The 288,358-nt window shown below is 38.7% G+C and overlaps 6 protein-coding genes and 2 long non-coding RNA genes across 18 annotated transcripts in view; 5 read left to right on the top strand and 3 right to left on the bottom strand.

Moving 5' to 3' along the window:
- LOC132148887 (ubiquitin carboxyl-terminal hydrolase 43-like) overlaps positions 1 to 93,719 on the bottom strand; it is a 95,358-nt gene extending 1,639 nt beyond the window's left edge. For both annotated transcript variants that reach the window (XR_009434976.1, XM_059557653.1), the window contains exons 1-15: positions 92,866 to 93,719; positions 88,519 to 88,671; positions 48,626 to 48,735; positions 33,513 to 33,605; positions 31,988 to 32,123; positions 31,412 to 31,556; positions 23,312 to 23,480; positions 17,736 to 17,847; positions 16,518 to 16,621; positions 14,794 to 14,871; positions 14,525 to 14,654; positions 12,198 to 12,543; positions 10,641 to 10,799; positions 2,128 to 2,286; positions 1 to 1,465 (exon numbers count right to left, since the gene is read on the bottom strand). The exon at positions 1 to 1,465 is cut by the window's left edge. Coding sequence is in view for 1 of the 2 variants with exons in the window: in XM_059557653.1 (XP_059413636.1) it covers positions 438 to 1,465; positions 2,128 to 2,286; positions 10,641 to 10,799; positions 12,198 to 12,543; positions 14,525 to 14,654; positions 14,794 to 14,871; positions 16,518 to 16,621; positions 17,736 to 17,847; positions 23,312 to 23,480; positions 31,412 to 31,556; positions 31,988 to 32,123; positions 33,513 to 33,605; positions 48,626 to 48,735; positions 88,519 to 88,671; positions 92,866 to 93,444 (3,501 nt within the window). In the remaining variant the exon portion in view is untranslated. The remainder of the gene's footprint in view (positions 1,466 to 2,127; positions 2,287 to 10,640; positions 10,800 to 12,197; positions 12,544 to 14,524; positions 14,655 to 14,793; positions 14,872 to 16,517; positions 16,622 to 17,735; positions 17,848 to 23,311; positions 23,481 to 31,411; positions 31,557 to 31,987; positions 32,124 to 33,512; positions 33,606 to 48,625; positions 48,736 to 88,518; positions 88,672 to 92,865) is intronic.
- Positions 93,720 to 124,881: 31,162 nt separating this feature from the next.
- On the bottom strand, positions 124,882 to 165,186 carry LOC132148528 (netrin-1-like). Of its 2 annotated transcripts, XM_059557216.1 has the most exons (7): positions 164,971 to 165,186; positions 163,766 to 164,815; positions 146,249 to 146,437; positions 140,305 to 140,454; positions 138,345 to 138,398; positions 133,598 to 133,672; positions 124,882 to 125,659 (listed from the first exon to the last, which is right to left on the bottom strand). In XM_059557216.1, exons 2-7 carry the CDS (start codon positions 164,778 to 164,780, stop codon positions 125,337 to 125,339), a joined length of 1,806 nt encoding a protein of 601 aa, XP_059413199.1. In that variant the 5' UTR covers positions 164,781 to 164,815; positions 164,971 to 165,186; the 3' UTR covers positions 124,882 to 125,336. The 2 variants fall into 2 exon arrangements, with proteins under 2 accessions (XP_059413199.1, XP_059413198.1); XM_059557215.1 differs by having other exon boundaries at positions 163,766 to 165,186.
- Positions 165,187 to 175,301: 10,115 nt separating this feature from the next.
- Positions 175,302 to 193,685, top strand: LOC132148885 (phosphoinositide 3-kinase regulatory subunit 6-like). Of its 3 annotated transcripts, none has more exons than XM_059557648.1 (21): positions 175,302 to 175,406; positions 176,828 to 176,977; positions 178,009 to 178,088; positions 178,932 to 179,036; positions 179,256 to 179,347; positions 179,461 to 179,529; positions 179,742 to 179,874; positions 180,092 to 180,161; positions 183,683 to 183,866; positions 184,526 to 184,667; positions 184,757 to 184,843; positions 186,440 to 186,827; positions 186,931 to 187,024; positions 187,110 to 187,223; positions 191,027 to 191,137; positions 191,297 to 191,411; positions 191,509 to 191,579; positions 192,514 to 192,604; positions 193,111 to 193,166; positions 193,278 to 193,381; positions 193,514 to 193,685. In XM_059557648.1, the coding sequence occupies exons 3-21, from the start codon at positions 178,076 to 178,078 to the stop codon at positions 193,665 to 193,667; spliced, it is 2,193 nt and encodes a 730-aa protein (XP_059413631.1). In that variant the 5' UTR covers positions 175,302 to 175,406; positions 176,828 to 176,977; positions 178,009 to 178,075; the 3' UTR covers positions 193,668 to 193,685. The 3 variants fall into 3 exon arrangements, with proteins under 3 accessions (XP_059413631.1, XP_059413634.1, XP_059413632.1); XM_059557649.1 differs by lacking the exon at positions 175,302 to 175,406 and adding an exon at positions 176,411 to 176,660; XM_059557651.1 differs by lacking the exon at positions 176,828 to 176,977 and having other exon boundaries at positions 175,361 to 175,406.
- Positions 193,686 to 193,695: 10 nt separating this feature from the next.
- On the top strand, positions 193,696 to 197,626 carry LOC132148886 (major facilitator superfamily domain-containing protein 6-like). Its single transcript, XM_059557652.1, has 2 exons — positions 193,696 to 194,891; positions 195,906 to 197,626. The coding sequence occupies exon 2, from the start codon at positions 195,929 to 195,931 to the stop codon at positions 197,558 to 197,560; it is 1,632 nt and encodes a 543-aa protein (XP_059413635.1). The 5' UTR covers positions 193,696 to 194,891; positions 195,906 to 195,928; the 3' UTR covers positions 197,561 to 197,626.
- Positions 197,627 to 202,168: 4,542 nt separating this feature from the next.
- On the top strand, positions 202,169 to 228,345 carry LOC132148527 (bMERB domain-containing protein 1-like). Its single transcript, XM_059557214.1, has 6 exons — positions 202,169 to 202,402; positions 217,148 to 217,271; positions 224,385 to 224,458; positions 225,587 to 225,701; positions 227,057 to 227,127; positions 227,970 to 228,345. Exons 1-6 carry the CDS (start codon positions 202,324 to 202,326, stop codon positions 228,086 to 228,088), a joined length of 582 nt encoding a protein of 193 aa, XP_059413197.1. The 5' UTR covers positions 202,169 to 202,323; the 3' UTR covers positions 228,089 to 228,345.
- A 19,538-nt stretch (positions 228,346 to 247,883) lies between these two features.
- LOC132148526 (uncharacterized) lies at positions 247,884 to 249,932 on the top strand. Of its 2 annotated transcripts, none has more exons than XR_009434930.1 (2): positions 247,884 to 248,428; positions 249,613 to 249,932. It is a non-coding gene; the product is annotated as an uncharacterized LOC132148526 (long non-coding RNA). The 2 variants fall into 2 exon arrangements; XR_009434929.1 differs by lacking the exon at positions 247,884 to 248,428 and adding an exon at positions 248,741 to 249,028.
- Positions 249,933 to 260,932: 11,000 nt separating this feature from the next.
- Positions 260,933 to 271,646, top strand: LOC132148883 (target of Myb1 membrane trafficking protein-like). 5 transcript variants are annotated; one of them, XR_009434975.1, is made up of 15 exons: positions 260,933 to 261,023; positions 262,159 to 262,243; positions 262,694 to 262,772; positions 262,848 to 262,997; positions 263,089 to 263,223; positions 263,432 to 263,536; positions 264,533 to 264,649; positions 264,754 to 264,887; positions 266,047 to 266,086; positions 266,167 to 266,275; positions 266,381 to 266,432; positions 267,349 to 267,415; positions 267,574 to 267,677; positions 268,060 to 268,119; positions 270,419 to 270,449. XR_009434975.1 is itself a non-coding variant. In XM_059557647.1 (15 exons), the coding sequence occupies exons 1-15, from the start codon at positions 260,969 to 260,971 to the stop codon at positions 271,205 to 271,207; spliced, it is 1,314 nt and encodes a 437-aa protein (XP_059413630.1). In that variant the 5' UTR covers positions 260,933 to 260,968; the 3' UTR covers positions 271,208 to 271,646. The 5 variants fall into 5 exon arrangements, 3 of the variants coding, with proteins under 3 accessions (XP_059413630.1, XP_059413629.1, XP_059413628.1); XR_009434974.1 differs by having other exon boundaries at positions 267,346 to 267,415; XM_059557647.1 differs by lacking the exon at positions 267,574 to 267,677 and adding an exon at positions 271,113 to 271,646 and having other exon boundaries at positions 264,757 to 264,887; positions 267,346 to 267,415.
- Positions 271,647 to 273,632: 1,986 nt separating this feature from the next.
- LOC132148525 (uncharacterized) lies at positions 273,633 to 287,117 on the bottom strand. 2 transcript variants are annotated; one of them, XR_009434928.1, is made up of 4 exons: positions 286,866 to 287,117; positions 278,324 to 278,401; positions 278,031 to 278,105; positions 273,633 to 274,251 (listed from the first exon to the last, which is right to left on the bottom strand). It is a non-coding gene; the product is annotated as an uncharacterized LOC132148525 (long non-coding RNA). The 2 variants fall into 2 exon arrangements; XR_009434927.1 differs by lacking the exon at positions 286,866 to 287,117 and adding an exon at positions 286,003 to 286,156.
- Between the last annotated feature and the right edge of the window lie 1,241 nt (positions 287,118 to 288,358).

Genomic DNA, 288,358 nt, shown 5'->3' with positions numbered 1-288,358 from the left:
TGTTAAAAACAGCTCTGTTCACAGCGAGCCGCTTCGGTGCATGTCTCTAAATGATAATGGGCTACAGCTCACCCCTTTCTTCCTTTTTATGTGTATTCAGTGGCACTATACCAAAAAAAAACAAAACTAATCCATTTGGTCCTCTGTGGTTTTTATGTGGGGAGAAAATGAAGACTCTTACGCCTGTTTTGGATTTGTTCACTGAATTTGTTCCAATGCATTATTGGACTGCAATCTCTTTAAAGTCTGCCTGCTGCCTTGAATACGTGGTGAAAACGTGGCATTTTAAGCCTTTTGACTAGGCTTTGGAAACGTGCATTAAATGCTTTTCAGTTCTCAATAAGTTTTGCAAAAGAGTAATAGTATGCAGTATTTAAATGCTGTCGTACATAAAACATATTTACAAACACTATTTCCCACAGTGAAGGTGAAACCCATCAGAAGCAGGACTCGGGCACAGGTCTTTGTCTGCCAAGTGAAGTGCTGCTGTATCTGATTCTCTGTAGTGTTGCATAGGAGGATTTATCTACAGCTGGTCCTTTATGGGGGGCCGGCACCAAGGGACCGTTTCTTTGGAGAGACAGTGTCCTTTTCAAAGTCATATCTAGCCTGCTCTGAATATTGGATGAGCTGTGGGCGCGTTTTATATCAGCTGTGCTCAGACAAATCTGGTTTTCTCTGCCATTAACCACTTTACTGGTGCACTTGTGAGCGGTGCCAGTCTTCCTCACCTCAGTACCCTTTCCATTTAGAGTCCCATTAGATAGAGACAGTTTGGCCAAGCTCTTGCTGGAAAGCGTTTTCCCATGACCCACCTCCTTATCCTGCAGTCTGGGGGTGCCATCTTTACTCCTGCTTTCCCCCGTGGCCATCTGAGTCTGACTGGGATGAGTCCTGCTTGTCGAAGCCACCTTGTTTCGTAGCTGTTTTAACGTGGAGTCTCTTGCATGAGATGCACTGTTGCTAGTTCCATTGGAAAGCACAGTAGGGGAACTTTGAAGCGACTTATTGGCCTGAGTTCTTTCATGCTCCTGTCTGCTTTTTGAACTGTTTTTGGCCATTGAGCCATTGGACGTGATGTCGTTAAGGTCCACTGCTGGTCTGCTCTGGCCTTCCGGCAGTCTGGGTAAATCCGGACCTTGATAACTACTTTGCTCCACACTGCTGCCACAGCTAGGGGAACTCAAAGAATCGTCCTTGCAAAGCTGGGCTTTGACCAGTGAAGGACTAGCCACGAAACTTACTATGGGCTCCTTGGTACATCGAGGCCGCCGGCCGGACTCAAGGTACTCCACCAGCTCATCATTTCCGATTTGTGGAGCGATGCTGGAGGGCTTTCTGCGGTCCTTAGAAGCAAATGACCAGCGCAGTGGAAGAACTTTGCCTGGGCCCGTCTTGGATTTGGAGTGGTAGCGCATACTCATACTGTGGATGCTTCGTACAAATGGTGTCAGCTCAACTACATCTAAAACCAGAAAACTGAGGACTAGTCATGCATATTTAATGCGTGCATCCCAAAATCCCAAAATAAACAGTTTGTAGAGAAATGTTTTACACGGTTATTTTTTATTAAATTAATTTAAATGTCTCAGCTTTCAGATTAATTTTATTCCAAATTTTATTTGCTACATTCAAACAATAAATGTTGTTTGTTTTAAACAATGTAAAATCGTAAATATATTATTAAATATATGTACTATATCATAAATGTGTAACGTTTTCTGTTAACACTTGTACAATAAGTTCCCATTAGTTAACTTTAATGCATTAACTAACATCAAATAATGAACAATACATTTGTTACAGTATTTCCTAATCTTTGTTAATGTAAGTTAATAAAAATAAAGTTTTCCATTAAATGCACAAAACCACTCAAGTCAAAATGATCTAAAATCATTCAAAACCCAGAAGACTAATTTGCTGCTGGTTCCCTCAAGATTTTTCTATAGGCTTTTTTATAGGGTTTTTCAGTTAATGAGTAAAGCAAGGTCTTTGGTTAATATAAATGAATGATACTTGGATGTTTTTCTTAAGGGAATCTTGAGGCAACCCATGACAAATTGGTCTTCTGGGTTTTGTCCTCAAAACTCTATAGAAGTAGTGGTTATACAGCAAGAATATACTGACCTCTATCTTTAGTTTGAGGCTCATGGATGATAGGAATGTGTGGTGTCTGGGGCTCAGGAGCTGAAGATGAGTTGGGCAGCTTGCTTCTTGAATTTGAAATTTGTTTGTCTGCGTTCAGTTGCATGAGCCAGTGGTCTGATGTAAAGGAGCTAGAGGAACCTGTGGGTAAAAAGTAGCTTACTTAGTCAACTTTGCTCCACTCATGCAAGTCAAAATGCTGCTGGATTTTTCTGATAACAGACCGAAATGCACATGTAGTTGAATGCCATTTGGAAATAAGTAAACATACTTATTTCATGCTTTATGGTGAAACATTTTGTGCTAAAGTGCATGAAAATACCAGGGACTGGTTCTCACTTTGCTCTAACCTTTGAATCTGGGAGGCTTTTCTTCATTTAAAACTCATGAAGATGAGATGGAATGGATCCAGCAAGTATAACCGTATGCATACAAATGATACACAAGATGCTGGCAGGCAGCTGGTGCAACAACCTCACAAAACAGACCTTGAGAAAATTGCAGCAAATGAAATAATGTCTCATACGGGTTGAAAGAAGAAGTGATGCACTGAGACATGACCTTTCAGAGTTGCATTTTTATCTAACCTTCATTATTAAAGGTGCAGTAAGCAATATTTGAAAATAACTCTTTGACCACAGTCCTTCTGTCTTCCTGTTTGTTGTTGGCTGCTGTACTGCGTTTGAGCTCCGTCACTATATTCTTTTCATTGACTATTTTTAACTCAAAAATCAATTTTATACATCATTGTTTCCGTTAATATAACGTGTGAATATATCCTCTATTGTATTCTACAACAAAAACAATCAGAACGCCTCGCTATCACTAGTTTTATTTTGATCTCCCGGGTCCGCTATTAGCTTTTAGCCCGTTAGCATTAGCGGCGTGGTTGCAGCTAACTGCGCTTACATTGCTAATACTCTATTCACACGCATTACCACTGCTGTACTCACTGTTACTTGCTTTAATGGCGGATGAATGTCTCCACTCTGTGCAGCTCGAGCTCGAGGCCGTGGGAAAGCAGATTCGCGACCTGGAGGTGAGGCAGGCCCAGCTGAGAGAGCGGAGAGCCGCGCTGGAATCATCCCGGGCTGACGCTCACAAGTCCGGGGTAAGTATACAGCGATCTGCTAACAGTCCCACCACGTCTACTCCGTGTGTTTCTCTGCACAGGCCCGGTGCACCCAGGACGCGATCTTCCCAGATGTCTTTCACTGCGACGCCGGGACACCACGGACCCTGGGTGCATCCACAGCGGAGGACGCGAGCCGGGTCCCGGGCGACGACTTCTCCCCCTCCTGCCTTCGACATCTCCATCCGGAACCGCTTCGCTCCCCTCCGCGAGACAGGAAGCGACGCTGTGATCATCGGAGACTCCATCATCCGACACGTAAGTGCTACGTTAGCCGAAGGTAAAGTGCACACTCATTGTTTGCCTGGTGCTTGTGTTCTCGATGTTTCTGCGCAGATACCCGCGATCCTGAAGGTCGACGAGAGCCCCAGAGCGGTCGTGCTTCACGCCGGGGTTAACGACACCACGCTGCGGCAGACGGAGACGCTGAAGAGGGACTTCAGCAGCCTGATCGAGACGATTCGCAGCACGACGCCCGCGGCGACGATCGTCGTGTCAGGACCACTGCCCACGTATCGACGAGGACACGAAAGGTTCAGTAGACTTTTTGCTTTAAATGAATGGTTGTTGTCATGGTGTAAAGAACAGAAACTGCTGTTTGTTAATAACTGGAATCTTTTCTGGGAGCGTCCTAGGCTGTTTCGCGCTGATGGATTACACCCCAGCAGAATCGGAGCGGAGCTGCTCTCTGACAACATCTCCAGGACACTTCGCTCCATGTGACTAGTAAGACAATTCTCTAATAACTATTATGATGAGTTTTGTTCCACCCGCTTAAATGATAAAAGTACTTGCGCTGTAAAAACTATAAAGACTGTGTCTGTTCCCCGAATAGTGAGGTCAAAATATAATGTAGGATCTAGAAAAAATCTTATCGTAATTAAACCAGAAAAATGTAAAGTAAACGAACAAAAACAATTTTTAAAGTTTGGGCTCATAAATATTAGATCACTCACACCCAAAGCAGTTATTGTAAATGAAATGATCACAGATAATAGTTTTAATGTACTCTGCTTGACTGAAACCTGGCTAAAACCAAATGATTATTTTGGTCTAAATGAGTCTACTCCACCAAACTACTGTTATAAGCATGAGCCCCGTCAGACTGGTCGTGGCGGAGGTGTTGCAACAATATATAGTGATATTCTCAATGTTACCCAGAAAACAGCATACAGGTTTAACTCTTTTGAAATACTTCTGCTAAATGTTACACTGTCAGACATGCAAAAGAAGTCTAATGTATCTCTTGCTCTGGCTACTGTGTATAGACCACCAGGGCCGTATACAGAATTCCTAAAAGAATTTGCAGATTTCCTCTCAGACCTTCTAGTTACAGTTGATAAGGCGCTAATCATGGGAGATTTTAATATTCACGTTGATAATGCAAATGATACATTAGGACTTGCGTTTACTGACCTAATAAACTCCTTTGGAGTCAAGCAAAATGTCACCGGGCCCACTCATCGTTTTAATCATACACTAGATCTAATTATATCGCATGGAATCGATCTTACTGCTATAGATATTGTACCCCAAAGTGATGATATTACAGACCATTTCCTTGTATCGTGCATGCTGCGTATAACTGATATTAACTATATGTCTCAGCGTTACCATCTGGGCAGAACTATTGTTCCAGCCACCAAAGACAGATTCACAAATAACCTGCCTGATCTATCTCAACTGCTATTTGTACCCAAAAATACACATGAATTAGACAAAATTACTGACAACATGGGCACTATTTTCTCTAATACATTAGAAGCTGTTGCCCCCATCAAATTGAAAAAGGTTAGAGAAAAACGTACTGTGCCATGGTATAACAGTAATACTCACTCTCTCAAGAAAGTAACTCGTAGTCTTGAACGCAAATGGAGAAAAACTTGGAAACTTGGAAGTTTTTAGAATTGCATGGAAAAACAGTATGTCCAGCTATAGACAGGCTCTAAAAACTGCTAGGGCAGAGCATATCCACAAACTCATTGAAAATAACCAAAACAATCCAAGGTTTTTATTTAGCACAGTGGCTAAATTAACAAATTACCAGACGCCACCTGATTCAAATATTCCACCAACGTTAAATAGTAATGACTTTATGAATTTCTTCACTGATAAAATAGATAACATTAGAAATACAATAGCGAATGTAGATTCTACAGCGTCTAACCCTTTAGTTTCATCCATCGCACCCATAGATAAACTGCAGTGCTTTACAAATATAGGACAGGAAGAGCTAAATAAACTTATCACTGTATCTAAACCAACAACATGTTTATTAGATCCTGTACCCACTAAATTACTAAAAGAGCTGTTACCTGTAGCCGAAGAACCGCTTCTCAATATCATTAACTCGTCGTTATCTTTAGGTCACATCCCAAAACCATTCAAGCTGGCGGTTATCAAGCCTCTTATTAAGAAACCAAAACTAGATCCTAGTGTACTGGCAAATTATAGGCCTATTTCAAATCTTCCATTTATGTCTAAAATTTTAGAAAAAGTTGTGTCTGCTCAATTGAGCACCTTCCTGCATAAAAAATGATCTGTATGAAGAATTTCAGTCAGGTTTTAGGCCCCACCATAGCACAGAAACTGCACTTGTTAAAATTACAAATGACCTGCTTCTTGCATCAGATCAAGGCTGCATCTCATTTCTAGTCTTACTTGATCTTAGTGCTGCGTTCGACACCATAGATCATGACATACTCATAGATCGATTACAAAACTATACAGGTATTCAAGGGCAGGCTCTAAGATGGTTTAGATCCTACCTGTCCGATCGCTACCATTTTGTTTACTTAAATGGGGTGTCATCTCATTTATCATCAGTAAAATATGGAGTGCCACAAGGATCCGTCCTAGGTCCCCTTCTATTTTCAATATACATGTTGCCCCTTGGTAATATTATTAGAAAATACGGAATTAGCTTCCACTGTTATGCTGATGATACTCAGCTATATATCTCAACGAGACCAGATGAAACTTCCCAATTATCTAAGCTAACAGAGTGTTAAAAATGTAAAAGATTGGATGACAAATAATTTTCTCCAATTAAATTCGGATAAGACAGAGATATTAATTATTGGACCAAAAAACATTACACAGAATCTTGTAGATTACAATCTGCAACTAGACGGATGTACTGTTACTTCCTCTACAGTCAGAAATCTGGGTGTTATATTGGACAGCAATTTGTCTTTTGAAAATCATATTTCCAATGTTACAAAAACTGCATTCTACCATCTTAGAAACATTGTCAAGCTACGAAACATGTTATCGGTTTCTGATGCAGAAAAGCTAGTTCATGCATTCATGACCTCTAGACTGGACTATTGTAATGCACTTCTAGGTGGTTGTCCTGCTTCGTCAATAAACAAGCTACAGGTAGTCCAAAATGCAGCAGCTAGAGTCCTTACCAGGTCAAGAAAATATGATCATATTACCCCAATTTTACAGTCTCTACACTGGCTACCTATTAAGTTCCGTATCAGTTACAAATTATCATTACTTACCTATAAGGCCCTAAATGGTTTAGCTCCTGCGTACCTAACTAGCCTTCTACCACGCTACGACCCATCACGCTCCCTAAGGTCAAAAAACGCTGGACTTTTGGTAGTTCCTAGGATAGCAAAGTCCACTAAAGGAGGTAGAGCTTTTTCACATTTGGCTCCCAAACTCTGGAATAGCCTTCCTGATAATGTTCGGGGTTCAGACACACTCTCTCTGTTTAAATCTAGATTAAAAACGCATCTCTTTCGCCAAGCATTCGAATAATGTATCTCTTAAATTGTGAGTGTAGTTGCATCTGCATTTTTATTCTTTAGCTTGGGTTAAACTAATTTTACTTTGTTGGATCAGCAGCTATGCTAATGATGTCTCTATTTTGTTTCTATGTTTTGCCATGGGATTTACATCCCGTGGTAACTGGGATTTACACAAGCTCCAGTCTGCATCCAGAACACCTGAGAAGAGATGATGCTGACCCTCAGAGGACCCCAGATGATCCTAACCTTGAATCAACAAACAGAACTAACAATTATTGCTACATGTGTGACTGCATCATATAATTACTATTAATTAATAATATTGATAGTTCATCATCTAGCTGACTACGTCTTGTATTATTATTATTATTTTTCTTTTTCTAAAATCCTGTCAAACGTGCACAAACTACTAGCTACTACTAAATATTGTAGAAACATAATTTTCTGTAAAGTTGCTTTGTAACGATTTGTATTGTAAAAAGCGCTATACAAATAAACTTGAATTGAAAAAAGTCAAAAACAAACTTGCAGCCAATCAGCAGTAAGGGGCGTGTCTATTAATGATAGGGAGAACGAGTGCTCAGTGAGTGCACAGGACAGATATTAGCAGATCGACTATAGATAGCGAGAGATAGCACATAAAAAAGAGGAAAAAACATTAAAAAGAAGAGTTACGATCAGGCAACAGGCAAGACCCGCGTAAATATTGGGACAGCTTTCCAGTGGTGGAGAAAGTGAAGGAGCATGTTTGTTTTGGTGATTTCAATTATTAACAGATTGGTAAAATTCACTTAGTGCACCTGTTGTTTTAAGACCACATGTTTTAAGATTTTTTTTTTTGTCTTTTAAGCTCACCAAGGTTGCACTTTTTAAATCACATATATAGTAAACCAGTAATATTTTGAAATATTACAATTTAAACTGTTTTCTAATATGAGAGCTGTTGTTTTTGTATGTCTGAGTCTGGCCCAGAGAACATGCTGTCCCCTTTTTTATTGCTGACTTTAGGGGGTTAGTTTGCCCAAGAAAATGAAAACTCTGTCATGTCATCTCAAAACGATATGACTTTCTGCAGGACACAAAACAAGATACATTGAAGAAGGCTGGGGTCTAAACATCACTGGACTCCGATGACTTTCTTTGTGTGGACTGAGACACTGAAACGTTTCAAAATATCTTCTTTTGTGTTCCACAGAAGAAAGTCATACAGGTTTGAATAAATGATGACAGAATTTTCCTTTTTTGGTTAGTTTTTACGCAAGGATGCATAAAATAGAGCAAAAGGGTAAAGACATTACACATATAAAAAGATTGCATTCAATTCATTTTAAGAATCCTGAATCTTGAAAAACTAGTGTGGTTAGTATGGTTTCTCCAAAGTATTTAGTAGAACAACATAGTTTTCAACATTGATAATAATAAGAAATGATTCTTGAACAGCAAATCAGATCATGAGACACTGAAGACTGGAGGAATGATGGAGCAAGTAAAAAAAAAACATTAACAAATGTGTGGGTAAATGCGTCAAAGCACAACTGCAAACTGACATATTTAAACGTTTTTGACTTCATGCATAAATACCCTGAGGTACATTATCTGGAGGTGAATTATGTGACTTTGCTCTAATCACAACAGCGAACACTGAAGCTAATGGTTTAACTCAACTCTCGGGTTCACGTTTGTGGAAACGGTTTTATCTTGATCTGTTGCTTGAAGCTGCTCACAACAGTTCAAAGAGTTTAACTCAGACTTCACAGAACTCGTTTCTATTGTGTGTCCGTGGGAGCTGCTGATAACAGATCCATTTAATTACTACCACACTGAGAAACCTAAGCACCTTAATTACAGCACCTTTGATAATATCAAAATGTATTATAACAAAAGATTCATATATCATATAGTCATATATCTTCAAAAAAAATGTTTACTGCATTTTAACAGTAAAATGCACATTCGAAACATTAAAAAAATCACCATGTCCAAAAATATAGCAAAATATGCAAATAATTTATTGCGCCTTGCTTCAATATTGAAAATATAAATATATTAAAAAACTATTTTACATTAAAGACATGACTAATGCTATAAAAATTTAGATTTCAAATAAATGCTATTCTTTTGAACTTTCTATTCAAAGAAACCTGAATAATTTATCACAGTTTCCACAAAAATATTAAGCAGCAAAAACTGTTTTCGACATAATATCAAATCATCATATCAGACTGATTTCTGAAGGATCATGAGACACTAAAGACTGGAGTCATGATGCTGAAAATTTAGCTTTATCATCACAGGAATAAATCACATTTTATATTAAAATATAAAACAGATATTTTAGATTGGTGAGCATAAGAGATTTCATTCGAAAAGATAAAAAATCTTACAAACCCCAAAGTTTGCATGTACAAAGCTGCTTTAAAAGTGGTCTAGAATTGTGCCAAACTTTTTAAACTCAAAGCTACAAAGAAAGTGTGCATAATGCATTGAAATCTGATTTAATCTAGCAAAATGACATTTAAGCACAGATTGGACCAGCACTACAGGCAGATTTTAAAGACCTCAGACAGACAGCACTGCATTCATCTCACATCTATTCACTGGCACACAGCGGTTTTACCTCTCATTTACATAAAGTAGAAAATTGCTCGACTTTTTGATGTGTGGACCTGCTGCTCACCTCACATAGAAAATGAATTGAAAACGCCAGCTCAGTTTGCTTCAGAGGACACATAAAGTCATCATAATAACTTCTTTAGACAATAAAACTCGAATCTTTTGACTTGTGATATGAGTGTGTAGATTTGATTCGTTGAAGTCTTATATAATGTAACTTCAGCGGAGAAGGAAAAGGAAGGCAGAGACACTGGAGCAGAGAAGCCATGCCTGTGCCTTGCCTTCCTGGAAATGTTTTGTTCTTGTCCCGGCACCAAGGTTATGTCGTGGCTACACAGTGACCAGGCAGACTTTGGACTAGTGCTGAATACATACAATTCCATTTCTGTCTTTATATTTCGATGTGGTTCTCTAAGAGAAGTTGTGGAAAAGCTCTTGGAGCCACCCAGAGGTTGGATGTGACTTTGCAAATTGAGAATGCTGCATATACACTAGCGATCAAAAGTTTGGGGTTGGTGATATTTTTTCAGTGTTTTTGATGTCTCTTATGCTCACCAATGCAACTTTCATTTGGTCAAATTTACAGTAAAACATTAATGCCCTATTGCCTACTTTGTTTGTGTAAAATACATAGCAAATAAAGTTACTCTACTTGCTATTTGCATGTTCTGAGGACTGTAATTTTAAAAATAAAATATAGTGAAGTAAAATGTAAATATAAAAGCAGTCAATATTGCATTTTGTTTGGTGAACATACTAACAAACCTAACAGCAGATTTTCAAAATTGAATCATACATTTCTTAGTACAAAGTTTATGAAAACCATAAAATGGCCACACACCTGACAGGCTGAAATGATCTACTAAACAAAACTACATGAGCAGATTCTTGTATTCTCTTGATAATGCAAACTTTAGTATGATTTCTGCTTGTTTGCCCTTAGCAGTGTGGGTATACATTAAGGCAGAGATGCAGAGATGAGCATTCACCTTGTAGAGAGCAGCTAGCTGACCAGGATGGGATGGCATCTCGTCTCTGATAGAAGAGGATATAAGCTCCACGTGTGCACACTTCCCCCTCAGGCACCGGCTCAACACTGCTGTCATCGTAGGCATACCACTGACCATCCACCGAGTTCCTGCAGTACGCTGCTCAAACAGACACTCATTATGTTCACAGTGCTCTATATTTCATGCTCAAGTATGTAGAAGTATAATTTCACTGGGTTCAAGGATGATAACACAACACTATAGTTTTCATGCACGCATACAAAAAGTATTTACACTGCAAATATATATAAAATGTAATTAAGAAACATTTTTGTCTTGCTTTCAATGAAAATATCTAAACAAGATAAATTTTACACAGAAAATTGTCATAAGATTAAATTGCATAAGCATTGCACAATCTGATGCAAGCTTCATGTTTGAAATAGCTGCTCAGGACTCTGACAGATATTTGGCTTCATTATTTCACTGAAATGTGAATCCACTCTGGATCTAGAAGGGATGATGTATTTCTGAAGGATTTCGAGTGTTCTTTCCTATTATAATCCCATAAATCTGGAGATCCCACCATGTGCAACACTGCAAAACATCCTTATCGCACAGGACGCATGTGATCAGTACAGGGGCTCAAAGGGATGTTTTTAAGGACGCATAATACTGTATATCAGTACCATTACAGATTTCATTGATTTTAGTGATATGAATTTATAAGTATCAGTTGAGATTGGATATTTATTGTACATGCTCAGTTTTACATTTAGATTAATTTTGCAACCTTCTAATGCTCATTTAAAGTTGAGTTTTAAAAACATTAATAATTTAAGAGCACTGTTAAACAAAATCTTTAGCTTTTTAACAAAAATTGCTTGAATTTTTTTCCAACTAAAATGAATTAATTAATTTTTAACATTTATTTTACATTTATGTAGACAATAGTATAGAATATGAAAATTATTATTGGATTTTTTTTATCAAGCAAAATGTAAATATCAGTGCATCCCTAATTTTTGTTGCTCAGATGTTTTTTTTTAGATTTAGTAAGAATTCTTATTTATCTTTTAGTTTAATATAATTGTTTCTAATCTGTTTCTCCTAAAAGGCACAAATTAAATCTTGTTAAAATATTTGCATTTACTTATATGCTTTTGGAAGAAGCTTTTATCAAAAATAACCTCTACTGCATTACAGATACAGGTAATAATGTTACAAATAATGTTCAGTTTCCTGTACAGGCCAATCATTTCCCTTCATAAGACCTCAGTGTGTCATCAGGAGTCATTGGGTATTAATTTCATCATGCCATATGCTTTTTTGACTCTCAAAGTGTAGGGAGCCATTGCTTTGCATCTTATGAATCACCAAGCACCACGGATTCAGCTAAAAATCTTCTTTACTATTCTACTGAAGGAAAAAGTCACCTACATCTTGGTTGTCCTGAGAGTGAGTAAATTAACAGCAAATAAATTTTTTTGGGTGAACTATCCCTTTAAGCTACAGGAAGGCTGAACATAATTTCTAATTTCTCCTTCGCTCACACACCTGTGTAATGTCCTCCATGCATGCCTCCATGATGGTTACACACAGCGTACAGGTCGTACAGGAAGTTCAGCGTCTGTCTGCTGGCTTCAGGCCGGTGACGGGCCTGTTGTTTCCAGCCGGGCGGTGGTCGGGCACAGTTGCTCCTCTTGACCATGTGGCGGCCCATATCGAGGCCAGTGAGGGGGAATTGTACCAGCGTGGAGAGCTTGTTTCGGTGCTCTCCCACCTGCCGGAAGCGTTTGAGGTGAAGAATGAGGATGTCTGGGAGGGTCCACAAGCTCATCTGCACCATGCCCTGCTGCAGCTGCTTACAGTGAGGACACTTCCATGCATCGTCAGGGGCCAGCTAAGTAAACATGGATGAAAAATTAGGATATACAACTCAAGGAAGCTTTATATGAGTGCTTTTTGGTCTAAATAAATGGTCCTTAAAGATTTGAATTGATCACATTGCATTCTTTTTGAACAGCTGGCATTAATTAAATGAAAGGAAATAAACAGAAAAGAGCTTCATGACTTTCAAAAAGAGAAAAAGTTGGAATGTTTTTTTTTTTTTTGGAATATAAAATATATAAATGATGACATAATCCAAATTGCCGTTTAAACTACAGTTCGAAAGTCTGATATATTATAATTTATCATAACTATATATATAGTATTTTAAAGTGTCATTTATTTTTGTGATGACATGATCCTTCAGAAATCATCCTAATATGCTTATATGGTGCTCAAGAAACATTATCTTATTATTATCATCACAAACAGTTGTGCTGCTTCATATTTTTGTGAAAAAAAATTCAAATTCAAAACTTTTTTCACAGTAGTGTACATATATTCAAACTTTCTATGTGAAGATGTGACAGGTGTGATGGCAATGGCTTGGCAAACAAATCAGAGCAAATAAAATCTGAAAGCATTATTTTCAGTGAATAATGACTTCATTTTTAGTCAGTTTTTCACACAAAGCTATTGTGTGTTTGTGTGCACAATTTTAATGTTTATATTTCAAAAAACGAATTGGAGTAGAAATATAATTATGTAATTTAAAGTCAAAGTTAGTATTATAACTTTAATATTACAAAAACTTAGAGTATATTTTAAGTGTTTGTATACAAATCAGCAAATTTCCACCTTTCTTTTCCTTGACAAAATTTGCAATGTCCCGTACCTGATATACATCCAAAATAATCAATACTGAACTGGAATCTAAACAAAATCGATTCTAAAGTTTCGAAGGATGATTGAGTCCGTCTGTGAAATTTGTCAAAACCCAGCCCAATTATATAGCAGTCGGCTCGACTCCTTTTGGCGGGTTGAAGCACCATTTACACAAACGTGAACAAATCAGGCTTCAGTGTCATAGTAAACAGGAGTGTACCCAATAAGGGTACAACGCAATCCTCATTCCCCTTATCTTAGGGAGTCGAGGTTACAAAAGTAACCAGAACGATTTGTCCTCTTTCAAATAGAAACGCCTGCTTCACTTGAGCGACTGTCACAGAATGAAAGGGGAACATCACAATCATCACAATATTGTATTTCAGAAAATTTCCAGGCCTCAGCTGTTACACATGTTTATCTGGAATAATGAAAATTCAATGAAAATCTTTACACACTTAATTTTATGAACAACAAGGAGGAGAAAAATTCTTGTTTTTCTTGATTTCCAAGAAATGTCACATAATTTTTGTAAAATGCAAAAGGAAAAGGTCATTAAGGCCAAAGCCAACTCTGAAGGAATAAGTAAAAAAACTAAAGCAAATTAATAAAATTTAGTTATATAAGCTACAAACATGCTAATAAAAAAGTTCCTAATTGCTAAATATTTTCATTAAATTCTATCATTTACTTGACTAAAAACTCTTAAAATTAAATTTAAAATGTAAAATTTAAATTATTATTAAAATAATTTATTATTAATTATTATAAAATGTATTATTATTATACAAATAAATGATTAAAACAATTCAAATTATAATATAATAATATCTTATAATTGACTATAATAAAAACCTTAACCTCAGTAATAAAGGTATCTTATAAATTAGGATACTATTAATATTGTTTAATTTATAATAATACATATCTTATAATTAATTAACAAACATTTCAAAATGTACAATTTACAGAATATAAAAAAGTAATTTTGATATTTCTTATAACTACACATTTTCACTTATAATGTTTTACTATCCATTGGTATTTTTTCATTGTATAACATTATATAAATGCAATATCGCCCTCGCACATAGTTTAAGCTGGGTTGTGATTTCCTATGGCATTCAGCTGCTAATATTCAGCACTAAATGTGATTTTGTGTGAGTTACTTGTTCTTCTTTAGTGTAGAGCTCAAAGCACTCATCCAGGGTGCAGCTGTGCTGTTGAACGTGGTGTTGTTGTTGAGCACGAACACTTTCCGAGTCCTTCACCACCTCCTCTTGGATGTTACCGAACAGGCTGCACACAGACACACAGTAACACCAGGTCATTGAACCATCGTGCTTGTATTGTTGTCTTGATGTGCTTTAAAATCAAGTGTGGATGGAATGTTCTGTATTTTCACACATACTCTAGAGGAAGTGAAAGATTGCATTACCAGTCTTTGATTCTGTGCTCCCACTCAACAATGATCTTCACATGCGGCGGCCCACCTGAGCCACACAGCTTTAGAGCTCTGAGGAGATAAAGACCAAGCCAAAGGGATTGTGTTAAAAGAGCTTCTCACACATACACAAATATACACGCAGACATGCACATTTAGAGGTGTATAAAAATCCTCAATACCCAATACATTCTCAGGAAAGTAAGAAAGCCACAGCATGACCTATGGCATATTTGAGAGTTCATAACTAACCAAGCGAACATAATAAAATAAATAAAAGTTGTAAATTTAACAAAGATTGTTTTATGCTGAAATGCCGTATAATACTATATACTTGCACATTACATTTGTTACCTGGTGTTTCTTTGTACCTGTTTTCTTTGCATTTGTGAAATTTATTAACAAATTTGGGGTTGTTTCAAAGTATATTATACATTTTTTTTTTTAGTGTAGCATCAGAAAATGATCATGTCGGCTTCACGTCGGGGTCCTTATCATCCTGTCAGGGTTTATTGTGTTACAACAACCGGCAGAGTGTATATTATCCACTTATTACATGGCTACTTGTATAACTATATAACTATATATATATAGTTTATTTAAATAGCTCTCTAAAAGCAAAGCTTCTGCAAACAAAAACAGTTCCTAGCAAATGGCTTTACATAAAGTACAGAGACGATGGACGTGTAAGGCATAATGTACAGGCGTATGACTAATTACACAGCTTTTAACCACAGAAATAATGATGAGGACATGAAATGTTATTTCAGAAGAAAGTTCTTTTACATCTACAGTTTTAGCTGTTTATTATCTTAGATCCATTACAGTGTTCTGACAACAAGAGTGTTAATACTACAGTCCCCCAGTCTCATTTCACAGTAAATACAGTCGATAATTGAGGCACAAAATGAGTTTGAATGGAAGCACCCGTCCTAAATACCTGGATAAAGGGTGTGTTAATGACAATGTTACTAATGCAACGGTTGTTATAAAAATACAAAAAAACATACAGAATCACGGAATGTTGATTCCAATCAGAACCGAGTATTCCAGAGTGTTGTGTTATTAAGAATATTTAAGAATAAGAATTATTAAGAACAAACCACAATTACTACAAAATGGTGAATTGAAATTTCAGATATGACATATTACAAAACTTAAGGATGATACTCTCCAACCCTGATCAACCTGTAACTGCAGCACATCTAGAATATGAACAAGAGAATCATGAAGCGAGTGTCAGCAGGAAGATGTGCAAGAAGACATTAAGATGATTATGAGATTAGTGTCATCATGCAGCTGACAACATTTAAAAGTTTCGAGGTTTGAGGACTTCATTTAACCCCTGTGTGATTTCAAAGGCTCCTCAAGGGCTGTAGAAATTGTATGAAGGTGATAAACTCAGAGGTTTATTCTGATGTTTAGAATAAAAAAAAATAAATATTCATAAAATCAGTAGCTGTGTCTACCTGTAAATACAGTATGAATTATTGATGGCTGCTAACTATGAATAATGAATAAAGTTATATTATATGTTTGTTTAATTTATAAAAAGTTTAATAAAAAATGGAACTGTTTATTTTAGAGCCTGTTTGGTTGGAAAACATCCTCTGAACTTGATTGCTGTTACTGGCTCCTTATCAAAGATTTATATATAAAACAAATACTCTGTTCTGATCCATATCTGTATAAACACACACACACACACACAATACTACCTGTCCACTGCAGGGTGATAAAGCGGCCGCCCGTCTTGGGGATTTAAGTAGCTATAAGCTGCAGATCCCCCAACAACACGAATCTTGAACAACACCCTGATATTCTGAAATGAAAAACAAAACATATGGAGATGTTAGTAGAAAAAAGCCAAAGAAGCATAAAACATTGAGCAGTTTAATTCCACTAATACTTCAATACTGGTAATGTGATGTTGTTAACTAGTTAGAAATATCAAGACAGAAAAGTCATATGAAATGATATGAGAGGGTGTTTCTTTCAATTATAATTAAAACTGACAGCACTAACCAACAATACAATTATAACAGTGATGCTTACATTAGCAAACATTTACATTTAGTCATTTAGTACATGCCTTTATCCAAAGCGACTTACAAATGAGGACAACAGAAGCAATCAAAACTAACAAAAGAGCAACAATATGTAAGTGCAAATGACAAGTCTGATATATATATATATATATAAACATACATACAATTTAAAACACTGTTTTCATATGTAATTTATTTCTATGATGCACAGCTGAATTCTCAGCAGCCATTGCTTACTCTTCACTATCACATGATCCTTCAGAAAAACATACTTTTGTGCCAAATACACTTTTCTTTTTATTATCAATGCTGAAAATAGCCGTGCCGTTATATTTATTTATGGAAACCATGAAACAGGATTCTTTGATGAATAGGAAGTTCAAAGGGTCTTTTTTTTCTCTTTTGTAACAATGTAAACATCGTTATACTGTCACTTTTAAGCAATTTAAGTCAACCTCGATGCATAGGAAAAATGATCTTTTAAACTCTTTGGTGTATATCTGGATATCTGTTCGCAGGCCCCCTGTAGTACCTTGATGGACCCACAGGGGTCCACAGACGCCTACTGAAAGGTCCTTTATGCAGACGGACACCGTTTTATTCTGGCTGTTGTGTCTAAAACACACAGCAGGGGGAACCAATCAACTGCTGAAAAGCAACAGGGATGACTACAAGAATGTAAGAGGAAGGAGGAAGATGTTTTAGAGGAAGTGATGGAATCTTGTGAGAGACTTTACTTTGAAACCTAAAGATCTTGAATTGTGATTGTTGGCAATTTTGTATTTCCTTGCATCCGTAGCTTGTGTTTACAGCTAAACTCTCCACTCTCCATCAGCTACATGAGCCATGGCTATTAAAACCTCAGTCAAGTATGGCAGTTGATCTTACATGTGCCTGTGATCCATTGATCATTAGATAGTAGAGTTTGCTGAGGATGCTCTGCTGTAGCTGGTCCCACGACACTGACCTGTCCTCTCTCATCAGAAATGGAGGACCGAACCTGCAGATAAATCAGATATCAGATTAGTGTGTGTTAATATGGATTTTTATGATTTGTATATTGTTTTATGCATTCTGTTTCACAGTTATAAAGGAGAGTTCCTTTTAAACGTTCTATATAAAACAAACTTTATTATTATTATTATTTAAATACATGTGATACGGGGCTAGTTGTCACAATTTTAACTTCAGTGAATCTTATGGGATAGGTTTATTTTTGACAGACAAGTTTCTATATAGACATATACCTTAACATTTTGATGACAAAAAGCTATTGAACATTTCCATTATTCCCTAAGAAAAAACTGTTCATTGAAGACATGTTAAGGAAAACATTTAATATAATTTAATATTATTTTAGTTTCACTGAGATTCTATAATAGTTTTAATAGTAGTAGTTTTTATTTTTATTTAATTTTCAATTAAATTTTTTTGCAAATATTTGCATTTTTTATAGTTTTTTTTATATATCTGTACAGACTTTTATTAATTTTAACTTAGGTTTTTAGTACATCAAGTTAAACTAAATACAAATGAGAAATTTTGCCTGAAATGAAGTGATTTTTACTTCTTTTTTATTATAGGTTATTAAGTTCCAGTTAACATTAATTTTTTAGTATTTCAGTTTTAGTTAACTACACTAACCTTGTACCAAGTAAACCTCAACCAACGTTAAAAATGCTACAGTTCAGCTAAATCTGACATGGTCCCTCCCACATTAAAACATCTAAAATACATAAAACAGCTTTGCAATATTAGCTTAAAAGTATTTAGATACATGTTATGGAACTCATCTTATTATCGACAAGGATTAAAAAACAACAATTCAGTTTTAAATAAGACGAAACAGGGGTCTTGCACAATATCTCATTCCACCATGTGGTTCTTGGCCTAAAAAGATTAAAGACACACCACTGCAAAGATCTTAGTCACTACCTGAAATCACATGAGATTCATATGTAAACATTAGGTCACATTTTGATAATTTACTGCCTGTTTCTGGACACTATGTTCCAGTGTCCTCAGCAGTGCCTTTGAAATCCTCCCCACCCTTTTCAGTTTTGTGTTTTTTTTTGTTTTTTTTGTGGCAGGAAACTAGTGATTAAGTTTCCAGATTTCTGCTACAGGACCTGTACAGCAATGATAAAGGAGACAAAACAAACAAAAGTGAGCTGAGGGAAAGCAAGCCTTTCAGAATGTGATAAACACATAATTGTGTTGGGGTTTTGCCTTAGCCAAAATCAACGGTGGAGATTTCTCTGACAGGACGCAGAGAGAGAACTGAGATCTGAACAAACATGCTTTGATCCTGCTAACGTCACAGCTCGCCCCAGGCAACAACACGGGGAGTTTTCACCAAATTATACAGCAATAAAGTGTCTGTCCGTCCATCTAACTATGCTTGACACCACAGTTTAAACTTATTCTGGACATATAAAAAAAATAGATAGAAATGGTCATAAAACAGCATTTGTAACTTTCACTTCAGGTCAAATTCACCTTTTACTGCATCTTATTGCAATAGTCTCAAATGAATAGTCCTTCTTCAAATCCACTGTTATTAAATGACTGCATTACATATAGGGAAGATTTGAATAGCACCAAACAATGACTTAATAGCTATTTTGCTCTTGGTGAACACTATTTAACCCCTTTTGACCTAAGTAAAGTCAGCTGGAAAGTAAAGTAGGATAGAAATCACTTATTGATTAAAGATTACAGAGACTATTTTTTTCCCAGATATTCTTTTGGAATAACATACAACAACAAAAAAATCATGCACAATAAGACCAAAAATGTGTTCAATCAATTTAATAGTGTAAATCTAGATTTTATGTTCACTTTAAAGATAGACATGCTGAAATTGCTACTTTAAGCCTACAACTAGCAACAAACAAAATCAATGTGGAAACAACTGAGAAACTGTTTGCTGACTTTTCCACTATGTTTGATGTAGCACACTCTAAACATCAAAAGAATGTTTTCCTGTAATATACTGTACCTGCTCCAGTGATGATCCTAAAATGACAGCGATTTCCTCTGGGATAGAAAACTCCACAGGGAACCTGATAGTCTTTCTATAACCCATTTTTTTAATGTGTGAACTCTGCAGTGCTTTCTGTGTACAAGTGCCCGACTGCTAAATGCATCAACTAGAAAATATAGAGTATCCATCTTAATGATAATACTACATAAAAAGTGTTATTTTAATATTATTTATATAGTATTATAGCATTAATATTTTTGAATTAGTTTTCATGTTTAGATTTTAATATTATTTATATACTATTATAGAATTTATTAATATTTTGAATTAGTTTTTAATTTTAACATTTTCGTTTTATTCATATACTATTATAGCATTTATTAATATTTTGAATTAGTTTATTTTTATATTTTCATTTTATTCATACACTATTATAGCATTTATTAATATTTTGAATTAGTTTATTTTTATATTTTCATTTTATTCATACACTATTATAGCATTTATTAATATTTTGAATTAGTTTTTAATTTTAATATTTTTCTTTTATTCATACACTATTATAGCATTTATTAATATTTTGAATTAGTTTCATTTTTATATTTTAATATGCTTTATATACTATTGTAGCAATTATTAATACTTTGAATTAGTTTCCATGTTTAAATTTAAATATTATTTATATACTATTATAGCATTTATTAATATTATATAAATACATTTAAATATTTATGTGTGTTGGTATACTAAACTGTCTGCTAAAAGTCTGCAAAACTGGACTAATTTTGTGCTTATGGACATTAATTGTGTGGAAGTAGTACAGAGGTCCAACTAAAGATATCCTGAAGTATATTTGATTTTGCTAAAGTGGAACTACTGCAAGTATACTTTAGGTTCACTTTAATTATCTTGCATATAAAGACTGATATTATACAGAAGATTATAGACTCCTTATTAATATAGTTATATTAAAGCACACAAGGCATAATATTAAGAAATGTGCATTGTGCAATAAAGAAATACTCCAAATGAAGTTTAATTATAATTTTGTTTAATGTTTAAGATATGGTTAGGGCCTTGTTATGACATCTGCCTAGTCTCATTGTAAGTTTCTATATTCAAACAGTTAATGAACTCATGGCTAGAGCTGTATGTCAGATCTAGTCTTTTCCACACTCTAACTTTGCAGTGATAGGAATATCACTTTTATCAGTATCTGGAGAAAATCAATCAAAATATCACTGCCTTCAAAATGACGTTCTCACGCTAGCTCATCTGTAAAAGACAAACGTATGTTTTGAGCCTTGCTCTCTCTCGTTCTCTCTTTGACATCCTTGAAAGTGAGGGAGAAAGTCACATTACAAAAAGCCATGGAATGAAATTAGATTTCTGGAGGCATTCACACCTAGAGAGTATTGATCTCTGAGTGTTTGTCACTGTCGCTGTGTGCCTGAAGGATCGATCTGATGTGACAAACCTCAAAGAATCTGTGAGAAGCTTTTAGAGCAAAAGTAAAAAGGTGAGGTAAAGTTGTCACGATTGATACTTTCCAGATTTAAGTGGGATAAAGAGGCATGTTTTTGTTCTCAGAAGCCCACTTATAATGCTAGTTCAGATTATTTTCACGCTCTGTGACCTTAGAAATTAAACCTTTGAAATTTTGAAAACTTTATTACGATTGGCTAATCTAGTCAGTATTTTTCCTGCTGTTTTTTAAAGGAAGGAACACTTTTGTTCAGCAAGGATGCATTACAATAATCAAAAGTGACAGTAGACATTGATAATGTTACAAAAATCAAAATATCCTGAAAAAAAATATCACAGTTTCCACAAAAATATTAAGCAGCAAAATATTTTTCAACATTCATTTTATTAAGAAATGTTTGTTGAGCAGTAAATCAGCATATCAGAATAATTTCTGAAGGATCATGTGACACTGAAGACTGGAGTAATGATGCTGAAAATTTAGTTCTGCATCACAGGAATTAATTACATTTTACAATATATTCAAACATTGATATTACAGTGTATTAATATTTCACAGTATTAATGTTTTTACTGTATTTTTGATCAAATAAATGCAGCCTTGGTGAGCATTAGACAACTTTTGAGTCAGAGTTAATAATGCCGGCAATAGAACTTGAACGCCAGTAAACTTAACTGTATACACACTATATAAATGTAATTTTACATCTTACATCTGCACAAAATGACAGAAAAGTTCAAGTGAATTTGAACTAAGTTATGCTTTAGTCATAATAAGTCATGAATACAGTCTTTCTGTAACAACTGAAACGTAACTAAATATTTCACAACACTGGATTGCAAGAGTTTCACTAAAATGTTATATCAGGAGTTTTCATTTATGAGCTTATGTTTTTAAATGAATAGATAAAAACTTCAAATGTATGGTTAATTTTGCAACTAAAATTAATTCTTGTCAATTAAAATGTTATTTCTTTTGACTAAAATTAGTTGCCATTTTAGTCTGAATAAAATTGCCAAATATGAATGAATATGACATGGCAAAACATTGAGACAGTTAAAACGATTTTTTCTAGGGCTGTCAAAATTAACGAGTTAATAACACATGAACGCAAATTCTTAATGCCACTTATTTTATTAAAGCACAATTAATGCAGCGCACATTATCAGTTTCTGGGTTCCTGCGGGTCCTTAAAAAGTCTTAAGAGGTCTTAAATTTAGTTTTTCAATTTATCATATTTAAAGCCATAAAAAGTCTTAAATGGTTCAAGAAAGTCTTAATAATGATTTCAAGAGGTCTTAAATTTGGGCAGGGAAAGACAAGAATTGAGATTCGGCTTTATGTGTTTAATAAACTTTAAAAGGCAATGATTTTATTGAATAAATATGAGCACTGCAGGTTTCAAAGTCCGCTGTTGTGCTGCTTTGTTTACAGTCAGAGAAACTGCTATATTTCTGCTGCTCCGTAAGCGCCATCTGCTGGCAGAGAATTAATTAGCATTTTCAATAAGTCTGTCTGCTGCTCTTGTCCAGACCAATGCGAACATCCATGTTTTAATGCCGCAAATGCGCATTTGTGAACTGGCAGATCGATAAGAAGATAATATTTAATACCATATTAATATAGTTATATGGTATTTAATTAATATAATAGTTGTTTAAATGAATGCAATATTTGATACTTTTGATTTAATTTCTTAAAAATTATTTTAAAAACTTTTTGTTTTTCTGAAAACCTGTATCTGAATTCTTTATGCTCTATGTTGAGTATGGTTTCACTAATAAGAAACATACATTTGAAAAGTATTAATTTAAGGTACATTTACAAGAGATAAAAATTTGATTAATTTGAGCTTAATCACGAGTTAACTTACGCCGATCATGCGATTAATCGCAATTAAATAGTTTAATCGATTGACAGCCCTAATTTTATTCACCAAAAAAACAACAACAAAAAACTGTCCAAAAAAAGGGCAGCATTTTTTTAGGGTACCTCACTGCCTGCTGTCCTGCTCCGGCTGCATTACACACCAACAGCAAGATCTTCACCATCCCATCGGCCTGGTTCAGGAACTCTGAGGACAGCGCTCCAGACGCTGCCAGTCTGTGACCCTCTGGCCCAAACGAGGTGTACGGAGAGGACGGAAGACTGTGATGGAACCCTGGGATGTGAGGGAGAGCCAAGAAGTGGTGAGGTTCCCCTCCTAAATTGCCTATTCTGTTGTCATATTTATTGTCTGTGGCTCCATATAGCAGAATAATGTAAAGAATAAAATTGTAGGACAAAACAAGGTGACATATGCATGGATAAAGAGAGGAAGAGAGTGACAGAGAGAGAGAGAGAGACAGATGGAGACATGCAAATAGAGTACAGCAGACTGAACAGAGTGGGTGTATGATCTGATGCAAGCCTTCACACACATACATACATGCTTAAGGGACGTCAAGCTTTCAGATGTTGTCTTCCAAATAAAGTTCGACTTGACAAGAAATTTCCTTGTAAAGCAATATTAAATATGTGTTCTGAGTTTGTCAAACCACTATAAAAAAAATGCAAATTAAATAAATAAATAAGCAAGTAAATAAAATAAGGTGTCAAAATAAAAAAAATAAGCAGTATTCTCTCCTCTCAAACACTGGGGGAGTGTCCGCTGTCTAGGCTAAAACCACATCCACTCGCGGGAAATCAGCTGTCTTTTTTCAACTGCCAAATACCGCTACATCCTGAATGGATGCTCCCTCTTGCAGATTAATTCAAATAAGGAGACCAAGCTTTTTTGTAAATTATCGCAACCAGGTAATATGCATTTATGTGATGAAGGCATTGCTAACTAGTAAACTGTAGGCTGTAGTAACCAACAGTGATGACAGGAACTTGCGATTGAGCAGTGAACCACTGATGCTAGTGAGCTCTAGTTATTAGGCGTGTTCATCTTGAAGCAGCGCTGCACAGACTGATCGGTGTATGACATCTGTGAGACCGATTCACAAGCGTAAGGAGCATCTGCTCTCTATAGCTCTTACTGTACTTTGATGTCACACAGCGATTGGTCTGCGCAGCGATGCTTCAAGTCAAACACAGCTCTTTATAGTGTTAGGAGAGAGGCCATGCTCAGTGGCTCTAGTGCATCACCAAGACATGATTTCAGGCCCAGCCAAAAAAATCCTAAACACCAAAATGGTGAAAAGCGATTTAACGGTGTAACTCCACAATTCAGTACTGCAAAGTTCACAGTCTTTGTAACGTGTTTCAGCAATACATTACTAACATTTCTAATGTGTTTAGAAACAATTCTCTGAATCGCCTTTACACAGACTTTAATTGTCCAGAACAAACTAACCAAAACAAGCCAAAGACTGGCATTTTATTTATTTTTCGAAAGTCACCAAGTTCAATTTATCAAGGACAAAAAAGTCTCATATCTTCAAGGTGACATCATTAAAAGCATAAGTGTGTTATGTCTGCACCTTGAACATCAACAAGCAGAACTGGAACTTTAAAAGAGTTTTAAAGATGCTCCCCACTCGACAAAAAAATTGTCCTGCCTCAGACTCATGCAATTGGTTAAAGGGTTAGTTCACCCAATAATAAAAATTATGTAATTAATAACTCACCCTCATGTCGTTCCAAACCAGTGAGACCTCCGTTTATCTTTGGAACACAGTTTAAGATATTTTATATTTAGTCCGAGAGCTTTCTGTCCCTCCATTGAAGCTGTGTGTACGGTATACTGTCCATGTCCAGAAAGGTAAGAAAAACATCATCAAAGTAGTCCATGTGACATCAGAGGGTCAGTTAGAATTTGTTGAAGCATCGAAAATACATTTTGTTCCAAAAATAGCAAAAACTACGACTTTATTCAGCATTGTCTTCTCTTCCATGTCTGTTGTGAGAGAGAGTTCAAAACACAGCAGTTTAGTGATATCCGGTTTGCGAACGAATCATTCGATTTAACTGGTTCTTCTTGAAAACCGATGCAACCGGTTCTTGACTTGAGAACGAGTCAATCTTTTGTTCATTATCTGGCTCGGCTCTGTGTTCATCTTCAGTTCTCTCTTCACATCAGTTCAGTCAGTGTACTGTTTGAGTAAATGAATTACTCCGGGATGTTGGTTTGTTTGAAAAAAGTTAACAGCTTAAGTCATTTGTGGATTAATGTGTATTGGAGACGTGAACCGTTTAAAACGATTCAGTTCGATTTGGTGAACTGGTTCAAGAAGATCCGGTTACATTGAATGATTCGTTCGCGAACCGGATATCATTGAACTGTTGTGTTTTAAACTTGCACACAACAGACACGGAAAAGAAGACAATGCTAAATAAAGTCGTAGTTTTTGCTATTTTTGTACCAAAATGATTTTCGATGTTTCAAAAAATTCTAACTGACCCTCTGATGTCACATGGACTACTTTGATGATGTTTTTCTTACCTTTCTGGACATGGACAGTAGACCGTACACACAGCTTCAATGGAGGGACTGAGAGCTCTCTGACTAAATCTAAAATATCTTAAACTGTGTTCCGAAGATAAACGGAGGACTTACGGGTTTGGAACGACATGAGGGTAAGTTATTAATGACATAATTTAAATATTTGGGTGAACTAACCCTTTAAGCCAATGTTGTTCGGTTGGGTCAGTCTGGATGTGCAAAAAGAAGCATAATGACTATACATTTCAGGTATAGTCTTAAGTTAACTAAATGTTTCCTTGGCAAATTAAATTGAGACTGTTTAAAAAAATTTAACTTCTTAAATTCAGCATTTTACAGTTTTAACCATTTAAATTTAAAGCACTACAAAACCAAAGCATCTACTTATAAAAAGTCCCCAAAACTACAATGTATTGGTGTACCACAATGTTGGATATGTACCATGTCTGTGTCATGACACACTATACACTGCTGTTCAAATGTCTGGGGTCATATTATTTTTCTATTTTTCTTTACTTTTTTTTTTTCTTTGAAGGAAATTGATTTAAAAAGTGTCAGTTTCTATAGCATTATTAGGCAGCACAACTGTTTTCAACACTGATAACGCTGTTTCTTGATATTATAATGATGGAGACTGGAGTAATGATGCTGAAAATTTAGTTCTGCATCACAGAAATGAATTAAATTTTTAAACATTTACTTTAAATTGAAATAATATTTCACAGTATTACTGTTTTTATATCAAATAATGCAGCCTTAGTGAGCACAAGAGACGTATAAAAAGTGACTTATCAAAAGCATAAAAAAATCTTACTGCAAATCAACTTCAGACTTTAAAAACACTATTGTTTATTTATAAATCAATGAATTGGAAGCATCAAATTGGCTGCAAAATAGCAAACAAATACATTATATCATACATCATGAAAGTGACCATTAAACCATTAAAATAAGCAATTCTCCTTGGATCTTAATGTCATAGTCTGTCTTGCTACTATCTGACAAAGCCCCTTTCAATCATTCACTCTCATTTGCATAAACACTGGCCTATGAATCTGCTTCACGATTTATGGCAAATCAACTTGACGATGACGATCAGCAAAACCGTTACACATTATGAACAAATTACAACAGGAAGGTCACATGTGCCATCAGGGACAGATGGAGAGCTGGCTGGCTTTTTAATCAAGAAGGGACATTTTTATGGCCGAACATCAGGACAGCTGTGTTTCCCAGCATTCCGTCTCAAGGTCTTTTCGTATCCGGTTTTCAAAATGAAGAATGGGAAGGTGTGACCTGTGCTGACTTTAAGTGGCTATGCTCATGCAATCTCTCTTCTTTCCTGTCACATGATAAACACCACTGAATAGGTTTGAGTTTATCACTCAACAGTAAAACTGTGAGATTGTTAATTAAACACCTCTCCTCTCCACAGATCTCCACTGCACAGAGAACCTCAGCAGAATACCTGGACCAAATAAAAGAATTAGCTAACCAAACTAAACACAACATGGTCTCACACATGCATTTGGTGCTGAAATTATTAGTCAAAATGATCAATAACAAATATTTTAGTTGTCAAATAGTCCTTTAATCTCATGTGACTTACTGTAAGGACCTGCAATAACAAGGTTTGCACTGTAGCACAAGATTGTTATTCAGCCGTCCTGCATGCAATCCAGAGTATGTATACAGAGTGGAGTGGGAGCGGAGCGGCATGATTTTGCCTGGAGCTATTAGCAGATTTTTTTTAACTCAGAGCATTAAGGTTTTCACTAGATCTGAGAACGCTCCACTACCGCTCCGTCACGAGCATAAAATGGCGATCGACAAGTGTGGGAGTTTAAAGCATGTTGCAAGTTGTACAGTTTGTTATTCTCCACTCAAAACTAATGTGCTGCTACATTGCTGCACACGGACAGAGCGCACAAGCTGTCACATAATGTACAGGTTGAGTGCATTCAGGAATAAAGAAAAAACGAAAAGTTACAGCATATTCTTTCTGTTTCTGAAATAACTACCCCCTCAGCTTCACCACAGTAGAAAGAGACGTTCCACAGACAAGAAAACTAAGTGAGTTAAGCAGTCATTTAAAGGGATACTCCACCCCAAAATGAAACTTTAGTCATTAATCACTTACCCCCATGTTGTTCCAAGCCCCTAAAAGCTTTGTTCGTCTTCGGAAAAACAATTAAAGATATTTTGGATGAAAACCAGGAGGCTTGAGACTGTACCATAGACTGCCAAGTAAGTTACGCTTTCATGGTCATGAAAAGTATGAAAAAGAGCGTAGGCAGTTTGAGTGATATGTAAATTGTGTTCTGAAGATGAACAAATCTTTTACAGGTTTGGAACAACATGGGGGGTAAGTGATTAATGACAAAATTTTCATTTTGGGGTGGAGTATCCCTTTAATATGGACTTGGGCTAATTGTAGTGTTCCAATAAACCTTGTTAAAACTATTTTTCTACTATTATGCATTTATTTTTTCGTTTAATACAGCAGTTCTCAATTCCAGTCTTCGTGCCCCCCAGCTCTGCATATTTTGCATGTCTCTCTTTGTTAACACACCTGATTCAGATAATCAGCTCATTAGAAGTGAGCTCCGTGCATGAACTGTGTTCCAATTGACATGGTCCCTACACAGTGTTCTCTGCTCTCTACTCCTTGAGCAGGGGAAATCGGTTGAAGTTTACCTCACTTCGGAACATTCATTCACATATTTGTGCTATGCAACGTCTTCACACATGTACAAGAAAAAAAGAGGCGTGATATACAACGGTTTATTGTTAGCAAACATTCCTACACTGCTGAGAGCTGTGATGCTACATTGTGCATCACAATGTGTAAATATATGCTGCACACTTTCCTCTCATAATAAAATAAACATACAACAAACATGACAGCAGTGTGAAAACAGCAATTAAGAAAGCATCAGATCACTGTGTGGTGGATATGTCTGCACAAGCTCTGCAATCGGCACTCCAGTAAGTCATGTCACGTTATAGCACCTTACGCAATAGACTTATTTATAGCACCTTACGCAATAGACTGCTTTAAAGCAAGCAGCTTTATAATATCAAACGTAAAAAAACTGTGTCAATGTCGGTTTCATTTAGAATTACACCTTGATTTTTTTTTATATAAAGCAGCTCTGTATGTACAGTTGTGGTAAAAATTTTACATACACTTTGCAGTATCTGCAAAATGTTAATTATTTTACCAAAATAAGAGAGATCATAAAAAATGCATGTTATTTTTTATTTAGTACTGACCTGAATAAGATATTTCACATAAAAGATATTTACACATAATCCACAAGAGAAAATATTTGAATTTATAAAACTTCAACCATTTAAAAGTTTATATTCTTGACTCTTAATATTGTGTTATTTGGATGATCCACAGCCGTTTTTTCCCCCATTATTTTTAATTTAGACCAAATTGTGTGGAGAAAATGTGTTGGCCATGTTATGATGCTACATAGTGAAATTAAAAGCTCTAATGTCTGTGTTGATTGGACTGAGTTAAGAAAAATTTATTTAATTATAGTGCTGTCAAAATTAGCGTTTTAATGCATCTGATTAATTAAAAATATACATATTTAACACAATTAACCCAGAGGTGGAGCTAGGGTTGCCCTTCCCACTCATCACTACAGCTTCCGTTTCTTTTAACCCTCTGGAGTCGATTAACGCGTATACGCGTTTTGAGTCATTTTCTCCTGATAACCCCGAAAAGAGCTTAAATTACACTTTCAGTTTTGATCGTACAGATAAGAGCAATACATCAATCAAATCTGTAAAGGGTCTACTTTTTTTGTATACAGACATAATAACAACAGAACTTTGTGCACTTATAAAATAAAGATAACAAACAAGGTGTGCTGTCTGCAGCCTTTGTCTGCGCTGATCTTCATTTACAAACACGTCATTAAAATGAACTGTAAGTCAGTGAATACTCAACGAAGAGACATGAGAGAGATATCTATAGAAAGCCTGACATGTCTACTTTTAAACTAAACAAGTGCTGCCGAAAACAGATATTCTGTGATAAAGTAATCCATATGAAACCAACGCGATGTCCGTTTTTCACGTCTCCCTTCATTATCTTCTAATGAGACCACACCCCCGTGCTGAACGCTCTATTTAGATTCTAATGTTTCAAACTGAAGCAAGCGGCTTGAATACGCCCATAACAGAAGACAACGCAGCCAGAATGTTCTTCAAATTCTTTTTATTTTACTGTTTATATATATATATATATATATATATATATATATATATATATATATATATATATAAGACCTCTAACACTAGCTTGCTCTATTCCTTTTCTATTCTATCGGTTTTCTTTTTATTTATTATATTATTTAAAACCCTTGCTACGTGTACTGTGTTAAGCTAACTGAGACTTGTTATAGCACTTGTATATTATTGCTCTTTTTGTTGCTTTTGATTGCTTCCACTGTCCTCATTTGTAAGTTGCTTTGGATAAAAGCATCTGCTAAATGACTAAATGTAATGAATAAATGTAAATATGGCTTCTACCACAAAAGACTACTTTGTAATTAATCTTCTTGACTTGTCTCAATTTCTCAGCCAAGTCCAATAGCTCAGAAAAACCTGATGTTGTATCAGAAACTATGGTCTCTCTCTTTTCTACCACTTAAGATTTGGTTGCTCCTTTGCGCTTAAAGAAGATTAAGGAAAACAGTACTCGAGCACACTCACGTCCTAAAGAGAACAGCATTGAAAATGGAGCACAGCTGGAAGACTAGAGGTGTTTCGTATTGTATGGAGGGAAAGTACTTCCACCTATAGAAAGGCCTTAAAAACTGCTAGATCTCTTTTATAAGAAAACAAACACAACCCCAGGTATTTATTCAGAACAGTGGCTAAATTAACAAACAATATAGCATCAAAAAGCGCTGACATTTTCCAACAGCACAGCAGTATTGACTTTATGAACTTTTAGACTATACTATTAGAAATAAAACTATAACCATGCAGCTACAGTATCACATCTGAGTGCACTATAGATACCCTGCCTCTGCAATAGAAGAAGAATTTGTTAAATCATCTAAACCAACAACAACCTATTTAATCTAAGCTACTAAAAGAAGTGCTTCCAGAAGTCATAGATCCTCTTCTGAATATCTTAGCACTGCATTCGACACTAGAGAATTATGTTGGCATTAGTGGAATTACATTGGCTTGGTTTAAATCATTCTTATCTGACTGTGATCAGATAATGTTAACGAATTGTTGACCAATTCATAGCAGTTCGGTATCAATGATCAGGTATCAAATTGATCACAAGTGCAGTATCCCACAAGACTCATTATCGACACACTACTTTCCTGTGTAATACTGTAGAGTTGCTTTGACACAATCTGTATTGTATAAAGTGCTATATAAATAAAGGAGACTTGACTTGACTTACATATTATGGCCTATGTTCAGGCTGACCATCAGGGCATACTGGACCAAAAACTAAATCACTGTGGAACTTATACTGTAATTTAATCCATCCTAAATCTATACTCCCAATTTCAGTCAGAAACACAACTGTTACATTTAGATGTCAGTGATAAAAAAAACATAACTTAAAAGGTGCCTATAATCCTCAAAAAACAGCCTCTACAGTTGGCTACTTTTACCTGAGATTCGTGCAGATCCACCCCTAATGTAAAGGGGTGGAGCTTGGAAGGCATAGATGATGTCACTCTCTGCAATGATGGTCAAATCATCTTCATCAAAGAACGAGCGCTGGAATCCTGTTGTGTAGATCTCTGTCAGTATTACCTAGAAGAACAGATAATTAAACATTTAAATTATTGCAATTATTGCAGTTATTATTATCATTAAAGATGAAGATAAAACTTAATACTTATATTTAAAATATATCTTACATTTGATGTATAAATCAATTTACAATTAATGATACCAATAATTTCTATTACATTTTAGATATTAAATAATAACTAACAATAAAATAATCTTCTGATAAAGCATATAATTGCATCTAAATTACAAACAAGTACCAAGGTATTAATCTGAGTACCATGCAAATACCATAGCACATCATCTTTCGGTATCATGGCATATATAATAGTCCGACAGTATTAATATTTGACACAATCACTGTAGCAATGCAGGAGGGAAGGTGGTTTGGTCAGGTGATATTTTTGTGCAGGCATGAGGTATGTCTGTGTGATGCTGTGTGCACCTGTCACCTGATCAGGAGAGATCTTGCCCTCATCTGCCACCATCCGGCGCAGACATGTCAAAGAGCCAAAGAGAGGCACAGCGAGCCCAACTCTCAGATACCGCTGTCCTTTACTGCTAAACACCAAAGTCACACACACTGGTCTGCAGAGAGAGAAGAAAATGCATACTTTATGATCTAGAAAGAACTTTTAAATTTAAAATATTACTGATAGAAATAAAGGGCATCTAGAAATCTCAAACAATTTCTGTAAAGGGCTACAAAAGCTAGTGGGTGGGTGTGGCTTCAGCAGGTTGGTGTGGCTAAAGAAGGAATCTGACTGGTCACTAAGTAACACATTTAATAACTGTTTGTATCCATTCAAAAGCAGCTTTGTATTTTGACCGTGCAATATACACTAACAATCGAAAGTTTGGGGTCTGTAAGATTTAATATGCTGATGTGCTGCTCAAAAAAACATTTTTTATTATTATGAATTTTCTAAACAATTTTCTTGACTCAAAAGAACAGCATTTATTTGAAATATAAATATTTTGTAAGAATATAAATGTCTTCCCTGTTACTTTTGATTAATTAAAGCCTTTTTGCTGAATAAAAGTACTAATTTCTTTAAAAAAACAAAAAACCAAATATATATATTACTGACCCCAAATGTTTGAACTCTATATAGCTCTTCCTAAAGTGATGTCATCTTCTCCGAAATGATCTACTACTGTACCATTATTTATACTGTCATCTAGTTTTCCTCCACTATTATAACCTTGGTGATATATGACCTAAAGCCTGAAAACGCCCTAAGACATAAACTACTGTGAATAAGGGTGGTGTTATGGTAAATACTAAAGGATTTGCCAGAAGAAATAAGGCAATCGGTCATGTGAAAAAAAGTGCCACACCTCAAATAGGTTACTTTAATTTTAACTGGTTGTATGTTCTGCCCTAAAGGAATAGTTCAACCAAAAAGGAAGACTGTATCATCATGAAACCTGTATGACTGCCTTTATTTCTTGGAACACAAAAAGATAAATATACAGTAGAATGTCCAAGCTGAAGCTAATTTTCAGTGTAGAAGCCTTTAGTTTTAGTCTGTTTCTCACACAAAGTTATTATATGGTTTTAGAAGACTTGGAATGTAGTGCATAAGTCTTGGTTAATTATTCAGATTTTGGGTAAATGTGTAAGTTTCAAACTTCCTTTAAGACCAATATAAAATTTCATACCGGTATCATCCCTCCTAAACAGCATATCCGGTATAACCATATATCATTGCAAAGCTGGTTCATATAAACATATTCATTCAGAAATATTTTATCTAATATTATAGCCTGTGGGACAATAGTTTCGCATTTGTGAACATGAGGGTGGTCCTTTCCTCCAAAAAAAGGATTGGAAATCCATCTGCTGTTGCTGGTTTGAATGCTTCATTGTTTTTGAGTACAGAGAGGCAAAACTGTTAGAATACAACCACAACAAGGAAAACAATAATGAATCAATGACTTCAAAATTCTTTCGTTTGGTACAACTGTACTCACTTCGTCTGTCTTAGAGGTATGGGGAGGGAAATGCACAGAAAAGGATCAAACGTGTTGCTCTGCTTAAGACAATGTGGGCATGTCAGAGATGACCTGAAAAAAAAAAGGACAAAAAAGATGGTTAAACAGCAACAATAGGAGACACATATATATTCATATATATCGGGGGCATTTCCTCTGAGTAGGCAAGGGAGGCAGTGTATCCTCAAAATTAAACAATGCCAATATTACAAAATATAACGTTAAAAAATGTATAAATCAATAATTTATCTAAAGAAACATTGTCCAACAGCAACACCAGCAGGCAAAGTTACAGCGGGAGTCCGCGTCTCTCTTGCCTCCCCTAAGCCCACTGAGTTGGCATTAATGGGAAAACTCATTTAAAAAAAGTAAACAACTCACACACTTAGATATATAATCACTTTGTTAAATCAAAACAAGACTTAAAATGGCCTGAAAACATGTTGTAACGATCGGGACACAGGAGACGAGAGATCCAAGAGCAGTGAGTGTTTATTGGGTAATCCAAAAATCAGAATCAAAACAAGCATGGGGTCATAACCAAAAATCAGTCCAGAAACAAACAAACAGGAAACAAGAAACTCGAAACTAGAGGGAACACGAGGAAACCAGGTAACGGAAAATAAGGACTCCATGACAAAGAGAGAAAAGACCACCACATCCGTGCGGTCGAGACAGTAGCCCACCAGGGCAGCGCAGAAGAAAACCACAGCCATGTGGTCGAGACTGAAGCCCACCAGGGCGGCGCAGAAGACCACCACAGCCGTGCGGTCGAGACCGAAGCCCACCAGGGCGGCACAGAAGACCACCACAGCCGTGCGGTCGAGACCGAAGCCCACCAGAGCGGCGCAGAAGACCATCACAGCCGTGCGGTCGAGACCGAAGCCCACCAGGGCGGCGCAGAAGACCACCACATCCGTGCGGTCGAGACAGAAGCCCACCAGGGCGGCGCAGAAGACCACCACATCCATGCGGTCGAAACAGAAGCCCACCAGGGCGGCGCAGAAGACCACCACAGCCATGCGGTCGAGACATAAGCCCACCAGGGCGGCGCAGAAGACCACCACAGCCGTGCGGTCGAGACAGAAGCCCACCAGGGCGGCGCAGAAGACCACCACAGCCATTCGGTCGAGACAGAAGCCCACCAGGGCGGCGCAGAAGACCACCACAGCCGTGCGGTCGGGACAGGAGCCCACCAGGGCGGCGCCGAAGACCACCACAGTGGGATCGATGACACAGGAGAGCAAGTCTGGTTAGGCTAGTCTGAAACAGAGAACATGAACAGGTTAAGGGTGGCCTCCGTGGCCACGACAGGATAAGTTGAGCGCTTAGAGGGTTCGGCTGAGACGTGACAAGGCTCTGGAAGTTCCGCAGAGACGAGGAGAGGCTCTGGTAGTTCAGCAGAGATGTGGAGAGGCTCTGGTAGTTCAGCAGAGATGTGGAGAAGCTCTGGTAGTTCAGCAGAGACGTGGAGATACTCTGGTAGTTCAGCAGAGACGTGGAGAGGCTCTGGTAGTTCAGCAGAGACGTGAAGAGGCTCTGGTAGTTCAGCAGAGACGTGGAGAGACTGGTAGTTCAGCAGAGATGTGGAGAGACTGGTAGTTCAGCAGCTACGTGGAGAGACACTGGTAGATCCGTGGTGTTTTAACTGGATTCAGGAAGATCAATGGTGACTTGACTCTGCTCATGAAGATCATTGGTGACTTGACCTTGCTCATGAAGATCATTGGTGACTTGACTTTGCTCATGAAGATCATTGGTGACTTGACCTTGCTCATGAAGATCATTGGTGACTTGACCTTGCTCATGAAGATCAATGGTAACTTGTATTTGCTCATGAAGATCAATGGTGACTTGCCTTTGCCCAAGAAGATAGTCGGTGACTTGACTTTGCCCATGAAGAACACTGGTGACTTGACTTTCCCAAGAAGAACACTGGTGACTTGACTTTGCCCATGAAGATCATTTGTGACTTGCATTTGCTCATGAAGATCAATGGTGACTTGCCTTTGCTCATGAAGATAGTCGGTGACTTGACTTTGCCCATGAAGAACACTGGTGACTCCTGAGGTCTAACTGTGGTAGTGCTTAACTCATGAGTGTTAATGGAGACTTGACCCGAGTCTGGAGTGTTAACGGTGACCTGACCCGACTCTGGAGGGTCAACTGGAACCTGACTCGACTCTGGAGGGTCAACGGGAACCTGACTCGACTCTGGAGGGTCAACGGGAACCTGACTCAACTCTGGAGGGTCACCTGTGGCTGTCATCTTGTGCAGTGGCGCTGGACCGGCGGGCATCTTGCGCAGTGGCGTTGGGCCGGCGACCATCTTGCGCAGAGGCGCTGGGCCGGCGGCCCTCTTGTGCAGTGGCTCTGGGCTGGCGGCCATCTTGAGAAGTGGCGCTGGGCTGGCGGCCATCGTGTCTGGAGAGAAGGGTGTGGTCTGTGTATCCCATTGACTACGATGTTGGAGGTAACTGGTGAACCCCCAAAAGTCCAGGATCTCCAGCCCCTTCATCTCCCACCCAGGCAAAGGGTCATCCAGGCAGTCGTTGAATAGGTCCTTCAGGGCCTCGTCATTATACCCCAATCCTACCGCCAAAGTCCAGAACTCTTGTGCCACACCAACCACCTCATTCCCCCTTTGACAGAGGGTGGTTATGCTGGCTGGGGAACGGAGACAAAATCCCACACCGCTGGATCTGATCGGATGGAGTCCTTCTGTAACGATCGGGACACAGGAGACGAGAGTTCCAAGAGCAGTGAGTGTTTATTGGGTAATCCAAAAATCAGAATCAAAACAAGCAGGGGGTCATAACCAAAAATCAGTCCAGAAACAAACAAACAGGAAACAAGAAACTCGAAACTAGAGGAAACCAGGTGACGGAAAATAAGGACTCCATGACACAGAGAGAAAACAGACAGGTTTAAATAGACAGGATAATGACGATGAAAGTGAAGGCAACTGAGTGCAATTAACAGGTGTGCAATTAGGGTGATGAAGGGACAAGGCTTTGTGGGAAATGAAGTGCCTGCAGTGAGGTGCCTATGGGGAAGTGAGACCACTAGTGGACACCCGGGGAAACACAGACCAGACACCGTGACACATGTTCTGTGGGAGTTTTTAGTGAGTAATCAGCTTGGTGAAATTTAAAGGGGTTATACGATACAATTTCAAGTTTTCCTTTCTCTTTGGAGTGTTACAAGCTTGTTCGTGAAAAGATAAGATACTTAAAATGTTCCAAAGACTAAAGTCTCAAACCCAAAGAGATATTCTTTATAAAAGTTAACTCGCCCACGCCCTCCTAAATTTATATTTATTTGACTCTCAAAGCCATGATTCCCATTCACTTCCATTATATGAGTGACAGCAATGATTTAAATTTAAAAATCTTTGTTTGTGTTCTACAGAAGAAACAAAGTCACTTACATCTTGGATGCCCTGGGGGTATGCAGATTAACATCAAAAATTTATTTTTGGGTGAACTATCCCTTTAACCAAGAACATCTGACTGGGACAGGAATTGTTTTATTATTTTTTATTTGTTTTGGAAAAGGACTTTGCCTCATTTCAGAAGACCATGTCACACCACTGATATATATGTAAATAAATAAATAAATAAATTATATATATATATATATATACACACACACACACATACACACACACGTTTGTTTTCGTGAAAAGTGGGGACAACCCATAGGCGTAATGGTTTTTATACTGTACAAACTATATATTCTATGGCCCTACACCAACCCTACCCCTAAACCTAACCTTCACAGGAAACTTTGTGAATTTTTATTTTCTCAAAAAAAAAAAAAACTCATTCTGTATGGTTTATAAGCATTTTGAAAAATGGGGACATGGGTTATGTCCTCATAAGTCACCCTATCCTTGTAATACCTGTGTCATACCCATGTCATTATACAGAGTTGTGTCCTGATATTTCACAAAAACAAAAGCGCACACACACACACACACACACACACACACAAACATTATATAATAAACACACACAAACAATTAAGCTATTAGCCATTCTATTGCTTGAATAAGCCTCAAGGGATGTTCAGAGGAAGTGATGTCATAGGGAAAAGGAAGCACACAATGTCTCTTGGGAAGAATTATTGTTGTAGATATGGAAAATGATCCTCACAAAATTACAATTGCAGTTTTTTGCATCATCATTGCCACTCATTTAAAGAATTATTTCAAACTCACTACATATACTTGTTCAGAACCTGTATGGCTTTGATGATGATATCATATAACTATCTCTGTCTGTCTATCTACACTATGTATCTGTCTTTTTAATTAAGGTAAATTTTGCTTTACAGTTTATCTACAGTTAAATCTATTCTTCTTAGAGTTCTCATAAATACTAATGCTTTTTTAATTTAAACAATTAATCTTCTCCAAGCTGGCACTTGCCAGGTCAGTGATACACAAAGAGAGCTGGCTCGAGATATTGTTTAGAGTGTTACAGAAAGCCCTTTTCATTTCCAGCAGCTGTCAGAGTCTTATGTGGAGACTTCAGCCTTTTAACTCTGAGCTCTTTGGGCTGCAGTTCACCCACATATGTCTTACTACTGAAGACAAACAATGCAGCAGCAGCGCTCCACTTACACAGAATAAGACAACCTAATCAAAGTCTGTGCGGATAGTAAAACTGCAGGTATTAGAATCCAAACGATCTGTCACAATAATTTCTTATTTTGTGTTGTTGCTGTCATCAAAAAAAAAAAACAATGCACTGAGACAGAAATTAGATGAGAATGTATCAGATGATACTGCATCTACAATATTATTCAATAAAAGGAAAAAAACTGCCCACATGGCTATTGCTCCTATAACAGCTAATTTTTATAAGTTTTTTTGTCTTTCTTTGGGTCGTTATATTTCTCACAGATTTCTGCTCATTGTAAATCCGACACAGATAAAGTAGCACAGTAAAGATTACATTCATATGAATGCATTAGTGAGAGCGATTGCGTGTGTGTGTGTGTTCTCTACTAGTAGTGAAGCTGTGGGATTTAGTTATTAAGAAATATATGCTTGAACTTTTCAGTTTCTAAGATATTTTATTGAGAAATCACAGGAGAAAATCGCAGAACAGTGTTCAACTTAAGACATATTTTTTGAAACTTGCATTTGCTTGTTGATTTTTTTTATTGTTTTTTATTGTACTGATTATATTGTGTTCAACACTTTGAGAAGCTGCCATTAAAGGCGCTTTATAAAATAAAAGTTTATTATTATTATATCATTAAGATGAGGTGGGAGAGGGACACTGGGAGGGAACACAGGAGGACTTGAGCTGAGTGGAACAAGCGGAGACGGAGGAGAACTGGGAATAACCTCCCCATACCAGTCTATTACGTCCATTTGAAAAATGCACCAGCTAGACGTAAAAAGCTCGGTGTAAGGGTGAAACTACGATCAGGCGCAACTACGTAGGAAAAACAAAAAAGAGAAAAACGCCATTACTCTTACTTTGTAAGTCTGCTATTCTGTCACAAGTTTGTGTGCAAAAGCAAAGTGCACGACAAATGTGTATAAACAAATAGTTACTTTAATCATCCTCAGGAGAGAATGGGCACAACCAAACACAAATCCAAACGGTAACAGACAAAGCACCACTGAAAAAACATAGAACTTAAGTACTAGAAACTTAATTGGGAGAACTGAAACAGGTGTGGAGCTAATTAAAAACCATGAAAACAAACTAGGCAGGAGAAAGGAAACACAGATAACTAAACTAAAACAGATCATACATGTGACAAATACTTGGTACAACTGACATGTATCTGACTTTATGTACAGTATGTGATATTTTTCAGACAAAGGATAAATTTGAATTGTATAATTGTACAGCAACTTTTTCTTTAGTTCTTTAATTTTTTAACCTTTATGTCAGTGAACCCAGTATCAAGACCAGGAAGAGAACCAATTACGGGTTTATACATCTTTTTATTTTTAATAAGTAAATAGTAGTATTGAGGAAATGATATAAGATTTGAAATATTCTTTTTTTAGACGTATTCCTTTAAACATTGTGATTTAGATAGCATTATGCAACTGCAAAGTTTGTCACATAACCTCATCACATTGCATGCTTAACTTAATAAATGCAGTTAATAAATGTGTATCATTATGGAAATATAAAGTGTTATATTTGGTATTTTTAGCTGAAATCTGTGTCAAAAATGTTAACTCTTGGCAGTCAAATAATGAGCCAGGAAAGAGATGTTTTAATTATTTATATTGTTTCCTGTTCACTGGTCACACTGTTTACTGAAAGGTCGGCTTGTGTCAACTGCATTGTGAGCTACTGTACAATACCCTGCGCAGTGTGCTCTGTTGTATACTGCTCATTGTGGCAAATTTTAGTGTAAGTAGTATCATACCATAATGTATATTTTATTTTTTGTATTGAAAATTAGCAGTTATAATTAGTGCACAGAAACAAGCAAATACAACCTTCTGAAATAATGTGTCTCCCTCATATAGTTCAATATTTGCTTGCAACTTGACAACAGAAGGAGTTAGCTAAATATTTGGAAGACGTTGCTGTGAATTACATTCGTGCCATGATCTGCATTAGTATGAAGGCCAATTGAGTCGGACTCATTTAAATTCCACACAGGTCCTGTTGCTGTATACAGCGCAATGAATCTGTGGCTTTTTTTAAACTTCACTCCTCCTATGCTGCAGATGAAGTACTTTCAGACATTTCTTCCACAAACTCTCAGAACCCAAAGGCGTACCTCTGGGCTTCGGGATAAAGGGACTATGGGATGATATGTATCACCTAACTAGCATCAGAGAGAGTCGGTTTTGGCCTGAACTTCCTTGTAATTAAATCTCTTGTACTGTGGATCACATTGTGCAGTAGTGTCCACACATTCAAGTAGCCTGTTTTTTTGTTTTTGTTTTTCTTAAATACATTTTCCCCATAGAAAATTTAAAAAGTCTGTTTAAGTGAGTTTGTTTAAAAGAGTTCATGGGAATGGGCGGGTGCTAAAATGTCCTTTTGCTGCAATTTACTTACACAATTATTGGTGTGAATTTATTTGCAGAATCATGGGCAATCTACTATAGTTCTTTCACCGTTAATAAGGCTGCTGAACATGTTTTAAAAAATAAAATGAAGACTTCAACAGAAGCATATACCATCGATTAACAACCTTATGGCGCACAGCAGAGTAAGTAAGCAGTAAGGTACGAGCAGTGGTGTAATGTAACGAAGTAAAGTAGTTTCTGGGCATATCAGTTTTTTTTATTTCAGACAACTTCAACTTTTACTCCACTACATTTCCTAATTAAAATGTATACTTTTACTCCGATACATTTCCCCTAAGTATATAAATTACTTACTACAAAATAATCAGAGGTCAGAAGAAATTCTAAATTCCAGGCATTCTAAATTATAGACGGCAAAATTCTCATGTCTCATTTATATTTATATCATTTAATATAGTTAACTTAATCTATATCACAAGAAGAGTACATTTTTGAAAGAACAGCAAAAACATGAGTTACTTCCTTTAGGAGCAGATGGCTAGTATGCTGTAATTTTCAAGACTACTGATTATAGTTCTCATGAATGAGAGGTTCAGTCTGCGTCACACATTTAATCAATGTTTCATGTCAATGTTGCGTGTTCAGACTTGCTGATGTCTGTACTGCAGACCAGGTGTTTGCACAGAACTTTTTTGTCAGCAGTTGGGTAATGATAAACTTTAATTTTCAACTGTTGTCAGTGATTCATCATAAAATGTATGTAAAATGAACAAATTATCCAGCTAGCAGCAGATGGAGGGTGGGAAAAACAGAGATGTGGATGCCAAAAAGGAAGGATAAAGTAATGCATTGATGTCTTAGAATGACAGTAAGATCACAGGTAACAGCTTATCGAGGCAGAATGAGTGACAAACTCTTCAGACGCATGTCAGTCAAGAACTGCAGTGAAAGCATGGAGCAAAACTGCATCTGCTGAAACTGCTTGAAAATGTTTTACTCACTGGATCGAGAAAGAATATGTAAAGTGAATATGCGTATGAGGATGAGGTAGTTGATCTGAACTGTCTAGGTTTTAGAATTTGATTCATACATTTACAATATAAAGGGTGTAAAAAAACGAATTTAATGGTGATGTGTTTGTATTTTTTAAATGTTAAAATACTTTCTCTTATCTCAGTTAAAAGGATAGTTCACCCAAAAATGTGAAGTCTGTTCTGCTGAACACAAAGGAAAATATTTTGAAGAAACAGTTGATGGTAACCAAACAGTTACAGTAAGGAAAAAAGTTTTTCATATCACCGTCAACTGTTTGGTTACCAACATTATTCAAAATATTTTTGTTCAACATAAGAAACACATTCAGGTTTGAAACAACTTTAGGGCAAGTAAATGATAACAATCTTCATTTATGAGTGAACTTTAATATGCGGAAATATATTAAATTGTACTGTTTCACTTCATCAAAAGTAACAATGTTTCAAGCAATGGTGTGGGTGGGACTACCTGTTTGGTCTACAATTTAAGACTAAAAGTCCATTTGGTGACACTAATGACACAGAAATTGTACGTGACCTTTTAATGTATGTGTAAAACCTTTCGAAACAAAAATACTATTGTCATAATATGCCTGCTGTATATGTAGTGTATAAAAATTCTGTCATACCAGTTACCAAATTTTTTTTTCAACATACTGTACATGTAAGGTTGGCCAACAAGTATAGGTTACAGTTAAATAACTCACAAATAGAGCTCAGTCAAGATAGGCGGTATCTTTTCAAATATACAAATTTATACAATTTTATGTTCTAATATATGGACTTAAGGTACTAACATACCTGTAAGGCTTTATATGCAACCTTTAGGGGTAAATAGGGTACAGAAGTGTAACTTTTGAAAAGGAATCGCCCCAGTGACTGTATTTGTACCTTTTTTTCTGAGAGTAAAACATAATAACATTACTTTGTGCATTTAAAAGTGAAATATGTTGTTTTCTCAATATATTGCATAGTACAACTTAGGGCTGGGTATCGATTCAGATGTTCCAGATCGATTCGATTTCGATTCACAAGCTCTCAAATCGATTCGATTTTCGATTCTCGATTCGATTTTCTATTAGAGCTGCAATCGGGCCTTAAAAGTTAAGCCCGACAGGACCCGAGCCCGACAAGTACATTTTGATTGACAGCTTTTTAAAAGCCCGAACCCATTTACAAGCCAACATTATTCAAATGTATGCACGAACAGCTCTTTGCCTTTTGTCAAGAATGAGTCATTTATACATGTTTTAACATAATTTATACATGGCTAAGGTAATAGGCCACTTGGAAGTTTAAACAAAAAAATAAAATAAGTCCTCTGTAACATCGTAATATCTCAGCACTCTATAAATAGCATAGGCTCATTTAACATATAAATAGGCCAACGCACCAATAAAAACAAGTCTTTCTTAAAAAATTGTAATCGTCAGAGGCAAGCCTCTGTTTCAACTACTCAGCGTACATTTTCGCATCTTTCTGGCGCTAATCGAAACACATTACATGACCGCTCATTTACCGCACAAGCCCGAGCCCGTGTAAAATTATATAAATGAAGCCCGAATCGAAATGAAGTCCGATCGGGTCCCGTCAGGTTCGGGCAAAGATCTTAAGATCTATTTTCTATACTCGATTCTAGATTCAAGTCAATGAATATAGATTTAACCCTTGTGGGTTGTTGGGGACGTTTTCGTCCACTAGGGGGTAAAGTTGAGTCTTATTTTGGCCACAACTTTCTCTGTGTTTGAGCTAATGGAATGATTTTTGGTGACAAATCTTATTTTGACCCATATTTTGGGAAAATGCTTTGAAATTTTTCAAAAACTCAACGGTACACTGTGGGCAAATTCACTACCCTTTCGGGATGTTCGTGGATGAAAACATCCACTAAATTAAACTGCTGTAAAAATGTATCAGATAAATATTTTTTTCTATTTTTTTTGCATAAATCTATTAATCAACCTCAGTCCTGATCAAAACTACCAAATTTTTAAAAAATTCCAAGATTTTAACTTTTTAATTACCAAGTTCATAAATGATGTCACTGATTTGGGAAAAAAACCACACAAAATTACATATTTTCAATATAAAAAGTGATTGTGGACTGGATTTTTTTTTACCTTTTATCACAGTCTTGGGCATGTCAAAGATTAGTAACAAGATTGGCTTTGATGCATTGTTAGTTTTTGTGCAGCATTAGATTAAATTTTTTTTCTCCCTAATTAGTTGTTGGTGGCTGTTTTTGCCCCATTGACTTCCATTATAACGACATTTTTTGATTGCAAAGCCATGACACCATATAATCATGCATTCTTGATTGTTTGTGGTTTTCACTTTTGGGAAGAGGTAAAAAAATGTATTTTTACAGTTGATCACTAGGTGGGACCATTAACCCTTTAAATAGGCCTGTGCAAAAAAAGGCTTGGTTTCTGGCTTGTATATGGAGTTATATGGAGTATAACAGCAAATTATAGTGTTTGTGTGTGTGAGATTCTTGATTGTTGGAGGTTTTTCCTGTTGGGAAGAGGTAACATTTGTTATTTTTTTTACAGTTGATCACTAGGTGGGACCATTAACCCTTTAGATAGGCCTGTGCAAAAAAAGGCATAGTTTCTGGCTTGTATGGAGTTATATCGAGTATAATAGCAAATTATAGTGTGTGTGTGTGTGTGTGTGATAGAGAGAGAGAGAGAGAAAGAGAGGGTGTGAGAGAGACCTTTGTGCACTTACCTTGATGTACAGTATAGAAAAAAATATGCACCTCATGCTCTCAGAACTACATGGAGTAAACAATAAAAAAAGAAGTATGTTTATGCACCTGCTTCCTTTTGATGGTGAAAAGTACAGATGGCCTATAAGTTAAATGCTCCTCTTTTCTTGATGGTAAAGGCAGTTTAAAACCTTAAAATCCTGTAAAAAAATCTACTTCGCATCAAATTTATGAACATAATGTATTTTGAACCAAAATGCAATACCAACTTCAAATAAGCTGCAGCTCGCTGGAGGGGTCACGCTACATAATCATTTCTAAAACTTTGGTACAAGTCAAGCCCTTTCTCATGTTGCTTGCTGCTCTTCTCCCCATTAAATATCCAGCACGATGGCATGCAAGTGTTTAAATCCACGTACTTTGCTTTTGTTTAGTCTATTCGCTTATTAAGTCTGACGTCACGTAGCAGCGCTTCCGTGTCCAAACGCTCTATCAGTTACCACGAGAAAACAACAAAAGGTGCTAATATAAACTCACAATGTGATAGAATACTAGCGAAAAAGTTATAATATTAACCTTTAACTCCATACCGAAGTACCAGATAGCCAGACAATGAAAATATAAATATAAAAAAATATCTAAAAATTGTTTGTGTTTGGGACGCTGTGAGCACGGAGACTGTAGTGTATATCGTAAGTTTGAAAGCATTTAACTTAAATTATCAATATGAATAAACAGTGCTCATACACGGCTGCTGAGGTCATATTCTCAAGTGAAGCGAGTTGAGGCCTGGACCCAGAAACAGCGCTTCTTACGTCATCACTTAACAACCGAATACTTTCACCCCCATTAAAAGGCAGCAGGTGCATAAATACACTTTTGTTTACTCCATGTAGTTCTAAGAGCTGAGGTGTACATTGTGATTTTCTGAAATATATTAAGGTAAGTGCGCAAAGATCTCTCTCACACACACTCTCTCTTTCTCACACACACACACATACACACTCAATATAATATGCTGTTATACTCCATATAGCTTCATATACAAGTCAGAAACTAAGCTTTTTTTGCACAGGCCTATCTAAATGGTTAATGGTCCCACCTAGTGATCAACTGTAAAAATAACAAATGTTACCTCTTCCCAACAGGGAAAACCACGCACAATCAAGAATCTCACACACACACAAACACTATAATTTGCTGTTATACTCCATATAACTCCATATACAAGCCAGAAACTAAGCCTTTTTTTGCACAGGCCTATCTAAAGGGTTAATGGTCCCACCTAGTGATCAACTGTAAAATTAACAAATTTTACCTCTTCCCAAAAGGGAAAACCACAAACAATCAAGAATGCATGATTACATGGTGTCATGGCTTTTCAATCAAAAAATGTCATTATAATGGAAGTCAATGGGGCAAAAACAGCCACCAACAACTAATTAGGGAGAAAAAAAATAAATCTAATGTTGCACAAAAACTAAAAATGCATCAAAGCCAATGTTGCTACTAAACTTTGACATGCCCAAGACTGTTATAAAAAGTAAAAAAAAAAAATCCAGCCAAATTATCTTTTATATTGAAAATAAGTCATTTTGTGTGTTTTTTCCCCCCAAATCAGTGACATCATTTATGAACTTGGCAATTAAAGAGTTAAAATCTTGGATTTTTTTTAAAAACATTTGGTAGTTTTGATCAGGACTGAGGTTGATTAAGAGATTTATGCAAAAAAAATTGAAAAAAAATATGAATCTGATACATTTTTACAGCAGTTTAATTGAGTGGATGTTTTCATCCCGAACAACTCGAAAGGGTAGTGAATTTGAACAATCCACAAGGGTTAATACAAATACTATAATGTATAAAAAAGAACAGTGAACAGTCCACAACACTATCGTCGTCGTCTTGCTTACGAAATCTAAAATGCTTCCATACCTCTGACTTTTTATCTGAAGGTGGCATCAACGTCGACAAAGCACCTGAAACCCTTTAAGCCAGTGGTTCTCAACCTTTTTTTCCACCGGGCCGCATTATGGTCCAAGTACAAGTCTCGCGGGCCGCACGCACATTACGTCACCAATACAAACCAACCTGATTTATAATATTATAGCCTAAATATTATCATATCTAATCGATTAGATTCATTGAAATAAATAAATAATTCTACTACACTTGACTCTGTCGGGAGCTGAACAATTTTGTGAAATTCGGCTCGATATAGTAACAGCACAATGAATTTGCGATTGTAAAGCCTGTGTTATACTTTCCGCATGAGCAATCGGGACGCAGACACGGTCAGCGCAGACGCAGACTTTTATACTTCCGAAAGTGCACGCTGATGGTCCGCTCTGCAACAAACATGTGAACAAATAATTGCCCAGAATCATTGCACATCGCTGTCTTTATATTCTTTATTGACGGATTGCACAGGTTCGATTGGCAATGAGCTTCTTCACACTGCCTGAACATGTGCAACTGTGCTTTTGAAGCCTACTGACCACGCGCACCTGTCCACGCGGTCGTCTGCTCAGAGCCTCGGCACACATTCTCCGATGGCGTAAGACGCGCACGGGAGCATGACTTGACGACATTGCAGAAAATGTGCGTTCACAAATGTAGCCTGTTGATCCAAATATGGAAAGCACTTTCGAATTTAATAATATGAGGTTCTCTCCAGAGATGTTTTGCCACATTTCGTCAATTAAGGATGATTGCTGCGTAGTATATAGTGTTTCTATTTGCTTGAACTTCAAGTGAATTGCAAAAGTTGTGTGTGTGTGTGTGTGTGTTCAGCATATGTTGGGCCGCATTTGAATTCGTGACGGGGTACAGGTTGAGAACCACTGCTTTAAGCACTGAATGAATGAATGACGGGTTCGTTGGTAACATCGCACAAGGCACATAAGAGGGTGACATCTAGTGGAGAAGATTTGTAATTAGATTAACGCCAATCTTACGTTCAATGTCTGCGGAAATAAATATGGAAAAAAATCGATTCATGGCCTTTGAGAATCGATTTTGAATCGACCACATTTTAAAAAACGATTAATCGAAAAATCGATTTTTTTTACCCAGCCCTAGTACAACTTCAATATATTGCATAGTACAAAATCCCAAAGTTCAACAGTAGAGCATGGAGCTAGCTAGACCAATGTAATGGGTTTGATGCCCAAAGAATGCATGAACTGTATACCTTGAATGCAATGTTAGTCAAATTGAATAAAAGCATCTGCCAAATGCATAACTGCCATTTGAGTGGCACTTGGCATTTTGTTTTTAAAGATTTAGAAATCAAATCTGTATTTATGTTTATTAACATGTTGGGTCAAATTCTGCTTCAATATATGATCCTACAGTACATGCTGTCCTATATAGGTTTGGATTTTAGATTAAGTACAGCCTGAGTTGTCTATACACTCAGTCTGAAGGTGAGGTTGGTTTTAGTAGAAATCAACTGAAGGTATTTGTCTTAGAACTTTAAATGGACCACTAAATCAAAGACTTTGCTTCTTTGATGGAGACTTCAAATGGAGATCCCTTGTGGACAACCAAACCATCTGGCCTGATTGGGGTTGCTTGATGGTGATGGTTTGCTTGGATCTTCTGAATGAGTAAAGCTTGCTGCAGTTGGACTTATGCTGCCTTCTAAGATCTGTTGGCTTTATCAATATTCGTTAACAACGATGATTAACTGGACTGGGTGGAAAAGAGGGGACCGTATCCCAGGAGTTAACATAGACTGATTCATCTCATGTCATAGCAAGTGGAGTGTCAGATTTGGAAAGTTGGTGCTGGGAAGAAGGTTTTTTTTTTTTTGCCCATGGTTAGTTGTGACTCATCATTCTCTCACCAGATTCACTACTGGTGCTAAAAAGACCAGCTTAGAATGATTTTCAGAGCTAGTCAAAGCTGGTTTAAGCTAATCTAGCTAATGGACCAACACTAATGTATATTTAACATTATACACTAACAAGTTTGAGGTTAGTAAGGTTTTCTCATTTTCTAAAGAATTAGAAAAAAAAATTTTAAATAAAAAAAAAAAATATTTTTTTTTTAAATTAGTTTTATTCAGCAGGGATGCAATAAATTGATAAAAAGTGACAGAAAATACATTAATAATGTGTTTGTGTGTGTGTGTGATATGCATAATTATTAATATATATATATATATATATATATATATATATATATTTCACAATATTACAGTTCTACTGTATTTTGATCAAATAAATGCAGTTGGCTAGCATAAAAGACTTCTTTCAAAAACATTTAAAGATCTTACAGTGCCCAAATTTTGCGTGTAGTGTGTTCAAAATCCACTTACTTATATTGTGCCTGGAAGTGCTCTTGTACAAAGCTGTGACGTACACCAGGCTGAGTCTGTGGTGGGGTCCGGGTATCAGAGACGAGCTTTCCATCACCTCCTTCTTGACCCTGCAACAAAAAGGTCATGTAGACATTTAGATAGATGGGAGAACACTTTAGAAGAAGTGTTAATGAGAATGACCTGATTTCTGTCTCACACAGCAGGCCAATATTACACTCTCATTCTTAGCGCTTGTTTGAAGTTTTATACTGGCAGTAGTGAACTTGACAACAGCTAACAGAAAGACACAAGGATAAAACCCACAGGGAGAGCTGATACACACTTCTCAAGGTCAAAAAACAAGAAAGATGATAGAGACCGTATGCCTACTACAGCTTAGGATTTAATGTCAGACAAAGAGAGGGAAAGAGGAAGGTGTATAAACTACTACTGATTGAAAAGTTTCAACCGGTTTCATCATGAGATGAAAGCAGAGTGATGGCCACCGAGACCTAAATGAATTAACAATGCTACACACCGTCTATCATCTGTTTTAGAGTATGATAATCTAATATAACCAAGATCTGATCTGTCAGTCAGACAACAACTTGGATGCGTTTTTGATACACCCTTTGCAATGCTTACACATCAAATGGATATTACAAAAAGTGGCTTTAGAGAGAATTTTTTTAATTTGATTTAGAATTGATTACTTTATTACTTATTCAAATATATTTACAGACCATTTATTGCAAGAGGTAGCATGAATGCATTTACACTGAAATTATAGTAGCATTATTATAATAACTATACTCTGTCTAAAATACAACACAATATTAAATTCTTATTTATAGTACTATTGCATAAAATCAATAACATTGCTTTTCAGGACAAAAACAGCACTCGTTGCTTCGGTCACATTGTTTATAGTATATCATATGCTATAAATATGAGACATAAAACTGAATTCTATTGCTACATCAAACAGTTGTTACCCTATCGTGTTCGTCAGCTGTGTGAAATGTAAGATGATCTACATAGATCTAATACTGTATGTTAGATTTCTTACATTTATATTTACATTCTGACTTATTCTACTTTGTTTTTATGGCCATGTAGGTTCAGCTTTTTAATGATTTAATATATAGAAGTAGGTCAAGGCTCTGTCAAACTTAAATCTGTAAATATTCCTTTAAAAGCAGCTTAAGCACAATACTTTGAAGCATATTGTCCTTATCAAAGCTTTGCAGTTCGATTCAGTCGATTAGCTCTTTTCAAAGGAGTCTGGCAAAGCAAAGTGCTTGAGAAAGACCCTCCCCATGATTTCTCGCTGTCAGCTGAATCACGTCTGCCCCCTCACTGACAATCTGAAAGCCAAGCAAATATATGGTTAGAAAGTGGTTTTACATGCAAGAAAGACACAGCAAAATACTGACTAGAAAGTAAATTTTTACTTTAGTGTATAATGGAAACTTTGAGAGAGTTTATTCACCTCCTTTCTTTGCCTCAAGAATGTGCTGTCTTTATCGTCTCCCTTTTCTACATTTCTTAAATAGCCACTCTTGTTTTTAATACCGCTGTTTTTCACTCTTTCACTGTTTTTTAAACGCTCTAGTCTACTTAATACTCCTTAACTAATAATTAGAGGCTTGAGGTTTTGTACAGAACGGTACTCCAGAGCACAAAGAGGAACAAATCCTCTTTTCTCTTTCTAGAGGCTTGAGATTCAGTGGTATCACTGGCGTAACTGCAGAACTTAAGAGTCTAGTGGTTTTTAAAAAAGTTTAAAAAAAGAGCAGTGTTGGGAAGTAACTAAGTTAAAAGTTCTGCTACACTCAAAAAAAAAAAAAAAAAGCACAAATATATTTTCTGTATTTAATCCCATTTTATTAACTTTGTTGCTGACCTTAGATGGTCAAATTCAACCATATCAATAGCAAGAATGACTTTAGATTAGGGCTGAAATGATTCCTCGAATAACTCGAGTAACTCGATTACAAAAAATGATCGAAGCCTCTTTTAATTTATTTTAAATCTCACGTCAGGTTCTTTCGCAATGATTTTTTTGTAATGTGACACAACGCGTTTACGTCACCCACAAAGCGGAAGGAGACACAAGCGCTGTGTCCGAAATCGCATACTGCAAGGAGTCAGCAGTGTTTTGATTTGAGGACGCGGGCAAACGTAAAGAGAACGTCGTGGCGTGTGTTTTTTTTTAAGGTTTAATCACACAACATTTCTTCCATGTTTTATTTTTAATAGTAAATCCCCTTTGTTTACCGAAAAGTTAAGTTTGCTTAATTTTCAAAAATTAAAAGATGAATTAAATTAATGTTTTATGTGTTTAATGATTAATGTGCATCTGAGAAAATGCTGAATGGCACTTAAATGCACTTAATTCATCTGTAAACTTTATTGTCATTGTTTACAGTACAAGTACAGACAGAGAAACAATAGCCTCTTTCACACAGTAATACCAGTAAATTGCCATAAAATTACCGGAACGACTTTACCGGTAAATTAAAAAATGCGCTGTTCACACAGTCAACAACATTCCATCTTTTTTCCGGAAAAGCACCATTCACACATCCATTACAAAATACCGGTAAATTCTGTGACGTCAATAACCTCTAAACAGCTGCGCTCGTATTTTTAAACATGGAGGGTAATACGTGTTCAGTATTTCTGTTGATGGTTTCATTTTTGTTTCAAACTTTAGTATTCATGCAACTGCTTTTGTTACAGAGACATCGTAATAGACGACTGGTTTAAATAATTATACTCACCATTAATAAAACACCTGATGCTGTCGGGAGCTGACCAATTTGTTGAAAATCGGCTTGAAAGGATTAATAGCACAATGAAGTTGCGATTGTAAATTGCAGTCTGTAAGACGCGCGACATTGCAGAAAAGGTGCGTTCACAAATGTAGACTATGCTGAAGCAAATTCATATCAAATAGTCAGTTCTGTGTTCAAATTGAGTTCAAAAGATGTCGCAAAGCACCGGAAAAAGTAATTACCATGAATGTGACAGAGGGAAATAGTAAAAAGATATTTGAATTATTTACTAATAAATTGTTTTCTGAGTCTGTGTCGCAAGGATGAAGTTGCCTGACTCGTCATCTCCTCATTAGACGCGCCTTCTATACGGATTATGATTGTATTGAGATTTTTTGTTGTTTGTTTTTATTATTTCGTTAAGTAGTAGCCTAATTTAAAGCTTTCTATAGATATATTTATCATGTCTGTGAGGCATGAATTCGCTGAGTTTCGGTTTATTTTTGTAAGCTCTCCTGATCAAGACGAGACGGCAGAAAGCATGTTTGTTTTCTTTATTTTTTCTTTCTTTATTTTATATTATGATCGTGCTGGCACCTATATGTCCCAAAAAAGCATGCTTTATCTTGCACTCTCCGCACAAAATATTCGATATAGCGCACATCTGGGTTTAACGTTAAAACATCGTTACATGCTTGAACTGTTTTATAGCTTTAGATTTTATTTGAGACAATTTGTGATGATTTGAGAAGGCTAAACTGATTAAACATAGGCTATGTAAACTCTCTCTCTGTGCTGGCCGCTTTAAAACAAAACTTATAGGCCTGTTTAACGATCAAAAACTGCTCCAACATACAAAACTGAACTATTTTAATAGCTGAAACAGTAGTATAAGCTGTTTTGGGAGAATTGGAAAAAAAGACGGGCTGAAGTAAGTTGTGGGGCAAACTGAAAAGTTGATGCCGAATGTCCAGCACTCTTCTCCACTGTTCCGACTTCTCGTTTGTACCCTATGTGTTTTTCCATATGTAAAAACTAAAATAAAAGTTATTATTATTTTTTTTTTATTGTGTTCGGCATGGTGGGCCGCATGTGATTTCATGACGTACCGCGGGTTGAGATCCACTGGTTTAGAGTTACAGGATTTATGGAGTAGCAGGATCCTCAAATAGATTGACAAAAGTCATAATAGGAACAAGAAATACTTCCACTACTACTTCGTTTGTGATGGTCGTTTATTTTTTAGATATTAAGACGCAATGTTTTCAGTTTATTGATGACCTGACTTTGTCCTGTGAATGCATTGCTCTCAGAGACAGTTAACAGTTATTTTATCATACGTTACTGCATCACTAACAGTTTCTCTCAGATGACGACATATTTCTTCATCCGCCCGGATAAGGAGGAGCGCTTTAATTTCACTGTCGCTTCAGTTGGATGACATTTATTTTATTTTATTAAACAGTGCGCTAATGCGTCACATTGTTATGATTGGCCCGGAGTAGACGTCTTACGTCACCGTGTTCTGAACTCTTACGTGCTCATACCGGTAATTTTCCTTCTGCGTTCACACACAGCATAATTCCGGCAATTTACTGGTAATGTTACAACTTCTCATAACAGTAAATTGCCGGAACGAATTTACCAATATTTTTGAAAAGATCCTGTTCACACATGATCTCTTTACGGCAATTTACCGATAATTTTCCGGAAAAGTCTGTATGTGTGAAAGGGCTTTATGGGTAATAATTAAATATTTTATTTTTGATGTATGCATTGCATTCTATCCATCTAAAAAAGGAAACTTAGTTGTTCATTTTAAAGGACCCAGGAGTCTTATTTTCTCTTGCATAATTAATATTGCACTTTAATCAAGCAAAAACACATTTTATTCGATTACTCGATTAATCGATGGAATTTTTAGAACACTCGATTACTAAAATATTCGATTGCTACAGCCCTACTTTAGATAAACGTTTTTATTTATTTATTTTTGCTTTGTTTACTGCTGAAGAATATTTAATTTTCTTCTCTTGCATGCTATTCTTCATGTAATCTAGAATGTCAGAACAGCTGAAATGTTTGTTTGAGCTGTGCCCTCTTCTCTACAGAAATGAATTTGCATTTCCTTCAGCTTGAGGCTCATTCATTTCACTTTAGGTGTGAAAGGGCTTTTACATTTGCCAAAAATACAAACAAGCATGCCAAGCCCATATGAGAAAAAGTACTGCAAAAGTAATATTCTGCATTACTTTTCTATAACTAACCAATTAGTTACTTAGTTTTTATTGTTTAAATTGGCTTCATTCTAGTAAATTATTTCATTGATTATTTGATTCACTATTTTATGATTCAACCTAGTGAAATGGCTCATCCTTAATGCATAATTTATTCATTTTAGTGATTCAGTTCATCCTAAATGATCGGATTCATTCTATTCTGATTAATTCTATTCTGATTAATTCTGGTGAATCATATCAGCCTAGATGATCTGATTAATTTTAGTCTCATTGATTCTAGTGAATCAGTTTGTCATATAATAAATGATTTGTCATTTATTCATATAATAGTTAATCCATTCAAAAACATCTATTTATTTATTTAGGATTCTAATTGAAGATTCGAATTGAATTCTGTATTTTATCTTGTGGTAGCTTTTTTGTTGTTAATATCTTGTATTGTAGTGAGATACTTTTTCAAACAAGTAGTTTGATTTTAGTTTAACTGCTTTGAAACTGTAGCTTGCCAAGCTACAAGCTACTCATAAATCATAAGTTAAATCATTATCATTTTACTGCAGGATGTACAGCAGAGGGTCTCTAATGGAATTTTAATTATCCTGATTTTGCAAATAATAAATTAGTAGTGCATTGGAAATTTTGCAGCATCAAATTTATGGCTGATGTCTAAGAAGAAGTTTTTTTTCCCCTAGTAGCCCTGTGATCTCCTCTGAGAGCCAAGTACTAAGTTAAGTCCCACAGGCAACACCGTGAAATGCAGTGCTGTACAGATACACATTCCATTGTTATCTGTGTAGGGAAAAAAGGAGGAAAATACTTCAGGCTATTATTCAACAAGTGGTCTTATCTCTTCACTAAATTCTTCTCCCTATCCCAGCCTGGCTAATGAGTGTGAAGGACTCAGAAGATAAATGCTCCCATACCCTTAGTAGGGAATGTGTCTAAGTAACTGAACTACCATACCATTCTGCTCCAAAGAGAGAACCTACAGTCCAAGGACGCATGTGTGAATTGATTTAACTGAACTACAACAATTACATGATTAAATTAATTACAAATGATCACAAAATATTACTGATCTTTTACAGATTATTAATGTTACACGACAGTGTTAAAGGAATAATAAAAACATCACAGTAATCCATAAATTATCCAATCCAGTCCATCAATTAAGGTGTTACAAAGTGAAAAGCTGTGTGTGTGTTTGTAAGAAATAAATCCTTCATTAAAGGGTTAGTTCACAGAAAAATGAAAATTATGTCATTAATAACTCACCCTCATGTTGTTCACGGTTCGCGTCTCCAACAAGCATTAATCCACAAATGACTTAAGCTGTTAACTTTTTTAATGTGGCTGACACTCCCTCTGAGTTAAAACAAACCAATATCCCGGAGTAATTCATTTACTCAAACAGTACACTTACTGAACTGCTGTGAAGAGAGAACTGAAGATGAACACAGAGCCGAGCCAGATAACGAACAAAAGACTGACTCGTTCTCTAGTCAAGAACCGTTTCTGTCGGATGCGTCCGATTCGAGCTGATGATACTGCACATGTGTGATTCAGCATGAAGCAGACCGACACACAGAGGTTACGTATGTAACCCTCGTTCCCTGAAGGAGGGAACGGAGACGTTACGAATGGGATCTCGCCCGAGAGCCCAATCACCTTCGAGTGTTACAAAACGAGCCAATGGTACACAAAGTACCTTGGTCTGCGGGATTTGCATCGCGAGCTCCGCCCCGCAGAGCGGGTATATAAGGAGCAACGCGAGCAACTCGCATTCAAGTCTTCGCTGAGGAGACGAGCCAGTGACCCGGCCGTTCAGCGGAACAGCAATGTGGCAAGGGGACGTAACGTCTCCGTTCCCTCCTTCAGGGAACGAGGGTTACATACGTAACCAAGACGTTCCCTTTCAGTCGGTCACGTTCGACATTACGAATGGGGTCCCTTACAAAACGCCACATGGCTGTCTTCCAGCGACCCGTGTGAGTGATAGCACCCTGTCGCGAGGCCAGCGCAAGTGAGGGCTCATAACTTAGAATACACTGGGTAGCACATTCCAGCTGGACGTATGCTAGCAGGCTGCCTGCCCGTGGGAGGACTTACAGAAGGCAGGTATCCACCCAGGTGGTGATACATAAGAACTCTGAGGTACCCAGCCCGCAGGGTGGAAGTTTCAATGACAGAGCTGGCAAGGGGCTTGCCAAGGGAAAGACACATGCTGCGGAGAGACTTACTGTGGACATACACACGTGGGATTGCCCAGAAAGGGGAATCACACCACATGGAGGCACCTAGTCCCACACAGGGCTGACCAAGGGGCATGTACACAAGTGTTGGACATTAACAGTGCTGGAGGAACCCAGGGTTCTGACTGAGGAACTCACCTGAGGGGGAATAGCGCACGCATCCAGTCTGCGGAGTGGAATGGCGCAGCAAGCGGATTGACACCGAGCAGGTCCTTACTGGCCTGAAGGGGCGAGTACCCGGGAGGACACGGGCTCTACACGGAGATTATAAAATCTCGCGAATGTGTTAGGTGTCGCCCAGCCCGCAGCTCTACAGATGTCTGTTAGCGAGGCGCCATGCGCCAGCGCCCAGGAGGAAGCTACACTCCTAGTTGAGTGAGCTCTCACCCCTAGGGGGCATGGCAGGTCTTGAGCCTGATAAGCCAGGACAATAGCATCCACTATCCAGTGGGATAACCTCTGCTTGGAGACAGCCCTTCTCTTCTGCTGACCTCCGTAACAGACACAGAGCTGGTCTGAGGTCCTAAGGCACTGAGTTCTGTCCACGTAGGTGCGGAGCGTACGTACTGAACAGAGCAGCGCCAGGGCTGGGTCTGCCTCCTCCAGGGGCAGCGCTTGCAAGTTCACCACCTGATCCCTAAAAGGAGTGGTGGGAACTTTGGGCACGTACCCAGGCCGGGGTCTCAAGATAAAGTGAGTTAGCCGGCCCGAATTCCAGGCACGCTTCGTCAACTGAAAATGCCTGCAGGTCCCCGACCCTCTTCACCGAAGCCAAAGCCGACAGGAGCACAGTTTTCAAAGATAAAAACTTTAGCTCAACTGAGAACTAGGGTTCGAAGGGACCTCGCAGTGGTTCTATGTGCCGATAGAACCACTGCGAGGTCCCAAGAGGGGACTTGCTCAGGGCGAGGCGGATTGAGCCTCCTTGCTCCTCTCAGGAACCTCAGATCGTGCCTCCCCAGAGACTTACCTTCAACAGGGTCATGGTGAGCCGAAATGGTGGTCACATAGACCTTGAGGGTGGAAGGAGACAGCCTTCGTTCCAACTCCTCCTGAAGAAAGGAAAGCACTGACCCAATCGGACATTTTCAGGGGTCCTCACGCCGTGAAGAACACCAAGTGATGAAGAGGTTCCACTTCAAAGCATAGGCGTGTCTGGTGGACATGGCTCTAGCTGAAGTGATGGTAGCTACCACCTGTGGTGGCAAGGTACCTAAACCTTCTGTGACCCGTCCAGGACCCACACATGTAGGTTCTACAGATCGGGACGTGGGTGCCAGAGGGTGCCCCGTCTCTGAGAAAGAACAAGTTCAGGGAACCAGGTCCGGCCGGGCCAAAAAGGCGCAACCATGAGGACCTGCTCCTTGTCCTCCCTGATCTTGCAAAACGTCTGTGCAAGAAGGCTTACTGGGGGAAAAAGGCATACTTGCGCAGGCCCAGCGGCCAGCTGTGTGCCAGGGCATCCGTGCCGAGAGTGCCCTCGGTCAGGGAGAAAAACAACTGGCAGTGGGAATTTTCTGGAGAGGCAAACAGGTCTACCTGAGCTGCTGCAGTGAGAGCTTGCCGGCTGCACGATTGAGCCTGCCCGGAAAGGGAATGGCACGAAGCGACCTCAGATGCTTGTGACTCCACAAGAGGAGATGGTGAGCGAGTTGCGACATGCGGCGGGAGCGTAGACCACCCTGACAGTTGATGTACGCTACGGTCGCAGTGTTGTCCGTAGGGACCAGAACATGCTTGTCCTTCAGCAGGGCCCTGAAGCGGTGCAGAGCAAGCAGAAACAGGTTCAGTGGAACCGCTCTCTTGCCCTTGAATTGTCTCAGGCAATTCAGCAGTGACTGCGCACGCTCGTTCGTAAGCCGCGCGAACATGGCGATCGAGTCTATTTCCATACAGAGAAAAGAGATCCTCTGCACAGGGGAGAGCTTGCTCTTTTCCCAGTTGACCTGTGCTCGCACAACCGCTCTCGAGAGTGAGCTAGGATTAGCCAGTCGTCGAGGCAGTTGAGGATACGGACACCTTGTTCCCTGAGAGGAGCCAGGGCTCCCTCCGCGACCTTTGTAAAGACGCGGGGAGACAGGGCCAACCCGAATGGGAGAACCTTGTACTGATATGCCTTCCCCTCGAAAGCAAACCGAAGAAGCGGTCTGTGTCGAGGAAGAATGGAGACATGAAAGTACGCGTCCTTCAGGTCGATCGCTGCAAACCAACCCATCGGACGAATGCATTCTGAGAGTCTGTTCAGAGCTCAGTTCAAGGCACACAAGTCCAGGATTGGCCATAACCCACCTGTCTTCTTGGGTACTATGAAGTAAGGTCTGTAAAAGCTGGACTTCATGTTGGCTGGAGGGATCGGCTCTATCGCGCCCTTTGCCAGCAGGGTCGTGACCTCTGCGCGCATGACAGGGGCATCTTTGCCCACCGTCGCATGGACAACCCGAAACCTGGAGGGACGCCGGGCGAATGGAATCGCGTAGCTGAGCCTGAGCGTCCCGATGACCCAGTGGGAAGGCCTGGGGAGTTCTAGACAGGCTCCCAGGAACCGAACCAGCGGGGTCAAGGGGACTACAGGTGTACCCACAGTGGGGCAGCGTGGTGGAGCAGACAGCCGGCATGGGAGGCATAGCATCCCTTAGCGGAGGCGGAGTGCGGGCACTCGTCTGACTCCTAGTAGCAAAGAGGGCATGAGAAGGCGAAGCGTTCTTGAGCCGGCTTTGCATGGAAACTGGCAAGGGGAGAGGAGAACGAGAGTGGCGAGGAAGCACGTCGCCAACTGTCGTTCGTGGCCTCTTGGGACCCGTAGGTAGAGGAAACAGCTCTTTTAGTGAAGGTTTGGGTACCACCGGCCGCAGGGCCAGTGGCGGAAAAAACAAGAAAACGAAACAAAAGGATTCTCCCCCGGCCTTCCTCCGGGGGAAGGAGTGGTCCTGCTACCATCTCCTGATGAGCTGACGTCTCCAACTCCAGGTCGCCCGTCTCAGGAACGCCGCTTGGCCTGGCGTTTGGCAGGCTTAGGGGCAGAGACGGGTTGCGTCGCCCTTCTGCGGCCATCTCCTCGCTGCGGCCGAGCGGGAGTGGAGGAGGCCGCAGGGGGGCACCCTCGGTGACGAGCAGGCTGAGGCGGCTGCGCCGGCGGTGGGATGGAGGCACCAGTGGGCCGCCGGGGCAGGATGTGTCTGATGGCCTCAGACTGCTTCTGGGTGGCAGAGAACTGCTGGGCAAAGCTCTCTACCGCGTCGCCGAAGAGTCCATCCTGGGAGACTGGGGAGTTGAGGAGCTGAGTCCGATCAGACTTCCTCGTGTCCGCCAGGTTCAGCCATAGGTGGTGCTCCTGGACCACCAAAGTGGACATCACCTGACCCAAGGAGCACGCAGTGACCTTCGTCGCCCAGAGAGCGAGGTCGGTAGCAGTGCACGCCTCTTGAAAAACCCCTGGGTCAGCACTGCCCTCATGCAGCTGCCGGAGCAGCTTGGCCTGATAGATTCGAAGTGAGGCCATGGCATGCAGGGCAGAAGCGGCCTGGCCCGCAGCTCTGTAAGCCTTGGCCACAAGAGTGGATGAGAACTTACAGGCCTTGGAGGGCAGCTTGGGACTGCCACGCCAAGCGGAGGCACTCTGTGGACACAGTTGCATCGCAACAGAACGCTCCACCTGGGGAATCCCAGCATACCCCTTGGCCGCCCCGCCATCGAGGGCAGTGAAGGCGGAGGAAGTACCAGAACGGTTTTGGGCAGTTAAAAGTGCCTTCCATGAACTGGTTACTTCCTGGTGCACTTCCGGGAAGAAAGGAACCAGCCCCCAGGAACCAATCATCCAGCCTCGAGCCTCAAAAATAGCCCAATCGCATTCAAAAAGGGGTTTCTCGAAAGAGTTCACATTCTAGGGGCTATGTATGACATTATTGGGGTCACCTCAAACCCCAGACCGGAATAGCAACCCGCAGCAAAAAAAAAAAAAAAACACCGGTCTTGGCAACGCCGGTGATTTCCGAGATGTCGCGTCAGTGCCGCTTAGGTCTCCACACCTGAAAGGATTTTGGTCTCAATCAACAAATATTTCATCCGTACGTACACGTGAACCTGCACGAATCAAGTCTCTCCGGAACAGCAGACAGGATCAAGGCTGCCGGTCTCTTTCGGCATCTCGCCTCCATTATTTCAATCTACAACATTATAAGTATCATTTTGTTCTATGCACTTGTGGCGTTTGGGCATTCACTTTATTCTCTGCAAGGCTTTATACTCACACGTTCAAGATAAAGCACTGGGCGTTTCGTGCTTGTTTATCTAGCAGACTTGCACTGCATAATTAAGATGTTGATTATAGTGCATGCAATGTTTTGAATAACTCCTTCGTAATGAGACATTTTAAGGCTTGTATAAAAGCTACAATCTTTTATACTGATAAGGATTGTTCACATTTCTGTAAAAAAATATGCTTCGTCTAGCACACTTAAGATTGTTGTTTTAATCCTATGCTATCTTTGTTTATTCAGTCATTGTTCATTTCATTGTTCATCGTCTATTCCTGGATGCTTCGTTCTGGAACAGGATTCTATGGCTGCAGATGTAGAGAACCGCTGCTCTCACCTCATCCTTTCACGGCTTCCTCTTGGACTAGCGCTATTATAAACACTGGATCTATCAAGCTGATGTGTATATGGACCCTTTCATTTGAGTCGTAGGTAAGCTTCGGCTCAATGCTCAGTAGGCATCTTAAGTCCATGTGACACGGAGTTGCTGCTGACTTTATTTCAGAGTCGTGACATATCTCCAGTTTAAACCGATTATTAATTAGCGGGCATGGTTTGTTTGCACTCCTGGTCTCCGTCTCACTCATAGCAAACTAACGGCTGGAGGGGTGCGTTTAGGAGGTTCTGCACATGCCGTCAACCTGAAGTCATCAGAAAAACTATGCATTACAGAGTGGAATGTTCAGATTTCGATAAAGATTACGAAGACAAACAATGATTAATCGTTACATCAAGATTAGCAATGTGTGCTAGTAAGTTTAAGTCAATTTCGTTTTTTTGCGGACTTTAAGCTGCAATCTAGGCTTGTTTATTCCGCGCATCTACTGGTGTTGGTTCATTCTGTCTCTCATACCATCGACTTCAGTCTTACTTGGCTGTTGCGGCCTTCACATTACACTTTCAGACTTTCAGACAGCTGTGCCCTCAGCCAACCCCGATCCTTCAATCTGCCCTCTGTTAGCAGACATAATACTAACTAAACGACCTGCTTGCGTCAGCTAAAAATCACATTTCTAAAGGCGTCGCTCAAAGCCTACACGTCTGCATGGTCCGCTTCCTAACGTTTTTTCCTTCCAAATTTCTGTTTACCTATCTAATTTTGACTGTTTGCTCCTTCTCGCTTTAATTTTAAAAATCGCAATCTTAAAATTTCTCTATTCACAGACTCCTTGCCGGCATCAATTCTACGCTATAATTTTATAATCCTAATTTTCAAAGCCTTTCTGAATATTCCATTCGATTACTACTTAAGGGGTTAGCTAAATCCCCCAACAAAATCAAAGACAAACGTCTGCCTATTACCATGCCCATATTGCAAAATTAATTACTTCCGTCCGCTATGGCCTTCTTTCTAAGTACCTCTATATTCTTCTCGAGGCAGTGTTTTATTAGCCTGGTTCTACCAGACTCTCGTACATTTCATTGGAGTACTGAAGGGAAATGAAATTGAGCGGAAGTACGTAGGAGGGCGGAGCCAGGCTAGTGTTTTATCTGCCTTCTACGGGTTTGTGTGTCCAGTGGAATTCACTTCAGAAACTAATTAATTTGATCCTGCTCGCGGCATTCCTTTTCAGATCTACGATTCGGACCTAAATTCTTCACACTCTTCCGTAAGCACTCCAAACCGATGCGCAAGGCTCTGGTGCTACCTTAACAATTTCAAATCAATAATTTCTGTCCCTTCTCAGCCATGGTGAAATTTCTTAAAATCCGGCCTAGAACTTCTAAAAACGCACCGCTCTTTATTTTACCTAACGGAGCACCCGTTTCCAAGGCCTGTTTTAGAACTCACTTAACCGCCGTTCTCAAGCTGCAGTCTATTCCCCTCTCTCTATACCAGCCATTATTCAGAATAAGGCCAGCTACTTCAGCAGCTGAACGAGGAATCTCTACGTCAGCTATTAAAATCATGGGCAGATGGTCTTCCTCGGTGTTCGAATCATACATAAGACCTGACCATTCCCGAAGCTCAGCAAGCTCTCCTGTTAGAAATCAGGTAAATTCATGCAATTACTGGTGGTGGTGTTACTAGCTGTATTAAAAAAACAAAACAAAAAAAAAAACACACTATCTGTATGGTCTATTGAGGCCTGTCTGCGTCTGGCCTATCATAGCTATTTTTCTGTACGGTCTATCGAGACCTGTCTGTGTCTGCCTATCGTGGCTGTCTGCGTCTGGGCCTACCGTGGCTATTTCTGTACGGTCTATCGAGCCCTGTCTGTGTCTGCCTATCGTGGCTGTCTGCGTCTGGCCTATCGTGGCTATTTCTGTACTGTCTATCGAGACCTGTCTGTGTCAGCCTATCGTGGCTGTCTGCGTCTGGCCTATTGTGGCTATTTCTGTATGGTCTATCGAGGCCCGTCTGTGTCTGGCTATCATGGCTATTTTTCTGTACGGTCTATCGAGACCTGTCTGTGTCTGCCTATCGTGGCTATTTCTGTATGGTCTATCGAGGCCTGTCCGTGTCTGGCTATCATGGCTATTTTGCTGTACGGTCTATCAAGGCCTGTCCGTGTCTGTCTATCGTGGCTATTTCTGTACGGTCTATCGAGACCCGTCTGTGTCTGCCTATCGTGGCTGTCTGCGTCCGGCCTATCGTGGCTATTTCTGTACGGTCTATCGAGACCCGTCTGTGTCTGCCTACCGTGGCTGTCTGCGTCTGGCCTATCGTGGCTATTTCTGTACGGTCTATTGAGACCCGTCTGTGTCTGCCTATCGTGGCTGTCTGCGTCTGGCCTATCGTGGCCATTTCTGTACGGTCTATCGAGACCTGTCTGTGTCTGTCTATCGTGGCTGTCTGCGTCTGGCCTATCGTGGCTATTTCTGTACGGTCTATCGAGACCTGTCTGTGTCTGCCTATCGTGGCTGTCTGCGTCTGGAGTATCGTGGCTATTTCTGTACTGTCTATCGAGACCTGTCTGTGTCAGCGTCTGGCCTATTGTGGCTATTTCTGTATGGTCATTCGAGGCCCGTCTGTGTCTGGCTATCATGGCTATTTTTCTGTACGGTCTATCGAGACCTGTCTGTGTCTGCCTATCGTGGCTATTTCTGTATGGTCTATCGAGGCCTGTCCGTGTCTGGCTATCATGGCTATTTTTCTGTACGGTCTATCAAGGCCTGTCCGTGTCTGCCTATCGTGGCTATTTCTGTACGGTCTATCGAGACCCGTCTGTGTCTGCCTATTGTGGCTGTCTGCGTCCGGCCTATCGTGGCTATTTCTGTACGGTCTATCGAGACCCGTCTGTGTCTGCCTATCGTGGCTGTCTGCGTCTGGCCTATCGTGGCTATTTCTGTACGGTCTATTGAGACCCGTCTGTGTCTGCCTATCGTGGCTGTCTGCGTCTGGCCTACCGTGGCTATTTCTGTACGGTCTATCGAGCCCTGTCTGTGTCTGCCTATCGTTGCTGTCTGCGTCTGGCCTATCGTGGCTATTTCTGTACTGTCTATCGAGACCTGTCTGTGTCAGCCTATCGTGGCTGTCTGCGTCTGGCCTATTGTGGCTATTTCTGTATGGTCTATCGAGGCCCGTCTGTGTCTGGCTATCATGGCTATTTTTCTGTACGGTCTATCGAGACCTGTCTGTGTCTGCCTATCGTGGCTATTTCTGTATGGTCTATCGAGGCCTGTCCGTGTCTGGCTATCATGGCTATTTTTCTGTACGGTCTATCAAGGCCTGTCCGTGTCTGTCTATCGTGGCTATTTCTGTACGGTCTATCGAGACCCGTCTGTGTCTGCCTATCGTGGCTGTCTGCGTCCGGCCTATCGTGGCTATTTCTGTACGGTCTATCGAGACCCGTCTGTGTCTGCCTACCGTGGCTGTCTGCGTCTGGCCTATCGTGGCTATTTCTGTACGGTCTATTGAGACCCGTCTGTGTCTGCCTATCGTGGCTGTCTGAGTCTGGCCTATCGTGGCCATTTCTGTACGGTCTATCGAGACCTGTCTGTGTCTGTCTATCGTGGCTGTCTGCGTCTGGCCTATCGTGGCTATTTCTGTACGGTCTATCGAGACCTGTCTGTGTCTGCCTATCGTGGCTGTCTGCGTCTGGAGTATCGTGGCTATTTCTGTACTGTCTATCGAGACCTGTCTGTGTCAGCCTATCGTGGCTGTCTGCGTCTGGCCTATTGTGGCTATTTCTGTATGGTCTATCGAGGCCCGTCTGTGTCTGGCTATCATGGCTATTTTTCTGTACGGTCTATCGAGACCTGTCTGTGTCTGCCTATCGTGGCTATTTCTGTATGGTCTATCGAGGCCTGTCCGTGTCTGGCTATCATGGCTATTTTTCTGTACGGTCTATCAAGGCCTGTCCGTGTCTGCCTATCGTGGCTATTTCTGTACGGTCTATCGAGACCCGTCTGTGTCTGCCTATCGTGGCTGTCTGCGTCCGGCCTATCGTGGCTATTTCTGTACGGTCTCTCGAGACCCGTCTGTGTCTGCCTATCGTGGCTGTCTGCGTCTGGCCTATCGTGGCTATTTCTGTACGGTCTATTGAGACCCGTCTGTGTCTGCCTATCGTGGCTGTCTGCGTCTGGCCTATCGTGGCCATTTCTGTACGGTCTATCGAGACCTGTCTGTGTCTGTCTATCGTGGCTGTCTGCGTCTGGCCTATCGTGGCTATTTCTGTACGGTCTATCGAGACCTGTCTGTGTCTGCCTATCGTGGCTGTCTGCGTCTGGCCTATCGTGGCTATTTCTGTACGGTCTATCGAGACCTGTCTGTGTCTGCCTATCGTGGCTGTCTGCGTCTGGCCTATCGTGGCTATTTCTGTACGGTCTATCGAGACCTGTGTGTGTCTGCCTATCGCGGCTGTCTGCGTCTGGCCTATCGTGGCTATTTCTGTACGGTCTATCGAGACCCGTCTGTGTCTGCCTATCGTGGCTGTCTGCGTCTGGCCTATCGTGGCTATTTCTGTATGGTCTATCGAGGCCTGTCCGTGTCTGGCTATCATGGCTATTTTTCTGTACGGTCTATCAAGGCCTGTACATGTCTGAAATTAAACTTATATATATATATATATTATAAAAAAAAGAAAAAAAAAGAGATTTTTCATTTTAAACATAGGCATATGAGGTTAATCTAATGTTATCATACTGATCACGCTAACTCTCTCTTTATATCTTCCAGGAACCTTAGGATTCACAACTGGTTTGTATACTTTCATCTATTTTGGGGGGAAGGCCGGCCCCGTCTGGTGGTTTCATAATCCACCTATTTTTGGGGGTCGGCTGCGCCCCTGCCTTCGTCTTCAGGCAGGAAATGCAGATTCGATACCCTCGGATTATGAACCATGGACGGGGCCTTCCGCCAAAGAAATTTATAATTATGCTTGCTGAGCTGTCAATGAATGTATGCTTCGTACGTTTTATCTCCCGAGTCTTTCTGGTAGAAATGAAAGCTTTAGCCTAAGTTCTGCCAGGAAGCCTCAATTACTTCGTCACTAATTACCTTCCTCATTATCCAATCATGTCTTTATACTTTGGTATAAAAGATCGTACTTACACATGTTTGAGTTCACAGATGCCAACGTGATAACAACCTCCACCCTCCCCACCACCACCAGGATGGTCCTGTCCTTACCTTCCAGGGGGGTTGGCTGCGCCCCTGCCTTCGTCTTCAGGCAGGAAATGCAGATTCGATACCCTCGGATTATGAACCATGGACGGGGCCTTCCGCCAAAGAAATTTATAATTATGCTTGCTGAGCTGTCAATAAATGTATGCTTCGTACGTTTTATCTCCCGAGTCTTTCTGGTAGAACTGTTTTGGACTATTTTGGATTTATAAACGGTGCTTGATCTGTGCATATTTCTCTCCTGATTCAGACAAGATTACTTTTTCATTGAAGAAAGCAAATGTTTGAAATTAAGGAGTCACATTTAAACCAGAAACACTGGTTTGAAGTTAAAAACTTCTTCGTGATGAATTTATTACAAACATGCAGCTGTTCACTTCACAAGAGTTGTGTGGATTAATGTGATGGTTTTTCCAGCTGTTTGGACTATTATTCTGACGGCCCCCATTCACTGCAGAGGATTCATTGGTGAGCAAGTGATGTAACGCTACATTTCTCCAAATCTGTTTTGATGAAGAAACCATCTTGGATAGCCTGAAGGTGATAACCTTTTTCAGCAAATCTGTTTGCATTTAACAAATTAAAAGTCTGCTACATGTTACATATAAATTTAACATCTTTAAAAAGTTTTTTTTTTCTTAACTTTTAAATTTATGGACTCTGACATAGTGTGTAAATCAGTGTGCATTTGAACAAACCTACCACTGAGGTTGCTCTGTGAGTTTATTAAACATACCTGAGAATAATCAGTGCAGACAAACACACTGTGATTAAATTAAAAGGACATTACCTATAAATTAAAAGCCTGGCTGATCTTAATCTTGTCAGTACTGTAGATATTGTTCATGCTTCAGGCAGAATGAGACAGACATCAAAGTGCTTGTTGACCCCACAATGTGATCCTTGTTTTAAATGGAGGTTGTTGTGGATGAATGAACTGGTCCAATCAAAGGAGGAGAACCCAAGCCACTTGAAACGTGGTCAAATGTACCCAGTGCCAAAGGTGTTGTTTGAAAATGGCTGTTTGGGCAACACTTTGATGTCCTGCATCTGGAGCCTTTAAGTGTGTGTGTTTACTGACAGCTTCATCTTTAACTGTGGCCTGAACAGGAAAGGGGTCACTTTAACACTAGATCCGAGAGGAGTCGTTGTATACCTAAAACCGCCAGCAGGTAAAACTTACCCATGCATGTGACTACTGTTTTGACATGGCTAAAGAACATATTATGTTACTGTATTATGCCACTGTATTCACAAAGCAATGTCTAGTCATGAAATTATTATTTTCAGACATCAACTATGTTTTCGTCCTGTTGTTGTTTTAGTCATATGCATGGGTAAATTTTACCCACTGGTGGTTTCAGGTATGCAATGACTCCTGGGAGTTAAAGTGTTTTAACAATGGGGGTTTGTTAATAACACAACTGTAGTAAACTGTAGTGAGAGACTTGGATATTTTATTTAAAATCAGTTTGAACATTTGAATTGAGCCAATAATAAGGCCCTATGAATTCTTTTTCTGGATTTCTGATTTAATACAAATGTATTATTAAAAACTGGTGTTAATCAAATAAAGCCATGAAAGATTAACAATTTAATTAATCGTTTAAACATTTATTTTATTTGTATATTATTTTTTAACTGTGATTCAGAGTTTTTTGTATTGCAAAAATCATAAAGCCCTACTACATTATTGACAGTAGCCAATAGCCTCTTTTTTGTTTACAAAGTTTCACAGCAAATTCTTCAGTTTTCATTTTAGTTTCTCTTCAGCAGAATTGGAATAAGTGATATGGAGTACATTCATGGTGCTGTTATGGTGTTTTTGGAGTTTGACAGTTCCCCATGAAAATTGGCATACATGTTAATTTTTGGTTGAACTTTTTCTTTAAAGTTGAGTTGCAAACTTAAGTAAGGCCAGTTCTGCAATCAATAGCATATACAGTACAGATCTCATTTTGATTAAAGCACTGCAACATTGAAAATTAATAGGAGAAATTATATTTTAAATGAGCAAATAGGTGAAGCGAACAGTTTTTAATCTGATCATTTGTTCTCACAGTTTGTACTTTCTATCCTCTGTCAGTGTAATTCTGGCTGAGCGTCCTACATCAGCCTGTGTGAGACATTTTCAGTGGTATTTATGTCCAGCCTTTCATCCTTCTGCCGTCTTAAGTGTCAGCAGGCATAACCGTCAAATATATGTAGAAGAAACTGCACTTTGCTGGGAATATATGTTTAAAAACGATCTGAAAAGTCTAGTCAGGCAATACATGCTGTCACAGCAATGGCATTACGATGAATAATACACTACCCTGATCAGACAGATGAATGCGTACCTTGTGAAGCGATAGTTTCAGTGCATCTGTTGTAGTGGCCGCAACACAGCATGGCCCAGATAAGCAAAAAGAGCCTTTTAAAACACTTAAACACTGAAACACGCACATGCTCGTATACCGGAAGCATTAATAAATAATGGAAATCCCAGTTCTTAGAGAAAGACTACCTACTGGGCTCTAAACTATAAATACCCCCCTTTTAAAAGACCTACAGGAGATCTCACTCACAGACTCTAAAGTCGCAATAGAAAGCTTGTAAAATAGTAGTCTAAGCAACTCTACAAGGAGTAACTAGTAAAATGGAGTAAATTACTGCAGTGTTGCCAAAAACTGCTTGGACAATGAAGATAGCACAAATACACATTACAAGCTAAGCATTTGACAGCTATAACTACAAAAAGTTAGGTTTGGTTTTTAAATTCTAAAAGGAACGTATTGGTTATACTGTTGCATGATAGCAAATGTAATATTAATTTTTAATTTAATATTGATACTGATTTTTAATAAAAAAAACAAAATAACAAATTAAAGATTTGAAAACATTTAGTTTTTTATTAAAGTTAAAGTGAAAACTTTAGCAAATCTTTAAATGAAATTTTTTTACATCATAATGACGTGATGCTTAAATTCACTTGTAGTCTTTTACATTTTTTAACAATTTATTAGATAAATTATAAAATTTTAATCTGCCATTTATTGGTTATTGGCCATAACTACAACAAATAAATAAAAACGAATTATTATTATTTTCTTGTTGCTACCAGCAGAACTGTGCAGATAAAAATTAATTTAGAAAATTGTTTTAAGTAATGCATGATAGCTTCTTTCTTTTTTTTTTGTGTAAAATACCATTATTGGTTAATATTAAATATTTAATTGTATATGCTCATTCCACCTATTGTAACTTTTGATAACATAATTTGTTTTTATGAAAGTTATCTATAAAAAAACACTGTGGAATGTAATATAATTTTTAAAAAAATCATTTTTCACACTTATGATGTGATGCACTTGTAATTCCACGAGGAAGTAGAATAACGAATGAGTTCATCTAGGTGCATAGTTCTGTTTGCATTCCCTCCTTTTTAGACAATTAAGCATTAACCATGAAAATATATTGTGGTAAAACAGGGCAGGCAATTAATTAGAAATAATTATGTCCAGTTAGTCTGTCAGAGACACTCATTAAATTGTGTATCTGCACTGTGAAACCGAACAGTGTAATTAATTAAATGAAATTAGTTAACTTTCAAATAATAATGAAAGTTCATTGGACTTAACTGAAATAAGTTCTGTAAACTCAAAATGATGTTGTAGTAAGGTATTAAGGTTTTTACACAAGATAGTACTTAAATATTGTGTTATGTTAGGATTAACATAGGTTTTTGTTATGTTGGTTTTGTAGCGTTACCGTTGTGGTGAAGAATAGAGCCTGTGGTTAGGTTGAGGATGGACAGCGAAACTTAAAGACTGTATATACTGCATGTTGTTTGACTATTTACATGCAAGTACTGTGAGTCTTTATGGTAACTATATTAGTACATGCCAGTGTGCTATTGCTAACTAGCACTTATCTATAAAGATCTGAATGAATGTGCTGTTAATGAAATCAAGTTGTATATAATTATCATTATGATGAGTGGGGTGGGGTCATTGAAGTGAGGCATAGCCTCTATTTTTAAGCTTTGGATATTTGCCTTGCTGTTAGCATTGCTCAGTCAGAATGTAAGCAAGAGAGCGATGGAAAGACTAGTGTTAGAGAAGATGTGCTGACTGAACAGAGTCAGTGTTTATACTAATTCAGCAGTGTTTTCATGTGCATCAGTCCAGTGTAATTACAAGATCTAAACACCATTTAAACCATAATCTTCTTGCTTGAAGCATTATGCAGTAGTGTTGTCACGATACCAAAATTATTGTTTCGATACCGATACCTAGTCAAGAATTGCGATTTCAATACTTTTTTCGATACTTTTCCTGAAAAGGGAAAATACACTCAAATATCATTGCTGTGCTTTATTTTAAAACCGGGACAACATTCTAATCATATAACACACTTATAAATGAACATATGAACAACAGATATATAAAACATTTGAACAAAATATGAAATATCAAAATATCAAAAATAAAATAGAGCAATGACATTCAAGATAAAGAAAGAATAAATTTAGCAGCATTATCTCAGTTATCATAAGAAACATAAGAGTAATAAATTTATCTTGATTCTGAACTTTGAATAAAAATATGAACAGCGATTATGTTAAACAATGTTACTGAAGTCAGAAGATTAAATGTCAAAAGATAAGTAATATCAATTTAAGCAATGGCATTCAAATAAAAAACAACAACAAAAAATTTTTTTGCAGGAATATCTCAGATATTGTAACTTATTCTGTCAGTTGTGCAACCTTTTCTTTCAGAAGAGAAAACTCAGCCAGTGAGCTTTAATGAGCGTAATTTTTTTCTACAGTCGTGGACCGGCGGCCACAGTATCACTTGTGCTCGCACATGCAGCCTAGTGATGCGCGGGTCGGGTTTTTTTTCCAACCCACGGGTCCCGCTTTAATGAAATTTTTTGGCCCGCCCCAGCCCGCAAATAAAGTAACATTTCTTTACCCACCCTGACCCGCGCATCGGGGACATCACGGAAGATACGTTGCTACTAGACTCATATTTCTTGTTCACTGAAGTTCCTCCCTCCACAGCAGCGCGCGAGCTCGGCGCTATTACCAGCGCATGCGCAGCTCGTGAACAGCTCTGTGAACTGTTTCATCCTGTCAAAGAGTTACTCAAGATGTTATGGAGCATGTGATTTGTTGAATGTAGTGAACTCATAAGCCCTTCACTGAACTAGATCGAGAGATCTTCTCATTCGAGAACGAGTCGAATGAACTGATACATCTCGTTCGTGAATGAAATGAATGAGTATACAGGGTCAGTGAGCCAAGCATGTAAATCTCGATCAGCAATCAGCAGATACAAAGCGCAGTTATAGGTGCTGTGCAGATACATCATATTTAGCATACAGAACATAACTCCACGTTTAATCCCCGATTAATGTGAATATTATATATGAACTGTCTGACCAAACAAATCGCTGTAGTGCTTTTTTGCTGCTTGCATGAGGAGAAAAAACACAGACGTCCATAGGGAGGCACTGGAAGCGTGCGTTGCACACACCAACATGAAATACGTCTCTTACAAATCTGGAACGCAGTCATTCTTTGAAGTATCGATACTAATAAATGTATGAATCGTGACGTTTTTAATTTCCGAGAATCGCGATAATTTTGAAGTATCGGTGCACCGTGCAACACTATTATACAGTATCACTCCACACAGTTCAAGACTTCAACGTTCAAAGAGAGAAAGGTCTTTATATTGACTATTGAAAGGTGTTTTGTATAATGTTGTGCACTCTTATGTACTGTATGTACAGTATGCTGGAATCGTCTTACAGCTACGTTTCAGGACAACGTAAGTCTTGGATATCTCATAGAATAGTTAATAAATATGTTTTTTGTTGATGTTGGTCAAATTTCATTACTAACAGACTACCGTATTCTGACTTGATTTTATTATTTCATTCAATTCACATCTGTGACATTTCTAATAAGGAAATTTATAAAATCGGCCTTACAAATGTAAAACAAAACAAACACACAAACAAAAAACATTAGAAAATCACTTCCAGCGGGCATATACTTCTGCTTAAAATAAAATGTAATTTCTGACCCTGGTTGACACCCGTAACTTTTATAACAAAATTGTAAGAAAAGAAAAACTGGCCTCTTGGTAATAGCCAGAATTTTAATAAATCCCAGTATTATTCTAAACTTATCTTGTGTAACCAGACTTTTGAATTCAAATTCTGTGTTTTTTTATAAAAAAAAAAAAAGCATATCTAATCAGTTAATCATAAGACTTTAGCAATTTCATTCATCTTTTCAATTCCTTTACAATATTGCACTAATTTGTTTGCTGTCAAAAATTCTGCACATAGTTGGTTTTTAATACATATACATAATTCAAGTAAAACCAAACTTTTATTTTGTTGATTTGTAGCAAAGATTTGTAACAATTTAATGAATCTTTCAATCAAATGTAAGATCATTTCAGTCAATTTCTGTTGAGAAATGAGCCCCATATCCTGGAGCGATCCTATGCCTGTACGTTTGTTTGGTTTGTGTTTAGATGAAATGTTTCAAATTAATATTTCATCTCATTAGTGTGACTGATCAATAACATTGTGCAAACAGACAATCACCCCATCTGTTTAGGAAGAGGAAGTGAAGCTCTGCTAAGCAATAGCTAAGAATAGAATCTTGCTCTATGTCTTTCTCTAGAGGTGGGCAACAATTCATCCAGCAATGCTGTGAGACTCTGGATTCCTACCTTGTGCTGGTTTCTATGGAGATGCCAATGGGCAAATACACAAAGAGATGGAGAGAGACGGAGATAAAGAGTGAAGAGGAAAGGAAATCTAGTCCTCCATGGAGAAGAGCTCTTGGCAAGCTTTCAGAACTGGATGCAGAGAAGCGTTTATTGCCTTTCAGACATCGACAGGGAGAACAGAGTATGCAAAAAGAATAATAATGAGGGGCACTTCATGAAGCGTATTTACCTCTGTGAGGCACCTGTGACAGAATGAAAGGGAAATGGGCTCTAATTAAAGGAAGGGCCTGATATCAATATATCACAATATATCAAAATTACTGGTCACAATTCTGTGACCAATTCATTTTTTTTTTGGTCATAGTGCACAACCAAAAAATAAAAAAATAAAAATAAAAACAACAATAAAAAAAGTCACTGCTATCTCATGGCCAATTCGTACTTATTCGTACATATTTTACGAGGTGGCTAATTCGTATGATTTCTGAAATGGTTACATTTATGGGCGGTATTAGGTGTGGTCCTTCGTACGAGTTCTTACGAATTTGCCACCTCGTGAAATACGTACCATTTTTGATGTGACGTAGTACGAATTAGCCACTTTGTCAAATATGTACGAATTGCCATGAGATCAGGTTCGCTGGGTTAATAAGTTCGGACCGCTCATTTGCACACTGACATGGCTGTTAATCACTGTTTTTGATTGACTAACTGTAATACTGTATAAGATTTGCATTTAAACTGAAAGCAGAACTCTATGTTCAATGTTCAATGTTCACTTTATTCATAAAGCACATTAATACAACAGATGTTGACCACAGTGTTCATAAGACATTTCAATAAAATAATATAATCACTTTCAAATTCTATATCACAACTAACAGAACACAAACATAAATAAAACCTTAGACTCATTGAGGCAATTGGTAAAAACTTGTTTCACCCCTAACACAGCACTCATGTATGCTGAAAAGCTACAGGAAAAATAGTACAGGTTTAAACTCTCGAAGTGTAGAGCACTGCTGGATATAATGAAGTAAACCATTCCAAAGCCTAGGATCATCCCGGTACATCCACAAAACCCGTTCTCTTTAATTTCTTCAACTGGATCAGATCAGCTATATATGATGTAGCTGTAAGGCTTTAAAAACAAATAATAATATTTGTAAATCAATCCTATAAGAAACCGGCAGCCAGTGTAGTTCTCTTAATACAGGAGTGATATGCTCAATTTTTCCGAGTGCCTATCAAGAGTCTTGCAGCTGCATGTTGGACCAGCAGTAGTCTGTCCAAACTTGTGTTGGATACCATAATACAGTGAGTTACAGTAGTCTAATCTTGAGAGAATAAAAGCATGGATAACCTTTTCCAGGTTCTTCTGAGATAAAAAATGGCTTAATTTTAGAAATTAGTCTCATTTGAAAAAAACTAATTCGGACCACTTCATTTATTTATTTATCAAATTACAGAGCACTGTCACAAACTATACTTAAGTTTTTTACTTGATGTGTCCGAAAAGGCTATGTGCTGCCAGTTACAGAGCAAACAAGCAAAACTGTGACATTTTATTCGCTGATGCTCTTCAAATATATTTTGAAGTGATTTACTATAGCGAGAACATGCTACGATAGGTCAGAGAAATGTAGCATACTTTCTGATTGGCTTGAGTAGACGGTGGGTGGAGTCCATGCATTTGTGAATTTGTCATTGTAATTTTTTAATCTAGATTAATCTCACTGTGATCTTGAAATTAATCTAGATTAATCTAGATTAAAATTAGGGGTGCACCAAAATTTCGGCCGCCGAAAATTTTCGGCCGAAATGGCATTATCGGTTTCGGGCCGAAATAAAAAAAACAGCCGAAAACGTAAACCGAAAATGAATGTTACCCGCCCCTCCCATCCGTGCGCAAGAGCTTAGGTTTCACTCACGGTCGAGCTGTTATCACGCGTCTGCCTATCAAAGATTAAGCATGTCAAAGGGCTGTCACAATCAAAAAAAGCTTGTCACAAAAGCTTGTCACACAATCGATCGGGCCAACCAACACAAGTTTCGAAAACGATAATAGGGAATCGATTTTAACGGCCTTCTCTCGGAGCGCGTCCAGCTCGCCACTATATGCTCGCAGCGAACGCGCGTCACACAGCAACTGCAGGTTCTGACACACACACACACACACACACACACAAACAGCCTATTAGTGCATAATATCAATGTAGCCTTCAGTAATGTTTTTCATTGATGTTATTGCAGTCCACATTGCTGACTTGTGCGCGTCTCAAGCGCCCTCTTTACGTTCGCCCTAATGCCTGTTTAGTTGTCGGTGGATTTGCCTATATTTGGCGTTGAAAAACGGATCAACGCCTAATATAGGCAATTTACTAACGATTCAATGAACACTTTGCCTATGTCTCAAAAATCGAACAGGATTTTTTTTCACAAAAGTGACAGCCCTATACGAGAGGACAACAAAGTTGCAATATGTAGCATTTGTTCTACAAAAATCTCCAAAATTGTGGATTTTTTTTTGCACAATTTTTAAAAAACTATTTTATTTGATGGAACATAAAACTTGAAGAATAATTATTATTTATATTTATTGTAAAAAATATTTTATGTTTTGTTATGTAACTGTTAATAAAAGTTTGATTATTATATTGTGATTTTTCAATTCAGATCCATTAAATCCAAGCAATATATATATATACGTTTTCAAAATAAGCCATTTTCGGCTTCAGTTTCGGTTTTCGGCCAAGTGCATCCTAAATTTTCGGTTTCGGTTTCGGTTTCGGCGCAGAATTTTCATTTCGGTGCATCACTAATTAAAATGGCTCATTCAAATTCTGTCGAAGGCGTTCAGAATATGTGTGTTACCCAAGTAAAATTTACAAATAGTAAGTCTTTGAGAAGGGGTTTATCAAGCTAGGTGGTGCATTAGAAAAGGGGCTCATCTCCTGTTTCCAAAATGCATCACAAATTGCTTGAAAAAGCTGTAAACTAATTCCACAAGGTGCAAACAACCTTACGCCTGTTTCACACATACTCCGTCTGCAGTGCGTATGCGTTGCATATTTTTTTTTACGCACCCATGTTAACGGATTCCAGTTGCGTTCCAGGAGCGTTGTGTCTGCAGCAGTGCAGCGATCGTTTACGTACCAAGTAGCGGACTGCATACGCACTGCAGAAGGAGTATGTGTGAAACAGGCGTGAGCAGGGCTGTAGCTGGGGTCAGTGGGGACCCGGTGAAGGTTGTACCAGTGGGCCCTGTTTAAAATTGTTTAATTTGTATGTTCGTTTATTTTTATTTATTTGTGCTATTTACACAATGTTTAAGTTTTTTTCAAGTTTGTAGCTGTCAAGGTACAGAAACCAAATAATTAAATGTAAAATAGCACTGGATATCTTCAATGTAAAAATCTGAATCTGAATTTTTGGTTTGACTGTTAAAACTACAAAGTAATTCAATCAAGAGCAGGATTTTTCTTTCATTTTCTTGGATTAACATTACAGCAGCTAGAAGCTAAATTAGGCGCGGTCACTTTAAGAGACGATGAACGCATCCAATATTTTACACTAATTTTTTTTCCTCAACTGTTTACTTTCACTTAAGAAATAACTGACAGTTTTTTCGAGCATAATTTCCAAGGTGGATATTTTGACATATTTTTTATGTATTTGTCGGCACAAGAGCAAATATAAGCAAATTTGATGTTCAAGTGTTTTGAGACGCCTTTCTCTGCGTGAGCCCTGAACACCAGAACACCGCGAGTATTGAATTGGGCTCTTTCACATCTTTTTGTTTGTTCAAACTGCGATTTGTATTTGTTCGTTCAGGTGCAGGGGGGACTTTGAGGAGAACTTCGCAGAAGAGAGCTCGGTTCAGTGTCGCTGTCCGTGATACGCGGCTCTCTCTCTCTCCGCACTGAACACAGCGCGCGAGTGACCAGCTACTCTGTTCAGCTTTTCCGCGTCTTGTGTTTGGATGCTTTAATGTTTAAATCGACAAGCGGTAAGGCTTAAAAACGCGTGAAAAAGATAAGCTTTCGTGACGATGCACAGCAGTGGCCCGTCAACTGTCCTGAGCATCTTTTTAGGCTGGCCTCAGCCAGTCGGTTATATAAAATATCAATGTGAAAGTCATCATAGCTCCCAACCCAACTTAAAAAGCGATATTTTTTTTATCGCCCGATAAGAGTCTCACGTTAACGCAGCACGTTAACGCCGATAACGGCCCACCACTACTATATATTTATATTTTAGTGAAATATTATCTACGTAATTTTACATATTTTATAATAAATCATATAATTAACAACAATATATAATTTTTTATATTCAAAGAATTTTATTTTATATATATATATATATATATATATATATATATATATATATATATATATATGTATGTGATCTGACATATACATTTATACATATACGTTATAAATAATATAATATTATTCTATATATATTCTGTGTGGGCTTAGTTATCGGATAATGCTAACATAATCTGGTGTTTCTCTCCAAACTGATGGAAAAACACTTGAGCCACTAGCAGAACATCTCTAGCAGTGTGCTGCCAAGTTTAAAGGCTCACCTCACACTCTTAAAAATAAAGAGTCCAAAACAAAGTTTGCTCAGCAACGTCATAGAAGAACCATTTTTGGTTCCCCAAAGATCCTTTCAGTAAACAGTTCTTTAAAGAAACTAACTAAAACTATTTTTGCAATCGGAAGATTCCAAGGATGTTAAAGGTTCTTCATGGAATCATCGATCCCAATAAAGAACCTTTATTTTAAAAAGTGCAGACAGTAGCGCTCGCTCTGCTGCTTCTCTGCTCAGGTAGGTTGGATTGCACTACTTCCATACTTTCACCGTGGGTAGTTTCAGAAATTCCCTGATATGCCGGACATCCAACACCAAGCCCTTTGTCTCACAGATGTACAGCAGCAGGTGGTTTTCACCACACCAGAAGTCCTCTAGCAGCTTCCTCTACTCTGACTCATCTCCATTACTGATGCGTATACTACAAATATGAGTTCACCTAAAACATCTACAGGTGGCACGAACTAGTGTTACATTGCAAGACTCTCAGTGTCATGGCCTCAAAAACTCCCGCAGAGACAATAATGGTCTCGCCTTCAAAATCTTGATTAGAAACAAACTTCTTCAGACATATACAAGTTTGTAGTTATGCAGGAGAACACAACTTTCGAATTCAATTATATGTTATATTATTTTATTTTACATTTTGTTTTGTTTTGTTAATCCCAAGACCCTACATAGGACAAGCTGTTTAGAAAGTGGATGGGTGTAATTATTTTATTTTAGAAAGGTGATGGATGTATTTATTTATTTATTTTTATTTTTTTTACAGCCATCGTTTATCGACGGATGGTACTATCACCTGAGTTAGTATGATAAACAGTCTTACAAGTTGAAAAGAATGTGTAATGCTGAAAGAATTTTGGACCCAATCATGATTACATCACTGTAAATTAACTATTGTGGGTTTTGCACCTCTCTATATCGCTGTCCTCCAGTCCATATGACCAGAACAAGCAGCTCTTTCATCGACTTGTTCACAAAAGCTTCCTTTCATTCTGTTGAGAGATGGCTTCACACCAGTTCTGTTTCCAGAGTGATACCCAGTAAACACAGTGAAGGGAATGCCAAAAATCAGTGGCTCAGAGGTCAATGAGTGTGTTTGAGAGAAATGGAAAGAGAGACAGTAAAATAGATACATGTAGATCTAACCTTTTATTTACAGACATGCTGACATAATGTATGTCTTTAAAAGTCAGTCTGAAAATGTCTGCTGGACTCTTGCTGTGTCTTCACACTCACTAGGGCTGTCAAAATGGCTGAAAAACTAAATTAAAATTTGCAATTAAATGAGATCAAAATTCGAATTATATTCAAATTTAAAATGTATAATTTCAGTTAGGATGAAGAAAAGCTTTTGGCTTCTCTTCTGAGGCTAGAAGAGGGTGCATTGTTTTATATTTGTTTCAATAATATGAACGAAACTTTTTAAAACTGAACGTAACTTTTTCAGAAACTATCAAAAATATGCCATTACAAAAGAAGAAAAACACAATGAAAAAAATGAACTCAGTCGCACAAATTTAACAGGCTCTTTAAATATGCTTCATTCTTTGTTAATGCTTTTCAAAGATTCGTTTTCGCTAATCGTGGATTCTAAATTCATTGCCACACATTTTGCTTACGTTTCGTTTAGTTTTTCGTTTGGTGTTTTGACACAAACCTCTCGTGGGGGCGGGGTTAACAGTGATCTACTCTGATTGGATAGTGAGCTTTTGATGGACAGGTGCTCTCTGACCGGGAAGTATAGACGCCACCCATGCGAATGTGGATTTTTATTTTAAATTCAACGAATAATCAAAATTAGATTATTTTTTTTGACAGCCCTAACACTCACTGGTATGGAGGAGTTTTTGGCTTGGTCAAGCTCATTCAATGATGTTTACAGACTCATAAATGAGACATTTTGAGGCACCCACCATCCCTGTGACCGAAGCCTGACACAGAATTCATTGAATCCAAGATGGAAACAGAGAACTGGCCAAAGTGGGTGATCAGATTAGACTGAAACATATCTGATTAGTTTTTCTTTACATCTCATTTTGGCATCTTGTCGGTGTATAAACTCAGCAAAAATAAAAATAAACTTTCCAGCAAATGTCTTAATATGTATGACAATATAAATATATGAATTTGTTATAATAATAAAATTAAATATGTTTTTTTTTTGTATATTTCACACACACACACACACACACCTCCTGGGGCTCCTCCTTATGTACTACTATCGGAGTACTTTGATGTCATACACCCATCGGTCTGCACAGCACCGCTTCAAGTAGAACACACCTAATATGTACACTTATTTGCATCTCTTTGCCAGTTCTCTGTTGATCCCACCTTCCAAAGCACCACAATTGGTCAGTTATGTACAATGCCTGTATGTTATTGGAGAAGCTACTTTTCAATCATTACCTTCAGCAAGTATGAAAAACAAAGGAAAATTAAGCCAAAGCCTGGATATTTTAGGCAACATAGAAATCCTGCCCAGGATGTCTGGAAAAAAGGGCATGTATGTTCACCCTAAGCTTGATACATGCGTGTATCAACACCGTGTAGAAAATGGTCCACTGAACAACAAGTTTAGGAACCCATGTGCGACATATTAGATCCAACGTGATCAAAAATCAAAACAAATTCAACTCAAACATGACCAGGCTTGGGCTGAACACTCACCAGCAGCAGGGTTACACACCACTAACAAACATGGCAAACAAGAGGGCTTAAATACTTAGACAACGGGAACACATGACTAAACCAACTAATGATAAGACAGAACCAATTAACAGGAACCAATAAACACACAGAACTGATAACCACATGACAACACAATGAACCAATGAATACATGACACATAAACTAAAGGAACACATGAGAGCAAGGAAGAAACTTGGCTACAGCAAATTACTTTCTGTTACTCACCTTGTAATGGGTTTTGAGACTTGTATAGCCACGTTCACATTAGGGGTGTGCACGGATAGTCGAACATTCGAATATTCGTTCTGCTCTAATTATTCGATAAATAAAAATGATATTCGAATTTCGCAAAAAAAAAAAAAAAAGTTCACAATAAAACCTAATTTGGTCACTTTCTGTGATTCTCCACGGCATATTTGAAGACGTATGCAAGCAAAAAATAATTAAGGAATGATTAAGGGGCCGTTCACATATCACGCCTAAAAACGCGTGGAAAACGAGTGGAAAATGCTGCGCGCGCCGCTTTCTCCTTCTCCAAAGCGCTCGGGCAGAAGCGCTCCTGAGGCGCTATGATCAGCTGTTCCTTCATCTTGGCTGAGCTTGCAATGTTGTTACGGGAAAGGATGAAGCTGAATGTTTAGTTCTTGTCACATGACCTGCGGTGCGCTTGCAGCATTATGAAAAGTTGATGCGGTGTGGACGCGCCTGGAAAAAATGAGCGTGTCGCACCGCGTGCACATCGCGACCGCGTCGCTTCCATTATGAGCGCGCATACCGCGCGCCTACATTGGAAATAACGAATTTGAGCGTGCAAAAGACGCGAAATGTGAACGCCCCCTAAGAACTGCGGTCTTTTACAGTACTTCAAATATGCCGTGGAGAATCACAGAAAGTGACCGAATTCAAGAACATTGTTGTGGCATCTCTCATGCAACGAATAAACACAGTGAAAACTCCTCTTCTCGCGTCTGCCCTAGACCCTCGGCACAAACATCTCAGGTTTCTCGATGAAAAATTACAGCAGTAAGAAAAAAACTATTTTTTGAACATTATCAGAACATTTTCCTTGATGCGAGTGGTGCGGATGCAGCCCCTGTCACCAACGATGAAGAGGATGCAATGCTCACTCGTCGGAAAAGGCTGAGTCAGTTCTTCAGCGATGATTACAGAGAGTCCAGCCGAGACGAGTGGGAACAGTTCTTGCTGGAGCCATGTATTCCACAAGATGAGGATCCCATTCAGTGGTGAAACGAAAACACGAAGCGGTTTACAAAACTTATTCGCTTAGCACACCGTTATTTGTGAGTCCAGATAACGTCTGTGCCGTCAGAGCTCGTTTTCTCCGCGGCCGGCCTTATTGTTAACAGGCTAAGGAGCCGACTTTCCCCCGATCATGTTTACATGCCCGTATTTCTTAACAAGAACATGTAAAACAATAGAAAAAAAAAGCAAAAAAGATTTGCGGACAGTTTAAAAGTTTAAAAGTTAAGTGTAGGCTACGTTCTACAATAGCCTAATTGCTGCAGGCTGCTTTACGTTTTTCTTTGTTCCCATTTCTCTTTTTCTTTGTACACTTTTTTTTTTTTGCTTTTAATCTGTACTTTTTTTGTTTGCACGCATTGTTAAAGGTTTTCAGCTACAAAACACGATGTGTAATGTTCAAGCTTATTATGTGTAAGCTTGTTCAAAATGACGGAAACAATAAATGTTGCTGAAAAATAACGTGTCTCATTAAACTTAATTTAAATAAACGAATATTCGAATATTCGTTTTTTGAGAGCTCAAATATTCGAATGTGATATTTGCGGAAAACGCCCATCCCTAGTTCACATAGCAGCAGAATTCAGTTTTCAGTCCTGTATTTGAGTCCTTAATACAGTTATTTACAACCAGTAAATACTCACACCCGTAAATTTTCAGGACTTAATCCTCGTTCACACCAAGAACGATAACTATAAAGATAACTATAAAGATAACGATATTAGCGTCCACACCAGCGAACGATATCGTCTGTTTATTCTGAGCGCACGTGCGTCTGCCGCTTTAAATCCTCGAGCTCGTTATAGCAGGATGGATTCTGATTGGATGTCTATATATCTTTGATACAATGTTTGTATCGTTCTGAAAATGATTCCAACGATACCGTTTCTCTATGCCTTTATCGTTATAGTTGTAGTGTGGACTCTGCTATTCTTTAATATTGAGAACGATTTTTAGAACTATATCTTAATCGTTATCTTTATAGTTAATGTGCTTGGTGTGAACGGGCCTTTACAACCGCATTCTCGGAAAAACCAGCGCTGTGTGAACTAGGTAATACATTTTCGATTATTCCAATTATCGATCGTCATTTAAATGAATGATCAATTAATCGTTTACCTTAATGCTGCAAATTACGTCTATTGCAAAGGCATAAAGTCATCGGCATGACGGGAAGTTCAAATGCTACTCAAAACGCAGCTTCCTCAGCTGAATTAAAGGGGTTTATAGTCTAAATAAAAGGCTGGAAGTAGGATTGTAAAGTGAATTTGATCAAATGAAGAGAGCGCACTGTAGTTACTTTTGGGATCCTTTTACTTTGTTAGCTGTTTCATATCCTGTCACGAAACCCTCTGACTGCACCTTTCTAATTGGTCTTCCTTCTTTCATGGTGCTCATTGTTGTATTTTATAACACAATCACAATGTTTGCAATTGACATTGTCACCATTTAAAATATAAATGATCCCAAATGTAACTACGGTGTGTTTAATATATAAATCTAAAAGTAAATGCAAAAGTAAAAATCACTGAATAATTGATAAAATATTGTAATACTGTACTGTGTAAAAAAAGAATCACAATGTTGAAAAAGTATTTTAAATAACAATGTTTAGATTTAAAATCAAAATAATGGATAAATGTTGTGTTTGTGGTAAACAGCCAAGGATCAGGAGCAGACTCCTGTGTGAAAGCTCAGTCAGTGCTGCTTCTGTACCACACATGGACTACATACAAACTGTAAACCGAGTATGTGTGTACCTCACATACAGCTCACAAAATCAGGCTTGCACTGTGTAAGCTGTTGTGCAACAATTACACACAAAAAAATAAAATAAAAATTTAGGTGAGATAAATATATATTTTTGAAAAAATGGCCCCCTCCACCCTTCAAATAAAATAAAAAAATGAAAATGAAATTCAGCCCCTGGTAAATGTCTTAAAATCTTGATTGTATTATCACTATAAATAATTCTACCTGATAAAAAAAAGGCTTTACAAAAGATCGGTATCAATGATCGGATTGGTAAATATTGCTTTATGTGATCGGCCTCAAAAATCCTGATCAAAGCACCCCTAACAAATGTAATATTTATTGTTTCTTTTCCCAAATCCTCACCTTCTCACCCTCTAATTACGTTTCTGAAGCTTGGTGCTGACACAACAGCCAAGTTAAATATATCATATATATATATATATATATATATATATATATATATATATATATATATATATATATATATGTATGTATGTGTATATATATGTATGTATGTGTATATATCATAAATATATCATATATTTTTAGTGCACATTTCCATTGCCAACACTTAGTGTCAGATACCTTAAAGGGATAGTTCACCCAAAAATTACAATTCTATCATCGTTTACTCACCTTCAAGTTGTTCCAAACCTGTATGAGTTTCTTTGTTCTGTTGAACACAAAGGAATATATTTGGAAGAATGACAGAATCAAACAGATCTCGGTCCCCATTGACTACCATAGTATATATTTTTTCCTACTATGGAAGTCAATGGGGACCGAGATCTGTTTGGTTACGAACATTCTTCCAAATATGTTCCTTTGTGTTCAGCAGAACAAAGAAACTCATACAGGTTTGGAACAACTTGAGGTGAGTAAACGATGATAGAATTTTCATTTTTGGGTGAACTATCCCTTTAAAGACATTGCTATTTCTATGCCATTGCTACACTTTCTATGCTATAACTGCTCCACAGACTTCTTGTTGCAAATTTTGCTCACACACACACACACAAACCTGGACCTGGAGATGGACACACACACACACACTCAAACTCACAAAATTACTGACACACTCAAACATTCAAAAAGACTCACACACACACTCACACACACACACACATACAGACTCAAACACACACAGGCTCACACACACACCAAACAGGACCTGGAGGTGGACACACACAGACTCTGACACACACACACACACAAACCTGGAGATTGAGGTGGACAAAAACCAACACACACCAACCTGAACCTGGAGATAATAATATAATGTCTAGTCTGGTGGCTGTGATATATTTAAACCTACCAACGTCCGTTGCCATGATTTTTGGAATGACTGATCGCGAGAGGAAAAAAATGACGTTTTGGTCGCATAACATCAGTTAATGGAAACGCTATTAAAAAAACACACAAGTTTTGCGCGAATCTGTAATGGAAACGCGACAGCGCTTAACATAGACTAACTTCTCAGAGTTATGTTGAGCAACAGTGTTCATTACTAACCATTCAACTCCGGATTGATTTTGGAATCTTCGCTGGGGGAATAAGCATTAAGCACCGGCAACAATCCGGCGTTCTCTAACTAACGCATGCTCATGTTTTGATTCAGATTGTGTTCGAAGAGGAGGGGCTAGTCGTGTGTGCCTGCGTTGTCAGTTTGTGAGAGGGAGGGAGCAAGCAGCACGCAGCTCTACAATAAAATACAATTGTACCCATAGTAAATAGTTAAAAAATCTGAATCAGTCCGTGGCGGTCAGCGTTGATATTGTGGCGGGCCGCCACAAATTAATGAATGTATGGGAAACCCTGCATGAATTAAAAATTTATTCCTACAATTTATTAATTTGTTCCCTCATTTTAGTTAAATCATGGGTCACATTAGGAAACAAATGAATGAAACATGGCCTGTGGCCTCAATCTCGTAAGTCGGAGAAATGACCATCGATAGTTTTAATCGATTACATTTCTTATCGACAATGAATTGATCATTGATTAATCATTGACATCCCTAGTGTGAATGGAACAGGACTGGACAACAGTGCAAGAAAGAGCCACTCTGCTGTACAAATGTGTGTCTGTTATGTGTTGCGTGTTGACTCCTGTTGCACGTTCACACAGACAGTATCAGAGACACTACTGTAAGTTGCTGTGTAAATGGGACATTTTAAGACTCAAACCCATAAGTAAATGCGGTTGTCGATCACAAAAACTGAGATTGTGAACATAGCCATTATCGCATGTTCTTACAGTATAATGCCACATGTGTGTGCCTGGAACATATCTTAAAAGAAAAAAGAACTGGCTATTAATAATGGATCAAGTTCAGTCACAAAGGGCACCAACAGAGAGTAGATGAAAGTACTGTTCAGAGATAATAAGCTGGGCTCTAGCCACAGGCGTAGCCAGAGGAGCTGAACCAGTTCATGGCACAAACACACACATACACAAAGATCATCTGTTAGAAACAGTACAGCACTGCGCTACCAGACTCAAACTCTCAAATGTTGGTTCATCACTAAGCAGAGGATTAAATTTGAGTCACTAAACAAATGATTAATTACTGAACAAAACCAACGACATCAAATCACTTCTGATAACTATTCAAGTGCAGTTGAGTTTAAAGTGCATCCATCCATCCATCCATCATAAAACTACTCTACACGGCTCCAGGGCATTAATAAAGGCCTTCTGATGTGAAATGATGCATTAGTGTAAGAAAAATATAGATTTTTAAAGTTAATGAAGTGTAATCTCCAGCTTCCAGTCGCTCAAGCAGGCGTGTTTACGACAAGGCATTCGAGCGTATGACGTAGTTGCAGCAGAAGGAGCAAAGTAAGCTCTGGGGAGAGAGTGACGAACTCGGAAGCACAGAGGAGAAAGCAAAAATGTCAGAGGATTTAGATATAAGGCAAGGGGAGAATGAGGATTTTTCCTAGTCATATTTATTTGAACCAGAGTACACCGACCAGGAACTCCGCGAGAAGGAGGAGGCTGCAGCAGCACAAACTACAGATGTAGTTAATGTTTCCCTGTGCTGTAAACAAAATTTGCTTCTCGCAAGACTACACTCTTCACCCCGGAGCTTATGTTGCACCTTCCGCTACGCCTATGTTATCATCGTTTTCCTACAGAAGGCCTTTATTAATACCCCAGAGCCGTGTGGACTTTTTTCGGCAGCAAAACAGGGGCACCATTCACTGCCATTATACAGTTTGGAAGAGCCAGAACAATTTTTTATATAACTCCGATTGGATTTGTCTGAAAGAGGAATGTCAGATAAGCCTAAAATGAGGCAGCATTAGAGGTTACAGAAATTGAATATGCCCAAACTGTGTAAGTGAGCAACACACAGTAGTGGTGTTTCAAATTGTTGTGAATTAGCACTCTTTAACACATCAGTTTAGAGAATGAGTGAGTGATTCACCCATAAAGAAGGTCATCTTGTTGGTTCCTGAATGTATCAGTGCTTTTGAATCAATCGTTTGAGTGAATGATTCAATGACTCACTCAAACTGAACAAATCTGTTGAGTGAATGATTTAAATGATTCACTCATAAATACAGTCACTTGTCACCACCTACTGGCTCTAAGATGCAATTTGCTTTGGATTTAAAGGGGTCATATGATGCTGCTAAAAAGAACAATATGTTGTGTATTTGGTGTAATGAAATGTGTTTCTGCAGTTTAAGGTTAAAAAAACACATTATTTTCCACATACTGTACATTATTGCCCCGCCTTCTGAAACGCATCGATTTTTACAAAGCTCATAGGTCTGAAAAGCAAGGTGTGCTCTGATTGGCCAGCTATCCAGTGCATTGTGATTGGCCAAATAACTGAAGTGTGTGACGGAAATGTTACGCCCCTTAGCATATTGTGATGCCCTGTCCGGCTGGAGCGATGAGACATAAACATAAAACCCATTATAAACATGATATAAACATGATTTCTAGTTGTGTCCACTTTTGGAAGGCCAAACAAAGTAGTTTCGCTTTCACAGTGAAACACAGTGTCTATACGACATTGCGGTGGCAGCAAAAAACAATACTACAACGAGAATAAAAGGTACACCTTCTTTCTTTGCGTGAACATTTGGGCAGCGTTATGGAAATCTTTCCACATTGTGACATAGAGATGTGGGGGCATGTTAGAATGAGCCGTTTTAGGAGGGTGTGGATGAGTCTTAACTTTGATAAAGAATATCTCTTTGGATTTGAGACTTTAGACTTTGCAACTTTACAGATCTTCTTTATGCACCAAGAGCTTGTAACACTCCAGAGAGAAAGGAAAAACTGAAATTGCATCATATGACCCCTTTAATTATATATAAATATTAATAAATAAATAATTAATTTATTTATTTATTTATTTATGACCCCTTTAATTATATATAAATATTAATAAATAAATAATTAATAAATTATTAATAAATAATTAATATCTAAATATTTTTAAAGCTTTTAAAATTATTAACATTGCATGTTTTCCTTTAGGCTCATGGTGCACCACATAAATTACAAACTACATAAATTCAAATAATTCACTTTTTTTGTTCTTTTGGCTATGTATTGTGATATTATGGTTTTTATTTATTTATTTATTTTTGTCCAAATGATTGTTTTTGTAGACAACAACTCTGTACTTTACAATGGTGATTAGCTTTTCTTTTTTTTTTATCTGTTTGAATAAATTTGTTGCCAAAAGATCTCATCTGACCTCAGAAGAAGCCATCACTAATCAAAGCTCCTGTAAAGTTAAGTGAATTTCAGCTGTTTACACTTGTGATTTTAAAAATAGCATAGGCTTCTTCAAACAAAAAGAGCTCTGATAGTTGACATGAAAGCAGATTTTTGGAAATGTTCAGCCTTCTATAGCTAGAACACTGCATGGTGAAAAATATACCTTTGTCCCCCAGTTGTTTGAAACTGCCTGACAAAAAGTTTCTAAATAAGGCAGTGGCTTTATTAAAGAAAACATTCTTCTTCATTATTGAGGCTCTGCTGTGTTTAATCTCTAGTGGAAATACGGTGCAGTAATAATGGCTAATATATGAAAACCTTCTTGCCCTTACTGCAGACGGTAAATAGTAGATGTTTTTCTTTTCATTTTGACATTACTAAATTAGATTTCTCTTTTGTATGCAGTGTAATGTTAATGTAATAAACAACAAGTGCATTTTTCTCCTTGAGTGGCAATAATTGCGGAGGATTCTGCAACATGCTGCCATAGTGATGTGGCTATATTTGAGGTCCAAAGTTAGTGGAAACCTTTGCACACATGTATACCTGCGAAACGCTATGGGTTTCAAATCAATTTCAGCCCCAATCCTCATGAATCTCGCTTTGTCAAGATCACAGCCACTGGGAAAAGCTATTCATCTTGGCAATTCCAAGGTTATGTACAAGAAGACCACTGTAGTTCAATGCATGCTATGGGGCTTGGCATACATCTCCATATTTCATAAACAGATGTGTTGTTTACAGGAGGCAGGGGTGTGTAGACAAAACTCACTGACCTTGCCAAGTTACTGTAATGGTGAAGGTGACAGCTGTGTGGCCATATCGGGGTTTAGAGGAGCTGTTGATAACTCATACTAGTCCTCATATTGCAACTATTTTAGGTGATGATTTGTGGTTTGGGGTATAATAATATATCATAACATGAGGAAAAAATCCAATTTTGAGCCAAATGCTGAGATTGAATATTTCATCATTTCTGTTTCAAGCCCCGGGTGGGTTCTGAGACATGCACGCTTTTACCTTGCCACTTGATTTGCTTCTGTTATTCCCACTGGGGAGGGCTGAAGATGAGTTGACGTCCTCATGGAGGCAGTCCAGAAGCCAGAGCAGGAATTCAAGAGCATCATGCTGGGAATTCCCCCGGAACTGTGCACCATATTTAGATACCATCATCTGGACAAGAAACCAGATAAAGGTCACACAAGTAGTAGTACTATCAGATTGTCTATAAATAAAGACAACACAAAAAGTTACTAAACATGATCCTGTTTATTCACTGCACATATGCGATCCTGAGTTATCTAATGAATCTCTAGAAAAACTAATCCTCAAGTGGTTAAATAATAGCCACAGTGGATCTGACTCAGAACAAACAGTTTGTTAGATACTGAGATGTGATGGAGAGCAGATGGAGGATGTAAATTGCATTCTGCTATCCAGTGAATGATGCTCCTCACTGCTGATCATGACAACTACTGTGTAAATGAATAAATGAAGGATCCTCTTCAGATCTGCGATCACAGAGTTCTTATTAATTGCATTGGCACCCCTCTCCCCCTTTTACAATATACAATAAAAAAAAGTCTATTTCAAATAAATGCTGTTATTTTGAACATATATTCTTATCAAGTAATCCTTAAAATATAACATGGCTTCCACAAAAATATTAAGCAGAACAACTGTTTTCAACTATGACAATAATAATAAATGTTTCTTGAACAGGAAATCAGCATATTAGAATGATTTCTGAAGAATCATGTGACACTGATTCTTCAGAATCAGTTTCATGTGATTCTTCAGATGCATGATTCTCACATGATTCTCACATGATTCTAATAGATGCTGAATATTCAGTTTGCGTCACAGGAATACATTTTACAATATATAAAGTAGAAATTTGTTATTTTGAATTGAAATAATATTTTACAATATTACTGTTGATTGTTGTATCTTGCTGACCAAAAGACTTATTTCAACATGACTTGAAGGTGACATAATTTAAAGTAGTCTTGAATATCAGGTGTATTTAAAATCATAACTTTAATGCTGAGTGACATAAAGATTAATTACAGAGGCATTAAACATAGGAACTCAATCTAGCAGCTGGGAGCAAATTGCAGATAATAATATGAAGCCGTAGGCGATAACTTAAGGATCTTAACATTAGTCATATAGTGAGAAAGTGGGTCATATGGTCACATAGTTTAAACCCATTCTCAAAAGAAAGCCTTCAAAGTTTTGGAATGGTATCCTCCACTAAATGCCTCGTCCTCAAAGGAGTTATTCAGAGGAACAACAATTTATTCAAAGCACCTTCTAATTAAAAGAATGTGACAGAGAAACTGCTATATACTCCTCAAAGAGGTCAAAAGGTCACAAGACACATGCTGTGAGAATGAAAGTGTAGCCCAATGTTTCATTTATAACATATAGTCAACAGTCACTGGAGAATATTTTAATTCTGGCCCTGTGAAATGTCTTTGGTGTGTGTGAAAGCTTTGAGAAATGTAGGCCTCCACTTCTCTGTGATGGTATTAAAGAGAAGATTCCTGTCCGTTTTATATGAAAAGAAATGCTTCCTTTTCATCAATGAATGCTCAGGCTGAAGAGTGGTTTTGTGTAGAAACGGATGAACTAGTATTAGTATGGAAGCAGGTCCTTTAAGGAGACTTATAAAAACAGTAAAAAATTACTGTTTTTAAGATGTTGTCATACTCTTTTGATTTCCCTCCAGCCACATTCTAACAAAAATGTTGTGTATTGCATATATAGAGAAATACCCCAGTGTTTGTACATATTTCAGGACAGAAAAAATAAAAGCACCCAGAACCATCATACATTAATTTAAAAAAAATTAATAGTATTAGAGAAATTAGACAGTTAAAATATCAAAGCTTTGAAATTATTTGGCAGTGCAATTTTCTTTCTATTTCATATTAAAACATGAATTTTCATGGAAGTTATTTGTGATGACTGGATTTTGAAGACACTGCATGCACAATCATTTCTAACTGATGAGCTTAATTTCACTATTTTATTTTATTATTTTATTCTATTTTTAAAATATTTCATGGTTTTCCATGACAACTTTCTGTGGCTACTTCTTTGTAGGTTGTACATACAATTTGGATGTTCTTATCTCAGACATCATTTTATTACAGATTTCTATATGCCCTTCCTTACAAGATGAGGCATCACTGTTTGGTTCCCTGAAAGAGAAAGAATGTATATTTTTAAACACATACAGTTTCATCAACTTTTAGGAGTACACTGTGATGTCAGAGCAACAAGACATGAACTAAAATGTTTATCTCTCGTTATTTTCATTTCCAATACTGACAGAGCAGACTTGACTTGATGTAGACTCAGATCAACCATTAACTCTGGTACATTCCCCTCTGAGTTGGATAAGATAGACATCAGTAAGGAACTATACACAACATGACCTTGTGATCTGTGAAATACCAGCCTGTCATCCATCACCCGCATACCATCTCTACCAGTAAACTCCTTTACCCTTTCACAACTCATTGGTTTGAGTTCCAGCTCACAAGTTACACAAGAAACCAGTCACTACTTGTAATGCTTTCACAGTGTGATTCAGGTCCTTTTAAGTCTAATTAGAAATAGATTGCGCTTTACTAAAGCCGATATTAAGCAAATTAAGTTAAGCACAGTGGGAGGCTTAAATGATAGGGTAGAGCTCTTGATTGTTTATAGATGGCTCCCCATATCTGCGGTTAGGCACTCATTAACTCTCGCAGACGTCTGAGAAGCAGAGAGAGTTTATTTATGTCATCTCTAGACAAGATACACTGGGCTCTGTCAACAGGAAAAAGCAAATCATGCCTCAGACAGCCTTGTGTAAATTTATAACACACAAGCCATGAGACTCAGAATCAGATGAGACTGTTAAAGTCATGTTGTGTTGTTTTTAAGACACCCACAATACAACACAAATGATCTCTCAATCAGATTCATCCATAAATGTGTTGTTTTTGAGTGGGCACAGGCACAGCCTTATATTTTGCCTTGAGTGATCTTGTAATTCTCTTATCGTCTATCGGCCCAAACTGGGGACCTTCAAGGCAATCATTTCAGACTTCTGATAGTAGGGTGTGAATAGAACTGGGCATCTGTTTCACATCAGAGGATCAGGTCTACCTTATGGCTACACCCCCACCTGCTAGTCTCTTTAGCTACTCCTTCCTCAAAGATAAATGGCTTAACCCTGTGTGCAGCTTGAAAAAGCGGATGATATCATAACAGATTGGTTTTTTTTTTCTTCTTAGTATAAAGATCATTTTAAGGATCTAAAGAACCTTTTTCCACTATAAAGAATCTTTTGGGGAATGTAAAGATTCCATGGTTGTTAAAGGTCCTTACTGGAACCATCCATGCCATTAAAAAAACTTTCTCTTTTAGGGGTGTTGCTGAATGAATTTGCTGGCATAATTGACTATATCTTTTATGTAAACAACAAAGGCTGGACTAATAATCTGTGGGCAATGTTACTGTCATGGTGAAACATTCATACTACCATAGTAAACCTTTAGCTTTTTGCCATCTGCCCCCTCTGTCTTAAAGATTGTAGTAGCAAGCTCTTTAGTCATCATTTCTCTAGTAAATGTATAACGCTAGTAGATTTCTGAGAAAGCAGAGTGTTACATAAGACCTGCGTTCCTGATCGTACTCGTCTTTGAGGTGCATCTTATGTGAGAGTGCACTAGTTTTTAAGTTTACTCTGGTGATAATGTTAGCTGTGGAAAGTTTCTCAACCTGATCTGTTTTTTATTTAATTTTATTTTTTGCTCAGAGGGGATCATCCTGTGGGAAAGCATTGTTGGTCAAAGCAAACTGCTCAGAGAAAGTGCCATGAGCTGATTTGAAGTTATTTGTAAAGCTGGCACCACTTGGGTATTTTTTTTTTGTCAACATCAAGATATGTGTATTTTAGGTGCTGTACAGTCACCATCTCCAAGTTTTTCACCATTTTAATCACACTTCATTTTAATAGTCTATCTGGCATGGCATTAGCTACTTTTTAAAAGTACATATTCTCAATAAATAGAGTACTTTTGTCATTACAAAAAATGCATGCATAATAATTTTGCATGCTCTGAAGACCTTAAGAAGTTATTCTAATGTATCAGGCTGTAAAGCCTTATGGAACCCACAAGATCCTGTTAGAACTTTATGGACTCCTCTCTCGACCCCATAATAAAGTTAAGAGCATTTCTTAAAAGTTCCTTAAAATGTTATATTTGAGGAACCTTTACGCCATGCCTAGATGATCGTGTACCTGCAATAAGTTGATAAAAGAGTCAGTGACGAAATAGTAAAAGTATAATTTACTTGAGTCTATACCTTAAACTCAGCCGAGAGTTGAGGAGTGTATTGAAAAGTCCAGAGCGCTCGGACCAAAGACGCGAGCCGTTCCGTGATCTCTCCTTTCTCCTTCGGATCGTTCTCGTTCTTTATGAATCCGTTCATTGCCCTGTGACACAGGTCCAGTTTATATCGCTCCAGACACAGGTATTCAGCGAGCAGGTCCGTGTTGCTCAAGCACTGCACGACGGCGTTCATGAAGCAGGTGTTCCCGTGGTTCTTCAGACCCAGCACGCCTGGCGTTTTATCCCCGTACAGCGAGAACAGTCGTTCTTTCGTGGAGGAACGGCAGGGAAGCGAGGAACTTTTCTTCACCTGGCTGCTGTCCTCTTGTTTCACATGTCCCGAGTTTCCAGCGCAAGGTGCGCTTTCTCCAAACCCACCGTCATCCTCCTCAGCGTCCGAGCGCTCGGTTGTTTCTCCGCCGCTAGCCAAGCTCCCGAAACTTTTCAAGATCTTCCTCACCAAACTTTCCACAGGTTTAAACGATTTCCTCCGGAACAGCTTCCCTGTGCGATTTGTTGAGTCCTTTTTCGCTTTCTTGTCGCGTTTATCCATACTTCTCGTTTGTTTACTAACCCGTTCAAGCACACAGAATGTTATTATCCTCCACTGACGCTGCGTCGGTGTCTAGCATCGCGGGCGGACAGTAACGGTTTCACACGCATCTTACGCTCGCCTTGAAGGAATGATTGACAGGTAGCGCGGATAGCACTCATCTGACGTCATAGCGGCAGGCGGTTAGGAACTAACGACAGAATGATTGACATTTAAACGACAGCACGAGCGCTCATGGAACTTCACATTGGCGGGAAGCTGCGAGCGATGGAATGATTGACAGGCAGAGCTGTCAGTACGGCAAGCCTATTGATCAGTGTAACAAATTATACAGTGACTTTCAGGGCCTCGACTATTTTAAAGGAATTTCAGCTTTTTAAAGTAGGGCCTAGATGTTTAAATAACTAGCTATCTAGCTATCTGTCTGTCTTTATCGAGAATACTGCAACAATGTGGAGCCCCCTGCTGTTTAAATGTCAGAGGTGTCAAGTAAGGCTATGTTGAATGCTCCTCATGGAGCTCCAGTGACCAGCCATTGACCTGATTTAATGCGTAGACCACAGACAAAAGTTTTAAAAATTTGAAGAAAAAAAATGAGAATGTTGTTATCACCTCTGATTATTAAATACCGCTCCATCACCTCCATGATGTTGGCACTGTGTCCCTTAGCCATATGTCTTTAGCTGGCCTTTGAGTAACCCCGCACCTTCACTGGTTTATCATCAACTCTTGTGGACAGAGAACAGACACTCAGTCAGAGCAGAAGTCACATCAGTGTGGTTTCCCGGTTATCTCTTCACTTCCACAGAGACAGATTTTTTTCACAAAACCAGACCTCCTATAGGTTTTCCAATTTCTCCAGCATTCAAACTGCCAAAGCACTGATGCGGTTTTAAACTCATTCTGTCCTGTTTACATCAGAGGAGATGAATGTCTAGGATAATGGCCAAAATTATCTTATTTTTAGATTTCCATTTCTTTGTGCTTTACTTAGATCGTATATGCGAAATGAGTTCAAAGTACTGAACATGCAGCGCTTAAAGAATTTTTGTGTGGATAAATGTCTATTGGTTGGCAGCAGTCTCTTTCAGTGTGCCATCCCTTTGCAAAAGAGCACATTCAAAGATATTATTATCTTCGGAGGTAGATTTACTGGCTCCCTTCCTTTCTTTTAGTTGCATCTATGTGATCAAAGACACAAAACAATGCAGAAAACCATGACATAACCACTAACTGGACTTTTTGCATGTGGACTGGAAAATGAGTAGAGAAGTTATAAGTCTGGTTTTAATTTACCAGAGTAATTCTGTCTAGTCTGGATTGCAGAGCAGTATCATGGTTCTCTACATTTTTTATTAAACATCTATCATTAACCTCAAGTGTTTTGAGAGGATCAGGAGAGACCTTGGGGATAAATAATCAACATAATGATGGGGTCTGCTGAATCCAAAAACAATCATTATCTCTAAACAGCCATGATAACATGCTGTTAACACAGCACTGCAAATACAACTCTAATAAAGAAGGAGCTTTACTTATACTGAAAGGAATAATCCCTTAAAAATACGCAAATTCTTTCTTTCTTTTATGAAAATTACTCATCACTCAGAGGGAAATTCAACGTGAATCCTACTTTGCAGAAACAACAAGAAAAAAATTAATCCATGCTATGAGTATCAGAGAAAAAAGTGATAAAATGTTAATTTAGAATACAATATTTCTAAAATATTATATTGAAAAAAAAATACAGAAAATAAATATCTGTGTTTCTACCAACATTTCCAATATGCATCTTTAAGATGTAAGGTACTGCCCCAGTGACAGCTTTTGCACCTTTTTTCTTGTGTGACAAGAAAATGTGTGTGTGTGTGTGTGTGTGTGTGTGTGTGTGTGTGTGTGTGTGTGTGTGTGTGTGTGTGTGTGTGTGTGTGTGTGTGTGTGTGTGTGTGTTAATAGTACTGTAGGTGCGTTTCTAACATTTCTGATTATATGGGCTCTGAGGCTTGATGTGAGTTGTTTGACTTGCACTTGGTGTTGCAGACTGAAGCTTTGGTCTCTGTTACGGTTATGCATTCATTGGTTCTGGAAGGAAAGTGCCTGTTGCCCAATAATGTGAATGTTTACCATCAGTATTTTTCAGTATATTTCACTGGTACAATATGCTAGACTGCAATCTAATCTTTTTTCCAGACTGAAAGATATAAACACTTCTAAAATCTCACCCCACAGATTTTTATGTCATGATACCATATCACTAATTTCAGATCCCGGATATCACAGTCATTGAACCTTTTGCCGATTATTAGATGATAATGGCTGTCTCTATGCTGCCAAATCCTTTATCAATGCAATCTGATCAGACTCTTAAGTCCAGGTAAACTCTGGGTCTACATGTTTGGCTGAACATTGGAAGACGGGGGAAGTGCTTCAGAAACCTGTTTGAATACAGTCATTATTTTTAAAGCTCGTTCACTTACAGAAGCTTTCATTTGATCAAACTAGAACTAAACGACGAGGACACGAAAGGTTCAGTAGACTTTTTGCTTTAAATGAATGGTTGTTGTCATGGTGTAAAGAACAGAAACTGCTGTTTGTTAATAACTGGAATCTTTTCTGGGAGCGTCCTAGGCTGTTTCGCGCTGATGGATTACACCCCAGCAGAATCGGAGCGGAGCTGCTCTCTGACAACATCTCCAGGACACTTCGCTCCATGTGACTAGTAAGACAATTCTCTAATAACTATTATGATGACTTTTGTTCCACCCGCTTAAATGATAAAAGTACTTGTGCTGTAAAAACTATTAAGACTGTGTCTGTTCCCCGAATAGTGAGGTCAAAATATAATGTAGGATCTAGAAAAAATCTTATCGTAATTAAACCAGAAAAATGTAAAGTAAATGAACAAAAACAATTTTTAAAGTTTGGGCTCATAAATATTAGACACCCAAAGCAGTTATTGTAAATGAAATGATCACAGATAATAGTTTTGATGTACTCTGCTTGACTGAAACCTGGCTAAAACCAAATGATTATTTTGGTCTAAATGAGTCTACTCCACCAAACTACTGTTATAAGCATGAGCCCCGTCAGACTGGTCGTGGAGGAGGTGTTGCAACAATATATAGTGATATTCTCAATGTTACTCAGAAAACAGGATACAGGTTTAACTCTTTTGAAATACTTCTGCTAAATGTTACACTGTCAGACATGCAAAAGAAATCTAATGTATCTCTTGTTCTGGCTACTGTGTATAGACCACCAGGGCCGTATACAGAATTCCTAAAAGAATTTGCAGATTTCCTCTCAGACCTTCTAGTTACAGTTGATAAGGCGCTAATCATGGGAGATTTTAATATTCACGTTGATAATGCAAATGATACATTAGGACTTGCGTTTACTGACCTAATAAACTCCTTTGGAGTCAAGCAAAATGTCACCGGGCCCACTCATCGTTTTAATCATACACTAGATCTAATTATATCGCATGGAATCGATCTTACTGCTATAGATATTGTACCCCAAAGTGATGATATTACAGACCATTTCCTTGTATCGTGCATGCTGCGTATAACTGATATTAACTATATGTCTCAGCGTTACCGTCTGGGCAGAACTATTGTTCCAGCCACCAAAAGATTCGCAAATAACCTGCCTGATCTATCTCAACTGCTATTTGTACCCAAAAATACACATGAATTAGACGAAATTACTGACAACATGGGCACTATTTTCTCTAATACATTAGAAGCTGTTGCCCCCATCAAATTGAAAAAGGTAAGAGAAAAACGTACTGTGCCATGGTATAACAGTAATACTCACTCTCTCAAGAAAGTAACTCGTAGTCTTGAACGCAAATGGAGAAAAACTAACTTGGAAGTTTTTAAAATTGCATGGAAAAACAGTATGTCCAGCTATAGACAGGCTCTAAAAACTGCTAGGGCAGAGCATATCCACAAACTCATTGAAAATAACCAAAACAATCCAAGGTTTTTATTTAGCACAGTGGCTAAATTAACAAATTACCAGACGCCACCTGATTCAAATATTCCACCAACGTTAAATAGTAATGACTTTATGAATTTCTTCACTGATAAAATAGATAACATTAGAAATACAATAGCGAATGTAGATTCTACAGCGTCTAACACTTCAGTTTCATCCATCGCACCCAAAGATAAACTGCAGTGCTTTACAAATATAGGACTGGAAGAGCTAAATAAACTTATCACTGTATCTAAACCAACAACATGTTTATTAGATCCTGTACCCACTAAATTACTAAAAGAGCTGTTACCTGTAGCCGAAGAACCGCTTCTCAATATCATTAACTCGTCGTTATCTTTAGGTCACGTCCCAAAACCATTCAAGCTGGCGGTTATCAAGCCTCTTATTAAGAAACCAAAACTAGATCCTAGTGTACTGGCAAATTATAGGCCTATTTCAAATCTTCCATTTATGTCTAAAATTTTAGAAAAAGTTGTGTCTGCTCAATTGAGCACCTTCCTGCATAAAAAATGATCTGTATGAAGAATTTCAGTCAGGTTTTAGGCCCCACCATAGCACAGAAACTGCACTTGTTAAAATTACAATTGACCTGCTTCTTGCGTCAGATCAAGGCTGCATCTCATTTCTAGTCTTACTTGATCTTAGTGCTGCGTTCGACACCATAGATCATGACATACTCATAGATCGATTACAAAACTATACAGGTATTCAAGGGCAGGCTCTAAGATGGTTTAGATCCTACCTGTCCGATCGCTACCATTTTGTTTACTTAAATGGGGTGTCATCTCATTTATCATCAGTAAAATATGGAGTGCCACAAGGATCCGTCCTAGGTCCCCTTCTATTTTCAATATACATGTTGCCCCTTGGTAATATTATTAGAAAATACGGAATTAACTTCCACTGTTATGCTGATGATACTCAGCTATATATCTCAACGAGACCAGATGAAACTTCCCAATTATCTAAGCTAACAGAGTGTTTTAAAAATGTAAAAGATTGGATGACAAATAATTTTCTCCAATTAAATTCGGATAAGACAGAGATATTAATTATTGGACCAAAAAACAATACACAGAATCTTGTAGATTACAATCTGCAACTAGACGGATGTACTGTTACTTCCTCTACAGTCAGAAATCTGGGTGTTATATTGGACAGCAATTTGTCTTTTGAAAATCATATTTCCAATGTTACAAAAACCGCATTCTTCCATCTTAGAAACATTGCCAAGCTACGAAACATGTTATCTGTTTCTGATGCAGAAAAGCTAGTTCATGCATTCATGACCTCTAGACTGGACTATTGTAATGCACTTCTAGGTGGTTGTCCTGCTTCGTCAATAAACAAGCTACAGGTAGTCCAAAATGCAGCAGCTAGAGTCCTTACCAGGTCAAGAAAATATGATCATATTACCCCAATTTTACAGTCTCTACACTGGCTACCTATTAAGTTCCGTATCAGTTACAAATTATCATTACTTACCTATAAGGCCCTAAATGGTTTAGCTCCTGCGTACCTAACTAGCCTTCTACCACGCTACAACCCATCACGCACCCTAAGGTCACAAAACACTGGACTTTTGGTAGTTCCTAGGATAGCAAAGTCCACTAAAGGAGGTAGAGCTTTTTCACATTTGGCTCTCAAACTCTGGAATAGCCTTCCTGATAATGTTCGGGGTTCAGACACACTCTCTCTGTTTAAATCTAGATTAAAAACGCATCTCTTTCGCCAAGCATTCAAATAATGTATCTCTTAAATTGTGAGTGTAGTTGCATCTGCATTTTTATTCTTTAGCTTGGGTTAAACTAATTTTACTTTGTTGGATCAGCAGCTATGCTAATGATGTCTCTATTTTGTTTCTATGTTTTGCCACGGGATTTACATCCCGTGGTAACTAGGATTTACACAAGCTCCAGTCTGCATCCAGAACACCTGAGAAGAGATGATGCTGACCCTCAGAGGACCCCAGATGATCCTAACCTTGAATCAACAAACAGAACTAACAATTATTGCTACATGTGTGACTGCATCATATAATTACTATTAATTAATAATATTGATAGTTCATCATCTAGCTGACTATGTCTTGTATTATTATTATTATTTTTATTTTTCTAAAATCCTGTCAAACGTGCACAAACTACTAGCTACTACTAAATATTGTAGAAACATAATTTTCTGTTGCTTTGTAACGATTTGTATTGTAAAAAGCGCTATACAAATAAACTTGAATTGAATTGAATAAAAACAGTGATATATATGAGGTGCACATCAATATGGGTTAGCTTAGGGCGCCATCTCGTGGTAAATCAAGGTAGCTTAAGCAAGAAGGAGACATATGTTTTGGTTGAATGACTGCTCTGTTGTTGCTAACACTAATAGAGTGCACCTGAAGTATAAGTAAAATGGCATCATCTTCCCTTGGTGGCCTTAAAAGCCCTTGTAAAATGAAATCGGACCCTGTCAGGTCCTCAGTGTTGGTTCCTCCCATGCAGTGAAAATAACTCGAAATGACTCGGTTAAGTGAAAATGACTCACTGCAAGAAGAAAACTGGGACTGAACTACACATATTTCATGAATATACTTAGTGTTTAGCACAATCATTTTTTCAAGTCTAAAACATTTTGTTTACCAGTGTTATTTGTAATGTTAATGTACTAAAAAAAGGAAATCTGAAATAAAAAATAAAAGATATATATATATATGTGTGTGTTTGTGTGTGTGTGTGTGTGTGTGTGTGTGTGTGTGTGTGTGTGTATGAAGCATGCTTATAAAGAATGAAATGACAAAAAGTCATGAAAGCTATTCTAATCTGATTTGAAAACAATCAAGTATTTCTGAAATTTCAGAATATGTAGTCTAAGAAGGATGGGGGTGTTATAGAGGAATCTACTGTATATGCGATGGACAGTTATGCATAATGTGTACGGACCATTTGCCCCCTGACACCTTTGTCCGGTTCATATTTCTCAGAAATGGGCAATTTAGGGGTCAAACCAGGATCATATCCGGCATGGACCACCCATCCGTATGCATAAAATTCATTCAAGTGAACATATGTTTGAAAGAAGACCCCAATAAACATGTGTGATAAATGATCATAAAAAGAGTCATAAAATGGGCTCAAACAAAGCAAGTGCTTTTCTGTCCTGTTGAAAGAAGGATTTTTTGTTGCTGACCTTTTGCAGCGTAGGAATCAGTTTAACAGTAACCGGCTCTTGTACACAAAGAATCACTTTCAGCTGAGAGAGAACCTTACGTTTGGAGATTCCCCTAAGTGTGGGAAGTTAGACTTCATCAAACACATCTTTATTCAACTGTGTCTTTGTCATAACTGGAATGCTTTGACCCCAATAAATCATGTGGAAATATTTGTTCTTATCTGTACAGACGTTTCAAAACGGTTTAAATGTAGATCAGAATCGATGCATATGCTTTGGATCAAACTAGAAAGCCAACCAAAGAAATGATTTTACAGTGTAGTTGCTAATCACATTTGCACCAAAAGAGGGCACAGTAATTAAATAAATGGAAGTGGCGTTCGGTGGTTTTTAAGAGGATTTACTATTATGGAGTTTATTAATACTTTGAATTAACGCGTTTATCATTTTTTTTTTATTTTATTAAGGTCTATTTAAAGGTAATTTGGTTATGTGGTTTTTTATGTTTCTGTATAGCTTCAATTACGTAGTGTTAGGTTTTTAGGTTTTAGTTACTCAAGTAATTCAAAGTAAGCTTATTTATCAGTTTGTTGCAACATTTCTGATTTTAATTGAAGTTTAAAACTGATTTCAATTACTGAATTTTTTTTTATTGTTTTAGCTCAACCATAACATAACTAATCATCTGATCCAATCCTACGGCTGAGAACATTGTTTGTTGCTGCACTGGAACAATTTGTAATGTATATAATACTATACAAACCCACTGAAGCGAAACTGAATTATGTGTGCTAATTAAACACGTAGGCTATACACACGTAAACAAGTGTCAGTCTCTCCAATTTGTCCTTTTCCAGTATAATTCATTGAAGGCGTTATCCTGTGAATTTCAATGTTTTGCAAGAGAAACTAAAAAAGCTTCTTTTATTAGAAACAAAAAGTTGTGTTTTTTATAATCAACCTTAAACATACATTAAAACCTTATCTAATCCACATGATCTCCTTATCATGCATAAACACATCATGAATCTGATTGATTTGATTCAGCGGTTCATGTTGGCCTGATTCCATGAGCTGCAAAAGAAAGATCTGTGTGTGGTCACCATCAGTATTTCACACGCAAACAATCAAAGTGTTTAATCTGACCCGTTTCAGAACTGTTTGTGAATGCATTTATTTAGGACAAGCCAAAAGATAAAAGCATGCTGAATTGGACTTCCCCACTGGCTTCTTTCCTTCAACTTTGTTGTAAAAGACCACAGTAATCCGGCTCTAATCAGCTAGACTCTGTGTTAGTTGAGGCTTAGATGCACTCGGCTGGTTCAGCAAATATGCGCAGGTACTCTTTTAAATTAGCATTCGGTTTATATAACATGGGAACAGAGGGTCAATGTGAAGTCAAAAGCATCTATATTAAATGCCAGATAGGTATAGTAATGTGTGTAATTCTCATATTGTATAAGCCAGGTCTTTGGGTTTAGACGTGGAATCATAATCATTGGTCATTTTCACACCCACGTGAACTCTTGCTGCTAAAGACATCATTACTCTTTTTTTATTTTATTTTTTTTAGTTCCAACAGTCTTCAAAGACACACGAGTTCAGAAAATGAGCCTCGCTGCAGTGACAAATGTTAATGTAGCAAATTAACAGTTCCAATCGTTCCATCATTTTAGCATTAGGTCATTGTAATGTCTTTCTTCAACAGTGTCCAGATGTTCAGAGTTGGCCTTCAGAATCCCACGAGGAGATATAGCAAGCATGTTTGCCAAATTTGACTGTACAGATTTATATTCTATAATTTAGAGATCAGCAAATAAACCCATTAAAACCTTTCCACAAATATTTTTCATTTATATTTATCAGAAATGAGTACTTTAATTCAGCAAGGCATTAAATTGATAGAAAATGATTGCAGTTGTTTTTTATTCAGTAAAAAATAAAAATAAATAAATAAATAGAACCGTATTGTATAGTTTCCACAAAAATAGTAAGCTGCACAACAGTTTTAAACATTTAAACATAATAAGAAATGTTTCTTGAGCAGAAAATCATCATAGTAGAATGATTTCTGAAGCATCATGTGACACTGAAGACTAGAATAACAGCTCCTAAAATTAAAATGTTGATATCACAGCAGTAAAATAAATGTTTAAATATATTCAAATGGAAAACATTTTCTTAAAATGTTAAAATATTTCACAAATTACGTATTTTAACTGTATTTTGGTCAAATAAGCCTTGGTGAGACTCTTGGTGAGATTCACCAAGCCTTGGTGAGATTATATATATATATATATAATCTGTTTTTAATCTGTTTTCAGCATATTTTTGTCATTAGCTATGAGCCTGACTCAGCAGTAGTTTCATTTTATTCCATCATAGACAACTCTACCAAACATTTTCAGAGTGCTTTTTAAGATTTTGCATGTATACAAGTGAAATGTGAACATTTACAGTGTTAGGATTATCTTTCAATTCACATAGACATGTTGTAATTGTACCTGGTTTAAAAAAAATGTAGGAAATGTAATCAGTCATAGAGCGTAATTAGACCAGAGCAGTGAGGTCAGGGTAATTTGGCTAAAATAAGCTGACAGTGATACGACCCAGACTACTGCAAGTATCATTTTCAACACATTTCTTCACCCTCCAGAACGCTTTATAAAAGAGGGTTTGTAAAGCACAACAGTCTTTACTGATGATGTGTCCTCTGAACTGTGAAAGCGGGCTTTGAAAGGAAGTGAAAATTATGAGTCACACAGGGCTCAGACACATTTTTTTTTATGGAAATATGTTTTATTGTTTTTTAATATGCTCATTTAATTAATGTGTTTGGAACACATATTATCTGCTATAATTTGAAGCTCATTTAGGCAAATAATGGAGAGTGCCACTTAGGCCCATCTGAGCAAAGCATAATGTTCTCAAGAGGACTAATGCAAACACAGTTCAAAATGTACAGACTGATTTAGTGAGCTCCAATAAACATGTGTTATTGTGTGTAAAGCTAAATGACCACTTACGATTTAAGTCTATTTTACAATTTGTATTAGTCTAAAATGCTCATAAAAACAAACAAACAAAAAAAAACTTTATTTTGTTTTAAAAACAATGTTACAAACATGATAGGATGAATGCAAAATAATGTTTGTTCATATAATGCAGCGATTCAGAAAAGTTTTTGTCGACCAAACTCCTTAAAATGAAATACTTGAAATATCTCTTTGGAAATGTAATATTTCAATAATTATATTTCAATAGTTTAACTTCACATTTGCATGTTTGCAGTTCTCCGATGTTGGTTAATTGTCACACTGACATGCAGGTAAACAAATCAAATATTTATTTTAGTATTGAAATTATTTTATTTTATGATTTAATTAATTAATAGCTTTTCATCAACTCACAAACCTGCTGAAGCTCTTACATTACACTGAGTTTGTAAAACCCAGGTGTAATGTAATATTTAAGGCACTACATATATATGTTTATATATATATATATATATATATATATATATATATATATATATATATATATATATATATATATATATATATATATATATATATATGTAATCTTTTTGTGTTGGGGTTCTGGGTGGTTGCCAGGGCATTGGTCATCTGTGTTGTTGCTATGCGTAGGTGGTTGCTATAGTTGCTAAAGTGTTCAGTGTGGTTGCCAGGGCTGGGAGGTTGCCATGGCATTAAGCTGTTCTGGGTGGCTGCTAGGGCATTGGTTTGTAATGCCAAGGTTTTCTGGGGTTGTTGCTATGCATGGGTGGTTGCTACAGAGTTGCAAAGGTGTTCTGGGTGGCTGCTAGGGCGTTTCTAGGGTGTTCTGGGTGGTTGCCAGGGTGTTGCTAAGGTGTTCCAGGACACTTACATCTGTGCCATGTGAGCTGCATTATTGTAAATTCGAGATAGCCTCCTCTTCAGCTTGTAGAGTTTCTGGAACATGTCATAAATGTTTGAGAGTATTGATCTGCCTTTGTCAGAACGCAGTGTGTGTGGCATCAAGTGGGTTGAAATGAAATCAGATTTGCTGCCAGCAAGGTAGATGTGAAGGACAACATGCTTCTGAACAGAAATGCCTCCTGGAGCTTGTGCACTCTGCTTTTGAATTTATTGCATTAGTCTGTAACTTTGAGGGAAAATGTGGCCAGAATGAATGTATACCTAGTATTTGAACACAATATCCCACCCCAGTGTATTTTGTAATCCTATTTTCACACCACTGAGCATGAAGCAGTGCATTTCTGTTGAGTAGAAACTTCTTAAGGTTTTCTTGTATTCATGATGTAGACAGGTCTCAGAGTCCTGAGGTATCCCAGAAAACACAGCGATCTCTTCGGGTGCTCATGGAGTCCAATTTTGGAGTGATATAACTGAGGATGTCTATTACAAGTCTGGTTATTCTCAGTCGCACTCAAAGATCTGAAGGTCTTCAAGTACCTCAAGGTCTTCAAGTAGTAGTCACCCTAGTGATTAGAGTATAAATAGTTTGCAAGGTGATGGTGACCTAATCACAGTTCACACTTCTTGTAGATCAGTGGTTTTCAACCTGTGGGCCGCGGCCCCCTAGTGGGTCGCGGTGGTATTGCAGGCGGGTCGCCAAATACTATTAAAAGAAATAATAAAATTGTTAATATATATGATTTCATATATATGATGAAAAAAACACCTAGTATAGGGGTGAAAAAAATAACTTTAATCAAATAAAAAACTAAATGAATAAATTGTATTATTTTCAAATTACAATTGTAGCTCTCGACATTTACCTATGGCTATAACTTTATTATGACTCTTTTATTTTATAGTCTCAAGCATTAAGAAATCATGCAAAAGGAAATTAAGCAGTTTTACTATGATAAAACCATGGTTTATTTTTGTAAGGGTTGTGATATGCATGTTTTTTGTTGAATAAATTATAAAGGCTGTGTCATCTATAGCAAAAAGGTGGCCAAAAATGGAAGATTAAGTGACTATTTGAATTAAATGTTTGGTCAGTAGCCTAAACAAGGATTTGATTCTCCTGTAAGTGTAACAGCAGCAATTACATGGCATTTGGCTCCCTTTGCAGGCATTTGTAATAATGTACATAAATTGTTTATTTTGTATTTGCCTACATTATGTATTTTGACAGTTTTATTATTAAGCAATCATTATTGCCTCATTGTTTTTTTATATAATGCATTTTAAGTCATTTTAAAGGCTATTGATGGCTTAGCTCTTTTTTTATAGCAACAACAACATCAAAACAATATTACAGTATATTAATACTTTGTAAATTATTATTTGAAGTAACAAAACCATGGCTAATTTGCAGCTACCATGGCAACAAGAATGATGGTTGTTGTTATTGTTAAAACCATGGGTAATTTTCATAAAAAAAATAAAAAAAAGTTCACAGGAATGTGCCTGAAAGTGATAAATGGGCCTATTTTTTACCTAAATGATTTATAATTTATTTTAATATATATAAAAAATGTTTAAGGTTTGCATTGTAGCTGACACCTAAATGAACACATTACAATTGTTTTATGGCTGCAAGTCTTTCTCCTCAAATGCTATTGAGTTTCAAATTTGCGTTTGAGCCCATGTGAAAAAGTAGCATAATTTACATATGATGTACAGTTTATTTTAATAAATATCCAACATTCAATTCAATTGTGCTTTATAGCTGTCACCTAGATGAACAATTACAGTTGTTTTTATGAATGTAAGTCATTCTCCTCAAATGCTACTGACGTTAGAAAGGTGTATACCAATATCGCATGTAACTTTAGAGACGGTCCCTAAATTTGAGACTCTGGAACATCTAAGGTCAAGCCAACTTTTTTTTTTTATTATTGTTTTACTTTCTTTAGTTTTCTTTTCTCTGCGCTGGATTGCTGATGTCCTTTACCCGGACATAGATGTTCATCCATCAATTATGAACATTCAGCCGAAAACATGAGGTACAAGCGGTCGCGAGCGCGGATGGGAGAATGGCGGAAGGTTGTTTTTTTTTTTTTTGAGCAACTGGGATGGTGCCCCCCCTGGGAGTTGGTGCCCTACGCAGACTGCGTACTCTGCGTGTAGGGAGCGACGGCACTGTACAGTAGCATGGGCCAAACATCTCTATAAGTGCACTTATAAGTGGTAAAGTTGGCATGATAGGGAAATATTTTATAAATGCATCTTGTTGATCATATTGTGAATAATTCATGCCTGCATACATAGATTTTTTTAAAGGTGCAGTATTTAATATTGAGATATAGAGTTAAAATTCAAAATTAAGTCCCAATTCCTCCTCCTCCTCAGGTTGTATGTACATGCAGGTTGCCAGATGCAATGAGGAATGAGGGCAAATTACATGCAAGCCAACAAACCTTACACTGTAAATTGATTAATTGTTTTATCCACATTTTAGTATTCTTCTGACCATAGAGATTTTAGTTGGATGCAAGGGGAACAAGATGATGCATCCCCTAAAGGGCACTATGGGCATTCCTCATAACATCCTCTATGGGACGCAGCTCAAGTTCCCATTCGAAAAGGGAACGTCTCAGGTTACGCATGTAACCATGTTTCCCTTAGTGCCATATAGGGGCCTCAGCTTGAGTTCCCATTCAAAAGGGAAACAGACATTCCAACATGACAGACAGACAGACAGGCAGACAGACAGAGAGAGACAGAGACAGACAGACAGACAGACAGAGAGAGAGAGACAGAGACAGACAGACAGACAGACAAGCAGGCAGACAAGCAGACAGACAGGCAGACTGAGACTGAGACTGAGACTGAGACTGAGACAGACAGGCAGACAGAGACAGACAGACAGACAGAGACAGACAGGCAGACAGAGAGGCAGACTGAGACAGAGACAGAGACAGAGACAGACAGGCAGACAGACAGACAGACAGACAGACAGACAGACAGACAGACAGACAGAGACAGAGACAGAGACAGAGACAGAGACAGACAGGCAGACAGACAGACAGACAGACAGACAGACAGACAGACAGACAGACAGAGACAGAGACAGACAGGCAGACAGGCAGACAGAGACCGACAGCCAGACAGACAGGCACACAGAGACATGACAGAGACAGACAGGCAGACAGACAGAGACAGACAGACAGACAGAGACAGACAGACAGTCAGACACACAGACAGAGACAGTGACAGTCAGGCAGACAGACATACAGAGACAGAGAAAGAGACAGGCAGACAGACAGGCAGAAAGACAGACAGACAGACAGACAGAGACAGACAAACAGACAGACAGAGACAGACAGACAGACACACACACAGACAAAGACAGTGGCAGTCAGGCAGACAGACAGACAGACAGACAGACAGACACACAGACAGACAGACACACACACAGACACACAGACAGACAGACAGACAGACAGACAGATAGATAGATAGATAGATAGATAGATAGATAGATGATAGATAGATAGATAGATAGATAGATAGATAGATAGATAGATAGATAGATAGATAGATAGATAGATAGATAGATAGATAGATAGATAGATAGATCTCTCTATACACCACGCTCATGCATATTCCATTTTGTTTCTTCATAAGTCAAGGTCCATCACCTCCACTTGTCTCTTCTTGGTAGTCGAGGCAGTGTAGAAATGGTGAATTTCACCTGGGTGATCCACTGCTGTTATTTTTACGCCAATGAGGTAGTGTAAATCAACTGGCATCCATCTGCAGAGACATACCGGTCCAACCTGAAAAATCTTTAAACTCCTGCAGATTCTTCAGTGTTCCAGCATCTTTGCATATTTGAACCCTTTCCAGCAGTGACTGTATGATTTTGAGATACATCTTGTCACACTGAAGACAATTGAGGCACTCAAACACAACTATTAAAAAAGGTTCAAACATTCACTGACGCTCCAGAAGGAAACAAGATGCATAAAGAGCTGGGGGGTGTAAACCTTTGGCATTTGAAGATCAAGGTAAGTTGTACTTAGTTTGTGTTCCGAGAAACATAAAAGTATCTTCTGTCGCTTACGAAGGGCAGAACTAAATGGAAAAAAAAAAATATTTCAACAAAATAAGAAACATTTGGACATCTTCATCATGTTCAAAAGTTTGAAAGATACTGTATTAAACTTTGTAATAAGTGATTTACAAATTTATATACATTTATTGCCATCCCGAAGCAGAAGTTAATTGCACAGTGGCAACAGTGAACAACAGTACGAACAGGCATTTCAAGACACTTTTAGTTGAGGACTACCTTAGTTGTTTCTATGCTTACATCATTCATATGTAATGTTCTCCAAGGGAGATGATGTTTGCTGTTTGGTCACTCAGTGTACCCTCAAACCAGAAGTTGCCAAAACACATTGTGGTTTACCATGTCATTCTGTGGTGTACGGTTCTCTGTTTCTGTTTGCTTCATGTCTGTAGTATGTAAGGTTTCAAATAACAGCAAATGTAAGCATCTAACAGTGGAAACGTCTGATGCAACCAAAGAGGCAATTCTTTAGAGTGACCAGTGACATTCTCTACAGTCCATTAGAAACTGTACGTCAGATTTAATATAATGAACATAATGATCTGTCATAAGTCGGCCAGGCTCATCAATCAGCCACTCACAGTGCACTCCCTCACTAGAATACTAATCACCAGCACCTGTTCACAATCATCCCATCAGCTCACCTCCACATAAAAGCACACACCTCACTTACCCAAGTTGTCCGATCTTGTAGCTGTAAAGCGGAATCACTCCTATTGCTTAGCTACCTGCATTGACTCACCTTGCCACTTACCTCTTATTGATCCATTCTCCTAGGACTCCTGTGTTTATTCCAGTGTTTCTCCATCTTTCCTCCCGAGTGTCTCCAACGATCCCTTCTCCAAGCTTTCCTCTCCAGCGTGAACCCTGAGGTGTGTGCAACATGTCTGCCATCCTGGTCACCCCACCGGCACCTCTGGAAATTCCCAATACCCCATCCTGTCAGTCAAATCTGACTCTGTGATCTCACCGAACTCTATCACCTGCAGATCTCCCGTGCTGAACTAATACATCTGTCAATAAATCTAACTCACTCTTACCTTCTGTCTCAGAGTCCGTGTGTTATCAGATCTCATATGTAGAAAAATATGCATTTCCTTGCTGTATATTAATATGCCCAAAACAAGCTTTTTAGAATGTCCTCCATTCATTTTTATATATTTTTATTTACTTTTTTAAATTTAGGATTAAAAGTTTTCTTTGTCAGTGTTAATTTGTATAAACACCTTTTATTGCTATTCATAAATAATTTAAAATAAGTCAAATAATAAAAAAAGCACAAAAAAAACAATAGTACTCTACTGTATGCCCTCATTTAGATTGGAAATCCACCCTGTGAATTTAATAACTGAGCAAGACCTCAGTTTCCAGTGTTGACCAAGGGCTTTATTGCAGAGCTATTGTACCCAAACATTTTCTTTGGCCCCCGATTTCAGATCCACCACAAACAGGCTCTCATTGCCAACCTTTGTGTTTCCTCAGCTGGGGGATAACCTCTATTAACTCTTGTCAATTATAAAGAATTTCTCGCTCTCCCTCTCTGTACTTTTCCCTTGATCATTTAGTAAAATGCACATTTCTGTCTTCATATTTCTCTCTGCTGTAAAAATACAATGTCTTTGTGTGCTACTCTTGCGTGTCTGAGAATGATTTGGTCGCTTGATTCTTAAAGGAAACTTTATGATTATTATGCCTGAGTATTGTGCTACAGGGATCCAGACTAAAAATAAAAATTATTAGCAGGCCTCTGGCTCATAAATTGAAAGCATTTAGGAGCCAAATTACTTTTTGAGATGCCAAATTACAGAATCACTCAGTGTAGATGGTCATGTCCTTCATTTAGACATGCTGCGGAATTACAAAAGTAATTTAGTTTTACTAAAACTAAAACTTAAATAAAAATAAAGCTAAATAGATTTGTAAAAATAATAATAAAAATAATAATAAAAAATCAATAACCAATAAAATGGTAGATACACATACGAAAATTACTAATTAATTACTAAAATATATTTAATTTCAGTTTTCATTTTAATTTTAGTCATTTAAAAAATGTATTTCAGTATTTTAAAATATAATAAAAACTCACAATTAGTTTCCCTTTGTGAATGGTTTATATGGGGCCCCATTGATATGTGAATGGGGCAGATGTGGCCCAATGGTTAGAGAGCCGGACTAGTTACCGAAAGGTTGCAGGTTCGAGTCTCGGTGCTGGCAGGAGTTGTAGGTGGGAGGGAGTGAATGAACAGTGCTCTCTTCCACTCTCAATACCCATGGCTGAAGTGCCCTTGAGCAAGGCGCTGCTCCCCAGGTGCTGGATCTATAGCTGCCCACTGCTCCGGGTGTGTGTTCACGGTGTGTTCACTTCTCACTGCTGTGTGTGTGCACTTGGATGGGTTAAATGCAGAGCACCATTTCCAAGTATGGGTAACCATACTTGGCAAATGTCACGACTTACACTTTCATAAAGGTATTCACAAATGCATTATAAATCATTGATAAGCAGTTATAAATTCATGAATAAAAAAGGGTGATTTTGATGCAATACCTGCCAAATAGTGATGTTAGAAATGCTCAATTAATATATTTATTCACACTTATTTCACTCAAAACTAGATTCCTGAAATATTTAATGATGCAGCAAAAATAGACTATTACTGTCACGATAAGGGGTTATGTCTTGGTTTTCTCTGGGCTCCTTTCACCATAATCCACTGCCTAGGACCTCATTATTGCACCACACCTGTTCTTTGTGATTGTTCCTATCAGTGACACTATAAAGATTGCACTCCTCCACACACATATTGCTGATTATTGTTTGTACTCTGTTCCAAGTCTCCGTGTTTCCTTGCCCTATGTTACCTTGCCTTGCCTTCTTGTTTTTTGACCTTGGACTGTTTATTGTATTACTCTTTTGTCTCGCCCTGGATTGTAAATATTTGCTGTTGTTTTACCCTGCCTGTTTTGACCACGCTCTTGTTAAATATAATCTGCATTGGGATCCTCAACTCTGTTGTCACGCCTCCCATGTTACAGAATAATCAGCCAACACCTAGATCCAGCAGCTTTTTGAGTACATCCAGGCCAGCCATGAATCCTGCATGAGACCAAAAATAATTGGGACATCTATGGACGAGATGTGCCTTATGACATTTTTCAGAAGAGACCTAGCTGAGCCACTACAATCGATTATGCCACTGCACGATCCAGACCGGACAATGGAGTTTTACATGGATCTGGCACTTCAACTAAATGGCTCTGCATTTACTGTGGGTGTTGAAGAGGAGGAACACAGCAGTCCTGCAGTATCTACCACGACTTAAGTGCCCTTGAGCAAGGCATCGAACACCCAACTGCTCCCCAGGTGCTGCAGCATAAATGGCTGCCCACTGCTCCGGGTGTGTGTTCACAGTGTGTGTGTGTGTGTGTGTGTTCACTGCTCTTTGTGTGCGTGCACTTTGGATGGGTTAAATGCAGGGCACGAATTCTGAGTGTGGGTCACCATACTTGACTGAATGTCACGTCACTTTGTTTTTTGACCTTGGACTGTTTATTGTATTACTCTTTTGTCTCGCCCTGGATTGTAAATATTTGCTGTTGTTTTACCCTGCTTGTTTTGACCACGCTCTTGTTAAATATAATCTGCATTGGGATCCTCAACTCTGTTGTCACGCCTCCCACGTTACAGAATAATCAGCCAACACCTAGATCCAGCAGCTTTTTGAGTACATCCAGGCCAGCCATGAATCCTGCATGAGACCAAAAATAATTGGGACATCTATGGACGAGATGTGCCTTATGACATTTTTCAGAAGAGACCTAGCTGAGCCACTACAATCGATTATGCCACTGCACGATCCAGACCGGACAATGGAGTTTTACATGGATCTGGCACTTCAACTAAATGGCTCTGCATTTACTGTGGGTGTTGAAGAGGAGGAACACAGCAGTCCTGCAGTATCTACCACGACTTAAGTGCCCTTGAGCAAGGCATCGAACACCCAACTGCTCCCCAGGTGCTGCAGCATAAATGGCTGCCCACTGCTCCGGGTGTGTGTTCACAGTGTGTGTGTGTGAGTGTGTTCACAGCTCTTTGTGTGCGTGCACTTTGGATGGGTTAAATGCAGGGCACGAATTCTGAGTGTGGGTCACCATACTTGGCTGAATGTCACGTCACTTTGTTTTTTGACCTTGGACTGTTTATTGGATTACTCTTTTGTCTTGCACTGGATTGTAAATATTTGCTGTTGTTTGACCCTGCCTGTTTTGACCATGCTCTTGTTAAATATAATCTGCATTTGGATCCTCAACTCTGTTGTCACGCCTCACACATTACAATTACAGCGAGACTAAAGGGTGTTATATTTGTTGTTGTTGTTTTTTTTCATTTTATATCTCATGTAAACTTTCTTACTATGTTGCTTACCAGAAGCCACTCTGTATCTTACCCATGATATTCTCGAAAGGTTCATGATGCCTATCTACAGCAATGATTAAAAATGCCAATGTAAAAAAAAAAAAAGTACTGTATCTCCATTTTCCCCTCTCCTACATGGAAACTGATGATTGCTGCTTGCTTATTTATTGTTGTAATAAATACAGACTTATGAGGCTTTACTTTAGAGTAAGGGTTGATCTGTATAAATCACATGAACAATTCAGAGTCTGAAAGCTGGGGAAAATCTGGCTTTATATCAAAGTTTATAGAAAAGGTCAAGGTCACAAGCACTTAACCTCTCTCATAGTGGGGAGGTCCACATCTGTACTGCAGCTTTCCAGCTGCACACGTCTCCCAACCCTTCCCTTTTGCTTTCTCCACGTTTGGAAATTTACAGGTGTTAGGTCAGCTGCTTTATGTTGTTCTGATATTGTTGAAAGGGAGTTTTGAATTTCCCATGACTTCTTCAAAGAGTATCACCATGAAAGCGCTTTATGACGCTTGACAGTATGTCCTCTTAATATTGTATTAACAGAAGTTATGAGAACAAAATTCCTTACTGGTTTTGGGGGAATTTGTATAAACCTCATTTTTACAAAGCAAGTACATTGTTACATTTAAGCAAACTACTTGTAAACATTTAGTGGTTTTAGCTTAAATGCTCTCATATTTTCTTGAGAATGAGCTTTAACTCTGAGAAAGATTAAATGTATCTAAATGTTGAACTGTATGAGAAGGATACATATACATTTGGCCATATAGAGACATGAAATGGGGTATGGGAGTGTGGAATCAGAATGAACTGTTATTGCGTGGGGGGGGGGGGGGGGTAAGTTGTAGAAGTGGCAAAGATTTTAAAAGCTCCCATTATAAATCATGTGTAGAAATATGATGGTGAGAAGATTGATGAAATAAGGTGTTCTGTGAAATGCATGACGTTTTGAACAAAACATGAACTCAAGCTTGTCTAACTCAAGGACATATTTTAAGCACATAAGGACATATTTTAATTGAACAGAAAGTAACTAAAAAGTAAAAAAAAAAGAAGAAACAAACAAATCAGAAAGAAAGAAAACAACAATAATCTTATGTTATATTGTCAAATTTTATTTTATTTTATTTTATTTTACTATGATAACCCTAGTGAGAGTATATGTTAAATGTCGACACATGCATGTTTGATTTGTATTAATACTGTTTCATATCAAACAGAGTACCAGGTAAAAATTTTTAATAATTATGATCTTGTAACGTTTCTAAAAGTCACAGAAAGGCTGCAATTATTTGATCAAAATCAGTAAAAAAAAGCTATTATTGTGAAATATTATTAAAATGTTAAAATATATTTTTTTCCTGTAATGTAATTTAAAATGTTATTTTTTGCAATTGTTCTTAAATGCTAGTCATTTTCAACTGGTTTTGCAGTAAGACTCAATATTACACTGAACATTAGTGGCAAATTATAAAATATTTACTTATAATAATTTCATATTAATTAAATTAATTTATATTTTTGATAACAATTTTTTAATTTGGATTGTTTTATTCTCTATATAATAATTCACAGCATTAAACATAATGTGATTGTGACGAGTGGGGCGGGGCCGAGGGACATGGGAGCGAGGCCGGTGGAGTGATTGGAGATGAGCTACACCTGTTCGACCCGCCGGTCTCGAGGCCCATGGAGGAGATGGAAGGATATAAAACTGGAGCGACGACAGTGAAGGACGAGAGAGGACCAGGCCTGGGCTTTTAGTTGTGTTTTGGTTTTTATTTGCGCGCACCAGTCGTCCGTGAGGGGCTGGTGCGCTGTTTTGTGTTTATTTTGTATTATTAAAATGTGATTTGATTGTCCGCCGGTTCCCGCCTCCTTCTTCCCGACGATTAGGAAGTTTTATCATTACAGTGATCAATAAAAAGCAGAGTTTATCAAGTAACATGTTTAATGTAGTCTAGGTCATATTTTCTTTTTTATTATGCCGTTTTCTTTACAATGACAACATTTCCAGTGAACTCTCCATGTTGGCATCTGCCTTATTTAGACTTTTGTCTTTGGTGACAGTTGAATACTTGGACACACGGCCTTTAATGTTAACAATTAAATATATGGAAAGCATAACCTCTTCTATTTTAGAAGCTAAAAAATCCTAATTATTTAGTCATCCCGATTATATACAATTAGTAGCAATTCTTTGTTTTGTTTTGTTTTTCAGTTTGCTTCAGCATGATTTTCAGAATATTATTATCAGGTTTTTGGGTTATGACCCACCATTTAAAAACCACTGCTTTATGTAGCTCATGTCATTAAACTAAACTCTATAAATACAAGAATACATTAGAGACACTAGAGAATGCTCCTATATTTTGAACTGTCTTTAAGGAAGTGTAATTTACTGGTGTAAAGTGAGGTATTTTTCCGTGAAGTGACTGATGGATGAAGTACTTGCTTACGGTAAGGTCAGCAGATCCTGTACTCGTTCCCGGTCATACCCTCACATTCAACTTTCCTCTCGCTAACATCCCGTTTCCTGTTTTAACACCTCACCAATCTTCCCCTATTTCTCCCACTCATTCCTTCACTTGTCATTCCTCTGTTTTCCCCCTCTGACTATCTCTCCTGCTCTCCTCAAGGTCAGTTGAGACGTAATAATGTGGACACGCAATGCTTTGAAGTGAGGTTTCACTGACAGAATCACCTGGAGTTGTAAAGTTGTATGTAAGGACTGAGGTATTTGTTCTGGTGCTGCTGTGGATATGGGTCTCTTGGGTGGCCTCCACAGGCCCTTGAAGATTTTGAAGAGAGGGAGCAAGCAGGACAGGATTAGGTTCAGGTCCAGCCAGAAGTGGAACTAATGGGTCCATGTGTGCACAGACACTTCTGAAGACCAGATGCTGAGAGAAGAGGGGGTCTCCTTCTCTCACACCACTGTCCCTCAGTAGAGACAGGAAGCGAGAGGGAGAGTAAAAATAGGTTTAATGTTGCACACATGCATGTTTGAAGTGTAATAATACTGTAGTGCCTGATATAACGCAGAGTCACATGCCGTATATATCAAATCCTGGTTAAAAGTTGGAAATCGTTCACCAAGGCCTCATACATCTGATCAAAAATAAAACAGTAACATGGTAAAATCTTATTACGATTGAAAATAACTGCTTTTATTTTATTATAAAACTTTTGCACACCCACATGTTGTTCCAAACATTTATGAGTTTCTTTCATCTGTAAAACACGAAGAAGATATTTTGAAGAATGTTGGTAACCAAACAGTTGCCAGTAGCCACTGACTTCCACAGTATGGAGGAAAAAAATACTATGGAAGTCAATGGATACACACAAATCTTTCATTACTGATGCATAAATTACTGGGTGATCTCTATAACAAGTCAGTTGTGTATTTGGTTCTCTAAATGTGATCCTGTGGATGAGTCAGATCTTGGCTGGGATGGGGATTGGAAGATACTGTTTCTTTGCTGAAGGCTTCTTCTTTCACTTGGATTAATCTCTCTAACCTTTTTCCTCCCTCTGAGAAATAGGTCCTGATAATGATTTCTGACTTAATGGACTAGAATTAAAAAAATGATTTATTTTCTAAGTGCAGGCCAACAGTTTTAACATTTGTAATCTAACAGCTGTTGGAGCGTCTAGAATGTGCAGCTTGAATGATTAGAGGGCAGCGTCTTCCTGGAGTGAAGATATTAAGTATTAGTGATTTGAATTTCCATATTTGATTATATAACTGGGCTAAAAACCATGGGTGACGTTTCCCAGTAAATCATATATATATATATGTGTGTGTGTGTGTGTGTGTGTGTGTCTGTGTGTGTGTAAGGCTTTGTGACTGTGATGTAAAGCCTGGATTTGTAATTCTTTTTACAGGAATTAATGTTCCTTGTGCCTCATGTACTTTTGTTGTATGGTACTTGAGCATAATCCATCTGATTTTTATGTTCTTCAGTGCAGTCACCATCTCACATCAAACGTGTCTTAACACTTTGTTTTTGATCATAGTTTAGGCTTGACATCAAATCCTGAAAGTCTGGGATCTTTTAAGCAGAATTGGGATCAATCAAAAGGTTTCCATTTTCTGGCTTGCAGTGATCAATGCCTGACTTCTTTTCCACACAATTTACAAGTACACGCTTTGGCAAATCATGCCAAATTTTTGAAGGCAAATCTTTTTTTAAAGCTCCGAGTAGTAGCTAGTTACATAGTTTTACATTGACATTTGAGGCATTTTTCTGGTGAGCTTATCCAAAGCAAATTATAAACATCTTTTAGTGTTTTAATGTTGGAAAAAAAACACTTTTAAATTCATCCCTGATGATCGTAATAAGGGCTGGACAAATTCTGGCAAAGACAGGGAGAGAAACTCAAACACATTTCACACAGGTGTCATATGATCATGTTTTCATGCATCCTGGCTCTTACCCTGATTTTAGCAAGTAGAACATGTTCCTGGATCAATGTCCTGGACCTGGAACAAAATCTCTATCACCCAATCAGATTTTAGGGATAAAGAAGGAATTCAGGGCCATTCACACAGAACGCATCTTTATGTCTAAAAAACGAAAATAGGTCTTAAGACACAGTCTCATCATAGTAGCAATGTTTATGCAACTGACCCCCAGCTGTGGGACTAGGGACTTCAATATTCATTATTAACAGTATTGAATAGTATCTTCATGATATTTGTCAAGAAACAAACGGAGATGACAAGGGATTTGAGTGCAGCCGAGGCCTTCATGCGAGTGCTCTGCTAACTCTCATCTAGCAGAGACCTCACCTCCTCTTCATGTTCATCAGAGTCTTTCCTCCGTTATGCTGACAGAGAAAAAAACGGAGAAAAGGCCAGATGGGAACTATTACTAGCCCTCTCAGTGTTTCATTGTACTTCACTGGCATGATGAGTTACGCTACATGCATATTGCTGATTCAATTGTGGGTTAGCTGAAGACAATGGAAAACATAAACTGTAGCAAGTAAACAATATTAGTAAATATGAAGAGTAGACTACAGTACATTCAGAAACATTTTCGATCATTTAGGCACTTTTAAATAGATTTTATTGCTTTGTTTCTTAAACCATATCCAGGTCTGTGTTAATGCTAACGGGTTTGTATGTGTTTCTAAATGCTTTAAGATGAATGAGGTTGATAATGATAAATATATGAGGAGGCGTTGAATATCTTTCTGAATTTGTTCTGCAATCTGTAACTGAACTTCTGATGACTGTTTTTACAGAGGTCTCTGGTGCTGATAGTTTTAGATGTCAGTCCCACTCGGCAAATAGTGTGAGTTTTGATGTGATGGCCAGCGTCAGGTGAAAAGAAGCTACAGTATATGACTCGCCCTCAGAGTTGACCAAAATGAATTCACAAGCAACTAGTCAGGTTTCGTCTCGAGTTGCACTCCTTCCATCTTCCAGAAGCACTGGCAGAGGTGAAGAAAGCGACAGAGTGATGTAGGAATGTCGGAGTGAAATCCTTTGGCTGAACTGGGTCTTGTTTGCACAGTAAACCTCACAGTCTTGTGTACCGCCATGAAGGGAAATGCCCACATTGTTGAGTTGGGAGACCCTGGTTACGTTGGAGCGAGGGGCCCATACCAGGCAAGTTTGGAGAAACAACAGGATGAAGGTCAGCTAATATAGCAGTTAATTCCTCTTCCCTGTCCCCATGGCTCCCAGCTGGGGTTTATTTGAAGATCCCAGACGTCAAAGTCACTGAGTACTTTGTTCGGCTGGTGAGTGCCGCGGGCCTGTGCCAATACTTGAGAACATTCATGTATTCTGCTGAAATGGGGGTCAATAGGGATCGCTTGTGAAGGATGGAAAATTCCATGCTCTCACCGTGCTGTTGTATTTCTGTCCACGCTTTCTTTGGACTTCTCTTTCTCCCTGTATTCCCATCGGGCTCTTAATCCAATCTTGCTTGACAGTGGGCATTATTTTTCACAGTAATCACTCTTGAAATATTCCAGTCTGATGTTCTTTAATGTGTGATGAATCAGTGCATTAATGTTTTTATCATCTAGGGACCTGTGCTGCACTTCAGTAATGCGTAGTTTGATTGGTTAGCTTTTGTCAGGGGTTTTTGAAGATCTTTCAGAGAAGATGCCTCACTAGTACTATTGTGCTATAGTCATGAATGAAAAGTTAGATGCTAAGGCTTGTTGAGGAAAGAGATTGAACTATTTTGGCAAAGTGGATGATAAATCAGATGAAGGATGGACATAAATCATAACTAGAGACTACGATATTGTAGAGTCTTGGGTTGTTTTAAGCAGAAACGTAACTAAATTGTGTTAGATTTACTGTATTCTCTGCATTCTGTATTATAATATTAAATAATAATAATTATAATAATAATAAACGACTTAAATTAAAAAAGAAAAGATATGAAAACTATATTATAATGTTATAATGTCTTTTTATTACATTTTGCTTCACAAGTTAATTATTTTATTTATATCATTGTTTTTTTTCCAAAGTTGATTAGGTTTATTAAAAAAGGATTATGAGAGTACATTTGACAAGAAAACACTATTTCAGTCTTTCTACTTCAAATTCTCACACTCATATCAGTGTGTTACTTGCCAATTGATTGTGAAATGTAGTATAGCAATTTCTAAGTGACAATTGCATTTTTATTTCTAGTAATGTTGAATTCATATCTCTCTATGATACTTTTTTTTCATATCTGTGACATCTCATAATTACGCCTATTTACCGTAGTAATTAAATGTAGCCTGCCAGCAAACAGATCAGGTCAGTATATATAAAAAAGAAAATTGTTACAAAGGAATCTAATTGAACATCCAAATCATGCTTCCGATCAAGTGGTGATTACATAGCAAAAATGTATAATAATAAAGTCACTATTCTTCTTGAAGTGAAACAGTCTTCCCTAATTTTTAATTCCTAAAGTATGTATGGGTTTATTTATTTTTTTTAATTTAACTTAAAATTGTTTGTTATGTCCTGGAATGTGAAGAGCACACTTATTTGTTGTCCCACCAGCCAAACAAGAGCATCGTGTTCACACCTGCCTTTGCCCTTTCTTGAAAGTCTGTGAATGAAAATTAAAAGTGCTTGAGCATTAGCAAATTGTCTTTTTGGTTGTTTACTTGCAGTCTGCGAGAGCGTACCTATGTATCCCAGAGAATGGCTGACATATTTAACATACAGCAGGTCCTGAGGGCCAAGTGCCTTAATCCTGTATGGAAATGTTAATGAGATAAAAGCAACCCAACCTCACATTCCTGTGTGTGGTGAGGAATCCCAGCCACTCTTATGCACATAAGAGGCGGCTTTGTGCCCGTGTCTCGTAAGCCAGAAATTAGCGCTGAAAGAGATGGGGAAATGGAGAGAATGAGTGAAAGGAATAAGGGAAAAGGACAGACAGAAATGCCAAGGGCGTAGGTGTCAAACACTTGGGCCCCTTATTTTGTGTGTGTGTGTGTGTGACTGGGTGAAGCGCTTGATATTGAGCACCTCTTTGAATCCTGCTCTGATTTGGACTCCATTAAGGCGCCTGGGCATTTGTTTCTCATGGAGCAGTTCTCAAGGGCTTTGGGCCATTCTGTGAAATCCATGTGAGAGAAGAGCGAGCGAGAGACAGACAGGGAGAATTAGAGGGGTGGGAGAAGGAGAACTGGCAAGTGCACATGCTCAGTGTGTAATCGCTTTGTTTCCAAACTGGCAACAGTGGACCCTGATGCTCACGAGACAAGACACCAAAAGCTGCATTGCGGCTGTTTGGTTTTTAAACAGACCGTATGTGATGTTTGTGTGAGGTTTAATGAGGGCTGGTAAATTAGGGTAATCTGGGACATTGCTGAAAAAATAAATCTTTTGTGCCATATAAAGAAATCATTGAAAGAAAGAAGTGGTTTAGTTTATACTATGACAATGTTGAATTCTCTCGTAAACACTAATCAGTCTGTTGATAGCACAGCATTTTGCTCTGATACTGTAATTATAAGCACATTTTGTCAAGTATCTGTGTGCTGTATCCATATTTTCATTTTGGGAAACTTTCCAAAATGTAATATGTGACTTTTTACTAAAAACTTGCCATCCTTGTTTTGAAGAAACCACAACCTGCTCCGAAGCCTGCTAGAGATGTCCCTTTGGCCAATGAATCTTTCTGTTCAGTCGATTCTTTTCAATTATCTGAGTGAAGTGGCTCAGAAGATTCGATTGTTATTCAGAATCTGTATTTTCTGATCAAGCATTGTTAGTTATTTAGTTTGGACTGTTGGATTAGTATGAATCCCTCATCTCTTTCTGGCCATGGTAAAACGGGGTTACATTATGCATCCTTTTAAATGTTATGATTTTCAATTAAGAAATGCACTGAATGTTAAGTTGTGAATCTGACTGTGTCTTAAAAGATTGAAGCACTGTAAATGTATTTTGTGTCTTTCTTTTACTGTATTTGTCCTATTGTAATAAAGACACATCTAAAATGTCAAAAGTAACTATGTTGTGATATTTGTTATCATGAAATAATTTGACTAGATTTTGATCAGACCACACACCCTTAATAGTAATGAGAAGAAAAAGAAATTTAATATTAAATAGTATTTTTATATTATATTTAACTAGTATTTCATGTAATGTAATATCTTAATTTTCCTCTGTACTCTGTGAGTGTTAAATAGCAAGTTATAGATAACCTGAACCTAAAAAACCTAAACCTAAAAAAAAAGAAACCCTGCATGAGAGGTTTACTGAGGGTTAATACTGCAGATCGGGGTCCCAGGAGCCCCTTAGGACTGAAAGAGAACCCAACTTTGTCTGAGAAAGAGAGAGAGGGGGGGGGGGGGCACAGATGGCAAACACTAAATTAAACATTTCTCCTTCAGCCTTACAGGAATGAAAGTGATCTAAATGAGCAAAGTTGATTGATCTCAAGGAGTTAAACAAGGTTTCTTATTGAGCCATTTCCTTCAGAAGCGGAGTCTGAGACCCCTGACAAACAGCATTAATCCATCCTTCCAGTGTCATGGCTGAGGTGCAACTATCCCCCTGATGCTCTGAGAACATTTGGTACTTGTCCTGTCTTGGGGTGATCTGAACTTGACCTTTCCAGCCCTCCACACACTTGCAGGCATTCCCAGAAGCCATTGTTTTAGGAGGTGCCTGATGGCTGTTAACAGAGACACAATGGAGGGAGTGTGTCTCAGATAAATGTTTTGAGAGCAAGCCGGGGAGTTTGCATTTAGCCGGTACTTCCCAGAGAATATCACCCTAAATAACTGGATTTATTTACACTTTCCATTTAGTCATATGATTAAAATGTCACTGTCTCCTCTGATATTGCTTGTCCTGATACTGGCAAGCATTCTTTAGTGGTCTATTCTCATATAGTACTTTCACCATTTTGGCTTTTCAGTCCAATAGTTTGCTTCCTTATAAAGGATCAACACATTTGCACTTTTATACACCTGCGTTATTGCTCATATGGATGGAGAAAAGGCAACTTGGCCATAGTGTTTTGGTTCCTCCATGTAGAAGATTTCTGATGGAGGTGAGCTTAAAAATGGCTTGGTTTTTAGTGAGAGCTCCCAGGTGTCCACCCTGTTACCAGTGCTGTGCTTTACCTGTATGATATATCACTAGGTTATTTATAATCTAAAAAACACACGCCCTGACATTTACATGTTGAAGCCCTTCTCTTTATTGAGGTCTAGAGAGCCAAAGTAAATGATGCTGCAGCTTATCACATCTGCTGCTGGGGTTTGATGCAAAGACAGGACTGTATTTTACTTGCATGTGACATTTATTGTCAACACTAACTCTTTGCTTCGCATTAAACAGGCCCTCCATCCGTACGACTGTTGATGTTATTTGGTTGTTTAACTTGGCTTACTATTCTGTCTTATGGCATGGTTAAATGTATAATTTTTGATTGTTATTCAGAATCTGTATTTTCTAATCAAGCATTGTTAGTTATTTAGTTTGGACTGTTGAATTACAGTAGTATGAATCCCTCATCTCTTTCTGGCCATAATAAAACAGGGTTACATTATACACCTTTTAAATATTATGATTTTCAATTAAGAAATGTTAATAATAATAATAATAATAATAATAATAATAATAATAAAATGTATATAATACATAGTAATAACTTTAAAATTAAATGATAAATAATATAAATAAATCATGAAAATAAATTCAATTAAAAAAAAAAAAAAAAACCTTTTATTAAAAGATCATATTTGGGACCAGAAATAAACACACAGCCATGTGAGTTCATGTGTCATTAAATATGTCCATTTATGAGAATTATAATATATTAGTATGCATTACGGGACAATACACAGCTTTTGCAATGTACACAGTAAAACATCATATTCAGGATGACCATGAACATTGTAAATGTCTTCATCAAAAAAAAAAAAAAAACAATTATATATATATATATGTATGTATAATCAAAGTCATTTCCCAAAATGTCTGGAAAACTGGTCAAAGTCTACTTGTGAGGTCAGGGTGTCTCCAAACAACTAGACCAGCTGTGAGTTTTAATAAACCATAATCATTGACTTTTTTCGTTCATAGGCACTGTCAGAGTTTCAGAGCTGGACATTGACTGCATGTTAAACTGTGTGTGTGTGTGTGTGTGTGTGTGTGTGTGTTCATTATCCTGTCACACAGACATAGTACAACCATCTCACTACACTATCAACTCATGTAAAAAAACAAAACAACAAAAAAACACTTCTTATTATCAGAATATCAAGTTCATGGCATAAAAAAATGGTTAATTGCATGTGAATATAATCTACTAAATATCATAAAACAACAACAACAACTGTACAAAAACAGTAGAGCATATCACCTTAGTGAAGTACCAGAAGAAAGAAAGGTACCACATAAGTGATAACACAGAACATTGTTTGTTTCTCTGGAAAATAAGAGCCATTTTAGCTGATTTATTTTAGTGGGTGTAAACTTATGTTTGCATACACTGGTAAATATAGACCATTCAGGCTTGTGTACATTGTTTTTTTTCTTATATCCTCCATCACTTTATCACTAAACTTTAGCAATGACATACAGGATGTCTCAAATTTAGAATCTAGAGCGTTAAAATTTTACCAAACTCTAGGACATTTCAGGCTTTTTTTCACTCTTAATGGTGAGAATTTTGATTATTACGGCATCTGGGAAATCTTTAGAAATAAAACAAGATTACACTTATTATAATTGTGACCTTTTTTAAGTGAACATTTTATTCACAGTGAAAAATACACTTTTTTTCAACTCAAAAATCATGAAGTGGTTAAAAATAATACTCTATATTTATAACTAAACTCAGACTACAACTAGTTATGGAACAGAGGGTAGACTTCACACTTGAAAGATCACCACAGTTAGTATCAAAGGCCAGAAGTCGGCATAGCTTTTCGCACCAAATAAACATTATGATGTCATGCCATTTTGAACCAATCAGATTCTTCTGAACAGCAACAGTGAGGTATTGTCAACAGATTTTCTATCTGAGAGGAAGGAACGTAAGGGATGCTTTGTGTCATTTTGGCAAGTATTGGCTTGACAGATCTTGTTTTATGATTCTATCATAATCAAGCATATGCAAACGCTGCCTGTACAATTGGGCCCAAAAGACTGAGAGCACTAATGAAAGGGCTTTTATTTAGCATTTTTCAAATTTAAAACAAAATGTTTCATAAAAAAAAAAAAAAAAAAAAAAAATGCACCACAGGTCATCTCATTTTTTAAAATTAATTTGAAGAATCATAAATATTTTATCATTGGAATTTTCAAAATTCTACAACTTTCTGTCTTAAATCCAGACTTTCAAAGTGTCTCAGACTTTTAGATCCCACTGTTAGTTCTTTGAAATGTCGACCGCCAACACATTTCTTCTTCAGGAAAACATTCACATAGATAAACTGACTCAGTAGCTTGTATCTTTTTCTTTTTTTTATCCTTTATAAAGAGACACCAGAAAGGATCACACATAAACCACTTTACATATGTATACTTAATAGTAGGTGCAAATTCAGCAAAATTGAAGATATGAAAAAATAAAATCTTGACGGGGGGAAAAAAACACGCTAAACAACGGAAGGCAAAACTGCACATCTGGTTGTCCTTCACCACAGTTCTGATCAATCGTCAATCAATCTGCTCCGACGTTGCTCGGGTCATTATTTTTCTTTCCTTCTCTCCAGTTCTTAAATCTCTCGTTTTTTCCTCCATTTTTTTGTTTTCTAACACTTGCCCCTCTTGACACGTTGCTGAAATTTCCTGAGCCGACGGGCCCACAGGTCCTTCCACGGGATGAGCAGGCTGCCCTTGTCTGCCACCACGCCGCTCTGACCGCGCGAGTCCTCGTTGTCAGAGCCCATCAGCAGGTACTTCCTCCCGGGTTTAATTTTGGGACACTTGCAGGCCACGTCTTTGGCACGGATCCACAGGAGCTGGTCTCCTCTGCGAATGCGATGTCCACGCTGCTTATAGACGGATATGATGTTGATGGTGAATTTCCACCACTCGCCCGTCTGATCTCCTTTCAGCACGTGAACTTGGACAGCTGCGGAGACAAACGGTCAGATTAAAAGATGCTGGAGCAGGAAACAGCAAAATGAAGATGCTTTTAATTCAGATTTTAAATACTATTATATTTTAGACCCCATATATAGTGTGTTTGTGTATGTGTATATATATACACATGAAGTAAAATGAAATAAATAAACTTTTAGCAAATGCAATCACATTTTTCTAATTATAAAGAATAATATTAAAAATAAAATAAAAATGATAATCAATAAATGTGTATATATATATATATATATATATATATATATATTATTCATATGTATTTTTTAAATATTTATCATTATTTCTATGTTCATTTTGTTGCTTAGTAATAATGATTATTTTTATTATAGATTTTTTAATTGAAATTATTATTTAATTATTAAATGACTTCTCTTTCGAACCACAATGTAGTCTGCCATAGAAACATTTTCCTTCCATCTCCTGAAAAATTCAAGCTTTTTTGTGAATTTAAGACGTTAATCTGACTACCACACATAGAAGAAGGAAAAAGAAAATCTCTCTAAAATCTCTGAAATCTCTTTAATAACTTGTTTCTCTTAGACAGAAATGAGATCAAGTGCATGGAGACTTTTCCTGAAGTTCTTTTTTTAAGTTATCTCTCTCTCTCTCTCTCTCTCTCTCTCTCTCTCTCTCTTTAACTTTTATAAACATTTTTATTTAATTAATGTCAATTTCATTTTTAATTCAATCCAGTTTAATTCATTAAATTTAATGCTTTATTTTTTTATGTCAATTTTATTGTTTTAATTAACAGTAAAAAAAAACATTAGATTTAAACATTTTGGACACAAAAAAGGATAAGTAAAAAAAAAAAAAAATATATATATATATATATATATATATATATAACATATATTTGAGCCCATACCCTCTAACATTTCCAATAAACATGATAATTTGTAATAATATGAATATGAATAATCTTTTATTTCTGGTTAACTGTTGGACACAGTTCACTAAATATCCACAACTATGGCACAAATGAAAAAAGTCCTGCATCAGAGGTTAACGTCCAGCCCATGTGGTAACTGCTAACAAAACTGCTAATAGATCCCCCCCGGGTCACACCATTTTAACTATCATCAGACTCGCAGATTTCACACGGGGAGGATGCCCAGAGGGAGAAAATCCCCACCTCTATTACACATTAGACCCGGTGTGTAACGGCAAGGCAAGGCACACTCACACACACCCTGCGGCCAGTAACCCGTGAACCAGTGGCACGTCATGTTTAAGAAATATACCATTACAGCATTGTGTGAAAATGACACAGGAAGTGCTCATTCTTTCCTAGCACTCTTTTTTTTGGCTCTTGAATGTGAGCACTCTCTTTAGAGAGGGAGGCAAGGATCGCCCCCATCGCTGAAAGGAATGCCCAGTTGAGAAGAGTGGGGGGGGGGGGGGCTGTGTGCAAATTGCACCCAAATTGAGAGAACGCACTTCCACAGGTCCACCAGTGTTTCTCTGGGCCAGAGCCCACTTCACCATCCAAATAACAAGAGATAAAGAGAAAAGAAGGGTGTGCGGAGGGTAGGGCGGCCCAGAGAGGAGGAGGAGGGGGGCGCTGTTCATCATCCCAGCCACAGAGAAGGTGCCAGAAGAAAGGCGGATGTGTTTGGTGTTCATGAGCTATCTGAGCTTGGCCGGCGTGAGAATCCTGCTCCAGATCTCGCTCTTGACCTGATCTCGACGACAGCGAGCCGAAAACTGACTCAAAATGTGTTGTTGAGCTTCTTTAAAACAATTGCTTTGACTTATTAGCAGTATTTGTGGATTTCTGCTCTTACACAGAAAAAAAATAAAAATGGTCCACGTTACAATTATGATGTTTTTTTTTTTGTTCATAAAAGAATGATGATTTTATCACTTTTGAACGATTAAAAAATAAATATAATACAGATACATACAATTAAAGGAAGCAATAAAAAGTCAACTTAATACTAATCCCTTTGTGAATCGTAATCATGAGCTCTTTTAAAAAAACTTGTATCAAATTATTATCACAAATATATAATAAGAACACCTTAGCAACCAAATACTGTAGTATTGTCTTGTCAACAGAGCTGGATAGTAACTGATTACATATAATCTGGATTACAAAATCAGATTCCAAAAATGAAATACTCGTAGTTAGATTATAATATACACTTCTGGTTCTTCTTTGAAAAGCTTGTAAAGTATGTGTGTGATTTAGACTTGACTATAAAAAATGTCAAGTGAGTAAGGCTCAACTCCTTTTTAGCTTGTCCACAAACATTTGATGTGCTTCATCAAGTTTCTGATGCTTTCTTTTAAATGTAAGAAAATTTAAAAATGATGAGTTTGTTCATAAATTCGCACAACCTTACCATCACGCTGTGGAAATACAAACCGGAACTGACAAGGGCTGGAGCTATAAGGTCTATGCATTTAGACAATCCTCCAGTTTTTACATAATTGCATTCGCCATGCACTAGTCAGGTGGCTATGATTTCACAGAAAATTAAAACTTTAATTAGTATTTAAATTATCACTCAATGAGTCATTTAGCCATGTATTGCCATGCATTTGGACTTTAAAATTCAAAAATTCATGTAATTTACAGCGTATTCCACACATACATGCCAAACTGACGGCATTAGTGTGGTAAAGTTGGTTTTAGTTTTGTGAATTATATGTGTACTAAATGTGCTTTTGTAATAACTTTTTTAGACTGTTAATGTGACTTTGATTCCGAAATATAAACATTAGCAACCACATGTAGCAACATCCTGGCATCCACAAAGAATATGTTAGCAACCACATAGCAATATCACGGTAACTACACAGAAAACTTACAGCTACATACTGTATAGCAGCATCCTGGCAAAAACACAGAAGACATTAGCAGCCACATATAATTGTGTATATTGCATTGCATATGAATAACCTTTAAACAAACACAAGGAAAACCAACCTAAATGCTTAGTGCTGCAAATCTATTAAAAGTGATGTCATCGCTGTTTATGTTACTTATATCTTATATAAATTATATCTTGCTTATATTGAATATGTGTTACTGTAATATATCAAATTTTTCTTGCTGTCTCTCTTCGTGACTCTTTAATGCTGCGATCACTGGCACTGGTTTCATCAAACCCAGCCAAACGGGCACATTTCCTGTCTGAACGCAGCACTGAGCCACAGATACAGTACGCTTTCCAGAATTGTCCAGGTATTGTGAAAAACTCCTGGTGAGCTTTTTTTTCTGCAAATGAATAGTTTTGTTTGTACGTCTTTGTTTCTGCCCATGTTACAGAGAAAATAGGCTAGAGAAAGGCGATCTCTTTAATTAATAGACCGTTTCTTCTAGTCATCAGTGAGATTACATGGAGAAAAAACCCTGGTAAACTCAAGATGTGTCTCTCATTTGGAGCGTCAGACCTGATCTCAACAGTGTCTCACTGAAGGCTCAGATTTGCCAAAAAAGGCCTAAAAGATGCGAAGAATTCATACTATTTTAAAATGTTTTACATGCTTTTTTATAACTTTTTTTTTATCTATTTATAACTTTTTATCAAAGCGGGGCTCCCTAGAAAACTGAATGAACTTAAATGAAAAAATAACTGAGGACTCCAGTAAGTTTGAACAGAGTCACTGAACTCTGAAAGAGCAACAATTAAGCAAATTTGGGCTGAATGTGAGCAATAAAATGTCCAAATTAAACTATTTTCATTTCTCAGCATGGATTGAGAAATGAATTTAAAAAAGATGAAGAGGCTCATAGATTTGCCAGGTGTCCCGCTGGGCCAGTGTGCTGGAACACGAACTGCACGCGGTACACAAGCTGTCCTCTAATCGAATTAGTGCGCCTGATTACAACACTGAAGCTCCAGCGAGCTCCCTGCTGGGACGCCCTACGCCCAGTCGCTTACGCCGGGGCACTGACTGCTGCTCTGCTGTGTGTGTTTGGCAATGCTAAGGAGCTGTGTACACAGACTGACACACACACACACAGTTCTTTGATTCATTGTCATTCTCCACCCACCCAAGAGTAGGAGAATGCAAGCCTTTTGGACCACTGTCTCCGCAGCGACGGCAAACAAAAGCGGATACACAGGGAGTATTTCTTTCTTTCTTGCCTCTCTGTCTGTCTCATCCGCCAGCACTGGGCAGATTTAAAACTTCAGTAAGGACTGCAACAGAGAGCTGGATGCAATAGCTCTTCCCAGTAGTGTAAATGTCCTTTGAGTTCTGGACAATTTACAAGTTTATCTCAATAAATTGGAATGTCGTGGAAAAGTTCATTTATTCCAGTAATTCAACTCAAATTGTGAAACTCGTGTATTAAATAAATTCAATGCACACAGACTGAAGTAGTCCAAGTCTTTGGTTCTTTTAATTGAGATGATTTTGGCTCACATTTAACAAAAAAACACCATTTCGCTATCTCAACAAATTAGATTACTTAAGAAGACCAAAAAAAAAATTTAACTTCTGGAAAGTATGTTAGTTTACTGTACATGTGCTCAATACTTGGTAGGAGCTCCTTTTGCTTTAATTACTGCCTCCATTCAGCGTGGCATGGAGGTGATCAGTTTGTGGCACTGCTGAGGTGGTCTGGAAGCCCAGGTTTCTTTGACAGTGGCCTTCAGCTCATCTGCATTGTTTGGTCTCTTGTTTCTCATCTTCCTCTTGACAATACCCCATAGATTCTCTCTGGGGTTCAGGTCTGGTGAGTTTGCCGGCCTGTCAAGCACCCCAACACCATGGTCATTTAACCAACTTCTGGTGCTTTTGGCAGTGTGGGCACATGCCAAATCCTGCTGGAAAATTAAATCAGCATCTTCAAAAAGCTGGTCAGCAGAAGGAAGCATGAAGTGCTCCAAAATTTCTTGGTAAATGGGTTCAGTGACTTTGGTTTTCAAAAAACACAATGGACCAACACCAGCAGATGACATTGCACCCCAAATCATCTCAGACTGTGGAAACTTAACACTGGACTTCAAGCAAATTGGGCTATGAGCTTCTCCACCCTTCGTCCAGACTCTAGGACCTTTGTTTCCAAATGAAATACAAAACTTTCTCTCATCTGAAAAAAGGACTTTGGACTTCTCCTTAGCCCAGGTAAGATGCCTCTGATGTTGTCTGTGGTTCAGGAGTGGCTTAACAAGAGGAATACGATAACTGTGGCCAAATTGACACGTCTGTGTGTGGTGGCTCTTGATGTCTTGACCCCAGCCTCAATGTATTCCTTGTGAAGTTCACTCAAATTCTTGAATCGATTTTTCTTGACAATCCTCATAAGGCTGTGGTTCTCTCGGTTGGTTGTGCATCTTTTTCCTCCACACTTTCTCCTTCCACTCAACCTCTGTTAAGATGCTTGGATACAGTACTCTGTGAACAGCCAGCTTCTTTGGCAATGAATGTTTGTGGCTTACCCTCTTGTGAAGGGTGTCAATGATTGTCTTCTGGACAACTGTCAGATCAGCAGTCTTCCCCATGATTGTGTAGCCTAGCGAACCAAACTGAGAGATCATTCTGAAGGCTCAGGAAACCTTTGCAGGTGATTTGAGTTGATTAGCTGATTGTAATGTCATATTCTAATTTGTTGAGATTGTGAATTTGTGGGGTTTTATTAAACGTGAGCCAAAATCATCACAATTAAAAGAATAAAAGATTTAAACTACTTCAATCTGTGTGCATTGAATTAATTTAATACACGAGTTTCACAATTTTATTTAAATTACTGAAATTAACTTTCACAAATTAACTTTTATAAATAAGCACAACATTCTTATTTATAAGATGCACCTGTATACTGTGTTGATACAAGCAATTGCTGCTATTTCACTGATACTGTCATTGCACAAATGAGCAGAGTACTGGGCTGTCTCTGAGGAAGTTGTGAAAGCAGGATAAAAATACAAAACATACTGCTTTTACTGTCTGTTTTAAACGTGCAGAAAAATAGAAAAATAGAAATAGATAGTCTCTCTGACACATGGGGACTTTTTGAAGTATGACCCTTTCATACTTCCCACCCACTGAGATTTATACTGCAGTCCAGACACTTGGTTTCACCAGTGTTACCTGTCCTATAAAACATCAACATGATGAACGACTTCCCTATGAGAACAACCTCTGAGTATGAACACTTATGGCTGAGAGTGAAAATGAATGAAACTTAATATCACGGTCTGAACGATAGCAGCTACAGATGACCAGCAGTGCCATTGATAGTGCCTTCTCTCACTTTCTCTGCTGGGTTTGATTGTTCCGCTAGTCTGTGTGGTTGCTGATTAAACCGGTGGATATTATCTATTTTAATATTATTCGCTTGACCCTAGGGGGTGCCTAAAAATGTTTTGGAAACCAGAGAGCAATTGTAAATGAGTCTTTTCAAGTAATGAGCAGAGATGTTAATATAGATAGGGTGCTACTGATTAATGAGAAAATTGTATTTTAGATGGCCTCCGTTCGTGAGATAAATTGGACTTCTGTGTCTATAACTTTAATTCTGTGTGCAACTGTTTTATCCGCAAAACACATTTCAGTTAAATGCTGCAGAAACTTCATATACGCTCATGTCTGAAAGTCTGAAAATCTGGAAAGTTTTTTATTTAAACCTGGAAATAAACAAGGTTTGGCATATGAAATGTGTACAGATGTACTTGCTTCAATACACTGAAACGCAAAATGCTCTTTGGAATATTTGCAAATCATGCTGGAGATGAGCAGGCTTTACACCAATCTCCGAATTTTAAATTTTTTTATTTAACTTCCGACTTCATATTGAAATTATGCTAATCATATAGAGGATTATGTAAAGAAAAGGGGGAAAATTTAAAAAACATTAATGCATTTCCAGTGGTCTCAGACATTTGGACCCCATTGTACTGCACTTTAAGTAACAGGCAAGCAATCCCTTCCATATGAATGTGGAATTGTGTTAAAAAACCCTCTTTGGTTTCCTATAGAACCTTTTAGTGAACAGTTCTTAAAAGAACTATTTTTTCTCAGTGTAAAGAACATTTTAATAATCTAAAGAACCTTTTTCCACTATAAAGAACCTTTGCAACAGAAGGTTCCATGGATGTTCTTCATGAGTGCCAAAAAAGAACCTTTATTTTTAATAGTGTACAGTTTTCAACAGGCTTTGATCAGGGATTTCTCATATACTGTGTAGGATCTGATAGCATACAAATTGGGACACAGCATAGCTAACACTGCTTATCTTAGAAACATACGTTGCATCTATTTAGGGACATGTCTGTTTTTCTTCATTTGCTTTTTTCTTTCTAGCTTGGCAGTGTTTTGAGCTGAGGCAGTGTGGTCCTCACTCTTGGACACCACAAATCTTCCAGACTTGAGGCCAGTCAGGAATGAGTTTATGATATCACACTGTGAAATCAAACATCATTTTCTCCGCTCTGCAAACATCCAGAGGACCTGTGAGTCGTCAAAGAGTGATTCTGCCTCTACAGCATTTTTACCGGTATACACCATTACTACTACACTGCCAAAGTTTGGGGTCAGTAAATTTATTTGAAAGAAATTAATACTTTTTTACTGTGCTTTTAACTAAATAAATCTGTCTATCTGTTGTGCCACTTATAAACTTAAAACCTATAACTGCATTCTTGAACTCTATAAGTCCGTTATTATATTAACTATATTAGAATTGAAACCTGTAAAATCCCTGTTTCAACAGGAACCAGCTGTCCCCTTTGTCCTCTATATGCTGCGAGGCACTTTGAGTGTGTCCATCTGGAGAAACCTGCTGAGTTCACACGCTTTGATGCTATAACATAAACCTTTAGCCTCTGAATAAGCTGTCAACACTATTAGAGAAGGGGAACACATACAAAGAGATATAAAAGACAGGAGAAAGATGTCTGATGATGTGAAGTGAAAAGGAAGCAGGCATTTCTAAATAAGAGCTACTTACCATAATCTTTTTTGCAGTATTTTTTCATGGTAACCTTCATCTTGCCCTTGGGAGTCTTACAGTGGGAGTCACAGTCTGAAGAAGATAACAGACAGAAAACTAGTGAAACGCAGGTCAGATCTGTGTGGAACAACAGGTGTGGATGAGGAACACTTTAGGAGACGAAATCTGGCATTTTTCAACATCTTTGGTTCTTTATTCTGTAATGTTTTTCAAATGGAACAGTTTGCTAAAAAGCTAAAAAAAAAAAGTGCATGTTTGCTTTTGATGAGACATCTAGATTAAAGTATGATTTGATGACAGTATCTAACTCATACTAATATATATATATATATACACACACACACACACAATTTGGTGCAGTTGCTGATATTTATGTTCAAAAAGTAAGATGAAATTCATAATTAATAATAAAACAATCAATGTCTCATTTATAAAGGGAATTCTGGGACTAACTGTTTAATAGTAACTACAAAAAGCATCATTTGTTTGCAGATGCCACTTGTTTTCTATTATATATTGTCTAATGCAATAACACTGACACACTTTCGAGTGTCCAGGTGATTCTGGGGCCGCTGCATCATTCGCACATTTAAAGAGAGTCACGTTGGACCTAATTAAGACTTAATGGCTATTTAATCATTTAATCTTTTCTTCAGTTAACTCAGTCATTTTCTCACCCTAATTATCAGCGCCTCCCCATATGCCCCCTCTTACTCAGTGATGTCAGGGCAGGGGGTTCACAGGTCATTTAAACTTCATTCAGACACAGAACACCCCCATCACAATGCCCACAAAAGCAAATCCACATTTAAACGCAGCTTTCCACATTATAAACCTCAGGGACTGGGAATGATTTATAGCTCTAGTGCTCAGCTGATCTATTCGACACCCTCATGGAGATTTGAACCCCACATTGGCTGATGGAGTCACTTCAACACCAGCCACCTTTTGAACCCAAACCGGAACGTTGGCTCGGTTCTCCTGACGCAAACCGAAACCCGAGAGTCTCTCGTCGCAGCTACTTTACATAGAGTAATAATTTTGAGATTTCTGGCCGAATGGAAGAGATGGGAGCGAGGAGACCTTTCAGCTTTCGTCTGAATATGGACAAACTTCCCTCTGTCCAATCCACCCTTTTCATGTCCCTTTATATTCCGTCTGAATAAGGTCACCTAGGCAACAGTGAAGCAGGAAAGAACCACCAACCCGAAAAAAAAAAAAAAAAAAAACGTTTGAAGGGGAAAGTAAGAGGGGGGTTGAGGACAAGAAGAGCGAGATGTCTGGCAGCTTTGGTAACACAAAAAAGGTGGTGTGCAGAATAAGAACGTGAAGGACCGTGGGGGTAAAACTGGAGGCAGGGAGTGAGAAAAAGTGCAGAGGAGGGGGTGGCGTCCCAAAAAAGTAAATGATTTTGACGAGTCCATATCAGCCATGCCTGATTTCCATGTAAATGCGTGAACGGAGGCACAATGCCTGACGCTGCCCATTACACCCACGTCCCCTAAATAAAGGACGTCCCCTGTGGAGGGACAAATGTCTGCTTAATAGAGTCCCTCAAGCACAACTGTGCTGCTCCAATGGGGAGTCCTGACAGTAAACTACAGCAGGACAGGTCAAGAGAGTAAGAAAAGAGGTTCAACTTACTATTACACAGGTTTTGGAGATTTTTTTTGTTTATTGTTGTTGTTGTTGTTGTTTAATCATAGAACTCATAATGTAAATATGAATATTTCTATCTACTGTTGAAACTTTTGAATATATTCTATCAGTTGTTCAGCAAGAATGTTTTTTGAAAGTGGTCTCAAGGCTGGATTTATTTGATCAAAAATACACTAAAATCAGTATTTTTGTACAGTAAGATCAAATTGAAGGTATAATTTGTTCCTGTGGCAGCAAATGTTGAAAACCTTTGTTGTGTGGCTTAATATTTTCGTGGAAACCATGATCAATTGACAAGAAAGTTTGAAATAATAGCATTTATTTGAAATCGAAACATTCTAAATATTTAATGGATCCTTGATGAATAAAAGTATGAATTTATTTTTAAAAGAACACAAAAACTTTTGAATAGTAGTGTTTATCATTTATAAAATAGTGATATTTAATGTTTTGCACTGTCGTTCTCTCATTACATTTCTTTGAAATTGTCTATTAGCTATGAAATCTTTTTTTAATGAAGTATATGTAAGAATAACTTTTATATTGTTAGCAATATGTTTCAAAATGAACACCTACAGGTCTAAATCATTATAGGTTTACTTGATTATCTATACAGAAAAATCAAGTTTAAATGTGTCTATCAAATATGACACAAACAGGCTATTGAGAAATGTCTCTCAATCATCATTGTTGCATTCAATTATATATTTTAATGCAGCAATGATAAAAACTACAGTACTTTTAACATAAAACTTTAAATATCATCCCAAGGTGTATCATTGGGTATAGATATAGAGTGACAACTGATATTTCTAAGCAGGTCTGAATGAAAATTAGATTTAATTTTATTTAATTTTATTTCTTCCTAATTGTAACATTGAAACTATATATATTGTGAAAAGTATTTTACAAATCATCTTGAAATAAATAAAAACAGGCTGGTAAAAATACCAAGCTGGCTGTATTTTATCTCACAGAATTTTAGACACTTAATATCTTGACCAGCCAATTGTACTTTTCAATTAGATTTATATTTAAATTTGTTTCTGAAATTTAACATAAAGTGTAAGGGGAAAACAGTGGACATTATACACGCCAGACCCAAAATCACATCTCGTACATAAGCGCAACAGATGGGATAAGAAATTATTGATGAATAATAATTATTACTGAAACAAAACTGGGACCAGTTTGATGCAGACAAGATTAGAACCGGCATGTCACAATGACAACCACAACTCCACATGTCTGTTGCATGTTGTTGCATGTGCACTATCCAGGGAAATGTAATTGCTCTTAGTGAAACATCTCAGAGCTGAAATAAGCCAGATAGCTTTGAGCTGCAGAGTTTGGCTCCATGGCGTTACTCCCACAGCGCAGACCGTGATCGGGCAGCTTGGGTAATTGAGTATGAATGAAAGTACAAGGGTGTGTTCTCCCTCACGGCACAGCGCTGCGGGAGTGTGACGGGAAAGCAAACGCATTCAAATGAAGCATGTAATCAGATTAGGGTCCCAGCCAGTTTCGATGGTGACTGAGACAGAGCGTGAGGAGAAGGAGAGCCAGGGCTCATGTTGACATCCTCACCCTTAAGAAAACCTCACGCAGATCATACAAACCCAAGATCCACTGCTGCATTTCTGAGTCAGCACCCTGATGGGGTTTATTGTGTAATATTGACACAGGTGGCAAATAAACACATAAATGGACATGAAATATTGATTAGATTAGATTTGGCATGAAATGAGAGAAAAAGTAACAGCTATGTAGAGAATTTTTTGCTGTGACCTTATTCAAAAAAATGTGAAGACAGATTGATATATTATTATTAATATTTAATAAAGTTATTCATATAATTCAAATAATTTTGAATTTAGGTCATTGCATTACATTTTATTCCTATTCTTTACTTATTACACTTACATATGTTTGTGTGTGAGTTTAAGGGTGCTGTATGTATATACTGTATAAATTAAATTAAATTAAATTAAATTAAATTAAATTAAATTAAATTAAATTAAATTAAATTAAATTAAATTAAATTAAATTAAATATATACTTTTTGTAATTCTTGTCATTTTTATAATATATTTAAGCAATTTTAAAAGTTAATATCTAAATGGAAGCATATTGAAATTGTTAATTGCGAGAAGACTTAAAAATATATTATTAATAAATTGTATTAAAATATAATAATAATAATTATTATTATTATTATTACTATTATACAATGAAGCAAAAATGTGTTTCACTTAAATTGTTTACATTTACATTTATTCAATTAGCAGATGCCTTTATCCAAAGCGACTTACAGATGAGGACAGAGGATGCAATCAAAAACAAATTGTTTATGGTTCTTCTGAATATTCTGGAGCTGAAAAAGATTGAAGATCAAGGTAAATTGTTCTTAATTTGTGGAAACATACAAGTATCCTCTGTTGCTTAAAAAGGGCAGATCTAAATGGAAAAAATTATATTTCAACAAAATAAGAAAAATTTGGACATCTTCATTGTGTTCAAAAGTTTTCACCCCCAGCTCTTAATGCATCTTGTTTCCTTCTGGAGCATCAGTGAATGTTTGAACCTTTTTTAATAGTTGTGTTTGAGTGCCTCAATTGTCCTCAGTGTTTAAAGATGTATCTCAAAATCATACAGTCACTGCTGGAAAGGGTTCAAATATGCAAAGATGCTGGAAAACTGAAGAGTCTGCAGGAGTTTAAAGATAACTGTTTAACTGTTCAGAACAAACAAGGGACTCATGCACAACCATCACAAAACAGAAAGACAGTCGTGGATCATCAGGTAACAGCACACAGTATTAAGAACCAAGGGTTCCCAAACTTTTGAATGGGGTTATTTTAATAATTTCAGCATTTTTTTAGTGTTGTGGACTAAATGTAAACATCTTTTATGTACAATATCTTACTCAGGACAGTACTAAATAAAACATAACATGAATTTAGTATGATCTCTCTTATTCTGTTAAAATTATTCACATTTTCCCAGATTCTGCAAGGGTTTCCCAAACTTTGGCATGCCACTGTAAGTGAATATGAAAGTGTTTTCTTATCTTTCCTGAACTCACCTGTGGGCTCTTGTGAACTGCTGTAGGTGACTGTTGGTGCAGCAACAGGAATCTCTGCAACAAACAGTCAAGAACAAACAATCAAGTCTTTTCTAGCCATGGCTGCTTGCAATAAACACATTTTAACTTACATTTGTTTTAAGATAAGGTTTATTAGGTTTATCAGACATATCACTGATGAGGTGAAGATGTGGCGGTGTCTAATTTCAATAGGTTTCCTGCCTAAAGCCCCTTCAAGTGCTTTGCTGTCAGATATACATCGATGGGGGATCGAGTATTGTTAAAATGTGAGCAGGCAAAAAGTGCGATGTCACAAAATTTTAATATCAGGCTATTAAAACAAAAGTATGTTACATCACAAACCAAATATTTTCCACTCGATTACTGGGGCTCTCTCTTTCACTCCAGGTATAACAGCACATTTGTTACCAACCCTGAGAAATTAGGGGAAATGTAGTTTCTCGGCGATCGGGGGTTAATTTGCCAAGTAAATCTGAATGGCTTCGTGTCTACAGTCGCTTTTGTCAGCGGTCCAGATAAATCTTTATTTCGATGTCATCAGTTAGCGCATAATAGAAGTGGTTCACATTAATAGGCGCGCATTGTATTGCGCTCGCAGCGAGTATCTTATCGAGAAATGCCAGCTGCTGTGTGGGCCTGTGTTTATTCGCCACAGAGACCGTCTGCTGTCTTGTTGATACTGCCAATAAACATATCACCCATCATGCCCCTGGAGCAGATTTATGAGTTAAAAGGCCGTCAGCCAGGTTCAGGGCACACTAAGTCGTGTCAGCCAGGGCTTTATGGTCTGTTTGACTTTAACAGAGGGCAAACAGCAAATGTCCATCCAAGGAAATAATGGAACGGGGGACCAATGCGGAAATTAAATGGGCCGGGGCCATGAAATCATGAATAATAATAGTTGTTTATGCAGAATTTCTTTGGAGTATTATTATTGATGTCTCTGTGGGTGGTAATGGGGCAACAAGTCATGTTGGACCACCTCATTTAGTCCAAGAAGAGTTTTTGAATAATAGATTATTATTTGTGTAATGTGTTTTTATAAAAAACATTTTGTGTCATTGTGTTATTTATTTATAGGACACCCTCATTTTTCAAGAGGTAGAAGAGATGTAATAAAATTGAAGGTAATTCAATATGCTGTAACACTGTTTTGCCACTAATTTGTTTAATAAACGGCTTTCATATTTAGTTATGATTAAGTTTTTTATTATTATTTTTCATGTTATTCACAGTTATTGTCCAATTGCATATTAGGAGGTTTACGATTGATCTTAAGTTACTCTTATAATTAGGAATAAATATTTTTGATCAAATACACTACACAACCAAAACATACAAAACTATTAAAGCTATTAAAGTTTAACCGATTTACTTAGATGGACAAAGGATTATCATAGTTACCCAAATTAGGACATAAATCTTGATTTTGCTTGTAATTATAGTGGTTAAGCTTTCAATAAGTCTTTTTATCGAGAGATTTTCTGAAAAATTGTGTCTTTGGCAACTACTGTATATTAACACAAGCAGGCGTTCTGATTTCTTGTTGATTTTATTGAATATAAACACCTGTTCAAAAAGTTTGGGGTTGGTATGATTTGTTATTAATTTTCTTTTTCATGTTTTTGAAAGACGTAGGTTATGCTAACCCAGAATGCATTGGTTTAATCAAAAATACAGTAAAAACAGTATAACGTTTTAAAAAATTGTTCCAATTAAAAATAACTGCATGAACTTTCAGCATCATTATATATTTTTTTCAGCATTCTTTAATGAATAGAAAGTTAAATGTATAATTTGTAGCATTATAAATGTCTTTATTGTGACTTTTGTTTAATGTAATGCATCCTTGCTGAACGTACTAAAAGTAAAAGTACCCCAAACAGAAGTGTTATTAATTAGCTCATTTTCAACACTACTGAAACCGGATGAATCTTACTGATACAGGGGGCGATAGGTGATCTGCTTTGCTGGTATCCTTTAGCGCAGCGGTTGCAGGTGATGCCAGTCACACCATCTTTGCATGGGCACTGTCCGGTCGTCTGGTTACAGGTCTTACCAGCTGCACCAACCGGATGACAATCACAAGCTGAAGAGAAAACACAAAACCAGTGGTTACTGCTGCGGTACTGTAATGACTAAATGTGCAATGTGCCTGGATCCTGTCCAGACTAGTTCCACATGAGTGTGTATGTGGATATACTGGAAAGCAACAGGTACCTGGAGTATCTGGCACCTCAAGTTTGATAAAGTTTCCAACGTAAAGACTTTTGGCACAGTATAGCACTGAATAATGTTCCCATTAATGACAGAATGGCGTGTACTTCAAAGGTGCTCTGGCTAAGCTGTTAGTCAAAACGATCACACGTTAAAATGTGAGAATTTCTTTGTGCGCTCGCGCTGCCAAACGTTTACCATAAAACTGCTTGTTTGAAGTCTCAACTCAACTTTTCCACTTTTTATGTAGCCAGGGATTAATTTGCAAATTATATGAAGTGGTCTAGCTGTAGCGAGATCTCAAAGCTCTTGGGACTAAAAAAAAAAGGTGATGAATATTTGAAGTCACTTCTTGAATTAGTAACAAAGGCAATTGTTCGTCTCAGATTTAGGTCAGCCCAGGAGAAGCTGTACACAGTCCTAATAGTGCCAGAACAGAAATGGTTGTTCTGAAGAGTTGCGCCGTTAATCATTTGCCATTTTTCTTTTCTCTCTGTAAGTTTTATGCAGCCTCATAAGTAACTGATTAAGAACATACTGTAGGCTTCAACTTTTCAAGCGTACCACACAAATAGCACTCATTAGGTCTGTCTGTCTGTCTATCCATCCGTCTGTCCATTCATCTATCTGTCTGTAAGGCCTTAGATGTGTTTTTGTTGTTGTTTTTTTCTTGATTATTTTCTGAATTGACCCCATGATAGAAATCATGCTTTGAGGAATGAAACCATTTTTAAAAACATCGTTTAAGCAGTTTCAATTGGATTTGTTTAAATATTCCCCATCACTGATGATTTAGCTGATGGTAATAAATGCTACACAAAGTGGTGGGATACTTTGAATTTCAATGCCCACTTAACATTCAGTAAAAAGCAGCTACAGTTCTGCACTTAAGCCACCCACCAACCAGCCCACCGCCTGCTGAATCACGACACAACTCTTACGCCTTCACAGACGACCCTACAACTCTACAGCACATAATCTAAACCAGAGCTGATAATAATTCAACAGTAGTAAGAAGAGATGCTGGGGAAATAAGTGTAGAGCAACGCAGCATGGACTGTAAGTTCTCATGGCTGTTGAAAACCCCTCTCTATGTTTAAAGGAACAGTTCACCCGAAAATGTAAATTCTGTCATAATTTGTTCACACTTATGTCTTTCCAAATATGACTTTTTCTTCAGTGGAGCACTAAAGGAAAAAGGAAAAAAAAAATATTTTCAGGCTAGACATTTCCATGCAATTGCAATGAATGGAGACTACGCTTTTTATGCTTCAAAAAGGATGCAAAAGCACAATAAAATGAGTCCATATGCAGTCATACTTATTCACTAATAGCACTGCAGAGAGAGTCAGGGAAATTGAGAAATGAATTAGTCTGATTTGGGAACTACTCCAAGTGATGAAGTGAGTCATTGACAAGATCAGACACAAAAGAAAGATTTGTTTGCAAATCAGATACTGATCAAGTCTGCTACTTTCTTTAAAAAGTCTGTACAGAGCTCTTGGTTAAAGTGTAACTTTTTTTTTATAAACTTTCTTATTTAAATGTATTGTATGGCTTTAGAACATATAGTGAACAAACCATTTGCGATACATTTACAAAATGTTATATTGCAAAAATAATTAAATTCCACAAAAGAGGCAAAGTCAGGATGCATGATTTTGGGGGGAAATATGCAACATAATCGTCATCATCATCATGATTATTATTAAATAAAAATAAGAAATATATTACTATTGTAATATTTGGCTATAGAATATATACTACTGTATATATATATATATATATATATATATTCATACAACAAACCAAAGATCTTTTGTTTCAGCGAAAAATTGCATCATGATCCTTAAAGCTTCACAGATTTATTTTGTAAGTGCTTCTGGAAAAATGGTTGCACACGTTGCATTTTGATGGGTTTGTGTGGAGCAGCATTTACAGCAAATCGAGCTGCTCCGAGACACTGAAAACCTGGATCATGATCTGCTTGTGTTTCCAAAAAAAAAAAAACCGTGCTGTGCTTCACTCTGCATATACTTATTGAATTAAATCGCAGTCTTTGATAATCACACTAAGCTTCATAGCGATTTCGGGTTTATTTTGATCAATCAAACAATGATATGAGGGTGAGTAATTAATGAGAGAATTTGTATTTTTTGGATGAGTTATTCCTTTAAGCACAAAGGTGAGAGAAAGAAATGACATAGTTCTTGTGGGTGACATGGTGTTTACACTGTACTCAATGAGGGATGAAGGTGTTCATCTGCGATATAAAGCTTGATGTGTTCCAGGCTCCCACTGACAATGGATCTGGTTTTGGGTAGGTGCACTGCTGCCTTATTTACAAGTGATATTTCTTTCTTTTTCAAACCACCCCTATAGCTTTTTGTAAGCGCTGAACACTGTTGGCACAATGTTGCGTTTCCTGTCTAAAACAAGCACAATGAGATGGTTGGCTGACATGAACAATAAATATGGCAGTCCACTAGATGACGTAACGATGTTGTCACCAGAGACGAGTGAAGCAATCAGTTTGACAATGGTGACTGGAACTCCTCAGAATTTCCCAAACGAGCTTTGACTTTGCCGGCAATATATTTTATGTTAAGGTCATTACAAAAGGCTACTTTTGAAAAACTAGCCTGCCTGTATGCCTCACATCTAGCCTCCAAGCATCCATATATAGCCTGAGTAAATGTTTTGGCTGGCAGAGAAAAGCTGTTGAAACCCATTTGTAACCTCCCCAGAATAAGATACAACCCTGACGTGATAATACACAGCAATGTCAATGAAACTTGGACAGTATTTGCCATCCATCACATCTTTGCTTTGGAACTCAAAAAATTAAGCTACCCCAGTGATTGAGCTAGCGGCCTTTCATATTAATTATGCTGCGATTTGTTGAAGATTTCAGTCTGTCAAATTAGGGGTCTGTGAGAGTCAGATGAGAATACAAGTTATCTTGGCTTGAAGGTGGGAAATATTCAGTAGCACAGAATGTTTTGTGAGTGAAAGGAATATGGGAAACACAGGAGAATCTGTGAACCAACAGTGGATAAAATCCATTCATTTAAAACTTTACAGCAGTTTCGGTATGTCTGATTTCAGATGGTTGTAAAAGACACATTGTAACCATCTTTATTTTTTATAAGTATATTATATGCATTTACATGCACTTGGGGAAGTCGTGGCCTAATGGTTAGAGAGTCGGACTCCCAATCGAAAGGTTGTGAGTTCGAGTCCCGGGCCGGCAGGAATTGTGGGTGGGGGGAGTGCATGTACAGTTCTCTCTCCACCTTCAATACCACGACTCAGGTGCCCTTGAGCAAGGCATCGAACCCCCAACTGCTCCCCGGGCGCTGCAGCATAAATGGCTGCCCACTGCTCCGGGTGTGTGCTCACAGTGTGTGTGTGTGTGTTCACTGCTCTGTGTGTGTGCATTTCGGATGGGTTAAATGCAGAGCACAAATTCTGAGTATGGGTCACCATACTTGGCTGAATGTCACGTCACACGTCACTTCAACTGTATGCCCATCTTTAAGAAATGTTTCTGATTCATGTCCACAACCAGGCTCTGTTACAAAACATAGTGCAGTGCAAATTGGATAAGTGACTGATTTGGAATGTTCTACATTTAAATGTATGTATTCAGCAGACACTTTTATCCAAAGCAACTTACAGTGCATTCAGGCTATAAATTTTTTTTTAACAGTACGTGTTCCCTGGGAACTGAACCAATGACCTTTTGCGCTGCTAATGCAATGCTCTACCACTACTACTGAGCACAGGAACAAGTTCTACGTGTTTAAATTCAAGTTCGACATGTAAACTGCAAGAGAGATTCAACTCACAACCGATTTTGCAACAATAGTGTTAGCTATATGTAACGATATCAACCTTCATATTCATCCGGAAGAAGGAGGCGGGAACCGGCGGACAATCAAAAACATTTTAATAACAAAATAAACACAAAACAGCGCACCAGCCCCTCACGGACGACTGGTGCGCATAAAATAAAAACCAAAACACAACTAAAAGCCCAGGCCTGGTCCTCTCTCGTCCTTCACTGTCGTCGCTCCAGTTTTATATCCTTCCATCCCCTCCATGGGCCTCGAGACCGGTGGGACGAACAGGTGTAGTTCATCTCCAATCACTCCCCCGGCCTCGCTCCCATGTCCCTCGGCCCCGCCCCACTCGTCACACTATAATTTTCTTAACTAATTTAAAAATACTGTAAGTACAGAAATACTGGTTTACATTTTGCGATTCTAACTTTTTTTCTCAGAGCTCCGATTTAATTTGGACCTTCTCTCTGAATTCTGAGATGACATTTCGCAATTCTGTTTATTTTTTTCTGCCACAGAATATAAAACAATATAAAACTCAAAAAATTGTGAGTTTATGTCTCTCAATTCTGAGTTTATATCTCACAATTGCTAGATATAAAACCTGAATCGAAAGAAAAATATCAGATTTGTGAGACTTTATATTTTTTATCCAGCGGCAGAAACAAGGTTCCATAATCACTATATTCATCTTGGATGATTCTTTGCATTATGCATTATGGGATTGCTTTGTTTGCAGTGAATATGTAGTACTGCCTTAGAATTTAGCCAAAAGAATGGCATAATCATGCTGCCTTGCTTTTGAAACAGCCTTCATATTGATAGTGTCCTTATGGTGCTTCAAAATGCTGCCTGCATGCATAGGCAGCTCACTCAGTTTTTGAACAGAACCTTACAGACCACCTGACCTTTAGGTGTGAACGTCAGGTCCCTCAGGTCTAGAACACATGTGTAATCTCTGGTGCCTTTACATTTATTTTTCTTTCACGGGTGAGTGAATAATTTCTTGTTTCACTATTATTGTTAATATTCTCTGTTGTCCTAAATTCCATGGCAGTCAGCTTGTCTACTTGGCCTGTATTCATTTTCCAGGAAACCCCTTTGTATAAATACTGTCTTATTCTAATCTCTTTCAGCTCAAACTCATTAGGTTTCTCTAAATTAAATAATAATTATAATAATAATAATAATGAATTTTGTGGATTTAAAGGACGACTTTTTGAATCCAAGCCCAAATTTTGCACTTTTAAGCATTTTTTTATTATTATTAAATGTACTGTAGTTATGTTGATCTTCAAAATGATTTATGGTCATAAATTACATAATTTACTATTTTGTTTATTACATAATTTCTTCTGGATCAAAGATATTTTACTACCTTAATAACTGTTCTCAATGACACTACTTGGTTTACCCAATTTGCTTTTCCAGTAAATATAAAATGTAAATGAAGTTATTGAATAAGGGTTGTTTACATGTAGATTCCTCATAAAAAACTCATCAAACTGTGTCTGTCAGGAAGAAAACATCTTGCAAAGCAATTTAAGCAAAGCTAATATTTACAGTTGCCATTTCTCTATTCTGCATTTAGTTTCTGCTCTTATAACTTGGCATTGCTATCCTGTAAATAATACTGATTCTATATGAGAAATTGTTTGTGATGTTGTTAGTCACTCTGGATGAAAGCATCTGCTAATTGATTGAATGTAAATGTATGTGTAATAATAAAATACACACAGACCTTAATAACTACAGCACAACCATTAACAACCCTCATTAAATGCAGAAATGATTTTTTTTTCAGTGTAAATGTTTGCTTACCTTTGCATGCGCGTCTGTGTGAGATGGCCTTGGTCATGTCTCTGTAGTAGCCCTCTTTACAGTAGTGGCAGTGGCGCCCGGCTGTGTTGTGTCTGCAGTTGAGACAGACTCCTCCACTCCTGCGGCCCGATAGCTTATACAGCTCCATGTTGAAGCGGCAGCGGCGGGCATGTAGGTTACAGTGACAGGCTTTGAGAGAGATGGACATTCGAGAGACAAAACAAGAGAAATATGTTTAGTGCCCACTGTTGACTTTTCAGAAATACTAAATTCTATTTAAAAATACATATTTACTCATTCCATTTCATCACAATAATCCATAAGTAACACACCTCCAGTCCATCGATCAATGTTTTATGAAACTGTTTGTGTTTGTAAAAAAAATTCCATCTATAAGACTTCAATCTTAAAACTGTTGCTTCCAGCTGAAATATGAGTCAATAATATTGCATTCTTCAGTCAAAAAGTAATCTTGTCTGAATCAGAAGAGATATATGCACAGATCAAGCACCGTTTACAAGCCAAAACAGTGCCTTAATGATGGATTTTTATTTCTTACAAATATGTAACATTCACTTTAAAAGATATTAATCAATGGATTAAGTTTTTAATCAGCTGTTTGGACTGTCATTCTGACGGCACCCATTCACTGCAGATGATCCATTAGTGAGCGAGTGATGTAATGCTACATTTCTCCAAATTTGCTAATCTACATCTTGGATGGCCTGGGAGTGAGTACATTTTCAGGTCATTTTTATTTTTGGATGAACTACTGCTGTAATTCACAGGAAATTCCCTTAGTAAAGGGCAAGCGACTAAGAGATCACATTCACACATTTTTACAATACTTATCCGTAAAATTCCCATGACGCACATATTCACCCTCACAGAGTATCATATATTTTAGTGAACAACCACACAATTGCTTTATTGCGGCAGTATTCCTCAAGGCATGTTGCTCCTGGCCATGTCAAATCTAAATCTGATGTGATGTGAAATGATTTAGGTGGTGTTTTCTGTCCCCGGTGATCATCGAAGATCCTTAACACAGTGGGAGAGAGAGGAGAGGCCACAGTCATCTAGACGTTTGACTAGTATCCTGAGAGAGCTTTATTATTTTAATGACATCACTGGATCTCTGGGCTTCCATCCATTTACAGCATTTCATTGAGAGACAACAGCTTGATAAAACGACTCACTCCAGATCCTGTGCGCACACACACCTGACCATGGCTTTGACCTCTGACCTCTCCTGGCCATTGGAGTTCAAGCTTCATCTATCTATTGTTCTTTCTTTCTTTCTTTCTTTCTTTCTGTCTGTCTGTCTGTCTGTCTGTCTATTGTTATATCATTATGTTGTTCTATCTATCTATCTATCTATCTATCTATCTATCTATCTATCTATCTATCTATCTATCTATCTATCTATCTATCTATCTATCTAATCTCTAAATCTCTTGTTATATCACTCTATATTTCCATCCATCCATCTCTTGTTATATCACTCTATATTTCCATCCATCCATCCCTTGTCATATCACTCTATATTTCCATCCATCCATCCATCGTTATATCACTCTATATTTCTATCCATCCATTGTTATATCACTCTGTATTTCTATCCATCTCTTGTTATATCACTCTATATTGCCATCCATCCATCCATCCATCCATATCTTGTTATATCACTCTATATTTCCATCCAACCATCCATCCATCCATCTGTCTATCCATTTATCCACCCATCATATTGTTTGTTCTGTTGTTTGTTAAATTGATCACTCTAATTATCTCTGGCAACTCCATCCCTGATATAAAACCGTAAAATAACCATAACAATCTGTAATAACCATAAAAGAGAACAAACCAGGAAAGAGAAACAATATTCCTACTGCTAGACAGATACACTCACACCCGCGGAGGAGTCTAGATGTGAGTGACTGAACCGGGACATGGACAGTCACTCACACATGCACAGGAAGGAAGTGTTAAGCAGCTGTCGTGTTTTATCCCGCTGACACCTAGAACACTTCAACCACTCAGCTCAGTGATAACACACCAGGCTTATTTCTCAAATATCTCTCCCTCTTTTACACATTATCTTCCATGACACTTCTGATAGCAACGTAATGTTCACTTTTTAGAAGCAACAATGTGTTCATACTTAGTCAGGTCAGTTTTAAATTGAGGCCTAGAAGTTTAAGTCATAAAGTATACAAATACAGTTATTTTTTGTGGCTTTTTCAGCTGAAAGACACAAAACAAATTAATATTGTAACAGTATGAGGATTGAAATGAATTGCTCCCCTTGCACCAACTCCAGACCACTTTCTCCTTGTTTTCCCCAGACCTCTGAAAAGATTGAGCATGTTTTTCCATTATATTATCCTAATTCATTATGATTTTATTTGCACTGCAATTCTGTCCCCTCACTCAGCAGCTCTTTATTTTTATAATGTTTGTCAAAACATTCCAAGCGCATTCAATCTCTTTCATGCTTTTCCTTTTACACTGCTCTCTTCTGATAGTATCAAAATATAATAAAAAATGTCAGTTAATAAGACTTTGTGGAGGTGATTTATTATTGAAATTAAACAATTCATCCAGATCAATGTGGAAAACATACCAAGCTACTTTTTGCATGTGAAAAACATTCAGCCAAGCATGGCTCCATTATTTACAACTCACTACGGAAGCCTTGGAGGGTTTTTGGGTGAGTGACTGGTAATCCTCAGAGAACTGAAAATCTGAAGCAAGAGGTGAATTATCAGGCTAAACTGAAATGGTATAAACTTGGTCAAATGAACGGAATCTTGCCATTAACATCACCACTTAGTGCTTCCAAATGGTGCATGTGGATCATAAAGGGCGGACAAATCTGTAAAAAAGACAGGCTATCAGTGATTGCACATACTTTTGACAGCTGCCCGGAATATATATATATATATATATATATATATATATATATATGAACACACACACACACACAGTTAACCAATCGTCTTTCTTGCATAGGCAGCGCTGAAAAGTCAGATTCATATCAGTGAATCAGTTCATTCAGACAGTTCATGCACTGAAAATCAATTAAGCAAAATTATAATTATATAATTATATTTTATTATAATATATTATTTTTAAAAGAATGATAAAAGTTAAAACCATTTTGAGTCAAATTATTTTATGTTAATTGTATTGCATTATAGGTTCAGAGATCACCATTATCCTTTCACAACCGAAACTCTCTTTTTAAACCAGGTTTGCTTCTCATTTTTTAAGTCATTCCTCTCCCGCATGGCCATCTGGAGAGCCTGTGTTCACCGTGAGAGCTGTGATGTAATGACGGGTGAGAATTAAGGGGGTGTTTCAGTTATGGGCCCTGCTCTGTAATGGCTTGCCAGCACCAATTAACGGGGCAATCAGTCGTCCCTGCTTTTTTGTTTGTGTAACTGCTTGCCACTGTTGCCTAGTGAAAGTGATGAACAATGTCTCAACGAATATGATCAGACCAAGTGCGCTTCACTAGCAAAAGACAGCAAAGAGCTTGTTCTCCCACTGTGAAATTGCAACTATATATATATATATTTGTTTGTGTGTGTGTGTGTTTGTGTAAAAGAACAAATATAAAGTAAATGTAATTAAAATGACTGTAAATTCACATATTGTTGTCATATAATCAAAATGAGAATCGTCTTTATTAACAAGTACTGTGGGTACAAGGAATTTGTCTTGATGTATTGGTATTTAACAAAGACAACAAAATAAAGAATTAATAAATATCGTCTTTTTATAATAATATGTATTTATATAAATGAACACTATATATATATTAATATAATTTCAAAATACACACACACAGTAATTCACGCTAATCGGTCATGAGCTTCTTAAGATGTTGTGAATCTTGGGACATCAAATACTAAATGCAAAGTGTAAAACTGCATAATTATCCAATAAGTAAAGGCCTCCATTTCTTTTATGAATAAATATCGCTAGTACACTGTGCCAATGACAACAACATGTAATGGATAGTAATACATAATAGCCAGAATATCTCTGGCTATTTCTCCTGTTAAGAGGGAAGCGGTCCAGCTCTTCTCAGAAATGTAACTTGTTTCTCATGGCCTGTGTATCTTCATGTCACACTCTATTGACTCCTCGTGGAACCCATGCAGTGTTATTACACTTTCTGAAATCAGGCTTTCTGAATCAAAGTGAGTGTACGAGTTCTTACAGTGAACGTGCTTTGTCTGCTTGCTCGGGCAGCGCTGGAAAACATTGGCCCATAAAAATTTCCAATTAAATCACTGGCTGACACATTAGTCATGCTAATATTTCAGGGCTTCTGAGCAATTTATAAAAAACAAACAAAAAAGGTGGGATGTCGGCATGTTTTGTTAGGAGTGTATGTTTCCTTTTGGAGTATAATCACAGCAGAAATGTGCCAGGGTGAAACTCATCACACCACGCTGACTTATAGCATCAGCAAATCATTGCACGGCTTGTTAGTCATTGATTTATCTCTGAGCTCTGCCTGTTTGTTTTCATAAACGCAACACACCCTTTGAGTAATCGGTGATTCATTTGCAGCTCTTTAATTTTCTTTACATGTACAGTGTTAAGAGTGTGAGAGCAGCTGTAAATCTCAGGGAGCACTCCTGCCAACAGAGATGCTGCACTTTCACTTTGCAGCAGGAATAGCCTTAGGACTCCTCAGATGTTTTTCCAATTCAAATGAAAACATCCTTTCAAATTAAAAAACTTACATCAAGGAATATGGAAATCTCGCTGGATCCCTAACCGAGATTTAATGTCTCTAATTGGACTTTTGCTGGTGTTGCTGCAGCTTAACTGGTATAGTATGACACTAATTTAATGTATTCTTCTTCCTTTCATTTACATTTATTTCATAGAATTAATTTTGATACTGCGAAAACAAACAGCATGGATGCACAGTTTGAATATTAGAGTCAGCAATTATTCATATACTATAATAACAAACTTCAGCTTACACATTAGTTTACATTTCTGCTACATCTGAAAGTCCCACATGTGTGGGTCCCACCAATTCCCCCTTACAACATGCAGTTTATTAAAACACAGACATTTTAGCACCTTGCATAATCAATATTTGTGTCAAATTGCATTTGTTGCATTTCTAACGTCAAGCAAATCTAATATATGTACAGTACATTAAATATATTGTCATATGAGGTAAAAACTTCTAGAAATTCAAACATTTTAATCAAATCACATATATATATATATATATTTTTGGACATATATGTCATATACATGTATATTCATCCTAAAACCTGTCAATACATGTTGATGTATAAGTAAATATAAAATATATGCATATAATTTTTTTTACAAAAGCATATACTTAAAGATATATTATTATATATAATTTTATGTGGTTGTTACATTTAATACCATATAAAAATCATTGTATATATTATTAACATATAAACATCTAGGTGTCCCAAATAAAGTTAATAAAATGTCAATAAAACTACTTAAATTGAAATCCAATTTTCTTATTAGCAAATTCAATGTATTTGAGACTGTGACTGTAATTCTCTTCTCATTTGGCAAAAACTTTTATTTCAAGATACATATTTTATCTGTGAATGTGCTTCCAGGGAATTGAACCCATGACTTTGGCATTGTTGGTACAATCTTATGATCCAGCATAAACATTATACTAGTTGTAGACGATGGCAGCGTTTACTGTGAGCTTTGCCCGACGTCTTCAGATTTCTCACAGTTGTGTCGATTCTGGTAAGTTTTCAAAGACTGTTCTACTGTGTATTTACTGTACTACCCCTGGATAAACATTCAGTAGACTTCAATAAAATATCTGATGTTGAAAGTGGAAGACAAGTGGAATTGGTGGAATTCTAGATTGGAGTTGAGCGCAAAAGATAAAGTCATTTGTTGCAGCGCTGGACACCAGACGCTGAAGAATTTGGCAGGATTGGATAGGCTTCCCCATAAAACATAAATCAGTTTGAAAGAGGGGGACCACAATGTGAGCGCTTCTCATCGTTTTGGCATTCCTTCTGTTTTTCGAGCCAATGTAAATCATCCTCACGACAGGCCCGGTCTGCAGATGTGTGGCCCATCGGTTCCACGGCAGCTGAAATCCCAAATGATCCCTAAATAGAAATCTCCCTCGGATTGCGGCGTGATGCGGCATGGGATGGACGGATTGTGCTTTTCCAATGCAGGTGTCGTCACTCTGGTCTCATTGTCTCTCACGAGCTGAGATTTAAAGCCCTTGAGCGGCACTAAGAAGCCTCATTGACGAATGCAGCTCCACGCTAAGAGAAGGCCTCTGTGATGAGCTTTACAAGCTGCACTCTCAGGAAGAAATGGTTCATCTTTGTAACTTTTTTACACCTAAATCATAAATCATACATATTAGTACCTTAAAGTCACATATTAGTACATACCTTTTGAAAGGGTACCACAACTATGACAGTATTCTAGATTTAGAAGCGATGCTTGACATTCTAGAACTCAGGCATTTAATTTTGGATGCTTATTTCAACTTATTTTTTAGATTTCCTTTTGCCATCATATAGAGCAAATCTAATTTTCAATTATTCAGCATTTTCATCAACTTCATCTCGATATCAGATCTAATAGTCATCTGTGCTTTATACTGTACATTATAATATGGTGATGCATAAATGTAAATATTTAATTATCAAAAAAAAAAAAAACATTGACGATGACTAAACCTTTTTTTGAGTGTTTTATTGTATACAGTTTATTTATATCATAGATTGGTGTTTTACTTTGCTTTAAATTAGAATTCAGTAAATTCCTCTTCCTTCACAGAATTCATTCTGGGACTAGAAAACAGTTTGCATGCACTTTAAATCATTTTGGATAAAAGTGCTTGCCAAACGTGTAAATTATTTTCCAGCTATACAATAAATTATAGTATTCTACACCGATGCATTACAAAATGAACTATATATATTCGCTTGTGATCCTGCTACACAAGTCACGCATTTGAGGCATAAAATGTAGACTTTTTACAACATGCAATTTATTGAAAAATTGTCATTTTTATTCAAACACAGAAAAAAAGGCTGAAGTCTGTCACATGGTGGTACCCTTTAAAGATACAAATACGTATTTTTAAAGTAATAATATGTATTTTTAAGGGACTGATGTGTATTATTTTTATTTTTTTTAAACAGGAATCTATAGATTTTTTTATACATGGAATTTGCTGGTTATCAGAATATGAAAATACAGTATGTTTGGTTTTTCAATATCAGACAGCATTTTGATATTGGTGCCCTCTTATAATTCAAATAAACCCCTCATTTGTATAGGTTTACACTTACTGTTTGTTAAGTTAATGTTTCACATCAAGATGTTTCCAGTCATGTATTACAAGCCTTTTAAAAAAACCTTGCAAATCTCTCATTATTCTATATTATCACCAAATCTTGGATTCAGTCTTTTTGTCAAGGTGTTTTCTTTCAATAAGCACACTTTTTGTATTCCGTAGGCCTCGCTGATCTGAGCTTATGCACCATAGTTTGAGTTGAGTGAATTTTTTTTTTAAATATTCACTTAAAAAATGAGGTGCATTAGCTAGGATTGATGAGGCCAACAATCATTCAGCTCTAAAAAGTAATACAAAACCTGTGTTAACTGAAAGAAAATAAGCTGACAAAATCGAATCCAATATTCGGGAATAAAATAGCATTACAAGAAATGTATAAGCAATCATTTGTAGGCCGGTCATTGTTGTACTCCAAGTTTAACCAGGTTTTTTAAAGTAGTTGTTATACCCTATGTGAGCAAAGTCAATAAAAGCACAATCATTTGTACAATGCACTAGCATTAAACAAGCATTCTCAGGAAAAACAGACGCTCTCTGGGTCAAAATGATATAAGGGTTAAAAAAAAGGGTTTCCTCTAAAATCAAAGCAAAACATGCATAAAAAGTCTACATATTCCTCTCCTTAATGTGCACAAGAATGTCTTAAAGGGGTCCTGTCATGTGGAATACAATTTTGCTTGATCTGTTAAGATTTAAAAAGAGTTTAATGGACTTTCAAACATATTGTAATTTTAGAATTCAGAACATCCTCCTCAAAGTAAAAAGTCTTTTATTGAAGTTAAGCTGCTCTTTCCAAACATTACTAACCTTTTAAGAGAAAGGCTTAATAATAAAAAAAAGACATGATACAGCCCTTTTAAGATCTTTTGTACTGCATGCCAGTGACCAGTTTTTAACATTCAAGTTTATTCCATTATTCCACTAGATAAAAAAAAAAAAAGCCCAAGTAAAGGCTGTAAATGAAGAATATGAAGGTGATTCATTAAAAGTTTGTCAAATGAAAACGGAGAGCAGTAGCCTGCTGTCAGTCAGACTCATTTAAAAGCACCAAACAAAAAGGGCTGAAACTTGCAGTCTGTCTGGAGGGATATTTTCTGTAGATATCACAGCGGGCTGAAGCTCAACCAATCTGCCACACGCTCTAGCTGCAGTTACCCCTCCGTGGACAAGACGCCGGTAGCAGAGCTGTAAATGACAAACTCCATGTTTAAATCAATGTGTTACTAGCCATTTCTTTTTAATTGTTTTTAAAATCGACGTGCAATTTCTGAGTGAAAATTGTTTCGACACCAATTTATTTATTTTTTTATTTTTTTATTTTTCAGCGCATGATTATTCAAAGAAATAACATCGAGAGGTTGGTAGGGTTTGCCACGATGTTTTGATGGTTGCTGAGACATTACTAAGTGGTTGCGTATAAGTCCGAATTTATCGTTACTTTACAGCTTTTGTTCAGACAGGCAGCAAAAATCCAATTATTTTCATATCGAACTCAATAATTATTAATAAATCACTACAATAAGTTTTTACTATACACTAACATTTTATTTTAACACAGACGAGTTGTACATTCAAATGCACAGTATGCCAATAAATATATATAATAAAATCAAACATGTATATTAACAATACTGTTCAAAAGTTTGGGGACAGCAATATAAAATTTCTTTTTTTTAAAAACAGTAATATTGTAAAATATTATTACTATATAAAGTTACAATTTTCTACTCTAATATATTGTAAAATCACATTTATTCCTATGATGTAAAGCTGTATTTTCAGCATCATTACTGAACATCATTACTTTATCATCAATGCTAAAAACAGTTGTGCTGCTTAATATGTTTGTGAAAACCTTGATATTTTTTTTCTCTGGAGTCTTTGCTTAATATACTGTAAAATTCAAAAGAACCGCATTTATTTGAAATATAAATATTTGGTAAAATTGTAAATGTCTTTACTGTCATTTTTTAATCTATTTAATGTGTCCTCGATGAAGAAAAATACTGATGTCTTAAAAAAAAACTTCTGAACAGTAATGTTAATATAAACCAGTATCCTCAGAAGTCTTCAGGGAAAAGTTTATTTTTTCTTTAGTTTTACATATTGGGTCTGTTTTGAACTGTATTTACTAATTTATTTAGCATGCATTTTATGAAAGCTGTATTTGTGTTTGTGGACTGTACGTGCATTTAAGTTTTGGGTATTTATAGTGCATAAAAAAAAAAGGGTGCTAAGGAATGCCGGGTGTTTTAGCTCAGACCCTTGACTCTACAGAGCAGCCACTGAGTGATCTTGACGTTTGCGCTTTGTCGTGTTGGACACAGGACACAGTATTCACCCTGTTTCCCATTAGAGAGTGTAGAGGGCAGATAGCATATCTCAACAGAGTTATCCTGCGGAAATAGAGGTCACTATCTGGACAAATATACCAGTTTTACGGCTCAGGCCTTTGGCGTGATTTGAAATGTCTTCAGGTTACAGCTTTGCTTACACAGGAAGGATTCACCAGTTTCCAAAAAGTATGTTTTTCTGTATTCATTTACTGAATAGAAGAAATATTTTCCACACTGGAAGTGAAATGCTGACGTGAAGTGATGAAATCAAATCCAGTCAAAACATATTTGTTGTCTACTATAGAGTACAATGGGGGGTGGTGTATTTTTTGTAGGCCAAAATCAAGTAACGAGTGAAGTCATGCGACAACCTTTCTATATATGTAACCCAAGGCTGTTAACAGATGAAATTAACGAATAAAATAATGACCTCTGAACCTATAGTACTTATATATCATATTTAACATAATATAGACTGAAACATGAATTTCTTGAAGAATTTAACATTTAGAACTTAAATGCATCACAAATGTTTCATTTTGACTTTACTGATGAGAAAAACAGTCGCACAACAACTAAGCCACAAATACAAGGCAATGATCCCAAAGTGGCTTTACAGACAGAAATCTGATCTTCTAAGATGGTATAATATGTAGAATAGTTATGATGACTTAAAAATGCTTCTGCTTTCTGACAGCATGCAGGCCACCCAGCGGGAGATCTCGACTCTGCCTAAATCATCTCTCAAAAGACCTTCATCCATCATTTCCTCCCCATTGGCAGCCATTGTGCAGATGTAGTCATGATTGGACTCTGTTCATTTCTGCGTTCACTGCAAACACAGTCCTTGATGTTTGTTGGTGGGGGTGAGCTTCCAGTGAAGGTAACAGCAGTGTTGAGGAAGCTAGTTTGAAACTGTTAGCCAAGCTACATTAAAAGCTACGCATCAGAGAGAGAGAGAGAGAGAGAGAGAGAGAGAGAGAGAGATAGCATACAAAACGTGTCCGTTTAGTCTAGCATTCATTATACCATCTTTTCTCTCTCTAGCTCAGGATGGTCCTGCGCTAACCAGAGCGCTATCACAAATGCGGGCCAAAAAGATTCAAACCGGAACAGCAAAACCAACAAAAACATTCATGTCACCACACGCAAGCAGATATTGACTCTCTCACACATAAACAACTACCCACAATCCTTAGACCCCAAAATACACATTTACTTCTGAGCTGCTTTTGCCCACTAAAAGAATGTTAGCACGGTCAACATACTGTGTCATCAGTTTTGCAAACAATACTTACACATACTGTGTTTTAAATACTTAAATGATGCTTTTAAGGAATAGTTTTTTGGTAGATGTGGCATGGTAATACCATGGTATTCTTTGTATGCCTCAGAGAATCATGTAAATATCATGGTTTATAGTTATGGGTTGTAATTTCATGGATAATGTAATGGGTTTTTAAGGGGTGGTATTGTTATCTACACTCTTAAAAGTAATGTGTTTTCGTAATGATACTGTAGAAGAGCAGTTTAAGGCTTCCTGAATAACTTTTCGGTGAACAGTTCTTAAAAGAGTCATTTTTTGTCTTAGTGTGAAGAGCATTTGAATAACATGAAGAATCTTTTTTTGGAATGGAAAGGTTCCATGGATGTTAAAAGTTCTACATGGAACCATCAATACAAAAAAGAATCTTTACTTTTAAGGGGGTGCTTACACTATACTATTTTCTACTAAAAATTGATGTTTTGGCTGTTCATTTACATGACAACAGCGTTTTATGGGGGCCTGAAAAAAACTTTTGAAAACTTTAAAAACAATATCATTTTCATCGCTGTCTAAACTCTGAAAATGTACGAATGTATGAAAACGGAGACATCATGCACATGTGTATTATGCATATAATGAGTTTTTAGGTATGTGCGCAGGTGCATAGTGTTTCTTTACAAAGTGACATTGCCACCTACTGGCCTGGCATGCATAATACAGAGATTTTAGTCATTTTTGCGGATCCATGTGACAGGTATCGTTTTCACAACATTATCGTCTGTATATACATTATGTATGTATATACATACATAGACATATATATATATACATACATAGACATTATATATATATATATATATATATATATATATATGTGTGTGTGTGTGTATGTATGTATGTACAGTATATACAAGTATTATATAAGTTAAAGTGCATTTAGGATAGATTTGTTAGACCAGCCAATGTAAATCAGTACCAGTATATACAGAAGATGCTCTGGTTGCAAGGAGGTGTAATTCATTTCATTTATTCAGCAGGCTATCACAGTAAATATAAAAACATCATGATATTATAATTTGTTGTATATGCTGTTCAGTACTGCCACAGAACCATTTTATTCAGGTTCAGCATTTCACAGATGATCCTTCATTTTCCCAAGACAAGTGTATTTTAAAAGTATCATCACAGGACCTGAAACCTGCCGGAAAGCTTTGGCAAGATTTTCAACCCCTGGGATGAAAAACCAGCACAGACATCCAAAAAAGAGATTCAAATAATACCCAAAAGGCTAATCACAAATATACACCGACTGACGGGTGATTAAAAACATAAATATTAGCAGGGAAACAAGCAGACCCTTCCACCAGAAAACGGACCACCTCTCCTAACCAGCCTCTAAAACCAGGATATATCGTGTTTTCTCTGAACTCCCATGAAGCCAAACAAAGCCGTTTGGCTCATAAGTCATGTGTGTTTTGAATTATGAGCTCAACAAAACAAAATCCCTAAAACATGGAGATCTTTGCCCAGAGGACTGGTGATACAGTACATTGGGGTTTGGATTCTGAAATCCCAAAATACATCTTTTTTGTGTTTTCTTTGTCTTGTTTAGTTCAGTTTTTTTTTCTTTCCTTCCCCTGTACTTTACCTCACAGGCTTGTGATCCTACAGTTTTGGTTTGTCAAACAATGCTTTTGTTTTAGTGGATATTTTTTTAATAAATAGACGAAATATGTATTGAAGACTTGTTCTCTGGACAAAAGTAGCATAAGCAGTCAGTAGAAAGTAAGTGCAAAAATACAATAGAGCCATTTAAAATGTGATGTTTTTTCTTCAATTTATTTTTTTTTTAAATACCTATCAGAGGTGTTTCCTAAGGAAGTCATATTTTGCTCAGTAGTACTAAATGCCTGCAAAAAAACAACCACACAGCTCCTCGTGCAACGGCTCTGTGACAGACTCACTGTGAAGATGAAAGCCCACTAGAGTATGGTAGGGTAATTTTCATTTTTGGCTTCACTTTAAACATTTTATTCTGATGTTATTTGCAAGATATAAAGCTACGTTTACGTTTCCGTAAGAATATTAGGTCTAAAATGAAATTTGTTCCTGAAAAATGTTTGAGCTAGAGGAATTTTTCTCCGTAATTGTCAATCAAAAGTAATTGATTAAAAAAATCTAGAAGTCATTGATTTAAAAAATAATTAATGTGATTATTATTTTAATACACTAAAATAAATTAATAATAAAAATAAAATATTATCAAAATCAAGAAAATCTATAATCATTTTCAAAATTAGAAAACAAATACTTTTATTTATTGGGAAAAAAGGCTCAAATGTTACTGAAATATGTTTGAGCAAGACACTGCGGTAATGGAAATCATGTAAGTGATAATAAAATAGAAAAATAAAAAAAGGAAAAAATAATTATATTAAAAAATATATTTTAAAATATAATATAATATGTTTATTATAAAATGCTATGTTTTAGTTATAAATAAACTGTTTATATTTGAGTTATAAATAAATGAATAAATCAAATTTGTTCCTGAAACCTGCACTTCTGAACACTTGTGAACACCGTTGAACACACTCGAGGAACTGAATGTCTAGCAGTCATTGTTTTCTGCAGGGAGACTCAGAGGTTTTATGACATCACCCTTTTGCACAGTTCTTTCATCAGACTCATGGTCCGTTAACAACACTGAGAAAACCACAGATGGTCCGCAGACCTCGAGCAGCTCTTTATGGTAGCCCAGAAATCTGCTGGCGGTTCTTTTTCGTCTGCTCACATCACAGCAGGGCAAAAACACCCCGACTCAGAGGACCACAGTGGAACAATGCAGAGAGATCCAACACAAGACAATTCCAGCAGTCTGCTCTGTGTCAAGAGTCTGCCTTAATCAGCTTCCACACACGGCTTAACTTCAACGCTTTTACTCTACAACAAAGTTTTGCTAACAAAAACAGCAATCTGTAAACCATTCATTCAATTATACAATCCCTGATAGAAGTCTACGCATACATCTGGAGCGCAGAAAACCTTCATGTCTATTTTTAGGTTTCTGTGTTGGAAGGAGGATTGAACTATTTTGGTGTTGGTTTAATCCTAACTCATTGAAAAATTCCTGCCGGCCCGAAGACATATTTGTGTGCAATGAAATGTAATGTTTTGAAAGTTTCCGAAGAAGCAAAATTTGCATCTGGTCATCAAGTCTACAAATGCTTTCAGTGAAATTGTGAAGGGTTTGATCTTAGGAATGCTATGGATCATCAATGAGATTTGCTGTATTTATTCAAGGGAGGTTTTATCACCATTGTATATTTCCACCATGGAATAAAAAAATAAAACCTTTTCTCAAATTTTCTGATTTTTTCCCCCTCAGAATTGCAAGAAAATAAGTTTTTTTTTTTTAATCTCAAGTTTAAATACAGCAGTAGCTGAAAAAGAGATATGTGCACTGTGGTACATATATACACTAATATACTATATATATATATATATATATATATTAAATTCAATATCATAACGAAGAGCAATGTAATGCCACATTTAGCCTTTGTAAACCAACAAAAATGATTTTTGTATTGTGTCTGTGTCATGTAACTGTGATAGATCCTGAGTCTGATGATCAGATTTTGTTATTTCGCTTCTCTTATTTTACAAAGATACAAAGTTCACATATTAAGCCATCAGTCTGTGAGATCTCTATGCTTGAATAGTTTATGAAAGGTTAAATGCATCATAAACAGTGGCATCATGCACTTCATTTTTAAGGAGGCATTAGTGTCAGTTCTGGCTTACTTGATAAGATAAACCGCTCAAAATACTACTTTTAACCTTTTCAACTATTTTCTGTAATAGTTAGTTAATCTGTAATCTTCATACTCCACAATGCATGTGTGGAATATACTGTATGAGAAATAAATACACTTGTTATATCACTGCTCATGTCTTACAAAAATGCAAAGTGCACATAAATTACCAAGCCATCAGGAGCTCAGGAAATACTCTGAAACAACTGTGTGCTACTGTGAGATCTCTATGTCTGAAGCAGTTCATGAAAGACAAAATGCATCAAAACATTTATAACTATAAACTGCGGCATCCGTGTCAATTCTGGATTACTTGACAAGAAAAACTTCTTCGCTTTTTCATGGAACAGAACTTTCTCTTTGAAACAAATGATCATGGTTAGACTGACCGAATTTAAACAAGCAAATAAACCAGTTTAAATAAATTCATACAAATTCTGTCACTGCATTTCAGAGCTTTTTTTTCAAATCTGCACATTTATTTTCACAAATGCATACAGTTTTTGGAAGCTGCATTTAAAATTGTCTTTGAATGAACGTGATGCTTTTGATAGTGAAATCCGAAAATTAAATTTAAGCAACTTTTGTGTGATGATAAGTATTTTTCTATCAAATAATTTTTTTTTTCTTACTAATAACATTATTTTAACCTCTGCATGTAAGACTTTCCAGAAAAATAAAAACATTTATATTTTATATTATATTATATTATATTATATTATATTATATTATATTATATTATATTATATTATATTATATTATATTATATTATATTATATTATATTATATTATACTGTATTTTAAAGCAATATGGCGATATGTAATGCATTTTTAAACAGCAGGCTTAGTTTACTAGTATTTGCAAATGAGCCAAATGCATCTGAGATTTTTATCATCATAATGCACAAATGTGGATAAATAATTAAATAAATAACAGTATAACTACAGGGCCTATTTTAAACAATGTTTTTCTCAGTCTGCTGGCTTTTTGTCCTGCATGTTTTTGCAAGTTTGGCAAAAATTGGACAGTGCATACATAAAATCTGAAAGTACCTATCTAGATAACATTCCTGTCGTCCTGTGAATGCTACACTTAATTTCCTACAGATACCTGCCTTGCTCACCTCATTCCACTGAGCAGAATGGACAGAATCCGGACAGAAACACTTACTCTTAATTATGAAGCACTTGATCAAAGCAAGAGAATTTGTACCAGATGTAACAATCTCTTTGAAAAAGTTTGATACAAAACTTTTGCCCAGACTTTCTTTTTTTTTTATTCTGTCACAGATCTTATTTACAACTTCATCATCGAGCCTTCCTGTTCAACTCTGTATTGTCGCGTGCAAAAGCACACAGTGAGAAAACAGCTTCTGTCAGTCATCTCTCATGTCATGATGGTGGTGCCCTCATTCTCCATTCATGGGAATGAACTTTTATTTATAACCACTGGCCTACTGACACACATCCATCTACTGCTCAAAAATGTTGGCATACGCATGACGGCCATCTGTCAGGAGAGTTTAATAACTGTTCACACTTTTTGAATTTAGTTTTTGACTTCACCAAGTGACAACAAACTCATCAAACAGAGCATCTGCTGACAGCGTGATGCTTTCATCATGGAGTCATGTTTAACACGGCGTGAATAGAATAGAGAAAATCTTTTTATGGCAGTAATTGTGACAGACAATGTATGAATTTGATGAAACACCTGCAGCAGCCCTTATAATGATCAAATTGTGAAAAAGAAAGGAATTACAGAGTTCTTTCACAATGAGATCCTCGTGCTCATGTTTTCGCAACCGATTTTATTTTCTTCTTTAACAGGGGAAACTGACTTTTCATCTGGAAACCAGCAGTTTACTTTCAACTCGCCAAAACAAGCAACAAGACCGATGCAATCTTTCCTTCAATCTGATAATGACACCTGCCCTGCAATAACACGACAAGCCTTTTCAGCAAATCTCACTCTCCAGAGTGTTTCCTTTCACAGAATGGACATTGAAAGGCACATCCAAACTGAGTCACACCCACCCAGCCATTAACTGAATAACTATGAGCACTAGCGAGAAGGACAGTATGATATTTGAAGGATTTCAAGCTCATTTTGTTGCACAAAATGCAGCAGGGGCATGTTTAAAGATTAGATGACTTTGACTAGAAAACAAAATTGTTTTAATCTAATCAAATGTCTCAAATCTAATCAAATGATCACAGGAGTAAAAAATGATGTGGGATTGCATAGGATTTACAGTATGTGAAAAAATGGACACATTGTCAGGTGTTAAAATGTGGGTAAAATACTTTGTCTGAAGTATTCCTCATTAAAATATGCGAATAAAAGTTATGTTCTTCTCACAACAAAAGCTACAATAAAGTAAAACCTACCTATAGGTTATAAACCTATATTTTTTATTACAATGAATTAAGTTTATTTTGTGCATTCAGTTGGGTTTCAATAAACCAGTGTGCCCTGTTTCAGTTTGAATGTGAAAGTTCAAATCTTTTTTACAAAAAATAAAATATATATATTATATATATATATATATATATATAATATATATATATATATATATAATAACCACAGATCATAAGTTAAAGCACTAGACTTTGATTCATACATTTTCATATTCCATTAACATTTCTGCGTGAGTTCTTAGTGAAACCTGTTATGAAGTATTTGCCTACAGAGAAGCAGCAGCACGTGCATCAGAAATGACTCACCGACACACTCGTTGGCCTCTCTGGCCGTCGCGCGCTGCCACGGACGGTCGTAGTGGAACGGCTTACACCTGTCACACTCCGGTCCCGCCGTGTTGTGCTTGCACTCGCACACTAGGTTCCCTTCTCGGTCCTTTACGCACTTCGATGCGTGCCCGTTACACTTACACCGACCGCCGACCTGCAGGTCAGACACGGCGTAAAAATACGAGTCCCTGGCGAGCTCCGAGTCATCCTCGTTCTCGTCCCCGAACGTGTGCAGCCGGTTGAAGGTCACTTTGATATCGGTGGCCGTGACCCAGTCCTGCAGAACGGGAGAGTTGTCGAAGTCATGCGCGGAGGGTCTGCCATCCAGCGTGCTGAACGCGATGAGCCCACCTGTTAACGGCTGCATGTCCGTGTGCGAGTCCGTGCAGATCGCTTCCTGCTCGTTCTGCTTGGTGATCGCAGCTTTGCTTGGTTTGTTGTACATTCTCTTGCACTGGGTTGAGTAGAACTGAAACGGCACCCAGGTTTTTCCGTAATCCATGGACTTGAAGATGGCCATGGATTCAGGGCGAGGAGAGCAGAACTGGAGGCTCACGTAAGTTACCTCGAACTTCTTCCCCAAGGACAGCGTCAAAGTCACATTTTGCGGGTATTGCACGTAGTTGTCCGACTGCCAGCAGGTGAGGTTGTGAGGGTTGTTGAGGTCTGTCAGGTACGCGGGTGGATGCGACTTCTTGGGGTCCGTGGCGTCGCAGATGTTGCAGTCCCTCGATCTTTCCTCGCCCTTCTCGGTCACCACGCAGTAGCGCGTCGCAGGAGCGCCGCAGGTGCTGGACACGCGCACGTCCTTTCCGAACGCGGAGTTCACAAAGTCGGGGATGCAGCGTCTGGGGTTTCCGTTCTCGTCGTAACACGGGTCCGGAGGAGAGGATTGAGCCGCGAACATACTCATTCCGTATCCACTACGAACACCGGCCACCATCCCGATGATGGACACCATGGAGACGCACGTTACCAAAATCCTTATCATTGCAACCCGTTGTCCTCAATGTCCCTGAAACAGCGCTGAACAAAAAAGGAAACTTTTGCATTTAAAAAAACACCGAAATGCATGTATTAAGAATTATTTAGCGTGGAGTTTCCAATACACCACGTGTAAAAGATTTGTGCGTAATTACAGGCGACTTTTCTTAAAGAAAAATCCACAAAGTGCACTATACCTCTTTGCTCGGGTGGAGAAGTATGGCAAACCCGTCTAAAAAAGAAATTATAGAGTACTCTCCCTTTCTTTTCTCTCTCCCGGGTATGTTGTAATCTCTTTTCCTACTTTCAAGCAATATGAAATAGAAATCCTGCTATTACTTTCCAAATCTCCCTTTCTCACTCTGCCTAATGCCTAACTCATTCACACTTCTTGCTCTCTGTGACTGAATGTCGCAGCTCAGTCCTTCTCTCTTTCTGCTGCTCTGCCTGTATTCAGTAGTGGTTCAGTCGTTTACCATTCTCTCTGTGCGCCTTGTGTGTGCAAGAAGCGCAATGGAATTCTAATGTACGTTTATATGGTGTTGCATTTCGAGTTATTCTTAATCATAAAATAAAATTCTGATTAATAAAAATCTGGAAAAATAAAACTTTTACAGCAGTTTTGAAGGAGAAAAGAAAACCTTTCTGTCATACATACTAAGGTTAATAGGCGAGGTTAATAAAAGGTTTTGCATTTTTTTTATGAAAACTAAATGTATTGTTTTATTGAAAATAAATAAAATGAATAAAAATATCGTATAGAACAGAAAAATGCTAAATAACACATCGCTCGCAATACAATAAAGTAGCTACACGCTAATGAATGAATAAACGAACGAACGAACGAATGAATGAATGAAAGAAAGATAGACGTGCAGATTGACAGATCAACTAATTGACACTGCATGCAGATTCTAACTTTGCAGTTCCACTATAGCAAAGTTGTACGTTACATTTGAGTTATAAACCTAAACCCTTTTCACTGGATGCAGCGTTTAATAGGCCTATGTGAAAACGGAAATAAATAGCATATGCAGATCATAAATGTGCATTAAAATCCAGACTCAGTTCTGATTACGCAAACCCACTGTTGGCCACCCACTGTGTCCCGTCACAATAAAGAAACAGCGACACCGTGTGGTAGAGTGGAGTAGTCACTCAATTTTATATGTTTCACGGTTGTTCTGGACCATTGCAGACATGAGAGTTGAGTATGCATGTAAATTATCCAGTACCTGACTTGTAAATCAGTAAAATAAAAACTCTGTTTGTCGTTTGGCAGTTCCCAACTAATTTGCCATTTTATAAGAATCTATCAAACAGGAAATGTCAAAACTTGTTTTGTCATTTTTTGAAAATGATGCTGAAAGATGTGTGTAATTTGTGTTCCACAGTTTTAAGTTTCAAGCAAGCTAATAGTGTAGTGTGGTTCAGACTTTCATGTTAGGCCATATGTAAATCACACACATAGTAAATGTTCAATAAGTTGATATCATATTTTACTAAAACAATAAGCTTGTTAAAAATTGTCTTATTTTTAGCATGCAACTGTGTTTATAAGGGAATTTGTGATGCTTCAGTAGAAGATGAAGAGAAGAGCAATGAAGATTTAAGCAAGGAACCATCATTAGAGTGCCCTCTTGTGTGTTCAATCAGCAGAAGTGCAGGTCCAATGAAAGCACAAAAGCAGAACGGTCATGCCATTTTAAAAGAGGAACAAATTCATGAGTAGGGCCTGTTCATCTTCCAAAATGACTACATTTGATCACACATGCTTTTTTCATTTCTTGGCAGTAGATGAATGTTATGTTTCTTATCCTGCGTGTCCGGTTTTCCTGGCCACTGTCCTTGGTGCTGAAGTCATGGACAAACTGGAATAATGTCATCATCACAGGGCTCAGAGGTGTATAACTTTTATTAGCTTAAAGTCTTTAATGGTGTCCAAATCTTGGAATATCTAAGAATGTATGACTTCTGAGGTCTGACCTTTATTCAATAATTCAGCTTTTTCTGAAATTTTTAGTTGAGAGTTTGCCCAAAAATGTAAATTAGCTGAAAGTCCACTCACACTCTGGCCATCCTAGATGTAGTTTGTTTCTTTATCTGAAAAAATTAGGAGTATTTTAGCATGACATCACTTGCTCACCAATGAATCCTCTGCAGTGAATGGGTGCCGTCAGAATAAGAGACCAAACAGTTGATAAAAGCATCACAATAATTCACAAATAATCCACACCACTCCAGTCCATCGGTTACTGCCTTGAGACTGATTTGTTTTTTAAAAACATGTAGTTTTTCACTTCACAAGATGTTAACTGATGGACTGGAGTTACTTGTGGATTATTGTGATGTTTTTATCAGCTGTTTGGACTCTCATTCTGACGGCACCCATTCACTGAAGAGAATCCTTTGGTGTGCAAGTGACACATTTGTCTCAAACTCTAAGAGTGAGGTTCCTTGGAACTATGACTGCAACCAGGGCCGCCCTTAGTGGGGTGCAGCTGGACTTAGCTGACGCTGGGACCAGTGTAAGGTAGGGACAGTGGTGTATAAAGTACCTGAAAGTCATACTCAAGTAAAAGTACAGATATCTTACCAGAAAATTACTTTGGTAGAAGTTGAACTCACCGTTTAGAATATTACTTGAGTTAAAGTCTTAAAGTATGTCTGTAACTCAAGTACTATTTGTGGGGAAGTTGTGGCTTATGGGTTAGAGAGTTTGATTAGAGAGTTCTGGTTGTGTGTTCACGGTGTCATATTTATTGTACTATGTATTGTACTTACTGTAAGTATGAAAAGTATTTTTTAAATCTTAAACGTACTTAAGTACTGAAAGTAAAAGTAAATGCAAAATGTAAAAGAAGTTGTGTTCAGTTTTAACTATTTCTTCCATTTTCTATTTTTGGGTAAGAATAAGAAGCTCTTCATCCGGTTTTTAGTGTCTTTCATTCCAGCATAAGAAAACATTTCTAGAATCTGCATCTGAAATAACATGTATTCACATAGTTAAAGTATCTCAGAGGGGACATGGATTTTTTTAAAACTGCAGATAGAGATGTATAAAAAGGCCTAATGTTTTGTTTTTAACATAAAACGTTGCAAACTGACATTTGAAAACCTTTAAAACATGAAAAAAATAATAATGAATGCGAAAATAAAACCGCCAGTAGGTGGAAGCACGTGAATGTTAACGTGTGAGTCATTGAGATTCAACGGATTCATTCAAACGGCTGATTCATTCAGAAACAAAGCATTTGACTGTGTTAAAGGCAGGATAGGTAAAAAAAAATGTATAAAAAACTTTTTTCCAAATTTGTTAAACTTTATTTATATCAATACATAATTAAAATGTAAGTACTCTGAAAAAGAAAGTATAAAAATCGAGTGTCTGTAGACCTCTCACCACTGTTTTAAAGACAGCTCATTATTTCCATTCACTCCACCCCCTCCCTTCTGGGCTCCTTCCAAAGCCTCTACTACGGCTCGCTAAGTAATGTTATGTTAGCTATATTACGCAGCTACGTGTGCTAATGACACATGCTTCATGAAAAAATAAACAAAAAAATATGCATGATCAAAATACAAAAAGAATGATTTACCTGTCCAGCAGAAATAAAGCCATCAAGGAGTCACTTTTCAGCCCCTTGAGTTCCCTCAGTTCTCACCATCGCTGGAAAGCCACGCCGATATTAACTTGCATTTTATTTCTTTGTTAATCCAAAGACTTTGTTCATTGCCTTTTCTTGTACTGTTACGGTCTTCCTTTTTTTGCCTGGTTTGCCTTCACTAACTGCATAGGCCGGTACTGTGAATTTTGCTTGCTGTTTCTCTGCCATTGTTTTGGTATTCCTAGGATCCGTGCTTCTTGAATTCCTCAAATCAAACGTGCGCGCAAGTGGGCAGGTCATGTGTGGCAAAAGGGTGGTTGCCATGGTTGCGAGAGAGTGACAGTCGCCTAAGCCAATCCTGTGTTTCGTCCCGAAAGGAAATAATGAGTTGTGTTTAATTCAGATTAAACGGTCTAGAGTCACTCGATTTTTATACTCTTTTTATCAGAGTACTTACATTTTAATTATGCATTGATATATATAGAAAGTTTAAACAAATTTGGAAGAAAGTTGTTTATAAATTTTTTACCTACCCTGCCTTTAATGCGTGAATCTCTGAATCATTTATTCAACCAATTAATTAAAACAGCTGATTTATTCGATGAGTAAACACAGTCCATAGCTCAGAGATGCAAAACAGTGCTGTGATCATTGTTTGGAACTATTTTCGTTGGAAAATTGAGTAACAACAAGCAACATTACATCTTAAATGTACAGGTGCTGGTCATATAATTAATATATCATCAAAAAGTTGATTTATATCACTAATTCCATTCATAAAGTGAAACTTGTATATTATATTCATTCATTTTACACAGACTGATATATTTCAAATGTTTATTTCTTTTAATTATGATTATTATAACTGACAACTAAGGAATATCCCAAATTCAATATCTCAGAAAATTTGAATATTACTTAAGACCAATACAAAGAAATTAATATTTTTTTAAATCTTGGCCAACTGAAAAGTATGAGCATGTACAGCAGTCAATACTTAGTTGAAGCTCCTTTTGCCTGAATTACTGCAGCAATGTGGCGTGGCATGGAGTCGATCAGTCTGTGGCACTACTCAGGTGTTATGAGAGCCCAGGTTTGTGTCTTGCCCTCCTTGTGCAAGGTGTCAACTTGTCATCTTTTGGGTAACTGTCAAGTCAGCAGTCTTCCCCGTGATTGTGTAGCCTGCAGAACTAGACTGAGAGACCATTTAAAGGCTTTGCAGGTGTTTTGAGTTTATTAGCTGATTAGAGTGTGGCACCAGTCTTCAATATTGAACCTTTGCTCAATATTCAAATTTTCTGAGATACTGAATTGGAGATTTTCCTTAGTTGTCAGTTATAATCAACAAAATTAAAAGAAATAAATATTTGAAATATATCAGTCTGTGTGTAATGAATTAATATAATATACATGTTTCACTTTTTGAATGGAATTAGTGAAATAAATCAACTTTCTGATGATATTCTAATTATATGACCAGCACCTGTAAGTCACTTATTGCTTCACTGAACTTGTATAAAACTATTATTAAATGTGTTCATGCATCTGCAGAAAAGCTGTACTCTTTGTGTGATATAGATTAAGTTAACTAGGCCTACATTAAATTATATAAATATAAAAAGCATACAGAAGCATTTTTGCCATCTAAAATTTTGTATACCTGGAATATTGAGTTTTAATAGACAAATAAATTCATATGCGTGCAAGCTGTGTGATTTGCTGATAAAGCCTACTTGATAATGTCAGATTTCACATCATTACACCAACACTTATCATATCATCACAGACGATGGTGTATCAACCACTCTAGACTCGACTTGAGAGGGAAATGAAATCGTCCGCGGTTGTTTGCACATGAGCAAAGGTGTTTGTTTTTTATAAGTTTGACTTGCAAACGCCACACCACTGATTCGTCAAACCTGCTTTCCTGTAGTCTGTGTTCTTCTACTATTCTTTGACTATTTTATTGTAAGTAGTGAATATACTTAGGGGAAATGTATCAGGGTAAAAGCATACATTTTAATTATGAAATGTAGTGGAGTAAAAGTTAAAGTTGGCTGCAATATAAAAACTCAAGTAAAGAACAGATACTCCCAAAAAGTATTTAAGTAGCCTACTGTAATGAAGTTAAAATACTTTACACCATTGGGTAGGTGGAGCCAAAGTATTTTAACTTCGTTAAGTTACACCACTGGGTAGGGGGAGCCAAAGTATTTTAACTTTGTTACATTACACCACTGGTTGAGTGGGGAAACCAAAGTATTTTAACTTCGTTACTTTACACCACTGGGTAGGGGAACCAAAGTATTTCTAATTTCGTTGTTACACCACTGGGTAGGGGGAGCCAAAGTATTTTAACTTTGTTACATTACACCACTGGTTGAGTGGGGAAACCAACGTATTTTAACTTTGTTACATTACACCACTGGTTGAGTGGGGAAACCAAAGTATTTTAACTTTGTTACATTACACCACTGGGTAGGGGAACCAAAGTATTTTAACTTCGTTATATTATACCACTGGTTGAGTGGGGGAACCAAAGTATTTTAACTTCGTTACATTACACCACTGGTTGAGTGGGGGAACCAAAGTATTTCTAATTTCGTTAAGTTACACCACTGGGTAGGGGGAGCCAAAGTATTTTAACTTTGTCACATTACACCACTGGTTGAGTGGGGAAACCAAAGTATTTTAACTTCATTACGTTACACCACTGGGTAGGGGAACCAAAGTATTTTAACTTCGTTACATTACACCACTGGTTGGGGGAACCAAAGTATTTTAACTTTGTTACATTACACCACTGGTTGAGTGGGGAAACCAAAGTATTTTAACTTTGTTACGTTACACCACTGGGTAGGGGGAGCCAAAGTATTTTAACTTCGTTAGATTACACCACTGGTAGGGGGAGCCAAAGTATTTTAACTTCGTTAGATTACACCACTGGTTGGGGAAGCCAAAATTTTTTAACTTCGTTACATTACACCACTGAGTAGGGGAACCAAAGTATTTTAACTTTGTTACATTATACCACTGGTTTAGTGGGGAAACCAAACTATTTTAACTTTGTTACGTTACACCATTGGGTAGGGGCACCAAAGTATTTTTACTTTGTTATGTTACACCAATGGGTAGGGGGACCCTAAGTATTTTAACTTCGTTACATGACACCACTGGTTGGGGGAACCAAAGTATTTTAACTTTGTTATGTTACACCACTGGGTAGGGGGACCCTAAGTATTTTAACTTTGTTACATTATAACACTTGGTAGGGGAACCAAAGTATTTTAACTTTGTTACATTACACCACTGGTTGGGGGAGCCAAATTATTTTAACTTCGTTACAGTACACCACTGGGTAAGGGAACCAAAGTATTTTAACATGGTTACTTTACACCACTGGTTGGGGGAGCCAAAGTATTTTAACTTTGTTATGTTACACCACTGGGTAGCGGGACCCTAAGTATTTTAACTTTGTTACATGACACCGCTGGGTAGGGGAACCAAAGAATTTTAACTTCGTTACTTTACACCACTGAGTAGGGGAGCCAAAGTGTTTTAACTTTGTTACATTACACCACTGGTTGAGTGGGGAAACCAAAGTATTTTACTTTGTTACGTTACACCACTGAGTAGGGGAACCAAAGTATTTTCACTTTGTTACATTACACCACTGGGTAGGGGGACCCAAAGTGTTTTAACTTCGTTACATGACACCACTGGTTGGGGGAACCAAAGTATTTTAACTTTGTTATGTTACACCACTGGGTAGGGGGACCATAAGTATTTTAACTTTGTTACATGACACCGCTGGGTAGGGGAACCAAAGTGATTTAACTTTGTTACATTAGACCACTGGTTGAGTGGGGAAACCAAAGTATTTTACTTTGTTACGTTACACCACTGAGTAGGGGAACCAAAGTATTTTCACTTTGTTACATTACACCACTGGGTAGGGGGACCCAAAGTGTTTTAACTTCGTTACATGACACTACTGGTTGGGGGAGCCAAAGTATTTTAACTTTGTTATGTTACACCACTGGGTAGGGGGACCATAAGTATTTTAACTTTGTTACATTACACCACTGGTTGGGGGAGCCAAATTATTTTAACTTCGTTAAAGTACACCACTGGGTAAGGGAACCAAAGTATTTTAACTTCGTTACTTTACACCACTGGTTGGGGGAACCAAAGTATTTTAACTTTGTTATGTTACACCACTGGGTAGCGGGACCCTAAGTATTTTAACTTTGTTACATGACACCGCTGGGTAGGGGAATCAAAGTATTTTAACTTTGTTACTTTACACCACTGAGTAGGGGAGCCAAAGTATTTTAACTTTGTTATGTTACACCACTGGATAGGGGGACCATAAGTATTTTAACTTTGTTACATTACACCACTGGTTGGGGGAGCCAAATTATTTTAACTTCGTTACATTACACCACTGGTTGGGGGAGCCAAAGTATTTTAACTTTGTTATGTTACACCACTGGTTGGGGGAGCCAAATTATTTTAACTTCGTTACTTTACACCATTGGTTGGGGGAGCCAAAGTATTTTAACTTTGTTATGTTACACCACTGGGTAGCGGGACCCTAAGTATTTTAACTTTGTTACGTGACACCGCTGGGTAGGGGAACCAAAGAATTTTAACTTCGTTACTTTACACCACTGGTTGGGGGAGCCAAAGTGTTTTAACTTTGTTACATTACACCACTGGTTGGGAGACCCGAAGTATTTTAACTTGGTTACGTTGCACAACTGGGTAGGTGGAGCTAAAGTATTTTCACTTTGTTACATTACACCACTGGGTAGGGGGACCCAAAGTGTTTTAACTTCGTTACATGACACCACTGGTTGGGGGAACCAAAGAATTTTAACTTTGTTATGTTACACCACTGGGTAGGGGGACCATAAGTATTTTAACTTTGTTACATTACACCACTGGTTGGGGGAGCCAAATTATTTTAACTTCGTTACATTACACCACTGGGTAAGGGAACCAAAGTATTTTAACTTCGTTACTTTACACCACTGGTTGGGGGAGCCAAAGTATTTTAACTTTGTTATGTTACACCACTGGGTAGCGGGACCCTAAGTATTTTAACTTTGTTACATGACACCGCTGGGTAGGGGAACCAAAGAATTTTAACTTCGTTACTTTACACCACTGGTTGGGGGAGCCAAAGTGTTTTAACTTTGTTACATTACACCACTGGTTGGGAGACCTGAAGTTTTTTTAACTTGGTTACGTTGCACAACTGGGTAGGGGGAGCCAAAGTATTTTCACTTTGTTACATTACACCACTGGGTAGGGGGACCCAAAGTGTTTTAACTTCGTTACATGAGACCACTGGTTGGGGGAACCAAAGAATTTTAACTTTGTTATGTTACACCATTGGTTGGGGGAGCATAAGTATTTTAACTTTGTTACATTACACCACTGGTTGGGGGAGCCAAATTATTTTAACTTCGTTACATTACACCACTGGGTAAGGGAACCAAAGTATTTTAACTTTGTTACTTTACACCACTGGTTAGGGGAGCCAAAGTATTTTAACTTTGTTACTTTACACCACTGGTTGGGGGAACCAAAGTATTTTAACTTTGTTATGTTACACCACTGGGTAGCGGGACCCTAAGTATTTTAACTTTGTTACATGACACCGCTGGGTAGGGGAATCAAAGTATTTTAACTTTGTTACTTTACACCACTGAGTAGGGGAGCCAAAGTGTTTTAACTTTGTTACATTACACCACTGGTTGGGGGACCCGAAGTATTTTAACTTGGTTATGTTGCACCACTGGGTAGGGGGAGCCAAAGTATTTTAACTTTGTTACATTACACCACTGGGTAGGGGGACCCAAAGTATTTTAACTTCGTTACATTACACCACTGGTTGGGGTAGCCAAAGTATTTTAACTTGATTACATTACACCACTGGTTGGGGGAATCAAAGTATTTTAACTTGGTTACATTACACCACTGGTTGGGCGAATCAAAGTATTTTAACTTGGTTACATTACACCACTGGTTGGAGGATCCGAGGTATTTTAACTTGGTTACATTACACCACTGGGTAGGGGGACCCAAAGTATTTTAACTTCGTTACATTACACCACTGGGTAGGGAGACCACAGACTCTATTTTGGCACTCATGTGTTGTGGATTGCTTCCCACTCACCTGGTTCTAGAATTCTTTAGAGTTTACCGTCAGTGTTGGGTTTTATTTGATTCACGTAGGCACAATGGATTTTTTTAATGATGACTGGCCAATGATGACTCACACATGTGAAATGCACAAATACAGAACTAAGGTCGATCTAGAATCACTAAAAAAGGGAACTGCCTGTGCATGCCAGTGTCAAGTTTCTCATGTCTTCTTTTCATTAGCAAACGTTAATGTCTCAGATAAGCTTATTTTTTAACTCTTTGGTGGTAATGTCATAACTCTGCCTACACCTATGTTTTTTTTTCTTGTCTTTATTATTATTATTATTATTATTTATTTTTTTGTATCATGTAAAAGTATGGTACAGTAGATAGTCATCAGTCCAGCTCCTTATTTTCTCATTTTGAGGTGAAATGAGAATCAGACTCATTCATGACACAAAAGCCACATGTGAGTCTGTATGCAGTGTGACACAGTGGTGTGGTTAATGAATAGGAAGTAAACCGTTTCCTCACACAGAAGACCTATGTGCAGATATACAAAGTTGTTCCTTGTATGTGCATCTGACTGAGGTATGAGGGTATAAGGTTTTATTTGTTTGCTAAAAAGAAAGAGAAAAACATTAAATATTTGTTTATTTGTTTGTTTTGTTTACTTATTTAATGAAATAAATAGTTCATTTTCGTAAAAATACATCACTTCTCAAAACTGTATCAGTCGATCAAGCAATTTCAACGAAGATGTGCTCCAGTAACGCGATGTGACGTCGTCGCATGGGCGTGACGCTGCGCTCCGTTGTCATCGGTAAAGTGTGAATGAACTCGAGTAGATTTGCATCAGATAAACTCAGGTAAGATGATTTAAAGTGTTCTACGAACGTTCAAAACGTGCTTTGGTGAAACTCATGACATGAAAATCTGCCATTAAACATATTCCTAAAATTACGCCGATGCAAATGCATTTATTTATAACCTGTTTGTTTAAGTCAAGGTGCTTTACATGTGGTCACCATAACTGATGAAAAAGCGTTGTAAGTTGACAATTTTAATTTAGTGATTCAAAATGTATACTGTTGTATTAATTTGAAACATTAAATATAAAACACGTACAGTATAACATTTTAGTCTATATATTTATAATATTTGTGTTAAAAATAATAATATATTTAAGTAAAAAAAAAATTGTGTTGCTCACAATAATTTTTGAAGCACTTGTTCAGAAGTATGATTAAACATGATTTCAAAAAGGAGTTTATAGCCTACTACAGAAATGACTGAGTGTATGATACGTTAATTTTGACAGCTCTTGGTCAATATTGGACCAAGTTTAAATACCTAAAAAACAGACATGGTTTGCTGGTTTCAGCTGGTCGTCCAGCCTGGTCATAGCAGGTTTGCAGGCTTGTTTTAAAGGGGTTTTGATCATTTCTTTAGCTGGTCATGCTGGGAGTCAAGAAACAATTTAAGACCAGCCTACCTGCTTAGCCTGGGTTTAGCACAGAGCCACTTGAGTTGGTCATAGGAGGCATTTAGGGAGATTTTATCTCTTGTCATTAAGTAGCAGAGATCAAATTCTAACTGAATTTACATGACTGAAACCTATTACTGGAGGTTCAGATGTTTGAAATCCCCATGTGGGTGGTTATTTAGCTCTCCATTGTCCTCAGTTCTGTTTCTGTAAGCATTTAATTACTCAGTGAAGTGAAACCAGAATGACCACATCATCTTTTGGTGAATGTCTTAATAGCACTGAAGATTTGTTAATTCATTTATTCATAGAGTCATTCATTCATTTTTTTTCTGAAACTCCTTATCAGGGGTCATCTGCGTCGCTGGCCCTGTAAATGATCAGTATTGGTTATGTATGGTCTCATATAGTCAGATTACGCACTGCATCATTATATCTCTCACTGGCAGTTCCCTTTTCTTTTTAGTTCATATCAAAAGCAATGCTGGGTGGAGCTCAAGTTTTGGACTCCATAAAGGTGTGATGTCTGCTTTTACTTGCGCAATAAAAGAGATGAAAACAACAGCTTACTATGAGGTGATTTACTGTGACAAGCATGAGTTTCTGAGCGACGTGGGCCTTTCTGCTCTGCACTCTGGTGAGAGGTGAAAAAACGTCAGTCTAAAAATATCCGCTTAGCTTCATTTAGCCACACATTTGTATTGCAGGAAACCAGCAGAGCCTGGTCTTCAGTCTGTCTTTGTAAGAAAGAGAAAGCCAGCATTTGAATGTCTAGGCAGTAAAGTGCCTGTTTCTTTCGTTTAGCACAGGTAAGCATTCATACAGATGATCTGACAGGAAAAGAGACTTCCTTATGAGCAAGACTGTTGTCAAGATTATTCAAATACCCTCTGCTCTCGCTCGAGGACCTGGTTTCACAGTGCCTTGTAGGAACAGCGGTTTTATGCATCGAAGGTAGGAATTTACAGTGCAATTTTGTTTTGCACATTATTTTTGTGTGGATGATACAGCAATAATCAAAGAATAATTTAATAAAATGCACAATTGTTTGGTAGTAAGAAAGCAGAAGTATTTGTTTCGGTCTTGTCAAAATTGTTTAGTGCAGTTGTTCTCAGTTGGACATCAAGTGGCGACCCAGTGCAATGGCAAAATGATTGATATAGGGAAGTAACCTTAAAATAAATGAATACTTATAAATGAATATGTGATGTTAACTAGCTGCATAAGTTGCATAATCTTAGAACTGGATGTTTTTACCATGTGGACAATACTTGTGTTTATGGATCACTCTTAATTGTCATGTAGAACCAGTCATTACGTAACAATACAAATAAAAGTGAATTAAACTGAACGCGCATTAATTTTATTAATTGTACGATAAACTGTATAGGCCCAATAATATGCAAAATTACTGAAATAAACAGTTGCATAAACGCTAGTTTAAGTATTGTATCAGCATTAGTTATTAAAAGCAAAGTACCGTACAGTCATTGACACGAGCGACTAAAGTTTTGGGAAGTGTTGCTTGTTTATTTTGCTATCCTGTGCAAGATTGTGTGATTAATTGTATTTTATTATTAGCATTTCACACAGTTTTTTTTTTGCCCGGCCATTCGCAAACCTATCAGAAAAGAGCTGCGGCCTGATGTTGGGTTGAGAATCTTCATACATTTTATGCTCATCCATTTGTTCGATGAAAATATATTGTTACGTCTAACACATGATTTATGAGAAATAACAACATTTCTCTCACAACATGAAAACCCCTGAGGTTTTCACCCCTTTGAATTCTGCTTCCTGTGCCGAGAACTGTAGGGTCTTTTCTGCATCCGTATTGTGCTCTCTATTTTGTAATCTCAAAGCAGGAAATGGGCATAAAATGCAGTACATCAAAATAATCATGTTATCAAGATCATTCTGAAGTTTTGCGTGCATTGTGATGTATTGCTGATGTGTCTGTGTGCTATTCCTTTTTGTGCTTGCAGACATGAAGGACCTTTCTAACTGACACATCCATGTCATGTGGATATTATCTGAGCTGTGAACCCCACCATGGAAGAAGCATGTACTAAAAACACTCTTTCCTGACACTTGCTAGTCTGTTATAGATTACTGAGTTACATTTCTTACATTATGTTAGTTTTATTATTGCACGGAAACAATATCAAATCTGAGGGTTTGATATTGATGTTAAAATGGTCAAGCTTTATTTCAGTTGTATTTTAAAGTCTTTAATTTTAGTAACAATTCATCTACCATAGCGTAATATTTATTTAATGGTGTTAACTATGGGAGAAGTACCATATTTGCATTACTATTCAAAAGTTTTTTAGTTATTTTTAATAAATTAATATTTTTTATTCAGAAAGTAGACATCAAATTGATCAAATGTAAGGTAAAGATACAATAATGTTATTCATAATGATCCAAATTTCTATTTCAAATAAATGCTGTTCTTTGAAACTTTCTATTCATCAAAGAATCATTAAAAAGAAATAATATTGTTATAATATATAATATCGTTTTCAGCATTAATAATAATAAGAAGAAATATTATTATTATTCACCAAATCGGAATGATTTCAGAAGGATCTTGTGACACTGAAGACTGGAGAAATGCATCACAGGAATAAATTACACTTTAACATATATTCAAATAGAAAATGCTTAATTTAAATTTGAAATATTTGGCATTAATCATATTTGTATTCAACAGCATTCATATAAATGATCATGATTATATAAATGAAGCCTTTTTAAGCATAAGAGACTTAAAAACCCTGACCCAAAACATTTAAACAGTAGTGTATATATTTATTATTCTTTATAAAAGTTTCAATCTGCTAACTGAAGACTGAATTGTTCGTGCTCCATGAGAATTAAAGGAGCTGTGTGAACTGTTTTGCAGTCGGTGGTGTGTCCTCAGTTGTGGAGTCTAGTCTCTACCACAATGTCCATTCAATACTCCGAGAGCTGGATTGTGAACCTCAGGCTGGATCAGCCAGCAATAAAGGTACCTGCTTTACTATGACAATCCAAACTGAAAGGTAATACAGATCTATGCATTTGATAGCTTTAAAATGTGTTATATAGCCTGAAGATATCATGTGTATGATGTCTGAATATATGAAACTAAAATACGCCATTGCCTTGTTTAAGATGAGGAGTTCACCAAAAACTATTCAATGTTGTATTGTTACATATAGTTAAAAAAAATGTTGTTTTTTTGTAGGCATGTTGAGATGGACTCTGCATAACAGGGTGGACAGAAATCCATCTGTCAGTGTCCCTCTTTTGAGGGTTCTCATAAAAGAGCTTGAAAAGGTTTGTTCCTCAATTACTCTTTCTGTTATAGACATCAAATTTGTGTGCAGAACATCTGAAGATTTTTACAGTGAATGATTAGCTGGTTTTTCCTTTGATTTGATTTATTCCAGGCGGAGAGAATCGATTCCAAGATTCGCATTATTCCTTTACTTCACACACTTGTCTACACAGTCCTACAGGTCAGATTTCTAACTTCACGTGTCTGCGAGTGCTTTGTTTGTTTTGTAATTGTTTCCAGTCAGTAATACGAAATGCATCTGTAAGCAAGTTCCCAGCAGAATTGTTATTGTAGGAACAGTTCCTTGTATCTTAACTGGAAATCAGCATGATTGGTTTGTTTTTCAGCCATGTGTGATGCATGTTACTCATCAGGTTCTCTGCTTTATTTCAGTCTGTATTTATTCCGGAAGATCTATATCGAAGGATGTATTTTTGCTTGAAAGGTTTAGTTACATTACCTGTACCCTACTGTGCAATCGCTCTCTACTATGCAAAGCAAATGAAAATGGAACAAAATGCACCAGGTAATATATACAGTTACATTAAAGCAATAAAAGCATTTCGTACTAACCACCCTTCATGCGAGGAGATGGCATGTTTCAATACAGTTGATCTAAATCAAATGAATAACATTCAGAAGATGTACCACAGACAGGACTCAGATATTCTGTTTTCCATATTTCATTTGGTTGAAGTCTCATCCTGCAGCATTCTTCAGGTGCTGTTTTTAATGTATTTCAGGAATACTGTATCAGAGGAGAGTCAGTGCCGAACACAATCTATGCAGTGATCTTTATCCATTCCATGAGAAGTAAGTGTAATGCCAGGTTATTAATGTTCTCGTCATTTTACACACTACTATTAAAAAGTGTGGGGACAGCCACGTACACACTGCAAGTTTCAGGAGTGACATCCACATTTAAATGTTATAACCATAGCAACGTTGTAGCGTCTCGGAGAGAATGGAGCCCTTCAGAATTTATCGTTAGAGAGAATGAGAGAACGATTCGCCGCGATGGCCAGCACATATACTTTGAGTGTGGATGGGGTGCGCCCCTTATTCAGCAGCTCTTGGAGAAAAGTCAGCTCGCAGGACACGTCACATGAAAACCGGTCCACTTGCAGAGCACCAACTGAGGAATACCATTTCTGGCCATAGAGCCGTCTTGTAGACGGCACCCTTGAATTAAGAATGGTGTTGCTAACTCTTGCTGGGAGCCTATCAGACTCCCGTCGATGCACCAGACACAGCTCTGGATGGCGATGCCAAATCATGCCTTTCGCCTGTGAGAGAAGGTCCCCCCTCAACGGGATGGGCCTTGGGGTCATCGTCACGAGCTGCATCAGTTTTGGAAACAAAGCCTGGCTCTTCCAGAGCTGAGCTACTAAGAGGAGGGAGCATTTGGTTTCACTGACTCGCCTGATGATCTGGGGAATCAGGGTGATAGGAGGAAATGCATACTTTATACTTTGTGATCAACAAATGAGGGCTGCATGATAAATCGCATGTGCATCTCGTCAGTAAAGCCGGTTCTGTGATTAATAGTACCGGTAAATCTCCATCACGATCTTTTAGATGGAGCGACATTTAATACACAGAGGAGTAGATCACTGACAAGCTATATCACATTCATTAGATGAGTTGCGTTCAATTATGAACGTGATATCGTGTAGCTTGTCAGTGTTAGTGTTTTTATTAATGCCATTAATGTTTTATAAATAATAATATAGCACATAGCACTAGTCAACTAAATGACTGTAACATGGCAAAGATTAATGCACTTTTGGAAGTTGAATGTAAGGGAAATATCATTTTGGAATTTCTGTGGTCTAATGTGATATTGTTGTTAATATGTTGTTAATAACTTTCATATTGATTCAATGGATTTATTGCATTTTGAGGAAACAAAAGGTATCATGGATTTATTGCATTTTGGGAAGAAAATAATACAATTTTATAATAAATCTTTAAAAAATCAAAACCTTTATTTTAATATCTAATGTTATTAAAACCTAAAAATGTTATGTGAAGGTTTGAAACAGAAAATAGTGGTTTTCATCTCGCCACTTTCTTTTTAAAGAAACACAGTGGAGGTGCAGGAAACACCTCTCTCACATGTTATCAGTTCCTTCTCATCCCTTTCTTTACCCATCCTCCCTCCACTCAGTTCACTCAGAACGGTCAGTAGAATAATGTTCTATGCAAGTAATATTACAGTCATGTTTGGGGTCATTTGTATAGTCTCAGGGCTAGGGCTGGGCGATATGGAGCAAAAAATATATATCGATATCTTTACAGGAAAAATAACATCCCAAAAACTACTGTAAAAACAAATATGCCAAATATTACATGTTTAGGGCCCTATGAAATGTTTTATTGTTTTCTTCACCATATGTTTTAATGTTACCTTATTCTGTGTTTAAGCAAGTGTAATTATTTAAATGCATAAAAACAAGTTAATTTGTTAAAAAAAAATTCTTAAAATAGCTTTATGTGAAATGTTTTTTCCCCTCTGAAATTCTGTGCATTCACATTTTTCTGGTTATCAAATGAAGGCATAAAACATTCATTTAATTTATCTTTTAATTATTGAAAATTAAGCAAACTTTATTTTTTGGTAAACAAAGGGGATTTACTGTTAAAAATAATACATGGAAGAAATGTTGTGTGATCATTCCTTAAATTTTGTTCGTTTCATTTTAATAGTAGTAGTAGTAGTAGTAGGCTGTGTACATTCTGCTGAACAATAGGCTAGTAATAGATTTCTGGCAAATACTTTTATTTTGACGGGTTGACATACCTTTACAGTTCTGTGTATGTGATGTGACGCTCGTTTTACTCAAATCAAACGGTCAAATGCTCATGAAGTGACTGTCAGAGCAGTTCTGGAGATGTCGTTCATGTGTTCACGTCCTCATTAAAGTGAGAAGACAGACACTGAAATCACCGCGAGCGTCACACGCGCTTCCGTGTGTGTAATAAAACGAAGAAGCGCTTCTGCGCCATTCATTAACACAGACACGCAAAACATGCAGGATTCATATTTAGACTTTTCCGGCTTAATATTTACAGATATTAGTCCATATCGCGATTTGATGTGATTTGTAATGACCTACTTTTGATGAATTCATTTAAAATTTTACAAATTTAGTGACATTCCACGGTAAACTGTAAATTCTGTTTTTATGACTGGATTCCGCAATTCCGTCCGCATTTTCTGCATCGCGGAAATCATAGTGCCCTACAGTAGACATCTGCCTGCTGTTCACCCGACGCATTTAAACCGAGGTATCTCCATATAATGGAGCCAGTTGTCCTTTTTTTCATACTAGTTCTGTAGCCTCCGGTCTGGTTGCGGACGACGCCATGTTCAACGCGAGGGGAGGGGGAACAAAATCAAGGAGACGGGGGTGAGCACAGCACAGAGAAGACAAACAAGCAAAGTGGCGGAATCAAAATTAAATATAAACAATATATCGATATATACGATATGTCAAAATCCATATCCTGTTTAAAAAATATCTCGATATATTTTAAATATCGAGATATCGCCCGCCCTTACTCAGGGCGAGTGGTACAATGGTCTCAATCTTACAAAAGTTGACTAAAAGATAGTACAGATCCTAAGAGTCAAGAGATATTTTGTTTACTGTAATGGGAGTGCCCATTACACCATTCCACAATTTATATTTTACAATATAAATGACCTTCTGTTCCCTTTGAGATGTAAACTACCCTGGTCTTGGATCTGGGTTGATGCAAATTCTAATTGTTTTTTCATGCTTCCATTTGGGGAATGTTTTATCTTGATGTTGTATTTAAAGGATGCAGTAAAAGTGTCTGGGCTATTCTGTAGCCAGAAAGCCCGTAGAAAGGTGTGTGTCTCTTCACTCCATATTATGTATTTTCCTGAGGTCAGGTATGCATCTTTTACTCTTAGATTCATCTTTGAGAAATTTATGTCTTTTATTGATTTAATATTTCACAATATTACTAATTCTACTGTTTATTTTTTTTATCAGATAAATGCAGCATTGTCAAGCATAAGAGACTTTTAGAAAACATAAAAAAAATCTTACCAACACCACACTTTTGAGCGGCAACATTTGGTTCTTTTTTTGCAGCCTCTCCAACATGCATTAACATATAAAAATGTAGTTATTATTATAGTTATTACACATGATATCAAGGTTGTTATCTTGCATGAAGGAAGTTTAAATGTCTTTGCCCACTCAACAATGAATTGTTTTATTCTTAAATGCCTAAATGTTTTAATTTCATTGTCTTTGTATTTACTGTGTGCCACTCTCTCTCCATCTTTCTTTCACCAGGGTGTTTGTGTTTGTGGATCCCGCAGTGTTTCCCCTGTCTCTGGTGAATGCGCTCAAGGCTGACGTGGAGTGCACAGACCCTGGTAGAGACCCGCTGATCTTCAAACGCAGAGTTTTACTGCACACACTGCTAGCTGGATTTGGAAAAAAGTGCCAGGTTGACCAGCTCGCACAGTCCCTAGAGGTTTGTGGATGTTTAAAAACACCTGTTATATATTTTTTAAGAATACCTATACTATAGAATATATAGTAAAGCTCAACAAGTTCTGCATTTATTTGATAAAAAATACAGCAGAAACAGTAATATGGTAACATATTATAACAATTTCAAACTATATTGTGAAATATTTTTTACAATTAAAAAAAAAAAAAAAAAAAAAATATATATATATATATATATATATATATATATATATATATATATCTTCTATATATATACAAAAAATTAATTACATTTATTTTTATTATAATAATAATAATAATAATAATAATAATAAAAAAAAAATATATATATATATATTTTTTTTTTAATCTATTATTTTTTTTATTATTATTATTATTATTATTATTTCTGTAAAGCAAAGCTGAATTTTCACCATCATTACTCCAGTCTTCATTTTAAAATACTGTAAAAAAAAAAAAAAAAAATTATAATAAAAATAAATGTAATTAATTTTTTGTATATATATAGAAGATCTTATGGAAGATTTTGCAAACTGATGTGTTTGAAGAAACTATGAAAGCAAATTTCAGTAGCAAACTGTTAATCCTTTAAGATGTCCCTAAAGTCTTTGCTGGAAAATCCTATGCTCTAAACAACTGTGTGAACTTTATTCATATCAGCATTTAGGTGAAGAGCTGGAGCTGCACTTCCAGGATCTCGTCACCATCCTAGAGCAGAGAACAGAAGATGGAGCTTCTGACGATATCCAGTACAAAACAAGATTGCAAGAGATCTACCAAGACATCCTGACTGCTCCAAAAGGTAGAAATGTCCTCACCACAATCCAGTAAGACACTATTTAATCCAAACAAACTCAAAGGTGTAGATTTTTCAAACGTTTGTCTGTTTAGATCGGTCGCGTCCAGCCTCGCCGGCAGAGACTCAGCTGCCCATTCCTGAGGTCAGCTTCCACGTCTGGAACAAAGAGGATGACATATGTGAGCTCAACTGCTGCTATTTAACAAACGCTTGTTCCCTTAAAACTATGAAAGTTTGTTTCTGCCACAGTTAATTGCAAACTTTTATCTCACAATTCAAACTTTTTTCTTGCAGTTCTGAGATACAAATGGCAAGTTTACACTGCAAAAAATAAATTGTGTAGATTTAATCGAATAATTTTGGCAGCTAAAATAATTTAGTAAAAAAAAAAAACCTGTAAACACGTTTACAAGACAAACTGTAAAATCTACACAAGAATATTTGAATGTAAAATTGAACAACGCACACTTAAAAATGTTTTAAAAGTTTCGTACCTTTAACATATATTGACAACCACCATAATAATGCAGATGATGAAAAAAGAAAGCCACATGGAGAGTCAAAGTTCATCAAAAGTAGCTTTCCCACAAGTTGAAGTATATACTAATATATAGAGGGTACATTCACACAAACACAAAACACCATCATAGTAACACACACAACACTTAAAAAATGCGGTTCAATAAAACATTCATTAAATGACAAAAGATGTCCTTTAATGCATATAACTGATAACCAAACTATGAAGAGACATGAATACATAAAGGCAGCGGCTATTTACACTAAGTGCAAATAGCACATTATCTTAGCTTAGCGATATGCTATTTATGCGGTGCAAATAGCTATAGATTCTATTTACACTGTTAAAATAGCAAGATTTTCTGCTACTGTATTTATAGCTACTACTTATTGCAAATAGTGGCAATTATCTTTGCCTCAGTATTGTCGTACATCATAAAACAGTATGCAATAATAAATTATTGAGTGTAAATTTACATTTTGATTCAAATTATTAAATGGATGTCACCTTACTGGGACAGTAAAGCCCTCCCAACACCTATCCCAAACCTACCCGATACTTTATTTTCAACTTTTTGATTATTTCCTTAATTTTTATTGAAAATAAATACTTTTCTGATGTGATTTGAAATTTGAAAAGGGAGAAAAAATGTTAGCCAAAAGGTGGATTCAAACCCGGGTCAATCGCGTAAAAAAGAGCACAACGTATGTTTTACCATCTGCGCCTCTAGAGTTGACGACTAGCAACCTTTTTTTGTATTGTTGACTAGCCCAATCACACGCTGGTGGGCGGAGTTAGTGTAAATAGCCTCTATTTGGCAGTTGTTCCCTGTATTTAGTACGGGAACTTACAATTAGAAAAACTCTCAATTGCGAGAAAAAGTCAGAATTAAAAGTGGCGATTACTATTTTTATTTTAAATTATGAGGTGAAAAATTATTATAATAATTGTGAAATGTAAATTTAGAATTCTAAAAAAAAAGTTAGAATTGTGAGATGTTAACTTGAAATTATGAGATATAAAAAAATTGCAGATAAGAGATAAAAAGTGCCGATTTTTATTTTGTATTTGTGGTGGGAAAAAAAAAACAGTTGCACAACATGAACTCAGAATTCTGTAAAAAAAAAAAAATAGAATAGTGAAATGTAAACTGAAAATTCAGAGGAAATAAACAGAAATTTGTGAGAGTTCTGCCTTAGTTTTTCTTACAATTGTAAGTTTTAGAATTGTGATCTTCTAATTGTCTTTTTAACAGGGAATGAGCTGGTTAACTTTGCACTGATGGTTCCTGCGGACCGAAACTCTGCTTGTCTGGATGAGGATGACCTGAAGCGTAGCTCGGTCGTGTCCACCGTGTCCACAGACAGTGGCATAGAGGGAGACATGCCCATCAGTGAGCTCTCCTCCATAATGCTGGAGTCTCAGGGCAGCTCAGAGGAGCACAGCAGCTCTCAGTCCTTCTACAGGAGGCCGTGTGTGCGATGTCCCAAAGCTGGCAACAGATTGACACTCATGATGGAGGCCATTAGGGGAAATGGAGGATGCAGTCTTACTAAAGAGGAAAAGAACCTCACGGCTCGGATCCTTGTAATGGGTGACGACAGAACGCTAGGACGGCTCGCCAAGACTCTCCACACTATAAGGTTTTCAAGATATTTTCAACCATTCTTTTACACATTTTACCTTTGCATTTAAAAAGTATGAGGCTAATGTATAATGTTTTCATCTTACTATGTTTGTGCTCAGGAAAAGGGAGGCACGACATCTGCTGCTGACAAAGAGAGTTAATATAGAGATTTATTACATTCCAGTGACTGACCAGACACTTTCTCCTGTTCAGGTAAAATCGATTTTGCTTTAGTTTTCCTTTAATAAAAAAAAACCCGTCAGCAATGACATCTCACTGTAATGCATGTGTTTCCCAGGAGGGTGCTCCTGAAGACATGCTGACATTGGCAGGATATTTGGGAAGGGTGGATCCGTGGTATGACTGTAATATCAACGGTTTGGGAGCCATGATTCTAAAACTTGCCCAGATGGTAATTATTACACTTTTGAATATGTCCACAATATGAATGGGAATTGTTAAGAATTGTAATTCTGGTTCCAGTACCTTTTAGCTATTATGAATCCTTAGAATTTCCATTAACAATATTTTAAGAGATTTTATGCTATTAATATGTGGGAAAAGAAATGAAAATTCAATGTTAAATCAGATTTTTTTCTTTTTTCAATAATAAATGTAAAATTATCATTGCAAAATGTATGTTTACATCTTGCATAGATGAAATGAAATAACATTTACATTGACAACATAAAAATTAATGGGACAATTTTGTTTTATTATTTATTTTGAGCCCTGTTGCAACAGCAAGAGAAGGCTTTGTGCATCTGTTGAAACTGAGAACATGCTCCTATAGTTGCTTGCTTGTTATATATATATACAACAAGCAAGCAAGTATTGGAGCATGTTCTCATGCTATATATATATATATATATATATATATATATATATATATATTTATAGGCCTATATTTTGGGATTTAGGGAGTTTTTTAACCCTCCTCTTAAATTCAGAGTTAATATTCGGACCCAACACCTTCAACTTCCTGTTAAGTTATTTTTATTCACTTGAGTCATGATTCATAGCATTTCCATCAATATTTTAAGTGCTTTTTTGGGATAGATATGTGGAAGAGGGGACTCCATTGTTAAATAAGATCTTACAATAATATATAAATACATAATAAATCAATAAATACACACATAAAATAATCACTACAAAATATGTTTACATCTTGCATGGATAATTTTAAAATGACAGTATTTTTAGATGCAGCGAAAGTGCTAACTAATTATTGGTCTAAACTATATATTCCATAACAATACTAAACAGACCAAAAATGTGATAGTATTTTTCGTTCTTTTTATCTTTTTATACTGACAAAGTGCATAATGTGTATATTTAACATCACTTTGTTATATGAACTACTAGTCAGAGACAACATTGATTATCTTACAGTTATCTGTATATGTGTTTGATTCACTAAAAAGAACCGGCTCATAAAAACAATAAATTATGAATAACAATAAAATAATAAAATATTGAGAAAAAGAATGTTAATATACATAAATGTGAATGTGCATATGTACTATTTACAGATGAAAGTTTTGATTAGTCACTCAGTCCTGAGGTGTGTTATGTGTTGTTCAGGTGGTTTATTGCCTGCTGTTGTGTGTGGTTGTTTTGGTGCTCAGTGCTCTGTAAAGAGGGAGTGTGCTGGGTGTGAGGAGTAGGGATGCAACGGTAGCATATTTTCAGAACCGATCCGATTCGATACCGAACATTCTGAGTATCTGCTGATAAGTCTCAAATCTGGTAAAATCTCACACATTGCTCCTTGTATCGTTGTAAAATACATTCATGAAAAAACAAGTATATACATTTATATAGAAATCTAAATGATGTGTATTTTAAATGCATAGCACAGTAATAAAGGCAGCAACATATCATAGATGGGACAGAACAAGAAAGACTATTAATAATCAGCCCTCCGAGTCCACATAGAGAAGTTATCACAACACACAAGCTGCTTGGCTCAATTTCATCTTCAGTTCTCTCTTCTCAGCAGTTCAGTCAGTGTACTGTTTGAGTAAATGAATTACTCCGGGATATTGGTTAATTTCGACTCAGAGAGAGTGTCAGCCACATTAAAAAAACTGAATAACTTAAGTAATTAGTGGATTAATGCTTACTGGAGATGCGAACCGGTTCAAACGATTCCGTCTGATTTGGTGAACTGGTTTAGCTGGTTCACTAATAAGAACCGGTTAAATCAAATGAGTTTATTAGTTCGTGAACCGAACATCACTAGTACAAAGGGAAAAGATATTGATACCTAGTGTATTAAATCAGTGCGTTAGTTTATTGAGCCTTTTCTTTGAACAGTTTTAAACCTCAGTTGCTGTGTGCTCTTGAAGAGAGTTTCATCGTTTGGACTATGGGCCTCGAACCCGGGTGCTCATCCTCCTGTCTGTGAGCTGACTTGTTACCGTCCTGAATGAGGCCGATGACTGTAGTGTCGTCTGCAAACTTCAGGAGCTTGACAGAGCAGTCCTTTGAAGTACAGTCATTCGTGTACAAAAGAGCAGTGGGGAGAGCACACACCCCTGAGGGGCACCAGTTCTGATATGGAGGGTCCTGGATGCTGCCTGTCTGTCAGGAAGCTGGTGATCCACTGACAGACGGAGGTGTGTACGGAGAGCTGGGTCAGTTTGTCTGAGAGAAGCTCAGGCATGATGGTATTAAAGGCAAAACTGAAGTCCACAAATAAGATCCTTGCATTGTCGGGGTGTTGCAGGATGTAATGCAATCCCATGTTGACTGCGTCATCCACAGACCTGTTTGCTCTGTAGGCAAACTGAAGAGGATCCAGCAAGCGTCCAGTAATGTCCTTCAGATAGGCCAAGACCAGTCTCTCAAATGACTTCATGCCCACAGACGTGACAGCGACAGGTCTGTTATCATCACGTCCAGTGCTAGGAATGACGGTGGAGCGTTTGAAGCAGCAGGGAACTTCACACAGCTCCAGTGATCTGTTGAAGATCTGTGCGAAGATGGGGGCCAGTTGGTCAGGACAGACATTAAGACAGGCAGGTGAAACACCATCTGGCCCTGAAGCTTTCTCAGTCTTCTGCTTCCTGAAGACACGGTTCACACCCACAGACCTTAAGTGAAGGTTGAATGTTGGCTGAGGGAGAAAGAGGTGTTGCAGGAGGAGTAGGTGAATGTGTGAAGAGCAGATCAGAGTGGGTGGTAGAGTGGACTTTTCAAACCGGCAGTAACACACATCAGATCGTCAGCCAGTTGCTGATTCTTCACAGACTGTGGGGTGTTGTCTTGTACTCGGTGATGCTCTTCAGACCAGTCCATACTGATGCCGGGTCATTGGCTGGAAACTGGAGGTTTTTTCTAGCATTTCAGAGTAGGTTTTTTTTTTTTTACCTGAAAAAGAACATTTAAAAATAGCCAGCTCATAAAATGTATTTATTCAGAAGTGAGACTACACTGCGAACAATGCACAGTATGTTTATGATTCACTACAAAGAACCAGATCATTAAAGTGATTCATTCGAGAGTCGGAGTACACTGGCTGTGCTCAAGGGGTTCAATTTACAAAAAAATATATAATAATAAAAATAATAATAATAATAAATAAAAAGTGTTCATAAGAGTCATTCATTCGACAACAGTTGTGCTGTATGTTTTAGATAAATCAGTTCAAAAAGAACAAGTTCATAAGAGTAATTTCCTCTGTAATCAGACCGGTTCTGGCTTCCAACCCTAGTTCAGAATCATTATTCACTGTCCTTTCTCTTCTTTTACTTTAATAATGGTACATCCATGTAATTATATCATTGAAATTAATTGAAATTATTAGTATAACTGTTTTTAAGAAAAAAGAAAATGCTTGAGAGCTCTAACGCATCTGAGCAGCTAGAGAATAGGGTTACTGTACATCTTTTCCTGGTCTTTTTTTTAGAAAAACTAAATTGTTTTGCTATTTTTTCAGTTTTCTGTATGTCTGTATGTCTATCTCAAGTTATGTGCAAAATGAAATGACATTTACATGGATGACATTTGTGATGAAATTAAAGATAAATGAGAATGCAATGGTAAAAATATTTTAAATAAACAGTGTATTTAGAGTCCTGTTAGAACAGCAGAGGAGGCTTTGTTTGCTGGGCCTGAGAGTTTATCTGTATCTATGTGGATATATATATATAAATATAGGGATTCAGGAGTTTTTTTTAACATTCCTCTTAATTGATGACGTTGTAGAAGTCAACTCAGAGTGAATCTTCGGACCCCAACACCTTTCTGCTAGATATCATCTCATACTACACACGTGTCAGCCAGCATCCGGTGCACCTACCCATCTACTCTGTCAAGGTTGGATTAAATCTTGCAATGAATATCTTCTTCTCGTCTTAGTGAATGAATCAATACTTCTGTGAAAAGTGAACTGTCTGTGTGCTTACCAAAAGTTTGTCATGATTGTAGGTTGTTTTCCATAACTAAAAGTAAATGTCTGTATGATCTCGTGTCTAGATCTGCTTCTCAGGCCTCAGCAGCAGCACAGTGGAGGAGGTGTTTGTGGCTCAACTCGCCATGGACTTTCCAGAGGTCAAACGCTGCAGAGCCACATTTAAAGACACAATTAAAGGTACTGATGTCAGTCTATTGTTTTAAAATGTTTTATTACATCATATATCTTTTTCATCTGCTTTTACTAAATGTTTGCCATCAATTGTGCCTTAAAGGTTCAGTGCGTTACAAAAAATACAACCCCCAAGAATTTAATGGTGCAGTCGTGTCAGTTAATTATACAAAGGTAAGTATTTTATTGATATTTTTGGTGGACATTTAAAATTGTAGTATTAGCAGGGGTGCACATAAGTGGTGCGCAGGTCCGCATGCGCGACCAAAATAAAAAAAGCGTAATATAAATATGTTCTGACAGCGTATTTGCGTACCGACATGGTTGACAGCTGTTAAAGCACAATTACCATTTTAGATCACAAACTGTACTATATAAGTTTTATTTTCAACCTGAAAGCATAAATCTAGGCTATGTCATGCCGTTTTCAAAGCACAATACAAAACTGTGACATTCATTCACTGACGCTCTTTAATTGGCAGCGCTAAATCCGGAAGCGCGTATACTTACTTCCCGGCAACCCGCCAAAATAAAAGCCTGCTGAATTTAAGTTTGAATATGATGAAAACGCTTTTGTTTATATATTTTTAGATGCTTTTTTCCAAAACGAATTAAAATTGGGGAATAAATAAAGCGATTCTTCTTAAAGAGGCATCCAAACAAAGTAATAGTAAATATTAGCATTTTATTTTTAAGTTAATTTACTTAATACTTAGTATTAAACCTTGTATTTAATACTAGGATTGCTTTTTATTTTTAATAATATTATCACATTATTATTTAGTTTATTTACTATTATTAATTTTTTTAAAAACTAAATAAATAAAGTGTAATAATATTATAACTATTATTAATTCATTTTTATAGTTGCATTTAATGGGTTAATGGGCATTTAATAAACCAAATCTCTAGGTTCTCTTATGAGAACCAGGCTGAAAAAATGATGGGCACCCCTGAGTATTAGGTTTATATATATATATATATATATATATATATATATATATATATTACATTAATATATTACATTAAGTATATAGTTACATTGTTTAATTAGTGTTCTTACAATACAGAATCTGTCATAAAAGTTTTGGTATTTGCATTTCTTTAGGCCTCAATAAGTGACAGAGAAAAGGAGATGGGAATGTCTTTGCAGATAAGTGGCATGTTGATCAATGTCTTGCCTTCCTGCAGAGTCAGAAGTACGTCACATACTTAAAATACTACAACACTCTTAGACATTACTATAATGACAGTGTTGCTCTTAGTACTCACGTGATATTTCTTAGTTGACCTGCAATGTTATTTTAGTATCACTAATATACTTATTAGTATTTACTAAGATGTACTTAGTATTGATTAATATTTTAAATGATTTTATTTGAATATTTTCTGTGTTCATTTAATTTTTTGTTGTTTTTATTATTTGTTTTAAAGACATGTCTTTTTCTTTTTTTCTTTTTGTTAGATTTTTTTTATATATGTGTGTGTGTGTGTCAATTATTTCCTTTATATAAATGTTCTTAGTTTGACTTTTCGTTTTAGTTAATGATAACACACTAACTCTTGGCTGGCAGTATTTATTATAGACTTACCACTGACAGTGCATTTTCACCAACAAGAAGTTACTGATACATATTTCAAATGAGGAAAAGAAATAAAAACACAGGTTTCCTTGTTTGTAATGTGACACTTTTTGGTCCTACAGGTCTACATAGTGTCAGCATAAGTTTCCAAGATATCAATCCCTCAAGACCCAGCAGAGTAAGTGAACGTGGTCAACATATAACAGAGTGGTCTTTCTGTAACGTTCTCGATTATACATTTTGTACTCTTGAATGATATATTGAGGTAAAATCCCTGGTTTGTCTCTAGAATTCATTTCGAGCTGTTAGCGCCAGTATCAGAGTTCTGGAGGCGCAGACATTCACAGTATGTTTGGATAAAGACCCACGTAAAACATACGAGAAGGTCCAGAGGTGAAGAGTCAGATTATAATACCTTACTATACATATATTCTCAACATTTATTGCTTTTATGAATGGCCAACATGACCTCTTATGTGTAACGTATGTTCCAGTGGAATCATGCTTGTCATCTTTTGCCCACAGCATTGAAGTTTCTCCATGCTTGGACCCGGGATACTCTCATCAGCCGAGTACAAAATCAAAGTACAGTTTGGGAGAGCGAAGTGAACCACTGGGCAAATATGTCAACAAGACCCTCACGCTACCGATCAACACCTTCTGTGGCATTGAGCAATGACTATACACCTCGGATTCATGATATCAAACTGAAACCTTATACCTCTCAGAGGCTTCTAGTGTTTAGTTTGTGTGCATTTCCTCTTTTCATCTTTTCTCTGTTGCCTAAAATACATGTAACCTCAAGAGGGCTATGACTTCCTGCTGAACTGTGAACAGAGGTGATGTTTCGTAGAGCGTTTGAATGTGTTGAAATGCCTGTGAATTGACCTCGATCAATGTAAAATGTCCTGCTGTCTGCGTTTTAAAATGTTACATTTACACTACTTTTTTTTTATACTTTGATGACAGTGTTTGTATGATACTCGGATGTGTAATTGAACACTTTGGAAGCACTTAGACTTTCATTTGACACTTGCCGTTACCTAAAAGAAACGCATTGAAGATAAAGGCTGCATCCAGAATCGCATACTCTCTGAGTAGGCACTTCTTTTGAATAAGTAATTACTTCACGACTGTTAAAAAAGTATGTTCTATGTATGAATGTAATCTGGACATATGCCATGTTTTCACTGTCATGTGACCTATCATTTGCATCCCGTGGCTTCATGGGATAGCAAATTGTCCATCTTATGTTCGCTTCAGAATTATCATCTGGGTACTTTTCACCTACTGTTTTATGAATACTATGAATTTGGACATACTTCTCTTTTCACACACTGTTTGTCGCCTAATGTGTTAATAAGGAAGTATGCCATTTTTGGATGCAGCGTTTGTTGTAGGCATTTTGAATCAGAATAGCATGGTGCCCTATTTTTTTCTGTAGTAGCCTATATACACTGTGTGCAATATGTAGGCATGGAAACCTGTTACATCTGCCGAAATGTGCTGTGGGACTTCTGGGATATTGTATTTTACAGTGCAGTGCGTTCGACTTTTATTTACTGTGAGACAAATGAACTTCATCTAACAAAAATTTTATCATGCCAGTAACTGTAAAGTAATATATTTTATCACTCGTTGAATTAAACGTGCTGTGTAAATGGTTCATGTGACTGCTTGATGTATACTGTACACTTCATCCTCTCAGCAAAAGGTGGCGCTGTAAACTCAAAGAATAGAGTTTTTTCTGAGCGCTGACTTCGGCCATTGGGTTGTTTGTCAAGAGAAGGAAAACTTGTTACACCTCACCTGGATACCGAGTGGACATGAAAAGCCAAAGAAAACTTTAATCTACAATATTCTGTCAAGCAAACCATGAGTTTACGGATGCGATAGATCTCAGGTAAACAGCAGACGCTCAGCAATCTGGTGACGTGTTACAGGTGCGCGATGATGCCAACTTACCTGTTACTGAGAGTTTGTCGTGTAGGCTACTTGCAGGTGTTAAAACGTCTGTCGTTTCCCCCAGTTTAGCGATTTACAAGAAACTGTACAGAAAACATCTGCTGAAACTGCTTGTTGGAAGTCATTCAGGTTTAATTTTGTGAAATTGCAATACACTGACTGCACGCTCTCTTCCGAATTTTTCTAAATAGATCATTTTAATGTGCTCTCAAGTGATGTTTCGTTTTCTAGAAGTGTCCTGTTTTAGGAAATCATGTTGAGAGGATGTGTAGATATAATTTAAACGCGGTTTGCTGGACACAGTTTTGCTCCATATGGAGCCTGTTATGTGTTGCAATCTACAATGATGGTGATATGACGTTACTCTACGAAACCCTTCGAAGTATTTTCCCGTTAGAAATAGAAAATAGAAAATGAAATAATTTCTACAGTCAGAAAGTATCATTTACTTTAGTACTGTTTATTTTATATGTATTTATTAGTATTTTATATACCTATTTAATTTCACATATGCAGATATAATTAATATTTATCGTATTTATTTAATATTTAATTGAAGGTAAATAATAGCATGCAACTGAAAGTCTAAACAGGGGTGTCAGACTGCAGATTTTACCTTCAACCCTAATTAAACACACCTCCTTCAGGCTCATTTAAAAATGACATGCTATGTGTGTTGGAGCAGGCTTGGGCTCGGCCCTCCAGGATTTGAGTGTAACACCCCTGGTCTAAAATAACACATCTAAGAATGGAACAAAAATTCTACACATTCCACAAAAAGTCCCATGGTACTACCATAATAACAATATATATATTATTATTTTTATTTTTTTGGACAAACTGTTGTTATTTTTTTTACATTTATCATCTTATGCAACCACTTTACCATTGTTCTCCAAACTTGCATATATTTTTTCCATTTCATTTTTTTCTTTTTCTTTAAACCACACAGATCGCTAACTGAAGTCGACAAACATGATGAAGAATGGAGCATTGCAGAAGAGCAAGCAGTGGAATGTGAGGAGAGCTGTCTGGCTGGCGGCCGTCTTTCACTTCCTCCATTCCTGTGGCTCCAGTTGCCTCCTTCCCTTCCTGACCCTCTACTTCCGGCACTTGGGTCTCAGCGCCTCGATGATCGGAATCATCATGGCCTCCAAGCACCTGCTGGCCTTGGTGTGGCGCCCATTGTCTAGCTTCCTCACCAGGCAGTACGACAAACGGCGGACGGTCATAGTGGGCTCTCTGCTCAGCTCGGCACTGGTGGTCTTGACTCTTCTGCTCTTTCCGTCCACAGGAATCCAAGCTGAAAGTGGACGGTGTAACACTAGTCAACCCCATGCTGATCCTACCACCATTCTAGAGTGGACGACGGATCCATCGCAATCGAACACTACTGTTTACTCAATAAACCAAACATCTGTAAGTACCGAACCCCCTGTCGAAGTTACCACACTTGTAAGCTCCAACTGGTCAGCAAGAGGCCTGAGGTCTTTGAAGAAGCCTCGACAGGAAGAAGACCCTCACACAGAGTTCCTGGGAAGCCTGAAAGTTATGGATGCCCAGCATCAAATGTTCTTTCTAGTTCTCATTGTGATGGGTGTGTGGGAGTTCATGGCCGCCCCATTGGAATGGACGGCTGATGATGGACTCTACGAATACTTGGATTTCGTAGACGCCACCGACCACCATAATGGCGTGAAGGTCTGGAAGCAGCTTGGAGCTGCTTTTGGCAACTGTGCAGCTGGAGTTCTTGTAACCAGCCTGTTTTGTCTTGCAGGAACTACGGTGGAGTTTTACTCCTACACTATATTCATGATCCTAACCGTCCCTACAGCCGCCCTGCTTCCAATCTACCTCCGCAAGCGTGAGCGACCAACTAGTACAGGCTTGAAGGCACTACAATTGGTTTATGGGAACTCGCAGGCGATACTTTGTGCCGTCACTGTTATTCTGATGGGCATGGTGAACTCAGCCGTGTCAGATTTCCTCTTATGGCACATGCAGGACTGCGGTGCCACGGAAATCCACATGGGCATCTCTTTAGCCTTGGCGCACTTAAGCCAAGCTAGCTTTGCTCCAATCGCTGGCCATCTCTCCCGGTTTCTGAAGTACCACGGTTGGTTACTAGTCCTCGCTGTTGTTAGTTTAGCCCTGCAGTGTCTTTACTACTCCTTTCTGTGGGGCCCGTGGGCTGTGATACCCGCTCAACTGCTGGCAGGCTTCAGCACCGGCGCCCTCTGGTGGTCCATATCATCACAGAGCGAAGACATCGCTACTCCCGGCACTGAAAAGACCATTATAAAGCTGTTTGAGGTACTTTCTCTGGAGCTGGGAGCAACGTTTGGCAGTCTGGCGGCTGGGTTTGTGGTGCAAAAGTTTGGCCTCCGAGTGCTTTTCCAAGGCACCGCGGTCATTCTGGCTTTGTGGAGCAGCGCTGTTGCCTTACTCAAGTGGAAGATTCCTCGGCAGCGCCGGATAAACTACTCACGGCTGCTGGCCACTGACACCGAGATGAGCGAGTCGGAGTCAGATCAGGAGAAAGACTGGCTTGAGACGGCTATGGAAGACACTATGGACAATAACAAGTGGACAATAAATAAGTCTTAATCAATGGAAGGAAATAAGTGACTTGTTAACAGTCGGCAAATAAAAAAAAACTAAGAGCGAGATATCGCTAATACTGTTCAGTATCTGCAATGAATTTTTTTATTTTTACTCCTACTCTGTATTTCTGTCATGTTTTCCAATGTAAATATAAAAAAAAATTGTAAATGAATATGTATTTACTTGAGAAGTATAATGACATAAACAAGAACTCGAGTTCTGTTTTCTAAGAAAATGTATGACACGAAACATGATTCAATATCTTATGTCCTTATAGTTCTTGAGAAATTAAGTCTTTTTTTTTTTGATAAAAAATTATCAAAATGAATTACGTTTGTGTAGAACAAGAAAAAATATATATCTCTCAATGGGTTCAGAAGAATAATTTAATTCATATGGAAAACAATATAAATATTCTTCCCTCATTGACACAACTTAATATCTTAACATCTCAAGTCATTTTCCTTCTCAAGTAAATGTGTCTTGATTTAGTTTAGAATTTTTAGTTTTGGAAAGCAAGAATATTTTTTTTTTGCAGTCCATAAGGGCATTTTCTCATTCATCTTTATCATAATAACATACATCATGAATGAAGTTACAGTATATCAATTTATTACTCTCTCATGTCAGATACATTTTTATTTGGGATTATTTAAAGCTTTGAGAGAAGAATTATAGCTCAGAGTACCAACAGGACTAAAATGTAAATCATGTTTTGTGTGTGAAGATGAGTTGTTTTAACAGGTCAGCTCTTTCATAAACTGAAGGGGTGGAGATGAACTAATCTTTTTTTGTTTCCTCTTTGCCAAACAGCAATAATCACGTGAGCAAATAGTGTCTATTGTTTCTTCTTCACACCCTTTCGTTATCACTCATTATGTTTTGCAGATATGTGTGATCTGAAGCTAAGCCTCAGTTACATGTTATGCAGAAACCGTTTTATTTATTGTGCATGAGACACTCATGTTCTCCACAATTAGGGTTCACTTGAACAAGGCTTTATTGAAGATAATCATAATGAAAGTAAATTGCTTCTAGTTTAAGGGATTGTGAACGAGATGTTTGACTTAGAAATTAAGTTTGCCAAACCTGTTTTGAGTGGGGGAAAATGTTCCCAGACTTGTTCTTGAGTAAATTTTCTTGTACAGCTGGTCTACAGGGAGTAAAGCAGTGTATTTGAGACTGATAACTTTTTTTTTTAAAGGAAATGAAGGATGGGGATAAATATGTAAAAAAAAAAAAAAAAAAACATCTATTAAATGATTATTTCCTGCCGTTTGTCATTTTGTCTAAATATCTTGATAAGCTTTGTCCAATGTAAGGTGCACTTTGACCCAGCTTTAATAATTTCATGGCATTATGTAAATAAATCAATGAATGCAAACTTTCCATGTTAACATTTCATGGCATAGCGGTGTGTCAGTGTTGATGTTGTTTCTTTTAGATCAGAATTAAAGCTCAAGCATTGACACCAGGGTCAAACCGCTTAGCTAAAAGTGCTCTCTCCTCAAAGGGTTAATCTGTCAATGCAACGGGCAAGATGTTACACTTCCTCAAGATGAAACCCAACCCATGCACACAAATCTTTTCTGTAGGCCTCATTCACAGTTGCAACCGTTATGTTTAACTTTTATGTCCTGACCGTTGACTGGGATAAACTACTTGTTTTACAGTCCAAATTAATTTAAGCTTATGCTTATGTTATTATCACAGAGGAAAGGCTGTAACAAAAGTTTATAAGAATTTGTGACAGGGACTGTGTTACATTGTATAGCCAGTCTTAAAGTGTTTTCTAATTAAACGATGCATTCATATTAATGTATGGCTTTTATTTGTATTTTTTATTTTATCTATTTTTTATATAATTATGACCGATGACCCAAAGACTGAGAGTGATTCATGTTTCAAAGTCAAGTACAAGCCATGAGTAACTTTGGTACAGATTTACTTTCCACATTGATCATCTTGAACAGAAAACATCCCAACAAAATATGTAAGCATTTAATTTATATACTTTTACATAAATTTGTGATTGTACTAATTATTGCTATAAATGGTAAATTATAGAATCTAATTTCTATTTTTTTTTTATTAAATTAGCATTTTTAAACCAGGAGCCAATTTATATATGCAAGTATTTTATGATATATTTATTTTGCGTATTGTTGTATATTATTTAGACATTATTACCAAAAGTTCTAACAGTTGTCAATCACTCAGTTGTTAAGCTCCTGAAATAAAAAAGTGACCTTATTTCTTTTTTTTTTATAATATGCAAATGTGTTTAATGGCACAAATGTAGCATATTTTCTAAACTTAATTGGTGAACTCTATACAAAAATGTTTGTGACATTTGTCATAAGTAGCTAAGGTACGGAAGTTCTAAGCGGCCATGCATTATTATTTTTTTCCTTTTTGTTTTCTCGTTATAACGACTTATTTTTCTCGTTATCTCGACATAACGAAACGACATGACAGTTTTACTGTTGCTATAGTAACGAACTCAACTTTGACAGGCATCTGATTAACAGCTATGCAGGCGCTCTTACTGTAGCATATATTTCAGCAAATTTTGCTTCGCAAAATCTTGAGCTGCTTGGATTAAACTCACTTTTAATTTTCCATTTATTTGAAATAAAATTATATATAATTTGAAATTTTTAGTAGTCATTATGCTATCATGTGCGTTACAAGCTTCTGTTTGAAAAGATCGTTCATGTGCAGTGTATGTGTGTGTGTGCAGAAAAAAAACGATTACAACTTTATAGAACAAAACTGAATTAAATTAGCCTATGCATTTTACATATACATCACATTTCTCATCAATATGGTTAAAAATAAAGATTAATAATAAGGAATAAAAGCACATCACAAATAGCCTACATCGTTACTGTAGATACACAGAACATTTCCGCTTATTAACTACCTAATCATGTGCCTAAAAGAAGCACAAATAAAGATATAGGTGCAAACCATAGGGGTGCAAACAGAATACAGTGACATCAACCTTGGTTTTGATAAGCAGTTATTTTATGACTCAGAACGCGTTGGTGAAACTCATGCATCTAGCAAGAACTTAATACACAAAATAATCATGTTGATTAAAGCATTTAACATTTGTGAATTAATTAAATGTCAGTAATGAATAAGACTGCACAAATTATAGCGATCACGACGAGGAAGATCCGCATACAGTAAAGTGGACAGTGTACAACACCCCATCAGTTATACTCAGGTCTATATAGTGCCACCTGCTGGCGCAGTTTTGTAACTTATTAGAGAAAATTAAGTCGTTATAACGAGAAAACGACTTTCGTTATGTCGAGATAACGAGAAAATTAAGACGTTATAACGAGAAAACAAAAAGGAAAAAAATTATAAAGCATGACCGCTTAGAACTTCCGTAGTAAGGTGCATTTGATCCGTTATACACATGGTGGCGCTTTCATATGGGAGGCCGTTTGAGGCGAAACTCATTGAAAACTTGTGATACACACTGAAACACTTTTGCGTACAAGTGAATCACTTGCGATACACACTGAAAACCTTGCGATACACACTGAAACACTTGCGATACACACTGAAACCCTTGCGATACACACTGAAACACTTGCGATACACACTGAAAACCTTGCGATACACACTGAAACACTTGTGCGTACAAGTGAATCACTATATATCTTTGCAAATATATGAAAGACATGCAGTTACATAGAAACTCTTTGCATATACCCTGTAATCGCCCACGCACTGTTGTGCCTGCACAAAGACTGCACATTCTCGCGTGTGAGAGAGCATAAACATTTTCAGTGTGTCCGGAAGTCGTTTCATTGCAACAGGAAGTTATAGCTCAAATATTCTCCACGTATATGGCTCCTTCCAAACTTGTTAAAAAAATTAGGTTTTTGTTGTTATTCTTTACACTAGGCGTTTTCGTATGTGATCACTCGTGTGTTATTGCCAAATCTGTTTTTTATTTTATTTTTTTTTATTTTCTTTCCCGTGTCCTTCGGTTCATTTAGTCAGAATATATGAGGAGAATATTTGAGCTATAACTTCCAGTTAGTGGGTTTAATTGTATTTATGTAAAAAAAAAGAAAAAAAAAATATTTTTATTTTTTTTATATTATTATTATTTTTTCTCACGGTTTGAAAGGGTAAACTCTGGTTCACACTCCAATACAGTAGGTGGCGATAATGCACCTAACTTTGGTGCTACCCGCCATAAAACCGAAGAAGAAGAAGTAGTATAACTTCCGGTTCCAGTGAAATGACTTCCGGACACACTGAAAATGTTAATGCTCTCTCACACGCGAGAATGTTTCAAAGTTTTTATATATTTGCACAGATATATAGTGTTTCACTTGTAAGCACAAGTGTTTCAGTGTGTATCGCAAGTGTTTCAGTGTGTATCGCAAGGGTTTCAGTGTGTATCGCAAGTGTTTCAGTGTGTATCGCAAGTGTTTCAGTGTGTATCACAAGTTTTCAATGGGTTTCGCCTCAAACGGCCTCCCATACCTTTCAGGTAATGGAGAATCCTCTTGTTGAGCATTCACTACAATGCATCACACACTCGCTCGCGCGCGCATCACTGTGTGCATCACACATTCACTCACTCGCTCGCGCGCGCACCACTGTGTGCATCACAGAGGACATGGAGTTAAAATCCAACGTCAGTCAAACTGCGCTCTGATTCCCCGCGCCGGCCGAAGAGCAGAGACATCTGCTCCAGCTCAAACTTGAAGTGTGTTGTGGAGCTTGAAAGCATGGAGAAAGGGCGCAGCACCCCGAAACTCTACGGGTCCCTGGATCAAACAGAGCTCTGCGCGGACACGGGCAAACGAGGTGAGAATGTGATGATGAAATTCATCTAACTCTGCGTTCAGGAAGGTGTTTGAGTGCTTTCTCGAGGCATACTTCAGTTTAACGTATGGATGAAAGACGTTACTTTTGCATTGATTTTGCAGTTCTCTTTTACATCGTCAAGTAGTTTAGAAATGAAGTGATTTATAGTTTCGCTAATTTAGTCCATAGTTACAGAAAGCTATACGTGCAACGTATGTGAAGGTCTATGCGAATAAATTCACTGTTTTTGAGAGTGCAACTGACGCGTTTCTATGCATATAAATAGACAAATTGGATACAATTTTATAAGTAGGTCTAACTGTTCGAAACAATTCTGAAAAATACAGTACACTCTTAAAAACAAAGCTGTTTCAAAAGGTTCTTTACAGCGATGCCATAGAAGAACCATTCAGTCAAGGTTCTTTAAAGAACCATATTCTTACCTACCTTTTTATAACCTGAAGAAGCTTCTTTCGCCACAAAGAACCTTTTGTGAAACAGAAAGGTTCTTCAAATGTTAAAGGTTTTTTATGGAACCATTTAGACTAAAAGGTTCTTCTATGGCATCTTCAAACAACTGTATGTAGTTTTGTGTGTTTTTGCACCTTTAGAGCCCCCAAAAGTAAATGAACTTGGTTTTATTATAGTAAAAGTGTAGTAACCATGTCGTTTTGACTACATTGTGTATAACCACAGTTTTACTACGAAAGCCATTGTTAAACTGGTTGTTACCATGGTTTTGTTTTTTTCCTGCTCACCAAACAACATACTCCAATAACAGATGTTTCTGTGAAGCCTGGTAAAGAAACAGAAGCCATTCTCCTTAGAAGTCAGTGTACCATCAGAATGATTTTAAATCTAATATTTCAAAGGAACTAAACTTAATAGTTGTCAGTTTGGCATGTAAGTTAATCCTTTAAATGTTCCTTCTCACTTAAGTTGTAATGGAGACAACAGACTCTTGATCTTCTAGTACTTTCAAGGATTACAGGTTGGTTATATTCGAGCTTGATTTGTTTACTCAAGGAGTGTTCAGTTAATTTAACTAAAGACCATGAGATTATCAGTGATGGAGGATTTAAGTGATCATGCACCCAAAAATTTAAATTCATTGCAAACCCATATGACTTTCTTGTGTGAAAAACAATAGGAAACGTATTGAAGAATTATAGTCTGTTTTTCAGACTGAGGCATTCAAACTAAAAAAATAATAAAAAAAGATACAAAAAGTGGTACATGCAACTCTTACACTGTAAAAAAAAAAAAAAAAAGCCAAAAATGTATTCCAGTTATATGCCAGTCACGGAGTTGAATTTAAGAACTGAGCAGATTTGTATCTCGAGGCACAATATGGCAAAGACGTTCAGTTTGGATCATGCAATTAAAACTGTTACAGAAACACTCTTCATTCATTAACTGAAAGAATTCAGTTCTCCACATGACAATGTGCTGCAAACAGCCGTGCCAATGGTGAAATCGGAGCGGCGCGCTCAGGAGATTTTTATGTAAAGTGACTGAGCAAATTGAAAACTGTCTTTATGGTTCAGCTTTTCTGCATGGCATGACTGTACAGTATATCTCAGTAAATTGAATAAGAGAAGTCAGAGGAGGTTCATCGGTCGGTGTACGAGTCTCTTAAAGTCTGTTATGGATATAAGGTATATATATCTGTTATGTTCTTGTAGCTCAATTGGTAGAGCACTGCGCTATCAAGCGCAATGTTGGAGGTTCGATTCCCCGGGAACACATGATAGGTAAAAATTGATAGTCTGAAAGCTCTGTTAGTCGCTTTGGATAAAAGCGTCTGCTAAATGCATAAATTTAATTTAATTTTAAAGGCTTTCAGTTTAATTTAATGTGGTCTGTGAAGTCTCAATTGTTAGCCAAACTGTTGAGCACATCTTATGTAATGATTACAGGAATAGTTTGCAAATAAATGAAGGTTTGCTGAAATCTGCTCACCCTTAGGCCTTCTAAGATGTAGATGAGTTTGTTTTGATTTGGAGAAATGTAGTATAAATCATTTGCTCACCAATAGATCCTTTGCGTTGAATGGGTGCCGTCAGAATAAGAGTCCATACCACTCCAGTCCATCAGTTAACATCTTTCGAATGCTGCATCTTAAGAAAAAAATCCATTAAGACATGTTTTACTTAAAACCATTGCCTCTGGCTAAAATATGAGCCTTATGTCCATACCATTACATTCTAAAGTGAAAAAGTCATCCTGGTGTAATTTTATAACAGGATAAAACACCAGCACTGATTCTGCAACACACAAAGAATCACACAAATCCACTCTGCACCGTTCGCACGCTCTGGTATGTTTCATAGTACTTTGATGCTGTTTGTGCAACGTGTGCACAGGCAGAAGAAACGCGGTTTTAAATTATATCTAAACTCTAAGGGTTGGTTTCAGTGTCATTATAAATAATGACAAACGTGTTTTCTGATTACTCCCCTTCTTTCAACATTGGTTGGAAAAAACAGTTTTCATAGTGTTTAACAGAAACCCTTGATGTTCATTGCCGGCAGCTTTGGTAAACTGTGATCTAATGCTTTGTGTGTGTGTGTGTGTGTGTGTGTGTGTGTGTGTGTGTGTGTGTGTGTGTGTGTGGTCGTGCTGCATGAGCTGGTGTAGGAGTGTCTCCAGGCTTTGTGATTGAAACTGTGAAGACTGATTGACATTGTGAGATCGTGTGAGATCCCAACACCTCCTCTGTTCCAACAGGAATGACGTAGATTTACACCAGGTTTAAGGGATTCTCAAGCGTAGGAGATGTGCCAACCTGATCTGTTATCGTCACATTAATGTTAGAAAGGCTGTTGATCCACCTACTATCATCATCATTTACAATATAATGTTCACGTTTATTTTATTTTTTATTTTTTTGGCTATAGTACAGATGCTAGAAGACCAACTTAGACCAGCATGAATTTTGATGATGGTTCATGGCTCATGTAAGAAATTTTCGATAATATTTTGCACACACACACACACACACACAGTTTTCATAACACTCGTTTATACATCACCAGCACAATCAAAATCATTCCTAGATCCTGCTGGGCTACACATCGCCCTGGTTAGGAATCACTGGCTTAGTTGACCCTCAGACATGTTTTTTACTGTTTTCACAGGACTAAGAATATTCAAGTTCACGTTCTTGCAGTTCTTCCATCTCCATCTGAATCCTGTCTGACTCCTTACCTGTTCCCTGTCAGAGTATCACTGTTTGTTTTGATATGTGGAGCTGTGAATTCCTGTCAGTCCCACAGAGCTTTCCACAAGTGAGACAGAGCATGTCTAAAGTCATGAGAATATATCTGTCAGGACTGATCTGAATCATTTGGGTGGGCAGCAGTGAATCACACACACACACACACAAACACACACACACACACACACACACACATATTGTACGTCTCAGCACACTGACCAGACCACATCAGAGTATCCCATAATCCTGCTCTTGATTTGTTAGCCCTGTTTTCTACCCCTATTGTTTTCCCTTGGTGAATGTGGTTTGTTTAGATGTCTGTTCTCACTTAGTGTCAGGCAATTAAAAGCCAATATGTGCCCAGCGCTCTGAGGTGACTCATAGCTTAAAGTGTTTCCGAGGACAGAGAGAGAGAGATGGAGGGATAAAAGATGTACCTTATATCAGAACAATGTTTTCGCTCTATACATCCTGAGAAAGGTGTCAGTGTCACCCACCAGTAGAAACACGGATAGCACCGTCTGTAAGCCAGTGAACTGTTAACCCCAGTTAACCCCTTAAAGACGCTGTGTGATGCACCTTTAAATAGGTGACTCTTTTTCCTGTTTTCATCTCTGTTCCAAACCAACTTGTTTTCTACTCTGTCCATAAAATGTCATTAGTTATATCTAAAACTGTTTATTTTCTATAAGCTAATAAATGTTTACTATCTTTCAAAAGTTTAAGGTTAGTACGTGTGGCAATGCTGAAGAAGGGGGGGGAACGTTGGAAGTAAGTTTGAACACACCCAAATACAATCCGACTACGCCACCCCGTAAGGAAACAGGGAAATAACCAAAAATAAGGGACACAGGTTCATAGGCTGAAGTAATCCGAGAGAGGCGTGTGAACAATGTACAAAAGACTTTATTCAAATCACCATAATTAGTTAAAACGTCAATGATAATCAATGTCAATTGTCAGGTCACCATCAAACACTGTCACAATCAGAAACTCTGTGTACTGGACAAAATAAAAATATCAATTTGAAAATACAACAAAAGAATAAACAAAAATAATAATAATAAAAGACACAGGCTTTCCAGTGGCAGGGGGCAGGCTAGATGGAGTGAAGACCCTATCTGTGGATTCGTGTAACACACACGCGCACACACACACACAGTGAGAGGTGAATCCAAGCAGCACTGCACTCCACACAACTGCACCACCACCTGTAATACTCCAAACTAGCTAGCTAGCCTCCCAGCCCCGGGCCAGCAGTGCCTAGAATAAACCAAAACAAACAAAACAAATTAAATTCAATCATACAGTGGAAATATTTCCAACAAGGTAAACAAAAACATTTATAAAGAAACACTATTACAATATCAAACTTAAAATATTGAAAGTATACAAAACAGAATACTAATAAACAACGATATAAACACCACACAAAATGAAATGAATGCAACAGTCCGAATCGAGCAGGTCCCAGAATCAGAGTTTCCCAACACTAGCGTGGAAACACTTATCAGGGCACGAGCGATGACACTAATAATGCCCTAGATGTAAACCAGCCCAAAAAGCAGGGAAAGAAAAACAGCAGCGCATCCTCCTTTAACGGCGGGTATAAACTTCCGCCTTCAAGAAACGCGACGGGAGAGAATGCCCAGCACACTAAGAAAGAAGAATTCCTAATTAAATACTTGTCTTGCGAAAAAGAGGAAGCAGATTGATCACGCTTACCCAAAGCAATTCCTCGTGCCACATGAAGTGTATAGTCGCTCACAGCTCATAATGAATTAACATGCAGGAAGACTTTTCACTGATTTCATGGCTAAGAGTTAAACAGATAAGTAATCACCTGACGCCAAAATAACAGTAGGTAAAAAAAAAGAAATCACGCACATACCTGACATGCAGTGGACAGCCTGTAACCCAACCAGGCATAAAATGCACGTCTTCACCGGCACACTCAGTATGGGCGGTACCAGTCGTGATGCACCCCAGGCGATCTAACTCCAGCCTTAAAATACCATCAGCGCCACCTCCAATAGGCTATGGTGGGTGACAATCATGCACCAATGAGCCAATGAAACTAAACTACGTCACCCACCTTGCCACAATCTACCCCCAGCTCTTGAATCGTCGCCCCGCCGATTATTCCAATAACCCTAATCCCAAGGTCTAAACAATGCGGATATAAAACCGGTTGAGGCCTCAACAGCCTCCAAACCTGCCACCCTCCCTACAGCCCTAGGAAGATGGTTACAGTTAGAATGATGACCAGCAGTATTTCGCCTAGTATGCCTCACTGCCCCATTCACATAAGATGGACCAAAGGGACCAAAATCAGTCAAGGGTAATTGACTTACGGCGCCCTGCCCTGATGGTCCAGGAACCACAGGAGCCTCAACCTCCACATCCACCAAAGGCTCTAGTGAACTGGACTCCGCCAAAACGGGGCCCTGACTCCATAGTAGCCGGCAAAGTCTCAGGTACGACCCTAAAAAGGTCAACTTCCTCCATTGAGGAAGGATCCTCCAACAGTGGTTCGCCCTATTCTGAGCCCTCAACAGAGAGCGATGAACATGCCTCACCCTACTCACATCATTGACCGGTGCAATGGTGTATACTGAGCCTCCTATTCCAGGTGCTTTCAGTACCTGATACACCACTGCACTCCAATGGTCCTGGATCTTGTGACGACCCTTTAGACCATAGTTACCGAGATAGACTAACTGGCCTTCACTCAAGGGTGCATCCCGGATACGAGAGCCATGCATCTCCTTGCGGCGCTCTGCAGCTAGACGCAGCTGTTCCCGGGCCCCTTCAAAGGCCACCTGCAGTCTCGTCTGATGCTCCAACACCCAACTGTTAACACTATCAGGACCCCTCTCCTGACCACGACCCAACAGAAAATCTACAGGTAGTCGTGGTTCCTGTCCAAACATGAGAAAATAGGGAGACTCTCCAGTCACCTGATGGGGAGTAGTGTTATAACAGAAGAGTAGTTGGGGCAATGCAGAGACCCAGTCATCCTTCCGTGAACTAGGCAGGGTACGCAGGAGATTGTGCAGGGTCCTGTTAAAGCGCTCACACTGCCCATTGCCGGCAGGATGCCACGGGGTAGTGCGAGACTTCTCCACCTGGTATAAGTGACACAACTGCTGGATAAGGGAGGACTCAAAACTACGGCCTTGGTCTGAGTGGATGCGGGCAGGAACGGCAAACTTACAAAACCACTCAGACACAAGTACTTGGGCTACGGTTTCAGCTCGCTGGTTCCGGGTAGGGACTGCCTGCGTAAATTTAGTAAAGACGTCAGTCATTACCAATACTTTCTCAATTACCGAACGTGAGTGCTCAAGCAAGGTGAAATCGATGGCCAAGATCTGATTTGGCCTTTCTGCCAAGAGGTGACCCATAAAACTCTGAACTACAGGCTGGGTGTCCTTAGCAGCCTGGCATCTCTCACATTCACGGCACCACTGAGCTACATCAGCTGTAAGGCCTGGCCAATAACAGCGCTGTCGAACCAGCTCAGTGGTGCAGTCAATGCCCTGGTGCCCATGCCCTTGATGAACCTGGGCCAAGACCTCACGTCGCAAAGTAAGTGGAAGAACCAACTGAAAACCCTCCTCACCTCCATCTGGGCGAAAGACACAGCGATGCAATACACCCGCTCTATCCACCAGCCGATCCCATTGGCGGAGTAACACGAGGGCAGCTTTAGGCAGCTGTCTCCGCTCTGCTGGGGAAGGGGGAACACCTTGTCTCCAAAACTTTAGAATCTGACCAATTACGGGGTCGGCTTGCTGACAAGCGCCCATGTCGCCCTCAAAACCAGGCAACACGGAGGCTACAGCTTGAGTTGCTTGTGGACGCGATTCTGCCACAAACACCTGCTTAACAGTGGCTGGCACTTCAGTTCCCAACAAGAGTGCATTCATCTCACACTGCCCAGAGGGGTCCTGTCTGGAGAGGGCATCCGCATTTCTATTGCTCCTACCCGAGCGATACCGGATGGTAAAATCAAACACTGCCAGCTGGGAAGCCCAGCGTTGCTCAGTAGCAGCAAGCTTAGCGGTCGACCGATAGCTAAGAGGATTATTGTCAGTGTAAACGATAAACTTGTGCCCTAACAGATATTCGCGAAATTTTTCATACATGGCCCACTTGAGCGCCAAAAACTCCAATTTCATGGAGCTATAGTTAACCATGTTGCGCTCAGTGGGCCTAAGACTGCGGCTGGCATACGCAAAAGGTCTTACTCTCCCATTCTGCTCCTGAGAGAGGACTGCTCCCAAACCACCATAACTAGCGTCCACCTCCAGGATAAAAGGTAGGGAGAAATCTGCGTATGCCAACACCGGTGCTGTTGTAAGCCTCACCTTTAATTCCTCGAAGCTCTGTTGGCACTGTTCCGACCAGGCATCAGCAAAGCTCTTACCAGCCCGTTCCCGGGGCCTACCAGTAGTACACTCAGCCACCACACGATGCAGGGGGACTGCCAGTTTCGCGAATCCCTGGACGAAACGGCGGTAATAACTGGCAAACCCCAAGAATGAGCGCAGTTCTGATGCCCCGGTAGGACACCGCCACTGTGACACCGCCTCTATCTTGCTGGAATCTCTGGATACGCCCTGAGCCGAAATCACGTGACCAAGATACTTGACCTCTTTCTGGAAGAACGCGCATTTTGCCAATTTGGCCTTTAAACCCTCACGCTCCAAGCGGCCCAGCACAACCTCCAAACGCTCCAGATGCTGCGAAACAGAAGAGGAGAATACTACAATATCATCTAGGTACAGCAGTAACGAGCTACCCTGTTGGTCTCCAAACATCCGTTCCATCAGACGCTGGAAGGTGCTTGGAGCATTACAGAGCCCAAAGGGCATACGGTTAAATTCAAATAGGCCAAATGGTGTACAAAATGCGGTCTTCGATCTGTCTTTTTCATTGACGGGGACCTGGTTATAACCACTAGCCAAATCCATGGTGGAAAACCATCCAGCCCCCGTCAAGAAATCTAGCGACTCCTCAATGCGCGGGAGGGGAAAAGCATCCTTTCTTGTTTTCGCATTTAGCTGACGGTAGTCAACGCACATGCGTAGACTACTGTCCTTTTTCCTAACCAGCACAATGGGTGACGCATACGGGCTACAGCTTTCTCGGATCACGTTGGTTTCTAATAGCTGGTTAATATGAGATTTCACGACCTCATATTCTGATGGCGGAATCCGCCTATACCTCTGACGAACGGGCACAGTATCCAACAGTGGTATCTCATGCGAAATCAAATTGGTGCAACCCAGATCACCGTCATGAGCTGAGAACACAGATTGATATCGCTTCAGCAATGCCCTGACCTCACCCTGCTCTCTCTGAGACAGGACTGAAAGATCAACTGCATCAATTGGTTCTTGAACTGGTGCAACTATTTCCGCAACCTGAGAACGCACTCATTTGCTCTACCTCAGTTATCCCAGCTGGCAGGCTTACCACTTGAACACTATTAAGTGTTCCCAATGTCGCACCTGCGTACAACATTACATCTACGGTCCCCACATTAACCATGGGCAAATAAACTGTACCCCGAACCACTCTAACCAGCGCAGGCGAGGCTAGCAGGCCAGCTGGCAGTCCAGACACCGGAGGCTTGAACAACACGGTTCCATCCGCATATTGTTCAGAACAAGTAGCAGGCACAAGCTTCAGCATACCACCTGGAATGCGACACGACTTACGACCCTGCAATTTAGCCCTACCAATTCGCACCACAGAAGGCTGGTTTCCCACTAGATGGCAATGTTGTAACGCTTGTAAGACAAATTTTGGGGCCTCCACGGAAGAGGGAGAATCAAATAAGCCAGGGCCATACTGTCCAAAGAGCTCCCGGTAGCATCGACTAAGAACATTCATTCCCAGTACTCCAGGAACTTGAGTACAGATGCCCCCAAGAGGATCCCTGACCACCAAGACCCCGCACTTAGAAATCAACCGGTTACACATCTCAATGTCCAATTCCATGTAGCCAATATAGGGAATTGACAAGCCATTGGCTGCACGAAGTTGGAGCCAATGGCACGACTTTAAACGGTCTACACCCCATGATTGGAAATGAGTTTGGAAACAGCTTTCGGTAATGGTAGATACCATTGATCCTGTGTCCACTAAGCAGGGCACTGGAACACTACCCATATGAACAAGCAGGTGTGGGCATGACGACATCAAATGGGATAAAATAGTACTGGAGCCATTTTCTTCCCCAACCACGCCTTGGCTCTGCAACGCGGTGGGAATTAGTTTCCCGATGACATAGTTGAGTCAGGCTGTCCACTAACCATTAGTGATGAAGCACTTGAAGGGAAACGGGTAAGTACGCGTTCTCCATCACATCCCCTAGCGAAGTGGCCCGATTTCTGACATCTACGGCACACAATCTGATTACGACGAGGGGATTGACTACGGGGTTGAGGGGCCTGTAACCGGGCGATACTTTGAGTCAGTTTACGAATTTGTTCTTGCTGCAACCGCAACATTTCTTTAACTTCCCCCAATTCGGACTCCTGAGAAGACCTCACGGTGTTCTCACGAGGCTCACTCCGCACCCCATACTGGATACCATATGCAGAAGAAAGCGAATGACTACGACCCCTTGAAACCCCTAGCATGCCCTCCCGTTCCCACCGAAGTGCCTCACAACGTACGTCTAAAAGAGTCAGAGTGGGTTGACTTCGTACCAACTGTTTAAGCTCTTGCCGAAGAGAATTATCATTCACGTGCTCAATAAACTGATCACGCAACAAAACTTGAAAATTTGGCATGGCATAAGGCGACTTTTGCTTCACTCGCTCCAGGAGGCCGATCAGAGCGAGGGAAAACTCCAACAAAGACTCCCCCTCCTGCTGCCTCCTAGAGAAGAAAGCCTCCTGCAAAGAAACATATGACCGTGAGCAACCATACAACTCCATAAGCACCGAAATAATTTTTACTGGATCATTACGTTCATCATCGGAGCGGTAGCGAATCTCTTCCCTTGCTTCTCCCTCCAAATGGTCAAAGAGGAAGAATGCTTTATCAGATGCAGACATATAACGGGCCTGCATACACGCCTGGGCCTCCTCAATCCACTCCTCAATATTAAGACTAGACCAGCCACTAAATTTTGGGCACCTTCGATCTTGTGGTACAAAAACGTACCTCTCTGGTGGGGCAACGCCCTCATTACTTGACTGTGGAGTGGAAAGAGGGGGGCCAGAAGCCATAGCCTGCGGCCCACTAGGACCCGGATGAGCAGATGATTGCTCCTGCCGCAATCTGTCATTGTCTGCTCTCAACTGAGTTACTGTTTCTCTAAATTCTCGCAACTCTTCCTCCATATTTAACTACAAATCTCACTTACCACAAGAGAAAAGTGCTCACTGGACATACGCTGCTGTTTTTCCTTCGTCTTAATGTTTTCACCACAAACTCAGTCCTAGGAGAAAAAAAAAAAAAAAAACAACAGACAGTACACAGAGCAAACCATATACAGGTACAAGTCTCTCCCGAAAAAGAAAGCCAACCCTGCCGACTACGCCACAAATGTGGCTAGATGGAGTGAAGACCCTATCTGTGGATTCGTGTAACACACGCACACACACACACAGTGAGAGGTGAATCCAAGCAGCACTGCACTCCACACAACTGCACCACCACCTGTAATACTCCAAACTAGCTAGCTAGCCTCCCAGCCCCGGGCCAGCAGTGCCTAGAATAAACCAAAACAAACAAAACAAATTAAATTCAATAATACAGTGGAAATATTTCCATCAAAGTAAACAAAAACATTTATAAAGAAACACTATTACAATATCAAACTTAAAATATTGAAAGTATACAAAACAGAATACTAATAAACAACGATATAAACACCACACAAAATTAAATGAATGCAACAGTCCGAATCGAGCAGGTCCCAGAATCAAAGTTTCCCAACACTAGCGTGGAAACACTTATCAGGGCACGAGCGATGACACTAATAATGCCCTAGATGTAAACCAGCCCAAAAAGCAGGGAAAGAAAAACAGCAGCGCATCCTCCTTTAACGACGGGTATAAACTTCCGCCTTCAAGAAACGCGACGGGAGAGACCGCCCAGCACACTAAGAAAGAAGAATTCCTAATTAAATACTTCTCTTGCGAAATAGAGTAAGCAGATTGATCACGCTTACCCAAAGCAATTCCTCGTGCCACATGAAGTGTATAGTCGCTCACAGCTCATAATGAATTAACATGCAGGAAGACTTTTCAATGATTTCATGGCTAAGAGTAAACAGATAAGTAATCACCCGACGCCAAAATAACAGTAGGTAAAAAAAAAAGAAATCACGCACATACCTGACATGCAGTGGACAGCCTGTAACCCAACCAGGCATAAAATGCACGTCTGCACCGGCACACTCAGTATGGGCGGTACCAGTCGTGACGCACCCCAGGCGATCTAACTCCAGCCTTAAAATACCATCAGCGCCACCTCCAATAGGCTATGGTGGGTGACAATCCACATACACAGACTTGCCACATACGTTTTGATAAGAAAGTAATGTAACCTTATGTTGAATTGGTAACCTTATGTTTAATTCATTATTTTATTTTACATTTTGTCAATTCATGGGTTATATATAAAAAAAGAAAAAAAGAAAAGGAAGAATAAGACATTTTGGTGAATTTGTTTAGTAAGATTTTCGTGTATTTTCATTTGTCTTATGCAAAGTTTTATACATGTTTTGTTAGAAAGATATTTGGTGCGCCTGTCCCTTTAAGGCAGGGCGTGCTTGGAAAAAAAAAAAACCCAAGCGAGAGTGTTGTGTGTCCGGCTGTTCATGCTGTTAGGCCGATGCTTCTGATTAAAAGAAGAAATGTGAATTATCACCGTGGTAACCCGTGTTTTATTTATGGATCCACGTTGAAGAGACTGGAGTAGGTGCAGACAAAAATTAAGGGTTACAGTAATACAAATGAACAATTCCACAAGGATACAGTTAAGCTGACAGTTAATGTTACAAAAAATATGCTGTACTTTTGAACTTTCTATTCATCAACAAAACCTGAAAAAAATAATGTATCACAGTTTTCACAAACATATTAACACAGCACAACTGACTTCAAGATTGATGATAATAAGAAGAAGAAATGTTCCCTAAGCAGCAAATCAGCTTATTAGAATGATTTCTGAAGGACCGTGTGACACTGAAGACTGGAGTAATGACGCCTTAATTGTAATAATATGTACAATATTACTGTTTTTACTGTATGTGTGATCGAATAAATGCAACCTTGGTGAGCAGAAGAGACTTGACTTCTTTCAAAAACATAAAAAAAAAAATCTTACATACATACTTTTGAACAATATATATGTGAACACACCCAATTTATTTGTTCTGTGTGTGTGAAAACATGTCGGCTTTTATGTGATTGTATTAAAACAAAAACAAGAAAACACAGGGAAATGTGCATCACAACATACATTATTTTCCCCCAACACTTTACGCATATTTACTTTTTATTTGTTACTGTTAGAATACATTTTTCATGGACCCCCTAGTGCCCTCTTGTGCCCCCCTGCTCAATCATTGTATTCCTTTGTTCTGTATCTTGGTGAGTCACAAATCAAATAATATCACAATGACCTTTTGATAAGTCCACTATGTCAGAGAGATATTGTTCATAGAGGACTCTATGATAAATCATGATAACCTGATAAGTATCGGCTATTACTAATAAATTGGTGCTTACACATGCTCTTTTTAAGCTTAGATATGCTGAAAAAAAATCATAGTAACAGTAATATTCCTTTTACACAGTTTTCTTTTTCTGATTTGCTTTGGTATTTCAAAAAAGTACAGTATTGAAAAATATTGAACAACCACAAGAGACACTTACATATTACATACAATATTTGTTTTATATATATAATGTGTGTGTGTATGTATATATATATATATATATATATATATATACTGTGGGAACACATGATAGGTAAAAATTGATAGCCTGAATGCACTGTAAGTCGCTTTGGATAAAAGCGTCTGCTAAATGCATAAATGTAATTTTAATTTTATATATATATATATAGTTAACATTGATATATATTGTTATCACGGGCATTATAGGAATTTGTAGTATCGTTCCAATCAAGATTACATAATTCATATTTTTTTTCTTAATATGCATAGGTGTAAAATAAGTGAAATGCTGTGTGTGTGTGTGTGTGTGTGTGTGTGTGTGTGTGTGTGTGTGTGTGTTTGCTTTGCACCAAGGATCACGGTGGCCTTAACCTGAATGCTACTGTATTTGGAGGTCAATCCCATTGTTTTGAATCAAGTTCAATAACTGTGTAAAACTGAAGGCCCAGGTTGTTGCCATAGAGACAGAACTTAGTTTATGAGGCATTGCAGTTGTTGAACACATCATAGGTTAAGCCAAATGAGTCATCGGAGGATTCGGACTGCCTCGCTTTTTAGGGCGCAAAGAACTCTGCTGTTTTTCACAAGGCTGAAGGCTGAAATGCAGACATCGTATTGAGAAGTGGAATAGAAAATAAATCAAATAATCCACAAATGAAATATTGGAGAAATTTTGCATTACATCACTTGCCCACCAATCGATCCTCTGCAGTGAATGGGTGCCGTCAGTCCAAACAACTGTTAAAAACATCACAATAGTCCAAAAACTGTAATTTTGCATCAACTATAGCTAGACAAACTTACAAAACAAATGCTAAACAGTAACAGTTTTTAATGTTTAATATGAAATTTGGAGCCTTTCAGTTTTATTAGTATCTGATTCATCAGAAGCCTGTATACACAGCCAAGTAATTATACAGACATGTATACAGAGCACTGACTCTCTGAATCAGTGCTACATGCAATAAAACAAAGATGTTGGTCTGTCACGGAGTGACCAGAAGATTCTCACCCACCCTCGGATTCATGCAGAGTTCAGAAATAATAACACGAGCCCAATTAGCACAGCGACGAGCATCATACACAACACACTCCTCAGCTTCAGTCTGGTTTGACACCAGGACGTTTGTTAGTTGATTCGGGATTAGAGAAGCCCTGCTTCAGTAGAAATGTGTGATCATGCTGTAATTATTTTTATCTTCAAGGGGAAGACAACAAACTGGTAAAACAGTATAAAATATCTAATACAAAGTTTGGTCAAAGTTTGCTTGTCTATTTCTCTTGGATACTGACATGCATGTCCTAAAATGCATGAATTATATTATATTATATTATATTATATTATATTATATTATATTATATTATATTATATTATATTATATTTAGTGAATTTAAAATCTTTTAAAACATAAAATAAAAATGTTTGCCAGTGGGATAAGAAAAAAAACTAATTTGTTTCCTCTTTAACTGGTTTATTTGTTATTTTTCTTGTTTAAGTCACTTAATGTTGATATTTTTTTCAGGAAACAAGACTTCATATCTTAAGTAATTGTGCTTGTCAAGTCACTGTGGCTTCGTGTGTTCTTCCTCACAGCTGAAGAGGATGTGGTGTCCATGGCTGACTCCACCATCACTGTGGAGGACATCGAGGGAGAGCTGTTCAAAATCGAGAGGATAAAGGACGCGTTGGTCCGGAAAGAGTCTGAGCTCAGATATATGTGAGTTTTACGGTGTTGTTGTTGCTTTTGGACTATGATAGGACCTGAGATGTCTCTTTTACATTCTAGGTTGAAGGAATAGGTCACCCAAACCTGAACATTTAGAGAAATTTCAGGCCATGCAAGATCTAGATGATTTAGTTTTGGAGAACAGAACAGATTTGGGGAAATTTAGCATAACATCACTTGCTCACCAATGGATCCTCTGCAGTGAATGGGTGCCGTCAGAATAAGTCCAACAGCTGATAAAAACATCACCATAGTCCACAAGAACCTTACAGGGATGCAACGTGCAACATAGATAAAAAAAATCAGTCTGTGCGATAAATAAATGTATTAGAGTGCATGCGATACAGTAACATCACATGGTTCCATATCACAAAATGAGGCAGAAATCATGCTATTTTATAGTATTCTATACAGTAATAAAAGTCAATTAACACTGCATTAAATAAATACTTTATTCTTATAAAAATACATAAGATGCCTTTTATTCAGCGACAGCAATAGCTGGATGACTTTGTCCATATAAGGGATTTCCTGAAACGTCACAAGTTCTGTAACTTCTGTGATGCGCTCGTGGAGTTTACGTGAGAGGGTGCAAATGAAACCGACTTTACATTACAGGATGTGCGTTCTCACAAGTTCTTTCTCTCAGATTTCCTGACAAAAATGAAGAAATGACTGTCAAAGATTTTTTTTTGCCATAATAATGTAATACTTTATAATAAAACATAGACATGATTGATAGTTACAAGCCCCCCGCATGTTTACAAGTCACCCGGCAATATAATAATTGTTATATTTATTCTTAAATACTCTGTGTTGTATAGTGAAACAATGTTATTACAATAGTAATATTTCTTATTTTGTTAAATTTTTTATAAAGTAATAATATTAGAACATTAATGTCCTGTTTAAGTGATGAACTGTACTACTTGTGGTTGTTTTTAGAGATGGTGATGAGGATGAGGACAATTCACATTTATTATACGGAAAAAAAACAGCATGGATATTCTACAAAATGTTCATTTTTGCATGAGCTATGCCTTCAAAAAAATATACAGAGAACATGTCACATTGACTGTGTCACAGCCACGCCATCATCTTCACTCGCTCCACCCTCTCGTTCACTCTCCCCTGAATTCTAATCACCCTCACCTGGCCATCTCATCATCTCATGCCCTTTATAAACCACTCTCACTCACCAGTCATCGTCTGGCCTCGTCAATACCAATGACAACAGACTCACCCGTGCTACTTACCTCAGAGCTAACCATTTACGTTTAGAAGTCTACATTCCCGTTCATCAGCCGTCAGCCAACCGTCTTCCTTCTGTGAACCTTCCCGAACTCTTCCTCCAGCTCCTAAACCAGAGACTTTGGTTACCACTCAGTTAAGTCACAGAGAACGATATCTTCAACTTCATAACTCACCTTTGCATCCCGGTTCTGTTGCACAAGATTAATAAATCTAAATTCTACTCACCACCTGTCTGCCTCTTGTGATTACCTGACAGAAGGCCAGACCGATCACAATGCTAGCTGCATCAGAAACCGAGGATCCGCCGCAGCGGGACACTTTCGCTGAACTGGTTCAAGCCGTCAGTCAAGCCATACAAAGAAATCCTCCTGTCATCGCTACTGACCGCCAAGATCCTCACTCACCTTCACTTCCACAAACACCCGCTGCTTCGGTAGCTGCCTCTGCTAGTCCCATGGCCCGACCAGCGACATACTCAGGCGAGGCGGAGAACTGCAGCGGCTTCCTTCTCCAGGTTTCTCTATATTTCGAGATGCAACCGCATCAGTTTCATAATGACTCTGCCCGTATTGCTTTCATTATATCTCTGTTATCTGGCCGCGCTCTTCAATGGGCCCAATCTATATGGAACGCTAACTCACCCATAACCCTGTCTCTTTCCAGCTTCCTTCAACATTTCAAAGAGGTTTTCGGTGTGTCCGCTGAAGAACTCTCCATTCATGACCAGCTCTTCAATCTTCATCAGGATCATCTTCGGTATGTGACTATGCTCTCCGATTCCGCACCCTGGCGGCCTCTAGTGGCTGGAATGAGACCGCTTTAATGACAGTGTTTCGACACGGCTTAAATTCAAAAATCCGGCAACTAGTGGTTGTTTATGATGACGCTATGGGTCTCGAGAATCTCATCCAAAAAACTATCCAAGTCTCTCAACGTCTCACAGCCTGTGGTCATACTTCACCAGCCGCTGCCAGTTCTCCACTCCCAGCACATTCTCTCGCTCCTCCAGCACCAGAGCCCATGCAAGTCGACTCCTATCATCTCTCCACCGTTGAACGGCAAAGAAGGATTCAGAATCATCTGTGCTTATACTGCGCTTCTGATCAACATCTTCTCAGTGGCTGTCCTGTGCGTCCTCCACGCACTGCGGTAAGCACCATTCAAGTCCCTCCTAAAATTGAAACTCTCAATCGTACTATGGTCTTACTCCTAACCCCTCGTCTTTGTGTCTCAGCGCAAGCCCTACTCGACTCCGGTGCCGAAGGGAACTTCATCTCCTCTCAACTACTCGAAAAATTGAACCTTCGAAAACTCAAAACTCATCATGATCTCCGAGTACAAACCATCCAAGGCAAACCCCTGGGTCGAGGAAGGATTCGTCACTTTTCCCCAACTATCACTCTTCAGATTGGATGTCTTCATACTGAAAGGATCTCGTTTATGTTGCTGGAGGAGTCAACTGCCGAGCTCATCCTGGGACGCCCCTGGATGGTTCAACATCAACCCACCATCGACTGGAGGTCCGGAGAGATCTTATGATGGGGTGAATATTGCTTTTCCAACTGCTTGTCTTTAATTAAGAAACCTTCACCTCCCTCTTCATCTAAGAATAAGCACTCGTTCCGAGTTAGTTCAACCACCGTCGAGAGTCCCGAAACTCAACAGTCTGTAGTGATTCCCTCTGAGTATGGGGTGTTCCAGGATGTATTCAGCAAGCAACTCGCAACCAAACTACCACCTCATCGGCCATGGGACTGTGCTATCGACCTACTACCTGGAGCCACCTTACCTAAAGGACGCATTTACCCTCTGTCCATCCCGGAGCAGAAGGCCATGGAGGAGTATGTGGAGGAAGCCCTCAGTCAACAGTTCATTCGGACCTCAACCTCCCCTGCCGCTTCAAGCTTTTTCTTCGTGGGTAAAAAGGCTTGCGGCCGTGCATCGACTACAGACATCTCAATTCTCAAACCATCAAGTACAGCTACCCCCTTCCTCTGGTTCCTGCAGCCTTGGAACAGCTGCGTGGAGCTCAAATCTTCACCAAGTTAGACCTTCGTTCAGTCTACAACCTCATTCGCATTAGGCGGGGTGACGAATGGAAGACCGCGTTCGTCACCCCCTCCGGCCATTATGAGTACCTCGTCATGCCCTTCGGACTATCCAACGCCCCAGCAGTCTTCCAGGGATACATGAATGAGGTCTTCAGGAACTACCTCAACAGGTTCGTCATAGTATATATTGACGACATTCTAATCTACTCCTCTTCACTCTCTGAACACCGCAAACATGTCATCCAAGTCCTAGAAAAACTGAGAGAACACCAACTGTATCTGAAGCTGGAGAAGTGTGAGTTCCATATTCCATCCGTACAGTTCTTGGGCTACATCATTGACCAACACGGAGTACAAATGGACCAGAGGAAGGTGGAAACCATTCACAACTGGCCTCAGCCCACTTCGGTAAAGGAACTTCAGCGGTTTTTAGGATTTGCCAATTTCTACCGAAGATTCATCAAGGGTTTCAGTCTCATCAGTAATCCATTAACTTCTTCTCTGAAAGGCCGGCCGAAGTCTCTGTCCTTGTCATCTGAAGCCATCCAAGCATTCCACGACCTCAAAGATGCGTTCGCCACTGCCCCTGTACTGGTACATCCCAAACCCCGATCTTCCATTTATCGTTGAAGTCGACGCTTCATCCACTGGAGTTGGTGCTGTATTGTCTCAGCGGCAGGGTGAGCCTCCTAAACTCCATCCATGTGCCTTCTTTTCCAAGAAACTGTCCCCAGCGGAGCGGAACTATGATGTCGGTAACCGGAACTTCTGGCTATCAAATTAGCACTGGAAGAATGGAGACACTGGCTGGAGGGAGCTAATCATCAATTCGAAGTCATAACCGACCATAGAAATCTGGAATATCTGAGAGAAGCTAGAAGGTTGAACCCTCGTCAGGCCCGTTGGGCACTCTTCTTCACCCGATTCGATTTCCGGGTCACCTATCGTCCCGGTAGCAAGAACTCCAAGGCTGATGCATTATCTCGTATTCATCAAGCATCCTCTGATGAAAACCCTTCTGAACCTATCCTCCCTCCAGCCATCTTCCTCAACCCCATCTTATGAAACATTGATGACCAAATCGCCCAAGCAAACAATCTTCAACCCGCTCCGCCGGGAGGTCCAGAAGGCCTCATCTTCGTACCACCTCAACTCCGTACCAGCCTTCTGGACTCAGCACATTCTACCCCGGGCTCTGGACCTCCAGGTAGTAGTCGTACCCTCTCGCTCCTCCTTCAACGGTACTGGTGGCCATCCATCTCCCAGGACGTCTCATGTTACATCAAGGGATGCTCAGTCTGCGCCGTTACCAATACTCCCAGAAAACTACCAGAGGGTAAACTCGTTCCTCTACCCATTCCTCATCGTCCGTGGTCCCATCTTGGGATAGACTTCATGACAGATCTCCCTCGTTCCAACGGAAACACTTGTGTGTTCGTCGTAGTGGACAGGTTTTCCAAGTCATGCAAGCTGATACCATTGCCCGGATTACCTACCGCATTCGAAGCAGCCGAAGCTCTCTTCACTTTCGTCTTCCGAAACTTCGGCATCCCTGAAGAGATTGTCTCAGATCGTGGACCACAGTTTGTCTCTCGGGTATGGAAAGCCTTCTTCAAACTCCTCGGAGTCACGGTAAACCTTTCCTCTGGATATCACCCTCAGACTAACGGCCAGACTGAGCGGAAGATCCAGGAGATTGGTCGGTACCTCCGATCCTATTGCCACCAGTACCAAGACAGCTGGAACCAGTTCCTCCCCTGGGCCGAGTATGCCCAGAATTCCCTCCGCCAGAGCACCACTGGACTCACACCTTTCCAATGTGTTCTAGGTTACCAACCTCCTCTCTTCCCTTGGTCTGGTGAACTGTCTGAAGTTCCTGCTGTCGACTACTGGTTCCAGCAAAGCGAGAGGGTATGGGACTCAGCTCATGTACACCTTCAGCAGGCAGTGCGGAGACACAAGAGACAAGCCGACCGTCGTAGAACCGAACCCCCTCAATACCATCCCGGGCAAGAGGTATGGCTCTCGACGCGGGACATACCTCTCCGATGACGTCACCTATCGTCTCAACCTTCCTCCTGAGTATAAAATTGCACCATCATTCCATGTATCCTTACTCAAACCTCACACTGAACCTGTCACTCCTCCCTCCTCAGATCCTGCCCCGGCGGATGAACCTCCTCCTCCCGTTCCTGTTGAAGAGGAGGCCATCTACAGAGTCCGTAACATCCTAGACTCTCGGCGACGAGGTCCCCGGTTGGAATACCTGGTCGACTGGGAGGACTATGGACCTGAGGAGCGCTCCTGGGTTCATCAAGATGACATCCTTGATCCTACTTTACTCACCCAGTTCCATTCTGACCATCCGGACCGTCCTGCACCTAGAGGTCGCGGGAGACCTCGTCGCCGTACTCGTCCCTCTTCTCAGTCGTCAAGAGCCGCCTCGGGAGGGGGGGGGGGTACTGTCACAGCCACGCCATCATCTTCACTCGCTCCACCCTCTCGTTCACTCTCCCCTGAATTCTAATCACCCTCACCTGGCCATCTCATCATCTCATGCCCTTTATAAACCACTCTCACTCACCAGTCATCGTCTGGCCTCGTCAATACCAATGACAACAGACTCACCCGTGCTAATTACCTCAGAGCTAACCACTTACCTTCAGAAGTCTACATTCCCGTTCATCAGCCGTCAGCCAACCGTCTTCCTTCTGTGAACCTTCCCGAACTCTTCCTCCAGCTCCTAAACCAGAGACTTTGGTTACCACTCAGTTAAGTCACAGAGAACGATATCTTCAACTTCATAACTCACCTTTGCATCCCGGTTCTGTTGCACAAGATTAATAAATCTAAATTCTACTCACCACCTGTCTGCCTCTTGTGATTACCTGACAGACTGTCATTCCTCGTTTTTTTATTTTATTTTAATAACAGTTTGAACACAAATTTTGTGTAGCCAGCATCAGTGCAGGGATACAGGCCTAGATGAGATAAAAGCATGGGGAAATTGTTGAGGACATTCACTGATAAAATGATTCACTGCATTTATTTACAACAATAGCGTCTGATGGGAGTCCATCAGAAGCCCTGCAAGTGAGATTGGTCTGTTATGGCAGTAATATGTGTCTGCCCGACCAGAACATAAACTGCTAATGTACAGTACAGACCAAAAGTTTGGACACACCTTCTCATTCAAAGAGTTTTCTGTGACTGAGACTGTGGAGGCCAGGTCATCTGGCGCAGCACCCCATCACTCTCCTTCTTGGTCAAACAGCCCTTGATGCCTTCAGTGTGACTCTACAATTTTCATAGTCATGAAAATAATGAAAACTCTTTGAATGAGAAGTTGTGTCCAAACTTTTGGTCTCTATGTGTCTGCCTTTTTATTTGTGTGTGTATGGCAGGAATGTGATCTAGCAAAACAATTTATTTGTTATTTCTTTTCTGAACAGAAACTACTTTGGCATCAACCAGTAAAATCTGTTTTCAATAAAGCTGTGGTGTATTCACACTTACCCGGCTAACAAAATTAACATTTTGTTATGATAAACATAACGGGCATTTTGGAATGTTCAAAGCGTCCATGTTTTTATAATGTTTAAACATGTTTTTTCTTGGTTGTCAGAATGTTCAAAGAATGTTCCGTTTTATCCTTTTGTGATCATTATGGGATTGTTACTTTTGAATGTTTTCTAAACATTCTGTAACAAATAGTAACTATGCTATACAAACATCTAACTAAAGCATGTCAGAAAAATTAACCATGAACGATGTGTACTTTTTTTTTTTCATTCTTCAGGATGGACGACATCCAGTTGTGTAAGGAGATCACAAGGCTCAAAAAAGAGCTCCAGAAATTAGTTTCCATCCCGGGTATGTTCACCAAAAATGCTGCACCAGAATATTAAGCATTAATATTGCATTTAGCCTCTATTTCAGTGGTGAAGAACATCTGCTTTTTTTTTGGATCACAGGAAGAAATAGCATTTCAAAATATAATCAAATAGAAAACAAGTTATTTTAAATTGTAATATTATTTCACAGTATTTTACTGTATTTTAGATATAAAATAAAAATCTTACCAACCCTGAACTTTTCATAAATGTATTCAACCAACATCTACAAGAGAATCCAAGACAAAAAGGAACTCTCTATCGAGAATTATGCAACTGCTTTTTAATTTCTACATGTTTTTCTAGTTCTCTTTATTAGCATCACTCCTCCTTCTTTCATGTCTTCAGCACATAGTTGTGACATACTCCACTATAGGTCTCCTGTTTCCAAGGAGATGCACGAATTAAGCGTGCGCCACGTTTTGTTTACTGCTGAAACCTCATTTCACAAGTTCATAGAAAGCTTGTGCACACAGAAGAGGTTATTTATCCAAACTGGCAGATGATTATACTGTGTGTACCATTCAAGAGGGAAACATTCTCGTGCTAGTGATGTCCATTTATTCAGAGACCTTCAGGTCCTTTCTGACTCATTTGTCAAATCAGGATTCTGATGTACAGTACTTTGATATTTGATCACATCTATCATCATTTACTCACCTCTTGTTGAACCAAACCAGAATGACTTCCTGTCTTCACAACAAAAGGCAATATTCTATATAGAATTCTTATTTTCAATACAGAAAATACAATGGAAAAAAATGGAGTAGGATTTGCTTAAAAAAAAAAAAGGAACAAATTTCACTTTGAAACTGATTCTAAATTCTACAAATAATTCCAAAGAAAACACAAGTAACACACTGACCTGAACATGATGTAGAAGTAGAAAGACTGAAATTACTAATAATTTGTTTGTTATATCTTCAAAAAAAAAAATGTGTAGCATACATGGATGCTGAAATGCTGCTTGATATTTTAGATGCATTGAAATTTTTCATGATCCTCTGATTAATAGAAAGTTCAAAAGATCATTGTTTTTTTAAATGGATATCTTTTTGTAACAGTATAAATGCCTTTCTTTCCATGTCTGCTCTAATGTGCTTTGCAGACAAAGACAAGTCGAATGAGGACAGACAGCGTGAGGAAGAACTTCTTCAGCAGATCCAGAAGCTGGTGGAGACGCGGGACTTTCTAGTGGACGACATGGAGTTTGAGAGGCTCAGGTCGGTTTTAAAGAGTCGTCGGCTTTCAGCGACAGTAACATAGGCCACAACCCTTTAGATTTCCGGCTAGCATGCGTGACTGTCGGCCCTAAGAATGTGTTTTGTGTCTCTTGTGGCTGTTCCCTCATCTGTGGAGATACTGCAATCCAATTACCCTCCACTTGAAGCCAAGAGTCCACCCTTACCTCACACACACCTCACATCACACTCTCAGACGGTCCCAGCGGCTCTGATTCGGAGAGACCAGAAAGAATGGTTTGCAAGCAAGAAAGAAATGTAAAAAGAAAAAAGTTGTGGTTCTTCGGGTTGGGCTGATTGCCATCTGCCAAGACCTCACGACTGTGTGTGTGTGTGTGTGTGTGTAATCATGAGTGACGCACGCATCAGTACCCAACACGAATGAAATCCTCACAGTTTATCCATTGGATAAATGAGCCGCCGTCACCCACATGACAAGCAGTTATACACAGATGGATAGTGGAGAGAGAGAAAACCTTGGTTGCACACAAAACCAATGTGCTAAGAGAATTATTGAATGTTTGGAGTTTGAGTGTGACTGTTTGATTAATGCTCAGTGTACCACTTTACAGTTGTTCGCATATGAGTTTGGTTTTACATTTTAGGGACTGAAAAGATGCAAACAATAACTGGCTTAGTATACATGCAGAATAATATTGCAATGAAAATATGTAACTGCAGAAAGCTTAGTGTGATTGTTAGGACAAAAATCAGGATCATTTGCAATGATTTTGTGTAAAAAGCTTTAAAAATCTGTTTTAATCGATTTCATTGAAGTCTGAAATATATTAAAGTAAGAACAGATTCAGAATAAGATTCAGTTTAATTCACAAATTATGTTTTTTATGATATTGTAATGATAGCTTTTATTGAGTTGATACAGTATACAGTTTATACAGTATATGAATAATTAGTGGCAAAAAATGCTGATATGTGCTTTTGTAAAATGTACACAAAAAGTATACTTTTATTTAGCTAGGGTGCGTTAAATTAATCCAAAATGTCAGAGACATTTATAATGTTTTCAACATTGATGAGCATCAAATCAGCAAATTAGACTGATTTCTGAATGATTGTGTGACACTGAAGACTGGAGTAATGATGCTTTACATCACAGGAATAAATTACATTTTACAATACATTTTTTAAATTTTAATAATATTTCACAACATTACTATTTTACTCTATTGTTGAAAAAAAAAATCAAAAACATAAAAAAATATATATATATCTCAGAGACCCCAATCTTTTGAATAGCATGTGCACATGAAAATGTATCTTGACTTATGTATATGTTTGTGCATTTGGCTTCCTGACGCCTGTTATTCTCCACTCAGAGAGCGAGAGGAGGACAAAGAGATGGCTGACTTCCTACAGACCAAGATTCCCAACAGATGCAGCATGAAAAGTATGTGTGTGTTATTGTGGTGCTGGGAGCTCAAGGCCAAGCTCTTAAACCTCCGCTTTTCACCTTTGAATATACAAATTAACATAATAATACATTTTTTGAGCATCTCCTTAATTGTTTTACTCACTGCCTGCTCAAGTCTAATGAAAATGCAAACTGGAGAAATTAATAAGGAATCTGGTATTGTTAGAAGCGTGAACGTTAATTCTGTTCTCGGGTGTTAAAAAGCTGTCTTTTCTTTTAGTTCAAAACTAATGAGCTAGTTCAGAGGCGGTATAAACTGTGCAGAAGTACACAAATGTCACTGAAAGTGGGAAGCTTTGACTGGAAATGAGAGAGAACACAATCAAATACTAATCATATCCAACTTTATATAAAAAGCTGGGTAACAATATAGTTACATTTTGCAAATGTTTCACAAGACTGTACTGTTTATATTTAAAAAAATATGTTTAGATTAAAAAAAACATCGTGTTTATTTGTTATTTTATTTAGTATATTTAGTTATTCAATTTAACAATTACAAAAAAACGCATGCAGCATTGAATTAAACATGAAATTTTGAAATAGAAAGATTGAAATCATATTTTCTTGTCAAATGTACTGCAGTTATATTTGTACTATTTACTACTTTGAGACTTTTTTTTTTTTTTTTTACAGTGCACAAATAATTTCAAGTCCTTTAATTGGCAACCAAATACTGTCGAAATGAATTTCAGCCCAATATATGTGCGAATGTTGTGGCATGAATATACCTCAGCGCTGATGCTCGATAGTGTTCAGAGATGCTTGAGTGTGATTCAGAGAAGGTCACTGCCTTTCTCTCGCTCGCTCTGTTTTAGCTCACAACAAGGACAAGAGAATGACGTCCAGAGCCCAGCAGACCTCGTCTCCTTACGTGACCAAGACCGGTGTAACCCTGCTGAAAGAGTGCTGCAGCTTCACCTGCTCCATCATGTAGATGCCTGAATGTAAAACAGCCCTCAGATCCGTGACTCAGCACAATATTTCCAAGCACTCTTTCACATTACATTTCAGAACAGACGGCAATGCATGAGAGCCAAACTGATGTTTATATTATGCAGAATTATTGCATTAACCTAATCAAGGAGCCTTCCAGAATTAGCAGTGTGATTAGATGGTATGCACAGTGTAGCTTAAATTCACTGTTATCACTCACATGTAATATTGTTTTATACTGTGGAAGTCAATGTGAACCAACAATCCTCATTTTCATTCAGTTTACCTTGATGTCATAAAATAACCAAAACTGAAACTGAAATTAATAAAAAACTATACAAACAAAAACTTGTAAATTCAAAACTAATTCATAGTAACAAAAAACTAGTTGGAAAAAAAAAGTAGTTGAAAACAACACTGGAGCACAGTGCTGCATTACGCAATGTTAAGGGATCGGAGGTAAAATAAACCTTAACAAATATATCATACGTTTAAATACACTGAGGAGTATTTTTCTACGTTTTTCTAATGATGGTGTATAATTAAACAACAGAGATTGCCAGAAGGTGTGCTTACTAATTAGGTGAATGTGCACCTTTGCTTCTGACTTCTACCTTCTTCATCTTCACTTTTAACTACGATGTTGATGAAAGTCGTGTAGCTTTGTGGTGCCCAGTTTATTTTGGCATTTTATAAACGCAGTTTTATTTCTATTTGACCCAATTTGAGTTGTTTTTCAAATTGAATAAGGAAATGCCACTGTCTTTCTCCACTGCTATGTGCTTTAGTATTGATAACATATAATTTGTATGTATCTACAAATTGTGAACACTACTGTTCAAGAGTTTGGGGTCAAAAAAACATCAACTTTATTTAGCAAGATGCAACAAATTTAACAAAACATTTACAATGTGATATTTCGAAGAAAATTCAGAGTTTCTATAAAAGTACAAACAGTTTTCGACTGTTTCTTAAGCAGAAAATCGGCACATCGTGGCCTAATGGTTAGAGAGTCGGACTCCCAATCGAAAGGTTGTGAGTTCGAGTCCCGGGCCGGCAGGAATTGTGGGTGGGGGGAGTGCATGTACAGTTCTCTCTCCACCTTCAATACCACGACTTAGGTGCCCTTGAGCAAGGCATCGAACCCCCAACTGCTCCCTGGGCGCCGCAGCATAAATGGCTGCCCACTGCTCCGGGTGTGTGTTCACAGTGTGTGTGTGTGTGTTCACTGCTCTGTGTGTGTGCACTTCGGATGGGTTAAACGCAGAGCACAAATTCTGAGTATGGGTCACCATACTTGGCTGAATGTCACTTCACTTCACATCAGAATGATTTCTGCAGGATCATGTGACACTGAAGACTGGAGTAATGATGCTGAAAATACAGCTTTAATGAATTACAATTTAAAAATATATTCAAATGGAAAATGGCTATTTTAAACTATAATAATATTTCATTACTGTTTACATTGTTTTACTGTATTGAAAGAGCTTTGGTGAGCGTTCAACATCTTAAGTTTGAAGATACAACATTCACAGACCATTGGTTTGAAAGGTTTGTGCTCATATTATGTGGAAAGAGTGATTTCATGTTGATTTCACTTTAGTAACGTCTCTATAACACAACAAAAGTCCCAACAAACCTCCTCCTGAGCAACAGCGTTGCTCTTATTTAATAAACCAGGGTCACTGCATGTGTGGCTTTATTGACAGGTTTCTTATTACAGCAGAGCAGGAAGGAACCCAGAAATTACAGGCAATACATGGCTGATAATGTCAAATCTGATGGTATTTTGAATGTCCAGACTCTTGCTCTGCACTATAATCAGGATTCAGTTTATATGGCTGATTTTTCTTCATCAGGCTCTCACAGAGGATCCGGTGTGTGTGACATTTCTGTTGATTGGCTGGACACTGCACAGCTGTAGCTTGCTGTCGCTGTTGGCTGTATCATGTTTACCTCTGCTGCCGAGATTATTAAACTCAATACATATCTTAACTGGCCTTGATAATATTGACAATTGAGGTTGATTATTGACATAAAGCTGAAAAATGCAAGCTGATTTATTATCAACTCTTATGAAATGCTCTCTGCTCTTGTGGCCAAACAGAGGATTTTTTTTAAAACTGTCTGTTTGAAGATAGTGATATTGTGAAATATTATTACACTTTAAAATAACTGTTTTCTATTTTACCCTTTAGAAATCATTATAATATACTGATTTGATGCTCCAAAAAAATGTGTATATATATATATATATATATATATATATATATATATATATATTAATAATAACAGTTAATATTTCTGTGGAAGCCATGAGACTTTTCTTTCAGGATTTTTTTTTTTGATGGAAAGAAAAGAACATTTAAAAGAGCAGCATTCAATTTAATATAGAAAGGTTTTTATTGAAATGTTTAAGCCTTTACTAAATTTTTATTGAAATAATTTAGTTATTCAGTTGTTGTTGTTCTTTCTTCTTCTTCTTCTTTTTCTCTGTTGATGTGCATCACACACACAAATGTGCCATGAGTCATAACTGAGTCATTCATGACCAAGTTCACTACAGGAGGAAGTTCTACCTCTAATGAAGAAATCTGAAAATCTTTGAGATTTTACCCAAGTATGTTAATCAACAGTTAGACACATGACCTATATATATATATATATATATATATATACATAGCTGTTAAGCTGTTATTTCCATTTTACTATAATTAGAATTGACGTATTCTAGGACAAAGTAAGACCATGAAATGAAAATGACAAAATAATAAAGAATCCCCTATACATACATACATACATATATATATAATCTCTCTGTGTGTAATGTGAATTTCTGATCTTTACAACTGCAGTATTTCAAGTCATTTCCACAGGTGTTGGTCTGCATGGTGTCTTACTGAAGTTCAGACTGTCACATTAGCCACCATGTGGTTCATCACGGAAGTTCATCAAGTCACAGACATACACAGTATATACAGTATGCATATATACAGTATGTGCGTGTATGTATATATAATGGTTCTTAATGCTGTTCTTTTATTCAGGAGCATTTATCTGAAATAGAACTCTTTTGCAATATCCATTGTCTCTATTGTCCCATTTGACTAATATAATGCATTCTCGTGAATACATTTTAATTTATTACTTTATTTTAAATATAACCCAAAATTTTCATTGAAAATGTATTATGGTTTCCTCAAAAATATTAAGTAGCAATAACTGTTTTCAACATAAGAAGAAAGTGTTTCTTGAGCAGCAAATCATCATATTTGAATGATTTGTGAATGATCATGTGACACTGAAGACTGGAGTCATGATGCTGAACATTCAGCTTTAATAGCATAGGAATAATAATATTTCCAAATATTAATGTTTACTGTATTTTTGATCTTAAACCTTTTTCAGAGTAGACAGCTTTACCACAAAATATGAAATATTATGATTATTATAAGATTATCTCAAGGCCTGACATGGATAGGTCATGGTTTTGAGGCTTGCATCTAGAAAGCGGACCTTTAGAGACAAAAAGACTAATATTCTGCAGGCAGTATTTCAGAAAAAGTCTGACATTCATAATTAGCTTGACTTCCCATGAAAATGTTTACAATACATCCTATCCACCTTATTTTCCCCATAAGAGTGTGCTTGGTCATTTGTACATTTTATAGGTTGGGCTTCTAGTCTCATCTGCTTCCAGCAATTTTTAGCTGTATAAAAAAACTTTTTTTTTTTTTGCTGTTTGATATTGCAAACTGGTCTGTCTTTCCTTATTATTTTAATATATGATCTTAATTATCAACACACAGGTTTGTAGTGCAAACAGTTCTACTGTTTACTGCATGTTGTTCTTCTCATTATTTCTCTACAGCGACTAATGGACCGGAAGTATCGCACATACACAGAAAACGGCTTACTTCTGCGTTGAAGAATAAGGTGGATAAAACATTTGATTCTAGGGTTTACAAGACAAAAATGCATCTTACACCAATGGTTCAGAGAGAGCACTCACACCCTGAAAGATCACCAGACTGCTTTTGTCATGAATTCATAACTCGATGCTAATATGACTTTTTTTTTTGTTGCTCTGTCCATTTCTAAACAACAAGAATCTACAGAATGCAACCAGTATGATTTCAGTATGCAGTATAAATTTTATGTTACACATTATTCTACAGATACATATAACCTACAGTGTTGAAAGCATATCCCACAATGCAATGTGTTTGCGCACATCAGTATATCAGCAACATTTTTAAAATCTCGGTTCTTGATACAGTATTTATTTGCTTACTACTGAAAATAGTATGCAGCATGCAGTGTGTACTTCGAAAGTGCTACTGTCGCTTTAAGAGATGACGTAATCAATGAAGTTTGTTTAGCTCTCCAGCTGATCAGACCAATAGTATGTTCCTGCACAACCAGAGGCTGCAGATTCAGGACCGCAGATCTAGGACCGCAGTTCTAGGACCCTAGTTTTTCGTGACAGCGCCACCTACCGTACTGGACGATATGGCGATGGCTGCAGTTTCAGGACCGCAGTTCTAGTACCCTGTTGGTGTAGTTTGCAGTCACGTTACTTTGTATATAGCATCAATATAATAATCTCAGTAGTATTTGTTTTTAAATGTGATTTCTGATTCAAAATGCAGCAGAGGTTAATTACTAAGTGTGCTTTGAGTCACAATTTTACATTTAAACATGAATTTACACAAAATATAAATGAAATATCAATTTTGTAAAATTGATGTAAAACAATTGTAAGAAATAAAGCAACCTTAAAAGTCTTAGTCTCTTGAATTATACAGTATATTGATTAACTTCCTTAAGGTGAATTAGCTCATTATCAGGTAAGTTAAAGTTGGAATCAGCGTATGGAGTCACTAAATTACAGCTGATATTTTAAAAGTTGTTGAGAGGCAAGACTAGACACAAGAATGATTAAAGAATGTTTATTTATATATATATATATATATATACAGTACAGACCAAAAGTTTGGAAACATTTTAATGTATTTTTAATGTTTTTGAAAGAAGTTTCTTCGGCTCATCAAGCCTGCATTTATTTGATCAAAAATACAGAAAAAAATGTAATATTGTGATATATTATTAAATTATTAAAATAATTGTTTTTAAATTTATTATACTTTAAATTATCATTTATTTCTGTGATGCAAAGCTGAATTTTTAGGATCATTATCACATGATCCTTTAGAAATCATTCTAATATGATGATTCATTATCAAAGTTGGAAACAGTTCTGCTGCTTAATATTTTTTCAGAACATGTGATACTTTTTTAGGATACTTTGATGAATAAAAAGTTAAAAAAAAAAAATATTTATTTTTAAATAAAATCAATACTTTTATTCAGCAAGGATGTGTTAAATTGATAAAAAGTGATAGTAAAGAAAATATATTATTAGAATATATATTATTAAAATTTATTATTAGGAATTTTTTTTTTTTAAATAAATGCAGTTCTTTTTAACCTTTTATTCATATTAGACAGCAGAACTGTTTCCAACACTCATAATAAATCAGAATATTAGAATGATTTCTAAATGATCATGTGATTGTCACGGTTCATGAATTCACTCTCTCTCTCGTCTAGCGTGCTGTTGTGTGTGTGTCTGTGGGCGTGGTCACTGATCAGCGATGATCAGCAGCACCAGCTGGTTTCAATTGTTTGTTCCCTATATAAGTTCAGTAACTTGAGTTTCATGTTGTCAGATCGTTGTTTCTCCCCGGTGTGCTCCTGTACCTGTTCCTGTGTCCTTTTCCTGCCTAGTCTTCCTGTTTTCATCGTTCGTTCCTGGATCGTCACTCAGCACTGGATTACCAAGCACCGTCACGAGGATCACTTACTCACCGGGATTCAAGGGATCATCACTGGACCGAGCACCACCACCTGTTGTCCACCGAAGTCCCTGCGTCACCATTCCATTAGCCTTGTGTCCGCCCGCCAGTGTTTCCTGTGATCTTTCTTATATATCTGACTCTTGTGCTGTTTGTCAATAAATACGCCTTGCGTTTACATCCTCTGTCATACGTAACAGAATGATCTGACCATTATGGATGTAGCAGGCGCTTCCACGTGGGACGAATTTGCGGCTCGAAGCATCGCTAGAATGGACACCCAGGAGGAGAACATCTCACTCACAGGGAGGGCGGTCCAAGCGCTTGTGTCGCAGGTGTCCGAGCTCACCCAGCAGATACAACAGCTATGAGTCTCCACTGCGCCACCCACACCGCCGACTCCACCCCCTCTTCCAGAGTCGCAGCCGCGGCGAGAACCGAGACTGCCGACACCCGAAGGTTATTCAGGTGAACCAGAGTTTTGCAGAGCTTTTCTGACCCGATGTTCTATGCACTTTGCATTACAGCCTCAGACGTTCAACTAAGAGCGATCCAAGGTGGCGTTTGTGCTAACGCTACTTTCCGGCAGGGTGGCTCTCTGGGGAACGGCGGTGTGGGAGAATCGAGACCCATGCTGCGCCTCGTTCCAGGCACTCTCCGAAGAGATGAGAAGGGTTTTCGATTGGGCGGTGGCGGGTAGGGAGGCGGGCAGACTACTCACCGATCTTCGCCAAGGTCACGGTACGGTGTCGGAATATTCCATCCAGTTCCACACCCTGGCTGCAGAGTGCCGATGGAACGAGGAGGCGCAGTGGGACAGATTCCTGCAATGGTTGGCTGACCGTATTCAGAGGGAAATTTACATGCTGGACCTTCCCACTAGTCTCAATGGACTTATCGAATTAGCACTTCGAGTAGATGCTCGGCTGAGCAGAATGGGCCGTTTCCAACAAGACCATCCAGTTCGCGGCATGGAGACCAGACGTTCGGAATTCCTGGATACGGTCAGTCCCTCTTACGATCCGGAACCCATGCAGGTGGGTAGAGCTCGGCTTTCCCGGGAGGAGAAGGAACGGCGGAGATCCCTAGGACTGTGCCTTTACTGCGGGAGGGCGGGCCACTTCATCCACTCATGCCCGTTTAAAGGATCAAGCCCGGTAGTAACTATGAGGCTACTATCGGGTGGGATCTCCACCGAGAAGACCTCATCCTCACCATCATCATCTACTCTCCTTCCGGTAAGACTAAGGTGGGCAATCAACACTCATGACACCCAGGCCTTATTGGATTCAGGGGCAGAAGGTAATTTTATGGATTTAGAACTGGCTCACCACCTCCACATTCCTACCACCCCCCTCACGTACAAGATTTCTGTCAATGCTCTCAATGGACAACAGCTTTCCAACATTACACATGCTACTGAACCCATCACTCTCATCACGTCTGGCAACCACACTGAGACAATAACATTCCTCCTCATAAACTCACCTCTGGCACCCATCGTACTTGGTCATCCTTGGTTCACACAACACAATCCCAGAGTCGATTGGGGGCACAATTCTATTTCTATGTGGAGTAATAAGTGTCATGAGTCATGTCTAGTGTCTGCGTGTTCGTCTGTACCTGTGTCTGTTTTCCAGGAGGAGGTGGTGAATTTATCTAACGTGCCCGAAGAGTACCAGGACCTGAGAGAAGTGTTCAGTAAGTCTCGTGCTGCTTCTCTTCCTCCACATCGTCCCTATGACTGTGCCATAGACTTAGTACCAGGTGGGTCTCCGCCTAAGGGCAAGTTAAATTCACTTTCTGTTCCAGAGAGGGAGGCTATGGAGAAATATAGTTCTGATTCTCTAGCATCCAAATTCATTAGACCTTCCTCATCTCCAGCGGGGGCGGGGTTCTTTTTTGTGGGGAAGAAGGATGGGTCTCTGCGACCGTGCATTGATTATCGAGGGTTGATCAACATCACGGTAAAGAATACTTATCGTTTGCCGTTGATGTCTTCAGCTTTCGAACGATTGCAGGGAGCATCCATCTTCACAAAATTGGATTTACGTAACGCTTATCATTTGGTTCACATAAGGAAGGGAGATGAATGGAAGACCACATTTAATACCCCCAGAGGGCACTTTGAATACTTGGTTATGCCCTTCGGGCTATCCAACTCGCCCGCGGTCTTCCAAGCACTCGTCAATGACGTGCTGAGAGATATGGTTGATCAATTCATATATGTTTACCTGGATGACATATTGATCTTTTCCTCTTCTCTCCAGGAACACGTTCAGCACGTCAGACGAGTGCTTCAGAGGTTGCTAGAGAATGGGCTTTTTGTCAAGGCGGAGAAATGCGTTTTTCATGCACAGTCCGTCCCCTTTTTAGGGTACATCGTCTCGTCTGAGGGAGTGCGTATGGATCCTGACAAGGTTAAAGCTGTGATGGATTGGCCAAGTCCAGATTACCGTAAGTCCCTACAGAGGTTTCTGGGATTCGCCAATTTTTATCGACGTTTTATTCGTAACTTCAGCCAACTAGTCGCTCCTCTGACCGCCTTGACCTCCCCCAGAACGACGTTCAGGTGGTCCGATACAGCGGAGGCTGTATTTGCAAAACTTAAGAGCCGCTTCGTTTCGGCTCCCATCCTCGTTGCCCCTGATCCATCACGTCAGTTCGTGGTGGAGGTCGACGCGTCAGAGGTGGGGGTAGGAGCAGTTCTTTCCCAACGTTCTGCCACAGACAATAAGGTTCACCCTTGCGCGTTTTTTTTCTCATCGTTTATCACCTGCTGAACGTAATTATGACATTGGTAACAGAGAGTTGTTGGCAGTCAAGTTAGCACTGGAGGAATGGCGGCACTGGTTAGAAGGGTCAGGGGTACCTTTTATCGTTTGGACCGATCACAAGAACCTAGAATACATTAGAACTGCTAAAAGACTCAACTCTAGGCAGGCTCGGTGGGCACTTTTTTTCGGTCGTTTTGACTTTACTCTTTCGTACCGCCCGGGTTCCAAAAACATCAAACCCAATTCTTTATCTCGTATTTTTGACCATTCCGAACACCAGTCCACTCCCGAGTGTATTTTACCCGAGACATAAGTGGTCTCCACTCTCAGATGGGAGGTCGAATCGAAGGTCATAAAGGCCTTAGAAGGGGTAACGCCTCCGCCCGATTGCCCACCGAACCGATTATTTGTGCCTGAGGAGTATCGGTCTGAAGTCATTCAGTGGGGTCATTGCTCCAGTATAGCTTGTCATCCAGGAGTTAATCGTACCAGTTTTTTGGTTAAGCAACGATTCTGGTGGCCGTTAATGGCTCGTGACATTCGTAGTTTTGTTTTGGCTTGCTCGGTTTGTGCCACTGGTAAGACGTCCAACCGACCCCCTGATGGGTTACTACAACTGCTGTCAGTCCCTTCGAGACCCTGGTCCCACATCACGCTAGATTTTGTTACCGCCCTCCCAGGGCAAGACTGTCGTTTTGACGGTCGTGGAACGGTTCTCGAAGGCAGCTCATTTTATCGCCTTGCCCAAATTACCTTCAGCCAAGGAGACAGCGGTTGTTGTCATAGATCACGTCTTTCGTTTACATGGCCTCCCGATGGACGTAGTCTCCGACAGGGGTCCCCAATTTGTGTCCAAATTTTGGCAAGAGTTTTGTAGATTATTGGGGGCGACGGTTAGTCTCTCTTCGGGGTTTCATCCCCAAAGTAATGGTCAATCAGAGAGAGCCAACCAAGATCTGGAGAGAGTATTGCGATGTTTGGTTTCCAAGAATCCTTCCTCTTGGAGCCAACAACTTTCTATGGTGGAGTACGCCAACAACTCGTTACCAGTGTCAGCTACGGGCCTTACTCCGTTTGAGTGTAGTTTAGGTTACCAGCCACCAGTTTTTGCCAGTACGGAATCCGAAGTCGCGGTCCCCTCCGCTCACGCCTTCATCCAGAGGTGTCACCACACTTGGACTAGAGCCCGTGAGACTCTTCTCCAAGTGGGGGCGCGCACCAAGGCCAAGGCCGATCGCCACCGGTCAAAGCCTCCCGTATAAGTCGTCGGTCAAAGAGTGTGGCTTTCTACCAAGAACATTCCTCTCCGCTCCATCTCTAATAAGCTTGCCCCAAAATTTATTGGCCCGTTTCCTGTCACCAAGATCATTAGTCCGGTGACAGTCTGCCTCAAACTTCCTCCTACGTACAGGAGAATTCACCCTGCCTTCCATGTATCAAAGATCAAACCCGTGTTTTGGGCACCTATTAATCTGCCTGTCCCGGTTCCTCCCCCGCTGCGTCTCGTAGATGGGGAACCTACTTATTTGGTTAGTCGTATTCTGGACTCGAGAAGGAGGGGACGCGGATTTCAGTACCTGGTGGACTGGGAGGGTTACGGTCCGGAGGAGAGAAGTTGGGTTCCTGCTAGAGACATTCTGGATCACTCTCTGATCGATGATTACAATCGTCAGGTCAGTCCACCAGGGAACGCCAGGAGGCGTTCTTAGGGGAGGGGGTACTGTCACGGTTCATGAATTCACTCTCTCTCTCTCGTCTAGCGTGCTGTTGTGTGTGTGTCTGTGGGCGTGGACACTGATCAGTGATGATCAGCAGCGCCAGCTGGTTTCAATTGTTTGTTCCCTATATAAGTTCAGTAACTTGTGTTTCATGTTGTCAGATCGTTGTTTCTCCCCGGTGTGCTCCCGTACCTGTTCCTGTGTCCAGTTCCTGCCTAGTCTTCCTGTTTTCGTCGTTCGTTCCTGGATCGTCACTCAGCACTGGATTACCAAGCACCGTCACGAGGATCACTTATTCACCGGGATTCAAGGGATCATCACTGGACCGAGCACCACCACCTGTTGTCCACCGAAGTACCAGCGTCACCATTCCATCAGCCTTGTGTCCGCCCGCCAGTGTTTACTGTGATCTTTCTTATATATCTGACTCTTGTGCTGTTTGTCAATAAATACGCCTTGCGTTTACATCCTGTCTCTGTCATACGTAACAGTGATAGACTGGATGTTACATGTGACACTGAAGGCTGGAGTAATGATGCTGAAAATTCAGCTTTGCATCACAGGAATGAATTTTTTTAAGTATATTCAAATAGAAAACTATTATTTTAAGTTGTAATAATATTTCACAATATTACTGTTTTTTCTGTATTTTTGATCAAATAAATGCAGGCTTGATGAGCAGAAGAAACTTCTTTCAAAAACATAAAAAATAGTAATGTTTCCAAACTTTTGGTCTGTACTGTATATATGTCATTTTTGCGACAACAGCACCAAAGCGAACCCCTTTTCCATCAGTTGCTGCATGGATAGAATGGCTGTAGGCTTCAACTCTAGAGAAAGAGAGACAGAGAGAGAGATAAATAAGAAACATTTGTTTAACATATTCAACTGGAATATATATATATGAAAAGTGAAAGTCCTTGCAGCATGTGGTGCATCTCTTCAATTCGGGCAGGGATCTCGCTTTTTGGATTGTTATATGTATCTTGAAAAAGAGAGAGCCTACTTGTTAGAATATTTTGAGATCATGAAAATATCCCTAGTGCCTTTTTTAATCATCTGTCCTACAATGAGCCTAACCAAATCCATAAAATAACTTCATATTGGCCATGCAAAACATGACAGAAACGAACACATGATATCAATGGACTGTTTGTGGAGTAGACCTGCAGATTAGGCCAAATTGTAACAAGCTATTAACACTGCAAAACGCCTCATTCATCATTGCAAAACAATGCCAAAACAACTGGCCAACACATACTGCAACTAGGCAGTCAGTGCAGTTTAAATATGAAAGATATTTTATACATAAATATGGTAAAACTATGACTATTAAGCCAGTATTCACACCAATACATTAAGATGCAGGTAAATCTTACAAACCTTACATCAACCGTGCTCTTTTCATCTGATAAGTTTAATTAATGTGCAGGCTAGATTCACTTATAATACTTCATCATTAAAACTCAACAAGGATTTATGAAATCATGGCCACGAATTAACGTAGTAGTAATTAATAAAACTAGCTCACAAATTCTTAATTTGGTGGCAATTAATTGTTAATTCATAGTTAGCAGTTCTAACTATGTAAACTTCACACCGTTGAAACGTTATAAAATAAAACTTAATTAAATATCGGTACTCACCGTCTGTGTCACAGCCACGCCATCATCTTCACTCGCTCCACCCTCTCGTTCACTCTCCCCTGAATTCTAATCACCCTCACCTGGCCATCTCATCATCTCATACCCTTTATAAACCACTCTCACTCACCAGTCATCGTCTGGCCTCGTCAATACCACTGACAACAGACTCACCCGCGCTACTCACCTCAAGAGAAAACCACTTACCTTCAGAAGCCTTCATTCCCGTTCGTCAGCCGTCAGCAGTGTTGGGAAGGTTACTTTGGAAATGTAATAGGTTACAGATTACAAGTTACCCTATTTAAAATGGAATAGTAGTGTAACTTTTTTAATTACTTTAATAAAGTAATGTAACTAATTACTTTTGAGTACATTTTGATTACTTTTATAAATTTATAATGAATGTTAATTTGCAACTGTTAATCATCTTCAACCATTTTACACCATGCAGGTTTAACCTTACAGTAGTGCTCAATACTGTCAGACTTTCACCATCCTTCATCACTTAAATTAAGATGATCACATTTGAACACATCCACCACACAATCAGACTTTACTTAGAGATTGATCTGAAGTTCAAAGCAGATTTAAAATCAAAAGAAATAGTTTATAGATACTGTTTTTGAAACCAAATCTTTGCATAACTACAGGCATCTAACTGCATCTAACAATGGTTTGGGGAAAAATAGTTAATAAAAAAATAAAAGCATATACATCAACTCAAATACGGTTATCTAATAAGCATGTGTACTATTTTGTGTACTAAACTCCTGAAACATTGGTGTCTTTTTGAAACACTGCTGTTTCTTTGTATATGATATGATGATAGTTGCTCAAAATAAGTAAAAAATGCTCATGAAGTGACTATTCTAGAGATTAATTTCCATGAGGGGCGGACTGGGGAAAAAAATACATACACCCACAACCCATTCTGAAACATGGACAACCCTATTTTTTTTTTATACCTGACATCAAAAAGATTTGAATCCTTAGGTTGGGGGACTTGCAACGTAATTAAGAGTTCTCTCCTGAACTGCACCTTCACTTCCATTATCCATCCATCTCTCTCATGACTTTAATACTGAAGATTTTTATTTGACTTTTACCATGTTTTGTAAGTGCAATTTTGTTTTTTTGGCAAATGAATTACCACTTGTATTTATTATTAGTACAAATTCCATAGTTAAACCACGGTTAGTGCCATACCATAGGCTACATTAATTTTCCTAAGGGTTGTGTTTTTGTATCCACTAGCTCCCCCTAAACCTATGATAAAATATGATGATTTGTCTGCTAATTTACTACTGTAACATTACAAAAGATAATAATGACGTCGTTTATACAGTATTTTGAGTGATTGCGAACAATGTGCTGCTGCTGCTTGACTAAGTAAACAAAGACAAAACTACATTAGCATATTTACAGATGAAACTGACCTGCACCTGAAACCCTGAACAGAAGTGTCGCTTCTCTTCTCCAGCTGTGCGCTTACACAGTTCACTCCGGTCTCTCTCTCTCGCATTGATTACTCGGAGTCTGATCCAAACCGTTCGGCGGAGGCGCAGAGAGCGCGCGAGCCCAACCATTGTCAGTCACGACTAACCGATTCAGTCTTTTTGCGGCTTAATATTCACAGACATCAGTCCATATCGGATTTTGATTCAAGTGTACTGACCTACTTTTGATTTATTCGTCCAAAATGTGGCATATTGCGTCATTATAGGCTGAATTCCATTTTTATGACTGGATTCTACGAATGTGTTTTCCGCGTCTCGGAGATTATGGGCCATATGTCTTAGTGCAATTTGGGAAAGAAATAAGCTGTATGTGGATGTGTGTAAATATTCAAATGTAATCCTCTTTGTAATCGTTACAATTTTCATAAGTAACTGTAATTTAATTACTCATTTTTTCTTAGTAACTGTAACTGATTACTGTTACATTTATTTTGTAATTAAATTACGTAACGCCGTTACATGTAACTAGTTACGCCCCAACACTGGCCGTCAGCCTACCGTCCTCCTTCTGAGAACCTTCCCGCACTCTTCCTCCAGCTCCTAAACCAGAGATTTGGGTAACCTCTCAGTTAAGTCACAGTGAACGTTATCATCTACTTCATTACTCACCTTTGCATCCCGGTTCTGCTGCACTTGTAAAAATAAATCTCATTTCAACTCACCACCTGTCTGCCTCTTGTGATTACCTGACAGAAGGCCAGACCGATCACAATGCAAGCTGCATCAGAACCCGAGGATCCGCCGCAGCGGGACACATTCGCTGAACTGGTTCAAGCCATCAGTCAAGCCATACTAAAAAATCCTCCTGTCATCGCTACTGACTGCCAAGATCCTAACTCACCTTCACTTCCGCAAACACCCTCTGCTTCGGTAGCTGCCTCTGCTAGTCCCATGGCCCGACCAGCGACATACTCAGGCGAGGCGGAGAACTGCAGCGGCTTCCTACTCCAGGTTTCTCTATATTTCGAGATGTAACCGCATCAGTTTCATAATGACTCTGCCCGTATTGCTTTCATTATATCTCTGTTATCTGGCCGCGCTCTTCAATGGGCCGAATCTATATGGAACGCTAACTCACCCATAACCCAGTCTCTTTCCAGCTTCCTTCAACATTTCAAAGTGGTTTTCGGTGTGTCCGCTGAAGAACTCTCCATTCATGACCAGCTCTTCAATCTTCAACAAGGATCATCTTCGGTATGTGACTATGCTCTCCGATTCCGCACCCTGGTGGCCTCTAGTGGCTGGAATGAGACCGCTTTAATGACAGTGTTTCGACACGGCTTAAATTCGAAAATCCGGCAATTAGTGGTTGTTTATGATGATGCTATGGGTCTCGAGAATCTCATCCAAAAAACTATCCAAGTCTCTCAACGTCTCACAGCCTGTGGTCATACACCATCAGCCGCTGCCAGTTCTCCGCTCCCAGCACCCTCTCTCGCTCCTCCAGCACCAGAGCCCATGCAAGTCGACTCCTATCATCTCTCCACCGTTGAACGGCAAAGAAGGATTCAGAATCACCTGTGCTTATATTGCGCTTCTGATCAACATCTCCTCAGTGGCTGACCTGTGCGTCCTCCGTGCACTGCGGTAAGCACCATTCAAGTCTCTCATAAAATTGAAACTCTCAATCGTACTATGGTCTTACTCCTAACCCCTCGTCTTTGTGTCTCAGCGCAAGCCCTACTCGACTCCGGTGCCGAAGGGAACATCATCTCCTCTCAACTACTCGAAAAATTGAACCTTCGAAAACTCAAAACTCACCAAGATCTCCGAGTACGAACCATCCAAGGCAAACCCCTGGGTCGAGGAAGGATTCGTCACTTTTCCCCAACTATCACTCTTCAGATTGGATGTCTTCATACTGAAAGGATCTCGTTTATGGTGCTGGAGGAGTCAACTGCCGAGCTCATCCTGGGACGCCCCTGGATGGTTCAACATCAACCCACCATCAACTGGAGGTCCGGAGAGATCTTATGCTGGGGTGAATATTGCTTTTCCAACTGCTTGTCTTCAATTAAGAAACCTTCACCTCCCTCTTCATCTAAGATTGAGCGCTCGTTCCGAGTTAGTTCAACCACCGTCAAGAGTCCCGAAACTCAACAGTCTGTAGTGATTCCCTCTGAGTATGGGGCGTTCCAGGATGTTTTCAGCAAGCAACTTGCAACCAAACTACCACCTCATCGGCCATGGGACTGTGCTATCGACCTACTACCTGGAGCCACCTTACCTAAAGGACGTGTTTACCCTCTGTCCATCCCGGAGCAGAAGGCCATGAAGGAGTATGTGGAGGAGGCCCTCAATCAACAGTTCATTCGGACCTCAACCTCCCCTGCCGCTTCAAGCTTTTTCTTCGTGGGTAAAAAGGACGGAGGCTTGCGGCCGTGCATCGACTACAGACATCTCAATTCTCAAACCATCAAGTACAGCTACCCCCTTCCTCTGGTTCCAGCAGCCTTGGAACAGCTGCATGGAGCTCAAATCTTCACCAAGTTAGACCTTCGTTCAGCCTACAACCTCATTCGCATTAGGCGGGGTGACGAATGGAAGACCGCGTTCATCACCCCCTCCGGCCATTATGAGTACCTCGTCATGCCCTTCGGACTATCCAATGCCCCAGCAGTCTTCCAGGGATACATGAACGAGGTCTTCAGGAACTACCTCAACAGGTTTGTCATAGTATATATTGACAACATTCTAATCTACTCCTCTTCACTCTCTGAACACCGCAAACATGTCATCCAAGTCCTAGAAAAACTGAGAGAACACCAACTGTATCTGAAGCTGGAGAAGTGTGAGTTCCATATTCCATCCGTACAGTTCTTGGGCTGCATCATTGACCAACACGGAGTACAAATGGACCAGAGGAAGGTGGAAACCATTCACAACTGGCCTCAGCCCACTTCGGTAAAGGAACTTCAGCGGTTTTTAGGATTTGCCAATTTCTACCGGAGATTCATCAAGGGTTTCAGTCTCATCACTAATCCATTAACTTCCTCTCTGAAAGGCCGGCCGAAGTCTCTGTCCTTGTCATCTGAGGCCATCCAAGCATTCCACGACCTCAAAGATGCGTTCGCCACAGCCCCTGTACTGGTACATCCCAACCCCGATCTTCCATTTATCGTTGAAGTCGACGCTTCATCCACTGGAGTTGGTGCTGTATTATCTCAGCGGCAGGGTGAGCCTCCTAAACTCCATCCATGTGCCTTCTTTTCAAAAAAACTGTCCCCGGCGGAGCGGAACTATGATGTCGGTAACCGGGAACTTCTGGCTATCAAATTAGCACTGGAAGAATGGAGACACTGGCTGGAGGGAGCTAATCATCAATTCGAAGTCATAACCGACCATAGAAATCTGGAATATCTGAGAGAAGCTAGAAGGTTGAACCCTCGTCAGGCCCGTTGGGCACTCTTCTTCACCCGATTCGATTCGGTCACCTATCGTCCCGGTAGCAAGAATTCCAAGGCTGACGCATTATCTCGTATTCATCAAGCATCCTCTGATGAAAACCCTCCTGAACCTATCCTCCCTCCAGCCATCTTCCTCAACCCCATCTTATGGGACATTGATGACCAAATCGCCCAAGCTAACAATCTTCAACCCGCTCTGCCGGGAGGTCCAGAAGGCCTCATCTTCGTACCACCTCAACTCCGTACCAGCCTTCTGGACTCAGCACACTCTACTCCGGGCTCTGGACATCCAGGTAGTAGGCGTACCCTCTCACTCCTCCTTCAACGGTACTGGTGGCCATCCATCTCCCAGGACGTCTCACGTTACATCAAGGGATGCTCAGTCTGCGCCGTTACCAATACTCCCAGAAGACTACCGGAGGGTAAACTCGTTCCTCTACCCATTCCTCAGCGTCCGTGGTCCCATCTTGGGATAGACTTCATGACAGATCTCCCTCGTTCCAACGGAAACACTTGTGTGTTCGTCGTAGTGGACCGGTTTTCCAAGTCATGCAAGCTGATACCATTGCCCGGATTACCTACCACATTCGAAGCAGCCAAAGCTCTCTTCACTTTCGTCTTCCGAAACTTCGGCATCCCTGAAGAGATTGTCTCAGATCGTGGACCACAGTGCGTCTCTCGGGTATGGAAAGCCTTCTTCAAACTCCTCGGAGTCACGGTAAACCTTTCCTCTGGATATCACCCTCAGACTAACGGCCAGACTGAGCGGAAGATCCAGGAGATTGGACGGTACCTCCGATCCTATTGCCACCAGTACCAAGACAGCTGGAACCAGTTCCTCCCCTGGGCCGAGTATGCCCAGAATTCCCTCCGCCAGAGCACCACTGGACTCACACCTTTCCAATGTGATCTAGGTTACCAACCTCCTCTCTTCCCTTGGTCTGGTGAACCATCTGAAGTTCCTGCTGTCGACTACTGGTTCCATCAAAGCGAGAGGGTATGGGACTCAGCTCATGTACACCTTCAGCAGGCAGTGCGGAGACACAAGAGACAAGCCGACCGTCGTAGAACCGAACCCCCTCAATACCATCCCGGGCAGAAGGTATGGCTCTCGACGCGGGACATACGTCTCCGCCTGCCCTGCAGAAACCTGAGTCCTCGATACATCGGACCATTCACTGTGCAGAGGCAGCTCAATGACGTAACCTATCGTCTCAACCTTCCTCCTGAGTATAAAATTGCACCATCATTCCATGTATCCTTACTCAAACTTCACACTGAACCTGTCACTCCTCCCTCCTCAGGTCCTGCCCCGGCGGATGAACCTCCTCCTCCTACTACAAAATCCGTAACATCCTAGACTCTCGGCGACGAGGTCCCCGGTTGGAATACCTGGTCGACTGGGAGGACTATGGACCTGAGGAGCGCTCCTGGGTTCATCAAGATGACATCCTTGATCCTACTTTACTCACCCAGTTCCATTCTGACCATCCGGACCGTCCTGCACCTAGAGGTCGCGGGAGACCTCGTCGCCGTACTCGTCCCTCTTCTCAGTCGTCAAGAGCCGCCTCGGGAGGGGGGGGTACTGTCACATCACGCCATCATCTTCACTCGCTCCACCCTCTCGTTCACTCTCCCCTGAATTCTAATCACCCTCACCTGGCCATCTCATCATCTCATACCCTTTATAAACCACTCTCACTCACCAGTCATCGTCTGGCCTCGTCAATACCACTGACAACAGACTCACCCGCGCTACTCACCTCAAGATAAAAACCACTTACCTTCAGAAACCTTCATTCCCGTTCGTCAGCCGTCAGCCTACCGTCCTCCTTCTGAGAACCTTCCCGCACTCTTCCTCCAGCTCCTAAACCAGAGACTTGGGTTACCTCTCAGTTAAGTCACAGTGAACGTTATCATCTACTTCATTACTCACCTTTGCATCCCGGTTCTGCTGCACTTGTAAAAATAAATCTCATGTCAACTCACCACCTGTCTGCCTCTTGTGATTACCTGACAGTCTGATTGCTGTCCACGTCCTCCATCTTTAATTAGTGTTGATCAAGAACGGTAGGTGGCGCTGTCACAAAACACTAGGGTCCTAAAGCTGCAGCCTGGAGCAATGGGCGTGCCGAAAGGTAGGGGCGTGGCAAAAGGTTTCTCATTGGTGAAAGGAGTTTTACTGTGCTGGCCAATCAGCAGTAAATATACATTTACTTAATTACCTTAGACAAGGTGGCGGTGATAAGACGTGAGGTAATTATTAATCGTTCATACGTTTATCTATACTTTATATACCACAAATATGTATATTAAGATAAGTTTGTTACAATAAGATCATAATTTTTCCTTTGTGTTATATCTTGCAGCTTTAGTAATTAGTTTATTGTTGTTGACAGACATATGTACTGTACAGTGAGACAAAACGATGACCGCATCGACGGTGAATCCTTCAGAGATGATAGTTTATATCTGCGTCCTTTTTGTACAATAGAGTACAGAATACATCCTGGAAGTATAATAATTATTACCACCTCTGCTTTTACAACTGTACTATGATCAATTCACAATCTGAAGACGATTAGACAAAATAAAAAAACTCTAATTTAGAGTTTGTTTCTACCTTTCTGCCAGGTGTCCAACTAATGCAGAGTATATTCAAGCTGTCAACACACTGGTTGTGAAGAACCCTTTCCAGAGAAATATAGAAAGAAATGACTGTGTAAGTTAAATTGTTTTTAAACCATTGATTTATCTCTATCAACATAATCACACACAATATTGTAGTAACAAGATCTTGTAATCTTTATTTGCTGGAAAATGACAATGAAATGAAAATGAATCAGTCAAGTTTGTGTTTTGAGCACATCTGACACATCCCTAAACCTGAAATGTAAAGCAGAACGTGCTCCACTGGCAGGTTATTGTAGAATATGTAAGCACACTGCCATATACATAATTTATTTTTGCACTGTTAATCAATTTTACATTTTCACTTAGTGCAGGTTAATGTAAGGAAGATACTAGACTACAGATATTTAAATCCTTTTTGAATGTACTCCACTTCTTCACTGCCTGACCATCATCTTAATGTTTATGAAGTTCAATGTTTTTATTATTTTTTATATCTAAAGCACCTTGTTCAGTAAGTATTTAGATGTTTTTCATATCTGTCACGGTCTAAGCATGATCTGTTTCTGTTGTTCTGATGAAGGAAGCTTGTGTTGGGGAGGATTCAGTGTCTGTTGAGGCACATGTGAATGTGCTACAAAGTGAGTTTCAGAAACGCATCCAGACACATGGACTGTCAAAGACCACACGACAGGAACATTCTCCTGGAGACGCTGAGAATGCGCGGAAGGAATGTCTGTGGAGGATGTACTCAAAAAATACACATACTTTAAGGACACCTGCTGGAGTATATTAAAGAAAAAACCCATCAACTGTAAAATATCTTGTTTCAAATCTTTTCAGGTAATATTTTATTCTTCTGTACCTTTTAGCCCATCTGTTAAAAATTTAAAGCAATAGTTTTAGAAAACAATGTAAGATTTATCAGTCTATACAAGAACATGAAATGCATCGTATTGTGAACCTTATACATTAGCTTCTGATTGTTTCTGCAGTGTATGCAGCTACACTGTCTGAGCCAAAGAGAATGGAACAGAATCTGATGAATCTGAAAAGTGTTTTCTTTTTTTTCTCATTATTATTATTATTATTATTGTTATTATTCTTTTTATTTATTTATTTTATGAAAGGGGGACCCGGCTACACCTTTCCTACCATACACCTGATGTATACTGACTGTAAAATGTCAATCATAGTTCGAGGGCTCAGTGTGGTGACAGAAGATGGAACAGATGTGTGCCAGTGCACCAGCCTTGATGAAGCCTTCATAACAGCCTTCTGTGTGTATTCTGCTTTCAACATTGCATATCCACCACACCTGAGAAAGACACTGACTTTCCTTCAGAGGCACATTGTCAACAATAGAAGATGGAGACAAGCACTGTCAGTAACTTTACTCTGAATGATTAGCCTCTTGTATTAGATCCTCATGCCTTGACTGTACCATCGCCCAAAGTGCACTCGAAGGACATTCACTCTTTGGAAGTTAATCCAACATGTTGTCTATTCTTTTTCTATTCTATCTGTTTTCTTTTTATTTATTACATTATTTAAAAGCCCTTGCTACGTGTACTGTATTAAGCTAACTGAGACTTGTTATAGCTCTTATATATCATTGCTCTTTTTGTTGTTTTTGATTGCTTCCACTCTGTCCTCATTTGTAAGTCGATTTGAATAAAAGCATCTGCTAAATGAATAAATGTAAATGTGAATATTAGTATAACCTGTGGTATGAGTGCCAGTCAACTTTTTTCTGATTCCATTCTTTTAGAAACAATGGACAGGAAGCATATGTACTTTTGGTACTCCGTGAAGAGTCAGTAGTACAGTTGTATTATAATATAATCGAGAAGGGGCTGGCTGCAGACTTGCACTCTCAGACACTTGCGCTTCTTTTTTTATTGGATATTTTATTCCACTTATTGGTTACTTCTTGTTTGAATCTCTCAACATTGTTTTTCTCTTGTGTAGGTATGGTTGACTGGAAGTCTGTCAGTCCAGATGTGAGGAAGACATGCAGAGTGGAGCTGGAGCTCAGCAGATGTGTGATGCTGTAGATACTGTGGTTTTGGAAAGAAGGGCATCTTCACAGCTTTCTATTCAGACAAAGAGTTTGCTGGATTCTGTTCTATGGACTGCTACTACAGAATGAATGAATGAATGAGTGGTTTATCTATCTATCTATCTATCTATCTATCTATCTATCTATCTATCTATCTATCTATCTATCTATCTTTTTACTTGAATTGGTGACTGAAACTGAAAGCTAAATAAATGTTTTAGTGGATAAAGCTGTGTCTGTTTGCTTAATTGGTTAATGTCACTTAAAACAAGGTTACTAAACTCTTCTTTTTTTAAATTTAATTTAATTTTTTTTTTAATTTTACTAGTTTTTCTCTATCAGGCAAAACCTAGTTTTCTAGTGTAACACTTTACAATAAAGTTTCATTTATTGACTGATGTATTTGTCACAAGGTGACGATCTTTAGGGGCGGAACCAAAATTCGGGAAGTTGGGTTCCGCCCGGAAGTGTTTCCGCCCGGACCGGAAAAACAGAACACCGGAACTTCCGGTAGCGCCGTAAGAAGGAAAATCAGGGAATTCGATGCACCTGTGCCTAGTTAGGGACAGCGGTTGGTGATTGGAGGATACGCTGGACAAGGCAGTACTTAAGGCCAAGTTATTTCACAGTCTGGGAAGCTCTTTTTGGTGTGTGTGAAGCACTGGGTTGTGCCCGTCTTGGTACGCTGCTGGTAGCTGTCTAACTCTCTCTCTCCCTCAGGCTGGAATTGTATGATTGTGAAGACATCGCGAACCTTAAAGGTTGAGAAGTGAACAGATTATACGGCGAACTGAGACGACGTGAAAAAGGGGATTGGAAGTGGCATTGATGTGAGTACTAAGAGCCAGTCGAAAGTGCCCTGTATATCGACCTGGCGTTGTGTAGATCTCTCCAGGAGGAGGAGGGTGGCCCTACCCCTAATATAGTGTGGTGGGAGAGCCGAAGGAATACTTATTGAAGTAGTCGCAACGACGACATCACTAGCTAGGCCGCATATTCCATCGCCAGATCCGAACCAAGCGAAGTGAAGGAAGACGGGTGTCCTTTCCGTACACTGAGTGTGGTGGGTGAGTCTTCGTGCTGTGAAAACCTATAATTTTGACGTGGTGTTGTATATTGCTGTGGGCTGCTGTGTATTGCCGTGTGTCCTGTCAGATAAACCCCCGCCTTCACGCACTTCGGCGTGGGAGGACAAGGAGATTGCTGGCCCTAGCCTAGTTCAGTACAGTATATGTTGTGAGCGTGCTTCAGATCTCCGGAGATAGCACGGTACGCTGTGTCCAGCCCAGAGGTGAAAGCCATCCAAAGCAGAGTAACTGTGTTTTGTGTCCAAGTTGATACCTGTGGAGAGGAAAGGAAAGAGAGTGAGTAACACAAGGAGAAACAGAGGAAACCTGTACTTACAGTACGCTGTGTTCAGCCCAGAGGTGAGAGCCATTCAAAGCAAACTAACGGTGCTATTGTGCCCAAGTTGATATCTGTGGAGAGAAAAGGAGAGAGAGGTGAATGACACGAGGAGGAATAGAGCGAACCCTGTACTTACAGTACGCTGTGTCCAGCCCAGAGGTGAGAGCCATTCAAAGCAAACTAACTGTGCTATTGTGCCCAAGTTGATACCTGTGGAGAGAAAAGGAGAGAGAGAGTGAATAACACGAGGAGGAATAGAGCGAACCCTGTACTTACAGTACGCTGTGTCCAGCCCAGAGGTGAGAGCCATTCAAAGCAAACTAACTGTGCTATTGTGCCCAAGTTGATACCTGTGGAGAGAAAAGGAGAGAGAGAGTGAATAACACGAGGAGGAATAGAGCGAACCCTGTACTTACAGTACGCTGTGTCCAGCCCAGAGGTGAGAGCCATTCAAAGCAAACTAACTGTGCTATTGTGCCCAAGTTGATACCTGTGGAGAGAAAAGGAGAGAGAGAGTGAATAACACGAGGAGGAATAGAGCGAACCCTGTACTTACAGTACGCTGTGTCCAGCCCAGAGGTGAGAGCCATTCAAAGCAAACTAACTGTGCTATTGTGCCCAAGTTGATACCTGTGGAGAGAAAAGGAGAGAGAGAGTGAATAACACGAGGAGGAATAGAGCGAACCCTGTACTTACAGTACGCTGTGTCCAGCCCAGAGGTGAGAGCCATTCAAAGCAAACTAACTGTGCTATTGTGCCCAAGTTGATACCTGTGGAGAGAAAAGGAGAGAGAGTGGGTAACACGAGGAGAGACTGAGGAAACCTGTACTTACGCCGCTGCCTGTGGAGAAAGAGAAAGCGAGTGAGCACCCAAGGAACGAACTGTGTGAACCAGTACTTACTGTGAGCTGTAATCAGCGAAGAGGTGAGAGCAAAACCAAGCTGAACTAACTGTGCCTGTGTGTCCCAGCCGCTGCCTGTGGAGAAAGAGAAAGCGAGTGAGCACCCAAGGAACGAACTGTGTGAACCAGTACTTACTGTGAGCTGTAATCAGCGAAGAGGTGAGAGCAAAACCAAGCTGAACTAACTGTGCCTGTGTGTCCCAGCCGTTGCCTGTGGAGAAAGAGAAAGAGCGTGAGCACCCAAGGAACGAACTGGGTGAATCAGTACTTACTGCGAGCTGTAATCAGCGAAGAGCCGTTGCCTGTGGAGGAAGAGAAAGAGAGTGGGCACCTCGAGAACGAACTGTGTGAACCAGTACTTACCGTGAGCTGTATTCAGCGAAGAGGAGGAAGAAGGAGGGCGCTACGGATACCTAAGACTCAGGCCGGGGCCCGAGCCCCACGCCCCGGATCCCCGTGGCCCCCTTGCTCCCTGACCTCTTCCCGGCCATAGCCCATCTGGAGGGCCGAGTCAGAGTTTAGTTTTAATTGCCCTTTCCCTATTCCCCAAGCTATTTTTAAATATTTAAATAAAGATTGTTTTATCACTTACTTGTTCTCGTGTTGTTTGGCCATTGGGTCGGGTTTGGGGACCTCCTCGAGGTGGAAGTTGAGAAGGGGTGTGGCTTCGTTAAAGCATAGCCAGCCCCTGGGTGTGACAGATTTGGCGTAGTCAGCAGGATTTCCACCTCGAGTTGAGTAACCAAGGTCGTCCAATGACCGACAACGCGGGGCTTTCAGCCCAACCCCGTGCCATGCCCGTTTTTATGGGGAGCCCCTGGATTCAAAAATATGGGGGGACAGAATCCGAGGTACGATTGTCTGAATGGAAGGCTCAACTAGAGTACTTGGCCGACCTACAGGGCCTTAGTGCAGCCCAGCGGCTTCAATTTGTGTTAAACTCCCTGGATGGAGAAGCGCGGCGAGAGGTGCATGCCGCCCCCGAAGCCGTTAGAGCCAACGCCCAAACCGTGTTCCAGTTCCTCACTGAACAGTATGGTGACCACACCCCCGTAGCTGTCCTTCGCTCCCAGTTCTTCAATTGTAAGCAGGGCCCCCGCCAACCGATTAGAGCTTTCGCCCTGAGGTTGCGAGAGCAATTCGCCCGACTACAGACCCGTCGGGACCACGGGTTGGGAGATGGAGAGACTCTATTGCGGGACCAGTTTCTTCTGGGGTTGAAGGAGGGTCCGGTGAGACAGAGCCTACGTATCCAGTTTCGAAGGGACCCGGGTCTTACGTTCGAAGATCTGAAGAAAGAGGCACTGGCCCTGGAAGGTGATGAGACTGAGGTGAGTGGTTCCCCAGTGTGTGCGGTTGTCAGTGAAGTAGCACCAGCACAACCCGGAGGCCCTGACTGGAAGCAAGCACTGAAGGCTGAACTTTTGAAAGATGTCCGCGATCAGATGTCTGAACTGTCTAAAGCCCTCGTAGGAGAATTGCGCCAAGGACGGGCGCGGGAGGAACCACGGCCGGCGCCCCGAGACCGAGTGTACTCAGAGGGAGGCCGAGAGCCGTTCAGGCGCCCGAACCACTTTAACCGGCCCCGTTTCGAATGGGACGAGCAAGGGCGACCCATCTGCAACCGCTGTGGCAAACCAGGTCACTATAGCCGCCAGTGTGGGCCCCGCAGGGCGTCAGAAGGGGGTTTTTAGGTCGGCCGGCCACTGTGGGTCGTGTGGCCGGGACCCCTCGAGAAGACCCTGGAAGAGGATATGGCTCTAGGAGCCAGATGATTGGGCGTAGCCCCGTGGCGAAGGTGAGAGTGTGCGGCAAGGAGATTCAATGCCTGGTAGACACAGGCTCCCAAGTGACGTTGTTTGCTGAGAGTTTATCCGAAGAAGTGTTTGGGAAACAAGGGGCACCAGGGGCGGAGGCCCCCTGGCTTACTCTGAAGGGCGCAAACGGCCTCGACATCCCATATATTGGCTACCGATTGACGGACCTAGAGGTTCACGGAGTGATGGTCCCCCAGAAAGGTGTGATTATCGTGCAAGACCATTGTCTGGGTGCACATCGAGCCCTGTTGGGCATGAATGTCCTCGCTGATTGCTGGGAAGAGCTATTTCGGGCTAGGCCCGTATCGAAGATACCACCTGCAGAGAGGCCCAAGTGGGAGTGTGTGGTAGCTGACTGTCGAAGGGTGCAAATGAGCCAAGTCCGCAGGGAACAGGAAGAGGTAGGAAGAGTGATGTGTCGTTTTGCTTTGTCTGTCCCCGCAAAAAGTGAGGCTGTTGTGTGGGCGCGAGTACCGCCCCGAAGAGCGGGCCCAGAAGAGTGGGTGCTGGTGGAGCCCCATGTGGATTGTCCACAAGTGGAAGTGGCACGAGGACTATCGACGGTCCGGCGGGGGAGAGTCCCCGTGAGGATACGGAATGTACATCCATACGCGGTGCAACTACATCGGCACCAACGATTAGCCCGTCTGACAACGGTTACATCCCACCAAGTAAGGGAAGAGAGGGATATTAGTTTTCGTCAGGTGTGCCCCACTGTCATCGAGGTGGCCCTGACACAAGTAGACACCCCATGGGGTGGTATGGAGAGGAGTGTGCCGAGCCACCTGGCGGGTGAGTCGTTACAAGGGGAGGATTTAGAGCAGGCACAGACACAGAAGTTACAGGCCCTCCTTCGGAGATGGCAGCATGTGTTCGCCACCCACGATGAAGACTACGGATGCACCCAGGTGGTACAACATCATATACCTACCGGGGATGCAGGGCCCAGCCGGGAGAGGTATCGCCCAATTCCGCCCACTTTGTATACCGAGGTACGTACACTCCTGCAAGGCATGCTGAAGCAAGGAGTTGTTAGGGAAAGCAGCAGCCCGTGGGCGGCCCCCATAGTGCTGGTGCAAAAGAAGACGGGGGCTTGGAGATTCTGCGTGGACTACCGTAAGCTGAACCTCGTGACTAAGAAAGACGCTTTCCCTTTGCCACGGATCGAAGATTCGCTTGCCAGCCTCACGCAGTCGGCATGGTACTCTACCCTAGATTTGGCCAGTGGCTACTGGCAGGTGCAGGTGGCCGAAGCAGACCGGGAGAAGACTGCCTTTACAACCCCGTTTGGACTATTTGAATGGGACCGGATGCCTTTCGGGCTCTGTAACGCTCCGGCCACCTTCCAGCGGCTGATGCAGCGGTGCTTGGGAGGTCAGTTAATGGAGTCAGTATTAGTTTACCTGGATGATGTGATTGTCTACTCCCCAGATTTTGATTCACACCTGAGGCACCTCGAGGAAGTCTTTCGGGCCATGGAGAAGTACGGATTGAAACTACAGCCCAATAAGTGTCACTTACTACGGAGAGAAGTCAACTTTCTGGGCCACGTGGTCAGTGCGGCTGGAGTGTCCGTAGATCCTGGAAAGGTATCGGCCGTGAAGGACTGGAAGGCCCCGAGGACAGTGAGGCAAGTGCGATCCTTTTTAGGATTTGTGGGATACTATAGGCGTTTCATAAAGGACTTTTCAAAAATTGCTAAACCCCTTAATCAGTTGCTGGTTGGCACAGGTCGTAACCGGGGCCGGGGGTCGCCCAACGTAGACTGGGATGCAAATTGTGAGTCGGCGTTCCAGACATTGAAGCAGGAGCTGCTACAGGCCCCTATCTTGGCATACGCAGATTTCACAAAACCATTCCTTTTGTATACAGATGCCAGCAATCTCGGGCTGGGAGCGGTGTTGGCTCAACGGCAGGACGGAGTTGAGAGGGTCATCGCGTACGCCAGCCGGAGCCTCCACCCAGCCGAGAGGAACGATGCGAACTATAGTTCTTTCAAATTGGAGCTGCTGGCGTTGAAGTGGGCCCTAAGTGAGAAATTTAAAGACTACCTCTGGGGTGCCAAGGTGACGATCATTACAGACAATAACCCCTTAGTACACTTGCAGACGGCGAAGCTGGGAGCCGTGGAGCAGCGGTGGGTGGCCCAACTGGCCAACTTTGACTATCAACTACAGTACCGACCAGGGCGTGAACACACGAACGCGGACGCCCTCTCAAGGCTGCCCGAAGCGGAAGGCCCCGGAGGGGCCAGCCCGGAGGAGGGCTATATGGTAGGAGCAGTAGAGGCACCAGGCAGCAGACAAGAGGCCGTGCCTGAGAACTGGGGATGGGATCCCCGTCGGTGGAGGGAGAGACAGGCCAGGGATCAAGATGTGCGGCTGGTAAGAGAATGGCTGGAACAGGGCCGACGGCTGACGCCAGCGGAGAGGTTAGCCCAGACGGATACTGGGAGGAGGCTGCTGGGGCAATGGGACAGGCTGGAGCTGAGAGATGGCGTTTTGTGCAGAAGGGTCAGTGACCCGAAGTTGGGCGAAGAAGTACGCCAGATCGTGGTACCCGCAGATGAGGTAACGGCTTTAGTTTCGGCGTACCACAACCAGTTGGGGCATCAGGGACAGGAGAGGACCGTGTCCCTGCTTAGGAGATTCTTCTTTTGGCCCGGGCTAGAGGCATCGGTGCACGCCCTAATTCAAGCTTGCCCGAGATGCATATTGTTTAAGTCCAGACGGGAGGTCCGAGCGCCAATGGTACCCATCCATGCGAAGGCCCCCCTTCATATCATGGCTATGGACTTCTTGACACTGGGCCGACCACGAGATCGCTACCAGAACATCTTGGTAATAACGGATTTGTTCACAAAGTACGCTTGGGCTATCCCCACCCTCGACCAGACTGCAACCACCACCGCTACAGTTTTATGGCGGGCCGTCTTCCAGACGTTCGGATGCCCGGAGTATCTGCACTCCGATCAAGGAGCCAACTTTGAGTCCAGGGTAATTAGAGAACTATGCCAGTTGTACGGTTGCACGAAAACTCACACCACTTCGTATCATCCTCAGGGGAACGGCGGCTGTGAGAGATTCAATCAGACCCTATTGGGGCTGCTGGGGACCTTGGACCAACAACGGCAGGACGATTGGGTGAGTGCCTTGCCAAACCTCCTACAGGCCTATAACAACAGTATACATAGTACTACGGGTTACGCTCCCACTTACCTGATGTTTGGCAGACACATACGAATGCCTACTGACCTGGTCCTAGGAGTGATAGCCGACCAAGAGGAAGCAAGTGTAACGGAGTGGGTGGGGCGCCATCACCAGCGCTTGCATTTCGCCTACGAGCAGGTGTCGAAAAGGATACAGACGGCAGGAGAGAAAAGTAAGCGGTTGTATGATCGGACTGCTAGAGAAGCCCCTCTACTGCCAGGAGAGAGGGTGTTGGTGAGAGATAATCGGCGGCAGGGGAAGGGGAAACTGAGTGACCGTTGGGAGGCCACCCCTTATGTAGTCTGCCGGCAGCAGAGGCCGGGGCAGCCGGTCTATACCATCCGGCCAGAAGGGAAGTCAGGCCCCGACCGTGTGGTGCACCGGAACATGATTCGCCCATGCCCTAACTACCCTGAAGCCGTGGAAGAAGTCCCCACGGAACCTGTACCAGCGGCCCCCTGGATTGAAGGTTGGGCTGTGGTACCAGGGAGACCCGTGGTGGCACCACCCCCGATCGCCCCGAGAGAACCAGAAGCAGCCCCTGAACAAGCTGAGCCCGATTCACCAGTGAGACGATCCCAGCGAGAGAACCGAGGCCGACCCCCTGCCCGCTATGGGGAGTGGACAGCCCGAGGACGTTCTAGGGACTAGAACGGATTGGCGGGGGAGGATGTCACAAGGTGACGATCTTTAGGGGCGGAACCAAAATTCGGGAAGTTGGGTTCCGCCCGGAAGTGTTTCCGCCCGGACCGGAAAAACAGAACACCGGAACTTCCGGTAGCGCCGTAAGAAGGAAAATCAGGGAATTCGATGCACCTGTGCCTAGTTAGGGACAGCGGTTGGTGATTGGAGGATACGCTGGACAAGGCAGTACTTAAGGCCAAGTTATTTCACAGTCTGGGAAGCTCTTTTTGGTGTGTGTGAAGCACTGGGTTGTGCCCGTCTTGGTACGCTGCTGGTAGCTGTCTAACTCTCTCTCTCCCTCAGGCTGGAATTGTATGATTGTGAAGACATCGCGAACCTTAAAGGTTGAGAAGTGAACAGATTATACGGCGAACTGAGACGACGTGAAAAAGGGGATTGGAAGTGGCATTGATGTGAGTACTAAGAGCCAGTCGAAAGTGCCCTGTATATCGACCTGGCGTTGTGTAGATCTCTCCAGGAGGAGGAGGGTGGCCCTACCCCTAATATAGTGTGGTGGGAGAGCCGAAGGAATACTTATTGAAGTAGTCGCAACGACGACATCACTAGCTAGGCCGCATATTCCATCGCCAGATCCGAACCAAGCGAAGTGAAGGAAGACGGGTGTCCTTTCCGTACACTGAGTGTGGTGGGTGAGTCTTCGTGCTGTGAAAACCTATAATTTTGACGTGGTGTTGTATATTGCTGTGGGCTGCTGTGTATTGCCGTGTGTCCTGTCAGATAAACCCCCGCCTTCACGCACTTCGGCGTGGGAGGACAAGGAGATTGCTGGCCCTAGCCTAGTTCAGTACAGTATATGTTGTGAGCGTGCTTCAGATCTCCGGAGATAGCACGGTACGCTGTGTCCAGCCCAGAGGTGAAAGCCATCCAAAGCAGAGTAACTGTGTTTTGTGTCCAAGTTGATACCTGTGGAGAGGAAAGGAAAGAGAGTGAGTAACACAAGGAGAAACAGAGGAAACCTGTACTTACAGTACGCTGTGTTCAGCCCAGAGGTGAGAGCCATTCAAAGCAAACTAACGGTGCTATTGTGCCCAAGTTGATATCTGTGGAGAGAAAAGGAGAGAGAGGTGAATGACACGAGGAGGAATAGAGCGAACCCTGTACTTACAGTACGCTGTGTCCAGCCCAGAGGTGAGAGCCATTCAAAGCAAACTAACTGTGCTATTGTGCCCAAGTTGATACCTGTGGAGAGAAAAGGAGAGAGAGAGTGAATAACACGAGGAGGAATAGAGCGAACCCTGTACTTACAGTACGCTGTGTCCAGCCCAGAGGTGAGAGCCATTCAAAGCAAACTAACTGTGCTATTGTGCCCAAGTTGATACCTGTGGAGAGAAAAGGAGAGAGAGAGTGAATAACACGAGGAGGAATAGAGCGAACCCTGTACTTACAGTACGCTGTGTCCAGCCCAGAGGTGAGAGCCATTCAAAGCAAACTAACTGTGCTATTGTGCCCAAGTTGATACCTGTGGAGAGAAAAGGAGAGAGAGAGTGAATAACACGAGGAGGAATAGAGCGAACCCTGTACTTACAGTACGCTGTGTCCAGCCCAGAGGTGAGAGCCATTCAAAGCAAACTAACTGTGCTATTGTGCCCAAGTTGATACCTGTGGAGAGAAAAGGAGAGAGAGAGTGAATAACACGAGGAGGAATAGAGCGAACCCTGTACTTACAGTACGCTGTGTCCAGCCCAGAGGTGAGAGCCATTCAAAGCAAACTAACTGTGCTATTGTGCCCAAGTTGATACCTGTGGAGAGAAAAGGAGAGAGAGTGGGTAACACGAGGAGAGACTGAGGAAACCTGTACTTACGCCGCTGCCTGTGGAGAAAGAGAAAGCGAGTGAGCACCCAAGGAACGAACTGTGTGAACCAGTACTTACTGTGAGCTGTAATCAGCGAAGAGGTGAGAGCAAAACCAAGCTGAACTAACTGTGCCTGTGTGTCCCAGCCGCTGCCTGTGGAGAAAGAGAAAGCGAGTGAGCACCCAAGGAACGAACTGTGTGAACCAGTACTTACTGTGAGCTGTAATCAGCGAAGAGGTGAGAGCAAAACCAAGCTGAACTAACTGTGCCTGTGTGTCCCAGCCGTTGCCTGTGGAGAAAGAGAAAGAGCGTGAGCACCCAAGGAACGAACTGGGTGAATCAGTACTTACTGCGAGCTGTAATCAGCGAAGAGCCGTTGCCTGTGGAGGAAGAGAAAGAGAGTGGGCACCTCGAGAACGAACTGTGTGAACCAGTACTTACCGTGAGCTGTATTCAGCGAAGAGGAGGAAGAAGGAGGGCGCTACGGATACCTAAGACTCAGGCCGGGGCCCGAGCCCCACGCCCCGGATCCCCGTGGCCCCCTTGCTCCCTGACCTCTTCCCGGCCATAGCCCATCTGGAGGGCCGAGTCAGAGTTTAGTTTTAATTGCCCTTTCCCTATTCCCCAAGCTATTTTTAAATATTTAAATAAAGATTGTTTTATCACTTACTTGTTCTCGTGTTGTTTGGCCATTGGGTCGGGTTTGGGGACCTCCTCGAGGTGGAAGTTGAGAAGGGGTGTGGCTTCGTTAAAGCATAGCCAGCCCCTGGGTGTGACATATTAACTAACATTAACTATGAGCAATACATTTGATACAGTATTTATTAAAGTTGGTTAGTTAAGGTACGTTGTTTGTTCTTGTTAGTTCACTAATGTTAACAAATACAGCTGACTTTAAGTGACTTTAAATTAAGAACAGCAAGTGCGACTAACCGTGTTAAGAGACGTTTTGTATTCTCAAAAATAATTGTAATCTGTTTTTGATTATTGAAAAACTAAGACCTAAACGTGCGGTGGTGATTACGTCAGTAAGCCGTTTTGAAGGTACTTTCGAAAGTAATTTAAAATAATATTATTTACATCATTAACGCTGTTTTTACATTGGATGAATTTCAATTGGTTTTATAGGATTATGTGTTTGATTTATCGCTTTCTATTAATCAAATAGCGATTAAGAGTATGGCTCGCCTTTAGGCGGAACAGCCAGTTTTCGCTAAACCTTTTACCACGCCCCCTACCTGTCTTTCCACCAATGAGAAACCTTTCGGTACGCCCACCTTTTGCCACGCCCATTGCTCCAGGCTGCAGTTACCCCTACTTGCCTAAAGCTGCGGTACCAGAACTGCGGTCCTGAAACTGCAGCCTCCGGTTGTGCAGGAATACCCTTCTCGATCAGACAGAAGCCGAGCCACTGAGCAGCAGACACGCTCGGATGATGGAGTTCTTCATAGGAAACCCGTTTTCTACACCCGTGGGTCAACTTATAGGTGAGTAACACGCTGGATGATACGACTGCTTGATAGTTACATTGAATTCAGCTACATTATTTCTATATATTCGGAGGTAGTTTACTTGCAAGACACAAATTAACACGTATACATCGTTTAATGAAGGATGACAGCAAAGGATACGATTAAATTGAGATTGACACCTCATTCGTGCAATCCAATGTCGAAGGCGGACTCAACGCGCCATCGCTGTGGGTTCGTGATTGGCCGAACTTTGTGTCAATCAAATGCTGTCCGCGAATAGTAACGAAGAAGGGCGGGACGAGGAGGGTTTGTGTTTAATTTTACGTCTGGGTGTACCCTTTATAACGTTTTAGTCGCTCTTGTTTAGAAAATAAATATTTACATCAGAGTATTAAACCGGTTATGTAACCCATTCCAGAATATACTCTTGGTTTCACGAGAAATACAATATTAGGGCTACATTTCATTCATTTCAATTGCTGCTCAGCCTCTCTTGATACTGTTATTGCATCTAAATGGGCTTCACAGAGCATTTAGTTGGGGAGGAAAAATGACAGTACTTCTATTGTTGTGTGAACTATCCCTTTAAAGATGGTTTTCAAGTTTGTATCATTACAGAGGGTGAATACCAGTGAAATTACTCGCCCTTTCATGCTGTTGTAAAGCCTGTTTTCCCAGCCTAGATGCTGAAGCTTAAGCACTAGTTTTCAATTAGTTCAGCATATGGGTGGGATTTCTCTAATCCAAAATGAGTTATGATGTGTGTGACAACATAAAATAAACATTTTTGCATTTTTAGAGCTGTGGTGTGCCAACTTTTCTTTCTTTCTTATTTTACAATAATTGAGCACCCTCAGTGAGGTTTTTGTCACCCGTCAGATGTGCACTCTTTTGTTTTGTTTGCTGGTGTAATAGCAGGTCAGTCGACTGACAGATCAGTGGTGTTTTTTGTGTATTCGAAGCCATGAGAAAGTTTCTTCTAAAGTAAATAGCTGATTCTTTTAATAGGGAACAAAACCCAATAATCTTCATAATTGTCTCTGCATTTTGATCAGTTGTGCTTAACATGAAGTAATGATGTGCTCAAAACTTGTTGTAGTACTCTGTTAGTGTAGATTGAAGCCTTTATGTGTCTCGGTCTCTTGGTCAGAACATGCCACCGGTTCTTCTCTCCCGTCTGAAGACTGGGGCCTCAACATGGAGATCTGTGACACTGTCAATGAAACGGATGAAGGGTGTGTATGTTGTCAAATACAACAGTTTATACGTTCATGACAATTAATTCTTTTGAAACTCTTCCCCAGTTGTATTTGGACACCTAAACTACAGTTAAAATGTCTGAATGTCATTGAATTAGGCCACGGATTCCCAAACTGACATTTGACCAAATATGCATTGAATTTGTCCTAAAATATTAGCTTGAAATCCCCCAGGCCATCCCAGATGAGTTTGTTTCTTCATCAAATCAGATTTGGAGAAATTTAGCATTACACAAAGTGTCACAATATCATTTGTCTTCATTTTGAGCTGTAAAGCTGTATTTAAAGCCTAATTCTATCATTCTATATAATTCGTAAAATAATAATAAATTGCTTGAGTGTCCAAATCTGTATAGTGCTTTGAGTTCCTAAATATTATAACATACATTATATAACATAATTCTTGTGACGCTGCTCTGTTTGCAGACCTAAAGATGCAGTCAGAGCAATAAAGAAGAGGATTCTGGGAAATAAGAATTTCAAAGAGGTTATGCTGGCTCTGAGTGTAAGTGTCCAACATAATGTTATTACCGTCTTCCTTCACAGTATCTTTGTAATCATTTGTCTGGTTTGGCTGCAGGTGTTGGAGGCCTGTGTGAAGAACTGCGGGCACAGATTTCACGTCTACGTGTCCACCAGAGATTTTGTGGAAAGTGTTTTGGTCCAAACAATCCTGCCTAAAAACAACGCCCCAGTGTTTCTTCAGGACAGGGTCTTGAGCATGATACAGGTCCAGATAAACCCTTTATAAACTCAGACGTATTATTATTATTTGCTGTGAAGTATTGAAAGTCTGATTCTATCTTTCTCTCTCTCTCTAGGCTTGGTCCGATGCCTTTCGTAGTTCTCCAGACTTGACGGGTGTCGTGACCGTCTATGAGGATCTCAGGAGAAAAGGCGTGGAGTTTCCCATGGCTGAACTGGATAGCTGTTCCCCTATTCACACTCCCAACATGGTATAAACTGCTGCACATTGACAGCACTTTGTTTAGAAACAATTATGAATCCGAATAAAGATGTGCTTGGGATCCATACGTGTTTATAAAAAGCTGCACATCTCAAAATCAGACCGTATGTCCTCTGTCCTGAGTGCTAGCATGCAATATGTGCCATGCTTAATTTAAATTTTAAATTGATTAATTTATTAATGCTTGACTCCAATAGACCATCGAGTCTGCGTCGCCGGAAACAGCTCACACAGAAGGTCACTCCGTCAAATCCACCCAGACACAGGATACAGAGACACCTGTCACGCTGTCTCCTCAACAGGTAACACACACACACACACATGCAGCAATGCATTAGTAATATTTAAGTAATATATTTTTTAGATATTGAGTTTAATATCTGTATTTAATAATTCACATTAAAAAAAATAATTTGCATATATTACATTATAAAATGATCATGACAAAACCTCAGTAGGCTGAGAATTATAGAAACATTGGGAAATTAATGTTTTATATCAAATAGGTAGATAGATATGTGACCCTGGACCACAAAACCAGTCTTAAGTGTCAATATTTCTGAATGAATAAATCGTTCCATTGATGTCTGGTTTGTTAAGATAGGACAATATTTGACCGAGATACAAGTATTTGAAAATCAGGAATCTGAGGGTGCAAAAAAAAAATCTAAATATTGAGAAAATCATCTTTAAAGTTGTCCAAATGAATTCTTAGCTATGCATATTACTAATCAAAAATAAAGTTTTAATATATGTACAGTAGGAAAGTAACACAATATCTTCATGTAACATGATCTTTAATTAATATCCTAATGATTTTTATCATATTTTACTTTTAATCTTGACCAATAAAATGTGTTTTTTTGGCTATTGCTAAAAGTTTACCCCAGCGACTTAAGACTGATTTTGTGCTCCAGGGTCACACACATATATATATATATATATATATATATAATTTTTTTAATAAATATTAATGCATGCTAATAAATGTTTGTGTATGTGTGATCATTACTGTTTTTCATATTACATGATATATGTTGCTCATCACAAAATGAATCCCTAACAGGGTGAGACTTGTAATGTTATAAATAAATAAAGGTTCAATTTGTTACCATGACAGTTAAATGTTTTAAATGTACTATTCATAATTAATATTCTATCAATAATAATTAATACACTGATGTGTGAGTACAGTATATGTTGAACTGAACAGTAATCATGGTAAATAAATGCTGTAAAATTATTGATTTTATTACTGTATTTTTTAATTGTGCTGGTTTCGTGTGTGTGTGTTTCAGATGAAGACACTGAAGTCCGAACTGGAGGTGGTGCACAATAATATATGGGTGATGTCAGACCTGATGAGTCAGATGCAGCCTGCAAGTCTTGAGCCATCGGACACAGAGCTACTACAGGTGGCAGTCCTTACTTTCTGTATTCACACTCGTCCTCCAGTCATGATTTTAGGCCTATAAATGTGAAGGACTGTTGTGTTTCTCTGCTCTCTGCCGGTCAGTAGCAGCTCTACTCCATGACCAAAGACATGCAGGGCCGGATGGTGGAGCTCATCCACAGACTGAGCGATGAGAAGCTTATAGAGCAGTTACTCAGTGCCAACGACCACGTTAACACCACCTTTACTCAGTATCACAGGTTAGAGACAAACTGCACTGATGACATGATGTTAGTGAACAGATGAATGTTCATTTCATGTGAGTGGACACCTGCAAGGTGGAAATTAATAGATAAAAATAATCATTGACTCAACAAACACACTAGCAACAATAACATATGCAGAAAGCACATTAGGGATATGAACGCTGCATTTCGAAATACATAAAACTTAAAACAAAAACTAATTACTCTATATTAACAGCTTGTGCAAATGAAAATATCAAGTACAATTATTTTTAAATACAAAAAAGTTAAATACCTAATTGTTAAAGATTTTTCATCTGTTATCTTATTGATTTATTGTTTATGTATTTTTCTAACATCATAATTTTGAAAAAATTCTGGTGGATCTATTTATTCTAGGTGTACTGCCACCGAGTGGACAACAAAATCATTGCATGGTAAAATACAAGCATTGCTCCGTGGGATGCTGTTCGTTATTATAGTTAACCAAATTTGAAATAAATCTCAAATAAAGTGAAATATAAATATTAGGTGAAAACTAAAAATGTTGCCCTGTCAGCTAACTGAAATAAGTTTAGGTTGAAGCACTAAAATTACTAACTATATTATAATACATAAATTAAACTATTAAACATTAAGTAAACAAAAATGTTAATATTTAGGATTAAAAATTTAATTAATAAGGATTAAATTCAAAGCAATAAAATTAAAAGCTCATTCAAGTTATGAATAAAAACTATAATATTATATCAATAATAAGACTATGGTAAACAGTCACAATTAATCGCAGAAGTCACCGAGCCAAATGATCTTTGATGATGCTATTTAATACAGGCAATTGTGGAAATTAGGAAATATCATATGATATCTTTAATAACAGGGATCCTAGACATATCAAGGAATTTTTAAACTTGGTTTTCCGGACTTGGGAAGGTTATGGAAATAAATAAAATCCTAAACATTCATGGGCATTTATCTAAATAAATATACATCTATTATAAAAAAAATAATTTTTAAAAAATGGCTCTTTGTGAATGCATAAAAATCCTTACAGAGTAATCATAAACAATCAGAGAAGTCATGAAAATGCAACCCTGTAATGATGTCAGGTTTCACTTCGAGTTTGTTCATTAAATCACAAATCTCAGTGTTACCTAACTTCTCTTTTTTTCAGATTTGAAAGACATCTCAACAAACAGAGCAGTGCACAATCTGTAAGAATTAAGCGGATTACTATTAAACACACTATAATGACTATATACTGATTCATTCAGAATTCATTGTTGTATTTCAGAATCCAGCGAACACAAACCTCATTGACTTGGGTACTTCCAACCACATAAAGTCACCATATGCTGCTCATAGCCCAGTCAGCACACTGACCAATCAGATGGCTGGATTGAGTGGGTTCTGCTTCTGCTTCGATTCCTGAATCATTTGTACTCACATTTCATTCTAATATTCATCTTCAGTTATTAATGCATTATTTGTTGTGTGATTTGTTATAGGCACAAAAGCTGATGACTTAAAGCAAAATAAAAGCAGCTCATCGCAAAAAAGGTAAGAATTAAAGCAGGATTCACCTTAAAAAGGAAAATGAGCTGAAAACATACTCACCCTCAGGCCGTCCAAGATGTAGATGAGTTTATTTCTTCATGGGAACAGGTTTGGAGTAATTTATCATTATATCATTTGCCCACCAATGGATCATTTGCTGTGAATGGGTGCCGTCAGAATGAGAGTCCGAACAGCTGATAAAAACATTACAGTAAGTAATCCACATTTAATGTCTTGTGAAAAGCTGTAAGAAACAAATCCATCATTAGTGTTTTAACTTTAAATAGTCACGCCTGGCCAAAATACGAGTCCATAATTCATAATAATGTTTCCTCCAGTGGAAAAAGTCAAATTCCTGTTGTCCTCTCACATCAGTATCCAACAACATATTTTGAACTATTTGGATTGTTTTTGTTTGTACACTGTGCTTGATCCGTGCATATTTCTCACCTGATTCAGATGGGATCACCTTTTCACTAGAGAAAGCAAATATTATGGCTAGAAGACTCTTAATTAAGATCTTAAGTTATGTTTTTTACAAACATGCAGTTTTTTTGCTTCACAAGATATTAATGGACCGGAGTGGTGTTGATTATTGTGATGTTTTTATCAGCTGCTTGGACTCTCATTCCGACGGCACCCATTCACTGCAGAGGATCCACTGGTGAGAAAGTGATGTAATGCTATATTTCTCCAAATCTGTTCTGCTGAAGAAACAAACCCATCTACATCCTGGATGGTCTTTTTTTTGGGGGGGGGGGGGGGGGGTCTATTGTTTTAATTAATTAATACATTTTTAAATAGTGTGTTCATTTTGCATGATTTGAGGTGTTGATCGTAGCATAAATGTGGCTGGACAACACCACCAGAGTGTAAAACTTGATATTGACCTGATGTTTTTTGTGTGTTTTACTAGCAGTCCAGAAAGCTCTGCTGCTCTTGGGGGCCTAGCAGCCAATCAGAGAGAGCGACAGGACCCTGGAGTGGTACGTCACTGAATTATTTACACCTGCAGAACATATATTATGTGTTCAATTATCATCTCGTTGTATTAAGAGAAAGCAGTATTCATTAATGTACAGTATGGAACAGCATTCAAGATGTTTCTGTGTGTTGTTTTCACCTGCCACTGGATGCCACGAAGTCCGTCGTTTTAAACGGTTGTCTGTCTATGTTAAGGACGTCAGCCTAGACTCCAACTCCCTCGGCAGCTCGCCTCAGTTTCATTGGATGCTTGAAAAGGGAATGGTGGGTCTGATTGGCTGATAAAACAGACAGCCTTCATTGTGACGTTGTGCTTTGGGAGCTTTTTGTCTTCAGCATGTCATTTGGTGAATGATGAGTGTCCGCTGTATTGCATGCTTTGAGGAGCTTCATTATCTTCATTTGCTGAAGTGCTGTGGGACTTTTGGTGTTTAGCTCGTTCTGCCATCCAGACCTGGATCCATAGCTCCTCAGTGCCTTATTTTAAGGTGTTGGCAGATTTCAAAACGCATTTCCCATCCTCAGGACTGAAACATAACAAATCTTCCTTTACACTTTAAAGCACTGAGGAGCGGGAAGCTGGTTTGAGATTGCTACTGATAGTTGTGCTAATGCAAACGAACTGATATTTTTCTCCTGCCGTCAGATTCCTGTCAGTCAGAGTGAAGTGATGGACGACTTTGAACGATGGCTGGATGGAGATGATGTAAGCTACACATTTTCAGACCTCTAACTGGCTGCTTCTGAAGAATATTACCCTTCTGACTCGAATTTCCATTCCACTGATGTTTTGCAAATTCCCCCTCACATGATTAGTTATAAAACAACAATACTAGTCATGTTTTACAGTTTTTCTCAATCGCTTTGGTACATTTCTCGAATCATTCTTGAGATTTGCAAAACACATTTCTCAAAACATCTCGTACAAAGAGCAAAACACAATGGATTACCGGCAAAAGTCTCTTTGCTCAAAATCCTTAGTTCATCTCTCAAAAATAAATATCTGTGTCAATGAAAATGTCAGTGCCATCAGAATGACAAGTCCTTGTGTCATAGTTTACGGATAAAACAGTCAAATTGCTTAGTCATGTTGTCAGTATAACTCATACCTGCAAACTCAGAAGGACTGAAAAAGGGGACAGATTTTTCAGTACGGTTATAAAAATGCTGTCATTATAAAGGTGTAAAATGTCTTTGATGAAAATAATGACGGAAAAGTACTCGTAAACGAAATTAACAGTAATGCAGTGGAGGAGATAACTTAGCCTTGCCAAAATCCTTCACAGTGACATTGAACTAACATTGTAAGCTAACAACACAATTTGCTGATCTTACTAGCTGACTAGGCGACACTTCCATTATAACGTTAATGTTAAACATGTTAACTAACAACAACGTTAGAGAAAACAATTATATTGTTGGCAGATAACAACAGCACTTACCTCAAAACTAATGTAAGTGTCCAAAGCGTGAATTCATCCGCGGGAAAGCTGCCGCTATCTTGACTCTGATTGGCCAAATGACTCGCGTGCAGTAGGTTCTAGAAGTAGGCGTGAATAGGCGCGAATTCATCCGCGGGAAAAGCTGCAGCCAGGGGCTTTTCAAAGAAGACGCTGCTGTTATCTTGACTGTGATTGGCCAAATGACTCGCGTGCTGTATCACCAAAGATGTTTGTGAAGAAGACCGCAGTAGGGAAGACCGCAGAAGACCCCCCTCCCCCGTCCAAAAACTCCTCGGATCTACACGATTAACGTGGATGACATTTACCCATTCAAAACGGCGATTTTCGCCGAAAAGCGACTGTATTGAATAGTATGCCATATGCTTATGCATGCCATATATCTATTTCAAAAGTACACATTTACACATTACTGTATGTGTGATATTGATTGAAAGAGACTGGATTGAATTCCCAGTTACACTTTTACTAGTGGTCTGACCCCCCCAAAAAAACCCTTTACAATGTCACTGTGATATAGAAAAGGAAAAAGAAATATGGGCACAAAGATGAAAATAAGTCAATTTTCAGAATGTGTGACTCTTGTGTTGTCCTCTGTCTATACAGTATATGCTTTCTAACTGAAGATTCATGAGATGAACCTTTGAGCTATTTCAGAGAAAATAGTTTATCATCTACATTCTCTTCATTAGTCAAGATTCACTTGCACAATTCATGCCAAATTGACAAAAAGTCTCATAATAATGTGTAAAAATAAAAATAAAAAGTGTGCTTGGCAGTTTATGACAACTAGATTAACCATTTTGCATTTAATGACTTATACTATGAACTAAAGACTAGATGTTTTGAGGGGTAAGACTATTGCACAGAAAACTATATAATACATTTTGAGCGACATGACATTAGTAAATGATAATGTAGGAAACCGCAGATAAATGTGCATAATCAATTGCATGAATGTACAAAAGCAATCGCAACTTGTTCAAAAGAATAAGAAACTGGTTTTATGATGTGTATAAATGACTAGATGATGTGGAGGTTGTACAAGTAGTTTTGAGAATTTCATTTCTGATTTGAGAAATGCACCAAAGTGACTGAGAAAAACTGTAAAACAACCTTCTAAAAAACCCTCTTATAAAAAAAACCTGTTCAATCAATTTTTTAGCAAAGATGCAATTACTGCACCATCACAAAATAAATGACATTTTAAAACCTATTCAAATATGATGTTTTAAATCATATTTCAAAATATTACTGCTTTTATTGTGTGTATATATATATATATATATATATATATATATAATATACAAATATTTTTGTTCAAAAACAGTAGTTTATATGAATCCATATAATTGTGAACTGTCATATGAACTACAGTCAATAAATACTCACAAATCTTTATATGAAATAGTGAACGCCGAACATGACAAAAAATGACTCGGGAACAAATCTCTTCTTTACATCAACTTTTACACCTTTTATGAAGAATAAGACTATTACTGTATTTCATAAGTGTGTTTTTGTGTTTGTTATTTTGTGACACAGGAAGATGACTCTGAAGGAGTGACTAGTGAAGGTAATCTAGATAAGGCTTTTTCAGTCGTACTTTTAGCACCGTAGAAAACATTTTGCCATATTTCATCTGAGGTAGATTTAAATTGACATGAAAAAATGTGGGAAATGCTTCAGTCCTTCTGGCATGCTCACTCAGCTTTTCTTCTGCATACAAGACACAAGTGGCCGATGTTCATGCTTTTTTAGAGAGTTTAATGGCATTCTGCCAGTCTTCTGTATGATTCAGGCTTTCTGTTTTAAGAGTATCAGTGTGGGTAGCTGATTTCTGACCTGCCGGATATCCTTATTGAGTCACCTTCGTGATCTACTCGTGATCTTCTGTTTTACCGCTAGCTCATCTTTTTCACACTTTCAGGTTCTTTCCAAAGCAAGAGTTCCTCAATTAATTTTCACTAAGGGCTGAATTCTTTCAGTACATTCACAATGGGGGACTAACGGATCTGTTATGTGATGACTTGAATATTAACATCTAAACATTTGATTTCTGTCTGTTGAGAAACCTTCCTCTGGGCCATTAGGGTTGTTGTAGCACTTTAAAAGAATCTCTTCATATGCTATTTTCTTGCCTTGTGTCAAATATTCAGCAATATCTTATTGTTTAAATCCAACCGTGTTTCTTACAACAGCAGACTGATTTCCGTGTCTCTTCTCATCTCACTCTCAGAGTTCGATAAGTTTTTAGCGGAGAGAGCGAAAGCAGCAGAGCGTCTTCCCTCAGTGAAAGCGTCACATCGTGACCCAGGATGGTCACAACTGTAGTTTTTCTCCTCATTCGTAACTTCCAGCTCAAAACCACTTCTCAGTTTATTCATAGTGTTTTTGGTTGATTTCTAACCACGTAATGTCTTTATCAAACTTTAGGTCTAAGGCCTGGTTTCTGACTGGGTTTAGACTAAGCCAGGATTAGGCCATAGTTCAACTAGGACATTTAAGTCATTTTTTTAACATGCCTTAGAAAAAAAAAACAAGGGCACTGATGTATTTTGAGATCAATCCGTGCAAGTTTCTTTCAGTTGAAACTGATCTACATTTAATAAAATTGATTTACATTTTAGTCGGGAACTGTCTGTGAAGTTAGGTGTGGGTCTTGGAGAGGTTTCATTTTTAAATATTATGAAATCTCTTTAGAACTAGACCGTGATTTCTTCAGTCTGTTGTAGAGGTTACTCTTTTAATGGAGAAATGCTCCATGGTCACCCATGAAGAATTATATTGATCTTTATTAAAGATCTTAATTGTTGAGGTTAAAACAATTGTATGTATATAATGTATTATGTTAGGCTGTTTTGAAGGAAGGAAGTTAATGTGGTTTGTCTACAGGCTGCTGTGTGAGTGTCATATGTAAATCATTAGTTTAAGGTTATGTTCGAATACCATTCAATAAAATTTGTCATTTGAAAATCTTTGGGGTTTTTTTATTCGCACTGCACTATTTCACATAACAGATGTTTAAATATAGTCTACAAAGACCAAATATAAAAACGTTGCATCAGTACCTGGATGATCAATGAATTATTACCTAAACTATATGTACTGTTGACTTTACTATTAATCTCTTAGTAGTGAAGCACTGCAGTAAGTCTCTTCTGTAGCTTTTACTTGTTTATATACACTGATGCATTTTGTAAAAACTTCCTATTTTGCATATGTAACTGGAGACATGCCTGGTAAAGACTTGATGCAATCTAGTGCAATATAAATAAGTGCAGCAAAATGGATTTGGATCATTTTTACTTTATTTGTTCAAAACATACAACACATTCAGGCTGTGTGTGGTAAAAGCAACATGTACAAACACTTATAGACAAAAAAATAATTATATCAAAAAGCCTTCCTAAAACTTCCTATCACAGTTTGCATTCATAATTCATATATATACACATTTTTGGATGCTTAATACACTGGTATTTTCTTACATATTTAACTTCATATCCATAATGTTAAAAAAAGTGCTTCGGTTTTTTTTTGCAAAAATCAAAATTATCAAAAGAGAATACAATTGAGCAAGAAACCTTTAGGGCTGGGTTTCTCAACTGGTAAAATCCATCTGAACTACTTAAGATCTTCGGGATTACTTGAAAAGTACAAGCAGGTGAGTTTGAGAAAGGGTCAGGACAGGCACAAGTCTGGACTAGCTGTAGATGAGACTGTGTAACAGTTTTGTTTTTTTTCCTTTTATGAAGGATCACAAAAGCATCTGAATCAAAGAAAACAACCAGTATACTGTTAAAACAAACCTCCAGTTAAGAATCCCAGTGAGTAATAATAAGAGTATCTACTCAACTGTGACACCAGTTTTGGCAAAGTGTGTGGTATGCAAAATATGCAATATTGCTCATTTGCACTGTTGACACAGCTTTGTTGGTAGCGAATAGAAGTGATTTATTTGTCACTTACTTCCAGTGTAGGCACATTGTGAGATATCATAAACTCCCTCATGCCTACTTATAAATACTCAAGTAATGGTGGCAAAGTTTGTTGCAACACTCCTGAATCCCATGCTTCCCTGGATTTTAGGGGAATCCATAAATGCCAAAAATCCAACCAGACAGGTTTTGGAGCATGCATATTGAAAAAAGTAAAGGTCCCTAAACTGTTGGTTTTATCATTGCCTGAGTCAAGAGGGCCAAATATGATTGTCTCTATTCTGCTCCTAGTATTTAAATGTGTATCATCTACATAATCAGGTTGAATCTAACTGTATCTCCACATATTATAAATCAAATTTCCAATCCTGACTGTAAACAGTCATGCCCTGAGTGACAAGCTTCTGCTTGAAGGGACAATTCAGCCTCTGTCACTTTACCCCCCTGAATGCAAACCTGTATAACTTTTTTTTCTGTGTAACGAAAGATGGTTTAATCGAAGTGGTTTTTTGGCCAAACAGTGGAAGTCAATGGTTACCAAAGTTTGCTTCCTAACATTCATTAAAACATCTTTTGTATATCCACACAAAAAGTAAATGACAATAGTTTTCATTTTTGGGTGAACTATCCCTTTAAGAAGTTCAAGTAGAACAGCATAATAAAATCCATCAGCTGTGGTACAACTCTTTGTTAGAAACCATTGTAAGTGTTAAACAAAATCACTAACTACCCTGTAGAGAACTGACCAGCACAAAACCTACATGAAATGTATCAAAAGATATCAGGCCTCAGTCACGCACTAATCATTGGTCGCAGATTCACAACAGTTACTTGTTCTTACCTTAATGAACTCTAAATGAGGGACTATCAAACGCACCGCGCTCCCTAGAGGTGCATTCTCATCCAGAGCAAACAAAGATGGTGCAAAGACTTTTTGCATTACTGTAACTATGGATGAATCATGATTTCTGTATGAAAACATTCAGCCACAGCTTTTGCTTATGCACCAACATGTGCATACGCTTTTTAAAACCAAAAGACAGTACTTGAAACAACAGTATAGGTTTAAAATTTAAGGACACTTCACTGGTACAGCACTTCATTATCTTGCTAATGATCTAATGCCTCCTTGCATGGACCTAAACCAAACAACTTGGGTCTATTAGGATGAAGAGACAATGGCTGAAGAGCTTGTGCAAACTATGGTCACCTGAGCAGGTAATAATGATAAAATACACATAACTTGGCCATTACACATCACATTCTGGCAGCAGTCACATTTCATGTCAGTATGGCAGACAGATGGACATGTCGGACAGCTGGACCGATGATTCGAGGAGAAGTATACCCATTTCTCAGTCTTTTAAACTTGGCTTTAAAATGTAGGTCCAAAATTTCTGTCGTCTGTCTGGTCTTCAGTGGATTCATTATTATCATCTATGTGGGAAAGAGGTGAAGGGGTCATGAGCAATAAGCATGTTTGAATCAAAAGCCCATTAGCATCCACATAAACAGATGCTAATATAATAACACTGTTTATTATAAGCATGTGCTGTAGTTCTACTGTCGGTCTCTTTACATGGCCGAGCTCATGGATTTGGATGGATGATGATGGCTATATGATTACGTCAGTACTTTCACAGCCAATGTGCAAAACAGCTGATGTGTGGCTTCATTGGATATTGGTGATAGAGGAAACTGTGTCTTGACTTTTTTTTTTTAGTAACGAAACTGTCTGTAATGTGGCGAAATCACATAACAAGTGTGAGGAGAAATAGATACCACAGCAGTGAAATCGCCTCAGTTTTGAATGCACTTGGTGAGTGCACAAAGCTAGCACGCAAAAAAAAAAAATTTTATTAAGTGACTATCTGCTGAGGCGCTCCCTCTGGCATGATAATCTTCATGATATCTTGCAGTGTGTGATGTGCCACATGTTCAAATCTTGTAGTTTGTGCATGTCTAATATTTGAGGGAAGATAATCTGCAAAGATTCTCCTCATGTGTGTGCTGCAACCAGATTTCAAAATCAGTTATGATTTTTTTTAACTCCTGCAGTGTGAGCCAGGCTTAATTGATGGATACCATTACACTTCCCAAAACAATTATAATTATTGGCGAAATCATTTAAAAAATGTTTTGATTCGGTCAACAATCAGACAAAACTGACACATGAGAAAAAAGTTACTTATGCACTTACGATGAAAAAAAAAAAAAAAGTCATATGTGGAGGACTGACTTGAGATGAATGTATTTTTGTTAGGGGGTTAATTATAGGAACATCCTACATGAGATGAATCTACCTTTAACACTGTCACAAAGTGAAATATCTGAATGAAATGTGTTGATTACGACTTTAAATTTAGATCTGCTCATGTTGCATCAAAAGTCAAAGGAGTTTAGTTTTGTCACCACTGAAAGGTTTGTTTCAGTGCACAGGCTCACTGACTGAACTCTGCTCTCTTGCAAATCCTCTCAATACCAAGTGTGGATATGAGATTTCTTTTGCCATCTATTCAGCTTCAGTGATTATAAAGTGAGTTTTTGTGAGAGTGGGGAATGTTCTTTGCTCGTTTTTTGTATATAATGCATTCTCAGTTTAATGCAATCAACTGTTTTGTTGTTGTTTCTACTAAAATAATCAGTGCTAAGTCCTTATTTTCTAATGCATAAATAGCAATAAACTAACTTCTAAATGACTAAACTTTTAGTCTGTTTTTTATTTCCATAAAAAAAAAAAACAACTAAGGAGACAGTGGCTCCTTTAAGAAACAAAATTAGGCGACAATTTTTTTTAAGTGCCACAGAATAAACACGTTTGTTGTTGATGTTGTTTTAACACTACACATCTTTTCCGACTTGAACTGTACAGTCTCAAAGAATCATTACACAGAATCTGTGCCAATATCACAGACCATAACTATGTCAGCATCACTTGGCCATCAAGTGTGTGTGGGCTCCTAATCAAATGCATCCTATAGATGTCGTCGCATGTCTGTTTTTCTTACTTAGTAACATTAATATTATATAGGAGATGTTTAATGTTATCTTTAGCTCCTTGCATATTTTCTTATGTAGACAAAAGGTAAAGTATAAATATGAATATGCAATACAGCGTATGAATTTAACAACACTTTACAAGTAATTTATCTAGCTGACTGATGAGCTTATGGACGCCAAATGTAAATGTATTGTCACGTTTGCATTGTTTACAAGCTTTCCATATTTTCCGCAGTTTGAAACTGAATAGGTGAATACATGAGACATTTCAGTCTCAAAAGAAAAGAACGGGCAAAAAAAAATGTTTTTTGTTCTAGTGCAGTACATCTCACACTGCATGTTTTATATATATCTGCCACATTGGTCACACCTAGGCATGGGACGATAACTGGTTTTAAGGTATGGGGCAGTTTGGAAAAGTTACAGGTTTAAAACCACTAAAAATATTTGTTATACAGTTCCTACGGTATGTCCAGGTTTGTTTGTTTTTTCATACACGTGCCTGAGGCAGAATTGCAGGACTCCCTCAGGTTGTGTGTAGATAAGAGCGTAACGAGTCACATGACCACTCCCAATCCAGTTGGTGCGAGCTTCTAAAGGGACTTTCTAAAGGAATGCTTGCTTTTTTTTTTCATGGAGGCCAAAGCCCTCCCCACTCATATCATTAAAAAGGAAGATGATGAAAAACGAAACTGTATCCCTTGACGACCTGCTGCTCGTCATAACCACACACACACACACACCCACACTCTCATTTACTCTCTCGTGCGCGCTCTCTCTCTCCCTCCTTCTCCCCCTTTCTCACACACAGAAATGCCAAATGGAGGGCTATAAAATCTGTAACGCTCATTGTAAGTAGGCTGTAAAACATCTTGAAAGCTTAACATTTATTATTTTATTAAATGCTATTTGGCTTGCAGATAACAGGCTAATTAACTAGCTGACGTCAAGTAATTTCCTCCCTCACATTACTTCACAGAGCGGGGAATAGCAGACTAAATATGTTTCTGTGATTTACTACAGTTATTACATTTAGTGGGTATCACATCTACACTTTTAAGCATCCTGCCATCGTTTACATCGGTTGAAAATCACGACATTTAAAACAAACACACTGCTGACTCTCAGACTCTCGAGTGTTGTATGGAGAGAGACCATGTGTGTGTGCAAAGCCTGTGTTATAATTTCTGGATTTGCGAGTGCACTATGTAATGCGTGACACAAATGGTCATCGGAGAGTGTGCGTAAAGGCTCTTCGTGGACATCCACATGCCTCGCATTTTTTGTGACTGTGTACTTGTCAGTAGTGCCCGTTGCTTCTTTTCTTACATGTATGTGCACAAATCCTCATACTTCACAGCACCGGTTGTAGTTAATTTAATTATACTTGCTTTATACATACACTACTGTGCAAAAGTCTAAGCCACATCAGTAATTTTGTGTTTGGCCAGTTATTTATCTTTTGCTGTAGTGTGTCAGTAGAAAATATCAGTTTACATGTAGTTTGTCTCCGTTTAATCTGTTTCTTCATGTAATCACGGACAGATTCAATGATGGTGAGATCAGATCACTTTGTGTGGTCAGACTGCTTCTGCATTCAAAAATATTATTAGATTATTAATATTAATGGCAAAATGAATGTTTGGAAATGTAAACTGATATTTCCTACTGACATACTACAGCAAAAGATAAATAACTGGCTTAACCTTTTTTGTGGTGAAAATACTAATGTGCCTAAGACTTTTGCACAGTACTGTACTTTACAAACGACATTGCTGCTACTTTTTCACAGGACTGATTAAAGACAGTGATAGACAGCACTCATTCAACTAAATACCAGAGAGATTGACAGAGATACAGTAGAAACATTATGTATGGTTTTGTATTAAACAATGACCCAGACCATGAAATACATTTATTAGGCTTAGAGTAAGGGAAGCTTGGGAAATGAGAGCATCCAAGGAGCGTGTGAAACCATGGATTTATTTTAAATATTTTTAAAGTTCTTTAAAATGTTATCCATAGCTTTTTGTGGCTTTTTTAAAATTATTTTTTTTAAGTATGGGTTCTGGTAACAGTACCGTTTTAAAAGTATCGATATGGCACCGGTATCGTAAAAAAAAATTAATAGATACCCAATCCTAGGTTTGAGATGCACAAATTCACATTACCACAATTCTGCAGGTTAATAAAAAGACAATCAATGCGTGTCTCACCTCATCTTCACCATGGACGGACAGAGCTATGGTCACCGAACACTGGTGATGTTTCTTCCACTGAAAGCTTGATTTCTAATAAAACATTACACAGAGAAATTTGTTTTTGACACAGTGTTTCATGTTTGTGTAGTACAAAATAACACTTTGTACAAAATTAATGTAATATTCAAACGGTTACATTTTCATACACACTGCTATTTCCTGTTCATGAACTCCTGATCTATTCAGAAGTATGCTAATGACTTGAGGGGTTTTCCTACCGATTCTGTGGAAATAGTTCAGACACACACCAGTCTCTTCAGGTCCACGGCAGCACAGGAGTCTCCAGACTCTTCTCAGAGGCCTGAGGAGACACTCAAATATCCCACCTGTCATAAGATAAGACATTACTATGTGACTGAGCAGCAGTGCAGAGAGAGCTTCCACGCAGAGTCTGTTTTTTGCTGAACTAAAGTAACAGCGCATTGTTTGCAGTAAATATGAACTAGGGCTGTGAAAAAAAAAAAAATCTGATGCGATTTTCATGCGCATCTCATCAGTAAAGGCCAGAGGTGGGGGACTCGAGTCACATGACTTGACTCGAGTCTGACTCGAGTCACAATTTTCAGGACTTGCAACTTGCTTGATTAAAGTATGAAAATGACTTGACTTGACTTTGACTTGAGAACAAGTTACTTGAGACTTGACTTTACTTGAAGTGGAAGACTCGACAATGACTTGAATGTACAATAAACAATCAGCAAAAAAATTAACAATTAAAAAAAAAAATATTGTGACATCAGCACCACTAATCAGCGTCTGTGCCTTTAAACGCTGCAAAATTCAAACCACGTCAAACATGGTAGACATTAGTCGAGCTCCACAAATAGGACTTTGAAGTGGACCGTTCCAATAAAAAAAGATTTGCCAGATGCAAAATATGCAAAGCAAGAATATCCGACACGACAGCATCAAATTTCATTTGACATTCGAAGAACCACAAAGAAAGGAAATAAAGTAATCTCTTTATAGTTCGTTTCATTAAGATCTATAACGATTACTAATGTACGTTAATGAATTAATCTTTTATGTTTGTCATAATTTGGCCTTGGTTGCATATGTTTTATTACTTATTAGAAATGTGACCATTATCATTACTGATACGTCTCATAAATAGATGTATTGGGGAATTTAGCTATAACAGTGGCATAACCTGAATTTTAATGCTGGACGCGTCCGAAGGAAACAGTTCTCGGTTCAGTGTACTGGTGATCCGAAAACCGATGCAACCGGATCTTGACTTGAGAACGAGTCAATCGTTCGTTCGATATCTGGCTCGGCTCAGTGTTTATCTTCAGTTCTCTCTTCACAGCAGTTCAGTCAGTGTACTGTTTTAGTAAATGAATTACTCCGGGATATTGGTTTGTTTGAAGTCAGAGGAAGTGTCAGCCACATTAAAAAAGTTAACAGTTTAAGTCTTTTGCGGATTAATGCGTATTAGAGATGCGAACCGTTTAAAACAATTCAGTTCGATTTGGTGAACTGGTTCAATCGAACGATTCGTTCGCGAACCGGACACTATCGTTCACAGCTTAGTGCCATTGTCTTGGCAAACTAAATATTTTTTGTAAATGCAACACATTTTAGACTTTCAATCAAATTTAATTAGACGACTGGATTGTGTAAACAACACAATTTAATTTTATTATATATCCGATATTAATGTAGCACAGATATGCGTATGATTCATATATAGCAAATGTATAATGAATAAGATACATAATATTTGTATACAAGTTCATATTTTCTGTGCAAAAATAAATATGTATTGAACAAATTTACCTCTATTTATTTTAGTACCGACTTGACTTGACTTGAAACTTATCAGGAATCGACTTGACTTGCTTAGGGTGAACGCTTGACTTGACTTGACTTGCTTGATTTATCTGAACTGTGACTTGAGACTTGTCTCGAGACTTGATGATTAAGACTTGCTTGGACTTGACCATGTGTGACTTGTCCCCACCTCTGGTAAAGGCGCTCCTGTAATTAGTATATCTCCAGCACGTGCGTTCAGATCAGGGTTGCCAGGTTTTCACAACAAAGCCTGCCCAGTTGCTTCTCAAAACTAGCCCAATCGCATTTCCAGAGGGTTCCCTGATAAAAATTTAAATAATTAAATTAAAATATACGTTTTTTGGCAGGTTTGCCTTGGTAAAATTTGCATTTTAGGGGCTAAAAATCACATCATTGGGATTGGGGTTTCTTCGACCCGCGGACATGAAAAACAACCACGATCTTGGCAACACTGGTTCTGGTGGAGCGGCATATACTGCACAGAGCCGTAGTTCACCGACAAGCTACACAAAATCGCTTTTAAAATCGTCAAAGAATCGATTTTTTGTAGATTGTCAGTGAACTACGGCTCTGTGTAGTAAAGGCCAACCAGTGTTGCCAAGTCTGCGAAAAAAAATCCTGATCGGAGCACCCCTAGCTCGCGGTGATTTCAGCGTCTGCCATCTCACTTAATGATGACACAAACACATGAACATCATCTCCAGAACTGCTCTGACAGTCACTTCATGAGCATTTGACTGTTTGATAAGAGTAAAACTAGTGTCATATCACAAACAAAGAAATGTAAAGGTATTTACAGCAACTCGTCAAAATAAAAGTCCAGTGTGATTGCTATTGCGGAGCCTATTACTATTTTTCAGTAGTATCAGAGACTGTTTATAAGAGACATGCCACTTCCTCAATCCTCAATACAACTATATAAGGAAAACCCGTAACAGCAAAGATGGCGGTTGTGTGCACATGTCCCGCCCCTCCCGCTGGAAAGCTAATCATCTGCTTTTAACAGTCAAGCCGGGAAACATTTAAAGGGTCATGAAACCCCCCATTTCAGCACTGGTTAGTTCTCACCACGGTTTTAAAAAAATGCTAAAAAAGTGGGCGTGGTGTGCAGTGGACCGGGGGAGGGGGAAGAAAGAGGGGAGACAGACAGCACACACAGCTTTGCGTTCAGAAAGTTTCATTTCGCTCCCATCGAGCTAAAAGCACAAATAAATGCACAGCCATTTGCACTCTGCATCGAAAACATATTACACATTCAGTCATTTAGCAGACGCTTTTATTCAAAGCGACTCACAAATGAGACATATATATTATTCTGTGGCGTTTATGTATGCCTTCTGACAGGTTGTGTCACAGAGCTTATAAAAACGGTTACACTCACCAAGTGAATGAATCGCGTTTGTGCCGAACTCTTATTACAAAGAAAAAACGAACACTCTTCTGCAATCCATGAATGTTTCTCTGTTAATGTGTGCGATGTAGTTTCACAGTCTGATGAGTCTTTCATAGCAAATCAACACATGCTGTTGTGAATAATTAAGCGAATCGTCTTCTCATAGGATAAACACGCAATCTCATGAATAATTGAATAGACACCGACGCGTCATCAATGTACTATAGTCCATTGCCACGTCAAAAATCGTGACGTCAACACAATGTAGATTCTAAATCCGGAAGATGAAAATGGAGCAAAAAAGCTTAAAATTAAACAATTTTCTCCAACAGTTAAAATTAGCGGATGCTAACATTGTCTTCTATGATGTGCAACACAAACACCTCTGCTAAAATCTTAGAATAAGTAGTCTGGGGTTTCATGACCCTTTAAGCCTATCGTCTGGTTCCACTGACGTATGCGCACAGTTGAGGAACCCTTGCGCATGCGTAGTAAAGGTATAACCTGTGGGGAAAAAGGCGTTTTAAACCTTATTTTGGGGCAGAGTCATAAAAAATTGAGCAATTTTTATCATATTTCACTGCTGTTTCTATACATGCTGTTTTTATGTCCCAGTGAAAGTGCAGTTCTGACTCTCTGCCCATTCATTCAGATAGGAGCTGGTCTTGTTATTCTGAAATAGTTGCCCAGAGGCGTTGCCAAGATGGCGGCCGAGTGGCACGACTTGCCTGAAAGGACTTTGATAGTATGTACATAGTATACGACTACTACTACTAAAACAAACATTAAGAAATAAATCACACATTTCTTCAATGTTTAAATTTTAATAGCAAATCCCCTTTGTTTGCCCAAAAATAAAGTTTGCTTAATTTTCATGAATTAAAATACATTTAATTAACATTTTATGCCTTCAATTTGATAACCAGAAAAAAATGCATACACAGAATTTCATAAGGATACTTTAAGGATACTTTTTTTGTTTAATAAATTAAGTTGTTTCAATGCATTCAAATATTCAGACATGAGTATAATTAAAATTAAAAAATTTATATAATTCCAGAAAAATGTAAACAGACAAAAAAACTAATTTGGAAAAAATTTAACTGAATTTATGAAAAAATAAAGTGGATTTCATAGGGCCCTAACCAAGGAAACGCTGAATGTGTGCTGAAGCATACGCACTTCCTGCTGTCAGAGACTGATGCTCATTCACAGCTTCTGCGGTTTGTTTAGTTCATGAGCTAGTTTCACAGAGCTAGCCAGAACAGTCTGTTTTGCAATAAATTGGGTTCATATTAAATCAAATTATGTATTTGTTAGGAAATGATAATTATATATATACACTCACCTAAAGGATTATTAGGAACGCCTGTTCAAGTTCTCATTAATGCAATTATCTAATCAACCAATCACATGGCAGTTGCTTCAATGCATTTAGGTGTGTGGTCCTGGTCAAGACAATCTCCTGAACTCCAAACTGAATGTCAGAATGGGAAAGAAAGGTGATTTAAGCAATTTTGAGCATGGCATGGTTGTTTGTGCCAGACGGCCAGACGGGCCAGTCTGAGTGTTTCACAATCTGCTCAGTTACTGGGATTTTCACGCACAACCATTTCTAGGGTTTACAAAGAATGGTGTGAAAAGGGAAATACATCCAGTATGCGGCAGTCCTGTGGGTGAAAATGCCTTGTTGATGCTAGAGGTCAGAGGAGAATGGGCCGACTGATTCAAGCTGATAGAAGAGCAACTTTGACTGAAATAACCACTCGTTACAACCGAGGTATGCAGCAAAGCATTTGTGAAGCCACAATATGCACAACCTTGAAGCGGATGGGCTACAACAGCAGAAGACCCCACCAGGTACCACTCATCTCCACTAGGGCTGCATGATATTGGGAAAAAATGACATTGCGATATTTTATTTTTCTGCGATATATATTGCGATATGAAATCTAATCAAATTTTTTCTTACAAACAAAAATGGGGTGAGCACACTTACATTCTCATTTTAAATGATTTAAACTTTGTCACCATCGTGTAAATTGATTAATATGTGCGAGGGAGAGAGAGCAAGACAGCGCGTGTTATTTGAAGATGGTGAGCGTGCGGCCGGGGCTCGCTCGATCTCTCTCTCTCTCTCTCGCTCGCTCTCGCGCTCTCTCTCGCTCTCACGCTCTCTCTCGCTCGCTCTCTCGCTCTCTCTCTCGCTCGCGCGCTCTCTCTCTCTCTCTCTCTCTCGCTCTCTCTCTCGCGCTCGCTCGCTCTCTCGCGCTCGCTCGCTCTCTCGCGCTCTCCCTCTCTCTCGCTCTCTCTCCCTCTCGCTCTCTCTCTCCCTCTCGCTCTCTCTCGCTCTCGCTCGCTCTCGCGCTCTCTCTCTCTCCCTCTCTCGCTCGCTCTCTCCCTCTCGCTCTCCCTCTCGCTCTCTCTCTCTCTCGCGCTCGCGCTCTCGCTCGCTCTCTCGCGCTCTCTCTCTCGCTCTCTCGCTCGCTCTCTCGCGCTCGCTCTCTCGCTCGCTCTCTCGCGCTCGCTCTCTCGCGCTCGCTCTCTCGCGCTCTCTCTCTCGCTCTCTCGCTCGCTCTCTCGCGCTCGCTCTCTCGCTCGCTCTCTCGCGCTCGCTCTCTCGCGCTCGCTCTCTCGCGCTCTCTCTCTCGCTCTCTCTCTCTCGCTCTCTCTCTCTCGCTCTCTCTCGCTCGCTCTCTCTCGCTCTCTCTCGCTCGCTCTCTCTCGCTCTCGCTCGCTCTCTCTCGCTCGCTCTCTCTCGCTCTCTCTCGCTCGCTCTCTCTCGCTCTCGCTCTCTCTCGCTCGCTCTCTCTCTCTCGCTCTCTCTCTCTCGCGCTCTCGCTCGCTCTCTCTCGCGCTCTCGCTCGCTCTCTCTCGCGCTCTCGCTCGCGCACTCGCTCGCTCTCTCTCACTTTCACTCTATGATGGTTAAGCTGTGCAATTAATCCGCGAATCACATTCGTCATGGGCCGGAGCAGCTGGCCCGTACAGTTAATGAATAACGGATCAACTACGACAGCCTACATCACACATCCTGCGATGTGACTATCGTGAATTCGTACATCGCGATATCGATGCATAAACGACACATCGTGCAGCCCTAATCTCCACTACAAATAGGAAAAAGAGGCTACAATTTGCACGAGCTCACCAAAATTGGACCGTCAAAATTGAAGACTGGAAAACTGTTGCCTGGTCTGGTGAGTCTGGATTTCTGTTGAGACATTCAGATGGTAGAGTCAGAATTTGGCGTAAACAGAATGAGAACATGGATCCATCATGCCTTGTTACCACTGTGCAGGCTGGTGGTGGTGGTGGTGTAATGGTGTGGGGGATGTTTTCTTGGCACACTTTAGGCCCCTTAGTGCCAATTGGGCATCGTTTAAATGCCACGGTATTTCTGACCATGTCCATCCCTTTATGACCACCATGTACCCATCCTCTGATGGCTACTTCCAGCAGGATAATGCACCATGTCACAAAGCTCGAATCATTTCAAATTGGTTTCTTGAACATGACAATGAGTTCACTGTACTAAAATGGCCCCCACAGTCACCAGATCTCAACCCAATAGAGCATCTTTGGGATGTGGTGGAATGGGAGCTTCGTGCCCTGGATGTGCATCTCACAAATCTCCATCAACTGCAAGATGCTATCCTATCAATATGGGCCAACATTTCTAAAGAATGCTTTCAGCACCTTGTTGAATCAATGCCACATAGAATTAAGGCAGTTCTCAAGGCGAAATGGGGTCAAACACTGTATTAGTATGGTGTTCCTAATAATCCTTTAGGTGAGTGTATATATTACATAACTAAAAATAAATAACTGTAATTAAAGATTTGGGTTAAATGTCAGTTTTTATTTCTCTTTTCTTTTTATCAAAAGTTGCTAGGCCGCCCACAATTCAGCAAACATTTTAGAAACAAATCTAAGGAAAAAAAAGATTACTGTCATTCCCAATATTGCTCATTAACAACAATTCTGTGATACTGTTAAATCGTGATTTTTTTTTTTTTTTTTTGCTTAAGGTTATCATACCGTCTAAACATCACTGTATGCCTGGTACAGAATATAAAAATATATATATATTTTTAAATATGATTTCAGGACTATATATAAAAACAATACAGACATAATCAGAAAAAAAACAAGCTTTGTGCATTATAGGGAATAATATTAGAATATTTTACAGTTGTTTCATACCTTTATCTCAAACAGTATCAAAATCTGAAGAATTTAAGTGGGTACAATATATTAAAAATATATAAAATATGTTTCAGTTCCATATAGAAAAACAATACAGGTATAATCCAGACATTGTGCATTATAGGATATAATATTCAGAGATTTTTACAGTTGGTTTGATATCTTTAGATGTTGCCGTTTAATTTTTATTTTATTGCATGCTTTAAAAGTTGTAAAATTATTATAAAACAACAAATTGAGCTTTGTGCAATTTATTATTGGTTTTATACCAAATTGTCAAGTAGTTTTATTGTTTCATTAATTTGCATAGTTGATTTATTTCTATTTAATTCTAGAAATGAAGCCTTATCAAACGTAAAGTGCATTTATGCATGTCTATCCGAGTTAGTCTGGGTTCAAATCAAAGAGTTTAATTGATATGAAACCGAGCGTCTGATGAATGTGAAACGTGAAACTAACTTCACAGGCGTCGCCGAAGCGCATCAGATCGGTTTAAACGCACGCTGAAGTGAAAAAAAAAGTATTCCTCACCTCTGCTGTTGGCTTCCATACTGGCATGTGGAGTGGCCATCAAGTGTGTTTATGTATCCGTTTTCAAATGTGTTCAGACTGGGACAACTACGTCCAGCCTCCCGCGGCAAACTTTAACTCTCGTCTGATTCTACGCAACACGGCCAGGCGGGCGGTACCCGTCGTGACGTCATCACGGCGTCTGTGTTGCCAGGTCCGCTTTTTTCATTATATTAAATTTCAATCTGTATAGTGTCATTTCTAACATTATCACATAACTTGTTGTCATTATTTTCCAGTGTTTCCGTCTTTACCAGGCCTCATCTACACCACGCTGATTCGTAAATGGTAACCGTTTTCCATGTCTTTGCGCTGTTTAGCTCAAGGTACATGACACCCGAGTGTTCAAGCGGTCTCAAATCTGATGATGAAACGCGCACATGTTGTGCAGGATTGGCTGAGATGAAGGGCCACGGTTCCCAGCTTCCGATTTCATCCAGAAATATAAATGAATTGATTTAGATGGGCAGTTGCATTTGTGAAATAATTAAGTTAACGTAGGCATTTTATAATTATTTTGCATTTTATAATTATTTGTTAATAATTTCTATTTATCACTAAAATTCTCGATTTGAAAAAAAAAAAAAAGCTTAGCTTATGTTCGTGACTCGTGAGACAAGTAACAGGATTTTGCACATCTTTTAGTAATCAGTTGCTTGCTTGAGATCTGAAAAACTTATTCTGCGCGTTTCACAACAGCAACCTAAAATCTGCAAATCAACGTCCAGAAAGTTCAAGGGCTGCTCAATGTCTGTCTGTTTTAATGTCATACCATAATGAAAAACACATTCACTAAGCTCAAAAAATTACTTTTAATTACTTACTTTTCAAAATCCCCCATCTGGCTTAAATTCCGCCCACTGTTGCGAGAAGGAAATGAATGAATGAACTTCACTTTCTTTTCTTTTTTTCTGCCACTTCCGCCTGGGTTAAATCGCCTTAATCGGCATCTTATTTCTTCGCTGTTTTTAGCAATTGGTCCATTGCTCTAGTTAAATCTCCGTTGTTTTAATAAGTCCTGCAGTGAGTTATTATGAACACGTTGCTGTTCCTGCGCGCGTTTTTGGGTGGCTCTTCTTTGGTTGCTCTTTAGTTGAAAGGGAACATGCAGCCTCGCGCCACCACGAGGAGGGAGATGTTTAAACCTCTCAAAAGCATGTTATGCATGAATGAAAAGCAATAAAGCACAAGCAAGATGTAATTGCTCAGTATGAAATAAAAATCTGACATGAGTCTAAAATAAATGTTAAAACAACCTTAAATGAATGCATTAATCTGTTGGAAAACAGCGTGTGAATACAAATAGGGGCCTATGCCTGCTTTTTGCAAATTGGTGGGCTTTGAAGAGCTTCATCACTTTCAGTTTCAAAACATATTTAAATTACAAAAAGCAGACAACGTTTATTTGTGTATAACAATTATACATGCAATAGACTTGCATACCCTTACGAAAAATAACCATGGTTTTATTATAGTAAAACTGTAGTAAACCATGGTTTTTTGGCGTGTTGACTACCATTTGTATAACCACAGATTTACTACAAATACCATGGTTAAACCATGGTTAATATAGCAAAACCATGGTTAATTTGTGGTTACCATGGTTTAACTATAGTAACCATGGTTTTTTGGTTTTATTTGTAGTAAAACCATGGTTAATTTTCGTAAGGGTAGACAACCACTGATATTGGCACCCTTGGTAAATATGAGCATTAAATCTGCTTCATTTGTCTTTTTGATCTTTCATTAAAAAATCCACAGGGGGGGGGGGGGGGGGGGGGTCTTATTATGAAATAAATGCTTTTCTCTAGTTCACATTAGCCACAATTATTGGCACTCAGTTATTGCAACGTCCTTTTCCCAAGATAACAACTCTGAGTTTTCTTCTATAATGCCTGAGGAAAACACCTGACAAGAGATCAGAGACCAATCCTTCATCCACGATCTCCAGACCCTTCATATTTTCAGCTCCACATTGCTGCTTCTTTTCTACAGTACAATACACTAATTTTTTACAGCAGTGGTTCCCAACCTTTTCACCTCGCGGCCCACAGAACCAAACACATATGTTTGCGCGGCCCACTGCAAAGAAATTAACTGACCCCGCTATTGTTGGCTTAATAACTTAGTACACAGACAGTCTTTATTAAATGAACTGCCTATGAACAGAAAATAACTCGGGCTGGCACCGCTTGGCACAACTGCTGTTGTTCTGTAGCATATGCAGCAAAAATATATAAGATAAATTGCCAGTTTATTCTTAACCAATCAGCGAGCTTGAATAGTGGAAACAGTTACAGTTTAATAATTATTTTTT

The sequence above is a fragment of the Carassius carassius genome, chromosome 9 (assembly GCF_963082965.1).
Source record: "Carassius carassius chromosome 9, fCarCar2.1, whole genome shotgun sequence".
In the NCBI taxonomy this organism is placed as follows: Eukaryota; Metazoa; Chordata; class Actinopteri; order Cypriniformes; family Cyprinidae; genus Carassius; species Carassius carassius.
Note: the sequence above shows the minus strand (reverse complement) of the source record. Positions and strands in the feature narration are given on the sequence as shown.

Coding starts and splice junctions, on each gene's coding strand:
- LOC132148528 (XM_059557215.1), bottom strand. CDS start 164,780: ATGATAAGGATTTTGGTAACGTGCGTCTCCATGGTGTCCATCATCGGG. Junction 140,455..146,248: donor ACACAGACGCGCATGCAAAG/GTAAGCAAACAT, acceptor TTTTCTCTTCAG/CTTGTGATTGTCATCCGGTT. Junction 133,673..138,344: donor CAGTTCACAAGAGCCCACAG/GTGAGTTCAGGA, acceptor TATCTTCTTCAG/ACTGTGACTCCCACTGTAAG.
- LOC132148885 (XM_059557648.1), top strand. Junction 183,867..184,525: donor AGCTCGCACAGTCCCTAGAG/GTTTGTGGATGT, acceptor TATTCATATCAG/CATTTAGGTGAAGAGCTGGA. Junction 193,167..193,277: donor ATCCCTCAAGACCCAGCAGA/GTAAGTGAACGT, acceptor GTTTGTCTCTAG/AATTCATTTCGAGCTGTTAG.
- LOC132148886 (XM_059557652.1), top strand. CDS start 195,929: ATGATGAAGAATGGAGCATTGCAGAAGAGCAAGCAGTGGAATGTGAGG.
- LOC132148527 (XM_059557214.1), top strand. CDS start 202,324: ATGGAGAAAGGGCGCAGCACCCCGAAACTCTACGGGTCCCTGGATCAA. Junction 217,272..224,384: donor GAGTCTGAGCTCAGATATAT/GTGAGTTTTACG, acceptor TTCATTCTTCAG/GATGGACGACATCCAGTTGT. Junction 225,702..227,056: donor ATGGAGTTTGAGAGGCTCAG/GTCGGTTTTAAA, acceptor TTCTCCACTCAG/AGAGCGAGAGGAGGACAAAG.
- LOC132148883 (XM_059557645.1), top strand. CDS start 260,969: ATGATGGAGTTCTTCATAGGAAACCCGTTTTCTACACCCGTGGGTCAA. Junction 264,650..264,753: donor CGGACACAGAGCTACTACAG/GTGGCAGTCCTT, acceptor GCCGGTCAGTAG/CAGCTCTACTCCATGACCAA. Junction 264,888..266,046: donor ACCTTTACTCAGTATCACAG/GTTAGAGACAAA, acceptor TCTTTTTTTCAG/ATTTGAAAGACATCTCAACA.